General features: G+C 45.3%; 81 protein-coding genes across 81 annotated transcripts; 39 read left to right on the plus strand and 42 right to left on the minus strand.

Moving 5' to 3' along the window:
• Positions 1–1,957: 1,957 nt before the first annotated feature.
• N7533_008323 (uncharacterized protein) lies at positions 1,958–5,811 on the minus strand (the record flags this gene model as incomplete). Its single annotated transcript, XM_057104973.1, has 3 exons — positions 1,958–4,282; positions 4,342–5,745; positions 5,800–5,811. 3 exons carry the CDS (start codon positions 5,809–5,811, stop codon positions 1,958–1,960), a joined length of 3,741 nt encoding a protein of 1,246 aa, XP_056959930.1.
• A 494-nt stretch (positions 5,812–6,305) lies between these two features.
• N7533_008324 (uncharacterized protein) lies at positions 6,306–9,136 on the minus strand (the record flags this gene model as incomplete). Its single annotated transcript, XM_057104974.1, has 5 exons — positions 6,306–6,847; positions 6,896–7,667; positions 7,731–8,462; positions 8,521–8,975; positions 9,091–9,136. The coding sequence occupies 5 exons, from the start codon at positions 9,134–9,136 to the stop codon at positions 6,306–6,308; spliced, it is 2,547 nt and encodes an 848-aa protein (XP_056959931.1).
• A 1,693-nt stretch (positions 9,137–10,829) lies between these two features.
• On the plus strand, positions 10,830–11,342 carry N7533_008325 (uncharacterized protein; the record flags this gene model as incomplete). The annotated part of the gene is made up of 1 exon (XM_057104975.1): positions 10,830–11,342. The coding sequence occupies one exon, from the start codon at positions 10,830–10,832 to the stop codon at positions 11,340–11,342; it is 513 nt and encodes a 170-aa protein (XP_056959932.1).
• A 794-nt stretch (positions 11,343–12,136) lies between these two features.
• On the plus strand, positions 12,137–13,792 carry N7533_008326 (uncharacterized protein; the record flags this gene model as incomplete). The annotated part of the gene is made up of 1 exon (XM_057104976.1): positions 12,137–13,792. The coding sequence occupies one exon, from the start codon at positions 12,137–12,139 to the stop codon at positions 13,790–13,792; it is 1,656 nt and encodes a 551-aa protein (XP_056959933.1).
• Positions 13,793–15,716: 1,924 nt separating this feature from the next.
• N7533_008327 (uncharacterized protein) lies at positions 15,717–17,379 on the plus strand (the record flags this gene model as incomplete). Its single annotated transcript, XM_057104977.1, has 7 exons — positions 15,717–15,924; positions 15,983–16,127; positions 16,177–16,282; positions 16,341–16,467; positions 16,524–16,791; positions 16,862–16,919; positions 16,972–17,379. 7 exons carry the CDS (start codon positions 15,717–15,719, stop codon positions 17,377–17,379), a joined length of 1,320 nt encoding a protein of 439 aa, XP_056959934.1.
• Positions 17,380–20,159: 2,780 nt separating this feature from the next.
• On the minus strand, positions 20,160–21,022 carry N7533_008328 (serine/threonine-protein kinase; the record flags this gene model as incomplete). Its single annotated transcript, XM_057104978.1, has 4 exons — positions 20,160–20,162; positions 20,212–20,478; positions 20,532–20,738; positions 20,792–21,022. The coding sequence occupies 4 exons, from the start codon at positions 21,020–21,022 to the stop codon at positions 20,160–20,162; spliced, it is 708 nt and encodes a 235-aa protein (XP_056959935.1).
• Positions 21,023–25,535: 4,513 nt separating this feature from the next.
• Positions 25,536–26,203, minus strand: N7533_008329 (uncharacterized protein; the record flags this gene model as incomplete). Its single annotated transcript, XM_057104979.1, has 2 exons — positions 25,536–25,831; positions 25,933–26,203. 2 exons carry the CDS (start codon positions 26,201–26,203, stop codon positions 25,536–25,538), a joined length of 567 nt encoding a protein of 188 aa, XP_056959936.1.
• A 528-nt stretch (positions 26,204–26,731) lies between these two features.
• On the plus strand, positions 26,732–27,761 carry N7533_008330 (NADPH oxidase family protein; the record flags this gene model as incomplete). Its single annotated transcript, XM_057104980.1, has 3 exons — positions 26,732–26,807; positions 26,853–26,953; positions 27,093–27,761. 3 exons carry the CDS (start codon positions 26,732–26,734, stop codon positions 27,759–27,761), a joined length of 846 nt encoding a protein of 281 aa, XP_056959937.1.
• Positions 27,762–29,432: 1,671 nt separating this feature from the next.
• Positions 29,433–30,273, plus strand: N7533_008331 (uncharacterized protein; the record flags this gene model as incomplete). The annotated part of the gene is made up of 2 exons (XM_057104981.1): positions 29,433–29,850; positions 29,912–30,273. The coding sequence occupies 2 exons, from the start codon at positions 29,433–29,435 to the stop codon at positions 30,271–30,273; spliced, it is 780 nt and encodes a 259-aa protein (XP_056959938.1).
• A 41-nt stretch (positions 30,274–30,314) lies between these two features.
• Positions 30,315–32,477, plus strand: N7533_008332 (uncharacterized protein; the record flags this gene model as incomplete). The annotated part of the gene is made up of 1 exon (XM_057104982.1): positions 30,315–32,477. One exon carries the CDS (start codon positions 30,315–30,317, stop codon positions 32,475–32,477), a length of 2,163 nt encoding a protein of 720 aa, XP_056959939.1.
• A 2,975-nt stretch (positions 32,478–35,452) lies between these two features.
• On the plus strand, positions 35,453–35,782 carry N7533_008333 (uncharacterized protein; the record flags this gene model as incomplete). The annotated part of the gene is made up of 1 exon (XM_057104983.1): positions 35,453–35,782. One exon carries the CDS (start codon positions 35,453–35,455, stop codon positions 35,780–35,782), a length of 330 nt encoding a protein of 109 aa, XP_056959940.1.
• Positions 35,783–36,455: 673 nt separating this feature from the next.
• Positions 36,456–38,529, minus strand: N7533_008334 (uncharacterized protein; the record flags this gene model as incomplete). Its single annotated transcript, XM_057104984.1, has 6 exons — positions 36,456–36,605; positions 36,661–37,080; positions 37,130–37,202; positions 37,245–37,431; positions 37,481–38,336; positions 38,395–38,529. Coding segments are annotated over 6 exons (1,821 nt in total), but the record flags the coding sequence as incomplete, so codon positions are not given.
• A 21-nt stretch (positions 38,530–38,550) lies between these two features.
• Positions 38,551–39,171, plus strand: N7533_008335 (protein kinase; the record flags this gene model as incomplete). The annotated part of the gene is made up of 2 exons (XM_057104985.1): positions 38,551–38,788; positions 38,840–39,171. 2 exons carry the CDS (start codon positions 38,551–38,553, stop codon positions 39,169–39,171), a joined length of 570 nt encoding a protein of 189 aa, XP_056959942.1.
• Positions 39,172–40,287: 1,116 nt separating this feature from the next.
• On the minus strand, positions 40,288–41,046 carry N7533_008336 (uncharacterized protein; the record flags this gene model as incomplete). The annotated part of the gene is made up of 2 exons (XM_057104986.1): positions 40,288–40,948; positions 40,997–41,046. 2 exons carry the CDS (start codon positions 41,044–41,046, stop codon positions 40,288–40,290), a joined length of 711 nt encoding a protein of 236 aa, XP_056959943.1.
• A 292-nt stretch (positions 41,047–41,338) lies between these two features.
• Positions 41,339–43,851, minus strand: N7533_008337 (DUF3435 domain-containing protein; the record flags this gene model as incomplete). The annotated part of the gene is made up of 5 exons (XM_057104987.1): positions 41,339–41,989; positions 42,135–42,756; positions 42,811–43,133; positions 43,184–43,445; positions 43,496–43,851. The coding sequence occupies 5 exons, from the start codon at positions 43,849–43,851 to the stop codon at positions 41,339–41,341; spliced, it is 2,214 nt and encodes a 737-aa protein (XP_056959944.1).
• A 5,067-nt stretch (positions 43,852–48,918) lies between these two features.
• On the plus strand, positions 48,919–51,403 carry N7533_008338 (DUF3435 domain-containing protein; the record flags this gene model as incomplete). The annotated part of the gene is made up of 4 exons (XM_057104988.1): positions 48,919–49,247; positions 49,298–49,559; positions 49,610–49,932; positions 49,987–51,403. The coding sequence occupies 4 exons, from the start codon at positions 48,919–48,921 to the stop codon at positions 51,401–51,403; spliced, it is 2,331 nt and encodes a 776-aa protein (XP_056959945.1).
• Positions 51,404–51,682: 279 nt separating this feature from the next.
• Positions 51,683–52,447, plus strand: N7533_008339 (uncharacterized protein; the record flags this gene model as incomplete). The annotated part of the gene is made up of 1 exon (XM_057104989.1): positions 51,683–52,447. The coding sequence occupies one exon, from the start codon at positions 51,683–51,685 to the stop codon at positions 52,445–52,447; it is 765 nt and encodes a 254-aa protein (XP_056959946.1).
• A 3,686-nt stretch (positions 52,448–56,133) lies between these two features.
• On the minus strand, positions 56,134–62,533 carry gliP (nonribosomal peptide synthetase gliP; the record flags this gene model as incomplete). Its single annotated transcript, XM_057104990.1, has 6 exons — positions 56,134–58,386; positions 58,450–58,539; positions 58,601–58,875; positions 58,927–61,665; positions 61,742–61,882; positions 61,933–62,533. 6 exons carry the CDS (start codon positions 62,531–62,533, stop codon positions 56,134–56,136), a joined length of 6,099 nt encoding a protein of 2,032 aa, XP_056959947.1.
• Positions 62,534–62,976: 443 nt separating this feature from the next.
• Positions 62,977–66,276, plus strand: N7533_008341 (non-ribosomal peptide synthetase; the record flags this gene model as incomplete). The annotated part of the gene is made up of 1 exon (XM_057104991.1): positions 62,977–66,276. The coding sequence occupies one exon, from the start codon at positions 62,977–62,979 to the stop codon at positions 66,274–66,276; it is 3,300 nt and encodes a 1,099-aa protein (XP_056959948.1).
• A 497-nt stretch (positions 66,277–66,773) lies between these two features.
• N7533_008342 (uncharacterized protein) lies at positions 66,774–69,024 on the plus strand (the record flags this gene model as incomplete). The annotated part of the gene is made up of 3 exons (XM_057104992.1): positions 66,774–66,931; positions 66,985–67,091; positions 67,142–69,024. The coding sequence occupies 3 exons, from the start codon at positions 66,774–66,776 to the stop codon at positions 69,022–69,024; spliced, it is 2,148 nt and encodes a 715-aa protein (XP_056959949.1).
• A 661-nt stretch (positions 69,025–69,685) lies between these two features.
• On the plus strand, positions 69,686–71,451 carry gliC (cytochrome P450 monooxygenase gliC; the record flags this gene model as incomplete). The annotated part of the gene is given in 5 exon segments (XM_057104993.1): positions 69,686–69,715; positions 69,760–69,915; positions 69,968–70,152; positions 70,211–70,712; positions 70,732–71,451. 5 exon segments carry the CDS (start codon positions 69,686–69,688, stop codon positions 71,449–71,451), a joined length of 1,593 nt encoding a protein of 530 aa, XP_056959950.1.
• A 232-nt stretch (positions 71,452–71,683) lies between these two features.
• fqzB (FAD-dependent monooxygenase fmqB) lies at positions 71,684–73,221 on the minus strand (the record flags this gene model as incomplete). The annotated part of the gene is made up of 3 exons (XM_057104994.1): positions 71,684–71,987; positions 72,047–72,989; positions 73,050–73,221. 3 exons carry the CDS (start codon positions 73,219–73,221, stop codon positions 71,684–71,686), a joined length of 1,419 nt encoding a protein of 472 aa, XP_056959951.1.
• A 726-nt stretch (positions 73,222–73,947) lies between these two features.
• Positions 73,948–74,238, minus strand: N7533_008345 (uncharacterized protein; the record flags this gene model as incomplete). Its single annotated transcript, XM_057104995.1, has 2 exons — positions 73,948–74,130; positions 74,200–74,238. The coding sequence occupies 2 exons, from the start codon at positions 74,236–74,238 to the stop codon at positions 73,948–73,950; spliced, it is 222 nt and encodes a 73-aa protein (XP_056959952.1).
• A 245-nt stretch (positions 74,239–74,483) lies between these two features.
• N7533_008346 (major facilitator superfamily domain-containing protein) lies at positions 74,484–76,534 on the minus strand (the record flags this gene model as incomplete). Its single annotated transcript, XM_057104996.1, has 7 exons — positions 74,484–74,858; positions 74,926–75,693; positions 75,830–75,870; positions 75,924–76,098; positions 76,165–76,216; positions 76,273–76,349; positions 76,400–76,534. 7 exons carry the CDS (start codon positions 76,532–76,534, stop codon positions 74,484–74,486), a joined length of 1,623 nt encoding a protein of 540 aa, XP_056959953.1.
• Positions 76,535–80,207: 3,673 nt separating this feature from the next.
• N7533_008347 (sensor histidine kinase) lies at positions 80,208–80,681 on the minus strand (the record flags this gene model as incomplete). Its single annotated transcript, XM_057104997.1, has 1 exon — positions 80,208–80,681. One exon carries the CDS (start codon positions 80,679–80,681, stop codon positions 80,208–80,210), a length of 474 nt encoding a protein of 157 aa, XP_056959954.1.
• Positions 80,682–81,021: 340 nt separating this feature from the next.
• N7533_008348 (uncharacterized protein) lies at positions 81,022–84,325 on the minus strand (the record flags this gene model as incomplete). Its single annotated transcript, XM_057104998.1, has 4 exons — positions 81,022–81,597; positions 81,683–83,669; positions 83,738–84,003; positions 84,083–84,325. 4 exons carry the CDS (start codon positions 84,323–84,325, stop codon positions 81,022–81,024), a joined length of 3,072 nt encoding a protein of 1,023 aa, XP_056959955.1.
• A 1,874-nt stretch (positions 84,326–86,199) lies between these two features.
• On the plus strand, positions 86,200–87,176 carry N7533_008349 (serine/threonine-protein kinase HAL4/sat4; the record flags this gene model as incomplete). Its single annotated transcript, XM_057104999.1, has 2 exons — positions 86,200–86,985; positions 87,042–87,176. Coding segments are annotated over 2 exons (921 nt in total), but the record flags the coding sequence as incomplete, so codon positions are not given.
• A 1,693-nt stretch (positions 87,177–88,869) lies between these two features.
• Positions 88,870–92,743, minus strand: N7533_008350 (uncharacterized protein; the record flags this gene model as incomplete). The annotated part of the gene is made up of 5 exons (XM_057105000.1): positions 88,870–89,696; positions 89,907–90,074; positions 90,173–90,969; positions 91,045–92,451; positions 92,511–92,743. 5 exons carry the CDS (start codon positions 92,741–92,743, stop codon positions 88,870–88,872), a joined length of 3,432 nt encoding a protein of 1,143 aa, XP_056959957.1.
• A 2,034-nt stretch (positions 92,744–94,777) lies between these two features.
• On the plus strand, positions 94,778–96,460 carry N7533_008351 (DUF4219 domain-containing protein; the record flags this gene model as incomplete). The annotated part of the gene is made up of 2 exons (XM_057105001.1): positions 94,778–95,305; positions 95,378–96,460. 2 exons carry the CDS (start codon positions 94,778–94,780, stop codon positions 96,458–96,460), a joined length of 1,611 nt encoding a protein of 536 aa, XP_056959958.1.
• Positions 96,461–96,736: 276 nt separating this feature from the next.
• Positions 96,737–97,153, plus strand: N7533_008352 (uncharacterized protein; the record flags this gene model as incomplete). The annotated part of the gene is made up of 1 exon (XM_057105002.1): positions 96,737–97,153. The coding sequence occupies one exon, from the start codon at positions 96,737–96,739 to the stop codon at positions 97,151–97,153; it is 417 nt and encodes a 138-aa protein (XP_056959959.1).
• Positions 97,154–100,366: 3,213 nt separating this feature from the next.
• On the minus strand, positions 100,367–101,080 carry N7533_008353 (DJ-1/PfpI family protein; the record flags this gene model as incomplete). Its single annotated transcript, XM_057105003.1, has 1 exon — positions 100,367–101,080. The coding sequence occupies one exon, from the start codon at positions 101,078–101,080 to the stop codon at positions 100,367–100,369; it is 714 nt and encodes a 237-aa protein (XP_056959960.1).
• A 2,314-nt stretch (positions 101,081–103,394) lies between these two features.
• N7533_008354 (uncharacterized protein) lies at positions 103,395–105,407 on the minus strand (the record flags this gene model as incomplete). The annotated part of the gene is made up of 1 exon (XM_057105004.1): positions 103,395–105,407. One exon carries the CDS (start codon positions 105,405–105,407, stop codon positions 103,395–103,397), a length of 2,013 nt encoding a protein of 670 aa, XP_056959961.1.
• A 41-nt stretch (positions 105,408–105,448) lies between these two features.
• Positions 105,449–106,289, minus strand: N7533_008355 (uncharacterized protein; the record flags this gene model as incomplete). Its single annotated transcript, XM_057105005.1, has 2 exons — positions 105,449–105,810; positions 105,872–106,289. 2 exons carry the CDS (start codon positions 106,287–106,289, stop codon positions 105,449–105,451), a joined length of 780 nt encoding a protein of 259 aa, XP_056959962.1.
• A 1,644-nt stretch (positions 106,290–107,933) lies between these two features.
• On the minus strand, positions 107,934–108,993 carry N7533_008356 (NADPH oxidase family protein; the record flags this gene model as incomplete). The annotated part of the gene is made up of 3 exons (XM_057105006.1): positions 107,934–108,719; positions 108,772–108,872; positions 108,918–108,993. 3 exons carry the CDS (start codon positions 108,991–108,993, stop codon positions 107,934–107,936), a joined length of 963 nt encoding a protein of 320 aa, XP_056959963.1.
• Positions 108,994–109,653: 660 nt separating this feature from the next.
• N7533_008357 (uncharacterized protein) lies at positions 109,654–110,189 on the plus strand (the record flags this gene model as incomplete). Its single annotated transcript, XM_057105007.1, has 2 exons — positions 109,654–109,792; positions 109,894–110,189. 2 exons carry the CDS (start codon positions 109,654–109,656, stop codon positions 110,187–110,189), a joined length of 435 nt encoding a protein of 144 aa, XP_056959964.1.
• A 6,616-nt stretch (positions 110,190–116,805) lies between these two features.
• On the minus strand, positions 116,806–117,033 carry N7533_008358 (uncharacterized protein; the record flags this gene model as incomplete). Its single annotated transcript, XM_057105008.1, has 1 exon — positions 116,806–117,033. One exon carries the CDS (start codon positions 117,031–117,033, stop codon positions 116,806–116,808), a length of 228 nt encoding a protein of 75 aa, XP_056959965.1.
• A 962-nt stretch (positions 117,034–117,995) lies between these two features.
• On the minus strand, positions 117,996–118,706 carry N7533_008359 (uncharacterized protein; the record flags this gene model as incomplete). Its single annotated transcript, XM_057105009.1, has 1 exon — positions 117,996–118,706. One exon carries the CDS (start codon positions 118,704–118,706, stop codon positions 117,996–117,998), a length of 711 nt encoding a protein of 236 aa, XP_056959966.1.
• Positions 118,707–120,229: 1,523 nt separating this feature from the next.
• On the minus strand, positions 120,230–121,510 carry N7533_008360 (uncharacterized protein; the record flags this gene model as incomplete). The annotated part of the gene is made up of 2 exons (XM_057105010.1): positions 120,230–121,121; positions 121,245–121,510. The coding sequence occupies 2 exons, from the start codon at positions 121,508–121,510 to the stop codon at positions 120,230–120,232; spliced, it is 1,158 nt and encodes a 385-aa protein (XP_056959967.1).
• Positions 121,511–129,028: 7,518 nt separating this feature from the next.
• Positions 129,029–129,491, plus strand: N7533_008361 (uncharacterized protein; the record flags this gene model as incomplete). Its single annotated transcript, XM_057105011.1, has 2 exons — positions 129,029–129,200; positions 129,259–129,491. The coding sequence occupies 2 exons, from the start codon at positions 129,029–129,031 to the stop codon at positions 129,489–129,491; spliced, it is 405 nt and encodes a 134-aa protein (XP_056959968.1).
• Positions 129,492–141,630: 12,139 nt separating this feature from the next.
• N7533_008362 (uncharacterized protein) lies at positions 141,631–142,048 on the minus strand (the record flags this gene model as incomplete). The annotated part of the gene is made up of 2 exons (XM_057105012.1): positions 141,631–141,798; positions 141,851–142,048. The coding sequence occupies 2 exons, from the start codon at positions 142,046–142,048 to the stop codon at positions 141,631–141,633; spliced, it is 366 nt and encodes a 121-aa protein (XP_056959969.1).
• Positions 142,049–142,245: 197 nt separating this feature from the next.
• N7533_008363 (uncharacterized protein) lies at positions 142,246–142,794 on the minus strand (the record flags this gene model as incomplete). Its single annotated transcript, XM_057105013.1, has 1 exon — positions 142,246–142,794. The coding sequence occupies one exon, from the start codon at positions 142,792–142,794 to the stop codon at positions 142,246–142,248; it is 549 nt and encodes a 182-aa protein (XP_056959970.1).
• Positions 142,795–143,546: 752 nt separating this feature from the next.
• Positions 143,547–144,221, plus strand: N7533_008364 (uncharacterized protein; the record flags this gene model as incomplete). Its single annotated transcript, XM_057105014.1, has 2 exons — positions 143,547–143,718; positions 143,785–144,221. 2 exons carry the CDS (start codon positions 143,547–143,549, stop codon positions 144,219–144,221), a joined length of 609 nt encoding a protein of 202 aa, XP_056959971.1.
• A 688-nt stretch (positions 144,222–144,909) lies between these two features.
• N7533_008365 (uncharacterized protein) lies at positions 144,910–145,920 on the plus strand (the record flags this gene model as incomplete). The annotated part of the gene is made up of 1 exon (XM_057105015.1): positions 144,910–145,920. One exon carries the CDS (start codon positions 144,910–144,912, stop codon positions 145,918–145,920), a length of 1,011 nt encoding a protein of 336 aa, XP_056959972.1.
• A 5,053-nt stretch (positions 145,921–150,973) lies between these two features.
• N7533_008366 (uncharacterized protein) lies at positions 150,974–151,932 on the minus strand (the record flags this gene model as incomplete). The annotated part of the gene is made up of 2 exons (XM_057105016.1): positions 150,974–151,044; positions 151,095–151,932. 2 exons carry the CDS (start codon positions 151,930–151,932, stop codon positions 150,974–150,976), a joined length of 909 nt encoding a protein of 302 aa, XP_056959973.1.
• A 4,732-nt stretch (positions 151,933–156,664) lies between these two features.
• Positions 156,665–157,060, plus strand: N7533_008367 (uncharacterized protein; the record flags this gene model as incomplete). The annotated part of the gene is made up of 2 exons (XM_057105017.1): positions 156,665–156,804; positions 156,994–157,060. 2 exons carry the CDS (start codon positions 156,665–156,667, stop codon positions 157,058–157,060), a joined length of 207 nt encoding a protein of 68 aa, XP_056959974.1.
• A 5,096-nt stretch (positions 157,061–162,156) lies between these two features.
• On the minus strand, positions 162,157–162,448 carry N7533_008368 (uncharacterized protein; the record flags this gene model as incomplete). The annotated part of the gene is made up of 2 exons (XM_057105018.1): positions 162,157–162,374; positions 162,433–162,448. 2 exons carry the CDS (start codon positions 162,446–162,448, stop codon positions 162,157–162,159), a joined length of 234 nt encoding a protein of 77 aa, XP_056959975.1.
• Positions 162,449–164,582: 2,134 nt separating this feature from the next.
• N7533_008369 (catalase) lies at positions 164,583–166,644 on the plus strand (the record flags this gene model as incomplete). Its single annotated transcript, XM_057105019.1, has 11 exons — positions 164,583–164,616; positions 164,689–164,818; positions 164,866–164,903; positions 165,016–165,173; positions 165,218–165,316; positions 165,367–165,374; positions 165,423–165,546; positions 165,596–165,883; positions 165,946–166,030; positions 166,091–166,519; positions 166,571–166,644. The coding sequence occupies 11 exons, from the start codon at positions 164,583–164,585 to the stop codon at positions 166,642–166,644; spliced, it is 1,467 nt and encodes a 488-aa protein (XP_056959976.1).
• A 442-nt stretch (positions 166,645–167,086) lies between these two features.
• N7533_008370 (uncharacterized protein) lies at positions 167,087–168,559 on the minus strand (the record flags this gene model as incomplete). Its single annotated transcript, XM_057105020.1, has 1 exon — positions 167,087–168,559. One exon carries the CDS (start codon positions 168,557–168,559, stop codon positions 167,087–167,089), a length of 1,473 nt encoding a protein of 490 aa, XP_056959977.1.
• Positions 168,560–169,574: 1,015 nt separating this feature from the next.
• N7533_008371 (uncharacterized protein) lies at positions 169,575–170,891 on the minus strand (the record flags this gene model as incomplete). Its single annotated transcript, XM_057105021.1, has 2 exons — positions 169,575–170,656; positions 170,783–170,891. The coding sequence occupies 2 exons, from the start codon at positions 170,889–170,891 to the stop codon at positions 169,575–169,577; spliced, it is 1,191 nt and encodes a 396-aa protein (XP_056959978.1).
• Positions 170,892–173,426: 2,535 nt separating this feature from the next.
• Positions 173,427–175,221, plus strand: N7533_008372 (sulfite oxidase; the record flags this gene model as incomplete). Its single annotated transcript, XM_057105022.1, has 2 exons — positions 173,427–173,677; positions 173,748–175,221. 2 exons carry the CDS (start codon positions 173,427–173,429, stop codon positions 175,219–175,221), a joined length of 1,725 nt encoding a protein of 574 aa, XP_056959979.1.
• Positions 175,222–177,609: 2,388 nt separating this feature from the next.
• N7533_008373 (uncharacterized protein) lies at positions 177,610–178,308 on the minus strand (the record flags this gene model as incomplete). Its single annotated transcript, XM_057105023.1, has 1 exon — positions 177,610–178,308. One exon carries the CDS (start codon positions 178,306–178,308, stop codon positions 177,610–177,612), a length of 699 nt encoding a protein of 232 aa, XP_056959980.1.
• A 371-nt stretch (positions 178,309–178,679) lies between these two features.
• Positions 178,680–179,099, minus strand: N7533_008374 (uncharacterized protein; the record flags this gene model as incomplete). The annotated part of the gene is made up of 1 exon (XM_057105024.1): positions 178,680–179,099. The coding sequence occupies one exon, from the start codon at positions 179,097–179,099 to the stop codon at positions 178,680–178,682; it is 420 nt and encodes a 139-aa protein (XP_056959981.1).
• Positions 179,100–186,851: 7,752 nt separating this feature from the next.
• Positions 186,852–188,806, minus strand: N7533_008375 (uncharacterized protein; the record flags this gene model as incomplete). Its single annotated transcript, XM_057105025.1, has 4 exons — positions 186,852–186,859; positions 186,895–187,816; positions 188,047–188,345; positions 188,392–188,806. The coding sequence occupies 4 exons, from the start codon at positions 188,804–188,806 to the stop codon at positions 186,852–186,854; spliced, it is 1,644 nt and encodes a 547-aa protein (XP_056959982.1).
• A 488-nt stretch (positions 188,807–189,294) lies between these two features.
• On the plus strand, positions 189,295–189,690 carry N7533_008376 (uncharacterized protein; the record flags this gene model as incomplete). Its single annotated transcript, XM_057105026.1, has 1 exon — positions 189,295–189,690. One exon carries the CDS (start codon positions 189,295–189,297, stop codon positions 189,688–189,690), a length of 396 nt encoding a protein of 131 aa, XP_056959983.1.
• A 58-nt stretch (positions 189,691–189,748) lies between these two features.
• On the plus strand, positions 189,749–190,597 carry N7533_008377 (uncharacterized protein; the record flags this gene model as incomplete). Its single annotated transcript, XM_057105027.1, has 1 exon — positions 189,749–190,597. One exon carries the CDS (start codon positions 189,749–189,751, stop codon positions 190,595–190,597), a length of 849 nt encoding a protein of 282 aa, XP_056959984.1.
• A 349-nt stretch (positions 190,598–190,946) lies between these two features.
• On the plus strand, positions 190,947–191,768 carry N7533_008378 (uncharacterized protein; the record flags this gene model as incomplete). Its single annotated transcript, XM_057105028.1, has 3 exons — positions 190,947–191,186; positions 191,342–191,485; positions 191,511–191,768. 3 exons carry the CDS (start codon positions 190,947–190,949, stop codon positions 191,766–191,768), a joined length of 642 nt encoding a protein of 213 aa, XP_056959985.1.
• An 831-nt stretch (positions 191,769–192,599) lies between these two features.
• Positions 192,600–193,034, minus strand: N7533_008379 (uncharacterized protein; the record flags this gene model as incomplete). Its single annotated transcript, XM_057105029.1, has 1 exon — positions 192,600–193,034. One exon carries the CDS (start codon positions 193,032–193,034, stop codon positions 192,600–192,602), a length of 435 nt encoding a protein of 144 aa, XP_056959986.1.
• An 898-nt stretch (positions 193,035–193,932) lies between these two features.
• Positions 193,933–196,113, plus strand: N7533_008380 (uncharacterized protein; the record flags this gene model as incomplete). Its single annotated transcript, XM_057105030.1, has 2 exons — positions 193,933–194,718; positions 194,779–196,113. The coding sequence occupies 2 exons, from the start codon at positions 193,933–193,935 to the stop codon at positions 196,111–196,113; spliced, it is 2,121 nt and encodes a 706-aa protein (XP_056959987.1).
• A 720-nt stretch (positions 196,114–196,833) lies between these two features.
• Positions 196,834–197,520, plus strand: N7533_008381 (uncharacterized protein; the record flags this gene model as incomplete). The annotated part of the gene is made up of 1 exon (XM_057105031.1): positions 196,834–197,520. The coding sequence occupies one exon, from the start codon at positions 196,834–196,836 to the stop codon at positions 197,518–197,520; it is 687 nt and encodes a 228-aa protein (XP_056959988.1).
• A 7,455-nt stretch (positions 197,521–204,975) lies between these two features.
• Positions 204,976–206,001, plus strand: N7533_008382 (uncharacterized protein; the record flags this gene model as incomplete). Its single annotated transcript, XM_057105032.1, has 1 exon — positions 204,976–206,001. The coding sequence occupies one exon, from the start codon at positions 204,976–204,978 to the stop codon at positions 205,999–206,001; it is 1,026 nt and encodes a 341-aa protein (XP_056959989.1).
• Positions 206,002–206,373: 372 nt separating this feature from the next.
• Positions 206,374–211,498, plus strand: N7533_008383 (uncharacterized protein; the record flags this gene model as incomplete). Its single annotated transcript, XM_057105033.1, has 2 exons — positions 206,374–207,637; positions 207,699–211,498. 2 exons carry the CDS (start codon positions 206,374–206,376, stop codon positions 211,496–211,498), a joined length of 5,064 nt encoding a protein of 1,687 aa, XP_056959990.1.
• A 2,447-nt stretch (positions 211,499–213,945) lies between these two features.
• N7533_008384 (uncharacterized protein) lies at positions 213,946–214,152 on the minus strand (the record flags this gene model as incomplete). Its single annotated transcript, XM_057105034.1, has 1 exon — positions 213,946–214,152. The coding sequence occupies one exon, from the start codon at positions 214,150–214,152 to the stop codon at positions 213,946–213,948; it is 207 nt and encodes a 68-aa protein (XP_056959991.1).
• A 2,383-nt stretch (positions 214,153–216,535) lies between these two features.
• Positions 216,536–216,889, plus strand: N7533_008385 (uncharacterized protein; the record flags this gene model as incomplete). Its single annotated transcript, XM_057105035.1, has 1 exon — positions 216,536–216,889. One exon carries the CDS (start codon positions 216,536–216,538, stop codon positions 216,887–216,889), a length of 354 nt encoding a protein of 117 aa, XP_056959992.1.
• A 3,840-nt stretch (positions 216,890–220,729) lies between these two features.
• On the minus strand, positions 220,730–222,157 carry N7533_008386 (uncharacterized protein; the record flags this gene model as incomplete). The annotated part of the gene is made up of 1 exon (XM_057105036.1): positions 220,730–222,157. The coding sequence occupies one exon, from the start codon at positions 222,155–222,157 to the stop codon at positions 220,730–220,732; it is 1,428 nt and encodes a 475-aa protein (XP_056959993.1).
• Positions 222,158–222,462: 305 nt separating this feature from the next.
• N7533_008387 (uncharacterized protein) lies at positions 222,463–222,822 on the minus strand (the record flags this gene model as incomplete). The annotated part of the gene is made up of 1 exon (XM_057105037.1): positions 222,463–222,822. The coding sequence occupies one exon, from the start codon at positions 222,820–222,822 to the stop codon at positions 222,463–222,465; it is 360 nt and encodes a 119-aa protein (XP_056959994.1).
• A 2,215-nt stretch (positions 222,823–225,037) lies between these two features.
• N7533_008388 (uncharacterized protein) lies at positions 225,038–225,344 on the minus strand (the record flags this gene model as incomplete). The annotated part of the gene is made up of 2 exons (XM_057105038.1): positions 225,038–225,052; positions 225,153–225,344. The coding sequence occupies 2 exons, from the start codon at positions 225,342–225,344 to the stop codon at positions 225,038–225,040; spliced, it is 207 nt and encodes a 68-aa protein (XP_056959995.1).
• Positions 225,345–225,950: 606 nt separating this feature from the next.
• On the plus strand, positions 225,951–226,407 carry N7533_008389 (uncharacterized protein; the record flags this gene model as incomplete). The annotated part of the gene is made up of 2 exons (XM_057105039.1): positions 225,951–226,151; positions 226,219–226,407. The coding sequence occupies 2 exons, from the start codon at positions 225,951–225,953 to the stop codon at positions 226,405–226,407; spliced, it is 390 nt and encodes a 129-aa protein (XP_056959996.1).
• Positions 226,408–226,431: 24 nt separating this feature from the next.
• On the minus strand, positions 226,432–228,063 carry N7533_008390 (uncharacterized protein; the record flags this gene model as incomplete). The annotated part of the gene is made up of 1 exon (XM_057105040.1): positions 226,432–228,063. One exon carries the CDS (start codon positions 228,061–228,063, stop codon positions 226,432–226,434), a length of 1,632 nt encoding a protein of 543 aa, XP_056959997.1.
• Positions 228,064–228,644: 581 nt separating this feature from the next.
• On the minus strand, positions 228,645–229,529 carry N7533_008391 (aminoglycoside phosphotransferase family protein; the record flags this gene model as incomplete). Its single annotated transcript, XM_057105041.1, has 1 exon — positions 228,645–229,529. The coding sequence occupies one exon, from the start codon at positions 229,527–229,529 to the stop codon at positions 228,645–228,647; it is 885 nt and encodes a 294-aa protein (XP_056959998.1).
• A 1,953-nt stretch (positions 229,530–231,482) lies between these two features.
• On the plus strand, positions 231,483–231,978 carry N7533_008392 (uncharacterized protein; the record flags this gene model as incomplete). Its single annotated transcript, XM_057105042.1, has 2 exons — positions 231,483–231,540; positions 231,752–231,978. 2 exons carry the CDS (start codon positions 231,483–231,485, stop codon positions 231,976–231,978), a joined length of 285 nt encoding a protein of 94 aa, XP_056959999.1.
• Positions 231,979–232,455: 477 nt separating this feature from the next.
• On the minus strand, positions 232,456–234,684 carry N7533_008393 (uncharacterized protein; the record flags this gene model as incomplete). Its single annotated transcript, XM_057105043.1, has 1 exon — positions 232,456–234,684. The coding sequence occupies one exon, from the start codon at positions 234,682–234,684 to the stop codon at positions 232,456–232,458; it is 2,229 nt and encodes a 742-aa protein (XP_056960000.1).
• A 742-nt stretch (positions 234,685–235,426) lies between these two features.
• Positions 235,427–236,213, plus strand: N7533_008394 (uncharacterized protein; the record flags this gene model as incomplete). The annotated part of the gene is made up of 2 exons (XM_057105044.1): positions 235,427–235,567; positions 235,617–236,213. 2 exons carry the CDS (start codon positions 235,427–235,429, stop codon positions 236,211–236,213), a joined length of 738 nt encoding a protein of 245 aa, XP_056960001.1.
• A 64-nt stretch (positions 236,214–236,277) lies between these two features.
• N7533_008395 (Ser/Thr protein phosphatase superfamily) lies at positions 236,278–237,078 on the minus strand (the record flags this gene model as incomplete). Its single annotated transcript, XM_057105045.1, has 1 exon — positions 236,278–237,078. The coding sequence occupies one exon, from the start codon at positions 237,076–237,078 to the stop codon at positions 236,278–236,280; it is 801 nt and encodes a 266-aa protein (XP_056960002.1).
• Positions 237,079–237,308: 230 nt separating this feature from the next.
• On the plus strand, positions 237,309–238,026 carry N7533_008396 (uncharacterized protein; the record flags this gene model as incomplete). The annotated part of the gene is made up of 3 exons (XM_057105046.1): positions 237,309–237,458; positions 237,519–237,677; positions 237,727–238,026. 3 exons carry the CDS (start codon positions 237,309–237,311, stop codon positions 238,024–238,026), a joined length of 609 nt encoding a protein of 202 aa, XP_056960003.1.
• A 633-nt stretch (positions 238,027–238,659) lies between these two features.
• On the minus strand, positions 238,660–239,076 carry N7533_008397 (uncharacterized protein; the record flags this gene model as incomplete). Its single annotated transcript, XM_057105047.1, has 1 exon — positions 238,660–239,076. One exon carries the CDS (start codon positions 239,074–239,076, stop codon positions 238,660–238,662), a length of 417 nt encoding a protein of 138 aa, XP_056960004.1.
• Positions 239,077–239,258: 182 nt separating this feature from the next.
• N7533_008398 (uncharacterized protein) lies at positions 239,259–239,771 on the minus strand (the record flags this gene model as incomplete). The annotated part of the gene is made up of 1 exon (XM_057105048.1): positions 239,259–239,771. One exon carries the CDS (start codon positions 239,769–239,771, stop codon positions 239,259–239,261), a length of 513 nt encoding a protein of 170 aa, XP_056960005.1.
• Positions 239,772–240,584: 813 nt separating this feature from the next.
• Positions 240,585–242,649, minus strand: N7533_008399 (SANT/Myb-like DNA-binding domain-containing protein; the record flags this gene model as incomplete). The annotated part of the gene is made up of 2 exons (XM_057105049.1): positions 240,585–241,897; positions 242,220–242,649. The coding sequence occupies 2 exons, from the start codon at positions 242,647–242,649 to the stop codon at positions 240,585–240,587; spliced, it is 1,743 nt and encodes a 580-aa protein (XP_056960006.1).
• Positions 242,650–245,070: 2,421 nt separating this feature from the next.
• On the plus strand, positions 245,071–247,712 carry N7533_008400 (uncharacterized protein; the record flags this gene model as incomplete). The annotated part of the gene is made up of 3 exons (XM_057105050.1): positions 245,071–245,619; positions 245,666–247,109; positions 247,180–247,712. The coding sequence occupies 3 exons, from the start codon at positions 245,071–245,073 to the stop codon at positions 247,710–247,712; spliced, it is 2,526 nt and encodes an 841-aa protein (XP_056960007.1).
• Positions 247,713–256,341: 8,629 nt separating this feature from the next.
• N7533_008401 (uncharacterized protein) lies at positions 256,342–257,082 on the plus strand (the record flags this gene model as incomplete). Its single annotated transcript, XM_057105051.1, has 2 exons — positions 256,342–256,530; positions 256,585–257,082. The coding sequence occupies 2 exons, from the start codon at positions 256,342–256,344 to the stop codon at positions 257,080–257,082; spliced, it is 687 nt and encodes a 228-aa protein (XP_056960008.1).
• Positions 257,083–257,188: 106 nt separating this feature from the next.
• Positions 257,189–259,117, plus strand: N7533_008402 (uncharacterized protein; the record flags this gene model as incomplete). Its single annotated transcript, XM_057105052.1, has 1 exon — positions 257,189–259,117. The coding sequence occupies one exon, from the start codon at positions 257,189–257,191 to the stop codon at positions 259,115–259,117; it is 1,929 nt and encodes a 642-aa protein (XP_056960009.1).
• A 22-nt stretch (positions 259,118–259,139) lies between these two features.
• Positions 259,140–260,459, plus strand: N7533_008403 (uncharacterized protein; the record flags this gene model as incomplete). The annotated part of the gene is made up of 1 exon (XM_057105053.1): positions 259,140–260,459. One exon carries the CDS (start codon positions 259,140–259,142, stop codon positions 260,457–260,459), a length of 1,320 nt encoding a protein of 439 aa, XP_056960010.1.
• Between the last annotated feature and the right edge of the window lie 633 nt (positions 260,460–261,092).

A 261,092-nucleotide genomic window follows, 5' to 3' on the forward strand; every position in this document is an offset into this window, starting at 1 on the left:
AATGACTTACACTCATTTAAACGATGATTATGAAACCTACCACCTTGAACGGACGCCCTCCTATGCGCCTACCCCCGGATACCTGGACCGCGAATACACGCCATCAGTAATCTGCCCCTCACCGGATCAGGAGGACTTAGTTGACCAGCGTTCATCCTCGTGCCAACATCGACCTGGGCAAGCAGGAGTTGACCCATTGATTAGATGTGATTATGAAAATGCATGGGATGAACAGTCACCTGGTTGTATTCATTACCAGATTGAGTGGAAAGCTAAACTGAATAATCGAGTGGTGGTGAAGGATACAAAACAAGATTTGACTCTCCCGCCCAGTTCCTACTGGGAAGATATACAAAGAGAGGCCAGTGATATTTTACGACGGAAAGTAGCCCGCACCCGGCGGGTGAGACTGGATGACACTAATATGGTGTTGTCGGTAAAGTCCCAACGGGATATTGACAAACGATTTGAGGGTACGACTGTTGATTGGCAAGTAGTAGAGAAACAGCTACTAGCATGGGCTCATCTGTTTCGTCTTGGCAAGAAGATTCGGCTTCAGATATCCATTAATTACATAGATGACAGCGGACCTCTTCCTTCTAGTACCGACAAGAGAGGGAAGTCATCGACTACTAAAAGGATGCTCTCTAATCGCGATATTCAGATGGATGCTGAGCAGACCTCCGGTCACGATCCAGTTTGGCGGGATATATATCGAATCATGCGATGCCCTGGCCCCCCATGTCGCCATGAAGGGCAGTACTGCTGGCAAGATCCGGAGGGGAAACGACATCACAGATTGAAAACACACCATCTCAAGGCCTTGATAAAATTCGTGGAGCAAGGTGGAGTCCTTGAGGACCATGATGATGTTCCCGATAGTTTTCGCGAGCAGTTATATGCTGAAGAGGACCAGCGGCGTGAAAAACAGAAAAATGATCGAGACAACTCCAAAACCGGATCATCGAGTCCACCGACAATCATCAATAATTTCGTTTCCACTGGATCGTCCCAATTACCGACGCCTCACTCGTGTGCCGATGAAGCTGCACCGGCTGGGTCAAGCAATGCTGAGCCCGTCGTAATTCATGGACTTCTTGATTTAGCTGTGGATGAATATACCGAGTGGCAGTTGTCACGAGTGCAAAATCAGACTTTTAGGGATAATATCAAAAGAGCACGTGAGGTGACTCTCGAATATTGCCTTGATCTGTCGCAACTTCATGAGGATCAGAACCCTGAATTTTTCGTCCAGCATGACGTAAAATTAGGTGCTGCCCGACGGTTTGTGCGTGATATTGGTCTTTGGGTGAAGCAACGGGCAGAGGTCGCTTCCTACGATATCAACAGTAATTCAACTTGAGTACCTTAGATATAGCGAATACAGTACGTCCCGTAACTAGCGCCACTACCTAGTACAGTGCCGCTCGAAATCAGCTTCACTGTTTTTTCTTCTTCATGTCTTTCTTGAACTTTTACCTTGCATAGCATCATACCTAATATGGTTAGACTACCCCTGACCCGGTATTCGGCGGTATTCCAGTACAACTGTAATAAATGGATAAAAATAGTCATTGTATTCTATTGTATGGGCTTTGAGTTGTCTAGAACAAACTCCTTGAAACGAACCAAACAAATGCAGGGCCTCGGAATATGGCGATACCTTTTGTGATCCGAAAACTGCGGGTGTTGATCAGTGCTCACATTAAGCAACAGCTGGTTATATTCAACCTCAGAATGGCAAATCTTGCGCTTAGTCTCTCGGGTTGATTATGTTTGGGTCGAGAATTATTTGAGAGGATTTGAACTCCAAATCGCGTTGCATTGCCAGTGAGATCACAGCATTAATACGTTTACTTCCTGAGGATGCTACTCAATGGGGCTCGGTAGCTAGTGAGGATAGGATACAGAGGAAAAACAAGGAAATATAGGATGAACCTCAAACGATAGAAATATTTCACTCTGAGAGTGCGAGGAATATGACACGACCCGATGAGCAGCCAATCGCCACCGTTGTTTCAGATATAGCAAATAAGGAGGGTTTGGACGGTCGATACTCCGCAGGCAGCCACAACAGGTTAAATCCGTTATAGGTTATCCATGAAGCACCATCGCCTAAGCCATATCCATATTTCCCTGGTAAAGTAAAATGACAGGGGCTAGACGCAACAGGGTCGGGAGATCCTAGATTGAATGTGCCGACGTTTGTGTGAAGATGGTTGGGCATTGTTCTATTGAACTGGACGGATTGACGGGGGAAATTATCATTAAAGTTGAATGCACAAACATTAAAAGTGAATGTGCACTGGCCGGTAGCCGAATCCCAGATCCTGACAGTGTTATCATCCGACGCTGATGCGTGTCGGCTTCCATCTGGGGACCAGGCAATCGAGGTGACCGAGCTACTATGTCCCTCGAGCGTAGACGTGCACTGGCCGGTGGTCGGGTCCCAGATTTTGACGGTATTGTCACCCGAAGCTGATGCCAGTCGGCTTCCATCCGGGGACCAGGCAATCGAGATAACCCAGTTACTATGGCCCTCGAGGATAGATATGCACTGGCCGGTAGTCGGGTCCCAGATCCTGGCGGTATTATCATGTGACGCTGATGCCAGTCGGCTTCTATCTGGAGACCAGGTAATCGAGATAACCCAGTTACTATGTCCCTGGAGGATAGATATACACTGGCCGGTAGCCGGGTCCCAGATCCTGGCGGTGTTATCATGCGACGCTGATGCGAGTCGGCTTCCATCTGGAGACCAAGTAGTTGAGATAACTAGGCTACTATGCCCTTCGAGTGTAAATATGCACTTGCCTGTGGTCGGATCCCAGATTTTGACGGTATTATCACCCGACGCTGATGTGAGTCGGCTTCCTTCTGGGGACCAGACAATCGAGGTGACCGAACTACTATGCCCCTTGAGTGTAATTGTGCACTGGCCGGTGGCTGGATCCCAGGTCCTGACGATATTATCATCCGACGCTGATGCGAGTTGGCTTCCATCTGGGGACCAAACAATAGATATGACCCGACTGCTATACTCCTGAAGGGTGGATGTGTACTGACTGGAAGCCGAATCCCAGATCCTGACGGTTTTATCATAAGACGCTGATGCGAGTCGGCTTCCTTCTGGGGACCAGACAATCGAGCTGACCAAGCTACTATGGCCCTCAAGGATATATATGCACTGGCCGGTAGCTGAATCCCAGATCCTGATAGTGTTATCATACGACACTGATGCGAGTCGATTTGCATCTGGGGACCAGGCAATCAAGCTGACCGAGCGACTATGTCCCTCGAGCGTAGACGTGCACTGGCCGGTAGCTGAATCCCAGATCCTGACGGTTTTATCATAAGACGCTGATGCGAGTCGGCTTCCTTCTGGGGACCAGACAATCGAGCTAACCACACGACTATGCCCCTCGAGGATAGATATACACTGGCCGGTAACTGGATCCCAGATCCTGGCGGTGTTATCATGCGACGCTAATGCGAGTCGGCTTCCATCTGGAGACCAAGGAATTGAGATAACTAGGCTACTATGCCCTTCAAATGTAAATATACACTGGCCTGTTGTCGGATCCCAGATTTTGACGGTATTGTCATCCGACGCTGATGTGAGTCGGCTCCCATTTGGAGACCAGGCAATCGAGGTGACCGAACTACCATGCCCCTCGAGGATAGATATGCACTGGCCGGTAACCGGGTCCCAGATCCAGGCGGTGTTATCATGCGATGCTGATGCGATTCGGCTTCCTTCTGGGGACCAAAATATCGATCTGACCAGGCCACTATGCCCCTCGAGGATAGATATGCACTGGCCGGTAACCGGGTCCCAGATCCTGGCGGTGTTATCATGCGACGCTGATGCGATTCGGCTTCCATCTGGAGACCAGGTAATTGAGATAACTAGGCTAACATGCCCTTCAAGTGTAAATGTACACTGGCCTGTAGTCGGCTCCCAGATTTTGACGGTATTGTCATCCGACGCTGATGTGAGTCGGCTCCCATTTGGAGACCAGGCAATCGAGGTGACCGAACTACTATGTCCCTCGAGTGTTTGAAGACATAGACTCCAGCTCTCACCTATCACGGGGCTATTCAAAATCCAATCTGATTTCTCTTTCTGATAACATGTCCTCGTGATACACCGAGTTGGGCTAAAGATAAGCCCTGAGCTGTATACTTGAAGGGGGCTACTTTCGATTCCTTGGCTGTAGTATCGAATGAAGCGGGACGCATCTTGAACTCGGTCTAACAGGGCCTCTGACTTTCCTCTTTTCTACAAAGAGGTTCCGGGTAAGATGTCGGAATATTTTTCGAATTGAAATTATGACTCACCTGGAGTAACTCCTCCAGCTTCAGCATAGCCTTTATGCCTTGTGGCACGCTACCCAAAATCCCAAGACTTTCGAGCCAGTGAAGGTAATTTTGCCGCAGGAAACGATCCACGCATCCTCCATTATTAAGGCTGTGATCCTTAACTTTACCAGACCAACCTTCCTGAAGGTGATCAATCCAATACTCACACGCGTATTTTACAGCCGCTAAAGGATTCGGACTTAGCTGTATGAATTCCTTAGTCGAAGTTCCAAGATTCGCAACGCCAAGGATGTTACGTCGAAGTGTCTTGAATATCGTTTGCAGAGATCGCGCGAAAATTGCAAGATGTGCGGCTTCCTTGTCTCCTGGGAATAATTCGATTCGCGCCTTTTCAAGTAGAAATTCCTTGGCAGACTGGTGTACGAAAACAATGGTCTCTTCACGCAAAGTCAGAAACGAGCCACAAATTGCGATAATCTCCAATAAATCTTTGTGGTCACCAGAGACATCATTAGGTATTTTCACCAGGGCGGTCAATTCGTCAAGAGTAATAGGCCGATACACTATTGACATGGTAGCCAGTATTTGCTTGCATAACTCAGCATCTTCCGACTTTCGAACCTGATCAATCATTCGACTGTATAAAGCATTCAATCCAGGGGGTAAATCCTTAAGCTTCTTGAGGACATGTCTCCGCGATGTTCTGTTAAGATCCTGACAGACCAGGGCCACCCATAGAAAAGTGCCTTGCGAGTGTGATAATAAGTGATAGTAGACCATATCACGAATTTTATCGTTATACCCTTTATCTGTAACCAATTTTTGAACCTTGTGCTGAATGAACTTCTTCACAGCCTCAGATACAGACACCTCATTTAACTCCAATGAGATTGGCGCTATTTGAGTTGCAGTATCTAGATGCTCTTCAATATCAGGCCAGTTGCGGCTCGAAACAATCCACTTCACGTGCGAGTGGGTGCATGATTCTTGGACAATCAAGTCCAGAAGGAAAGGGAGGTCTATTGCGCATTCGTCGAGGGCATCGATCACTAAATAAGTATTCTGTAAGGTCGAATCTCTCAATATGTCGGTGAAGATTTTTGAGAGAGCATTCCAAGCATTTATATCCTCAAACAGTGTCTTCCCCGCTTGATCGTAGCGGCTCCGTACATGGGAGAGAAGAGATGGCCGCTTCTCAACTAGTGAATAAATCAAGCCACGGAGGACAGCCGTGGCATTATTGATTCGCACATCGGTAGATTGGCAGAAAAAGAAGGATATATTCGCATTGACCCCGATGGATTGGGTCAATTCGTCAATAATACCGCACAGAAGCATTGTCTTGCCTTTGCCGGGATCCCCCCCTGATCCAGAGGAGACGCTGGCTTTGGTTGTCTTGCCATTGTTTGAACTGCTCGTTGTCTAAAATCCAGCAATATGAGTCTTTAAGCAAGCCTCCATTTGTTTTCTGAATACGCCCTTTGTCATCGTGAGGACTAGTCGTTCGCAGATCCCGTAGGCACGCTTGGTTCAATGACGATTCTAATTGTACTGAGGAAGTCACACCCATGAGTAGACTGCGGCACTAACCGCAAAGACCGCGGTTAACCTAAAACCTAACCAAAACCGCAGCGGTTTTGGTCTTCATATCAAAACCGCAAATTTTTGCGGTTCGGTTTTGGTCTTCATCCCAAGACCGCAAAATTTTGCGGTTCGGTCTTGGTCTTCAAATGAAAACCGCTGCGGTTTTGCGGTTAACCGCGGTCTTGTAAACAATACAAACATGCTAAGCCTCGTGACCTGCTGGGCAGATAGATTTTTATGCAGTTTTTTTGGTAATTTTGTTGTTTTGGTCATGTATGAGAGCTCTGACTAATTTTCAGGCGAAGAGTCATCTCCAGGATATACGGAATACAGAGACTACAGAACAAAGAAACTGGATAGAAGAACAAATCAAGAAATATAATCTGACAGTATTTAAGCTACAAAGGCGCCAGTTGGAACCCCTCTGGCATTTTAGGCTTCTTGCGAATCCGCGTCGCTCGCTGTGTGCCTTCGTGTTCCATTTGATCCTCCTGCGAGCTAGTACTTCCAGAACGCGCTCGTTTTTGTGTCTCTCCTGATGGCTCCTGTCTATCTTCCTCCTCTTCCTCCTCCTCCTCCTTCTCTCCTTCCTTCTCTTCAATATCGCTAATTGGATCCAATGCTGGAAGAGGGGCTATTGATCCTCTGTCTTGTTCAATCATCGCTGCCTCACCCGCTAGTACAAGCTCTTTTGTAAAGTCAATCTCTCTCTGTTCAACCTCGAATTTTACAGCACACGATTGCAGCATCAACTCCTTGATAGTATCAGCGTTAAGGCGGCCCCGTCTGTAGTGACAAATATCTCGAGCACAGTTAAAAAGACGCTCAACACCTGCGCCACTCGCAGGAATTGAAAGAATATCCCGGGCTAGAGCAGCCAGCACTGGGAACTCTTTTTGATGCTCCTTCCAGAATAAACGGGGCTGTTGTGAAATAAGGCCTAGATAAAATTAGTATCTGAGATAGGCAGACAGGCAATTAGACTTACCTTTTGCAAGATATCGAGCCAGTTCATCATCATCCTCCTCTGCTGGTACTTCTGCTGCATAAAATGAAGTCTGTGAGTCACACAGCATCTCAATCTCATTAATATCACTGGAGTTCTGCTGGACATTAGAGGATGATTCTTCAGCCTGATCTGAAAATCGCCGTTTGTATCGCCAGAACTCTTTTTCAAGACGCCCACGATATCTTGCACCAAAATCAATATCCCCTTGCCAATCTTTTGAGGTAAAGAATCGAAGTTTCTTTGATGGGGCAAGAATGGTAGCAATACCATAAAGATCCCCATAAAACTCCTTATCAGTTGCTTGATAATACTCAGAAAGCTTTTCCCTTGCCGCCTGCAATGCCCTCAGCATTGATTTCTTCCATGGGAGTCTCTTTCGGCGAAGCTGGTTCTCGGAGTTCTCCAGGTGATTGAAAAGCTTATTGTAAACACCAAAGATAAGATGGATTGTGGTGTCTTTTGTTTTTGAGAGAGCAGTTGTGAACTTGAAGAATGGCTCAGTGATACACAGTAAGTAGTCGATCTGACGCCATTCTTCTTTGTCAAGCTGAAAATGGAGATAGCCGTGTGCTGTACAGTATTCTTGAAAGCTCTTCTGTAGTCGCTTGGCTCGGCCGAGCATCAGAAATGTAGAATTCCATCGAGTCCGTACATCTTGAAGAGGAAGCAGTCGAGGCTCCTGGGACTGGATTACAAGAAATGCAGCTCGGCGCTGAGGACTTGCATTAATAAAGATAGCAAGATTTCGGATCTACAGATAACTATTATTAGCTGTTATCCTCTCTCTCTCTCTTTTTGCTGAATCATCACATACCTTGTTCAATGTCTGGATAATCTCTCTCTTTGATTGCTGAGAACGCGCCTGGCGCTCACGGTCATCTGACCATCCATCCTCTGCCTCATTATTGGATGGCATTGCTTTTATTTTTCCGAGAAGTTGATTCAGACTCAGTTGGATCACATGGGCCAGGCATGGAACACGAAATATACCATTACCAAGCCCGTCACTTCCAACACCCTGACTTTTGAGCTCATCCTGAATACTGAGCATCATTGTATTGTTATTGGTAGCATTATCAGTTGTTACTGACAGAACCCGATCGGCAATTTTATACTTTTCGAGAATACCAATAACTACTGAGCTTAGGTTACTCCCAGTATGTGAGCCTTGTAAGGGTTCAAAGCCAAGTAGAGCCTCTCGATACTCCCAATCGTTATCCAGAAAATAACCAGTAATAGCCATAAAGCCCTGCTGGAAAGGTGATGTCCAGCAATCAAGTGATAGAGATAGTCTACTATCCTCTGGGAGCATATCTATTATACTCTGTTGTCCTTGTTGGATATTCGAGTGTAGTTGTCGGCTAATCGTCCGGGGCGAGGGTAGTTTGACCCGTGAGGGAGCAACAGCAATTAGATCAGCTAATTCCTGGAATTCTGGACGATCAAGGATACGGAATGGGAGCCGTGCGACGAGGATAAGAGAAAGGACTTTCTGGGCAAGCGCTTCTTCAGAGAAAGTAGTTAAAGTTGCTCTTGAAGTTTGTGACTACAAATTATAAGTTATTAGCTAAAAGCAGTATCTTAAAGAGAGTATATATACTTACCTGCTTCGCAAGTAACTTGCCAATCCCATGCTTTGGATGACAGGTATTCCCTTTCAGATGTGTGTTCATTGGTGATGTTCCTCCACGCCGAATATTTGGATGAGTAAGTGTAGTAAGGCAACGCTTACACATAACTTTAGGCTCTCCTGTCCGTTCATGAGCTACTTGCTCAAAGTGATCCCAGACTGAAGCTCTCTTTTTGTGGTCCCAATGAATGGTGGTCTCGATGTCTTTTCTTGTGCCATACTCTGTTTGAAGCCACCACTCAGTGAAATCCTTCCGAGTTTGGCCTGTTGCGGGGTCCATTTCTACAAGGATCCAAAATCGCTGAAGATGTGGCCCAGTACGTGTAAGGAATAAGGGCGCTCGCGGTAATTGCAGTTGTTGAGAGCAAATGGATGGTGTAATTGACTCGGTGGCAGTACGACAATATGTATTGAGTGATGGTAGGTCATCTGGTAGGAGAAAGTCAGTATCAGAATGCTGATCGGTGAAGACTGATGAAGTATAGGCCATCTTTGGCTATGGTCTTAAGAGCCAATATGTGTAAATGAGAGACAAACAACTTACAAGATTCGACGAGAGGACCACAAACACCAGACGCGACCGAGGACATTGATGAGTTGCAAAAGCAATTATAGAGTGGAGTCAAAGATATACTCTAATTGGATATTAGAGCTACTAATGCGGTTATCCTGCGGTTAACCGCAAAGACCCCTCACAATAACCGCACTAAGATTACCGAAAACCGCAAAAACCGCAAGATAACCGCAAGATAACCGCAAAATACCCCTGAAAACCGCAAAAACCACAGGATAACCACAAGGTAACCGCAGCACGACCGCAAGATAACCATTTATCACTGCAACTTTGCACTTTTAGGACACACTTTTTTAACACTTTTATATTGTAATACTAGATTAAAAATTATTAGGGATAGGTAAAAAAAACTAGCTCTTTTACAACATATGATCAAAATTCAGAATACTTAAAAATTAGTCAAGTTAGGCTTTTCATGTTCTACTGACCTAAAGATGCAGCATAATCTCTCTAAGTCAAATATATATTTCTGCGATAACTATACTCGATTACAAAAACTAATCACAACACACAGTAAATCTCGCCAACAATATCCAAAATCCAACTTCGAACTTGAATTTTTTGTAGACTAATATTTTATCTTTTAGAATACCGCTCTATTTCAAATTATTTCCAACAGAAAGTAAGAAAAATAAATGATTACAGTAGTAATAACGAAACCATATGTAAGAATGCATTATTTGAGCTTAGTTATCAGGTGTATAAAAACGGTGGGGTGGCTTAGATAGGTAAGATCTTCATCTTTTATGCTAGTGCGGTTAACCGCAAGGTAACCGCATTGCGGTTTTGGTTAACCGTAAAATTTGCGGTTAGGTTTTGGTAAAGATCTTAGAACCGCAAACCGAATCGATTTGGGTTTGGTAAAGATATGAAAGCCGCAGACCAAATCGATTTGGGTTTGGTTAGCATTTGAAGACCAAACCCAAAACCGTGCCGCAGTCTACCCATGAGTAACGATCCCATTAGAGTTAAGCCGCAACTTACAGAATGTGGTGACATTGCCATGGATGATCCCAGCTTGTAAGCCAGAGTTTGATGCGCCAAATGAAATCGTAGATGCCATGATTGTATTTGAACAAGGCCACCCGTTCGTAGCGAAGTGGTCGGTAAACCCCGCAATCACGTGATTGATCAAGCTAACTAAGGAACCAGTCTTCTCAATCCCCTAGTCCTGATGTATCCACAGAGGGTAGTCAGGAAGACATTACGTTGTATTCCTGTCTCTTTCCCTAACGACTTGTGGCCACCTAGCTCTTACCTATTTTGCTCTTGCTGATTTCCCTTGGGCAGACAATTTTCCTGTCAATATATCAGAGACGTCGGGACATTAATGTAATGTATTTTATTTCAAGTCGAATACAAGAAAATAAATCATGTGACCGTAAGTGAAATTATGTTTCACAATATTACGATATGCTCAATCAAAATAGACTGGCGTGTTTCAGAGTAGAGTTTGAAGAAGAGTCAAAGGAAATAAAGAGGTGAAACTGATTTCGAGCGGCTCTGTATATATTCGGAGTTTATCTGGAGTACCCCGGTTAGTGAAACTTGTCTCTCACGGTATAGAGGGTAACCAAAATCGTACTTACTACTATATTCAAGCAATCAGGGCTCTCAGAATTGAAATGAGAATACTTACACCGGCTCCACCACCACTGCATTCAAGGCAAGGGACACCATAAAGACTATTTGTACAGCTGGATGGATGGATGGATGATTTCATTTACCCTGACCCTTCGCCTCAACAGCGATATTATTTGTACTGTACATGTACAGCCAAAATTTATGGTTTCGACTGCACAGATTCTGGCAGCTTTGCTACCGGCGCGATCAGATCTGAAGCCTTTGTGTTTCCTATCCCTGAGAAGCTCCCGTCTGATGCTGCTGCTCCACTTATGTGCGGCGGAATCACTGTCTGTGCCGCTTTGACGCTCCACGGAGTTGTCAAGCCGAATGATACAGTAGGTATCATTGGCATTGGTGGACTGGGGCATCTGGCCATTCAGTTTGCTAAGGCAATGGGCTGTGAAGTTGTTGTTTTCAGTACAACGGAGTCAAAGAGGGAGCAGGCAATCCAGCTGGGTGCCTCGCACTTCGTGGTGACCAAGGGCAAATTCGAGTTGAGCGTTCCGCGAAAGATCAACCACCTATTGATCACCGCGTCCCAACAGCCTGACTGGAAGCAATTCATGCCAATTATGGCTAAGGGCGGATCTATTTAACCCCTGGCACTGTTGGAGCCTGAAGCCAAACTTGACATCCCCTACTTGGATTTCTTGATGAAAGGTCTTCATATCATCACTTCTTTACCAAACTTGACCTCATACAAGTCCATGTTGGAGTTTGCAGCCAGGCACGACATCAGTCTGATCATTGATCGGGACGAAATGTCAATTGATGGGATCATGAAGAGTTTGAAGAAGCTGAAGGCTGGGAAGACCCATTATCGAGGAGTGCTTTGTGCGACTACCGAAGCTTAGGATTCATCTTTGCTTATTTCCATACTGGCGGTTCTTCAAATACACAATGCGCAATAATGACCTCGCTTTCATCATGGGTCGTCGCATGCCGTCCGTTTTGTAGTGGGGGCATTGTTCACAGTACTGGGCGTGTCCGCCATAGGCTACATGACTACGAGAGTTATTTAAGACTTTCGGGGTCAGGTGCCAAAATTCGCCTTGTGAAAAGTTGCTCCATGTTAAGTTACAGTGATATTCGAAATCAGATTTACCTTCTTTACTCTTTCTTCTTATCTCATAGGGCCCCGCTTTTCCCTATCAGGCTAAGACCCCATTACACTATGTAGCCTCGATGAGTCATGATAAATTACCGTAAGTCGTTTGTACACGCTTTCCTTTCGCCTGCAAGTACCATATTGCTTCTTGGTCCGTCTCCGAAACTAACCTATCGCCAAGTGGCTACTCTATGAACGAGACCTAATTAAACGCATCCGCATATCGTACTATATTGCATTTCATCATTTAATGAGTCATCGATAGATACTGTAAACTACAACATGGTTTTCTTGGCAGGGCCCAGGGACAATTCTGGCGACCTGGCCTGGCCGACGCTCACCGCCATCCCCTTTTTTCTTTCCCCACAAATTCCTTATCATACAGTATCATATCAACCTCCAGGGCTCCCCCGCATCCAAATCGGATGGCAGTTGGGTGTCATTATGGACATATTCGGGACGGTTGTCACGGCCCTTGACATTATAATCAAATTCCTCTCTACCAGCTCCGCCTACTCCGACGAAGCCGAATCGCTCCTTCATCGCTTTAACTGGGACCTCCGCGTGGTGAACAAAATCATCGAGTATTTCGAGGAGAGGCGGCGCCATAACCCAAGTCACGAACTATCCGACAATGATGAGGAGCTCCTTGAGAACACTGCAAGGTACCTAGGAAAGTTGGCTGGTAAGGTGGCTGGAAGTATGACGAAGATCCAAGGGTCGGGTTTCCTCCAGCGGGGGCGCAATCAGATGTTGTGGATCAGTCGGCGGAGCGAACTCCAGGAACTCGAGGCGGAGCTCTACGAATGGTCCACTCGTTTCGACATTAAACTGCTTGCCCTACCCGCTGAGTTCAAGTACGTTTTACCGGGTTCGGAGCGTGACAATGCACCTGCTTCGCCTTTTGTCCAGGCCAACATCCAACTTCAGGACTTCCTAGCCCTCTCCCAAGAAGCAAGGGACGAGAAACTTCAGAATATGCTCGAAAGCAATCCTCCAGAGGAAATCACACGGGCAATTGCCAACTATACCTCACTCAAGCCAGTAGATGTTGGGAATAAGCAGTTCATCCTAGCAACCAGGAACTTCCCACCCGACACCAAGCCGGACACTGCTGAGTTTCATCAGCTAGTGTCCGGCCTGGGCCAGCTCGCCGCGGCTCTCAACTGTCTGAATCCAGCTGTGAATATCGGCCTGCTCCAGATTGCCCATTACATGTATGACTTTCCTGGCCGGCGGTTTGTCTTCGCTCAAACTGCGCCCTATCGTGTCGGCTCCATGAACGCTCTAGAAACACTGTTAGACAGGTCGCCATTCCCTCGTGTCTATGCGCCGCTGGACCAGCGGCTAAAAGTTGCATATAAGCTTGCCGAGGCAGTATTCTTCCTCCATGCCGCAGGCTTCGTGCACAAAAATATCACGTCTCTAAGCGTCGCTATCCTCGAGAAGGCCGAGAGGTACTGCAAAATCACGTTCCCGTTCTCGATCGGGGACCCTTACCTAATGGGGTTCGATATTATCCGCACCAGTGACATGGCCACTAAGTTAGAGGGCGCTGGGCTGGGTGAGAATAGACCACTAGTCTCGACTGGGAGCACATGGAGCTTTGAGGTTTTCCAACACCCAGATAGGCTCCTTGGGGCCAAGAGCGAAAGATATGTCAAAAACTATGATATCTATAGCCTCGGCGTCGTGTTACTCCAGATAGGTCGCTGGGAACCCATGAAGATAATCACTGCGAAATGGTCTAGTGATCCCCTAACCTGGCGAGAGGGGTTAATAGAAGAATGTATGGGCTTAGAGGCGAGGGTTGGCGCCAGATATCAGAAAGTGGTAGCGTGGTGCCTTGATGTGAAGGCAGACCCAATAGTGAAGGATGTGGACTTCATTCAGGAGGTGTTGGATCCGTTATACGACATAGCGAAAGCCCTGTCGTAGTGGGTTCGGAACATCTCCTGCTGCTATCCTCTTGGAATAGGTAGATACACTGAACATTAGAGGCGCGGACAGATGACAGCAGGCCCTCCCGCAAGAGCAACATGTTTAATAGTAGTAATTGCTCGTAGGATCAGGACAAGGGTAGCCGAACTTACCCAATTTGTAAGTGTAAAGGCAACCACTAATTATAATAACTGCTCGGGGGGAATAGAGGCCATACAGTCATTCTCGAAATCGCCTTGACCACTGGACACTAACAATGTCTTTTTGGCCCCACCGCCAATGCTTTAGCGCGGAATCGATTATTCGACTTGCCGCAGGATGCAGGCAAATCCGTTGATACGGTACGGTATCATTTGTAACATTACACAACTCTATATGAGTATTCTGTAGAATTCCATAGAAGCCGATAGTAGGTCCCTACGAAGCTGCCCAACATGTAATTATCAATTTTGATCATTCCGTTGATATCATTCGATATCATATTTACTAGTAATACCATATCAGCTAGATTTGACATACACTATGAGGACCCGCCGGCCTGTATTCACTACTTGATTGAATAGGATGAAAAGAAGTGGTTATATCACTGCGCGCGATAGATCTAGACAATGGTGGTTTGGCTCTATTACAATGGGGGAAGTAATCGCATCAGGTCCAGCAAACTATCGGGCTCTTATATCTCTAGGTTCGGTTAGAAAATACACTGACTTGTCTGTGTCTGAGTTGTTACAAAAGACGTCTAGATCTACTACAAGCTATAATGAGGCAAATGGTGTTTCTCGAGTTCTCCAGCATTTCTCAAATTCTTGAAGCCAAAAAAAAAACATATCGGGTCCCACTAAATCTCTCAATTCGGCAATGTACTCTTAGCAATAGAAGTTGGAACCCAGGACGCGAGGTTTCTCGTAAGTTTTGTAAGCGGTCGTTCCTCAGAGACAGACTGACCAAGCCATACCCTGAGATGCTCCTGCGCAGAATGACAATTTTCTTTGCGTGGATCATAACTGATCTCTCGAGTATAAGCTTCCAAGAAGGCACGTGCTTCGTCAACCGTGCAGTCCCTACTAACAGCTTCCCCACGTAGCTGTTTGGTCCATTTCATACCCTCCATGGTGACTATTTGGTGGCTCTCAAGGGTCTGATCAGCAAAAACATCGATTTCTTTGAAGCCTACACAGGCTTGGTAAGCCTCGAGAACGTGAAGAACACAAAAGACTTCTCTGGCGAAGGAGATCATTCATCGTGATAGGGGCCATACCAACTTCTACATCGCCAACTAGTCTTTCAAGTAGGAAAAATTTGCCATCCTGGGTAAGGAGAAGCAATCCAGAATGTGCAAAGATATCTCGCCCGAACGGAATTCCATCAAGTGCTCGGCGAACGACGAAGGTACGATGAATTTGCTGTGTTGAGTCGATTTAGTCTTTTCTCCCCTTTAGAATATTCAGTTCATAGGGGTACTCACATTTCCATTCATCGATACTTATTTTTCTTCTGTCAAGTTCGGTAATGTATTGCACAGATAGTAATGGTGCGGTGAAGTGTTCTGTCAGCTTGCCCCGCTTTTCTGGTTCGAAGATATTCGTATACTAATAATGGCTGTGAAGAATCAAACTCCTCCAGTCAGGCTTGGCTTGTGTAGTCCTTGACAAAATATGGCCTTCACTTACTATATCTCAGCTGTTTTTCTCAAATGAAGACCTTATTAGAATTGTAAGTTCAAATAAATCACCGTTGAAAGCAAGTTCGACACAATTCGCATTGGTCATGTGAGTCAAAGCGGGGTTCGCCAAGGGATGAGAAGTTGGGCGCTTGGCTATAACCTCCCTTGGCTATCTCGTGTCCTGTCCCATTGCCTCACGCAGTCTCATTCTTCAGTTTATCCGATGCATATGGCTATAATCAGAGATTTGACCCTATAATGGCTGACATGATTTCCCAGGCCGCAGGCACTCATACAGAGCGCTCTGGGGTACTACATCCTCCCAGCTATCGAGATGCGGCTATTCACAGTGCTGTGCCAGCTACCAAGGAAGAATGGACCGACCTTTTAAAGAACAACACCTCCTGCTTGAAAGGTATCGTCGTCTCGCGAAAGGCAGGTGTTCCAGAGATGGCTCAATATACAGGTATGTAACTTGTAAGTTGCGTTAGCTGAGCCTTTCTAATGCCCATCCAATTTCCTAGCCTTTGAATTCGACTACGACCCATTTCAAGGCCCCGAATATGTTCAAGACGAAAAAACTGAGATCAAAGTTGTCAGGATTGAATGTGAGAGTCAACAGCATGCTCTTGATACTGGCATCTCCCAACATGAGATCGAAGTCCTGATGTAATGTTGATGAATCGCAATCGACGAATCTGTCTCTAAAAGGGCATAGGAAGACCGTCGCCACGGACATGAGGTTGGACTTTCAGGCTCGTCAAGTGTCCGTGCGTCAACATAAAAAGTCATCACGAACCAAGAACCTACAAATCTCGCACCGGGTACGTGTGGGCTATATCAAGTTCTCAGGGATCGATGCTAACATTCTAACTTACATAGCATCCCAAGTTTATACTTTATCTTGACCAACGGTCCCTCGCGATCGCCCCGGACTGCCAAGCTCGGCTTATGCAGCTTAAGCACACAGATGACAGAACACGAGCTGTGGCTTTTCTAGAGGACTACGGTAAGCTAGAATTGAACTTGTTTCTGAGTCTGTTGGCTATAATTTGACATTTCAAGGGGACGGATTTGCAATGCAGGCCACTTTTGGTGGCCTTCTTTTTCATAGCGAGAACGTCAGCAAGTTAGAAGGAGACGCATTAGACCAGAGAGAAAACACCCTAAAAATCGCTGCCAAGGCGGCTTTCTCCTCCATTGATTCCTTCTCCAAAGCGAGCTCAATGGGCTTGGAGACCGCCATACTTCAAAAGGACTATTCGAAGATCAGTCGTACTTCCGAAGAAATGTTTTGGTGCGGGATTGGGGGCGATCCATCTCTACACGGGCAGTAAGTTCACCTATAAATTAAATAGAGTCATGTTAGAGTGGATCTTGACTCATTTTGTTGATCAATCTAGCCCTGAAGCATGGCTGCTTTCGATGAAAGAAGATAAATCCAGATGGAAAATCATTGATGTATGTGGGGAGCAGTTTCAGCGAAGCAGAGATACTAACAAGTCTTGAGCAGAAAAAACTTCTCGTACCACTCCCAGTAGTATTGGGGAAATTCAACGGCTTTGAATGGGTTCCAGAACGGTTTACCCAGTTACTAAGGCCAGAGATACAGAGTTTGCCGCTCCTGGTCCTGCCTGAGGATTCCCGTATCGGCCTTTCATCGTTGGCGATCACCGCAATGGAAACTCGAATTCACCGAGGCATTGACCAATATGACTATGTTGTATCTGAAGACAAGTTTTTCGTTGTCTTTCAGGATCAAGGGGGATACATCAAATACGGATATATTGATATGGCTGATGATGACCAGCGGGATGATATTCTATTCGTTGACGCGATTGTCCGTGCACGTCATAACACTCCTCTCCTCTTGCTTGGCAGAGGACTCTTTTTCACCATTAACAATCATATATGTGACTGAGGACGGACTCTTGGCTAATCAAATGTTGGATGCCAGCACCGGCGCCTGGGATCATGGGACTTTGGTTGACCTCCAACTCCAGGTCGCGCCCCACTCAAATCTCGCTGTTTCGACAGAGCCCGAAGGTTATCTTTGTTTCGAAGACCCTGACGGCGACCTGTGTCTCGTTGGTCCACAGCAACAAGTTGTATGCATGGATCATGGGAAAGATCTAAATATATTACCAGGAACATCTCTGACAATAACAAATTGGTGGAGCTACACAGGACCAATTGGTTGGAGATCTGAGCACCATAACTTAGCCATTGGCTTCCAGAACCGTGATGGGAAACTAATGTTGCTTGAGAGGAAATTAGACGAAAATGACTATATTAATTGGAACCTATCGGAAATTGTCGCGCCCTCTATTACAGAGGGTATTCCCTTCAAGCCGTGGGCACGGGCCTGCTGGCTGTTCTCGCTTGGCCCAGGTTCCCCACCAACAATCCAAAATGCATTCTTTCCCGATTCATCGAATCGACTGTCATTTCATGCTTTTGAGGAGTCTGGACTTTTCGTCAGAGAATCAAATCCATTATGTACGATCTGGGAAAAATCTCGTTATGCCTATGCGGATGGAGCCTTGGTATACATGTCATCTAATGGGCAGCTTGAGTGCAATTTAACTTTGTCCAGAAGAAAGCGACAGATTTTCCAGCCGCACTGCCGAAAGCGATCCCTTGCCCAATTACGGAAAACTTTTTTGCTTCTCTAAGTTCCAATATAATTTATACTGTTTTGGCACCGGCTGCACTGACTGCTTTTGACGCTCGCGCAACGGCGAGAATTTTCGTAAATATTAATTTCATCGAGAAGAAAAGTTTCTAGGCGCCCTTCATTTTATCCAGAAAGTCGGAATTCATTCGTTCAACTGTTGTAACTTACATAGAAATATACAGTACTGTACAGGGCGTAACTTACGGTGCCCCTCAAAATCATGTGGCTGGCTCAATGGCAGGTGTGCGCTAAAGCCTTGGCGGTGGGCCCAGAAGAGAGTCATTGAGTATGTATTGGTCAAGCCGATTTCGAGAACGACTGTATCTAATTCGTCAACAGTCTGGCACGACCCGCTTCGAGACAAAACACATCTACGACACCTACGTACGGTACAACGAACAGCGATCATCCGGATTCTCTCAGCATTTCGAACCGTGGCTACGTCCACGCTGGACGTCGAAGCATATATACTACCAACCCACCTCCGTCTGCGCCTCCGCGCCCAAACCACGATCACCAAGCTCCATACACTGCCAGGAAAACACCCAATATGGAACACCCTACTTCGCGCCCAGAGGAGACGGAACAACATCGGGACGTCCGCCCGGTTCCCACTTGCGGAAGCCCTAAAAACAATGTCCATAGAGAGATTACACGAACTAGAAATGATCGATCCAACCCCACTCCCCCCATGGCGAACCGAAGCCTTCTCGAAGATCGAGATCGAACCCGACAGAGAGATCGCAATGGAACGAGCGAAAGTAGCAAGATCCAAGATGGAGGTCATCGTCTACTCCGACGCCTCGGGACACCAAGGTCATCTCGGCGCCGCAGCCACAACGCTTAACGACTCATTGGAAACAACCGAAAACCTACAAATCCAGGTCGGCCCTGCGGACCGATGGTCAGTACATGCCGCCGAACTGATCGGAATCTTATACGCAATCAACGTCATCAACAAGATCGGACTGCAGCGTCGGAGGTCAACTGGTAGTCGAGTGAAATTCGCAGCCATCCTCAGTGATAGTATGTCGGCACTGCAAGCGATACGTAACCCTGGGAACAAGTCTGGACAGCAGATCATCCATGCCATCCTCCGGGCAGCCACGAATACCAGGACCCATGGCATTGTGATCAGCCTACAGTGGGTACCCGGGCACTCCAACGAACCTGGGAACGAGGCAGCAGATCGGTTGGCCAAAGAGGCTGCCAAACCGGGCCAAACCCACCCATTTTCTCCTTTACTATCTCGTGAGAGGGCGTACGTCAGGAAAGGCATCTACGCTCAGTGGGAAAAAGAGTGGAAGGAGTCTCGGAACGGCGGTCACCTTCGAAAGATCGATAAGACACTACCGGCCAAGTATACGAGGCGGCTCTACGGGACTCTGCCTCGTAACCGGGCGTACTTACTAACGCAGTTGCGAACGGGACACAGCTGGCTATCAACATATGCCAAGACGTTTCGCTTTCGAGACGACGATAAGTGCGTCTGCGGTCAGCGAGAAAGTGTGACTCACGTCCTCCTGGACTGCCCTGAGCTCAGACAGCTACGCCAAGAGCTCCGGGAGAAAGTTGGCAGCGCGTTCAACAGCATAGCAACCCTGCTGGGAGGACATGGGGAAGAAGTGAGAGATACACGAGGTACTGCTTCGCGGGCTAAGACAGTGGAGGCTGTCTTGGACTTTGCAGAAGCATCACAACGGTTCCGAAGTCGCGCGCCATGAGGGCAGCTATCTAAAACACCGGCCACGAGGCCACGGCAGGCCCCAACGAGGCTCCAAGTTCGTTTAAGAAGTGGTACACGATACATGTACGTACATTGATTTATAGTTGCTGTATGCTGCATATCGCTTAGCGAGGGGTCAGCGTAAATGAAATCATCCATCCATCCGACTGTATCTAATTAATTCTCACTTTATGTTAAGAGGAACATGAAACTTGTCAACGAAACCAGGCGTGCGATAATGCCTCCTCTGCGTGGGGTCTTTCGACCGGATCGGCTATAATCAGCGACTCCAGGAGCCTTACTCCATCGGGGTTCAGTTGCCGACTGATCGTACCCTCTATCCCACATACGGTATCGTCATATTCATACGCTGCATGCACATCGTCCTGGAAAAGCTTTTCCCCAACGACCATCTTGTACATAATGCATCCCAAAGACCATAGATCCACCGCTTTCGTATATTTCCCCATCTTGTTCTTGGTGATCTCTGGAGCACAGTATCCCCCAGTACTGTACTTCGTATCATATTTTGTTGAACTATCTGCGGGCACTCGCTTGGAGATGCCAAAATCGCCAATCTTGGCACGAGGTGGTTCTCGGGAAACGAGGAATATATTCTGCCCTTAAGTTTAGCATAACTTATACCTCTTTGCGCTTGTTTTCAACCCACCTGTGGCCTGAGATCGCGGTGAGCAATATGTTGACGATGCATTCTCACTAGCCCCTCCAGAAGTTGCCGTATCACCAGCCTCGTATCATCCTCATTCCATGGTGACCCAAGACTTGCTTCTAGGTCACCTAGTTCAACGTATTCCATGGCCAAGTAGACATAATGTGTATCTTCACTCCACCCGAAAAATTCCACGAAGAGCTCACTCTACAAGAATCATTAAAAGGGTCGCTGTGCGTGCGAGACATTCAGCAACTCACCTGCTCCTTCATCAACTCGGCTGCGATGATGATCTCCCGGACGATGCTGTCTCTCTCGATGGCGAAGGAAGGGGTCTGCCGTTTGAAAATACGCTTCACAGCGACACATGGGCTCCCAACACCGATGAGGGTCCCCGGCTCTTTGAAGACTTCACCAAAACCTCCGTGGCCGATTCGGTCCGCGCATCTGGGATTGAAATCAAGCCTAGAGTCCCTCTTCATCTTTTCCATCTGTTGTCTCATCCAGTCTCGGGTGCTCTTGCTAGAATCATTTGCTGAGACGTGACGTTTACTTTCGCCCGCCATTTCATCCTTCTGCAGCTTCAAAGATTCGGATGCAGTGACTTCAAGCTCGAGATTGTCGAGGGCTTGGTTCAAGCTAGTTGTGTCGTTTGCCGTCATTTTTGCCTTCTCCTCCGGCTCATTCATCGGCTCGACCAGAATAATATTGCTCTCGTTGACAATCGTTGACGCCAGACGTTTGCTCCGCGTCGTTATTATAATAGAGCCATGAGGCCCTTGAGGGAGGAAGGTCAGGAGTGGCTGCGTCGCTGTTGGTGGGGATTCGTGGAGGTGATCATTGACATTATCGAGAATTAGTATCCATTGTCCACATCTCCCACTCTGGAGCCAGTTATAGACGAGCTGAAATATGTTGGCGTCAGGATCTTGTCGACTAGGGATCTTGACTCGGTCCGCAATCTCTCGGTAGCTTTGCTCAAAGTGGGCTGCGTTGCTCGCATGAACCCAAAAGACCCATGTTTCGGGTGATATTTCGCGTATTCTATAAGAGTATTCGACGGCTAGATGCGACTTTCTGCTTCACATTAGTAGTGGGTAACCCAAGAGCCATTGATGACCCGAGAACGATTGACACACCCGACGCGGCCAAGACCAGTAAGCGCGATTATTGATGCTGGTGCGGAGCACTTCTCGTGGATTTGACCGAGTAACGATACACGGTCAATGAAATCCAGATCACGGCCGAATGGAACCGTAGACGAAGGTATCAGTGATGACTCTATGTCAAGTGATTATTAGTACCGGATTGTACTGAAGCCGATCACTATTACTAGCCGTAGATTACAGCCACATCTATTTTTCACTTACCAATAGTGACATTCCCGACATTCCCGTGTATTACTCCTTCCTGAAATCCAAAGTTTTTTTCGCCGAAGGAAATAGTAGTTGCCATGGCCGTTGCGTAAGAGTTTTGAGAAGGCTCAAATCCACGCTTGGGTCTCCCAATCCCCAGTCTACCCCGCTATCAGGTGATCTGATTCGAGACAGAAGAAATCGACCGCCTTGACCATATTCCCTTATAATCACCTTGATAGATGATGTGTCTTTCCATTTAAATTATTCAGGAGTTCAATACGTGAACGTAGCGCCATCTTCCTCGAAGTTGCCGCGGAAGACCAAAGCTCTAATCAAGGTGACGAACCTTGTGGTTAAACCGCAGCGTAACGATCGCATCTGTGTTTCAAGAAAGTTACAACCCCGCATTCGTGTAATTTATCCTTACAAAGCATTTCAAGACTCCATAACAGACTAAACCAAAGGGGGACTAGCGTATTTCAGAATAAAGTTCAGAAAAGAAAAGAAAAGAAAAGAAAACAAAGGTGAAGCTGATTTCGAGCGGCCCTGTAGAAAACTTGAAGTTTGAACTTTTTATTTCTAAAACCCTGCGGCTGCGGCGATGGCACTGTCTTTTGACTTTGTTGCCACACGGGAGACAAGAAGCGGGGTTGCTTAGTAAAAAACAACCTAATACGGTATCTTTGACGGTCACGTAAAGCTACATTGGATCTAAATGGGTGGGTCTTTGTCTGCTCTAATTCGGCATAGCGCGATATAAGTGGGGCATTGTGGAAGGAGAAGAGAAGAGTTTGGCAGTAAAGCTGATTTCGAATTTTACTGTATCACAACATATACTTCAATCAGATCTCGACTTTCAGTTCCATATTCGCTGAGACTTCAGCTACCATAAGACCTTCTCTCCTAGCCTACACGGCATGTATGTGTTGGTGTTTGCCGCTATCGACCCATCTGGTATACCCGACTGTCATCATGCATTTCCCCCTTGACTTGTATAATTTGATTATGAGGAGTGCCATTGTTCAAAACATCCACTGGGCTTATACTGTGAAGTCCACTGCCGGCTGCGGAGCCAAAACCACCAACCGGTGGGTCGAGACTGGAGAATTATTAAACTTCCCCTACAGTCAGACCTGCGTGCCGAAAGTGTCCCTCTGCACTTTTCTCCCTCGCACCAACCACATCAATGCACCATTCGAGAAAGTTGTCAAATCCTTGCTCGGGATTATCTTCGTAGTACTGCCAATTACGCCGAATGAAGGCTTTTAGCTCGGCAAAGAACTCCTCAATAGGATTCAAGTCTGGCGAGTATGGAGGCAAATACACTAGTTTTACTCCGGCTTGAGAGCACATCTCTTCTATCCGGTCAGAATGATGGAAGGATGCGTTATCCATGACTAGCACAGACTTCGGCTCAGGCCACCGTCCGCAGTGTTGGAGAAGCTGCTCAATAAAATCCTCAAAGACAGATGCATCAGTCGAGCCTCGGAATACCCGAGATAAAACGATACCGTCCTGAGCATACGCAGGTAATATCTGATATCGCTGATCACGATGGAATTTAGACACTTGGACTGGCGCGGTGCCTAACGGAGACCAGCCTGTTCGTCTAAAGCCTATTCGTTTATCACAACCTGACTCATCCACATAGACAAGATGGTACGACTGGAAATCTGAGATAAAGTAAGAATATTCATCGCGTAAGTCTTGATTTCGTTCTCGAGCCTTAACTCGGATAGTCTTTTTTGACCAGCCTTTAGACGCAAGAGCGCGGCTGATACTTGATGTTGCTGCTTGGATAGCGAATTCGTCCCAGAGAAAGATTGCCATCTCATGGAGATAAAGGTTAGGTTTCTCGATCAGGTGTTCGCATAGAGCTTCTAGCATAATTGGAGTGACGCTTCGTGGTCGACCACCCTTATTTGGTGGGGCTTTGACGCTGCCGAATATTCTTATATTGGAGGATATTCTCAGGATTGTTCTCCTGTTGCAGCCAGCGGCACGTGCCATCTGTGATACAGACAGCTCTCCACTATGGATCATGTCAGAGATAAGCTCATGCTTTGAGGGGGCTAAGTTTGGTGCCATGCCGATGTGACCACTCAGAATGATGGTTGAGCTCTTCGTGTACAGAGAGATCATCTTTTGAGGTGGGGTAAAGAGGTGTTGGGCGTAAAAAGTTACAAGCGAATACAACCCCACCATAACGGTGGGTACAGTGTGTAAGAAACAATACAGAACCCAGTGCCAAGGATACACGGATTAATTCCCGAATGGGATTTACGGAGTTTAGTAATCCAGATTAAAGAAACAATCAAAGAGTGAAGGTGGTGACACCAGTTTCGGGATATACTGTAACACCTCCCTATCTATGAACAGAAACTGCGATATTACTTGTCACGTAAACATTGACAACCGTAGATGTCGAAGAAATGGACATTGACGGGGGTGCTGAGGAATCTGCTGGTACAATATTGACCTGAATTGCAGAACATGGGAGAGAATAATTCTCATCAATTTCATCTTGGACTATTTGTCGGAATTTCATGAATTGTATTATCGAATCCTGGCCACATTCAGCGGCCTCTGCCATTTTTGCTATAGCCAATTCTTTGCTGAGTATCATATCATTGATCATTCGCAGCTTCCAGAATGGAAGGATGGGTAGACCGCTTCGGCGCGACATTTTGCTATGCTGAAGAGCGCTTCAAGGCGGAAGTCAAAATTTATAGATATAAATGAAAAGATGAAGAATCATTGACTCTTTGTTTGTGGACCTTAACCCTCTCTATAATTTGATGGGCAGACTATGTTGACTTTATATCTGTAGAGTTTTCTTTACTATAATTAATTTTTTTCAATACTATATTAGAAGACATGACCGTATGAGAAGTTACCGCAGCACAGGACAAAGTCTGTTTGACTGTGTTTGTTATCAATTATCGATACAAATGCATGATTATTTCGCAGTATGAGGGCTCACTGACTATCGTTTTAGCGCGGGTTTTGCTAAAGGCAATACTGACTGTATCATCGGAATCACCTAATTTAGCGTCATATTGAGCGTCATATAATTTCTTTGCACTAGCGCCTTCGCAGTGGGCGAAAAGTGGTCAACGGGGCGGAAGCTGGTGTCGCTGCTGATTATGCCGTATCTTGCTATTGTACGAAAACTTACAGCCATTCTCAAAATTGCGTTGACCAGTACACATTCAGAAACTCTTTCCTGACCCCGTTGCCAAGCCTTTAGCGTAGATTATTCATTGGGCGGGAAATACTAAGTTGAGGACTGCTGTTCAATGAACCTGGAATGGCATGGTACAGTACTGTATCTCTCCGTCCATAGGATTGCAGCTAATGACATCGTTGAACACGCAGCTCCGTCGTAAGATTATGAAATATGATTAACCTGGTTGATCCAGTATAGTGCTTCTTATCGAGAGTCCGAGGTGGAACAGACTATGTCGCGAATCCTACAACAGACGCAACTCTCCCAAAAAGCTACTGTAAGGTGGGTTTTTCCAGAATGGAGCATCTTTGAATGTCTTGGCTGATATAGGCTCCAACATGTTCAACCTACGTGGATCAATCTCAGATGAGAGTCGGCGTTGGCATACTGTAATGGATTCCTCCGCAATAGCAATTCTCAAATAGCTCGGCGAGCCTCATAAACAGCAAATGTAACTAGTCTATCCTCCTCTAACTCCCCCTTTGATAGTAATGCGTTCAACAACTTTCCAGGAAAGATATCCTCTCGGCTTATTCCATCTACAAGCGGCGTCCGCATGGGCTGCAAAGAGTCCAGGAGCTGGCCGGGATCATATCCTTGCGAAAACACCGCCTCTTTGTACCGCGAGAAGGCAATGCTTTGGAAGTCCACTGGGAGCTGCCAAGCCTTGCATAAATGATATACAGAAACATCGATAAGCAGTCTCTCCGAGTCTGTACTGCATTTGTCAGCTTTGGGGGATCAGTTATAATGTCGAATTAGTACAATACATCCAGTACTGTGCTGTAGCTTGTCAGATGAAGAAAGATCTTACCTGGAATTTCTGTCTTCTCCAGGTGGTAAGAGTATGCACCGAGATAGATCAATTCCAATGTCCGTAATACGGTGTGTACATCCACAGAATGAACATAATAAGTACGTCTGCCACCTGACTGGGCACTTTGCTCAAACATCCTGTTGAGATATGGGCTTTCAGAAGCGATTATTGATGTGTGTACTTTGATTTGGTGGTTCTGAGCAAATATGAGAGCGTCATGACCGGTTTTAGCATACCAAAGTCTCCCCCGTATGGCATGGACGAGCATCTTGGATTTTGGGACCATTTTTACCTTGATTATCAAGTGTTTATCCTTAAACTTCTCCGAATTTATCTATCAATGTTCAACGGGCAACTCTATCATAACGCAATATTCATTTTTGCAGGTATGGTAGTTCAACATGGCGATCAGTGACCCAACTAGCTCATCACCAAAAATATCGACTTTTATCGACTGATTTCTCTTTGGCATCCCATGCGCTGTGAAATAGCAACTCAATGAGATTACTGTATAGTACCTTACCGTGGGGCCATGGATAACCCTCTCATTCTTGCTATTTGTATGGCGAGTTTGGCGATCATACTGGCTTTTGCCCGACGATATCTCCGTCCGGCTTCCTTGAGCAGTCTCCTCCCAGACTTCTTAGTGAGACATTTTATCTACCCCTACTGTCTCTCTCGTCACCGATTAGTTGGGCCATGGACACGTTGGGATACCCTTCTCGCTATAAGCTACTCTATCATCAATACTCTCTGCCTCTTACTTCCTCGGCCATCAATCGATCACATCTCCCGCATGGCAGGTCAAATTGCACTACTGAACACCCTTTTCCTGTTCACGCCGAATATAATGCTCTTCGCTGATATCCTTGGTATGTCATTGTCCACATATCGAAAGCTTCATCGTCTGTTAGCAGTTACGGCTCTACTCATGATGTGCCTACATGTCATAATTGAGGCCCCAAATGCCACTGGTTCTTTATCCGGCAAAATCGATAATAGCTTTTGGGCAATATTGGTAAGCTGGCGTACAATCTATGTATCCGGATACAGTACTCAGATCATTGCAGGGGTCTCTATCTTTGATTTTAACGATACTTTCAACCCTGTCATTGATTCAACGTGTGGCATATGACCTTCTACTACGGGTACATCAGGCTTTAGCTGTTTTCTTCCTTTATGCTGCATGGATGCATGTGCCCGCAGATAGAACCATTTTGGTGCTAGCCATTTGCCTCTCTGTCATTGTGCTCTTCGGTGCCCTCCTATACCAGACATGGTCATTATTTTACTGGAGTGGTATCTGGACTGTCCGACGGCATTGCTTTCTCCAGTGGCCTAGTCAAAATGATATACAGGAGGACTGTAATATCTGGCCAGATAGTGACGCTGTTATGCTGAGTTTGACACTCCCAAAGAAGATGAAAATCGATGCTGGTCAATATGTCAGTCTTTGGGCGCCAACAGTGGGCCTGCTTGCATTTGCGCAGCTACATCCTTATATGGTCGTCTCTTGGGCGCCCAGCGAGCAGAACACTTTACTGCTATTCTTGAAGCGAGAGCGAGGGATATCTCTCAAGATCGTCAAGAAAATTAGGTCTTGTTCCAGGGCTCCTGTGAAGATTTTCGCTTCGATATTGGGGCCGTTTGGTACTGTTGAACCTGTCGAGCAGTATGACAGTGTACTTATCATTGCCACCGGTCATGGAATAACGGCGATAATGAGCTATGTCAAAAAATTGATGCAATTACATGCCCACCCATCTACGCGGACCAAGCGTGTTCATTTCATCTGGCAGGTGAAGGTAGTCGGTATGATACCTTAGAAAGTTATCCCTGTTGGCCAGTGCTGAACAAATAGATACGATGTTTCTAGTGGGCCAGAGATTCTTAAATGAGGTTCTCAGTGAGGATAATAGAACTCAGAGATATGTAGGTAGTGAGAAATTCTAGGTACCTTCTACGCTAAATTTGACTAGTCTATCACAATTTCCGTTTATGTGAGAGAGGGAGAAATAGAGAGCAGGTTGGGTACTCGCGGGTCTATTCACAGAGGTCCGGCAGATTGCAAGAATATAATCAAGCTTGAAGCGGCAAGGTGCATGGACGGAGCAGAAGGTCAATCGCTATTGATTCTCGTATCTGCTGAGACCGGAGTTCGGGATGACATTCGGGAGACAATATATGACTTGCTTTATCAAAATATATCATTGGTTGAACACGATTTTCAGCCATAGTCGTACAACCTCTTTTTATGGTATCAATTTATATCTACTGAATAATCACAATATATAAATGAGGCGCGCTGTACGAAGGAGATGAGCCCTATCAGATAGCCGGGCTTGCATCTAGAAGGCATCACAAGGGGTTCCTACACTTATCGGATTACTAAGAGTCGACTGAGATGAACATCGTCAACGTACCTTGCATAATTCATCAAAGGAATGGCATTCAACTGAGCAGAGGAAACCTTGTACCATCGAATATTCAACATCAACATCAACACTCGGATTCTCGTGGGCCTGTTTAGACAGCTCCGTGGCGACGAGTCTCAAGGTCTCTCGATACTCCACATACCCCCCCTGGATAATATGCTCTATGCTCCCTGTCACTGAGTCAGCTAGACCCTAAGCCCCAATGCTGCGGCATACCAATCTTCAGGACTCCATTTGAATTGAATAATATCTTCTCAAGCCCAATCGAGGAATGACCGTATTGGTTCCGCTTTAGGTAGCTGAGCCCCTGAAGAAACTAACTTTTTATTAAGTACTGAAAATCATTTTTGCGCGTGGTCATACCTGATGAATAATGCTACCTATTTCCAATTCACTGAGGAGAATACCGCACGAGACGATATTGTCTAAAGATATCGAGACATCGTCGTGGAGGTAGTACATTTTCTTCCCGAAAAGGAAACACTCGCGCACTTCGAGAATGTTAGAATGCCTTACATTCTTGAGAATGTCCAAGATCTTCTCATCGCTAATTCCTTGTTGGTGGATCTCACGGACTGCCGCCAGCTGGTAAGGAAATGCACGCGAAGTGACAACGTAGAATTCTCCAGCCAGATCACATCTATACACTGGTTGAAAAGTATCCCATGGGGCCTGCTTTCTAATTATCAATGTCTCTCTAATGTTTTCCCTAGACTCTGCTATATCATTCAGAACCAACTCTTTAGGTGGTCCTCTCATTCCCATTTGCGGTGGCCGTATTCGATGACTAGGCATCTTGCCCTTGACAACTTTATTCTTCGCATTTTGGAGCTCTAGAATATTAAATTCGGTTGTACGACTTGCCGGATTATTAGTTGGCATCTTGTTTAAGGCCATGGGAATTGGCCATATGTAAAGTACGGTTGTGTTATATATACTTCTAACCAAAAAGCACTTTTTGTCCTTTGAATAACGTTCAACAGATATGCACCACTTTCTCATACTGAAGTACAAGCGATTCCCCTGAAGATCTCATCACGCTCCTTATTGAGTTATCCCATAATGAATAATGATGGGCAACGGGCTGGCCTTCATGATGATCCTGAGATTGATAGACTACACAAATTTCTTGGGACTGTGAAGGTTAATTTAGATGATATTTACTTTGATCCTAGTGATACGAGGGTAATCGACCCAGCAAATGTGGATCGCCTTTACGGCATATTTGAAAAAGAGGGTTGTCAGCACGAAGCTCCCAAGCACCGTATTCCGGTGACTATTTCAGCGAGCCAGTTTGAGCTGGCATTGAATACAGCGGGCATTGTAAGGAATGATCTGAATAATCCAAGCTCAGCAGAGCTTCCCCTGCTGCAATTCGAACGCCATGTACGTGGTCTACACGGTCAACATCGCATTCTGGCCGGCAAACGCTATTTAGCACCACGGAAACAGTGGTGGACAGTTGATCTCTACTTGAACGGTAAGACTGAATCGGATTTTTCTGTTGAATCTATCTACATTGAACACTCAACCACCTTTAGATATCTGCCATGGTCTAGAAGAGATACTTATCGAAGAATATGCCAACGAGAAACCGTATAGCGAGGGCCATATATATTACAGACTACGATGTGCCAGTAGTGCCGCTGATACTGATTCTGAGCTGAGATGGACTGCACGTCTTTCATCGAATAGCCAGATGCGTCTGAAATCATTTTTGAATGTTTCTGATCTCCGAAACGCCCTTGATCTCGTTATGCTTATGCCGGGACAACGCCCAGCATTGCGCATAAGTATGTTCCACCGTATCCAAGCTATCAAATGCAATGAGGTGAGGGGTCTGTTATTCATTGCCCCAATAGCATCCGCTAAAAGTAATTTTAGGAATTATGTCGATATTTGAATTATATATATGTCTGCTGGCGGGGGTTCGTCGGAGGCAATATGGCAGATCTAGCTAAGATTAACTACGAGACGGTCAGAAATCTTGAACTTTTGGTTCCATCCGTGGAGGTTTCAAGTTTGAATAGTCTTGTATCAAGTGGCCAGGTTCTCTCTGAGTTTAGTCCTGTCCAGCGAAAGCAGATTTTGCTCAGATTACGCTCTTTTGATGACCGCATTCCGTCGTTATTCTCATTCTTCGAAGATTTTAAATGTTTTGAAAAATGGGCACATTGTGTGCATCGTCTTTTTGAGCTGAATGGTCACACTGTTCGACAGAGAATGGACCGGGAATGGAGACCCAGATCATTCTATATAGAGACCGGGGAGAATGCCTATTCCGAAGGAAATCCCGCGGGGTCCGATGGATTCGACTTAGCATACCGACAGATATGGCTCTTTGCGATGCGCCACTACCCGGACATACCCCAGAGCAGCAAGAAGGAACCCCAATATGTGGGTTCGCTGCAGAGCGAAGTAGACGAGAATATCCTAGCTAATATGGCAAAACTGGCATCTAAGCTCGGGTTTCAGTCCAGCAAAATTCACGATCTTCTTGAGAGGTCACCAGACCATCTTATGGCTAAGCAGGCCTTACTCAAAGCGCGCAAAAAAGGCCAATTCTCGTATGATGAGCATATTTTTGAGTCACTGGTTGAACGGGTTGTAGAGTGCTTCAATGCAGCGACACCGAAAAGCCATGATATCTCTGAGAGACAGCAACTCCAGACTAACCGAAAGCATCGCTGTGGACACCCTGTCAAATCCCAATTTCTTAGCTGTTCTCGATCTTTGTTTCTCACTAAGATGCATTGGAATTGGCTGATGCCCGCAAATGTAACAGCATTGCTCGTGCAGCGGAGTATATATCTAGCTTTTTTTGGGCCATTATCAAGTGGCTCAAATGGTAATCAAACTCGACGCGGTGACGGTGCAGGCGACATACGACCCGCAGACGATAACATCAACGGAGGTGCAGCGGATGCTCTACCAGCTCGCGCACATAATAGAGCAGATCGGTATACACCCAGAAACGCCAATCAAAGATATGGGCGGGGTCAGCCCGGAAGAAGGAATAAACCAGGTGAAATGCTCGCTTCAGATGGCAAAGCCTATGCGGTGATGGATATAGGCTCTAGATATGAAGGTTCCTCTCGATTCTATGACGCTGCAGTGGATAGTATGATGAATGATATCATAGACCAAGAGGCATTGTCACGGAGCGCAGTAGACTGCCAACCATCGGTGACGTTTGTGACAGCCAATACCAGAGATAGGCCTGCACTTGAAAGAGTATCTCATCTCAACGCCGCCGAGGATACCATGATGAATGATGTTCTTGACGAAGAAGCTTCACCACCCAGAGCAACATACCTCCCGTCATCGAAGACATTACATGAAGTGCCTTCTCGTCTCAACACTGCGCAGGAAGGCATAATATATGACGTTCCTAACCAAAAAGCCTCGCTACAGATACAAGAAACCCACCCATCGTTGAGGACACAATACGAAGGGTCGTCCCCCCTTAACGCCGCGGAGGATGATATGATCAATAGTCTTCTAGAGCAAGAAACATCATTAAACAAACCATCTAGCGCCAAATCACTTCAGAATGTTTCTGAGTGGAATATTCCAGCCTCACCCAACCAGTATTCAAGGTCTGATGTCTCCTCGTCATACAAGAATCAGCAACGAGCGCAAACTTTACATCAGCTTCAGGAACAATCAGGGTTCTCTGAGCCACTTCTCCCAGGGATTATGCAGCACTTCAGATCACAAGCTGTCCCTGAAAGCATTATAACAAACAACAAATCTCGACCTCTTTCATCCTACTCTGAACAGTCCTGGGAGACCCCATCTATGGCATCTCGGTTGACTGATGACAAATTATTCAAGGGCAGGTTAGGAGAGATTTATCATTGGGAAACTGGAAGGTGGCATATGATCTTCAAACTTTCATTAGATGAAAAGGAGAGCGTAGAGGCGGCATTTGAAAGATACCAAAATGAGCGATACCAAAACGAGCACCTACTTATTTTTGATCGTAACTTGCGAATAGTCAGTAAGAATTCAATTTGGCGAGCTTTGAAGAAAGAGGGCATACTGTTACTGGTTCCAAGGAAATTGAGAAGCGACGTCGGCAGACGGATAAAAGCTCCCTTTTAAATACTTTCTCAAATCAGTATCTGAGAGAAGACAGTTGTCACATCACTTATCAAGTCATATATCAAATGTAGATTTGTGACAATCGTCCCATGTCTGGGGTTGTCATGAGACAATTGTCTTATATCTTTGTCAGTCTTGTGATCAGTTGATGGATATGACTCAATTATATCCCATGGGCCGAAAAGAGCATCTCAACCTAGCACTGGCACGCTCACAGCCTGCGTAGTACAATATAGTACGTAACATCTTACCATATACAAACTACTTTTCTAGGCTTCTTGAATACGACTTTCTTCACATGCTAATGTCTAATTTGATTCTTTGAATAATCTTCTCCCTAATACATCTCGTACCCATAATTCCCATATCTGCGAACTATTGACCGTAAGATAGCGGAAGCGATAGTCAATCCGAACGTAGACCATGTAATCCCTAGCATCGATCTCCCTATATACGCCTCCACATCGATCATTGGTATTGCCTTCAAAGCTGCTTTGAGTGACATGTAGATCGAAGTCGCAATTATCGAACCCGCCATATTCGAAATGATCGCTATCTGAAACCAATCAGATCATTCCCTTGGATATAATACAGTTAACTCACACTTATCAACAACCCACTTATCTTATCACTATGCTTATACATCGGGATAGCGGTGCTGATAAGAGATAATGGTGTGGAGACGAACCCAATAAAATACATAGCCGTCATCGCCTGCGTAGCCCGCTGGTATACCTTTTCTATTTTGATTATTCCTTCGGGGAGAAGCTTATCCGCCAAGGAACCTTTCAAACCAATAGTATCAGTGATATTAAAAGAATACCCAGGCTTTGGATGTGTGCAGTTTTTCCTTTCCGCAGAGTCTCCCTCGCAGTAACTTAAAAGTCCGATAAAAATTGAGCGGTCTACGTTATTCTTAATAGCCTCGACATCATTTTCTACTGAGCTAGCCAGAGTAGAAATGCTATTGATAGCGCTATCTGCAGCACTTTTTATACCACTCGTGGCAGTGGGTAAAGGATTATTCACCCCTAGGGTCTCCGCACTCTCATCAGCGATCGAGTTAATTTCATCCGGAATCTGACGTTCGCTTATGATATTGTTGATATCCTTTTCAATGCTAGAAGAGACACTCTTTATCTTCGCCTTTAATACGATAGACAAAAGTTAGCATGGGAGAGCATTTTAATCCGGGAGTCTTACCCGTAGAAAATATATTTCCTTCTGGGGACTGATATTCTTTGTACAGCTGATACCTATGAAAACTAAACAGATACATGCCAATAAGAGCGGAAGAGATGGTAAAGCTTTCAAATATCGTAACCTGTATTTCATTTTGGAAAAGTATTACTACTGTACTCTCTGTGACCCTGGGTGCTAATGAACTTATAAGACTAGGATGACCAGTTATTTACGGGCCATTCATTTATATCAGGTTTCCTTCCACTTCTCGGCGTATACTGCACCATTTTATTATGGACTGCTTATTTATGGTCCCCCCTGTGGCAATGTATGACCTGATTATCGTAAGCGTGTACAAGCGTGAATAATGAAGCATCAAAGGGTAAGTATTTATTTCAAATTCTTACTCACATCGTTTGGTTTGGTTGATTTCCAAAGGCCTTCGAAAGTTTGGTTTAAATGGACCTCATATGACCGCATATTGGCGAGCGTTCAACGGTCTGTCCGTGTCCCCGGCCGGGTAGGTTTCGGATTTATACAACACAGTATCCCAAGTAAGCTGAATTTGCTTGAATTATAAGCAATCCTTTCACAAGACCATCCATTGATCATGGACGAGTGCTTCTTACTGAAGATCCTCGGTAGAATTGCGAAGAAAACCGGTCTCAGAAGCGTTCAAATCACAATTATTCGAGAATATGGAGGCCAGAAGCATCATATTCATTCCTACTTTGCACCAAATCCTTTATGGGTAGGTTCTGATCTTGTGACGCTTTTTTCTGCCATTTCTACGATCCTTCGAGTTGACAATTCTAAGGAGGACGAGAAGAAACTTCTCAAACAGCATTTTTGACATTGCCTAAAGTTACAGTACAGTAACTGCTTAAAGGTCAGAAAACCTCAGGTTTCTGGTAACTTGGGTGATCTCTCTCCAATAAACTTACCTATGTCCCACTTAATTCTATCCTACTGGACAGTAATCTCCCTAATAAGTAAAGTACTCCCACTAAAATACTCCACCTAAAATAATATAGCCGCCAATAGACATCAGGTGAATAGCCAGTAATACTAGTCCAGGGTTGACCGCCCTAGAAGCCGCGTCTAATAGCTTCGTCCATAATTACTGGTGTTCCCTCTACAAAATTAGATACAGTATAGTGGTTCCACGAAGTTTTCACTACTAGAGTTTGATCCGTTATATAGTAAACGTTACCGTTTCTTTCTGTAAGCATGAATAGATCTGAAGAAAATAAAGAAGGAAAAAAGAGTGACATTAGACGCAAAAAGAAGTATATATTCTGACAATAGAGATCGTATTATCGTTGTTTAGCCCAGTGTTAAAGAAGAGTTTCGAGAGCACGTGTTGAGATGGCATCATCTATCTCTTCTAGGTCGAGTGCCTGCTTCTGTGACTCTTTGAGACGACTATTGTTAAATGTTCTTGTGAAGACAGATGACTCTGCGCGTAGGTGGTCTCTTGAAATCGTGATTTGGTATTTCTCGTCTTGACTCAGATTTTGATAGTAGGCCCGTGGTATGTAGAGTGGGAGCATCCTAAATTATCAAATAAGAAATCTATTGTACGAATGTCAATCTGGATCCCCACTTACCCACTTTATTCCTTGGACTTCAAGCCAATCTGATTTCGTCCGTTCGGAATGTTTGCTTTTCCCCCCCCATCATTTAACCGCTTGATTTCGTTTCTTTGTTCTTTCTCTTTCCCCTCCTTTCCCCTCTCTTGATTATTTGATTCTCTTCTTTTTCTGGTCCGTCCGATTGATATTTCGCCCACTATGTCATCTTCGATCCTCCACGAAAGAATTTTGCCTGCTCTGCCGTACGAACCTGCCTATGTTCAGCCCGGTGAATCTCAGCTTTTTCACATCACCGCCGAGCAGGTCACCTATGACCACCGACGTCAGGTCCGTGTCCAGTTGACTGCATTTGGTAATCAGGCCCTTCGTGGGCTCTGCCATTATCCCTGCCAACGTATGTACTGGCGAGAGGAATCGTATGAGTTATGGTTGAATACTATGGGTTTCAACCATACAATTGATACCTCCTATCTGTTCAGCATGGCCGAAGTTGGTGGTTGTTATCTTTTTGATCTTGGACCGGGCTAATTTGATTCTAGTTTGTTCAGGGGCTTGATTATCGTACGGATAGTCTTTTGATCGCCACTCGTGGTCGGAGTGTGTACGGGGGAGGTCTGCCGGAGCCAACGATATCCCAATTCTCCCTTCGTTACTACTATTCGGCTCCCCTCATACTGTCGAGGTGCCTGTGCCAACTGTGTCTATCATCGAACTCCACAACATTGTGATTTTCTAGGGCGTACGGAACCTTTTACTGTTTCTGACTATCGAAGTCCGACACGATTGTCAGCTATTGAGATCCTTAGCAATTACGTTCTTGATGGAATACCTGATACCGTCTATCGTTAGCCTATCTTATACTAGCTATTTCGTGATCAGGAAATCTTCTTCATACCGTACCTGTTAAATTAACGATCTTATTCTTGATACCCAAATTTCTATTGTCGACTATGTATCCCGAGGCGAAGTGCGCTCCTTATCCATATGCTTCGACGTCTCCGAGCTATTGTGTGAGCCGGGCTCTCGGACTAGAGAGCTTATCGGGGTGATACATCGTCACAAGATCATCATGAAACTATTGCAGACTATGATTCAATACTAATACGCAAGACTGTCGTGTACTAACCGAAATTATCACTATATAGGTTTGGGGCCTCTGACGGACAGCGGAATGACGCGCTGCGGCTTGCATTTTATGCCGTTAGACATACATTCCTTCAACAGGGCCCTTCCTGCCAAATTCCTTCGAGAATTTCTTGTTCGATTCCGCTGCTAACTCCAGATACTTATAGCTGACCTGCGCTGCATCTGCCTCAGCAAGAGCATGTGCAATTGCGGCGATGTTTTTGATCTAATTGACCAGCAGTTAGCAACTTACATATCTGCGCAAAAAGTTGGAAACTTACCTCTCGTCCATTGAGAGCCAAAGACTCCAAATGCTGGATGTCGTCCTCCTCAACCACTGCGGGTCCTTGCATTGTCCGGGCTTTGGCTAAGAAGGTGGACCAGAGATCCCTGCGGAAGTCTCTTGTTAAATCCTCATACTCAAATACCAGATGAGTTCGGCTCAGTATTGCTTCATCAAAGTGTATACCCCGGTTTGAGGTCAAGAAAAGCACTCCCTGGTAATACTCAAGCTTTCGGAGGAATACAGTGACCAGGCGATTGTGACTATCGTGGAGCTCGTTCCGACTCGCCATGAACGCATCCGCTTCGTCCAGAAGAAGAATGGCATTGAAATGCTTTGCAATTTTGAAGATGATTTCAAATTGTGATTCAACTGCGTGGGAGTCCCCATGGTCGACAACAAGCTCACCCGCAGATATCTGAGAATGTCAGCTAGGTCATTCATTGCACAGAACGGGGTTTTGATACCGAGTAGAGAGGGCGCTTGAAATACTCCGACGTTGCCTCGACAGTAAAAGTCTTGCGGACGCCTGGCGGACCACTAGCACAAGTCAGTTAGAGCTTCTGTGATTCGCCGACATACTTCAGCAGCACGTTGAGCCCTTGGCCTTTACCATCGATCACGTCGTCAAAAGGTACGGTGGGTATAAGACCTAGACGCGTTTTCGCCAGCGACAAGAGCATTGTCTTGGTGTCCGATGGAATCTGAAGACAATCGAATGATCCAGGTAACCAGTCAATGTCCCTAAGAGCACTGACTGCGCACTCCACTAAAATCGCATTAGCTCGAAACAATGACTTCTTAGTTGTGTCACATACAGAATATTTTCTCCTTGAAACTGAAACAGCAAACTGTTGGGCACGCGACTAGTAAATCGGCTTCGCTCAGCTTCCGTGCATCCACGCCGTCTCCTCGCATTCTCTCCTTCTCTCGCTCACGGTCCTCCATGAACATTGCGTCAATATCAAAGACTTGAATGCCATCTTTTTCTTTCACCCCTAGATCGCGGAGAGAAGGTCGGGAGTAATTTGGCTGCATGTCATGGAAAAATGCTGTGTCCACGGTCACTCGACTGTCGATTTTGACTTTGACAACCTTTCCCTTACTCATAAAGAACGCACTGCCTTTACAGTGCCGAATGTGCGAGCCGGCGAATTCCAGAAACTTATGGCCTCTTCCGACTAGGTCTTTCCGGACTTGCTCGTGACTTTGATGGTGGCGGAGAGGGAAAGCCTCAAGGCTCTCGATCGGCTTCGACCCTCGGAACTTTGCCACGCGTAGAAAGATACCGGCCTCGCCGAATTTGACTCCGTCATAATCAATGAATCGGCATTCAAGGTTGAACCAAGTCTCATCGTTCTGTGTGATCTCTTCCCCAGCGTCGAAGATGACACACCGTGGTTCTTTTGTACCAAAACATGTTGCAAAAACATGGGAACCTGGTTTGAAAAGCGCCCAAAGAAGACCATAGGTAATCTGGCCGTGCTGCAGCATCGAACCAAGACGTTGCGACACAGAGGCATATTCGTTCTCGAGATGATCGATAAGTAAGCGAAGGTGCCTCATTTGGATGGCATCACAGCCCGAGGCGCAAGCCTTTAATTCTTTGCGTTCGTTCAGCTCTGAGAGGAAGTGACACAACATATGTTGCTCGATCTGAACCCTGTCAGCTATCTGCTTAAAGAATTATATATGCTTTGCTTACCGATGGTCTTTACTCCAAAAGGCTAACAGGTTTGATGCCAGACAAGACCTCGCGCAGGATACCGAGTAGGGATTCTGACTTGATTTGACGTGCCCCTTTCTTCTCTCTGCTTACCTTTCCCATACGCTCAGCAACAAGTTTCTCTGCAAACCCTCTTCCGAACTGTTACATTTTATTACAATTATGGATATCCGGCAGCAGTTCCCTGAAGTACACTGGGTCTGGAAAGGGGGCATCTCCTTTGTCTATGAGGTCCATCCTCACATCGTGGTCAAAGTCCCAAGGTCTGGCGACTTTGAGAGAGAACAATTCCGGAGTGAACTCAAAATCTATGAGATCCTTTCCCAACATCCGCCCTGCCCTTCCATAGTGCAATGTTTCTTCTACGCGGACAATGGCATCTTCCTCGAGTACATGCGAGGTGCGACCCTTATTGGTGTTTAAAAATTATGTCTGCTAACCGCCTCGATAGATGTAACCCTCTGTTCGAGGATACAGAATAACCATACTCGCGACCAGGAAACAGATGTCGTTACCCAAGTGGAGAAACTGGAGCCACTGCCCTTACGCAAGGAATGGGTGAACGATCTCGCTCAAGCCGTTGCTTTTCTAGAATCGCTCAATCTTGCGCATGGCGACCTACGACCCGAAAACATTTTGCTTGATCGGAACCGATTAAAATTGTCAGATTTTGATTGTACGGCTGAAATTGGGTCAGATTTTGAAGCTCGCATGGCCCCTATGGAAGACTACTCAACAGCGGCGAGCAGGATCAAGGACGGCGTGGGAGTTCTGGTTTTCTAGGTCCACGAACCGAACAATTCGCCTTGGGCTCCTTATACTACCTCAAAACTATGGCTTTGAAGTTTACGGAGATCGACGTCTTACCGAGGATCGCAAAGAGCATGGACGCAAGGTTGTGGAGTTACTGCAGAACATGGAATTTCCGAAGTTAGATGGTGATCCGTTCATTGACGACATCATCATCAAATGTTGGCACAACAAGTATGCTACGATTGGTGAATTGGCTGCATGCACAGAGACGCTTCTTCCCGGAAGAAGCAATTGGAAAGACACCGAAGCCAAAAAAAAATAACCACCCCGCAATTGCGTACTGTTATAACCCGCGCTATTCGCGGGTTATGGAGAAATTTCAGATCTTGTTGGTTTTTCGTGCTCTGTCGCACCAGCGAGGCTACCAAGCCAGAAGAAGTTAATAGAGAAATACCGCATCGCTATAGCCGTGGCATCGGTCAGCACGACCTAGCAGAGGATATCTCTCACAAAAAAAAAATTTGTCAGAACCTCGAAAGGCGCGGACTTCTTCGAATGCTTTCATTGGGAGAGCCAGAGCAACTTGGATTCAGTATCGAGTGGTATAGACATTCCACAAATTGAAGCGAAAGCTCAGCTGCAGACTGCGACCAAGGAGAAGTCAATATGCGTCAAGGCCTGAGGGTATCCACTGGCGAAAAGCAGCGGTAGGATAGTTTTTAGTTCAGAAATCATCGAAATCAGCACTGCAGTCGCTGCAGAAAATGCGATCGACTTATGTAACTGCACGCTAATTTCCGTAAGCTGGCCGAGAAATCTACTCTCGGACGGTGGATACATGCTCATGCTGAAGGATGGATTACCCTAAAGATTGAGCATAAATATCAAGCGCAATTTTCACTGTGGCACGGGTATGTTGCTTCCGTGCTAGTGTAACATTCCGCTTGGAAAAATAGAGCAACATTAAGACGAATGCGTTTTCCTTGGCATATTGAGAGCAAACACAGTATACTCTACAAGTTCGGGATAGTTTAGCTTGAGAAAAACAACTTGGTAGGTAATATATGGTGGAAAATGATCTTATTCAATCTAGACTAGCCAAGCTAAAAATCGGCCCCTGAAACGGACGACAGAATTGGAATTTAATTACCTTGCATTTATAGATATTCTTCCTCCGTGGATGGGGTCTTCCAAAGATACATCACTTCGCCGCAGCCCGTGCAATGCCAGTTGTACCTCTTGGAGGAGATCAGCACCGAACGAAGCGTATTCTTGAGTCAGGCCAGCAAATTTGTATTCGTCGCTTCGTAGGTACCCTTCAACCGAAGTAGCAGCTAGAAGGCGTCGTACAGCATGGCCACAGGGCAGATTCAACGCTGAGATAATATGATCGGACTTGAGAAAATAAGTGTTTTGATCATCACCATAGTATGGGGGATCAGCGGAAACGAGTATTTCTTTGACGTATTTCGCCATTTCGCCCTCCAGCCCATCTATTTCATACATGTCCGCAAACCTGACAAGCTCCATAGCGGCAGAAATATGCTCCTTGGGGCTCTCAATATTAAATCTGATGATACCCCGGTAAAGCCATTGAAGAAGGGCTTCGAGAGCACGAGTTGAGATGACATCATCCATCTCTTCTAGGTCAAGTACCTGCTCCTGTGACTCTTTGAAATGACCATTTTTGAACATTTTTGTGAAGACAGATGATTCTGCGCATAGCAAGTCTCTTGAAACTGTGATTTCGGTGTTACCTGTCTTGATTCTAATTTTACTAGTAGGCCCGTGGTAGAGTGGAAGCATCCTAAAGAGTAAAGTCAGAAGCAGTTCCGTTTTTAGGGCTACATAGTACACTTGCTGTTTGACGAAATCTTGTGCGCTAGCTTTGGATGCCTCGGCCATTGCTGCAAAGGAGACGATATAATTGATGGGTAGTATTGCTAGATATGATAGTAGATACTGTTGAAGAGAAAGGGCGGGGCAAGGGAAGATGGAAAAACGGCGGTCTAGACTCTACATCTATTAGGATTAGTCACCTGACCTGAACTCGAAACCAGCCTGATTGAATGTCCCGATTTTGCACAAATTTTACCATATGAGGTATTTCCTGAGGTCCAAGGACCCAGCCCAGTACATAGCCAAGAGCGCCTGCATTGATGTTGGCATGTCATCTGAGCTGAACAGATTGAACGCATCAGTCCGTATCAATGTCCGATCCTGACTCATCTTTTGCGTAGTAATTGCGTTCGGTAGCAAGGCGATGAACATCTTCTGCGTGTCTACGAAGATGCATTTCATGTAGGAGATCCTCACTACACATATGACATCTCCGATCCTGTAAGTGCTTTTCTCGAAAGTGTCGCAAAGTTGATTTGTATTCGCTGTACTTGTGTGTTCGATGATGAACGGACAGCAGGTTATTGCCGTAACATTGAAAGCATCGTCGAGGTTTTTTGGCCTTCCGGATATAGTTTCCCGCTTTCTCCAGAAGTAACTGCTCCTTTGAAATTTCAGGAGAAATCGAGGCTATTTTTGTTGTTCGCTCTCCAGTTACTGTGTGCTCTTCGTCGGGTTCATCACTTGGGGTCGGCCGTTTACGTCGTCCACGGAGTGGCCCGCCTTCAAGGTGACAACAATATTGTGAGATAGCAGCAACAGCAGCATTTCGTCTCTGCCACTCTGCCTCCAACGAATGGCAAGTTGGCCAGGTCAGCAACTTTTCTAGAAGATCAATTTGCTCTGGCAGCATACTGTCTGTTCGTAATACATTTTTCGCTTCCTCGTTGTCGATAGCCGCTCCAGAGAGCTGTCGCTCAATGTCTATGTTCGCCTGTTTGCGGTCAAACTCGCTTCGAACTTTTTTTTCTCAATGCCCTCTCTAGCCGGCCAAAGGTGTTGAGCTTTTCGCGTGCAAATTTGTCGCGTCTTAATTGCATCTGCTCACTCGAATCATAGGTACATTTTTCAGTTTGCTCATTCAATCGCCGGACCGCTTCGACATACTCTGGATGTTCACGGATCGACGCTCGTTGCGCAGGAGTCAGGTGCCGAGGCCGTCTGGTATCAATCCACCTGCTCATGCGGGTGATTGCACGCATGAGGGATTTGTTGGGTTGGCGGCCGTTCATCACATTTTGCATGTCCGTGTCAACATGTCGCGGAAGGTAATGGTTAAGGAATGTGCGAGAATCTGCGTGCTTCATGATCAGATTCTGCTGAGCTTCGCTGACCGCATCACTGCTATTCAACATCTTTCCACCTCCATAGCGCATGCGGTGCGCAAACATCGACTGAAGCCAGCCATGAATCTCCCCGAGATTCCTCAGTCGAGCAGACATGGTACCACTGAGCATAGGTTGATCCCACAGAAGAACTGGCTGCCCGTTGACCACTTCAGTTTTGCAAAAGATATAATATTCCTCTACCTCAGGTTTCAAGGGGAGTGGCATCTGCTGGCGACCGCCTTCAACAAATAGACTTCGGAGTTTTCCCATAGAGGAGAGGGCCGGGGATTCAAAAGCCTGCAGCCAGAAAAGTATACCAAAGATGAAAACGTGGGGGCTGAAGATCAGCGACGGATCGTCAATTATTTCGGGGAACGCAAAAGTGTTACTAAGAAGAATCAATCATCAGGCCTTTTGGCATCAAGAAATAGTAAATACTCACATAGCTTCAGACCCGAAGAACCGCTTCGTATGCTCCGACCTGACCTCAGCCAGAAGCACGGGAGGGCCACCCTGAGGATCCTTTTGTATAGAGAACTGGAGATGCTTTAATTGCAAGGACAGCAGAGCACTCAATCGGTTCACCGTGAATATGCCAAGCATGCTGAAAAGACACATCTGGATACGCTCGTATCCGAAATTGAACCGCCTTTCCTGTGTTCGGAGAATGGTCTCGTTCAATTCGGTCAAGTCTTGGACGTAGACTGGTTCTTTGCCTCGCTCTTGGTCATCTAGCTCGAACTTGTCGATCAGTTTCCGAATCCCCTAGAATTTCTATTAGCGTTCCCTGCGTTTGACATGGATGGATAACTGACGGCATTGATCTCTTCTCTACCCTCAGGGCTGAGCTTGGTACGGGTGATTCGCCAATAGTAACCTTGAAACCCCTTCCAATCTGCTTTGAGGGCGCTCGCTTTATTTGTGCCTTTTAGGTGTCTGCCGCCCACACCGTACTTGAGTTTCATGCAGTAGTTGAGGAATCGATGGACATCGTTGGAGGTGACTTGACGAAGAGCCTCCTCCGCATCGCTCCATTTTGGAAGTGCATCAGAGCCTCCAGCCTTTACTCCACAGTACCTGGGTATGTTAGCAGGTCACAAGATACAAGTTTGAGAGCGTCCACTTACTTGTGCCAGCGTTGCTCGATCCGGGCTCGACGGACCATGGTTCGGTCGGAACGCCCGTAGTCCAGAGGAACATTTGCAATATCCTCATCTGTGTTATCGTCGGGGTCGTCGCTGAAATCCGGTAACGTATCAGGGCAGACACGGTCCCTTACCGAGGGTTTGGGAATACGTGAAGACTTCTCAGGGCGATCGGGAGCCGGGGGAAGTTCTGGCGAAGTCTGGGCTGTCGAGCCGCGAAGTTGACCGTCATCTGATTCTTCGTCGTCGCAGTCTGGCCGGAAAGACGCACCGGAGGTATCGCTTCTATTGCCTATCGACTGGTCAGACGTCTCGAGGTCAGAGCCGGTCGAAGACATAATCGGATGGTTGAGATGGTAGGCAGAAGGCGGTTTACGCCAAAAAAAGAAAACGATTGATTATAACTGCGAGGGCGGGTCGTTGAATGGGCGGACCAAGGCCGTAGAAGAGAAACTAAGTTTGATGTGGCCACCTGAATAGCAAAAGAAGACAGTGTGTTCGACAGCGACCAGGGCGAGAGTAGTCGGCGCTTTTAAAAGCCAGTGAAAGCTGAAATCGACTGTCGCCATTTTTGACGCCGCCGCAGAGGACAGGGGAGCGCCGCAGCGGCTTGGGGTAGGGAAAGATTGCTCAGTCCGAAAGTGAGCGGAAGCGCATGGAATCTAGAAGGTCCTGTGCTGCCCAGGCACCAGGGGGGGCACGGGCAGATGGTACGCCAAGGGGGCCAACGCGTGTCGCCGCCCGTTACGGGGAACCGGGGGAAAGTGCGTGGCCATGGTCAGACGGGTGCGTGTGTGAAGGGCTGGTGCCGAGACCGCCATTTTCGGCGTCAAAGGGGGCCAGTTTCGGCCGCCTTAGCACAAATGCTTTTTGTTGTCGAGTAGAATACTATAAAGAATTATAGTTTAATTTTTAAATAGTAGTAGAGTTATAACTAAAATCTACTTATAAAGATAGGGTCTTAATTAGATATAATTCTCTCTAGGTTTCTATATTTAAATTTAATTTAATTAAAGAAGAGTTTAGTAAGATTTTCTATAGATATTATTATTAATATAGAAAGGAATTAAGAGAATTTTGTAAGTTAGTAGATAATTACTAGAATTATATTATATTCTTATTCTTTAAAGATTATAGTTAGTAGTTCTATTATAAAGTCTATACTTAGCTCTATAAATAACTAATAGAGAATTAGAAGGGATTAAAGTTTGTTATAAGGTCAATATCTTGGAGTTTTAACTCTCTAGTATATTAAGTATATTTTGATATATTCTTATATGTTTCTAGGTAGGTATTCCTAATAGAATTTTCTCTTGATTAATTCTTCTATATAAGTTCTTCTAAAATAACCTATAAGTTATTTATTATAATAGAGTTTAATTAATTTCTATCTTAGATTCTCTATAATAGAGATATATAAATATTCTTTATAGTATAGGAGTTTCTTAGAGTTAATACTCTAATACTTTCCTTATAGAATATCTTCTAGAGTTATATTAATCTTCTTCTAGACTATCTTATTCTTATCTTAGAGTTCTTTAATTAATTTTTTTAGTTCTCTTAGGGATTTATCTGTAAAAAGATCTTTATTTATAACTATAGTAAATACTATTTAAGAGAGTATAAATTAAGAGTAACTTAAAATCTTATAATATATTATATTATAGCCCTAATTTAGGAGAAACTTAGTTATATTATAGCTCTAACTTAGGAAAACTTCTTTATTATTTTCTAGATCTGAATAATTAACTTTACTAGACTTATCTATAGTTTTTTCTAGATTCTTCTAATCTATAGAGGTAGTAGTATTATTTTAAATCTAGTTTAGCTCTAACTCTAGATTACTAACTAAACTACTTATAGTTAGAGAGAGAGATTATAATAGACTTCTATAGGCTAATATAGTTATATTTATTAATCTTTACTTTTCTCTACTTTTTTCTCTAGATAGTCTTATACTAATAGTAAACTACTATACTTTTATAAATAATTTAGTTATAATTCTCTTATAAATTAACTCTAATATCTTCTCTATAGGTAGAGTTTTCTCTTTCTCTAAGGTATAAGATAATCTATCTATAGGATTTGTTTTATCTAAGTAGTAATATATTATAAAATTAAAAGAGATAAGGAAGAGATACTAATATACTTATTTTCTATTAATCTTTAGTTAATTTATAAAAAGTTTTAAATTATAGTAATTAGTTAGAACCTTAATTTAATACTAATTCTCTTTAAGGTATTAATACTAATATTTAAATAAATAAATAATTATAAATAGTTCTTAATCTAGTATTATATAGTTTTATTCTATAGATAAGAATTTCTTAAACTAAAATATAATAGGGTATTATATTCTCTAGTTATCTAGTTATAAGAGGATTCTAGCTATTCTAAAATCTAATATATTAGTTTTAAGTTAGATAGGTTCTTTTAGATTAAAGTAATAGAGAAGAGATATTATTAAGAAGGTATTAAGAAAGTCTTAAAATATTTTTAATTCTCTCTTATTTAGTTTAATACTTCCTAATTTCCTTTTATCTTTACTTTCTTTAAGGAACTCTATAAGTAGTAATATAATTAATAAGTATTTTTTAATAAATCTCTAATAGAAGTTATAGAATCTGAGAAAAATCTAAATATCTCTATAGAATATTAGCTATTCCTATTCTTAAATAGCTTAAACTTATTCTAGGTCTATTAAAATTCTATTTTAACTAATAATAAAGCTAAGGAACTTAACTTAGGATTTATAGAAACTATATTTTAATACTTTAATAAATAGTTATACTTTCTATAGTCTTTTAAGTATAAGATTTAGGTATTCTATATATTCTTTATATATCTTTGAGAAGATAAGAATATTATTAAGATATATAATATAAATAGTATTAAGGAGACTATAGAGTATAGTATAGATATAACTTTAGAATATTATAGATATATTAGTAAGTCTAAAAGATATTACTATATATTTAAAATAGCTATATTTTATTTAGAATATAGTTTTCTATTCTTCTTCTTTTTAAATATAAATCTAATAGTATATATTTTATATATTAATCTTACTAAGGATTTTAGTACTAGAAAGATAGTTAAGAATCTCTAAGATAAGGAATAGAGAGGACTAATTTTTAATAGAGACTTTATTTAACCCTTAATAGTTAATATAGAGATATAGACCTCTATCTTTTTTTAGTATAAATAGGATAGGAGTACCTATAGGGTTCTTAGAAGGTTGGATTTAACTATTTATCAGATTTTTATTAAGATATTTCTATAGCTCTATAAGTTCTACTTATAAGAGAGAGTAGATTAGACTATATAGAGGTAATATATCTTTTTTAAGTTTAATTAAATAATTAGTCTCTTTTTATAGTAGTATAATCTTAGAATTTTAAGTTTTAAATATATTCTAAAATACTATTAATTTAGGAAAGATTTACTTTTAATTCTTAGCTAATTTCTCTTTATCTTCTAGAGAAAGCTAAACTTCTTTAGGTACTTTAATAACTATAAAGATATAGACTTAGTTTCTATATACTTTTATAAACTAGTAAAATTTTAACTATTCTATTGTCTTCTCTTTATATTTAAACTACTATTATTTCTGCTATAATACTAATATAATTTATATCTCTTAGATAGTTATATTTAATAATAGTATTAGAGATCTAAAAAGATAAGAATCTCTGTTAATTATAATACAAAAATATAAAAACTTTTATTTTATTTCTCTAGAGTTATATATAGTAATTAGAATAGTCTATATACTATAGATAGAAATATCTTATTAACTTATTACTTCTAAAAGAGAAGTACTATATTTAGCTTAATTAAAGTAATATTTCTAAATAAATTTATAACTAATAAGGTCTACCTCTATACAGATATTAATATCTATATATATTTTAATATTATTTTAAATATAGATTAGAATATAGAAGTAGGTAATTATTCTTACTTAAGACTAAGAGTTAGAACCTATAGAAGTTAGTTTAACTTCTATCCTTTTCCTAAGTTCTTTAATTAAGTATTATTATAATAATACTAGAGTCTTAAGCAGACTTTCTAGATCCTAACTCCTAGAACTTTTAGTAATAAATAATATTTACTTATTTAGTAATCTAACTTACTATAGTTAAAATAAGGTTTAGAAAATATTTTATTAAAGGAACTAGATAGACTAGTTCTAATAATAGAAGTATAATTAGAATTACCTTTATTCTATAGAGGAAATAGATAAGGTCTATTTCTGAAATAAAGAAGATTTAGATTTAAATTAAAGTTATTTTAATTTAGATTTAAATTAAAGTTATTTTAATTTAGATTTAAATTAAAGTTATTTTAATTCAGATTTAAATTAAAGTTATTTTAATTTAGATTTAATCTAGAACTATAAAAATTTCTTAAGTATAAGTATTTAGAACTTTTTTAATCTTATTCTTTATTATTAGACTAGTTTAAAAATAAGTTATTAGATTATAGATATTTTAAACTTAAATTTAAATTACTATTAAATAGATTATACTTTTATACTTTTACTTTATTAAATTCCTATATACTTTATATTTCTTCTACCTATTCTACTTAAGTAGTAAGTATATTCTTAGTATATTATTAGATATATAGAGTTAACTACTACTATAGTTTTAATATATAATAATAAACTTATTTATCTTAGGATATCTAGAGTAGATAATACTTTAGATCTGTAAAATAATAGTAAAAAGTCTTTAACTTCTTATTAATTTACTAGTAATAGTACTCTATTTTATTACTAACTTCTCTAGTAAAGATATTTTTATTATATATTAGGGTAAGAGTCTACTCTTTAAAGTACTCGACAACAAAAAGCATTTGTGCTGGGGCGGCCGAAACTGGCCCCCTTCGACGCCGAAAATGGCGGTCTCGGCACCAGCCCTTCACACACGCACCCGTCTGGCCATGGCCACGCACTTTCCCCAGTTCCATGTAATGTACGGCGTCACGCGTTGGCCCCCTCGGCGTACCATTCTCCCCTGGTGCCTGGACAGCACAGGAGCTTCTAGATTCCATGCGCTTCCACTCACTTTTACTTTCGGGTTGAGCACCCTTTCCCCACCTCAACTCGCTGCGGCGCTCCCCTGTCCTCTGCGGCGCCAAAAATGGCGACAATCGAGTTCAGCTTTGGCTGGCTTTTAAAAGCGCCAACTCTTCTTGACCTGGTCGCTGTCGAACACTGTCTTCTTTTACTATCCAGGTGACCAGGTTAAGCTTGAATTCTCTTTGACGGGCTCGGTCCGCTCACCCAACAACCCACCCTCTCAGCATAATCAATTGTCTTCTTCTTTCGGCGTAAACCACCTTTCTCTGCCTACCAACTCACCCATCTGATTATCTCTTCGGCCGGCTCTGACCTCGAAATGTCTGACCAGTCGATGGGCAATGAAAGCGATACCTCCGGAGTGTCTTTCCGGCCAGACTGCGACGGCGAAGAATCAGATGACGGTCAACTTCGCGGCTCGACAGCCCAGACTTCGCCAGAAATTCCTTCGCTTCCCGATCGCCCCGAGAAGTCTCCACGCACTCCCAAAGCCTCGGCAAGGGACCGTGTCTGCCCCGATACGTTACCTGATTTCAGCGACGACCCCGACGATGACACAGATGAGGATATCGCAAATGTTCCTCTGGACTACGGGCGTTCCGACCGAACCTTGGTTCGTCGGGCCCGGATCGAGCAACGTTGGCACAAGTAAGCGGACGCTCTCAGACTTGCATCTTGCAACCTGCTAACATGACCAGGTACTGTGGAGTAAAGGCTGGAGGCTCTGATGCGCATCCAAAGTGGAGCGATGCGGAGGAGGCTCTTCGTCAAGTCACCTCCAACGATGTCCATCGATTCCTCAACTACTGCATGAAACTCAAGTACGGTGTAGATGGCAGACACCTGAAGGGCACAAATAAAGCGAGCGCCCTTAAAGCAGATTGGAAGGGGTTTCAAGGTTACTATTGGAGAATCACCCGCGCCAAGCTCAGCCCTGAAGATAGAGAAGAGATCAATGCCGTCAGTTATCCATACCCACCAAAGTCAGGGAGCGCTAATGAGGATTCCAGGGGATTCGCAAACTGATCGACAAGTTCGACCTAGATGACCAAGAGCGAGGCAAGGAACCAGTCTACGTCCAAGACTTGACCGAATTGAATGAGACCATTCTCCGAACACAGGAAAGGCGATTCAACTTCGGATATGAGCGTATCCAGATGTGTCTTTTCAGCATGATTGGCATATTCACGGTGAATCGACTGAGTGCTCTGCTGTCCTTGCAATTCAAGCATCTCCAGTTCTCTGTACAAAAGGATCCTCAGGGCGGCCCTCCCGTCCTTCTGGCGGAGGTCAGGTCAGAGCATACGAAGCAATTCTTCGGGTCTGAAGCTATGTGAGTAACTAGTATTTCTTGATGCGAAAGGGCCTGATGATTGATATTTCTAAGTAACACCTTTCCGTTCCCCGAAATTATTGACGATCCGTCGCTTATCTTCAGTCCCCACGTTTTCATCTTTGGTATACTTTTCTGGCTGCAGGCTTTTGAATCCCCGGCCCTTTCCTCTATGGAAAAACTCCGAAGTTTATTTGTTGAAGGTGGTCGCCAGCAGATGCCACTCCCCTTGAAACCTGAGGTAGAGGAATATCATATATTTTGCAAAACTGAAGTGGTCAACGGGCACCCGGTTCTTCGGTGGGATCAACCTATGCTCACTGGCACAATGTCTGCTCGACTGAAGAATCTCGGGGAGATTCATGGTTGGCTTCAGTCGATGTTTGCGCACCGCATGCGCTATGGAGGTGGAAAGATGTTGAATAATAGTGATGCGGTCAGCGAAGCTCAGCAAAATTTGATCATGAAACACGCAGATTCTCGCACATTCCTCAACCATTACCTTCCGCGACACGTTGACACGGACATGCAAAATGTAATGAACGGCCGCCAATCCAACAAACCACTCATGCGTGCAATCACCCGCATGAGCAGGTGGATTGATACCAGACGGCCTCGACACCTGACTCCTGAGCAACGAGCGTCGATCCGTGAACATCCAGAGTATGTCGAAGTGGTCCGGCGATTGAATGAGCAAGCTGAAATCTGCATCTATGACCCGAGTGAACAGATGCAATTGCGACGTGACAAACTAACACGCGAAAAGCTCAACACTTTTGGTCGGCTAGAGAGGGCATTGAGAAAAAAGGTTCGAATGGAGTTTGATCGGAAACAGGCGAATATAGACATTGAGCGACAGCTCTCCGGGGCGGCTATCGACAACGAGGAAGCGAAAAACGTGTTGCGAACAGACAGTATGCTGCCAGAGCAGATTGATCTTCTTGAAAAGTTGTTGACTTGGCCGACTTCCCATTCACTGGAGGCAGAATGGCAGAGACGAAATGCTGCTGTCGCTGTTATCTCGCAATATTGCTGTCACCTTGAAGGCGGGCCACTGCGTGGACGACGTAAACGGCCGGCTCCAAGCGATGAGCCTGACGAAGAGCACACAGCGATGGCAGTGCAAACAACAAAGACACTCGTCATTCCTCCTGAAATTTCGAAGGAAGAGTTGCTTCTGGAGAAGACTGGAAACCATATCCGGAAGGCTAAAAGACCTCGACGATGTTTCCAGTGTTATGGCGATACCCGGTTGTCTATTCATCGTCGAACACAAAAGTATAGCGAATACAAATCAACTTTGCGACACTTTCGAGGAAAGCACTTGGAGGATCGGAGGTGTCATATGTGTAGCGAGGATCTCCTACACGAAATGCATCTTCGCAGGCATGCAGAAGATGTTCATCGTCTTGCTACCGAACGCAATTACTACGCAAAAGAAGAGTCAGGATCGGACATTGATACGGACTGATGCAGTCAATCTGTTCAGCTCAGATGACATGCCAAAATAAATGCGGGCGCTCGTGGCTATGTACTGGGCTGGGTCCTTGGACCTCAGGAAATACCTCATATGGTAAACTTTGTGCAAATCCTTCAATTAGGCTGGTTTCGAGCTCAGGTCAGGTGACTAATCCTAATAGATGTAGACCGCCATTTTTCCATCTTCCCTTGCCCCGCCCTTTCTCTTCGACAGTATCTACTATCATATCTAGCAATACTACCCATCAATTATATCGTCTCCTTTGCAGCAATGGCCGAGGCGTCCAAAGCTAGCGCACAAGATTTCGTCAAACAGCAAGTGTACCATGTAGCCCTAAAAACGGAACTGCTTCTGACTTTACTCTTTAGGATGCTTCCACTCTACCACGGGCCTACTATTAAAATTAGAATCAAGACAGGTAACACCGAAATCACAGTTTCAAGAGACTTGCTATGCGCAGAATCATCTGTCTTCACAAAAATGTTCAAAAATGGTCATTTCAAAGAGTCACAAGAGCAGGCACTTGACCTAGAAGAGATGGATGATGTCATCTCAACTCGTGCTCTCGAAGCCCTTTTTCAATGGCTTTACCGGGGTATCATCAGATTCAATATTGAGAGCCCCGAGGAGCATGTTTCTGCCGCTATGGAGCTTGTCAGGTTTGCGGACATGTATGAAATAGATAGGCTGGAGGGCGAAATGGCGAAATACGTCAAAGAAATAATCGTTTCCGCTGATACCCCATTCGACTACTATGGTGATGATCAAAACACTTATTTTCTCAAGTCCGATCACATTATCTCAGCGTCGAATCTGCCCTGTGGCCATGCTGTACGACGCCTTCTAGCTGCTGCTTCGGTTGAAGGGTACCTACGAAGCGACGAATACAAATTTGCTGGCCTGACTCAAGAATACGCTTCGTTCGGTGCTGATCTCCTCCAAGAGGTACAGCTGGGATTGCGCGGGCTGCGGCGAAGTGATGTATCTTTGGAAGACCCCATCCGCGGAGGAAGAATATATATAAATGCAAGGTAAATTGTCAATTCTGTCGTCCGTTTCAGGGGCCGATTTTAGCTCGGCTAGTCTACATTGAATAAGATCAATTTCCACCATATATTACCTTTCAAGTTTTTTTATTTTTATTTCAAGCTAAACCATCCCGAACTTATAGAGTATACTGTGTTTGCTCTCACTATACGAAGGAAAACGCATTCATCTTAATGTTGCTCTATTTTTCCAAGCGGATTCTTACACTGCAGTGTGGCAATAGCCTGGGTGTGCAATATTAGCGCACAAAATTTCGTCAAAGAGCAAGTGCACTGGTCATTGCGTGCCATGAAAAAAAAGCTTATTTTTCCTTTTTTTAATAAGTAGGCTTTTAAGCAGGTGCGAAGGACGATGCATTTCTCAAGCCACCGCTTCAAGTAGCAAATAGTGGTAGATTCATCGCCAATATTAATGACAATGTCAAGCTGGGGTGGGAGTTTAGTCTGGCGATGCAATACGGACTGCCGTTTCCGAGACCAGAGATCGAAATTTTTCCGAAAGATTGTCGTCTTTCACAAGAGCTATTTCCAGTTCCACTCATTTTTTATCGGTGGCATATGTACAATGAACGCATAATTGACGATTTTCCGTGCAATTGAGCTGTAATTGGAACACATCATGACGTCAAGACTAAAAATAGGAAGGATTAGCACTGAAGCGGATGGGAAGAAGGAGAAGGGCGATAATGCACCTAAGAGATCTGGCCGTCTTTGAATTCAAGGGGCGAGCATATGCGGCAGTGTACATTGCTGCGATTAGTTCAGTGGGGTTGTGAGTCAAGAGAGGGAGCCGCAATGTATTAACGTAATTCCCGCATGACCGGGCCACCTACCACCATTAGAGATATTCAAAATCGATTTTCTCAACCAGCACCTATTAATTCAACTAAATATAGCGATTTTTACATGTATTGATCCTGTGGCCAAACTCTCTACACCCACTACACCTAGTCGGAGCCCTCTTTGCTGGTTGATCTGCCTGAATAGGCAATTCACCCTGCATATGGGAACCAACTATAGGTGCTTCTGCTAGCAAATCTAGCTGCGTAATCTGTTGTAGGCCCTCTTCAACAGTCAGACCCTCTTCGCAGGGTATCTGTCTAGTTGACCGATTATGCTTCTTGACCACCTTCTCATTCGCTATGCGTAGATTTGTGTTTTCTTGCGCTAGTAGCGCAGTGTTATGTAACGCTATGCAGTGGCCCTTGATGATCTGATCTAGCATAGTTTTTGATGGGCTTGGAGGGCTATTTGACCGTTGCTTTAGCAGATCCTTAAGCATTGTAGCTTGCTTAAGTAGCTGGATGACCGTTTTAGGTGTTTCTGGTGCGAATTGGCTAGATCTGCTGTTTGGCCGGCTGTTTTGTGGTGACGGAGTGTGTAGAGAGATATTAAGCTTCGAAAGCACTCTTTCTGCATTGACTGGCACTAGGCCACTAGCTGTAAAGCTATTCCGAATAATAGCTGGTTGGTGGAAGATCTCTAGCCGTGCGCGTTGATAGTCATCTAAGAAATCGAACTTATCGATACGGTTATATCCTCTACACGCAAGGTCACTTATAAAGCGACTATATGCGCGCTTTAGTACTGTAAAGCACCCAACATCAAGTGGTTGTAGTAAATGTGAAGAATGCGGAGGCATACAGAGAGGAATAATATCGTTCTCTGCACAAATTCGGTCGAACTGGGGTGTAAGATAGCTCCTATGGCCATCAAGAATCAATAGTCGAAACCGCCCTCGTACACGCGAATTTGTTGATGGGATAAATAGCTTTTGTAACCAACGTAAGCCTATCTCATCGGTAGTCCAGCCATTTTTTGAGACCTTAAAACGTCAATCTTTTGGTAAGTTATCAAACCAACCCGCAATAGCAACCTTGCCCCTAAAGATCACGCATAGCGGCTGCGAATAGCCATCTGCGCAGATTACTTCAATAGTAGTAACCCACTGGCGATTTCCTGGCTGTAGAATCGATCGCCGACCGTAGTATTCTGCCCGTGTAACCACCTTCTGCGATAAAGTAAGACCCATTGCGAATCCTGTCTTATCAAAGTTGTAGATATCCTCAGATTGGATACCGTTCTCATCAATAACCCGTTGTACAGTCGTAAACCACTCTCGTAATAATTTTGGGTCTTCGTTTAGTTCGCGCCGGTAGTCATAGCGTTTTGAGAAGCGTGAGCGAATCTCCTCACGTCTATTTATAAAGGTTGATGCCCAGTTCTTGCCAACGGTAGGTGGAGGGTAGCTACCGCGCGCAGCCAGTAGGATATTAGCCATCTCTTGCACAGTAGCCGGTCTAGGCGCTGCTCCACGTGAATCCATAGAGAGAATCCATTCAATAAACGAATCATCTTCTAATATAGTCAATTTATAGCGATTCGGACGCATATCGACGCGTGCAATTCGGCCATCGGCGCGCGCTTGCAGTGTTGAACGTGGTAGCGCGTATAGACTAGCCGCGGCGCGAATAGATTTGATACGGCCATTTTGAAGACCATCAAGGGCTAATAAGATCCTGCCTTCTTGATTACCTGAATTCTGTGAAGATTCAGAGCGAATTGGTGGCATGGTAGGGGGTTGAAGTAGGTTGGTAGGTAGAAAGACGCGATTTTAGATGGGGTGGCCCGGTCATGTGGGAATTACGTTAGTAATACCGGATCACGGCTATGGTAATCCAGGCAATCCAGGCAATCAACATACGAGATTAAGCAGTGTTCACTTTTATAAAGATTCAAAATCGCGTTTAAACAACTAGTGCGTACGGCATAGCACAATGCCTCTTCAGGGACGGCGTAGGGTCATGCTTCTCCAAAGTGGAGCAAGGAGTAGCGTAGGACCAATCATGTCGAGCTAATCATCAAGCAGACGTATCTAATCTTGAGGAAATGATGGCTCATTGCTGCGTTGCGGTTGTCTATTCGCTCTGAAACCCCATGTATATACTTTCAAGCGGACGTCTTTTCTTGGTAGTATTGCTCTTCATTTTCGCCCCTAATACAAGCAGAGAATCATTGCCAACACTGTTATTCTCATAACCTTACTCCATCGATGAGCACCGAAATCCGCACCACATCCTTGACATGGGTCAGGAAGTGACATGATCCAGTCAGCACAGTCAGTCAGGACAATACGTTTCTGTCACAATGAACCCGTCTTTTCCAAAATATGTCCCAGTGTAATTTACCACAAAGAGCCATAAGAGACAAATCAACGTTTATTGCATGTATCTTTCAAATTCCGCAGAGATAATTTCCAGCGATTACCCCCAAAAAGATGTGGGTGGCGTTTGCGATTGATCGCTACTTCTGCATAATCAAGAGGCGTTTTGCCGCTGGAATCTTTGGCTTGAAATTCGAACTGCCCCCTATCTTGGAGAAAGTTTGTAAGAGGCTTGTTGAACGCCCCATGGATCGCACCGTGATGCTCAATGCCCAGGCCGTAAGCATCCTTCGTCTTGATATCCAGTAATTTCATCAAATCTTTGAGGATACGAACATTTTCGTCGCCCCACTGTCGCATCAGTAGGTGCAGAAGATTTCGTTGTTTTTGATCTGTCCAGTGTATCCCTTCTATGCCTGAACTTTCAAAAAGTATTCGAAAAACGTCATATTGAACATCGAAATGGAAAGACCTTAGGTATTCGCCGAGGGCGGAGTTGACGAAGATACATTTTACACTCCCATGAGGAAGGCTCTTCCCAATCGCTGCGCATCGGCTCTCAACAACCCTTGACGCTGACATTCCGCCTCAAACGAGTCTTCAATCTCAGACCGCAAATCGCGCATCAAAACCTTTATATCCAGCATGCGCTCTAGACAGAAAAGTACTAAGCTTTTGACCACGTTGATGAGTGTATTGGGCAAAGCATCTGTGTCGTACTCATATCGAATTCCTAAGCCGCAATCATTGGCCTGCCATTCGAAGAGACATGAGAACTTTGAGCCTTCTGCGGAAATTTGGACTGGCTTCACTCCCTTGACGGGGAAGGCATTTTCAACGTTACCACAAGTACGTTGGTCGTGAAAAGTGACTACGCAGTCGAATAAGGGTTGTTGCTCTCTTTGCCAGAGGCTTTGATGGCTTGGGAATTGTAGCCCTAGGTGATTTAGCAGTGAATGCCAGGGAATGGCATTTGCCAGCGCAGACTGAGAAGACGATCGAACTTCTTCAAAGGCATTCTCAGTTGTAGAATCCGCATTTTGCAGCAGTATTCTAACAGGCAAAGGCTGAAGAAACAAGCCCACCACTTCCATGTCCTTTGGGTCAGAGCGGTTCATGTATGGAGACCCGAGAAGTACATCAAGTCGGCCACAGATAGTCTGAAGAACAATGCCTACTACTGCCAAGCCAAATTGATGCAGTGTGGTTCCTTTGAGGGAAGAAATAGCGAGAAGGCTTTTGTATAACTGGGGCGGAATTGTCTGGAACACAGACTTTCCGCGGTAGGATCGACACGGTGGATTCTCGATTGAAATATCTGGATCCGGAGCTTCAGTGACAGAAAGGCCCTTCAAATAAGTGTACCAAAAGGACAATTTATCATTGCCAAAAGGTTGGTTCCAGGCGGTGGTGTCAAAGTACTCGCGACTAACGGGCTCCAATTTCTGACCGTAGTATACAGCGGCGGTTTCCCGCAAGATCACATTGAATGAAGTCAAGTCACACACAACATGCGAGGCGCAAATGACGAGCTGATTCGGGGAAACCACGGCACGGATAGGGCTTTCCTTGTCGAGATTGAAGGGTGTGTTGATATACTCTCTGACGTCAACCTTTCCTACGACAGGTACGGTGATCGAGTCGCTTGTGATCGAACGAAGCGTCTTATTCTTCGAAGTTGTAAACCTGGAACGCAAAATTCGGTGGCGATTAAAGACTAACTGGAGTGCCGAGGCCAGCTTTTGAATGTCAACATCAGTCGAGAGCTCCGCAAAGTAAGGTACATTGAAGCTCGATGTTGTCTGTGAATTTTTGTAACGATGTATCCATTCGACCTCTGCTGGTGAAGGAGTCTCTGGACCAAGTGGCTGAACTTGAGCTTCCGGTAATACCAGTGGCGTATCATCCAGCTGTGACTCGGCCTGAGTCTGAATAAGACGGGCCAGATCTCGGAGCGTTGATGCGGAGATGATATCTTTGACGGTAATTGGGATTTTGAAAAGGCTCTTGATGCGAGCAGCCAGGGCAAGTTGGAGGAGAGAATGGCCTCCGAGGACGGCAAAGTCATCTGCATTTGATATTTGCCTCTTAGAGTTCAACGTCAGCAATTCTCTCCAGATACCTGCGAGGGTCTCCTCTAGAGAATTTAGAGGCTGACTTGTTTTGGTAGCCAGGTCGACGTGATTCTTTGAGACAAGACCCTTAATATCAATTTTGCCATTTTTGGTTCGGGGTAGCTTTGTCATAGAGTAAACGCTTTTCGGGGCCGAGTGAGGCGGCAGCGCTACGGCCAGCTGACGTCTCAATGACTCTGTATCGATTTCTGGCTCAACCCAGAGCACAACAGCGCCGTTATCTGTGACCGCGACAGCGTTGGAGACCGAGCACATCGTCCGATAAACGACTGCTGGGATGTCGTCCAAGTTGATACGGTATCCTCGAAGCTTGACCTGCCGATCATTTCGACCACAGCAATGCAGGTTTCCATGCTCATCCATGAAGCCAATGTCCCCGGTGCGATACATCATTTCTTGGTCAGAGCCCATGCAGAATGGATCAGGTACAAATTCTTCCAATGTCTTCTTTTCCATTCCAAGATACCCGCGGGATATCTGAACGCCAGCAATATATATTTCTCCCATCGTCAGTGTAGGTTGCAGTTCAAGGTGATTGTTGAGAACGTATATGCGTGCTGATGGCAAAGGGCGTCCGAGAGTAACTGGAACACCAGGCTTCAAACGATGATGACACACCAGTAGAGAAGCCTGGAAATGGGTTATTAACTCCGTTGAATATTCCAATAGATCAATAGAAAGGGGTCATAATACTTCTGTGGGTCCATAAATATTATAAAGCTCTCTGCCCGAAGCCCATCGCTCGACCAACGCTTCCGACACTGGTTCTCCGCCGAAGTGGATCTTTGTGATGGTCAGGAAAGTGAAATATGTTATAATTATAGTTTAAAAAAGGATATCATACCGATGTTAGGTTAGGATAGTCTCGTGGGTCCAACTCCGCGGCTAGGGAAGGAGTGAGTGTTGCTACATCCACATCTGACAGGTGAGAGAATTTATCGTCCTTTCCTCGTGGCAGTACCAAAGTACCCCCAAAGCAGAGGGTCGAGAGAATCTCATGGATACAGCCATCGAATCCCGGAGAGAGCATTTGACCGATTCGTGTGCCAGGACGGCTCGTGGGTCGAGCGGGCGCGGAGGAATACAGGGCGACAACGCCCCGATGCCTACACAGCACTCCTATGCCAAGTCAGTATTTCCGCCTCATGTTGAATATTACCGAAGACGCACCTTTGGGCTGACCAGTGGACCCAGAAGTGAAACAAAGATAAGCCGTAGAGCTAGGATTTGGCAACCTAGCTTGGCAATCCGCTGGCTTGATATTTTTGCTCAGAAGACGGTCTATCACTAGTGCGAGTGGACCATTTGGCCCTGTCTTTTCCATTTGTGAAGTATCGGGAAGTAATAAAATCTGGGCACCACTGCGATCAAGGAGCTGAGCACGATATTCCTCAGGATATGATGCGTCCACCGGACAATAAACCGTGTTGGCTTGCATCGCAGCGAGCATTCCGACAATCCAGTTGCTGGACCGGTCTGCCAAAACTGCAATGACTGCACCAGCGGGGACGAGAAAAGCGATGACGCTCGCGATTTTATCCACACGTTCAGCCAGTTGAGCGTATGTCAAAGACTTCCCCGCTCCTTGAATGGAGATTTCTGAAGCATTGTGCCACGTAGAATATTGGAACAGACTGCTAATGGTTTGACCCGAATTGCGTGTAAAGCTGGAAGTCGATTTACTGTTTCCGCCTGTCAATATTCTCTCGCGCATGTGCGGGGGGAACTTCAAGACGAGACACTGCTGCACGGAGGACTGGCTATGAACCAGAGAGTGTAATATGCTCCCATACATATCTGCCATGTCTTGGACTTGATTCGGGGAGAACCTATCAGTCCTATAGAAGAGGCGGATACCTTCTTCTGGGTCTATCACTAGGTTGAGAGGGATGTTTGCAGTATTTTGGAATGACGGATCTTGGAGGCACTTGATGGCTGTCGTTCCTTTCATCAGCCCGCCATCTTGAACGGCAACGGTGGTGGAGAATGCTGGTATGTTCGATGGAATTTCCGAAACGTGTATGCTAGCCAGGCCTTGAATTTCACGATGAATCTGCTGTAGAAACGTTTCGGTAGATGAGGACCTGTCAACCTGAACAAGGACAGGTAAAGTTTGGATCAACGGGCCTATCATGGTGTCTGCCCATGCGAAGGGAAGATTGCGGCCTGAGAAGACACTTCCGTACACGATTGTGTCCGAATTGGTGTAGGTTGTGAGAAGCAGTATCCATGCAGCATTAAATATGGCCGCTGGGGTAATATTCACAGCGCAGGCGTATTCTATGACTTTTGCCCGATCTACATTCTCGGATACAAAAATCTGAGCATGATCTGGTTGATGGGAGCTAACCAAGCCGGCGTTCGGAGATGCTATGTCGCCGCATGCATCAAGGATGAGTTTCGCACGATCAATCCAGAATTCTTGAATTTCTGTACGTGTTGCACGCCGTAAGTGCTCCATGTCCCTTGCCGCGACAGTGAACGGGAGAGAGCTCGCAAAGGATCTGCCTTCAAGGGCGGCATCCACTTTCTGGAAAATCAATGACGCCGAAAATCCATCGACTAAGGCATGATGTACAGTCCACACCACTGTGCTTTGGCCTCTGTTGAGCTCACTGCCTTCGTAGTGCAAAACCGCAAAAGTACTACCCAGGTCGGCACGGCTAATTAATTCTTGTAACGCCATCTCAATATCATGTTGAGATTTCACCGATATCGTTTTCCAAACAAACGAAGCTTGTGGCTGCAAGTTCTGCATAGGTTCCCCTGTTGACCAGCTAAACGACGTGCGGAATATGGGCTCAACTGAGAAGACAGCCTCCCATGCCTTTTTGACCCGTTCCACATCAGCTGTAGCATAATGAGAAAGCTGTTGCACATAGTTCATCTTGTGATTGTCCATGGTAGCTAAGAGGAGGGCCTTCTGAAGGGGTGTGACCCTTGATTCCTTCTGGCACTGTAGACTAGTCTCTTGCGTGGGGGCATGCGACCTCTGATCGTCACACCGACCTATCAACGATTGGATAGATGGCTCCAAGAGGATGTGCCGCACTGGAACCGTAAACCCGTACTGGCGGCACAACGAGGATACCTTGATAGCAGCCAATGAGTTGATTCCATAGCTAATTGCTGACTTATTGACGTCAATCTGATGAATTAAAATATTCCCTACTTGAGATAAAGCAGTCATAACAGCTTCACTCAGCGTCGAGGAAACAGATATGGGGTCCTCTACTGTTGAGCCAATAGAGTCCTTGACGATCTTCTTCAATGCCTTGACATCAGTCTTGCCGTTCACCATCGGAAAGGATTCCAGGACAAGGATGTGGTCCGGGACCATATAAGCTGGGACATCCATCTTCCACCTGGAGAGTAGACTAGTTGTCTCGATTGGACCTGGACCAACAACTGAGACGAGATGACCATTGAAGAGTAGTGAAAACGAAAAGCTTAGACGAGTTTCAAGCTGTAGAACCTTGGCATCAACATCCTGAGCGAGGTTGACGAGAAATCCACGTATCTTTGTAATCCTGTCCCTTCGACCGAGGAATTCCAACTCCCGAGATCCCGAATCTGTAGTCACCCATTGGGCCATATCACCAGTGCGATATGCTCTCTCGCCCCGGTACAAGATGAACTTTTCATTGGTCAACTTCTCGTCGTCCCAATACCCACTCGCAAGACACCGCCCCGTAACAAATATCTCCCCTTCCACGCCGACCTCATTGATCAGCTGCATATCCTGGTCTACCAGCATGACAGAAGAGCGTGGGATACATTGACCAAGTCGTGTGGTATAATGCGTGCCGGTATGAAGATTTGTTTGGAGAGCGCCTGTCAGGATGGTACATGTGGCCTCGGTTGGCCCATAGGCAATCCAGATATCCAAGGTTGCCATCCTCCTCCAGTCTGTGATGAGCCTCTGCGAGGGAGTTTTCGCCCCCTAACACAATTTTCTGAAGTCTGGGGTAATGGCAATAAGCACTGGGCGGAGTCAGTGCATCGAGGATTGAGGGCGTGACAGCTAAGATGTTGGCTGTTTCTGCAAGACCTTGCAGATTGAGGGGATTTCCAAGAACCACTGTACCGCTGTTGCAAAGGGTACTGAAAAGCGCGCCCATGAAAGCTGTCGATCTTATTAGAAATTATCAACATCTAAATGCAGTAGTCATTTACCGTCAAACGCGATGGATAGTACAAGAAGCAGGCGATCACCTGGTGACACTCTGAAATTGAACTGTGGAGAAGAAACGAGATTCAGGACCGAATCATGCGTCAAAACCACCCCCTTTGGTTTATCGGTTGTCCCGGAAGTGAATATAACACACATGGTGTCTGTCTGGCAATCGTAACACTGAGAAACAGCAGTCTCACTTGCGCCCCAGTCTTTTGCTCTTTCAACTGGAACGCACTTGACCTGCCGATTCCTGATATCAGGCCGGTCTCCAGTGTATACAATCACATTTGCCTCCACTCTTTTGAGAACATAGTCGACTTTCTCTTGTGGCCATTGAGTGCGATCGACGGGCACATAAGATGCACCAGTCTTTAGGATCCCCAGGACACCAACCACCATATCACTGCAAGAACTTGCCAGTAACGGGATGGGCTTCCGTTTGTCAATGCCAACATGGCGGAGACGACTGGCTAGTCTCGAGGACTCGAGGTCTAACTGACGGTATGACAAGCCCAAATCGTTCCCTTCATCTATCGCAAGTTGGGAAGGTGTTCTTTCAACAGAGGTGCGGAATAAATCCAGAATCGAATTGGAAGCCATTTCTCTGTGACTAAATGAGCAGAGTGACAAGTACCGCTTGCGAACTCTCTTTGGTGAAAGGAAATGTCAGGCTCTTTACGACATCTTATTTATCTTACCTGCAAAGTGGCGAGACCCGAGAATAAGCTCGGAGGTCTGTAGAATGCGATGCAGATCACATTACCGGAGTGGAGAATGTCAATCCTTGCATCGTCATATTTCAATAATTAATGCACGGCATGCAGATCAAGATCACAAGCTAGTTATTTTACAGAGAAGGGCAGCTGCATCCGAAGGTAGAGGATATGGGCACGCTATCGTCACGAGGTTGCTAGACCTAAGAGTCTAGACTACTAGTTTGAATTCCAAAACCACGGGCTTGTCAGGTTCTTCCCTCCTTCCTAATCATACATGCTGTCTTAGTTCCTTTTGACGAGCCACTGCCCAACGCTACTACTCAAGAAATGTCGCAATTCTCTCTCCCAACCGCTGTTCCTCTCGACACCAAACCGTCATTTGATGGCGCGATATCAGTTATTGAGGATGTTGAACCAATCGACCCCTTTAGCGTTTTTCCACACCTCAGTTCCAACGATGCCAGCATCCTAAAAAAGTGGAATGAAAGTGTGCCCAGAAAGGTCGACCGATGCGTGCATGACCTCATCCAATCTCGTAGCTTGTCACAACCAGGAGCTGTGGCAGTTCGTGCCAGTGATGGACAGCTCACATATAGTGAGCTCGACATTATGTCGTCCACGCTGGCAACCCATCTCGTCGGTTATGACATGGGCCCAAACCGAATTGTACCCCTCGTCTTTGAGAAGTCGGTATGGACTACGGTAGCTTTGTTAGCTGTCATGAAGGCAGGTGGTGCATTTCTCCTTGTTGATATTGCCCATCCAGTTGCACGACTGAAGGAGATATTTGATATAACTGCTGCAAAGCTCGTCATTGCTTCCGAGAAGCAGTCTAAGCTTGTTCAACAGCTCGTCCTGGACGTGGTTTATGTGGGCGCCAATGTGAATGCACTCAATAAGACTGAGTGGTGCCCTCCATTGGCACCAGTCCCTCCTCACCGTCCCGCCTACTGCGTTTTTACGTCAGGTTCAACGGGATCGCCAAAAGGATTCTGCGTTCAGCACGATGCATTTGCCACAATGGCGGCAGTTGTCCCAGAAGCGTTCAACCTATCGTCGACTAGTCGAGTGTTCCAATTCGCGTCTCACGCTTTCGATGCAAGTGTCTTTGAGTACCTTGCATGCCTCGTGATGGGTGGTTGTTTGTGTATTCCCTCCGAGTCTGCGCGCACGAGCTCTCTTACCGAAGCCATCAATGTATTCCAAGCCAACTGGATTATCTTGACTCCATCTGTGAGCCGCATTATATCACCTGCTCAAGTGCCGACACTACGCACACTTGTCATGACTGGTGAACCTATGAGAGAAGATGATGTCAACAGATGGTCCGGTAACCTTCGGCTTGTAAATGGTTACGGACCTTCGGAGTGTGCTGTTTGTTGTGCTGTGCACCCATCCGTCACTTCTGCCACTGAGCCTGGTCAGATTGGCCGTCCGCTCGGAAGTGTCCTATGGCTTGTCGACGCGGAAGACCACGAGCAGCTAGTAGGAATTGGCCCAGTTGGAGAGATTCTAATCGAAGGACACACTGTGGGAAAGGGCTACCTTTCCAACCAGGAACAGACAGCCAAGAGCCTTGTTGATGCACCTCGCTGGCTGACAGATTTCCGACAGGCCCCATGCAGCCAGGTATACAAGACTGGTGACTTAGCCGTGTACTTGCCGGATGGAACGTTGCGACTTTGTGGGAGAAAGGATAACCAGGTGAAGATTCGAGGCCAAAGAGTTGAGCTCGTGGAGGTAGAGCAGCGACTGAGGAACATGTACCCTCCTGAAGTCGAGATAGTGGCTGAAATAGCCAAGACAGCCCAGGAACCAATGCTCGTCGCTTTTGTTTGTCATTCTCAGTCTTCGGAACCTGACAAGAGTATTCTGAGGGCTCCTAATGTTTCATTCCTTGCCACGGCCCAGGAAGCTGCGAACGCGTTACGCCAAACTGCCCCTGATTACATGGTTCCCTCCACATTCTTCCCTGTCAATTTCCTTCCAACTACAATTACAGGCAAGACTGATCGCCGTCAGTTGCGGTTAGCGGTGGAAAGGCTGTCTGGCCTGGAGCTTGCTGAATATAATACCCCTTCCGCAGCCCCTGACGTTTCACAGCGGGTTGTAGACCCGACGCAACTAGCTTTGCGGAAACTATGGTGCCAGGCGCTCCACTTGGGTGGCGATTGGGATAGCATAGGGCCGAACCATAACTTTTTCCATCTCGGGGGCACATCAATTAATGCAATGAAACTTGCATCTTTGTGTCAGAAAAATGGGTTTCAAATTCGAGTTTCAACCATTTTGGCCAATCCTGAGCTCGACAAAATGTCGTCTGCGATTGATAATCATCATCACCAAGGCGAATGGCTTGTCAGCTCGATAAACTCTGTACAAGGTGTCAAGGAAGAGCTGATCAAAGCTAAGCTTATATCCTCACATGCGGTTGACATCTTACCTAGTACTGAATTCCAGAGATGGAATTTACAGCAGCCCTCCGACCACCTCTCTATCCAACTACCGGCAGAAGTAGATATCCCACGTTTACAGGCTTCCTGGCAAAAGGTTGTGAACAGACATGCAGCCCTACGAACGGAATTTCTGACCTGGAAGGATCACACATACCAGGTTGTCCATCATCATTTTGAGCCCTCATTGGAACGAATTGATGTTGATGAGGATCTCTCGTGCGCTATTGAAAGCCTCACGCATGAGCCATCGCGCCAGTACCCATGCCTTGGCGCACCGCCATTCCATCTCACTCTGATATCAACGCGTGATAATCGGACACTCTTGGTCCGTATCAGTCATGCGCAATACGACGGAATTTCATTGCAGATTCTTTACCGTGACTTGATGGCTGCGTATTCCGGAAGGCATTTGGCTCAAGGGACAGACTTCCCCGACTACATGAGGGTCCGTTGTGCTCAAAACCGGCCGAAAGCGTTTGACTACTGGCGAAAGGTACTGGAGGGGGTCACTATGCCAACATTGTGGCAGCCTCGCCCAGGTTCACCGGGCTCTCTATCTCTCCACATGCAAGACGTTCAGCTCCCCCTGCCTCCCAGGGGGATTACCCAGGCGACCTTACTCATGTCCGCCTGGGCCTGGATCCTGGCGGGCATCACCGGCCAACCGGATGTCATCTTCGGGTATGTATCCAGCGGCCGAGACGTTCCATTGGATGGGGCAAATGACTTTTTTGGCTCAGCTGTTACTACAGTACCCCTGCGCCTTGTCATTCAAAGGTCTTGGTCTATTGCCGATTTCCTCTGGGCGGTTCAGATGCAGCGCATATCGAACGCTCAATATGAAGTCGTTGATTTTGAGGACATTGTTTCTCAAAGTACATCATGGTCTACGGGCACTCAGCTTGGTAGCGTGTTTTCTTATGAAGATTTCGGCGCTAGTTCCGAAATCCTGCTTGAAGAGACCCGCTGTCCTTCCCGTTTCCATTTTCAGAAAGTCCCCACAGTACCTTACGCCTTGATTGCTCCCCAGGAGAATTGCACTGGGGTTCGGGTCGCCGGTCGGACAGACTTCCTTTCCCAAGATGAAGCGGTGAGGCTTTGCGAAATGCTCAGCTCCACTGCAATCAAGTTTGCGGAAAATTCCGGCGGGCCCTTGCCTTGGAGAGTTTAGTCTCCAAATGGCTCCACAGTTTAGTAGATCTTGTTGAGCTGCAAGGGATATAGATTCAAACCCGTACAACACATATCATCAGACCGCATGACTCGAACCCCATACATTTCATATATTGCGTACCTCTTCGTAGATACCTACTAGTCCGTACCGATGTAGTATGTAGTGTTCTATCATTCTCATGCATTACCCCCTTACTTTCGCTGAGAAACGTTCCGGGTCCGTGATGGCTCCGGAGCTACGACTGACGATCCCTATTATCTATTGTATCATTCCTCGCTAATGCATGATTTCCCAATTTAATGCCCGATAGCCTTCTAGATTCACCCTGGCATGAAGGCTGCATTTCCGTAATGTGACTTATCTCGGCCGTAGACATATATTCGCGCGACAAGGATCAATGGAGAATTTCACTTATATGTCCCTGTTCCTCTCTGCCCTCAAATAATTATACCAAGATATACAAGCAAAAAGCTGTGCTAACAAATTCCCCAACCATGATTGATGTCAGACTCCCCCTCGAAAAGGAGGCTAGGTCACCTTATTTAGAACAATCATTGCGTTCTTGGATAAAAGTGCAAAAGTGTTCAGAGGAGACTTCTGTTCTTTTAGACGGCGAGAATTTAGATATCCCAAGTGTTGTCGCTGTTGCCAGGTAGGCTCAACTCCAGTCATTGTGAAAAACTGGACTAATACGCTCCTATTCAGATATCATGGAAAAGCCACCGTCAACTTAGAAGGCAATATTGTCGACCGAGTCAATTCTAGTGTAAAATGGCTTCGAGAGTATCTCGCAAAAGGCTATGATGTCTACGGTTTGTCAACGTCTCAAAGTTATGCTTAGAGTATAGCTAATCCTATTTAGGCGTTACCACCGGGTTTGGCGGCAGTGCTGATTCGCGGACTTTGGATTTCCACGGCCTTCAAGCTGCTCTGCTACAGTTAACCCAAACAGGGGTTTTGACTGACTCGGACTTTGCAACTGAAAAGGCTAACTACGATATCGGATTCCACAGCATGCCAGTCACCTGGGTGCGAGCCACAGTCCTTGTTCGTTGCAATCACCTGCTTCGTGGACACTCCGGGGTGAGGTATGAGATTATCGACAATCTCTTGAAGCTACTGGACCTTGGAATGACCCCAGTTGTCCCGTTACGAGGATCTATTTCTGCCTCTGGAGACCTGATGCCATTGGCTTACATTGCGGGTATCCTCGAAGGTAATCCGGATATCAAAGTCCATTGGGACAAGGACGCGAAAGGAGCTCCGACTGTCATCTCTGCACCAGAAGCTCTGAATATTGCGAAGCTTGAACCCATCATTTTGGGACCTAAAGAAGGCCTGGGCCTGCTCAACGGAGCGGCAGCATCTGCAGCAGTGGCAAGTCTGGCTGTGTATGACACCAATCAGCTCGCTACCCTCTCTCAAGTCATTATCGGAATGTCCTGTGAAGCGCTCTTAGGTAATGCCGAAAATTACCACCACTTTATCGCTGCTATCCGGCCACACAGCGGTCAGCTAGAGGTCGCTCGGAACATTCGAAACTTTGTGCGTGGCTCTTCCCTTCTGGAAACGTCTGAAACCAAAGATCGCACCCGTGCCGGTTTATTCCAGGACCGTTATGCGATTCGAGGTGCGTCTCAATGGCTGGGTCCTGGACTCGAGGATCTTCTTCTCAGTATCAAACAGCTCAGTGTTGAGTTGAACTCTACCCAGGATAACCCTGTGATCGATACAGTGTCAGGGGAAGTGTACTCTGGATGCAATTTTCAGGCAGCCTCTGTCACAACAGCGACCGAAAAGACGCGTCTAGCGTTACAAATGATGGGCAAAATGCTGTTCAGCGTTTCTTCTGAACTCATCAACCCTGATCTGAACAGAGGACTACCACCCAGCCTCGCGGTTGATGACCCAAATCTCTCCTTCACCATGAAGGGAGTTGACATCAATATGGCAGCGTACATGTCGGAGCTCGCCTTTTTGGCAAACCCAGTTTCATCGCATGTTCAATCAGCCGAAATGAATAATCAGCCAATCAACTCGCTCGCCCTGATCTCTTCAAGATATACTATGCAGGCGGTGGAGACGTTATCCTTGATGTGCGCCGCTCACCTTTACGTTGTCTGCCAAGCTCTTGACCTTCGAGTCCTCAATGTCCAATTCCAAGATACCCTGGACAAGGAACTGGATAATATTATCCGCCATGTCTACGACCAGCTTGCCAACGAGCAGCTGGATTCCTTGGTGGCATCTTTGTCAAAGGCAGCTCGCAGCTCTTGGTCTGCCTCCGCACGGGAAAACCTCCAAATTCGTGCCCAGCTCCTCGCAAATGAAGTGGGGAATCCACTAATAGACTTCTTGCAAAAGAATGGCTCAAGTTCTACTCAGTATCCTGATCGCCTTTCAACAATTGCCGAAGTCAAGGCCCGTGTTGGCGCCGCGTGTGAGACCCTATATGCAACAATGCGAACAGCAGCCTGCTCGGACCCTCAAACCGAGAAGTATCTTGGAGATGCGTCTAAACTACTCTATCAGTTCGTTCGACGCGAACTAGAGGTCCCCTTTCACACGGGGCGGGTTGAGCACCCAACGGTGAAAGAGGGATTCAAGCTCAATCGTGAACGCAAAACAGTTGGGTCTTGGATTTCCATCATCTATGAAGCCATTCGCGGGGGCCAGGTTGCGACCACACTGACACAATTGGCGGATTGCTTTCACCATTGCCGAGACACAAAAGTGGTGGAGTGAGGAGCTAGAGGCACATGGAACCCTACCGTAAAGTGCACTGCATTAGAATGTTTCCCTAAAAACTTCGTCTGGATGCTTGTGGGCTAAATTCCCTTCGCAAATAGATTGTTCAAGTAGATGGAGGATTTTGAAGACTCGAAAACTTGGGGATTGCCTCTGCCATTCGACTCCATAGCATAATTACCGTGGTACACGACCTGAATGTGTTTCAATGATCCGAACCTCAAAGTGATAATTACAGAGAATAGCAATGTCCCATTCCCAGGCTTTTATTTTGGGTTGACGGTAAGATGCTGCTAGTTTGTCATCGCCTTTCAGTGGATTAAATTCCCGCCACGAATAATAGTTACAGTGTCCAAGATTTTTATCACCTAGGGACGTATAGGATACTCAATGTCCCTACATTCTTTTTACACGCCCTTGTGGCCTTTGCAATGGCCAGGGGACAGAGAATAAGGAGACCTCCTCCCACATACCTTGCATTGGCCAAGATCCAAATACACTAGTCTCCAAACGGTGCAATTCGATGGATTTTATTCTTTCCAGCCCATTTTTCCTTGCATGGCATATATTCAGCTGCGCGAGAATTGCTAGTTCAATGCATGCATCTGAATGGAACCTATGAGCTATTGGTATTAGCTGCAACTGATAGCGCCCAACTATGCAGGAGGTGCTGGTGTGGAGCTCTGTGGTATGTTCACGCACAAAGACTCCAAATTTCCTGCTCGTCAGTAGAATCTTTCATACCCATCCATCACCCTCGAAGAGAGTGTGACTTCTAGAGAAATGTCGCTCATTCATTTTGTCCTTATACTGGTGCTCACCGTGTTGGTCTGGCGCAATGGGTATCTGACCAAAACACTCAACAACATCATATCAGTACCTATCAACGTAAGTTATTCTCTGCTATTGTGCATCATGTTAATTGACAGGCATCTGGTAGGCCTACTTATGCTGGAAAAACCCGGTCAAATCACTGAATAAATCCAAAAATATACCAACTTGCCCATTTCAGCTTCCAAACGGCCAAGGGAACGTCAAATTTGCGGAGGGCCGAGCTTACTCTCGCAGATGGGCGAGTAGCTTTGGCGAGATATATCGTATCTGGGCTGGTACTACCCCTGAAGTGTATGTCTCACAAGGTCTCCCTAAATCACAGCAAACAGAGAGAGCTGACACCTTGGAGGGTCCTTACCCGTCAAGAGCATATGCCCGCAGTATTCAAAGACTCCCACCTACATGCCAAGTCCTTCAATTTTGACGCTGGTTGGCTCTTTGGTGAACTTGTAGGCAAAGCCGTGGGCCTTCTCAGCGGGCAAGATTGGAACCGGGTGCGAGACGTCTTTGCGCCGAGCTTCCATCGAACCAAAGTCGACGAATTTCTACCCGTCATTCAACGACGTGTCAAACAGTGTCTTGATGAGCTTCACGCATCACCGAAAGTCCACCCGAATGGGGCTTTGATAATCAGTCCGGCTGATGATCTACGACTATTGTCATTCTGGGTTCTTTGTGACATCATGTACGGAGACATGACGCCAGAAATGGAGGCCAACATGCTCAAGATCGTCGGTGAGAGGGAGCAGGTCTGGGCAAACGTTACTGCTGGGGGGGCTCTCCCGCCTTTCCATCGGACGCTACTTGCCAACTGCTTCGAAACGGACTCTCAAGCTCTTCCGCTCGCAATGGTACCAATTCAACCGACAGGCTTGCAATCGTGGTCGCCATGAACTTAAAGGAACCCCGCCAATCTGCACTTATTATGATGCGGTGGAGCGCGAGGAACTCACAGAGAGAGAAATGCTCGATTCCATGGATGAAATCCTGTTCGCGAACCTCGATGTCACGATTGGCAGTCTATCTTGGGTGCTAATATTCATGGCCACGCATCCTAAGGTTCAAGATCAGCTACGGGAAGAGATTGGCAGTATCTCCAAGAAGTCCTACGCAATTAGGAATGAGTACATCTCAGGCTCATCTTCGCTCTTGATGGCGTGTCTTCTCGAATCCGCTCGTCTACGTCCAATTGCCTCATTCTCTGGCGCGCAAAGTCCACCGACGGATCGCGAAGTGGGTTCGTACGTTATACCTGCAGGCATGAATGTCACAGTGGATATTCACGGCTTGAATACTGACGATCCCTCTTGGGGAGATGACCGCCATCAATTCAATCCACGTCGGTTCCTTGATGCCAAAAATCACTCCGTATTCCGGTATCGGCTGTGGCGATTTGGGTTTGGTCCGCGACAATGCCTTGGAAAATACCTCGCCGACCTGTTTTTGAAGACCCTCTTAGCCCATATTGTTGAGAATTACCGCATCGAGATGAAAGATTCCTCGCCTGTATCTTTGGATGATCTGAAGGGGAACTCGGCCGGGTGGATCAATCTCGCTGCGGAGGATGTCGTCTGGGTACGAATTAGTTAAGTCAGATGAGTCTGAACAATGTATAACACATGTTCGCTGAGAATATAACCCCTGTAAATCTCATTTCAACATTTCATTGTGCAATTTGTGATGTAACGCCACATATCTAAATAGCTTCGGGACAATGGTAAAAGCTAAGTTACTGTTGTGTAGCCAAGGAAGCAAATGGCTGGGTTGGGGGCAAATATAGTATCCATTATGAAATAGCTGAACTGCTCGCCTACCTACTACCTTAGGAATCTGTCTTCGTCTCCCACTGTGAACTAAGAGACTTCTCCAAGCCCTTGAAGTCATTCATTCGGTGCTCTCCTTTTGCAGGAACGTTGACGGGTACATATTCCTTACGAGACAATATAGCTTCAACAGCAATAGGAAATTCCTCGTACGCGGAGGACTGGCAATCGTGCCCAAGGATCCACGTTGGCCGTGGAGTTTTCATCAGATCTGGGTTCTTTTTTATTGCGTCCCAATCTGGTTGGTGCCATGAATCGTGGTTCTCCTTGCCACCGGTCTGGATCAAAGTGGCTCGTTGATACCTGTCCGAACGCATTAGTAACCTCAACAGCATGATACTCATAACGAAGGATGTATCAACCTGATCTTTTCCGCAGCCCGTAAACCGAGGGGCACGTTCTTTTTCCCTGCAAGCTCCAGCGAAATTGCCAACACAGCCGCATCTTCAATGGCTTGACTAGCGCCTTGTCCAGCCATAGGAAGATAGGGGTGCGCAGCATCTCCAACCAAGAGGACTCGCGCTGCGGGAGATAGCCATGTCTCAAGGGGAGGCCTCGTGAGGAGGGGGAAATTGATCGCCTTTCCGGGAGGTGTCCGCTTGATTATTGGGGAAATTCGTTCCCAGCAAGGCCAATCCCTGATCTGGTCAAGCACATACTGTACATTAGCCGGAGCTGTCCACGACTCGCGAGCATTCCCCTTGGGGTCAGGGTGGGTAAAGATCCACATAACAGCCTTGCCTAGCTTCACAGTGCACATTGTGAACTCGCACCCCTTGCCCACGAATGCTAACGCCTGGTCAGTTTTGCCCGCACCGGCAAGCAACCAGTTTGCCTCAGGCTCTGAAGCAATCTCGTCGGCGTCGAAGTATGCCCGGAATGCTGCATATCCCGAACTCACGGGCGACGGATCCTTGCCCGTCACGAACCCTCGAGCTTTGCTATGCACACCATCGCTAGCGATTACACAATCAGCCCATACCTTCTGGTCGTTGACCACAACGCCGGCCTTCTCGTCTGTCTCGAAGTATTCCGAGACTCGCGCACCGAACCGGACTTCAATCCCAAGTTCCTGTGTATGTCGGTACAGAATATTTGCCAGGTCACACCGGTTCAAAAAAAAACCATCGCCCTTCCGGAACCCAGTCATCGCATTTGTCACAATGAAATTCCCCGCATAGTCGTGTATATCGACCGCTCGGACGTGGCTGACCTGGGTCTCAAGCTGTCGGTGAATATGCCCTTTTATCCCCCATTTGGAGACGACACGAGCCGCGTTGGTTCCAATTCCAATGCAATCACCTTCTTTCTGATTAGATGCATGTTTTACGTTTTCCGGGTTGGTATGTCTCAGGATCGACTTACCTTGAGCTCGTGGTGAGGAGGCCTTCTCAATGATTGTCACCGCATGACCTTTTCGATGGCACTCAATGGCTGCAGCTAATCCTCCGATTCCTAACCCGACAACGATAACGTGTATTCCACTAGATTGGGGCTCAGCAACCGTGTCCGGGCCGTGTACCGATGATACAGTCATGATGAATTCTAATGAGCTTGAAATATTCGTGGGGGTAGAATGAGAGGGCCGATTTCAAATGATTTGAATTCGGAAATCAAAGCCCAGCAAGGCAGGCTAAGAATATATGCAAGGGTTAGCGGCTTGCATTTACTGTAGAAAATGGTTCCTTGCTACTTAGTGAACTTAATTTCCATTCTTAATGCACTTCTAGGCAGAGATTAATCCCATGGATATGATAAGTCCACCTTCATCCTGCAAGTTGGTTGTAAAAATAGAAATTCATCACTCCGCCACTTCTGCAGGGTTCGTTAATATGACCGACTTGTTAGGACAATGTCCGGAGGGTGTCTAGATACGATAAGGGTACGAGTGAAGAATGACGTATGCCTGGAATGGGTATGATGATATTCGGGCTAATCGTTGCTCCTCCTAAGAGAATCCAGCTCCTCTTTTTTAGTGGATTCCTGCGGGCCTCGGCAAGCAGTTAAGCGAGGAGATATATCAACAGGCGGCTCTGGTGGTTCATAGGCACCTCCGCATTTTCTATCCCTCATGTTACTGGTGACCTCTCGCAGTCAAGATGGGAATATCAACGTGTATGGAAAGTGTACAGTTTGGCCGTAACGGGTCACATGTCGCTGCGGTCTTACGCGTAAATGCATTGGACTGCAGCGTCAGAAAAGGCCCGTCCGCGCTCCCTTGAAGGGAGGCAATGTGTCTGTGTATTGTAATACTCGTTTCTATTTACAGAGGGGAGGCGGGAGAGACAAATTTGAGTCGTGACTGCGTGAGAGATAACACGCTACCACCGGAGGCAAGCAGCTGACTCTTGCGAGGCAGTTGTAGGAGGAAGAAGCCCTCCGTAATGTCGGTGTATATATCACGTGAGACAGCATGTGCAGTGTAAAGCAACCTCAATAAAACTCCCTGTATGGTTGCGTAACACGACTCGTACCAAACTGCAGCAAACTAAGGAAATGCAGCAGAACAACTTACCATAATGATGTGCAATTCAAATTGCGTAGATTGCGACATGACCCCAGTTCATTCGACATGGTCGCGATAAGGCAGCGATGACCCACCCCATATAGAACTGAACCCTCGCTAGGTGGCTTTCAGGCTTATCTCTCATTTCCTGTCCAGTCTCTCTTCTTCCATTGTCACACTCTTAAAGTACATTAATTTTCTGCTTGCCGCTTCCATTTTCTCTCCTGAAAAAAAGCCACCGCATTTGCCATCGATTTTGACATCAAACAAGATCCAGAGATAAAGGCGTAGCTCTAAGACAACGTTTGAGAAGATGCCTTTTGCCGAATATCCTTCCATCCCATTCCGGGAACAAATAAAATACAGCATGCTCCAAGTGCAGCGGTCATGTAGAAGACATGATCCACGCTCTCAGAGTAGGCTTTAAGAACAGCAATCAGGTCTTGACTAAACACGATGTTCCGAATGCCAGTCGCACCGCTGTTTATGATGGTTTGAGTATTGATACCAGGCACGAATTTGGACAACAGAGTCTTCAGCCCACTTGAGAAAATCAAATCCGCAATCGTAAGCCACACCGCACCCGACAGTGTCTGAGCAAACATAAGTACAGACATAGCAACGGGGATTTGACTAGGTAGGAGTGTGTTTTGGATCGCGATGATGGGCTATTGTGCCAAATGGACGATATTAGCTCGATGAAAAATGTGTGTTGGGCGGCGGGAGATGTGGTACCAATTGAAAGCCTGCACCTCTGCCAACCCCAACTAAAATTTGATGTCCGACCCATTCTGCCGTGGATGTATAGGGGTTCCATGTTGACATCAAACCGTTGCCGATAGCGGTAGCCACTGCGCAGAAAATGCCCCATGGCCAATAGTACCCAAATTTTCCAACTAAACCATAAGTCAGCATCAATTCATTTATCGCAGGCAAGAGGGAGAGGTGAATTAAGTAAGACTCACTTGAAACCCCGGATAAGATTGCAAACACCAACTGCGAAAGGATACTGGGCAGCATATAGACTCCGCTCATCATAGGAGAGTTGTTTTTGATAGCCTGGAAATAAATTGGAAGATAATATGACTCAGAGACAGTCATACCAAAGAGGCTCATTAACATTAGACAGCTTGACCAAACAGTTACCTGGGATATCATCGAAAGAGGAATCATAGCATTATGTCCTTTGTGATACTCCCAAAGTAGGAAAATGATAAATGCACCGCTAGCGCCACAGAAAAGCCCGACCACAGTCGCACTATTCCAGCTATATTGCCTTCCACCATAGTCAAGCGCGAGGAGAAGTTGGATGGAAGTTGGAGCAAATAAAATAAAACCAACAAGATCAAGCTTATGGAGAATGGTCCGGCCTGCAGATTCACGAGGTAAATCAGTAGTATGGTCGGGTATATGGAGGAAGACTGTGAGCAATACAGCAATAACTCCAAGAGGAATGTTGATATAAAAGCCTGTTGTGGAGTATTGCTGGTCAACTCTTGCTTTCTAGAACGGGCTTCCAGGGGAATTACACCATCTCCAAGTTGCATACTCCGTCAGTGCACCTCCAAGTAAGGGACCTATGACATGGCCCAATTGGGAAACTATTATATTGAGTTTAGCTCATGATCAAGCGGCTCACAGGGTAATAGTACTGACTGCCCATCATGGCCCCAATCAGCGCTATATAAGGGTATTAGCAAGTTCATTTAATTCCATATGGATTATGTGCGTACGGGGTGACTTTTGCGGAGGAACAGAAGTTGAAATTATAGTCAAGGCGCCACTGTTCAGTCCAGCTGACCCTAGACCAGATATTGCTCGAGCAATAATCAGCATCTTAGAAGAAGTTGCTATCCCACAGAGCAGTGAGGCCAACCCAAAGATGAAGAGGAAGCCAAGATACGTCCACTGGAAGATACCATTTGACTCAGAATGTTATCCACTGGCCTTGAAAATGATGAACGAATTACATACCTTTGAGCTAAAATGGGTATATATCTTGCCGCATAGAGGTTGAAGGCAGGCCCTGATTATCCATGAGTATACTTGACCAGTTTGAAGTATGAAGAGGTTCTATTATACCCAGAGATCTGATATGCACTACCATACCATCCCAGGTCTTCTAGGGAGTGAAATTGGGAAGTAATAGATGGAATAGCCTGCCTAATATGTTAATGAAGTACCCCAATAGCTCATGAATGACACTCACTGTGACAATAATTGTCAAATCAAGTAAAGTCAGGAAGTTGACGAGGGTCACAGCACTAACTAACATGACAAGCTTGATCCCCGTGAGATGTTGAATTCCTTCAGTTTCTCTCGGCTCTGATGTCTGTTCTGTCATCTCGATTGAATTTTCATCGGAAACACATGGTGATGGTAACTTAAAATTAGGTCTTTTTAGGTGCCCGCTTGATTCCAAGCTGTTCTGCGTCGTATGCTCCATTGTAGTTGGGATATGGTACTATGGTGAGCGGAATAAGTATAGACGACTAAAGTACACTAGGAACCAGCAGATATCCGGGAAATATTTAATTAGCAATTTTGCGGAAATTCGCCCCTTAAGAGGGCGCCTTCTGAACCTCTAGGAATTTCATATCCCTTGCTTGGTGTCGGACGAAAAGAGTGGTCAAATACCACTAAAGACCATTTGAGAAGGGGTGTTCATCGTCCATCCAATTCCTCCAAGTATGCTTATGGCGTTTGGGTTAGACTCAGAGTATGATGCTGTAACACACCGAAACTGGATGATACAGACTCTCACGAGTGCTCAGCCACTCTCACATTCAATTAATCATCTGATTCTATTGGAAATCCTCAGTACTAGCCAATACATAATTTCCTCGTCCTGACACTTAATTTTACTAGGTATTTACGGACATAGATCTAGGTTGTTTGAGGTCCAAGCTTCGACTATCATCTAGGTTTGGATTGGGACGCAAGGGAAGACAGTGGTCAGACCGATGGGTCCCATGCATTTACAAGTCAATGAAGTATGGCTCATAAATAATTCGTGCAATATATTGTATAAAGTGGAGTTAACTGTTCTCCACGGTTCCGCAACCAAGGATGGGAGAGGCTGATAGATCGACATGGAATGGCTGTTCCACAGTTGCAGTTACACGGCATAATCGCGTCAAACATTTAGCTAAGTGGTGATATTGGAAGCAAATCAACTTACCAAAAGCAAATCTCCGTTGCTGTTATAACTATCTTTTATTGACGATGTTGAATATCCGCCACGTCGAATTGTTGTGATATGAGCCTGGTGCAGATCAGGAACCAAGCCGAACCATCGGAAGTAATCACGAGATATCTATAGAAAGAACCAAGTTGAATGGAAATCAACTTGATCTTCTCGTTGTATATATAGCCTAGTTTTTCCCTCTAAACTTCAACAAAAATCATCGAAAACGTACTCATTTTAGATCGCAGGCCTACTTGCCAGACGAAAAGCTGGTGATTTTGCGTATACTTTAAGGCTAGCAATGAGATACGACCGTATAGGTTCACACGCTTGACTCAAGTCTGACAAACTGTACCAAGAGGTCCCATTCGAAAGTTTCGGTTGAGCCTTACGGATATTTTCCAGCGTCCATAACTCAATCAATTCTCGCAGCAAATGGTGCTAGGCAGCTTGGCATGCTTATAACTGACTCGTCCTGTTATCCGTGCATATTCATCACGTCTTATCCGAAACAAGCCTTGAGCTTCATGTTATCTCTTAATATCCAATTCGATCTTCATCCCTTTTTCGTTTCAGGGCCATAGCGTGCAATGCGCGCGTCTTTCAATTTAGTCAGCATTGCATCAGCTGGATGCAAAGAACTCACGTGATAGTTATGAATGGTCTAGACTCTAGACTTTACGCTATGCCAATATAGAAATCAACTATGACACACCTTGCAGCCAGCCACATTCCGGTCGGTGGGATGAAGAATGTGATACGCACAATTAGCTGCTATGAGTGACAGAAATCTATCGGGTCCATGTTAAGAGCATCAGTGGCGAGGTTTCTCATCCTGGGCCAGGCGCTATTGACACCTAGTTCTAGTAAAGATTGACGGAGCAAAAGTGACGCATCCATGATAGAGATTTTCGTACACTGGGAAACAGTAAATTTCTTTACTAGATCAATTGGACGTATGTCGCAGAATCCCTTATTCGCCACCAGTATTTGATCAAATGACCTTATCAAATCTGAGTTTACATTAATTGGGAGCTAAAGAGCGGGTCGGTACGGAACGTAACGGAAAGTCAATCGATCCCGTGGAGACAGACACGACTGCATTTCCTGTCCCAAGGATGATCTAGAGGTACGCCCCTATGATACTTTAGAGGTGCTACCTATTGCTCCTCATCCGGTTCCGTACCATGCACAGTGACATCAAAGGCACCCTTCCTTTGAAATCATGGATTGCGACCGACGAACTGTTATGCTGCATGTTCCGGTCCACACAGGCGTAAGGGGATCTGATCTCCCATGGCTGGCTGAATGATCGACACGTTCGTCTCAATGCCGATTCCAATAATTAAATGTTGCTTCATCAATAGATCATTTATTCTGCACGAGTTTGATTCTATTAAATGCATGGGCTGATGACTCGCGTGATAAAACGAGATAAAAAGGTGTGTGTATTGTGTGTATGTAGTTAAGGCCGAAATAACCCCTTCCACTCGTTCCTCGTTTCAAGGCTTCCAGGCATAAAGTTTGAGAACAGGGGTGGTCCCGATGGTGGAGAAATGGATGGCAGACCAATTAGAAGAAGACTTCAAAGGGTGCTGAGCAAAAGAATGCTTCTCCAATGTGGAGCAAGGAGTAGCTGAGGACCAATCATGTCCAAGAACTCCTAGCGCCTGTGAGCTTTCTTCTCATTACAAAGCCTCAAAGCATATTGATCGAGACAGGCCGTTTCACCTTCTCATCTAATGCGAGTTCCAGATTTTTCTGTCCTCGTCACCCTAGATTGGCCAGCTTTTCACTTGAATGCCAAAGTTTGGGCGTCAAGGTTTGACTGATCATAGCTTCCTAGTAGGAAGAGGTCTCCAGCTCCATATGAACCCTGATGCTACCACTGCGCACGAGATAAGACTGTTCGCGATAGAACTGAAACACGCATGCTCTAAAATCAAAAGATATTCCAGCGCAATCTCGGCGCATTGAAGCTTCGCTTGCTCTTTAGGATAACTACCTCAGTGGATATTACATAAACAAGGAGAGAGCAGGGATGACTGTGGATTAGGGCTCTCCGGTCTAGCCCGATGGCTCAGGACTTAGCGGAATAGTCTTTGGTGGAATAATTTTTTACAGAGACCCGGGGCATGCGAGGGTGTAAGGAAATGCACGAACCTCCGCTTGTGGTGGAGAAGAATTTGTCAAATAGCCAATCTCTTAAGAATCATACCATCCACCAATTTCGAGCAATTTCCTACCAACATTCAACACTCACAGTTCCACCGCCTGTTTTCTTTTTGCTAACGTTGAGCGTAGCTTGAATCACCAAATTGATGGTGAAAATCCTATAGACAAGACATATCTGTTTTTTTTCCCCACCATTTGGCACAGTGTTGCAGTTAAGTAATTCGTGCACTGTGTAACTTAATTCGCGCGTTGAGTAATTCGTGCATTAAGTGCATTAAGTAATTCGTGCATTGAGTAACTTTCAAACGAAGCCAGGCACAGCAAAGCAGGAGGTGGAACTCACCATAGAAAGAGTGAAAAATCGTCTCTTCATATTCCTGGGGCAAAGGAGATCCCTCCCAGGAGCGAAAAGGCATGGGGAAGATCTATACAGAACTTCCGTCTCCTGGGAGTCAGCAAGGTGCGACCAGCGTTTCCTAGGGTCACCGGAGTTGTCCCATTCACTGCAAAAAACGAGCAAATTTGGTGATCCAGTAAGCAAGTGCTGCACTCTTTCTGCATATAAGTCGTTCTCATTGACAAATACGAAATCAATATGTTCATTGGCAGACCAAGGCACGACCTTCATGTCATACCGAGCGATCGAAGACCAGAACTAATTCTCGATAGGGGACGAGGAATCCATTCCCCAAAATGCAGCGCATTTATTCGCCAATTCCATATAAGGAAGTTGAGAGGACGGCATAGGCGACTTTCCTTCGCAATAAACTTCGCTTGACGATGGATCTTTCTCGAATGGGCGCTCAAGAGGAAGCGATACTTTGACAACAGTGCCTTCGCCCACGCGGCTTTGGATATTGATACTTCCATTGAGTGTATCCACAATGCCGCGAACAATGGACAGACCGAGGCCGGTGCCCATTGATAGCGTATCCTCCTGCGAAAACGGAGTGTACAAATGAGTCCGTAAGTAGTCGCTTGAAATACCTTTCCCCGTGTCCGATATGGTCAAGGTTACCATATCCTCGGGATCCTGAAGCCAATGACCTTCCGAACATCGAGTGGCCTTGACACAAATTGAAACCAGTCCCTTCTCTGTGTACTTCAGGGCATTACCGAGAAGATTCATCTAGTAACCATTACTGTCAAATATGGCAACGGTTATATCTAAGGGGTTTTAATCCTTCTGATATGATTCGTTCCTTCCTTCTACTCAACTGATAGTGTAGAATAGAAAACTGTAATATTTAACACCATTGCATCACGAGATCTGTTTTGAAGATGGGCGGGAAACCAGCTCAGTTGGTGAAACCATTAGCCCGACCCTCTTTATTCTCTTCTCAATGTCAGTTTCAGAATCCTAAAGTTGTCATCGTCCCGTTGAGTTGTTTCCATAAGGCGTGCGCTATTACCGAGCGAGTCTTTTCCCTGGCCATGTTTTCTCGATGTCTGACCAGGGAAAGCGTTTGTTAGGGCTGTTCTGGTTCGTCTCTCACAGAGGCTAAAGCTGGACTTTTCTTGGCTTGGCGACGGAAAAAGATCCGCTTAGCCCATTTCCAGGATTCGACACCGATGAAAAATAGTACTACTTCAACCGCCACGATGCCCCATTCCCACGTTATAGGCTTGTGCTTGAACACAACATCGTTAAGCACGGGTATATAGAGAATAGGAAACATAGTGATCCATCCAGCCATGATGGACCAGAAAAGAAACTTGTTCCTCCAAACGTCATACATCCACTGGGTGAAGTATTTCTTGGATTTTGGTTGCATACGGAAGAATGATCGGCGCATATCAACCATCTCCCAGGCTAGGAACAACGCGAACCACGTCAAACACACAAATGTGGTTGCTCGTGCTCGAAAGACCAATTCGCAGTCTGTGATCTCATCCGACCACTCTTTGTTGCAACCACGGGCCAGATTGCCGTCACCAAACCCCCACATTCGTACAGAGAAAGCTGCCAGACAAAGCGCTGCAGTCCAGACGCCATAAACCAGAATATCAACCACTACCTCCCATGTGAAGATGCCCTGCTTACTCTGGGGGGGGTCGGTCCATAATATCAGGCGCAGCTATCTCCATACCGAGGCCCATATCTGGCATACCTGATGTAATCATAATAACCCAGAGGATTTCCACTGGCGAAAGTGGGAAGACAGATTGATTGTCAGCATCTTTAAAAGCCAACCCAATGAGTAAAGTACAGGCCTGAGCGATGTTTTCTGACAACAAGTGAAGAACAAATTTCTGAATGTTGTCAAAGATGCGACGACCTTCCTCGACGGCATTCAGAATCGAAGCAAAGTTGTCGTCAGTCAGAATGATATCAGAGGCATCTTTGGCGACATCTGAGCCGGCCTGGCCCATAGCAATACCAACATCGGCATGCTTAAGCGAAGGGGAGTCATTCACCCCATCTCCGGTCATTGCCGCAAAACGACGACGGCGATGAAGGGCGTCGATCATGCGTACCTTGGTTTGAGGGGCACAGCGTGCAATTACCAATGGAAGAGTAGGAAGGGCATCGATTTGCTCCTCAGAGAGCTTGTCAAATTGACTAGCAGTCATGACCATAGCATCCTCGACATCAGCTGCCACGGCACTGAAATCAGCAGGAAGGATTCCGACCTGCTGTGCAATCGCTTTGGCAGTGCCAGGGTGATCCCCGGTAACCATATGGACAACTATACCAGCTCGGTAGCAGGCCTGAATGGAGTGTGCTGTCTCGGGTCGAGGAGGATCATACAACCCAATCAGCCCTAGGAAGCACAGATCCTTTTCCACACTCTCACGTTCCAGGTCAGAATCCTCAAGCAATTGTGCCTGGCCGGTGTACGGTCTATGAGCAAGAGCCAGTACCCGGAGCCCTAATTTTGCCAAGTCCTCCATATTCTGAAAGATCTTTCGGCGGTGGTCATCAGTCATTGGCACGGGTGTGGACGAATCTTGGTCCCAGTTCACAGAGATGCACGAATCAACGATACGCTCAACAGCACCCTTGGTAAAGACCATTGTGCAATCATCTTGTAGGGAAGCCTTGTTGAAGATCACAGACATCTTTTTCACAGTCGAATCGAACGGAAATTCCGCCTTCTGTTGCCAAACTACCTTCTGGCCCTTTGTCCAGCGGTCGCGATTCCAGTTGAACCTCGATGCAAATACTTGAATGGCAATTTCTGTAGGTTCACCCCGCGCGCTCCATTCGCCTTCTTCAGACTTGTACACATGAGCAAGGTTGGCCATAGCTGCGACATTTAGGAAGTCCTCAAGCTGGCGGTTCTCTGATACTAGGTCCTCTGCCTTCTTCGCGGCGGGGCCTTCTTTTTCGTCGTCAAAGTCTGAAGGAGATAAAGGAGTAAAGGTGATATCTCCAATAGTAGGATTAAATGGCTCGTTAGATGTCCCAACAGAGTATGTCCCCCGAGATGGAATCCATGCTTTTTTGACCACCATTTTGCCCTGGGTCAGTGTGCCAGTCTTATCGGAGCAGATGTCGGTAACGGCACCAAGTGCTTCCAACGAGTCTAATTTGCGAACAATTACGTTTCGCTGGACCATGCGCTTGGTACCCACAGCCATAGTGATCGTGAGCACGACCACGAGACACGCCGGAATCATACTGATACCGGTGGCAACAGCATACATGATGACTTCGGTATTGCTGCTGAACATATTTGCAGCCATACATACAATGGCAAAAAGGACGGCAACTCCAAAAAGCAAGCAGGCAAGTTTTGACAGTTTCCGTTGTAAGGGAGTCCCGACATTGACACCAAGAAATCGACCCACGGCATCAGTTCCGGTAAGAGTCCAAGCCTGCAGATACCACCGTTTCTTGGCCTCACCGTTTTGATCACGCTTGACGGGACGGCGTTTGCTATCGCTAGCCCGCAACGCGAGGGCAATAGAACCAATCTCCGTGAACATGCCTGTACTGACGACAACACCTCGAGCACGGCCACGAGTGACCGTACTTGAGCTATAAGCGATGTTGAGACGGTCTCCGGGGCCAGTGTCTTCTTTGAATGTTGTATCGCATTCTTTCTGTACTGGGAGAGACTCGCCGGTCAGAAGTGCTTCGTCAGTGTCAAAATTAACTGCTTCAACCAGGCTAGTAAGGTTAAAAATGTTAGGCTATTTCAGCAACCTATAAAAGGGCAAGGGTAACAATAGACTAACCGAATATCCGCTGGGACGGTATCCCCAGTCCTCAGTTCGACCAAGTCACCTGGCACGATCTGATGTGACGGAACCGAGAACGTGTGTCCACCTCTCGAGACAGTGCCTGTAGGCGACGACAGTGAATGTAACGACTCCATAGTCTTCTCCGCAGCGTACTCTTGAAAGAACCCAACAACGATATTCAATACAATGACAGCACAGATCACTCCGCCCTCAATCCACGACTGAATTCCGAAACTGACAGCCATGGCCAGAATCAGTACCTGGAAAAGAACTGGATCAGACGTCGAAATGTTTCGACCGATTTATATTCACTGAGAGGATAGGCAATGGACCCCTTACTAGCATCATTGCGTTAGCCACCTGGCGAACAAGAATTTTAACCACCGACACTCCTTCCCCTTCGTCCAATTTATTCGGACCATATTGGTCAAGGCGACGGGTAGCTTCGCCAGGAGAGAGTCCTTCATCCAGCTCAGTGCCAAGTTCCTTGATGACAGCCTCATAAGTCAGTGAGTGAGCTGGCTGGCTCAAAGGGCTGCCACCGGACCCGTGGTCGTGAGTGACGTCGTGTTTCTTTGGCATTGGAGACTGCTCGGAGGGAAAAATAATCGTAGCTGAGATGTGATAGAGTCGTGTTTTTTTCCGTGAAGAACTTATGTTTGTTAGAGAAACAGAAAATTTATTTCGGTTTCAAAGCTCACACTAAATTCTGCCCGTGCTAAAAATCGGGTGGATATTCAAATCGGACCGGGTGAGCGCATCGCCATCACATTCGTCGCCACCTGCATGGGGCTGTACATTATTGGATAATGTGAGATTTGGAACTTGGCGCTGGAGTTTGGGCCGCAATCGAAAATTTGTTCAGTCCCAAATGCACTAGTCAGCCAACGAGAAGAAATTGCTGCCGAAACTGGCTCTGGGATTCTTGGCGCAGCGGGTCGGGTGGTAGAGCAATACCGTCAAGATGCATTGGTGTCATGACTTTGGTCTGTTCCACAGTTGCTTTCATCTCCGCAATCGCAATCGGCTGGGGATGAGGCTGCATGACTAGTTATGTTCTTAACGGTACTTTAGGCTTGGATTTGTCAGATAAAAATGACGACTGGGGCAGTTAAGGACATTATCGAAACATATATCAACAAGGCATATAACAAACCAGGATGGGCCCAAGATAAAGGCCAAAAGCGAGCTTGGAGACCTAATGTCTGCTTTCGGTCAGCCATTCACGGATTGAGAACAACAATTAGTATTAATCCATGTCGTCTGCCAAGCCTGTTCCCTAAACTCTTTCATGCCAAGAGCTCGAACCGCATTACCAAGACTCGAGGTTTTGCGTGGTCGAGTCCTGAGCTTTGGCCTCTATGAAGTGAGTGGCGGTGACGATGGTCACCACCTGTCGAAGCTATGTTTGCTATCAAGTGATTTGGCCACCAGCAAACTGATGAAGGCGAACTTGTATCCGTTTTCAAAAATTTTATGTGCATCAGGTGGTAAACCGGGTAATCAGGTGATATTAGAGTAGCGGGTGAAGGTTAGTATCGTATGTGGCAAATTCCGCCACGGATTCAGCTTGTCGCAACTCTTGGCGCCAAGTATGTAGCATATGTTCCGCGATGATGTGAGCAACTGGGACCGCGAAGTTCGAACCAATATGATACATAAGCTCCTTGGCTATTATATTTTTAGGTATATCTTACCCATTATTTATTCACGAAGGGCATGCCCTGATCACAATCTTGAAAGACGCTGGGACTCTTAAGTTGACTGCCGTCTGCCAAGCCTGTTCCCATAATTCCGTAATGCCAAGCCTGTGGGCGGTTTCGCCAAGGCTACGCTGCAGTTCCTCCACCATTGCCGGACCTCAGCCTTGTTCGTTGTATGCTAATAACACTCATCACTCTTCAAGAATTTTGTGAAATACTAGTTCCTCATAGTTTCCTCGGTAAGCCAGGCCCATCGAATATTTTGTGCTGGTAACTGGGGACAACACTACTCCGAGAATCTTTACTGACGCGTGCAACTGGCAGATAGCTATCTTTGGACACAACAGGCAACCGATTCTTTGCATTCTTGGCGGCACAGGATGTATGAACTACCTCGAGAGCTTTTAGAGACTGTATTCCGGCTTTGCACCTTCCACCCGAGAAGAAACACCGAACCCCTTGGCGATACCAGTCTTGACCGTGCCCTCATGGCTCACAGCCCTACCAATTTCGAATTGGGGTCAGAAGATTACAGACCCCATTCACCTTCAATCGGGGTAACTGTCAGCCCAGCAGAAGCTGGAGATGGGGACTTTCTCCCCCGGAATGAAATACATCGCCACTTCCAAAAATCCCCAAGGGCGAAAATGCGACTATTTCGGAAAACGCGCGAAGCAAAAAACGCAAGCTGGCTATTTTGCAAAAAAGAAAAACGAAGTGCCCAGTCAGAATCGGAACAGGAGATATTGAGGGTCATTTTGCAATCCGGAGAAAAATGCCTGCGAAAGCAGGAAAGTGATATCTCAGAAGTACGGGGATATCTGTGACGTGATTGGTAGTGGATCTTCCGCGACAATATTTCTTTCACACAAGACCCAAGAGTGGGATCCAAGAATCCATTCATTCTATGTTATCAAAGTCTTTCGCCGTCAACCGGGAATAAACGCAGCCGCGCATCGAAGGCTGATCGACGCCGAATTTTCAATTTCGTCGTCATTAAGACATCGAAATATTGTTCGAACCTTCGACCTAATAGATATTAATGGCGAAACCTTTTGTGAGATCCTGGAGTATTGTTCCGGTGGTGATCTTCATTCCTTGGTCGCTACAAGAGGCCAGCTGGAAAATAGAGAGGCCGATTGCTTTTTGAAACAGCTCATGCGCGGTGTCAATTATATTCATGAAATGGGTATAGCCCATCGTGACTTGAAGCCGGAAAATCTTCTTCTCACTTCAAATGGTGGTCTCAAGATATCGGATTTTGGCGCTGCAGAATGCTTTCGTCTCGCCTGGGAGACAGATGTTCATATGTCAAACACACGACGCGGATCACGACCTTATGTTTCGCCGGAACAGTATCTCAGTCAAAAGTTTGATCCGAGACTAGCTGACATATGGGCCGCTGCTGTGATCTACATTGCAATGAGGACAGGTAGACTCCTGTGGATGGTAGCCACCGCCGAAGACGAGAATTTTAGAGACTACACCGCGGACCGTCAAATTGGAAGAGGCTATTTTCTTATCGAGGATACGTGCTTTGTACGCTGCCCCAAGATCTTATGTACTTGAAAAGTATGCTAATTTCGCCGTTGTAGGCAGCGAGCCGCTGCGTCATATATTCAATGCTAGATGCTAATTACACTAGCCGGCCCCTCCCAAACGAGGTTTTACATTCCCAATGGCTACAAGGGATTGAAGTTTGCACGGACGTAGAAGACGGAAAAGCCTAGAAGGATGATTGAGTTAATGAAGATTCCTGTTCGCGACGGGCTGCTGGAAAATGATGAATCATTATGTTTACTTTGCCATTAAATCTTTGACGTGGAATATTCCTGTACCGGCTACAGTATTGCAGATATTGATTCCTGTGGAGTCGTACTTTCTCTATGTAGTGGAAAGGTATACTCTTAACGTGTTACCCTGATATCAGGTTGCTATAATTCGTGATAAGTCACCGATCTTCTGTCTTTTCTAGCTAGTATGCTAATTCCGACGGCAATAGGTGGATAGCCGCCGAGTCGTATATCCGATCCTGGAGCTTGACTACGTGTTTCCAGGCCTGTGTTAGTGGACGTTGAACATGTTGTCGATGCTTTTTCTGGCATCGCCGCGTGTGTTGAAACGGTGTCATCGACGAAGAGATTCTATGATTTTTGATGTACTGGATAATTAAGTAAAAACATGATGCCTCCGAATACAGCGTCAGATCAATGGGGAAATTTTGAATCAGCTGCAATTGGAGGTCAACTGCGGCCTTGCCCTCGCAGTTCGCAGCGGTCATTACATCGACGCAAGAGTAAGAACTGGGCGCAATTCTATGAGTACCTTGACTCTCGCCAGCAGCACGTTGTTCTCAAGTATTCCCTTGTCAACGCGGAGCAAAGAAAATCGACCGCTTCTACTGGTTCCCGAACTTTTGGATGTGGCAAATCATGGCAGAAACTAGCGGTGAAGAAGGGTGGTAATACCTTTTGTCGAGCGGAAAGAGTGGTCAAATACCACTAAGACGCTTTTGGGTGGGATGTTCATCGTCCGCCCAATTCCCCACGTATTCGTGTGGTATTCGGTGTAGACTCGGAGTATGGTGTCGTAACACACCGAAACTAGATGATACAGACTCTCACGAGTGTTCAACCACTCTGATCTTTAATCAATCAATCATATGTTTCTATTGGACATGTTCAGTACTAGCCAGTACATCAATTCCTTATCCTGACACCTTTCAATATCCTCAAACCCGTCCGTAATCGTCGTCAGTGTCTATCTGCAAGAATCGTTGAAAACTAACATGGAGCCGAAACTGCGATATCCCGCAGTATTCTAATTTAGGATGATCCGAAACCGCCTTGATCTAACAAGTGCGTACAGCATAGCACAGTGCTTCTTATGGGACAGGGCAGGGTTATGCTTTTGTGCTTCTCCAAAGTGGAGCAAGGAGTAGCATAGGACCAATCATGTCATGTTACTAATGATGCCCATTCTTCCAGCAAGAATTCCCTGGATTAAGCGGTCCCTCAAATTCTTGTTTCCTAGGATGTGCCTCGGTTTTTGTATAAGCTGTCAGTGATGATTCGCTACGATCTAGGCCGTTGTCTTCATACCTTCTTTCTTAGTAGAAAGACAACCTTATCTAGCTAATTACGTCTAGCTATTATCCTCTATCATCCCTTGCTCACTCGGACTCGCTGGTCTGTCCTGACTTGATGGGGAGATCAAGCTACTCCAAGGTGGGAAAAGGAGTAAAACCGAACCAATAATATAAGAGGGTAGTCGAATGGTAGAAGCTACTCCTGATCGATGTTGCCCTCCATTAACTCGCATGATGCTACTTCGAATTGCCCTGTTTAGGCAGATTGTAAATCGAGGCCCTGGCATGAATAATTCAGTCGTCCTTTTTCCCTTGATTCCCCAGGCCTGCTCGCCTCAAAAGAATAGCCAGTCATCATTGAAGAAATATCTTCCGATTGTATCATCTTTTATAGAAGAAATTTCATCTCTTTCTTCAGAAGCCAAGAGCGTGCGATGACCAGTAGTTTTACCAAGAAAGCTTTGACAAATTTTCTGGATCTTCAGTTGGTGAGAGTTTGTGTCGTTGAATTTCGCCGGAAAGTCAGAAGAGACAAAAGTGATGGGGTCTCGTTCGATCAAATTGTTTGATGCCGAGTTGACCCAAGGCGTTATTCTCAAAGGACTATGGATACCAACAATAAGGTGAGCCCATTCGTTGGCCACAAGGTCCACTGCCGTCTTGCCAGCTGCATTTTCCCAGTAAAGTAGATCTGGTCTGTGCTCCAGCATCAGCTGAAAAAGACCAGGAAACTTCTTAGTAACTGCCGAATGAATAGGAAGATTACCGAGCTCATCACCGAGTGCGAGCTGGTCCTTGGCTGCCGTCGTGTCATTGTCAAGTAGCATTTTCGCAATCGGCAATCTGTCATTGCATTCTGGATCAAACCAATTGATACCGGCGGCGGGGAAAAGCGTTGACCAAAATGCTTCTTTGCTGTGGGTGATCCAATGCATAAGTGGTGTTTGGCATTTTACCTTGTTTCGTTCCAAAAGCATAGAGGAAATGTGACTTTTGTCCATAATCTCGAGCATTTCATGAAGCACACTTGCACTCTTACAAACATCAAACTCACGGAGAAGCATTCGAGGGCAAACAAGGAGCAAATGCAACAAATTGTCCCCACCCTTGTTTTTAACCGTTTGATTTGCCCTGGCACCGATGAGAAGACGAGCAAAGCTAACTCAGCGGAATGCGAAAGCAAGACCGAGGGGCGTAAACCCCTCTGCACTCCTAACTTCGAGGTATTCGGGGTGATGGCGGATGAGATATTGAACCAGGCTATGGGATTCCTCAGATGGCTCGGAAATGATTGCGCAATGAAGAACCAGGTCATCTAAATGAAATTAGCATCATTGAAGAGAAAATCCAAAGAGACTTGAGCAAAACATACCTCTGTAATGTAACCAATTCGACACAGAAGTTTCGATACCCTCTTTAGCAGTCACGAATTTCTGAAGTTCAGGATGGCTCTCGATGGCCTTGATATACTGTACATAAGAAGCAGTTGCCTCTGGGCTCATCATCCACTTCGTGACTTCGAGACTTCCGTTCATTGCACCTGCTAGAAGGGGTGACATGTTAGACTTCTTAGGTTGATCTGCAGTCTTGGTTAGTTCGTTTGCTTTGGATCATACTTTTCCAATGGAATCAACATACCATCAGAAGTGTTCGTATCTCGGCAGTATATGGATTTCTGCTCAAATAAACCTGTGCCAGCTTTCTTAATCATCAATGCGAGACAATCAATACGGCCCAATCCAAGGGCGAAAAGATAGGATGGATTGAGGACGTTTTCTAGCTTCCGACGGCGATGATCCCTATCAGTCAGGTCTTTCACCATGTCCAAAAGGAACCGCAGAAGCTCGAGATCATTTCTCAAGATAGCGTGATCAATGATACTAGTATTTTCTCTCTTTTCAGAACTGAAACAATCAGTTTGATATGACTTTGAGCTATCTAGACAAGTCCCAACCCAAAACCTGTCTTTCTCCATATAGTTCTCGGTAAAGAAATAGGCAGGAATTGGCGACAAAACGGCAACCGTAAGAGGCGACTCGCGCAATTTAACATATTTAACTGCATCGGCCTTTTCCTTTTTCATGATATTTTTTCCTGTGTCACTGTCCCACTTGCAATTACTATCGCTAGACGTCATAACACAATTATCTGTGTCTGGTAGTTCCCTCACTGCATCTTCATCCGAGTTCTCTTCCGAGTTAAAGCAATCGCCATACTCATCGCGTGGCTTGTGTGGCTTATGTTGAGCGTGTAGAATATCAAGCATGTCCTTCGTGATGTTCCAATGACCACGCAGAGTGGAGATATCGAGAGCCGAGAAACCGAAACAGTCACGTTGACCAAGACTCAAAGGGATCTTCTCTTCAGCTTGGTCTTGCCAATGAAGAGTCAAATCTTGAATGGTCTTGCTATCACCCCTCCAGGCTGCCTCAAACCTGGCATATAGTCAGTAAAAACCATCCTTTTTGGGCTCAAAGCTACTTGGGATTGAGTGCGGAGTATATTCTTACAAGGCCATGTATGCCTCTGTATCAATATCTTCCTCAAGGAAAATAAATGGCTCATGGGGCTTGTCGTCTTTGATTGCAGGAGGTCTGTTTTTATTTTGGTGGTCTGGATTTGGGGGGTGCAATTCGCGGAATAGTTTAGCCTCACGAGCTACCAGATCCTTTTCTAGGCGTTCAAATTCACCAATTCGTTCTTGGATAATCTGGCGCTTTTCATGAGTTCCCCGAGGTTCGGGTTTGTCCTCGTTGGTGACTTTGAGATTGGAGCTCTTTTGATGACGATCTTGTCTTGCTCTCGCAAGCACGCGCTCAGTGGCCCAAAATTTGTAAGAGCTCTTGTCAAGTTTATCCAAAAATTCCGACTCGCTGTGTTGAACTGGCGAAGGTGATTGGGTCTCCTTCTCCGGAATGTGAGATTCTAATAGAAACCCACGGATTTTACCAATCTTCTGCCGTGTAATATCTAAGACAGAAAGACCGTTCTTTGGGATCCAGAACCTATGCGTATTTGGATCAGCCCCTTCTTCGAGAAGTCGGATGGCCAGAAGTGGAAAATCATTCTCAACAGCAGCTATAATAGGCTGCGGAGTCTGCTTAAATGCCAGTGCATTGTTGAATTTTTCAGTAGAGGGATTGAATTGCGACCGTCTTACTGGAAAGGCTGAGTCAAGAGTCGATATAACGGTACGAAATGCGACTCTGGGCTTTGCACCGGCCTCGAGAAAGTCCAGAGCACGATCTATGTTTCCAGTCAATATAGCAGTTGTCAACGCCAAGTAGGTTGATCCATTGAGGGGTGTGCCAATTGATAACTGCTCTATCGCCCACAGTGTTTCCTCTGGACTCTCTCCAAGAAAGGTCGATAGGGGAATGGTGTCTTTCATGGCAGCAATATAATAAAGCGGCGTAGTGCGGTTCAAATCTGCCTCGGCGGGCGATACGCCCAGTTGAATCAAAGCTTTCACCATCTCCAGTATCTTGGTCTTTTCAAGAAGAAACGGTAAAGCGAGCGTAAGGATAGCACCGTTCGGGGGTCGTTGCGCTGGTCGACATAAAAGAAACCTGATGTCCTCGTATTGCTTGATGGGTTTCTTCACATCAGCGCCGAAAGATACCAACTCTCTTACAGCATTAAGATAGCCGTTCAATATGGAATCATGTAAAGGAGACATGAATAATTCCCAGCAAATCTCATCAGGGTCTAAAACATCAACGCCCAGTTCATACTCGTCGTCAAGGTAATTCCCAGTAGGCGCTAAGTCATTCACATCTCCGAGTTTAACCTTCACCAGCGGAACCATCTCGTCCGTCCATTTTTCCCGATCGTCTTCATTATCTTGAACCTGTTTGGCCTTTAGTGTATCAGATGGCCACTTTCCACTTTCTCGCGCAGCCTCTTTGTTCAGATCGCTCTTGGCGCGAAGGATGCGGATGATTTCGGTTTCCCTTGCGCCGCTGCTAGGTGTAACGCAGTCTTACCGTCTTCCATCCGCGCTGCGATTTTAGCCCCATGGTCGACCAGCAACTGCACTACCTCTGGGGAAGAAGCCTGGCATGCTATCTGGAGTGGTGTACGTTTGGAACAATGACGATGGTTGACATCGGTCTCTTCCTGGTCAAGAATTTCTTGAACGGCCTTCAGATCGCTTGATACGATCGCCTGGCAGAGCCTTTCCGTATTGATGCTCACAGAATCAGCCATATTTAGATAAAATGATTCGAAATGGCTTCAACCTAATGTGATTTTCGCGCGATTTTGATTGGGTTTATGTATTTTCCCAAAATTTGGTTAATTGGGGGCCGCTACTGCCAAGCAGGCGGCCATTGGTCCAACCGCACAGGCAGCAATCCACTTCTACCAGGCACTGGCGGCACTCGGAAGCCACCAAGTACAGTCAACTCTCACTTATTGCACACCCTCCCATCCAAGGAAAATCATGTGCAATAAGCGGGAGGTGCAATAAGTGAGAGGATGACATAATCAATAAATTAGCTAGCCCTTAGCCCCATTGCCTATTTAGGCTTCCATCCCATATCCTCTAGGGTCACCTGACGCTTCTCCTCGACCTGAATCCTGCCAAACTCGCTGATTAAGCTCTCAACCTGACGTATATGGTCTGATGTGCTCTTTTCCTTGCTTCCAACCCATAGTAATATATCCTGTAGATGACCCATTATATCAGAATTGGACAGAATCTCTGGTGGAGGCCCATTTTCTTCAATATCTTGTGCTTCCGAGCTCTCTATATCAATATATATATCTTGCCCATCAGTCTCATCTTCATATATAATATCTTCCTCTATAGGGTTCAAAAATTGATCAAATGGTATGATATCATCATGACCAAGCTTCTCAACTGCTTCATTATATAGAGCTTGAACCTCACTAGTTAACCCTGGCTCAGGAATTGGTTGAAAACCAGCTTCTATCTCATCTTGGATAGCTTTGGTCTCATCTTCAGAACGTATTAAAGTGCTTTTTTTGAAGCAATTCTCAATCGTTTGATCTGATATTGAGCTCTTCCAAACCTAGGTTAACCAAAAGAGTGTATAAGATATATTTATACGATCTTGTGGATCAAGACCTCGATCAAGGATAGCAATCATCCAGCGCATCCATTTCTTCCGATAATAGTGCTTCAAATTTTGAATAATCCCTTGATCTAGAGGTTGATATATAGAAGTTGCGTTTGCGGGGAAAAAAAGAACCCTAATATGAGTAGGTGGTGGGATAGACTTCAGACCAGCAATATGTGGAGAGGTATTATCCAAAAGCAATAATGCTTTCTTATGTATAGGAATACGCCTATAAAAAGTATATAACCATTCCCTTATAATGTCTTGACGCATCCACGCCTTCTTATTCCAATGCCAGACACATCCTAGAGCTTGGAAATTGACTCCCCGGAGCGCACGTGGTGTTTTTGCAGTTCTAATTAACTATAAAGGTAATCGGTCTGATCTATCTGCATTTGTTGTAACGATAAGAGATATTCTAGTCTTATCTTTCTTCTTTCCAGCAATTTTTCCATGGGAAAGACCCCTATTTGGCATCTGCCTCCAGAATAGGCCAGTTTCATCCATATTATATATCTTAGATAGTTCATATTGATCGCATATCGTACGAATTTCTTTCATATAATTGTGTACAGAAGATGGGACTGAAGCAGCTTCTCCATGGAAAGTATGATATCAAAGATTATGCCGGTTTTTGAAGCGCGTAAGCCAACCCTCTGAGAAAGCAGGTTTTTGTTGATCTCGATATTCAGGGATCTGAGACCAAAGCTCGTTTGCTTTGATCTGGATCAAAGGGCCAGTGATTGGAAACCCTGATTCAATATGCTTATTCACCCAATTCGAAAGCTTCTGGTCTAGAATAGGCCAGAAAGATGAAGAAAATCGTGAATTTGCCTTAGTAAGCCCTATATCAAGATAATCATATTGAGATGATAGAATTCTTTGTTGTGATATGAGGCTGGTGCAGGTCAGGAACCAAGCCGAACCATCGGAATTAATCCCGAAGTATGTATACGAAAAACCAAGTTGATTGGAAATCAACTTGATCTTCTCGCTGTATATATAGCCTCATGTTTCCCACTAGAATGATAAGACAATTCATACCTCTGAACTACAACAGGTTATGAGCCCGGGAGCAACTCTCGGGTGCCGTCACTACTCATCTGAGAATCATCTTAATCTTTCGTGATTATATCTACCCCGCTTTACATCAACCATCATGTCGGCTCTGGTTCACGACTCGCCCGACCGAGCCGTTACAGCCATTGAGCCTTTGACAGGAAGCGACAACTTCGCAACATGGAAACGTCTCATGACCTCCTACCTCAAGGCAAGGCAGGTCTGGGATGTCGTGTCGGGCGACCTTGAGCGTCCTGACTGTTCTTTCAAGTACGCCAAGCCTATTACGGCGGACATCCACCCCCTGGTGGAATCGCACCTCGTGGGGGCGGTGAGGCAACGCGCCATCGAAGCGCGCCTCGAAGTGGAGGTCCAGGCATTCGAGCGTCACCGTGAATGGTCGCGCCGCGAGGCCGAAGCCTACCACACCATCTTCCGCTATCTGTCCCCTCATATCAGTATCCATGTCGCGGGGCTGGAGACATCCCGCGACCTCTGGAATGAGCTCGAAGAGCGGTACCGACGGATGGAACTCGCGACGTTCTGCGAGCTGTTTGCTCAGCTTCGTGAAACCACCGGCGAGCGCTGCGGTAGTGCCCGCGAATTTGTCGATCGTGTACGGATGCTAGTGCACCGATTGAATGCGATCGCCCCTGGATCGATCGGCGACAAAGCCCATATTGCGATTCTGCTCACGTAGATCGGACCAGAATACATCCTGATCGTGGATGCGATCCAAAATGATAAGGATCCCGTCAACCCAGCGACTATTGGCAACCGTCTAGCGAATGCTGAGCAGACGGTGCAGCGAAAGGACGCAGCGACGTTCCCGCAGCGAGTCCCCAGCGGAACAAGCAACCCTTCCATCAATACGGTGCAGAAGAACACCAAGAAATGCAACTACTGCAAGAAGCGCGGCCATGTAGCTGCGGAGTGCTGGAAGAAGCAGCGCGAACAACAGCCGCCCAGGGACCATGCCCTGAAGGCGGAACGGAGTGTTTCCGGCTCACCAAGGAGCAACCTACAAAACATACCATCAAGCCAGATGGAAGATCGGCAGGGCCCGCCGACTTCCAAGAGACCGCGGATCAATATCGTGAGGGCGAGGGTGACGACCCTTTATACCCACGCACCGTCACCCCGGTGGATCCTGGACTCGGCCGCCACCAGCCACATCTGCTGGGACCGCAGCTGCTTCAGCAGTCTTAGGTCTCATCGTGAGATGTTGGACACGGCGGGCGATCCAGTGGAAGCTGAAGGGATTGGTACGGTGAAGCTCACGCTCCGGGGGAAGTTCAACCAACCCCTGGTGTTAAAGAATGTATACTTCGCGCCACGCGTTGGGATGAACCTGATCAGCGTGCCGAAGCTGTTGCGAGACCGCTATTCGGTGGTGGCGCACCCGCAGAACGTCTTTGTGCAACGCCGAGGACGGACGGTGGGGACCGCCTACCATACGGAGGAGGATCTACTAATCCTGCGGTGCTATTTGAGTAAGAGATCCCGAGAGCGAGTCCAACTGGCGAGGGCGCCGGCGACCCATGACCATGCAGATTCCCTGGAACTACAGGCGGTGGCCATGGACGTCGACGACCCTCAGGAGTCAAGTGACGTAGAATGTACAGCGTCAACCTCTGAACTCGGTGGTGAAGCTCGGATACTCGAAGAAGATGCGAGCAAAGGAGTGGACCAGGCCTCCGAAGCGCTGTGGCACGCTCGGATGGGACATCTGAACCGGGGCGACTTGCGGGTGGTCCTCCGGCAGACCGGCACTCCGTATTGACCGCTGACGCAGGCGCAGCTGCAGGCAACGCCGCAGTGCCCGGCGTGCATGTCGGGTAAGCAGCATCAGAAGAGGAACTCCCGTGCACGACGGCCACGTCTGCATTCAACGAGAATTTTCGAATTGATTCATTCGGACATCATGGAGATGCCGATGGCCAAAGATGGCTCCAGGTACGTGATCACCTTTACTGACGATTATTCTCGTGGCTCGTGGGCCTATGCCATGAGGTAGAAGTATGAAGCGCTCCAGAAGTTCCAACAGTTTGAGGCCTGGATGCACCGACAGTTCGGCGCCCAGATCAAAAAGTTCCTCACCGACAACGGGAGAGAATATTTGCCCATTGGAACACATCTCGAATCCCAGGGAGTCGAGTTTGACACCTCGCCGCCATACTGCAAAGGGCAGAATGGTTTGGCCGAACGCACCAATCGCACTATCCGGGAGCGGATCAACACGCTCCTGTCCGATGCGAACCTTCCTCCTTCCTGGTGGATCGAGGTTGTAGACACCGTGGTCTACTTGAAGCTGCGTGCCCCAGCTTCGATCTTACAGAAAAAGACGCCGTTTGAAATTTTATATGGGAAACCGCCCTCGCTATTGCATCTGCGACGGGTCGGCCTTAATTCCCAAAGAGCACCGAGCAAAACTCGGACCGAGATCATCCGAGTGCCGACTGCTAGGCTATTGTGAACCGAACCAGTACAAGCTTTATGAAATCCATTCTGGAAAGACAGTCTTTTCACGAGACGTCGAGTTCGATGAGAGGACCCCAGTGGCGCCACTCATTGAGGGGGAAACAGGCAACGACCTCCCGGACAACGCTCCTCCATCACCTGTCTTTCCACCAAAGCCCTCCTCAGCTAGCGGGCTGCCAACACCAACCACATCGCCGTTACTCCCCTCGAACGAGCGAGAGAAAACGCCATCTGAGCGTGAAGAGGAGACACCTCCACTGGTGAATCCAAGTCAACAAGGAACCGATTTGACATCGGATCTTGGGTATTCGATCTACGGTCGCAGACGAAGACCTTCACGACGTCTCCTGGAGTCACTAGGCAAGGTGTACTCGGCAGGCACATTGAATGCCACAGCGGCGAAAGAGGTTGACCCATCGACGTTCCAAGAGGCCGTGTCAGGCCCAGAGCAGCTGGAATGGTGGGCTGCCATCCAGAAAGAATATGCGTCGCTTCTCGAACACGGAACATGGGAGAAGGTTCGACGAGAGGACGTCCCTGCCAGAGATCATGTGATAGGCTGTAAATGGGTCTTCAAGACTAAAGCCAACGGAACGCGCAAAGCGCGATTGGTCATCAAAGGCTATCGGCAGAAACACGGTATCGACTATCACGAAACATTTGCTGCTGTGTCTAGGATGGACTCGGTCCGCTGCATTGTCGCCAGCGCAGTGCTGCGCGGATGGAAACTCCACCAATTCGATGCTGTCACTGCATTCCTGCATGGCGACGTTGATTCCTCCATTTATATGAATTTGCCCGAAGGCTTCGAAGAGCCAGGATATGTGTGTCGGCTTCGCCGCTCCTTGTATGGCCTCAAGCAGGCCCCGCGGATTTGGTACCAATGCGTCCACCGCGTCCTGGCCGCCCACGGCTTCACCATGGCTCAATCGGACAACTGCGTATTCTATAAACCAGCTTGCGTCGTTTGTGTTTATGTGGATGACTTTCTCGTTGCTGCGGCAAACCCACACGAAATAGAACAAGTGCAACAAGCATTGCAAACAGAGTTCCAATTGAATGACCTGGGCACCCCGCGTTCGTTCCTCGGGATCCAGTTCGACTATCACGTCGATGGGTCCGTGTCCATTCACCAACACCAGTACATCCAGAAGGTGCTCTCCGACTTTGGCATGGAGACTTGTCAGCCGAAGTCTACGCCGATGAATCCCAAGCAAACCCTGAATCATCGTCCAGACGAGGCACTTCTGGACGAGGAAGCAAAAGCTCGTTATGCGACTGCCATCGGTTCGTTGATGTATCTGATGGTTGGCACGCGACCGGATATTGCGTTTGCACTGGGCATGTTGAGTCGCTTCACGTCTCAGCCACAATCTCACCATCAAGTTGCTCTGCAGCGATTGCTTCGCTACATCCAAGCCACACAGTCTCATCGTATCACCTACCGCAGTGGACAGCTAATCGGGTATACAGACGCCGACTTTGGGGGCTCTGTCGTCACTGACGGTGCATACTCGACGTCTGGCTATGTATTCCAGCTTGCAGGCGCGCCAGTTTCCTGGTCGTCCAAGAGACAGGGGAAGTGGCCACGTCTACGACACATGCCGAATACATCGGACAATACAATGCCATTCTGCATCTGCAGTGGCTCCGCACCTTTCTAGCCGAAACACAACTGTATCGGTCTCCGGTCACTAACATCATGGCTGACAACCAGTCCGCCATTGCGCTTTCTCGCAATCCCGAGTTCCACAAACGGACGAAGCACTTCAATGTGAAATTTCACTATCAGCGAGCCGTGCTGGATGCAGGCGAGATTGAGCTTCAATATATTCCAACTGGGGAACAGGCCGCGGATGGTCTCACCAAGCCATTGGGACCTACGGCCTTTGCCAAGTTTTGTAGTCTCTTAGGCGTCAATGCTCCAGAGATCTCGGGACAAACCGCGTGACGGCGCAGGCGCTCTTTCCACTTTATTTTCCCAGCGTGGGTTTTGAGTGGTTTTACTGAGGCCTGACTGCTCTGCGCGATTCCAGTATCGCCCTGCCAGCAAAGCGATCCTGAGGGGGAATGTTGTGATATGAGGCTGGTGCAGGTCAGGAACCAAGCCGAACCATCGGAATTAATCCCGAAGTATGTATACGAAAAACCAAGTTGATTGGAAATCAACTTGATCTTCTCGCTGTATATATAGCCTCATGTTTCCCACTAGAATGATAAGACAATTCATACCTCTGAACTACAACATTCTTGAGACCGTTGTACGATTAATCTTATGTTTAAATTGGGACAAAAACCAATCTACACACGCGGATTGGGTTGGTCTAGGGCTAGAATTAGACCAAAAGGCACGTAATGCCTGCTTTTGGGCATCTGATATGCCTAATCGAGCACGCTTTGCTGGTGGTAGAGCAGCTTGTGTAGCTGGTCTGACAGTTGGAAGAGGTGGAAGATCGGAGATTTCAGGCATTCTGATTGGTCGATATGACTGACTAAGCGGATGACTCAGCAAATATGGGATGAAAATTGTGTGCAAAGGGTGAGTGTGCTAAAAGTGGGAGTTTTGTATGTAAAATCAAGAAAAAGTGGGTCCGTCCAAGCGAATTGTGTGCTATAAGCGGGAGTGTGCTAAGAGCGGGTGTGCAATAAGTGAGAGTTGACTGTACATGTTTACAACAAAAACCATTTGTGCTGGGACGGCCGAAACTGGCCCCCTTTGACGCTGAAAATGGCGGTCTCGGCACCAGCCCTTCACACACGCACCTGTCTGACCATGGCCACGCACTTTCCGGCTCCATTGTGACGGGCTGCGTCACGCGTTGGCCGGTTGGCGTACCGTCTGCTCTTGCCGCCCCCCCCCCACCCCTGGTGCCTGGACAACACGGGGCCTTCTAGATTCCATGCGCATCCGTTCACTTTCGGACAGAGCAACCTTTCCCCACCCCAACGCGCTGCGGCGCTCCCCTGTCCTCTGCGGTGCCAAAAATGGCTGACTTCAGCTTTTGCTGGCTTTTAAAAGCGCCATCTGCTCTTGCCCAGATCGCTGTCGGCCGCTGTCCTCTTTTGCTTCCAGGTGACCAGGTCGACCTTATGAATATCTTACTTGGCTGCCATCATTCATAAGAAATAGAAATAACAACAACATCTGGGTTTCTCAACAGGTCTACCTCCAGTGGAGCCCTAAATTCACATCTTTGAAACCCAAAGGCTAGTGATAGAAAAATTCATGGGTGCTGATCTGCTTCCCACTTTCGTCGTATCTCCTCGGAATTACAAAGGAGACACCATCGATGCCTCTAGGATCGTAGTCCAGATTCCGTGCAGCGTATGTAAGAATCTCCAGTCCGAATTGCTCTTTGAGCCAACATGCAACCATATCCATACCCGCAACAGCACCAGCTCCAGTCCAGATATTCTCGTCGGTGACCCATTTCTCCTCCTTAGTCCAGTTGACAGCAGGATGATTCTCTTTAGCCCATTTATACCCCGCGTGGTTGATAGTTGCATTCTTTCCATCAAGAAGTCCCGTAGATGCAAGTACGGCTGAGCCAGTGCAAGTTGTAAAAAGCAACTTACCAGCACTGATGTGTCGACGGATAAGATCAACGTATTTTGGGTGCGGCTTGAACTCTTCGGGATTCGGACCCCCTAGCAAGATGATATCAAGCTCGGGACACTCATCCACCGTTGTTGTCGGGGTGAGGGTAATGGCGCTAGTGAATAGGTGGAAGGGCTCTTTCGTGATGCCAACATGATGAAAAACAAATTCTGGAGCCCGAGAAATAGCATCATCATTGATAGGGCCAAACATTTGGAATACTTCTAAAAACCCAGAATTGGCGGAGTGAAGAAGATCAATTGGGCCTACAACATCAATGGCCTGGTAGTCATAGACCAGAATACCGAGGTGAATAGGCGCCATTGCAAGCACAAACGGATGCGAGTTGTAAGAAGATAAAAGAAAGTTTCTTGCGACGAATGATCATAATATGTTTGAAAGACTTTCAGGGTATTTGTTACACTCTTAAGTACTACTAATTGTACACTGTAAATTTAACGGTAAAATACCGCAAATCCCGGTTCTGAAAGTAAAACAGTAATAGCTTGGCGTGAAACTAGCCGTTTTAGGATAAAGTATTTATACACCAAGAACCAAGTAAACATAACTCATGGTTGTTGAGATATCATGTTGTAATTTATTGACCCACTCGCCCAGGAATTACGTTAAAAACAAACCTTAACTAGTTAGGGGGCAATTTGTCTTTGTGGTTGCTTACATGATCTGCGCTAAAGCCTTGGCTGTGGGGCCGAGAAAGAGAATCTCAGTGTGTCCTGGTCAAGGCGATTTCGAGAATGACTGTATTCTCGAATAATTGTGATTTTAACGCTTCTGAGACCGGTTTTCTTCGCAATTCTACCGAGAATCTTCAGTAAGAAACACTCGTCCATGATGAGTGGATAGTCTTGTGAAAGGATTGCTTATAATTCAAGCAAATTCAGCTTACCTGGGATACTGTGGTGTATAATTCCATAACCCACCTGACCGGGGACACGGACAGACCGTTGAACGCTCGCCAATATGCGGTCATATGAGGTCCACCTAAGCCAAACTTTCGAAGGCCTTTGGAAATCAACCAAACCAAACGATGTGAGTAAGAATTTGAAATAAATACTGACCCTTTGATGCTTCATTATTCAAGCTTGTATGTACACGCTCACGATAATCAGGTCATACGTTGCCACAGGGGACCGCAAATAAGCAGTCCATATGATAACGATACAGTATACGCCGAGAAGTGGAAAGGAAACCTGTATATAAATGAACGGCCCGTAAACAACCGGTCATCCTACTCTTATAAGTTCATTAGCCGCCAGGGTCACAGAGAGTACAGTAGTAATACTGTTTCCAAAATGAAATATAGGTTACGATTCTTGAAAGCTTTACCATTTCTTCCGCTTTTATTGGCATGTATCTGTTTAACTTTCATAGGTATCAGCTGTACAAAGAATATCAGTCCCCAGAAGGAAATATATTTTCTACGGGTAAGATTTCTGGATTAAAATGCACTCTCATGCTAATTTTTGTCTGTCGTATTGAAGGCGAAGATAAAGATTGTCTCTTCTAGTAGTGAAAATGATATCAACAATATCATAAGCGAACGCCATATTCCAGATGAAATCAACTCAATCGCTGATGGGAGTGCGGAGACCTTAGGGGTGAATAATCCTTTACCCACTGCCACGAGTGGTATAAAAAGTGCTGCAGATAGCGCTATCAATAGCATTTCTACTCTGGCTAGCTCAGTGGAAAATGATGTCGAGGCTATCAAGAATAATATAGACCGCTCATTTTTTATCGGACTTTTAAGTTACTGCGAAGGAGACTCTGCGGAAACGAAAAACTGCACACATCCGAAGCCAGGGTATTCTTTTAATATCACTGACACTATTGGTTTGAAAGGTTCCCTGGCGGAAAAGCTTCTTCCCAAAGGAATAATCAAAATAGAAAAGGTATACCAGCGGGCTACGCAGGCAATGACGGCTATGTATTTCATTGGGTTCGTCTCCACACCACTGTCTCTTATCAGCGCCGCTATCCCGATGTATGAGCATAGTGATAAGATAAGTGGGTTGTTGATAAGTGTGAGTTAACTGTATTATATCCAAGGGATTGATCTGATTGGTTTCAGATAGCGATCATTTCGAATATGGCGGGTTCGATAATTGCGACTTCGATCTATATGTCACTCAAAGCAGCTTTGAAGGAAATACCAATGATCGAGGTGGAGGCGTATATAGGGAGATCGATGCTAGGGATTACATGGTCTGCGCTCGGATTAACTATTGCTTCAGCTATCTTACGCTCAATTGTTCGCAGGTATGGGAATTATGGGTACGAGATTTATTAGGGAGAAGATTTTTCAAAGAATCAAATTAGACATGAGCATGTGAAGAAAGTCGGTATTCAAGAAGCCTAGAAAGTAGTTTGCATGTGGTAGATTTTACGTGCCGTATTATACTATGCAGGCTGTGCGAGTGCCAGTGCTATTTGATGCCCTTTTCGGCCTATATATTTGATTATATCCATTAACTGATCACAAGACTGACAAAGATATAAGACAATTGTCTCATGACAGCCCCAGACATAGGACGATTGTCACAAATCTACACTTGATATATGACTCGACAAGTGAGGTGACAATTGTCTTCTCTCAGATACTGATTTGAGAAAGTATTCAAAAGGGAGCTTTTATCCGTCTGCCGACGTCGCTTCTCAGTTTCCTTGGGATCAGTAACAGTATGCCCTCTTGCTTCAAAGCTCGCCAAATTGAATTCTTACTGACTATTCGCAAGTTACGATCAAAAATAAGTAGGTGCTCGTTTTGGTATCGCTCAATTTGGTACCTTTCAAATGCCGCCTCTACGCTCTCCTTGTCATCTAATGAAAGTTTGAAGACCATATGCCACCTTCCAGTTTCCCAATGGTAAATCTCTCCTGACCTGCCCTTGGATAATTTGTCATCAGTCAACCGCGATGCCATAGATGGGGTCTCCCAGGACCGTTCAGAGTAGGATGAAAGAGGTCGAGATTTGTTGTTTGTTATAATACTTTCAGGCACACCTTGTGATCTGAAGTGCTGCATAATCCCTGGGAGAAGTGGCTCAGAGAACCCTGATTGTTCCTGAAGCTGATGTAAAGTTTGCGCCCGTTGCTGATTCTTGTATGACGAGGAGACTTCAGACCTTGAATACTGGTTGGGTGAGGCTGGAATATTCCACTGAGAAACATTCTGAAGTGATTTAGCGCTAGATGGTCTGTGTAATGATGTTTCTTGCTCTAGAAGACTATTGATCATATCATCCTCCGCGGCGTGAAGGGGGGACGACCCTTCGTATTGTGTCCTCAGCGTTAGGTGATTTTTTGGTATCTGTAGCGAGGCTTCCTGGTTATGAACGTCATATATAATGCCTTCCTGCGCAGTGTTGAGACGAGAAGGCACTTCATGTAATGTCTTCGATGAAGAGGGGTATGTTGCTCTGGGTGGTGAAGCTTCTTCGTCAAGAACATCATTCATCATGGTATCCTCGGCGGCGTTAAGATTAGATAATCTTTCAAGCGCAGGCCCATCTCTGTTATTGGCTGTCACGAACGTCCCTGGTGGTTGGCAGTCTACTGCGCTCCGTGGTAGTGCCTCTTGGTCAATGATATCATTCATCATACTATCCACTGCAGCGTCATAGAATCGAGAAGAGCCTTCATATCTAGAGCCTATCTCCATCACCGCATAGGCTTTGCCATCTGGAGCGAGTAGTTCACCTGGTTGATTCTTGGCAATACAGCGCTCATTTGGGCCACTTGATAATGGCCCAAAAAAAGCTAGATATATACTCCGCTGCACTAGCAATGCTGTTACATTTGCGGGAATCAGCCAATCCCAATGCATCCTAGCGAGAAAGAAAGATCGAGAGCAACTAAGAAATTGAGATTTGACAGGGTGTCCACAGCGATGCTTTCGGTTAGTCTGGAGTTGCTGTCTTTCAGAAATATCATGGCTTTTCGGCGTCGCTGCATTGAAGCACTCTACAACCCGTTCAACCAGTGATTCAAAAATATGCTCATCATACGAGAATTGGTCTTTTTTGCGCGCTTTGAGTAAGGCCTGCTTAGCCATAAGATGGTCTGGTGACCTCTCAAGAAGATCGTGAATTTTGCTGGACTGAAACCCGAGCTTAGATGCCAGTTTTGCCATATTAGCTAGGATATTCTCGTCTACTTCGCTCTGTAGCGAACCCACATATTGGGGTTCCTTCTTGCTGCTCTGGGGTATGTCCGGGTAGTGGCGCATCGCAAAGAGCCAAATCTGTCGGTATGCTAAGTCGAATCCATCGGACCCCGCGGGACTTCCTTCGGAATAGGCATTCTCCCCTGTCTCTATATAGAATGATCTGGGTCTCCATTCCCGGTCCATTCTCTGTCGAACAGTGTGACCATTCAGCTCAAAAAGACGATGCACACAATGTGCCCATTTTTCAAAACATTTAAAATCTTCGAAGAATGAGAATAACGACGGAATGCGGTCATCAAAAGAGCGTAATCTGAGCAAAATCTGCTTTCGCTGGACAGGACTAAACTCAGAGAGAACCTGGCCACTTGATACAAGACTATTCAAACTTGAAACCTCCACGGATGGAACCAAAAGTTCAAGATTTCTGACCGTCTCGTAGTTAATCTTAGCCAGATCTGCCATATTGCCTCCGACGAACCCCCGCCAGCAGACATATATATGATTCAAATATCGACATAATTCCTAAAATTACTTTTAGCGGATACTATTTGGGCAATGAATAACAGACCCCTCACCTCATTACATTTGATAGCTTGGATGCGGTGGAACATACTTATGCGCAATGCTGGGCGTTGTCCCGGCATAAGCATAACGAGATCAAGGGCGTTTCGGAGATCAGCAACATTCAAAAATGATTTCAGACGCATCTGGCTATTCGATGAAAGACGTGCAGTCCATCTCAGCTCAGAATCAGTATCAGCGGCACTACTGGCACATCGTAGTCTGTAATATATATGGCCCTCGCTATATGGTTTCTCGTTGGCATATTCTTCGATAAGTATCTCCTCTAGACCATGGGAGATATCTAAAGGCGGTTGAGTGTTCAATGTAGATAGGTTCAACAGATAAATCCGATTCAGTCTTACCGTTCAAGTAGAGATCAACTGTCCACCACCGTTTCCGTGGTGCTAAATAGCGTTTGCCGGCCAGAATGCGATGTTGACCGTGTAGACCACGTACATGGCGTTCGAATTGCAGCAGGGGAAGCTCTGCTGAGCTTGGATTATTCAGATCATTCCTTACAATGCCCGCTGTATCCAATGCCAGCTCAAACTGACTCGCTGAAATAGTCACCGGAATACGGTGCTTAGGAGCTTCGTGCTGACAACCCTCTTTTTCAAATATGCCGTAAAGGCGATCCACATTTGCTGGGTCGATTACCCTCGTATCACTAGGATCAAAGTAAATATCATCTAAATTAACCTTCACAGTCCCAAGAAATTTGTGAAGTCTATCAATCTCAGGATCATCATGAAGGCCAGCCTGTTGCCCATCATTATTCATTATGGGATAATTAAATAAGGAGCGTGATGAGATCTTCAGGGGAATCGCTTGTACTTCAGTATGAGAAAGTGGTGCATATCTGTTGAACGTTATTCAAAGGACAAAAAATGCTTTTCGGTTAAAAGTAGATATAATACAACCGTTATTTACATATGGTCAATTCCCATGGCCTTAAACAAGATGCCAATTAAGAATCCGGCAAGTCGTACAACCGAATTTAATATTCTAGAGCTCCAAAATGCGAAGAATAAAATTGTCAAGGGCAAGATGCCTAGTCATCGAATACGGCTACCGCAAATGGGAATGAGAGGACCACCTAAAGGATTGGTTCTGAATGATATAGCGGAGTCTAAGGAAAACATTAGAGAGACATTGATAATTAGAAAGCAGGCCCCATGGGATACTTTTCAACCAGTGTATAGATGTGATCTGGCTGGAGAATTCTACGTTGTCACTTCGCGTGCATTTCCTTACCAGCTGGCGGCAGTCCGTGAGATCCACCAACAAGGAATTAACGAGGAGAAGATCTTGGACATTCTCAAGAATGTAAGGCATTCTAACATTCTCGAAGTGCGCGAGTGTTTCCTTTTCGAGAAAAAAATATACTACCTCCACGACGATGTCTCGATATCTTTAGACAATATTGTCTCGTGCGGTATTCTCCTCGGTGAATTGGAAATAGGTAGCATTATTCATCAGGTATGACCACGCTCAAAAATGATTTTCAGTACTTAATAAAAAGCTAGTTTCTTCAGGGGCTCAGCTACCTAAAGCGGAACCAATACGGTCATTCCTCGATTGGGCTTGAGAAGATATTATTCAATTCAAATGGAGTCTTGAAGATTGGTATGCCGCAGCATTGGGGCTTAGGGTCTAGCTGACTCAGTGACAGGGGGCATAGAGCATATTATCCAGGGGGGGGTATGTGGAGTATCGAGAGACCTTGAGACTCGTCGCCACGGAGCTGTCTAAACAGGCCCACGAGAATCCGAGTGTTGATGTTGATGTTGAATATTCGATGGTACAAGGTTTTCTCTGCTCAGTTGAATGCCATTCCTTTGATGAATTATGCAAGGTACGTTGACGATGTTCATCTCAGTCGACTCTTAGTAATCCGATAAGTGTAGGAACCCCTTGTGATGCCTTCTAGATGCAAGCCCGGCTATCTGATAGGGCTCATCTCATTCGTACAACGCGCCTCATTTATATATTGTGATTATTCAGTAGATATAAATTGATACCATAAAAAGGGTTGTACGACTATGGCTGAAAATCGTGTTCAACCAATGATATGTTTTGATAAAGCAAGTTATATATTGTCTCCCGAATGTCATCCCGAACTCCGGTCTCAGCAGATACGAGAATCAATAGCGATTGACCTTCTGCTCCGTTCATGCACCTTGCCGCTTCAAGCTTGATTATATTCTTGCAATCTGCCGGACCTCTGTGAATAGACCCGCGAGTACCCAGCCTGCTCTCTATTTCTCCCTCTCTCACATAAACGGAAATTGTGATAGACTAGTCAAATTTAGCGTAGAAGGTACCCGGAATTTCTCACTACCTACATATCTCTGAGTTCTATTATCCTCACTGAGAACCTCATTCAAGAATCTCTGGCCCACTAGAAACATCGTATCTATTTGTTCAGCACTGGCCAACGGGGATAATTTTGTAAGGTATCATACCAACGACCTTCACCTGCCAGATGAAATGAACACGCTTGGTCCGCGTAGATGGGTGGGCATGTAATTGCATCAATTTTTTGACATAGCTCATTATCGCCGTTATTCCATGACCGGTGGCAATGATAAGTACACTGTCATACTGCTCGACAGGTTCAACAGTACCAAACGGCCCCAATATCGAAGCAAAAATCTTGACAGGAGCCCTGGAACAAGACCTAATTTTCTTGACGATCTTGAGAGATATCCCTCGCTCTCGCTTCAAGAATAGCAATAAAGTGTTCTGCTCGCTGGGCGACCAAGAGACGACCATATAAGGATGTAGCTGCGCAAATGCAAGCAGGCCCACTGTTGGCGCCCAAAGACTGACATATTGACCAGCATCGATTTTCATCTTCTTTGGGAGTGTCAAACTCAGCATCACAGCGTCGCTATCTGGCCAGATATTACAGTCCTCCTCCTGTATATCATTTTGGCTAGGCCACTGGAGAAAGCAATGCTGTCGGACAGTCCAGATACCACTCCAGTAGAATAATGACCATGTCTGGTATAGGAGGGCACCGAAGAGCACAATGACAGAGAAGCAAATGGCTAGCACCAAAATGGATCTATCTGCGGGCACATGCACCCATGCAGCATAAAGGAAGAAAACAGCTAAAGCCTGATGTACCCGTAGTAGAAGGTCATATGCCACACGTTGAATCAATGACAGGGTTGAAAGTATCGTTAAAATCAAAGATAGAGACCCCTGGAATGATCTGAGTACTGTATCCAGATACATAGATTGTACGCCAGCTTACCAATATTGCCCAAAAGCTATTATCGATTTTGCCGGATAAAGAACCAGTGGCATTTGGGGCCTCAATTATGATATGTAGGCACATCATGAGTAGAGCCGTAACTGCTAACAGACGATGAAGCTTTCGATATGTGGATAATGACATACCAAGGATATCCGCGAAGAGCATTATATTCGGCGTGAACAGGAAAAGGGTGTTCAGTAGTGCAATTTGACCTGCCATGCGGGAGATGTGATCGATTGATGGCCGAGGAAGTAAGAGGCAGAGAGTATTGATGATAGAGTAGCTTATAGCGAGAAGGGTATCCCAACGTGTCCATGGCCCAACTAATCGGTGACGAGAGAGACAGTAGGGGTAGATAAAATGTCTCACTAAGAAGTCTGGGAGGAGACTGCTCAAGGAAGCCGGACGGAGATATCGTCGGGCAAAAGCCAGTATGATCGCCAAACTCGCCATACAAATAGCAAGAATGAGAGGGTTATCCATGGCCCCACGGTAAGGTACTATACAGTAATCTCATGGAGTTGCTATTTCACAGCGCATGGGATGCCAAAGAGAAATCAGTCGATAAAAGTCGATATTTTTGGTGATGAGCTAGTTGGGTCACTGATCGCCATGTTGAACTACCATACCTGCGAAAATGAATATTACGTTATGATAGAATTGCCCGTTGAACATTGATAGATAAATTCGGAGAAGTTTAAGGATAAACACTTGATAATCAAGGTAAAGATGGTCTCAAAATCAAAGATGCTCGTCCATGCCATACGGGGGAGACTTTGGTATGCTAAAACCGGTCATGATGCTCTCATATTTGCTCAGAACCACCAAATCAAAGTACACACATCAATAATCGCTTCTGAAAGCCCATACCTCAACAGGATGTTTGAGCAAAGTGCCCAGTCAGGTGGCAGACGTACTTATTATGTTCATTCTGTGGATGTACACACCGTATTACGGACATTGGAATTGATCTATCTCGGTGCATACTCTTACCACCTGGAGAAGACAGAAATTCCAGGTAAGATCTTTCTTCATCTGACAAGCTACAGCACAGTACTGGATGTATTGTACTAATTCGACAGTATACCTGATCCCCCAAAGCTGACAAATGCAGTACAGACTCGGAGAGACTGCTTATCGATGTTTCTGTATATCATTTATGCAAGGCTTGGCAGCTCCCAGTGGACTTCCAAAGCATTGCCTTCTCGCGGTACAAAGAGGCGGTGTTTTCGCAAGGATATGATCCCGGCCAGCTCCTGGACTCTTTGCAGCCCATGCGGACGCCGCTTGTAGATGGAATAAGCCAAGAGGATATCTTTCCTGGAAAGTTGTTGAACGCATTACTATCAAAGGGGGAGTTAGAGGAGGATAGACTAGTTATATTTGCTGTTTATGAGGCTCGCCGAGCTATTTGAGAATTGCTATTGCGGAGGAATTCATTACAGTATGCCAACGCCGACTCTCATCTGAGATTGATCCACGTAGGTTAAACTCGTTGGAGCCTATATCGGCCATGACATTCAAAGATGCTCCATTCTGGAAAACCCACCTTACAGTAGCTTTTTGGGAGAGTTGCGTCTGTTGTAGGATTCGCGACATAGTCTGTTCCACCTCGGACTCTCGATAAGAAGCACCATACTGGATCAACCAGCTTAATCATATTTCATAATCTTACGACGAAGCTGCGTGTTCAACGATGTCACTAGTTGCAATCTTATGGACGGAGAGATACAGTACTGTACCATGCCATTCCAGGTTCATTGAACAGCAGCCCTCAACATAGTATTTCCCGCCCAATGAATAATTTACGCTAAAGGCTTGGCAACGGGGTCAGGAAAGGGTTTCTGAATGTGTACTGGTCAACGCAATTCTGAGAATGGCTGTAAGCTTTCATACAATAGCAAGATACGGCATAATCAGCAGCGACACCAGCTTCCGCCCCGTTGACCACTTTTCGCCCACTACGAAGGCGCTAGTGCAAAGAAATTATATGACGCTCAATATGACGCTAACTTAGGTGATTCCGATGATACAGTCAGTATTGCCTTTAGTATAACCCGCGCTAAATCGATAGTCAGTGGTCCCTAATACTGCGTAATAATCATGCATTTGTATCGATAATTGATAACAAACACAGTCAAACAGACTTTGTCCTGTCCTGCGGTAACTTCTCATACGGTCATGTCTTCTAATATAGTATAGAAGAAAATTAATTATAGTAAAGAAAACTCTTCAGGTATAAAGTCAACATAGTCTGCCCATCAAATTATAGAGTGGCTTAAGGTCCACAAACAAAGAGTCAATGATTCTTCATCTTTTCATTTATATCTATAAATTTTGACTTCCGCCTTAAAGCGCTCTTCAGCATAGCAAAATGTCGCGCCGAAGCGGTCTACCCATCCTTCCATTCTGGAAGCTGCGAATGATCAATGATATGATAATCAGCAAAGAATTGGCTATAGCAAAAATGGCAGAGGCCGCTGAATGTGGCCAGGATTCGATAATACAATTCATGAAATTCCGGCAAATAGTCCAAGATGAAATTGATGAGAATTCTTCTCTCCCATGTCCTGCAATTCAGGTCAATATTGTACCAGCAGATTCCTCAGCACCCCCGTCAATGTCCATTTCTTCGACATCTACGGTTGTCAATGTTTACGTGACAAGTAATATCGCAGTTTCTGTTCATAGATAGGGAGGTGTCATGAATGGAATATTATATAGAATTCCGACGTGCGTTTATGATGTGTGAGATTCAGTCCATGGATATGTATAGTATAACCATCCTCAATGGCCACTCGGACGGCTGCATGGGAAGAGAAGATGACAGGTGGCCGGATCCGTGCATCTCTTTGAAGGGTTTGGCAATATATTTGATTTCCCCAGGAGTTACTGTAACTTGACCTGTCCCTCGTAGAAAGTCACCTCTTCGTCGTGAGGGATGTCAGTAGGTTGGAATTCAAGGTCTGACCGAAGCTGCGAACTTTCCAAATTGAAACTCCGGTGGAAACTCTTTTATTGGTTGTGACCACGCGGCGGGAAGCTTTCAAATGAACACGTCGATAACTTCGCAACGCCGACGGGCCTTCGAACAACCGATCTGCCTACAGTACATATTATTAACCAATCCTCATCAGGCTTTGTTCACAATAGCTCATCTACCTTACCGGTTCAATCGCATGTCGATTCGTCAGCCCTTCGTTTGCTATCTGGTGTTGCCGCCAGCGAGGCAGTCAACTACTTCGGACGTTAATATGAGAAGTACTCTTGGTGAATCGCTACTCGGGGAAGAGGTTCACGAAAAGTCTACATCAATAATGGACACGTGAGGGGTCTGGTGTCACAGAGGGATGGGCTATTGCTTTTGGAGGAGATAATATGACGACGACAACAACAACAATTACAGTAAATTGCCCTGGTCAGCAATCAGGATTTGGATGTATAAAAAAAGAGACCTGAAAATTACAGCAACATTTTCAAACTTTCTCATACGGCTTGGCGTGCCCTAGCGTTAAGGTTCTGACAAGAAAAAAGCGCAGGAGGTACAGGAATCGTAAGCAAACAGCTTTGACGGCACATTGACTGATAATATCTTCGACAACTTAGCAATGCATGGCAGCCAACAAATATGGATGAGGTCATATACGTTGTTCAAAATAAATTTTTGGTGGTAAATTTGGTAAGATATAGAAAATGAACGAGAGAATATTGGCAAAGGCTATTTATTGGTACTATCCGTTGTGATGTGAGTTGGTCGTAATTCGTTCAATTCCATTGTGCTGGGGCAACACTGCCGTTTTGCTTTCAAGCTGAGGGCCCTTAAGTTCTAATAGCGGATTAATAATCCAGCATTTAGTATCTGTCCATAGAATTGACTGGACATAGTTATTAATTCACTCGAGTCCCATTTTCTTTCTCTTCCCGCCAAACGAATTAATTCCCTCACAGCGCCCGAATGATCTAAAACTTATCTAGCTTGGAGATTGCCCAGATCTATTTCATCATCAGAGTAAGGATGCTCCTTCTAAGCTTATTGACAAGCCTTGCCTGTTTCGGAGTTACCGTATCAGCAGTTACCGCCAGGAACGATGATGTGACTGATTCTCATCATTATCAAAACGTCATATACTGGGGGCAGAACGGAGGATCTGCTGTTGAAAACAATGATCTATCAGTTTACTGTGCACCATCCGCCGGTATTGACATCGTAGTATTAGCATTCTTATATGAATTTGGCAATGGTAACACAATTGCCTCGGGTACCATTGGACAGTCATGCTCAATTTCCGCATCTGGTGGTTCTTTTCAATGCGAAAATATAGCAACTGCAATCAAGCAATGTCAGTCAAACGGCGTCAAAGTCATTTTGTCGCTTGGTGGCGCGGTTGGAGCATACTCACTCTCATCTCAGCGGGAGGCTGAAGCTATCGGTCAATATCTTTGGGATGCATATGGCAACGCGGAAAGTGATACGGTCCATCGGCCCTTTGGTACCACATTTGTTAACGGCTGGGACTTCAATATCGAGGTCTCCGGTGGTAACCAGTACTACCAATATCTTATCAACAAATTGCGCTCTAACTTTGATTCCGACCATTCCAATATTTATTACATTACGGGGGCGCCACAATGTCCTATTCCGGAGCCTAATATGCAACTGGCGATCACAAATACAAAATTCGACTATCTTTGGGTCCAGTTCTACAATAACCCGAGCTGCTCGGTTAATGGGCCCATCAATTTCGATGCCTGGGTAGCGAACGTCGCCGGGACACCATCTGCCAATGCTAAAATTTTCATCGGTTTACCGGCTGCCCCTTTTGCAGCAACGGGGACCTCCAGCGGCGCTCAATATTATCTACAGCTAGATGCGCTGGCAACCTTAATCTGTGGTCATATCAGTGAGGCCGCGTTTGGTGGAATTATGATGTGGTCCGCCGGATTTTCTGACTCCAATATCGGTAATGGATGTAACTATGCTCAACAAGCCCGAAATATCCTCGACACGGGATCCCCATGCTAGCGGTTCTGAGGCAGCTATTTCAGAAGTGGTGAAACATTCGCTCTCTATCATAACGCGGGTGATAACAAACCTTGAGGACGAGAGACTTGTGGCCATGTCGCTGGATTAGTAACGGTAAGCAGAAAGCCCTTGTGCAGGAAGTTGTTGATCGTCACGAAAAGAAGAAAGGGGAGGAGGTACCATGTGTCTGCTAGTTTCGTGTAAAATACATGAAATTTTGTAGACAGCGGTCTAGATCAAAGTGCTTATAGTACGAGAGGCGACAGTAAGATTATGGCCTACTTGGGACATTGTAATCACCCATGGCAAATATCGTATAAGAGCTAAGTAGCGCAGGATGTAGGGTGGGGTCATCAATGTCGAAGTCAAAATCGTCTAATGCAAAGCCAAAATGCCCCAGCATCACCATCCTTGCTCTCGTCTGGAGTAGGATTCGCGTAACATTTTAGTTGACACTCCCATGCCTCTGAAGTAGATATTAAGAGGGACCTTAGCCCAAAAGATTCGTGTGCAAGAATGTTGAAAGTTTCGAGCGACTGAAGCTTCTAATCGACAAGCAGGACACAACTTTGGTCCGATAATTTTAGATAGATGAACCTGGCGACTATACTTATGACAAGATCGAAGAATTAACCTGCTGAAGTCCCATTACACACGGGAAGTTCGATAATATTGTCTACTTTGAGAGAAGGTGATCATGTCCGGGGAACAGATTAAGATACCATATATTCAATAAATTATATCCACTAGATGTCTATGATTGTAGAGCAAGCAACGGGTCCAGCCCTGTTGTTTCTTGTTATTTGTCGGGATCCTTGTAAGCATGATCAACATGCCTTATTAATCAGTTCAATCCAAGAAACATATAGTTTTATCTCAAAGACAGTACTGAAGTCTTTTATTCCACGGTTTTGATTCAATTTTATGGTTAGGTAGTGCCTTGGTATGGGATTCAGGTTTACATGATGTGGAGTCAAATATAATATCGACCATAAATATACCGTAAAAAAAGTCAGACTCAATCAAATTGGAGAATGGAGCAATAATCCTCTATCCCCCTCAGCGGTTCTGGGCGACGGTTACCCTCTGCATGTGGCAGGGTGTGACATATTTCATTCGGTTCAACCCGTCTCTTCCTCCTCTTTGCTTCTTGCGCGGCTTCATTTTCTTCACGTTTCCTTTTGCCACTGCAATGTCCTCAAACGCCATGATCTTAGTCTTCCCTACTACCGTCGACTTTGTACGCTGTCGACTTTTCTTCTCGTTATTCTGCTCAAACAAGTCGGAGTTCTGACGTAGAAGAAGCGAACGCTCCGCAAATGCTCTTTCCGTCGCATTTAATTTATCTACATCTACTCACACTGCCTAGCCACCGTTACCATAAGGTGGGATTACCCGGAAACTTAACAATCACCAAGCCCTGAGCATGTGCATATCTGTACCCATGCTGACCTGAAGCATGCTGCGGAGTACCCACACTATTGTGCCACAATAGGATCCAACAAACGCCAATCGACAGATGATAACACCCATGGGAGGTCTGAGGAAAATGTAAAGACAGGATACCATGCCAGCCAGGCTTGCCATGCCAACTTCGGACCACGCTTGAACCTGGCAGCCAGCTAAAGTACTTGACCAAACATTTAGTATGTGGGCATTATGTAGCAAAAGGGTAAAGCTGACTTACAACCAAGCCCCCAAAAGGAATGCCGAAGTTCTTATTCCAAGGGACGTTGATATTGTTCGATGATTTGCAAAGCTGTCTGGCTTTGTATCAACAATCGACGCCAGTCCGTGGCAGGCACAGGCATAGAAGAAAACAAAGGCACCATTACTGTCATCACCAGTCTCATATACCAGGGCCTTTCCTCCGCCAGAACAATATCCACTTGCCCAAAATAGCCAGAGAATGGCTCCATTTGATATTGAGTCTAAGACTGGTATCTCCTCAAGCCGCATCGGCGGCGAGGAGTATGCCCAAGTGAGAAAGAGAAATGATAAAGTGCATAGTAGCAATCGAGGAGTTTGAATTGCTGCAGGTATGGAGCACAAGACGATAAGGATAGTAGTAACCTTGGCAATAAGGAGCACGAAATTATGATTTTCCCGAGGTAGTAATGCACCTTCTGACCAAAACTTTGTCTTTCGAGGATTTTGCATATCGGAATCATAGTCGTAAACATCATTAACACCAAAAGTGACTTGCACAAGTAATCAGAGTTAGAAGCATATACTTTCTTTGTGAGAGTTCCTACCTAAGCACAAAGGGAAAGATAGAGCAATGGCGAATAACATTGCTGGTATTGTCGACGGAACGACATCGGCGTGGATAATGCCCGAAAGGTAGAGAGATGGGGCCACTGGCCACCAAAGAGGGCGACTGGCCATGTATAACACTTTGAGTTTCTCCGAAGGGATCCATGTAGAAGGCTTGGACATATCTCTAAACTCTCAGTACTGTGAGCAAACCTGAAATTTAGATTTTGACAGAAATGTCTGACCTTGTAAATAGCAAGAAGACATACACCTCTTATAGACTTGTGCCTTGGCAAATGCACTGCTCCCGAGGGCCATCGGGCCAATATTTGGCTACGTCATGTAGCAAGGCACTTTCCGAAGTACGGCAATACGAAGCTAAGGGCAGCGCAGCTCTGTTAGAGAAAGGAAATTAGCGACAATTCCAGATCGGCTAAACTGCCGATCAATTTTACGAAATCCAACGGAAGTAAGAGTATTATACCGATGACCCATCGCTTATATGCAGTCATTACAGATACCATTTTGCCCAAATTACAAAACTGGTAGCTTAAGGCATGCTAGCGCATGTCGGATAACGTAATCCACATACGAACGGATTACACAAGCGAGCGGATCAATCCGCCCACCACTACGTTTTTGAGCTAGATTTTTACCACAAAAACGCCATTATATTGAGAAATCTATCTACTAGGGCACCAGGTAATTGAATGGCTTATTCTATGACAGCCGCTACACCTTGCCTGCCGCCGTCAGGTTGGTGGAGGTGGTAGAACAGGCGGCTCAATAGGCTCTGGTAGAGGTTGCTCAACAGGTTCAACAGCCTGAATTGGCTGCTGAATAACCTTTAACGCTTCTTCAACGGTAAACCCTCCTTCGTGTGGTATTTTTCGATATGATTGTGTACGCTTTTGTCGTTTCTTTTTATTTGCAGTGCGTAAATCAACATTTTCCTTTGCTAGAAGCGCGGCGTTATGCATCGAGAGATAGCAGCCTTGAATAACTTGATCAAGCATGATTTTAGTTGGAGTTGGAGGGCTTTTTGAACGTTCCTTAAGTAGCGCTTTAAGTAAAGAAGCTTGCTTTTTAAACCTAGTATTGTAAAGGGACCTGCAAAATTCGAGGAGTAGCTCCAGCCACCGATTGATACGAGAACTTGCAACTTCCGATTTTCTTTTTCACCCTTGTATGTACCAATGCAACCGAATAATGTAGCTACTCCGTAAATTTCACCTTCCGCACTAAATCTTCTACAGCAAGCTTGATTGCTGCGATACTAGGTACGCTGTATTTTACGGTGGCTTTCAACTTAGTGTGGTCTGGCCATTACAAGACATGCGCTAGGGTCTTGGCAGAGGGGCCTGAGATAAGAAAAGCAGCCGCAGGGTGGAAGCCGTTGCTATCGACTATACAGTAAAATAACATCTTTAAAGAACTTGAATATCTAGGATTTATTCTCCGGGAATCAGGTCTAAGGAGTGCAGGGTCAAAAAGAATTCGAAAACTACTGTACTGTGCTAGAATAATGGGCTAAGGGGGATGACGGATGATCTAACACCGTTTTCCGGAAATACTGTTTAAAGATAGAGTTCATGAATCTCATTATATGATCAGCCAATAGCTTTCAATTCAACAGGTTTAACGCGTTCATATGGTGCTGATTGACAATGTCGCACACGCTGAGTAACGTTTGGATGCTGGCTTGGTGTGCAGAATTGATTACTCATTATTTGATGTATTGGTAAATCGAATTGGGGGCATATTGAACTGTTCGTATTGTATATAGTACATAGTTTGCATATTTAGGAATTTCAGTTATACTTTATACTGATCGGTAGATTAATTATAATAAAAACGAAGTACATAACCTTCAATTTGGACTAATACTGTACTTTAAAGATACACCCAGAATTTTCGGGATCCATTGATGCTGACTGCAGTATTAAAAGCGACACAAATGGGTAAACTGGGAGCTTGTTTGGAAAGCTCTTAACAGATTTGCCGAGAATGCAACAGATGCCGCAGCGACAATAATATGCATAACCACCAAGCTGAGATGAGAATGAACAAAGAACCCGAGTCGTTCAGGCAGGTTCATTGCATAGATGCTAGCCCCCAATAGCCACATTATATGGAGTTTCACATATTCGGCTGCGATATCATAACGGCATGCCGTTGGCTGAAATATTGCATAGATCGCTGGGAGAATTGCGATTACACACAAAAGACAACATGCCGCAATGGAATCACGGCGCATATAAGAGAACTGAACGAAGGAGCTGAACCATACGGACAGAAAAGTCATAATAAATAGCAGTGTAAGCTGAAGCAGCGGTGTATGGAAGAACTGGAAGTGCAAAAATGGAACCGAAGAAGCCCATGTCATGAATATAACACAAGCATGGGAATTCTCCTGACTTTCACCGATTTCAGTCGGACGAAGCAAAGCTAGCAAATATACGGCCATCATTCCACACAAAAAGCAAAAGATAGCAATGACATCTAATCCTGCCATGACGGCCTGTGCTAATGGACGATGGAAATATTCAATGGTCAGGCGCAAAGCCAAGAGCGCAAGTAGTGAACTGGTAATACCATGGACCAAAGACATGAAAGCATGCTTTGGGAATCGAGTTAGCTGTAGCTCAGCCATTTTGAAATTTTTATTTCGATGGTAGAAGCCATTGATGAGAATGCAATTAGCCTTATAGTCGAGGAGTTAACACCCGGGCTCTTTTTGAGCAGACAGGTTCAACGAGCCAGCGAAACTAAGTTCCCCGTCGTTGAAAGCGAGGAAGTAGAATGGAGAAAAATAGAATATCAGCGAGTTGAACATAGAACGCCAAGGAAACCTTCGTGCTATCATATATTAGCTAATTGGTGACTCTTGGTAAACTACAACTGAGAATGTATAATTTTATTACAAAGACTGCTGCGATATGCGTCACATTAGTGCAGACTAGCGCTACGGAACGTGCTCATCGATATGGAAACGTGAATCTATATAATCATTGTCCGATGGCTCTCTATATAGAAGGTTATCAAGGCTCTGGGTACCCGTATCTGAGAACAAAGTTACAACCACTCGCAAACATTTCAATGCCAATGAGAGAGTCCTTTAATGGCACTGGTAACTCAATTAAGGTCGCCACATCGCAAGGGAGTCTAGATATTCTTCAAATAGAGTATAGCGCATGCTTTGAGCCCAAGAGCACATGCGGGCCTGCAGAGCAGACCTATTATGATATCTCGAAGATAGACGGTGATCCTTTACTAGATCAAGGAGTTGCGATCATACCGTCCTTTCCGGATTGTCCCAAAATTGAGTGTGCAGCCGGAGACCACCACTGCCCGAATGTATATTACCAACCCTTAGACAATTGGGCGGTCAGGGAATGCGATAGCAAATCCAATTTGAATGTTTATTTTGGGGGCATTAGATGATTACTGTGGTTTAGCATGTCTATTACTCTACAGTGCTGTAAGGTACTGTACCGTACCCATAAGATGCAAATAGTTCTCTACTATAGTAAATGAAGGAGCACAGAAGCACAGAATTGCCAATGGATCTTCCAATGACATTTCGGTACTATATGGAATACTATGACCTGCCTGCAATTTTTGACAGCCTAGCTCTGCCGCATTATTCTGCGGGTGCTATTGTAATGTAAGTTACTGCGGTGCCTCTCTTCTTACCTATATGAAACTCTCAACGTAGCTAGTGATGCGGGAGAGGATGCTCGAAGCAGCACGATCAGAACGTGCGGTTCGAATGAGACAAAAATGGAGCATCACGAACCACCACCAATAGCACGCAATGTAATTACCGATAAATAGCACGTTGTGAGCCAGAAGTGTGTATTGAAGCTATCTCTGGTCTCCGAAACGAAGATATCTACCTCAGTAGTCCACAAGGGACTAGCCTGCTATTCTAGAATCGACTAATTGTAATTTTGCGTATATCAACCGCTTCTCTCCAGTACACTAGATAAGGCGCTACAAACAATATACATGTTTACAAATTTCTCTTTAATGTATCTCTGTTGGTAAGTCAAATCCGACACTTACCTGATCACGTAGAGGGGTGTCCATTGAGTAGTACCCTTTCTACATTATACTGTATTTCTTTAAGCGCAGTTGAAATTGAGAAGAATATTACATTCATAAACTAATACATCATTCAGTAGTTTTACGCCTTTTCGATGGCCTTGGCTCAGGTGACATTCGTCCACGCTTAGGAGGAACATGACAGCAACACACCCGTTGCGGCTTCCAGGTATGCCTGTGGTCCGATCTACCGAATGAAGCCTCGACACCCTGGAATTTGAGAATCCTGGAGAGTGTAGTCGGAAATCCGTTAATCCTTTCACTGAACGTTTTACTTTTGATAGATAATGAAAATTCTTCTACTGGGCTCGAAACTGTGAACTGAACACGTTTGCGGTAGTAAGCGCATACAGTACATCCCTGGTGTTCAGTAACTGAGCCAAAATTGGCACCGGGCACCATAGCAAAGATAGGATCCTGATACTCTCTTTCAACCGCATCCAACATGTTGTCAAGGTCCCCTTTCACAAGAATAGACCCTGTGCATAGAATTCCTCGATCCATGTGGGCTGGTTCCGTATCAAGCTCGAAGAAGAACAGGCGTGAAATTATCATTTGACAGAGTCGTTTGGGAATAGTATATGGCAGAGATACGAGATCCTTGATGCTCGTGACACTATCAAGCTGTGGTAGCCCGTTCTTTAAGTGGAGATTAAGCCTGAACACGTTTTCTTGGGCCCCGCGAGGAAGATTATCATACGCGTCTTGAAATCCTTCGTTCCCGTCAACAGCAGGACCATAGATAAAAGCATGAAGTGCACGATGGATGAATCCATTCCGACGCGGTGAAAGCTTGGGGGTAAGAGAAAACCCCGTTCCAACACTGACAACCAGACTAGGCTCAACATTAGTAGGCCACATGTCTAGAGTTTCTCGTATAGCAACTCGGAGCGGACAATTTGCTCGAACACCAGCGTCCTGAAGTAATCCAATTCCAGGAAGAAACATTGGCTTGAAGTATCTAGTTTTCGATTAGCGCAGGGTTAAATTCCTCGTCCAATACGATCATACCCGAGTGCAGAAACACTACATCTCGCACTATTATGTGTTAGTAACAGACTTTGGACATCTTTTACGCACGTACGCTTGCCATAGTCGCGGTTCTTCCTCCGTAGGAATGATTGTTGTGTAGGATCTCCGATAGCTATCGTGACCCAGGTGGCGATAGTTAGTCAGCAAACAAAGCTTGCCGTTTTCGTCTACCTGGCTTGCTGTTATTGCCACACTGCCGCTTGTTTGTTTGGTTGGTGGAGATTGAAACAAATATCGAGAGCCTCCAAAGGCCTTCTTCAGAGCGGCATCTAATGCATTGGAGTCATATTGCGCATCTGCTAACCAGAATTTAAACATGTCCCATCCCTTTCCAACAAAAGTCAATCGCCGAGGCTGGGGAGGGAATATCTCCTCAGCAAATGATGTAAATCGTGATATTGCATCAGAGGCATTCCGCTGATCGCAGAAAATGTCGATGGCAATAAGGGCACCTGTTGCGGTTAATGGTGGAATTACAGCATACCGAGCCACAGTTCACAGCATACCTGCGCTAGTACCTACCGTTAAATTAGGAATCTGCCACAGGGGCAAGGGTATTCGCCTTTCCAGCTCTTGTAGGAAACGGAGCGTGATAACTCCACGTATACCACCACCATCAAGCGCGAAAACTATTGGAGATACTGTTGGTGGGGGGCAATGTACAATGTAATTCAAACTTTGGAAACATAAATAGCATTTGCGTAGTTGAAATGAATGGTCTGGGATCCGTGCATTGATGCCCCATAAGCGTGCACAATTATAGCATAAGGAGTGCCCACATGGAAGAATGGCGTCTGGTCCTCGAAGTAAACAGCTCAAACAAGTCGAATTCGTCTTCAATGATCTCCAGGTGGACGGCTTCGAATTGAGGTATGACCGTCGTTGCTCTAGTGAAGAGGATACTCCCACTGTGGTCCATGATTGACAGAAATGGCGTAGAATATCCTGGCAAAGATATTGAGCATGCTCTGGAAAGCGCTCAGTCCATGCATCAAAACAAATCTGTTGATAATGGGATAAAAACACCTGCTCTGGTCGGAATACTAAAGCCTGTCAGTTCAGAACTAAATTTGACAGAATGCCCCACGAACAGTGCATGTTTGGAGGGTACGCGTCCATTAACAAAGCGTTTGCAATGAAATGGACTTGTTCCTCCTGTGAAAGTGTGGTCGTGGTCGATGAGATGAAGTGTCGCAAGTGTCTTACCGCCCCTGCAGGGACGGGATTTTCCTCCCGGGCAGCGTGAACCGGCGAGAAAACTGCATCCGGCTGTTGTGTGATGATGTATAACGCCTTTTTCAGTAGGGACTCGAGATGTATCATAGAAAACAGCTCATTTTCCGGATCATGAAGATCCCAGCCGGCCCGTGCATGATCAAAGAACATTGATTGGAGCGGCTGGAACCTGGCACATGGAGACATAGATTGACGGCCAGTTAGGTCAAGGGTGACCAGGCCAGATATCATCTTCTCCAGCAGAGCGCATTGTAAGTGATAGTCTATAGTCACCGATTTAGATGCTCGAGTCTCATTTTTGGTCTGGATGAGAGCTAATCCTGGTCGTGCTGCGAATGGCTCATAGCGGTGCGCGATATCAGCCAACCATGACCAGAGTATTTTTTGAACTTCATCTATACCCCCTAGATCATCAACAAATATATATATTGTGTGAACAAAAGGACATATTGCGCAGCTCAAAATTCTGTTTTTGCTTGCAAGGTATGACTGATTCTCGACACACCGAATTTGCCACGCAGATGCTGGAGGGATCTTCAACGAACGAGGAGAGTCATGATGATTTCCTTCAAATACTAGTATGGGTCGAGGGGTAGCACTACTATGTGCAATCATATGAAGTTTTAAAATGCCGGGAGAACAGCGCTTTTGAGTGTTACTATGCGGAAATATCGATTTCAATGCCATTGACTTTGTCGCCCCTCCGAGGAATAGACAGGTAGTCGGGTGCTGATTCAATGGGTCATCCAGAAGTTGTATCAGCTCACGGAGTCGGCCATGGTCTACAAGAATCCAGCCATCACTGTTGGAGCGCAGCTCTAGCCATGTAGACATAGTATCAAGATTGGTTGCTCTTCGCGATGTATCCCTATAGAGTGCGCATACGGACCAAGGCAATGATAACGGCGAGCGTAGGTGACCATCATTCCGAGTTGGAACTAGCCTGTGTATTTAAGAGCTCAAAGTGTATTACAAGAAAATCGAGGCTGCGAATCAACCATTATTCTCTCAAAGCAATAATTTAGGACCGAAAAACGAACTTCATCCCTGAAGATACACAGTGGGCGCCTCCATCTTTCACAACATGAAGGACCGTGGATCTAGAATTAATTTGCTGATAACTTTTTATTCATTAATTGGTAGGCCTGGATTTGGAGCAGAAAGAGTGGACTCACGAAGAATGATACCCATGGCCTGAAAAAGCTCTATTGCCGGCTCTTGTGTTGTTGGAAGTGATGAATCCAGTGAATAATCAGGTTCTACCTCATACACAGGACTTTCATTATCACCAAGTGATATAAAGGTGCCTGTATCCGATGAATCTGGCGGCGAGAGTGATGAAGGTGCCATAAGCGGGGATTGCGAGTGATTCAATTCCGGGGACATAGATGAACGTATGCCAGGTTCAATATGATCGCTTATGTCGGATTCGATATCACCGGAATATAGTAAGCTATTTGATATCTGCGAGGTGTTGGGTGCTGCCCTGGTTGCTTTTGAACTAGGAGTATTTGCTTGACGGTTCAATAGTTTCGAGCCACGCTGTCGAGACGTGCGTTGGCGAAGAGATTTAGGTCTCCAACCCCACTTCATTCGGTTGAATATGCCGCGAATCGATTCTGCGCTACGCCTTTTGTCGAACTTGGCTTTCCAACCCCTAGACATGTGCTTCCATGATGGGTCTTTTTGGGGGTTATCGAGAAATGCTTCTAGTATCTCTAGAAGGTACTCATATTCCTTATCTTCCCATTTCATTTTGTGGCCTGGTGAACAACAAAGAAGTCAAATAAGTAGACAACGCTATTGATCTCCGTCAGAAATCCTTTTGGTGTTAAATAATCCCTTAAGAACTACCAGATGCATTTGGCCTCAAATAGAAGATGACAAATGCCCATATTGAATTCTTGTTCCCTCTCCTGGTAAATTCTACATTTTTAGCAATCATTTCTATGCCAATCATTTTCCCTCAAAATCTTGGAAAATTAAATTAAATCACGAACAGGCAAGGGAGCCGCGGTCGGCTTTGTTGAACGGCTATGCAGGGATCTAAGAAACCAATCGGATTGTCTATCACACCAACAGCGCGTCAAGTTCCCAGATGGGCAACTAACTTTTGATTCACACCAATCAAATATCCTAGTAAATCTTGGCAACTTTTGAAAGGGAGGGGTCGCTTTCCTTGCATCGACGGGCTGGCATATGGGTATCACCCCATGCCCCCGGATTTTGAACGGAGAGAGGAAAATTCTACTCTTGACATAGACGCCAAATGTCCAAAATGGAATCCCACCGAGACATCGAAAAGCTTCATTCTACTGTCATTCTTCTGCATCATCTAGAATCCCAGTTGCGAACTCACGATGACCTGGTAAGTTCTGAAGCGATGCTTTACTGTATATAGAGCTTGGGGCGGCCTGACATTATGCAACAGCACCGATTTTTGAAGCCTGATCATGCAAGATGCGTTGCGATAATGCAATGCTTCCGGGACTTGTGCATACGGCTACTGATAGTTATACAACGTACTCGGCAGTCCCTTAGATTGGACACTCATACTCTCAGTGTGTTAGCGCGCCTTGGACTTGATTCGATTGACCCCATGATAGCCCCATCACACCAACGACAAATTTTCATGGAAGATCTACCAGTCCAACCAGAGCCACGTCAGCTACCAGCGTACAGTTCGGAACGTGTGCCTACAATAAGGCCATCGACCTCCGATATTGAACTGCCACCGATTTCGAACCCACCAGAGCCAAATCTTCTACACGATCAGAACCAGACACGTCAGTACTTGACGCAACAAAGCTACCCCTCCGATCGACCATATGAACGTAACATAAATCTGGACCAGGCTGTTGCGCTTGGCAGCCAAGATAGCAATAATGATATATTGGGCCATCAGGAGATCTTAACCGATTATAACTCCGGGGGACTGAATTTGACTGGGCAGCCGGAAGATATATTCACAGGACATCTTTTTTGAGCTGGAAGAGAAATGGAGTTTATTAAACATCACCAAGGAGCGTGAATACCATCGAAACGTGGATTCAAACATGGACTTCGTGAAGCGAATCTGTCTTTCTGAAAGAATATCCACATTAAAAGACCGTATGAAGATTGCATATTCAGATGGCTTACTACCAACACACAAAGGGTCGCCTATTGAATATGGAAAGCTTCTTTTAGAATTCGAACGAACGCCATTAGTATACAGTATTCTAGCACCAGGGTTTGCATGGGTTCTATTGGCGGGTTATCTCGTGCTGCCAGGCACATTTGCATCTCTGAGATCATCTGAAACCTTGAAACCAACTGCAACAAAGAACGAAATCGGATCTAAGCTATATGGTCATATTGAGCGCGTGCCTCTCCTATGGGCTGCTGGCATACTTTGCTGTATTGGAGTTATTGGAGAGCTCGTGCTTTGTTGGAAGTTAAAAAGAAACTTAGTGTTTCTAATCAGGAAGATATTCATGTAATGATACACCACAGACAAAAATTATATATTTACTGATCCGAGATACTGTACTAGGCCTATTGTCATCAACTCTTTCACCGGTTTGGTAAACACCCTCATCACTATTTATACCGGGGGATCGTGGTCTGTGACTGCTCGGGCGGCGGTAATTGTTACGTCCAGTTTAACATTGGTGTGTGGCTCGGCTGTTTTGTTCTTTGAGTGGCAGTTTTCTCTTGTCAAAAGACAGTGGGATGAAGAGAAGAAAAAACGAGCGAAACGAAATGAGAATCAGAGTATCTCCCCCAGGCCAATAAACATATGCGCCGATGCCAATACGTAGATCCCGTACAGTATTCGGCCAATATTCTATTAGACCTGGGCTTGGTACATCTAGGACACAATGGTGCAGTTTTCAGAATACTCTATACTATTTCCGTCGAGACAGTAACACATGCCGGATGAGATGTCTGTGAATCTATAGTCAAGTACAGTACAATAGAGAGTCAGACTTGATCAAGTACTATCGCACAAAGGCAGGGCTAGGAAAATCTTACTTCACAAAGCAGCCTAGTTGGAATAGCGCCGGTTTGCTTGTTGTTGTGGGTGTATTTAAAAATTGTGATCCCGTCTTGTTAGATAATGGGGAGCTGCTCGGGGTTGGGGGCGCCGTGGGGGGAGTTCAAGGCTAGATGTATTTAGATCAATCCCTTCCTGTACAGTAATATACAGGTGAAAGAACTTACATTTTCCTGAGCCATCGGTAGATTGTCTATTATTTACCGCTGGGCAGAAATTACCGTTTCTTTTCCGAACCTCTGTAGCATATACTCCTTCAGATTGAGTGCCAAGGCTCATTGAAGGCACTAATGACAGAAGAATCTCAGAGCAAGGAACATTCGGTGGACATTTCTCTAGTGCCTCAAGTACTTGCTGACCACATTTAGGTCTCTCCAAAGTAAGCGCGTTTCCAATTCCAATATCAAGATTGAGAGCATTCATAGAAAGTGATTCGTTGTAGTAATCGCATATTGCGATAGAAAAGCGACTGGTAAGGTCCTGTGTGCTCCCAAGCCGAGAGAGAAAACAGATGACCGCAAGAACCGTGTAGCTGCTCATGGTAGAAAAAAGACCTTTGCTTAGAATGCGGGGTAACATTTACGGGGATTAAGTAGTTACTGTTGTTTCGAAGTTGAACACCGACTGCATGTGAACAACTATACTCGGGCCAATTGGCGTGTGCCTAGCTCATAACGTTAAACAGGGAGAATTAGCTTCAAAACTGGCGTCGCTTCGTGCCTTATTCTAGAACCTTCCTTGCCCAAATAGCTTAGATAACTACTGATGCTCTTTTTGATGATCTTAATTACTTTAAATATTTTAATTACGGTATGCATCATGATTTTAATGTATTAAAAATTCAGGATAATTTAATATTCCAGTTTCACTATGATACAATACCGCACAAAGCAAAAAAGTCCATTATGCTGTTCACAGTACAGTATAATAGATTGCAGTATACAGGATAGGGATACTTGATAGAAGAAAAGAAAAATGCAGTACATTAATGGGATACGGATATCACGCATCCCAAAATTGAGTCCCAGTAATATCATTAACATGTGATGGGTTCCATTTCCAATCTACTTGTATTTTTCCAGTCTCTAGGTTTGAAAAGCGCTGGAACACACGTGGGCTCACATCTAGGTGCGACGGCTCACATCCCACGCATCTATCCACAACACTAACATCAATGGACTCCTCATCATGAATCAGCTTAATGCTAGAATTACAAATTGGATTGTCGTTCGGATTGGACCCTTGTGCCATAGTATCAAATATGGTATGTGAGACAGCACAGACAAAATCCGAAGCTTGGTTGGTATATCCACAAGCTCCGATGCCAACTTCATACCACATCAAATAGCCATGCTGAAGGCCATCTGGTTCACTGTAATATCTCAGTAATAAGTCCCAACCCAAGGTCAATTTTGTGTCTCTAATCTAGGATTACAAACATGCTGAGACTTGTTGAATCCAATAGAAGCCACAATGTGGTTAAAACCATGGCCAAATTGACGCTGGGTATAGGTCTAAGAGACTCAATCAAATGGAAAGACGTTTTAAATACAGCTCGCTTTTAAGCTCACTGTAACAAAATTTGAATCATATCCAGAATTTAAAAATGATCGTTCAACGCGCTACGGTACATTACTGGACTTGTACTGTACTAATATGTCTGTTGTGGCTTGAGAAAAGGCCTACAAAATATTGGAACCTATGCGTCTCCGATAAATGAAGTGACTGCTTAGTGTGATTAGCCATTGATAAACTGCCTTTCAATTACTGCACTTTCATTGGTTGTAATTGTTTCGTGTTTTTAACATTACTGTGATGCCAATTTTGAGAATGATGCTATTTATGTAAATTGTTTATAGTACAGAGGCGGACGCAAACAGATTCCCGGTATTATTAACAGCAATCATAAAGGGAACTTATTACGGTCAGGTAGGCCAAATTAAGTAGCCGAAAAAGGGTCTGGTTTTGAATTCACTGGACAGTACACGGGTACTGTAATAATTTCTTCTGATAATGAGGTAAAAGGAAATCTCGGTTACTAGGTGCTTTCCCTGAGACCCTAAGTATGTGATGCAGGTACTATGGTACAGCACAATTCCGGCTTGAAGCTACGTGTTGTTCCTCGATGATCTTGGTCAAATGCGAAGCATCGAGTGAATGCCCACATGAAACAAAATTCTCCACTGTAGCTACAGGTAACAGCCGCACTAATGTGTCCAAGCTCGAAAAGAGGTCTTTACTGTACTTCAGTTGAAAAGTTACTGTACTGTAGTATCATTATGACGGTCTATTTTGATAGGGTGAAGATAAATCTCCTGAGGTTGCCGTTTATTCATTCGAGCAGAGCGCTAGAATCTCCGGCCTAACAGACAGAACTCTACCGAGACAAGCTTCTTGCTGGTTGTCTTTTAAATTTGTGAGGTGGAATTTGACGAAAGGAATTACTGGTGCTTAGAGCAGAAGGAAAAAATTTAACTTATAAGGATGCACCTGTCTCCCAATCGCACCGTGACAATCGAAGAAGACTCATCTTAATCTCTCTTAGTCTCTTGAATCCAGAAATGCGATCCGTCACCTATATTGGATCATTGAGCCTGCTGGCAAGGCTCGCAGTTAGTCACTCTTTTGTTGTTTTTAATAACCAGGGTGCGTGTAGGATATGGTCTGATGGTGTTTTCGGCTGTACTGGCTACTCAGAGCCCTTCGCCGCACTTAAGGGGGATGATTGTTCAAGTGAGTGCTAGAGGAAATGATAGGCTACTTTTTAGTGACTAAGATGATCAATGTCTAGACTTTGCTATAAATGGGACGAGCACCGATGCAACTACACTCAAGCTTGATATATGTGGTAAAGAGAATGGGCAACAGGTTGCTTGGATGAATGTGACTAGAGGAAATGGTTCCGAGGGCGTGTCATTCAGAAACCAACAAGGCAAAGAGTTCTGCTGCTTACTTGATAACAATTTTAAAGTCGGCAGCAAGTGCATAACCCCACATCTCGGTACTCAAACACCTATACCTTGATACAGTAGCTATGATATGGCTATTGCCAGAAAAATGTCTGTTTCTGCCGGTATACTGGGTCGTATAATTATCACAGGGACGTCTGCCCTACGCACTAGATAACCTTTCCTATAGTAGTAAAATATAGTAACTAAGAATCCTTTTTTGATAGAAAAGGTAGCTACTGTAATTACTACAGCATGGATCGAAATCAGATTCACCACTTACACACAGAGATTCTTTCTCGAATCCTCCTCCGAAACGCCGCTATACCCACTACGGTTAATCTACCCCAAACTCCCTTCTTGGCAGTATTCCAGTACACTTGTAAATGACAGCGTAAAAATAGCATCCGTAATAAGCTTGTATGGCCTCGAGGGCTTCTAAAATGTTGATCCTACAAACAAGGCAAACAAAAGGTAAATCCGCATTGGCAGTGGTTATCTAGCCAAAATTCGAATTCGCTTCCTCTACCAACCACTCATCCTCCACAGCAGTGACCACTGCGGAAGAGCGACATGCATAGACACAAAACTAATTTGGTGAACACTTGTCTATCCGGCGTGTAACAATGGCGGCCTTCTGATTGGCCATTTGTGAGGTATTTAGTGATTTGCTCAAGAGCACATCTTGAATTATCTCCAGCTTTGCGAGGGAAAGTCTTGGCGCCATGTTGTACAAAGAGGGCTGCAAGGATCATGACATTGGGAAGGGTGGGATTTGGCGAAAGAGACGGGCGCGAAACCACCAGATGTGAAGGAAAACCAATTCATTTGCTCACCTTTGCTCACCCCTCCGTTTTGTGAGCCACTGAAAAGATTTTAGGCGAAATGCCCTGAAACGGAGGAACGGAGTGGAAGGGGTTACAAACCGTGGGTCTGCACGAGGCTGACTTGTCGCTGGGTTGACGCTTGGATTTACAGCATACCAAATTTGCGCCAAGCCTGCTTCTCATTGGTCTGGTACTTGACCCTTCACGTGTTGCTGTCCTTGCGCGGTCGCCTCCACTGTGCACACGTATCTGTTCCTGCCAGGTTCATCCTGGTCACTCTTCCAATTACTACTTATCTCATTGGTTCTCGCTCGGTTGCATTTCAAGTTCTTGTAAACAGATGTCACTTTCCTCTTTGAACTTCTGTTCCTGCTTTTCATCTCCTTTTCTCATTTCTCATCGTTTCAGGGCCTCGGCGTGCGACAGCGCGCGTCCCCAGTATTAGGAAGTGCACGTGACTTGATGATGTTCCGGTTCCTGGGAGCTCTTGGTGGCCATCAAAAGGCTGGGGACCTCAAAAAAAGGCAGTTAAGAGCGGCCCATCATCTCTCGATCAAATGTACCAATCACAAGCTGTAATCCGATCGCTTCTGAATATGCGCTTGAGCTCACTGGGAAGCAATAGTCTCTTCTGATGGTGAGGTTAAAGCGTTTGATCTGGAAATTCTTGGCTGCTTATGGCAGACTACGGCGGACTGCCTGGATCTGACTTTCTGGAACGGGTCGATCCGTGCCCAGGAACAGTACCAGCCCCACCCCATATGGAAATATGATCGACAGACAATCAATCGGGAAGCATTCTGGGTGGTGTGAATTTCCTGGCTGAGTGTGTCAGTCACATGATGGCGAGGCTGAGGACTTCCCCCTCTTTCAGCTCATGGGGCCTAACAAGCACTCTTATCATGATCTATTAGCAAGGCACTTTGTTTCATTATGGGCTCAATATCATTTGGAGACGGCAATCGTGGATTTCAGATCGGAAAGAACGACGGCCATGTGGAATTCCATCTGCCATCGGGTAAGTTAGGAATTTGACACGGTCGCAAGGTCGGCTTACTGAACCACTGCCTGACCCAGAGCGACCGGAAACCCCGCCTAGCCCTCTATCAACTGTCCCATTCCCGCGCGATCCGGAATTCGTCACTCGCGACACACTGCTCCATCAGCTTCATAAGAAGACGTCGGTGCCAGGGGGGAGGGTCGAGAATCGCGCTGGTGGGCCTCGGCGGTGTCGGGTGAGTGTCGAGCGACGAGAACGTATGCCTTTGCTCACAACTCGAAGGAAATCACAGCTTGCCATCGAATACTCCTATCAGGTCCGGTCCAAATCGCCAGCGACATGGGTTTTCTGGGTCCACGCAAGCAACGAAGCTCGGTTCGAGCAAAGTTTCCGGGACATAGCGGACCAGGCCAAAATCTACGGTCGCCAAGATCCGAAAGTTAACATATTCAAACTTGTCGAGAACCGGCTCCGGGATGAGAAGTTAGGGAAATGGGTTTGTATTCTTGATAATGTCGATGACGATAAGTTCCTTTGCTCGATTCCGACAGCAGGCAAGGGAGATCCAATGATAGGTCCAACGAACGGCTTAACAAAAAAGCCACTCTTGGAATACATTCCTAGAGGCCAAAATGGATCTATCATTATTACGAGTCGGAGCAGAGAAGTTGCGTTGCAAATTGTCAACCATGAGAACCTTATTAAAGTAGAACCGATGGAAAATTCTGAGTCGCTGGAGCTTCTTCGAAGAAAGCTTAGCCAACCAGAGGAACGCGAAGCTTGTCTACAATTAGTAAAAGCGTTGGAGTTTATGCCGCTAGCGATCATACAGGCTGCTAGCTATATTCGAAACCGGACGCCCCGCTATTCGGTATCCCAATACCTCGCAGACTTCGAAGGGAGTGACCGTAAAGCGACAAGACTTTTGGAAATAGAGGCAGGTCGCCTCTCCCGAGACTGGGAAGCAAGAAATTCAATTCTGGTGACGTGGCAAATATCTTTCGATCATCTTCGCCAAACAAATCCATCTGCAGCAGATTTACTTTCATTCATGAGCTTTTTTGACCGGCAAGGGATACCAGAGAACCTTATTCAGCTTCGGCCTGAGGACAACTGCACCTCTGGTTCCGAACTCTTTGCCGGCTCCAGTGACGGGGAGGCATCTGAATCCGGTAGAGACTTCGAATTTGAAGATGATATTACAACGTTAAGGAATTATTCTTTGATATCCGTTAGTGAGAACAGCACTTTCTTTACTATGCATCGGCTGGTGCAACTGACTACGCGTGCATGGTTGAAATCTCATGGACAAATAGACCGATGGAAGGATAGATTCATTAACATCCTGTGCGACAACTTCCCCACTGGTGAATACGAAAACTGGGAGAAGTGCAGGTTACTTTTTCCTCATGTCAAATCCGCAATGTCACAGCGGCCAGCATCGCTTCAGTGTCTACAAAAGTGGGCTACATTACTTTACAGAGGTGCATGGTATGCATCGCAAATCGGTAACATCGCGGATACAAGACAAATGGCGTCAAAATCAAGAGATAAAAGAAGGATTTTATTTGATGATGAACACGAAGAAGTCATTGATAGCACAAGCATGTTAGCAATGGCATACTGGCTTGATGGTAGTTGGGAAAAAGCCGAGCAGCTCCAGATGCAAGTGATGGAGACTCGCAAGACGATGCTCGGCGAGTACCATTCCGACACGCTCAAGAGTATGCACGAACTGGCATCAACGTATAGAAAGCAGGGCCGGTGGGAAGAGTCCGAGCAGCTCCAGATACAAGTGAGGGAGACTCGCAAGACGATGCTCGGCGAGGACCATCCCGACACGCTGACTAGTATACACGAACTGGCATTGATATACCAGAGCCAGGGTAGATGGGAAGAGGCTGAGCAGCTCCAGGTACAGGTGATGAAGACTCGCAAGACGAAGCTCGGCGAGGATCATCCTGGCACGCTTACAAGTATGCACGAACTGGCATCGACGTTCCTGGACCAGGGCCGGTGGGAAAAGGCCGAGCAGCTCCAGATGCAGGTGATAAAGACTCGCAAGACGAAGCTCGGCGAGGACCATCCCGACACGCTCACGAGTATGCACGAATTGGCATCGACGTATCGAAAGAAGGGCCGGTGGGAAGACGCCAAGTATCTCCAGACACAGGTGATGGAGACCCGCAAGACGAAGCTCGGCGAGGACCATCCCGACACGCTAACGAGTATGCACGAATTGGCGTCGACATACCAAAACCAGGGCCGGTGGGAAGACGCCGAGCAGCTCCAGGTACAGGTGATGGAGACCTGGAAGACGAAGCTCGGCGAGGATCATCCCGACACACTGACGAGTATGAATAACCTAGCATTGACGTACTGGAACCAGGGCCGGTGGGAAGACGCTGAGCATCTCCAGATACAAGTGATGGAGACTTGGACGATGAAGACGAAACTCGGCGAGGATCATCCTCACACGCTGTCGAGTATGCATAACCTAGCATTGACGTACTGGAACCAGGGCCGGTGGGAAGAAGCCGAGCAGCTCCAGGTACAGGTGATGGATACTTGGAAGACGAAGCTCGGCGAGGATCATCCCGACACGCTGACGAGTATGAGCAATCTAGCTTTGACCTGGAAGTCTTTAGGTCAAGATGCTCAAGCAATCGAATTGCTACGAAATTGCTTGACCAAGCAAAGACAAAAGCTTGATTTGAATCATCCGCATACTCTCTCTAATTCTCGAACATTGCTGGTGTGGGAAACGACCAACCTCAATATCAGTTCGTAGATAAACTAGATATTCGCATATCCAATTTTCTTCCAAGACCATCTTCTTCCTTGGGCTTGAACCTTCCCATATTGTTATTTTACAGGCGACTGTCTTAGAGTGCATGAAGTGAGGGAAATTGACTTGTAACACGAAAGCGTTTCTGCTCAATGTAAGGAAATGACAAGAGTGGGATGCTATCATAAGCCGCAATGACGTAGCCGGATCGATTGTAAGCAGATTTCACGTAATATATCAACCTCGACCCCGCACAATACGATCTTTCAATACAATTCCGTACCTAAAAACATGACTAAACGAGATGCAAATTAGCGTGTTTCAAAAGAGCGATCGACAAAGAATCTCTGTGTGTAGATGGTGAATCCGATTTCGATCCATGCTGTATACGTGCAACATGCGTTGGGAAAATAGCCCAAGCCAGTACAGTATAATATTACGTAACTAGTGAAATATGGGAACGCTCAATGGCAGCCCACGTAGTGCAAGCGGGTCGATCGCAAGAAACACAACACCCGCAAGGGTGCACGTAGCGTACCAAGTGTAAGCGGCAAAGCAAAGCAAATAACCGAGCAAACGATCAATCAAATAGTGGTAACCATACGTAGCGAAGCGGCAAAACGGAATAGTAAAATAACGATACCGCGAAACGAAAGGAGTGTGTAGATTGTAAGTTACTGTAATGATGCTATCTCAGATACTTAAAAAGACAAAACAAAAAGGTGCTGGGCCCTAAGGCTCTCATCACCCGACTGCTCTCCTAGAACAGCTCCCCCACTACACTAGTTAACTAGTAGTCGGCTTATACTACAGTCGTCACGACTCTGAGATCCAATAAATTAACCTAATAATGTCTCGGTCTACATAATGGATTATACTTGAATTATGTCATGATGAATCAATGCAAAGCATGGTGATGTTGTGCAGTAAGGTACTGTAGTGCGCTGTACAGTAGCAGTATTGCAGGTCCTTAACAGACATCTAATTCCTCACCTAGAATTGCCATACTCAATTTTTTTCCCTGGAAGTTCGCCACCAACATGGAGAGAAAATCTATCCCCGTTTGTAGTACACACACACACACAATTCATTACGCCCGGAGGTTTCAAACCTAGAGGGCACCTATACGCTATTTGATCTTTCCACTGCATACATTTTGTCATAGTCTCATTTTCGAGAGGAAAAGCTGAACCAGCTGCCAAAAACCCCTCTAGCCCATACGGGTATGTCCTTAACGATTTCTTGTTGTTGTTGTTGTTGTTGTTGTTGTTGTTGTTGTCATCATATCCTCTCCCCAAAAGCAATAACCCATCCCTCTGTGACACCGGACCCCCACGTGTCCATTCTCGATGTAGTTTCGTGAACCTCTTCCCTGAGTAGCGATTTACCGAGAGTACTTCTCATATTAACGCCCGAAGTAGCTGACTGCCTCGCTGGCGGCAACACCAGATAGCAGACGAAGGACTGACGAATCGACATGCGATCGAACCGGTAGGGCAGGTGAATTATTGTGAATAAAACCCGGTGAGTATAGGTTGAGAATGGGTAGGCAGGTCGGTTGTTCGAAGGCTCGTCGACGTTGCGAAGTTGTCGACGTGTTCTTTTGAAAGCTTCCCACCGTGTCGTCACAACCAATAAAGGGGTTTCCGCCGGAGTTTCGACTTGGAAAGTTCTCAGCTTCGGTCAGACCTTGCAGTCTAACTTACTGACATCCCTCACCACGAGAAGGTGACTTTCCACGAGGGACCGTTTGTAGTACAGTAAAATTCGAAATCAGCTTTACCACCAAACTCTTCTCTTCTCTTTCACGGTGCCCCACTTATACCGCGCTATACCAAATTAGAGCAGGCAAAGACCCACCTATTTAGATCCAATGTAGCTTTACACGACCGTCAAAGATACTGTATTAAGCTGTTTCTTACTAAGCAACCCTGTTTCTTGTCTCCAGTGTGGCACCAAAGTTAAAAGACAGGACATCACCGCAGCTGCAGGGTTTTAGAAATAACGAGTTCAAAGTTCAAGTTTTCTGAATGAACATCGAAATTATCTAAGTAGAATGGGAGCCCGAACAGGGCGTTTTCATCGTTTATAGATTGATGAAGTGAAAAAGCTAACGCCTCGAAATGAATTACTCATTCGAAACGCTTGGCGGATGGGAAATAGTTCTGGGATTTGGTTTCAGATTTAACTACTCAGCGTGGTAGAAATAGTCGATTGCTAAGCGAGCACAATCCACCCTATCCCTCAGGCTACCTATCTCATCTTCTAAATAAACAGGGCCAGTTTCCAGCCTAACATCAAGAGCTTCAGGATACTGTATTACTGTCATGCTAGCGTTTCCAATTTTTCGACAGCTTTTTACAATTCTGTAAAAGCCCAAAATCATCGCTGCGCCTTGAAGGGATTTTGCGAATGATATTAACGTAGTCATCTTCCTATCTAGGCTGATAGAAAGAACCGTTAGGATAGTAATTGATCCCACAAGAGGGTTCGGGCATTGCACCTGCCTAACACAGGAAACAATGAACAGAACTAATCATGATCAAGACTTACAGGGCTTTTTCCATTTCATCAACAGTCCTTTTAGCCCGTTCGACGAATGTATAGAGTGTGGTCGAGCTAGTCACTCGATTTTCTTCGTAATCCGTCTCAAGCAGTCGGGAAAAGATTGCCATATCTATGTTCTGCTTGAGCTCTGTCTCAAATTGCTTTGTTTCCATGACTTTGTGCAGATGTATACCGCAACAGCTGAGAGAGAATGATGATTCTCTTTATTATTAAGCGAGAATCTGTCGGCCATACATTCATAGAATGAAATAACGAGAAAAATGGAATTTTTTAGGAAGCAAAAATGAAGGGATTATAGTCTATGACGATGGCACTAGAGTGGAAAGACAGTGCCACCCTAGAGACAAGAAGCAGGGTTGCTTAGTAAGAAACAGCTTAATACAGTATCTTTGACGGTCGTGTAAAGCTACATTGGATCTAAATAGGTGGGTCTTTGCCTGCTCTAATTTGGTATAGCGCGGTATAAGTGGGGCACCGTGAAAGAGAAGAGAAGAGTTTGGTGGTAAAGCTGATTTCGAATTTTACTGTACGATGGTTAATATGTCCAAACGTGTAGATGGACGACAAATTACATGTCTCCATAATGGATTTGGCGGGATTAATCAGTGCTTTGCATGAAAGATTGAGTTGCAGCCGATTCTAAGAAATTATGAGCTCTGGTTTTACTGCGACATTCCTTTAATCGGGACATAGATCTCACTGGATTGCAGAAAAGTATTGAAGTCTTATTTTCATGTGATACTCGGGCACAACTATCTGGGTCAACCACACATTGCTGGTCTCCCACATCCTTCAGATGCTCTATGTTCTCAATGGTGGAGGTTGTGTATCCGAGGCCTGTAGTTATATTGCAAACAGGTGAGTCCCCAGTCTGACTTGTTAGTCACCTACTTCGAGAGAGGAAACAGGGGAAGTTTTACGAAGGCCCGAACCCCCAGATCCCAAGGTGCGAAGTGTATTAATGGAAATTTCTGGTACTGTAAGTACTTCCTATTAGAATGGAGTGGTTCGAAATATTGCTAGTGTAGTTCCTTCAAACATCAGGTGATAACTTGCCAATTCTCTTGGCTGCCACTCTCCACGAGAGAGTCCGACAACTGCTAGAAGCCAAACGATCATGGACTGCATCAGTACTATTTTACCGTGGATATCCAAGCTCCAGCAAGTGTAGTAGTCACAAGGTACCATATATATGGATCTACTTATATAGAGGAAGAAACATTGGTGAATCAAGACGCATTGAAATAATACAAGTAGATAGCCTATTACTAGTGCTGCATATGACCTAAAAAAGTCAACATCGTTGAACATTTATTGTGTTTGGAACCTCACTTTGCTGTACTGTACTTTAATACAGCATCAGAGAATCGTCTTATACAGAGACGCTCTGTTTTTAGCAGACTAGGTAAATCACGGTACTACTAAAACATTTTATATCTCCATGGTACTTATGCGGTGACAGATAGCTATACAGTACACTTGGCAAGGCCCCTAAAATTTTGAAATGTCGTTTCAGAATATCACGTGTTGTTGTTAATATGTATAGTATGTGCTGAAATTTGGTTTGCGCTGCTTTCCACTAATGTCGCGGTCCGTGGCTGACGACAAGGATGTCTACCCGTTATTTTATCATGGGGGACATCCAAAGAAGGATTGGTGATGCGTTCAACGGCATACCAACTTTGTGAGGATTGGGAGATGAGAGAAGAGGTATGACTAATACCAGTAGCACTTGACGGACCAAAACAGCGTGCACCGCGTTGAATTTTGCGGAGGTATCACAGGGGTTTCGAATTCATGCTCTGTGAGAGCAGCATAAAATACCAACAGCCCGTAGGTAAGGGTAGGACTATACTATGAGGTTGGCGTAGTTCTGTAACACTCTATTCAATCCAGCCGCGTCAATCATCTATCCGCGATAATTTATTGGTGGTTGAGTCTTGAAAAAGCTAACTGAAGCTAATTTTTAGAATCCCTGTAAGGCTCCTACTGTACACTTATGAGAACGAACCCGAAGGTGGATCTCTTAGCCCGAGTTGAACTGCTTTTACTACAATATAATAAAGTACCATAAGGTACCGGGAAATTCTACGGTAATTCGTCAAGAAATTGATGCATTACAAACACTCGTAAGTATATCTTTTATGCATACAAATCGGTACAGTATATCAAGTGTCTAGGCCATGTATTTTACGAGTTTCCTTTCGAGGGCGTAGGCTGGCACGACGTTCAAAAGCGGCAATCATATCTCTTGTCTCGGCACAGTCTCGTATTCCTGTCGGCATCAAAACTTCCAGTTGCATCTTGTAAGAATCGCCAGATCTGGCAAGGATGGTACACCCGGCTGGATTTTCTTGAATTTGAGATTTGAAAAAATGTTCAACGGCTGCAGATTGTTCTGTTTGCTGCTGAGTATCCGTAAGCGCAGCATTAATTTCAGAAGGGCTGCCGCCTGGGCGATGAAATCTGACTCTCAGCGAAGGAATTCGTGGGAATGGTCTAGTATCCATGATTAATTCTTTGTTGGATGAGATTAGATACTTTTGGTCTTCGACGGGACTTTATTATGTACTATATATCACCCACGCTCGGCATGAAGAGCTAGCGATACTGAGAAGGAAGGTGTATCCTTTAATGACTACGTTCATAACTACTCTCGAAGTGGTGAACAGGGTACCGAGGTATTATTTATTGCAGTCCACCTTATAAAGGCCGGGTCATCTCTAGGATCTGAAACCGCTTCCCAGCAAAATATTGCACAGTTTATTATCGAAATTGACAATAATGAAATGGACCGGTGGCTTCAAAAGCTGGTTATGTGCAAGGTAGGGTATTATTTTCCTTAAATCTTATATATGGTTGTTCTTCAGTGACACCTGCTAGAATACAAAGGGTCCCACGGCCTCCAACAATCAGGTCCATATTCAGGATTCCTCCAGAGGAACAAAAGCCCATAGCACCGCCAGAGCTAATTTGTCAGACTTGTCATCGTCCGAGGTCCAAAAGATTTTATAGACGGCACAGGACTGATCCTCGATCCTTCCCACGAAATGGCAATTGCTCAAGAACCAGATGCATTCAAAGTCGGCGGAGATTGAGGAGGCATGATGATAGACACATGATAGCCGGAAGCATACAGTCGCCAAGATCCCAACCAGCCCTCATTGGGGATCATCAATATCCATTCCCAAACACAAGATGGACGAATGGATATTATTCATTATTCTCACCAGATCGCTTGTCAAGCGTCCTTCGCGGGGATACGGACGCGTCGGCTGTGCAAATGTCCCCACCATCGTACTACCAATCTCAGGCGGACTTTAGATACCGGACTGGCCTAGAAGCAGTCTACGAAATGGAATAAGCTAATTCTTTATACTGTATGTAAATGTATCTTACTGCTTGTGAATGTAATTCATGAGTTTAGAACTGTTCTGAAAGAATGCTCTAATATCTGGAATTTAGGAGCGTGCTGTCTACCGACAGAATCCTATTGTCGCTATATCTGAGCTAGAAGTGTAATATTCTTTATCTTAGGACGTAGATGATAGAGCGCTATTATAGGGTATCCGATAGATAATGTGTCTTGTGCAAGCGTATTAAGTGAACTTATTCGCCAAAATTTGGGTTTTCAGTCTCGCCTTTTTCTCCAAATTTTTGATATTCAGAAATAACTGTAATACGCCGCATGGTTACAGTGATGCTTTAGACATTCGAGGCCTCGGAGTAACTATTGAGGTGCCTTCCTTTCTTTGTCGTTCTTCCCTCTCCATAGTATTCGTTGAATACCACTTATTATTGATAGATCACCTCTAGTATCCTGGGCTGTTACAATAACTGGTACCTGTCTACAAACTGTGTAATTTAAGCTTAGTCGTAAGCAGATTTTGTTAGAATCATTCCTTTGATTAAAGAGACAGATAAATTGTCAACCATATTAGCTATTAACGAAATCTCATAATAAAAGTAGCAAATAGCTCAATAGATGGCCATGTATCGCAAATAAATCTTATACGGTGCATAACTATGATAGTGCATCCGAATTCACCGGACTACAATAATCTGGGGCTTCTTTGGAAAATCCCTTATGCCCCAAATATAGGTTTTCCGAATCGGCTGGCAGTCGCCATGGCAGATCTCTCTTGTTTTTGACGAAGCTCATCACCCCGTTATCTAGCCAAGGAAGGTTTAGTCCACCTTTCGTCTCCCTTGATAAAATCTAAAGTCCGATCAAAAATGCCCCCTGCCGCTTCGCAACTCCATCCTGGCCTCAGGGACCAGTCAATGTTGAAGGTTTCCTGATCAATGCTTGATTGAAAATTGTCGTCAGAAAGAGGGTATCGTTGAGGCCTTCGCTTGCGACCTTTCTTGTTGGCTTCACGCCTTCAAGATGACGAAGTTAGATCTATCAACAAATAGCAAAAAACTTTAGGTTGACCCACGAAATTGGACATGTGGATTTTTACCCATTTCTCACTTTGTTGATCGAGATATTGGGCAGTAATTTTGGCTCAAATAGTATGTTCGAAAGTTGGGTAGCTAGTCATGTCTGAAGTTACATTCTGCTGAGTTAACCGCTCATTTAACCGCTCAGAATTAAACCCCGAACACGAGTTGAACGCAAGATTAGGACAATACACAAGATTGGAACAAACCCCAAAAATGGCAAATAAGACCAAATTGGAAGAGAGATAACACAGATATGGAACAGGATTCTCTCACTATGACTGAGACTGACGTATACACAGACCAAGAGTGGTTTCTATGAAATTCAAAGCTGGTTTATTCATGCATTCATTACATGTACTAGAGAGCTGGTAAACTATTACCCCTAAGTACTGATGTACTGCATGTACATTAAAAAGTTTCTGTGACCTTGGATTCAAATGCTGTTTCATATAATAGGCTACTTTTTACCGTGCTTTTTTGAAATCTAGATTATGTATGATGCTGTAGTACTCCAGTCACGTTTCAAAGTTTTCTTTATCATGCTGAAGTAATGTTGAACTATTGTACATGAGCTCAAAAATCTTCAATCAAATCTCTCAATTAAATTTTCAATAGAATCTAGCTTTTGAGACTTTTTGTACGTTGGACGTTGGAAAGTGAATGGTGGTGGGCTACGCACACGGATGCTGTAGTCCTCTTTCGACTCATAGTCTTCAGGGCATTTTCGAACGACTGGCTTTTCGCTCTCGGCCTAGAAACCAAATTAGCAAGTGAATCCTCAAGTTAGTGCATTCATTACATACTAGTTCCTCTTCAGTTGGAGCTTTCTCATCATTAGTGTTGAATGTATAAATCCAGCCACTTGGCATTCGCATCACGAGCCATGTCTCTATTTGATAGCGATCATTGAATTCCTTGATTCTTTTGAAGAGATTGTGGCGACGCTTCCTGATTTGCTCTTGTCGCGTTCTATCACTACGAGTCGTCGTTTCGTTGGCCATGGTGATTATTGTAATTCGATAGGATACGATGAAATACGTGGGATTTTTGTAGCTAAATAGACTAGTAAATGTGATTTAAGAGGTTTCCTAATGTTCAACTGCTGTTACAATACAAATTGAGGGACTAAAAACGTTGAAATTTGTTCATAGCAGGGCGTCATTATTCTACTCAATCACTTACAGTGATGAAGGTGCCCTCAAATCCAAGAAGTGATCGCTCGTGACGGGCCCCAGTGAGCTTTCCATTCGCTGGCGGCTGCCTTTTCTCTGAGATGAGAGTTCTTAAGAGCAGTATCGATGCTCTCAATCTTTTCGCCGAGGAAGCTATTATCGAACTGGGGGGATTGCGGTGAAAGGTACATATCCAGGAGCCGAGCGTGACATTCCGATTCCATATCCTGCGAGATATTGCGTATGTTCGTTGCCAATTTCCTCCAAGTCTCGGTGCAAACCTCAAAGAATTCGTTTTCCCAATGTAGACTCATGAGCTCCTTCTCACTGAAATCCTTTAACTCTCGTTGCGACAACCTGCCTTGCTTCTTTGCACTTTGTAGCCGAATAGGGCTTGCCTCGAGGGCCGTACTGAATCCAAGTGAGTCCCCAATAACATGATCGATTTCCCTAATTTCAGGACGGTCGGGTATATTGAATCCTCTCGGCTCTGCAGGTTGTGATATAGGCACAAGCTGAAGCTCCAATGAGCCCGTGGATCGGCTATAGATACTAGATGAAGGACTGAAGACCATTATGGTCTCGTTTGACGACAATATTGTACAGTGCGGGGTAGTTAGTTCTCTCGACTGTACTGTAGCGTATTGTATAGTAGCGGCCTGGTGGGCAGTAAAACTGTACGGGGTGGAGCTTTCTAAGTCAAACTCAGAGGTTATAGAGGTCGGTATTTACATTAGAATTGTTCGCATGAGGCCCTATACAGCAATGAGCCACTGCGCAACAGGCGGAAAGTTTCCTGGGCGCTACTTTAGTATCACATGTTGACCCAAGAAGAGTCATAGCAGTAACTTGCAAATTTGCTTTGCTCTTTTACACACGCTCTTTCTTTCCCAAGCCCAACTGCCAAGACCATATTAACCTTGAACATTTAGACTCAATAAGACCCCTGTCTAGACCTTTTGAACGGTATGGTAAGAAATGACGAGGACAACACGACTGCGACCTTGACACGCCTGTATTCGTGATGTTCATGCCGTTCAACGTACTTCCACTCTTCAACATCTATCGTTGACAAGTGCGAAAAATAGCTCCGAAGTTATCCCGATCGATGCGACTGCCGGTCTGTGATCAACCTAATAACCACTGATATCACTAATGCAGCTGGATGTAATCTGTAAATATAATTATGTAAAGTTGTTCAGCAGTTCTAAGAAACTCTCAAATCCCTCCGGCCGACCTAGGAGTACTGTAGCTGCTGAATCCAACGCCATAAGATAATATTTCACCTCTCATCACAATTTTCATTCTCACCGGTACCGACTCCATCATGCATTTTGCAATCCCCGCACTTATCACTGGCATCTTTATGCGCACTTGCCTAGGAGGAGTCTTTCAGGTCATCGACGAAGACCATGGGTGCAAAATATACACCAACGATGTCCATGGTTACACTGGCTACTCCGCATCATTTGCAACGCTTCACGGAAAAGACTGCTCAGGTTTGTACAGCAAATCTAAAGTCATGATTAATTATCGGATAGCTGATAACAATTACTGTATCTCAGACCTCACTGTGGTCGTTGATGAGACTCGCCTTGGCTTACCTTATGTTGATGCCGCAGCATGTGGACAGGTTGACGGCAACAATGAAGCTTGGATCAGGGTAGAAAAGACGGGAGAGGTCATCTTCTCCAATCTGAACGGCGACAAAGCTAAATGCAAGCTTGATAATGGGCTCAATACTGGAAGTTCATGCAGCGCGTCTGACTATAAGCCCTTGACGAGTACAAGCGCAGGTCCGTCTTCGAGCCTCGCAGTTTCGAAGGCTTCTTCATCCTCTCAGCTTCGTACTCAGTCGACAGCTGAGTCGGGCTCGTCCTCGACGATTGCATCTGATTCGACCTCAACTACTGAATCAGAACCATCTTTGGCTACTACTACTAGCTCAGCCTCGGCTACTACATCCGATCCCTCTGGCAGGTCTTGCTCAGATCGATACTGATGACATGGAGTACTAGAACTTTGGTTAACCAAGCTGAAAGGCAATTACTGTACAGTTTTCCATTTTGAGGTTCAAATTCTTCATCGTTTCATTTACCGTTGGATCTTAAAATTTTTATGGGTCTTGCCAGACGGTAGACGCGTAGTCAATGACCGGTGCGACACACGCTTCGTAGAGCTGACGCATCTGCTCTGGGCGTAAATGCCGTAGTCCACCAAGAGCGAGGTTGACTTTCGTAGCTCGTTTGACAGCTTGCTGTACGTGTGGCTTCCATCGTAGCTCGTGGTCGAAGATGATTCCCAGTAGTTTGGCCGTGGTGGATGGTTTGATTGCCTTGCCATTCATGATCAGTTCCCCTTGGCACTGCCAAGACCCTAGCGCAGGCCTTCTAGTGGCCAGACCACGCCAAGTTGAGGGCCACCGTAAAATACCGCGTACCTAGTACCACCAATCAAGCTTTACTAAATTTCAAGCGGAGGTATAATTTTACGAAGGATCTACAGTACCGTACGCGAGCTTGGTATACTGGCCCTCAACTTCATGTACTCCGATCAATAGATGATCTGCGCTAAGGACTTGGCAGTGGGGCCTGGGAGAAGAAAAGCCATCTGGGGGAGAAGCCGCTTTCGCTATCGACTGTACCACAGGGGTACCACAGGGAGCACGGAGATGAGTTCGCAACATCCAGATGCCAGGGTGGGCTGGAAACCCAAGCCCCTCTCAGCCCTTCGTCGTCCTTCCTCACTCCTCAAATCCGCCAACCCCAACCCCCCCCAACTCCAACCCCACCGTTCCACCAGACCGAACTACCCCGCATTACAACAACAAACCTCTCCACCAAATCCCGATCACCTACTCAACCATCGCTGCTCGAGCTCTCTCGTTCCATAGACAAGTGCTTACCAACGTCACTCCTCTCCAACTTGCTCAAAATGGCTTGTATTTCAAGCCCTCAAGATCTGGAGGATCAGCGTGCTGTTTTGCTTGCGGATCGACCATGCCCTTGTACACGCTCCAAGATAACCACACCGAGGAGATGAAAACTCTTCATTTGGCAGACTGCATATGGCAGATCATCTGTCGCGATTTGAAGCATACTTTCGAAACACCCAACATTGTCACCCACTTAGATACCGCATCTCCATCACCTCAACGACCGCCTACCAAACCAGTGCCAGCATCGATCCTGCCACATGAACCTTCAACCATGAACATTGATACAGCCTCCGACCAGTTCAGTACGATACCTGAGCCAGTGCCGCAACAATCTCAACCGATCTGCTCTTCTGAAGCCTCTCGACCTCCTCAACCTCGCCTCTCAACATCCCCAGCTACCTTCACAGCAAACTCACAACCTACCTATGCCTCAGTTTTACAACACTCCGGACCTTCTCTACCGAAATCTACTTCCAATACCAATCAATCCGTACCTTCCCCCAAACGCACACTCACAATCGAGGACCTTTACCGCCGTTTCCACAACAAACCATCACCATTCCAACTCAGCAAGAAAACCAGCAAGAGCTCAGCTCGTCGAGCTCGCAACCAAAACGTATCTGCGACACAATCTCTAACCAGGTTTTTAATCTCAGCCTTGCCAGCATTTTCGAAACTCCTATCCGAGATGCAGCCAGCCGCGGACAATTGTTGGCCGCCTTATCTAGGAACCCATTACAGCCGCGCCGTAAGGGCAGCCTAACACCACGAACGGCAAATTGGCCACGACAGGCCTTATCAGGTGAGGCTCAAAGTTCACCGCTCAGGAAGTTTGGTACAATCTCATGGATCAATCAGCATGTATTTAGAAAGTAGTTGTAACCTGCATATCGCCGTTAGGCGAGGGGTCAGGGTAAATGAAATCATCATCATCATCATCATCATCATCATCATCGACTGTACCACAGGTACGCCGTTGGCATTCGAACCTCTCCCTCTTCGAGATGAGAGAGTGTCTAGGGCGTTGCAGATTATGGTGGGCCGCACTCGGAAGTAAGGCTTCACGGTCGGGTTTTACCGATAGCTGAGAGGCTGCAAATGTGCAAACAATTTCATCGTGAAACAAAACAGACGCAAAAGCACAAGGCTGCGCGCTATTAGCTGTAAGCTAAATCGCGGTACCTAATGCCCATGCCGATGCTAGGTCGAATTAGGAAAGTAGGGGCGCAAGCGTGGGTGGTGCTTCTTGGCTGCCGCCGGGACCCACATCTGCACTGCTCATCACCAACACTGATTTCTATTATTGATTGGTGTATTCTTTCTCTTAGTGAATTAGCTGTTCAACGTCGGTTTCGTCATTTTTAGATCTCGAGCTGCACTGTTCATCACCAACACTAATTTCAAGTCCTGATTGGTGCATTATTTCTCTTAATAAATTAGCTGTTCAACGTTGGTCTTGCCATTTCCAGATCTCGAGCTGCACTGTTCATCACCAACACTAATTTCAAGTCCTGATTGGTGTATTATTTCTCTTAATAAATTAGCTGTTCAACGTCGGTTTCGTCATTTTCAGATCTCGAGCTGCACTGTTCATCACCAACACTAATTTCAAGTCCTGATTGGTGTATTATTTCTCTTAATAAATTAGCTGTCGATACTCAAATGGTACGCCCAATCAGGTCCATGGGTAGTTGTCTGAATTGTTATGCCCGTCTCCATACAAACTTGTATGGGTGTGAACATGACTAATCTCGGCTAGTCTATAAACAGCAAACTAATACACATCCTTACAATACTGAATCTCCACCGATACTGACACACCCCCTCAGTATTCAAAGCACCTGAGGTTATTCAATATCAGCGTGTTGAATGCTGTATCCAATCGATGTTGACCGTTGAAGGTCCCAAATAGGCAGGAGCAGCTGCCTCAGTCTTCAATATATCTCTGAATATCGTATAATCGAAGCATTTGGACAAAACGTTCGTGATTCTGCCGCGTGAGCGGCTTGGTGAGGCCATCCGCAGCCATCTCTGCGGTGGGCACCCATCTGATCGTCAACCTACCCTCTGCCACTTCTTGTCGAAGCCAATAATTGTGAATATCAACATGCTTGAGCTTCGTATGCAGTTTGGTGTTGGTGCTGGTGATCAGATCAACAGTTTGGCTATTGTCACACCGTAGTGTAATCTCATGGTTTGGTCGGAAACCAAGGTGACGTAGTAGGCGAATCGTATATTGCATTGCCCGAGCGGCCTCCGATAGAGCAAGCAGCTCTGCTTCAGTGGTTGAGGTAGTGACAGTGCGTAGCTTTGAAGCCTTCCAGTCAACTGGTCCTCCATATATCTGACATAGATATCCAGCGGAGCTCGTCTTGTCGAGGTTATCTGCGAATGAGGCATCGCTTGCGAATGCAATAGATTCCAACCCACTACCAATTCCATATGCAATTGCCCAAAATCGTGTATGATTTAGGTAGGTGATCACTCGATCAATAGCATCAAGATGCTGGGGTCCCGGATTGGTCAAGAACTGTGCCAATCGGGCAGTGGCTTTCGCGGCATCCACGCGGGTGATCGTAGTAGCATACTGAGCTGATCCCAATTTGGTCGAGAACTCCTCAATATACTCTCTGCGCGGTATACCGTCGTACGGCTTCAGGCTATCAGGTGCTGTCATTGGCGTCATCACCCGGGGTCTGCTCGCAAGGTTGAATTTGACCGCCATATTTGCGATATAGGCATCCTGACATAACCACAGCTTCTTCATCGATCGATCGCGTATAATCCGAATACCAAGGAACCAGCGGGCATCTCCATGATCTGTAAGCTCCCAGTGTGTGTGAAGCTGTCGCTCAATCTCGTAGGCGCGGTCTCGTTGATCAGGTGCACTTGCCAGAATAATATCATCCACGTAGAAGAACACGATAATCCCCTTACCAATGAACACACAGGGATCCTCAGGTAGTGGTGTCAAACCAAGCTTACCTAGCACACCACAGGCCTCCTGCTGCCAAAGCTTTGGTGAGGTCCTTAGGCCATACAGTGCCTTTACAAGCTTCCAGCACACCGTTTTCGGCAGGTTTGATCCATCCGGTGGCTTCACATATACCGGCTTCGGTAGCGTACTGTTCAGGAAGGCATTTACCGCATCAAATTGCCTTAGATCCCAGTCAAACGCTGCAACTAAACCGAAGATAATCCGTGCCGTACGGGCAGCGAGGGTAGCAGCACGCTTCCCCTCTGAAGTCACTCTCTCAAGATCACCTCTCACACATAGGCGAGCTTTGTGCTTCAATAGGTTGCCATCCTGGTCAAACTTATAGTCAAAGACCCAACGCAGCGGTAAGACCTGAATAGATCGATCATTCGGACGATCAACCACTTCAAACGTGCCTTTGCTTTTCAAGTTCCGAACTTCCAGGGCGGCAGCTGCCATGAATGCGTCGCGGTTAGAATGTCGGACCATATCATTCCAGTGCTCAGGTGCTGATGGCAGGTTGTCTCGGTGACGACTCGGTTTCTCAGCGTTTAGCGCAGTAGCGAATGCATATAACAGATCAGGTGGTTCGAATGACGATTCGTCCTCAGCAACCAGATATGTATAGTCATCTCGGCGTGTCGACCTACGCTCGCGCTTACCATCAACAATATTGGCAGGATTCAACGACAGATCGATGTCTCGGGGTGCCACGACCGGCACCGGCGTAGCCAGTTCCTGGTGTAATTGAGCTTCACTTTCAGATAGAGGCTCTGGTTCAAATGACTCATCCTGCTGCTGCTGAGGCTGGTCATCTTGCTGAGCTTCGTTTTCTGTAGAATTCGGAGTCGTTTCTTTGTTCTCCACCCCCTCAGCCTCTGTAGCTGGTTTTCCGGCCGGAAAACGATGTCTTAGCGGAGACCTTGGTAGCTCGTCTGGAAATGTACCAGGCAGTGCAGGAGATCGATTTGATCGTTGAGATGGTTTTTCAATAGTAGGTGGCGGAGTGTACTGCTGTACAGCCTCGAGATGAGTAGGTGCAGGTGTCGCTTCACGATCAGCTACCTCCTCAGTGTCATCTTCACCGCCATCCCCAACATCACTATTCTCCTCAATTTCAGGCTCTCTACTAACGCTCTCAGCATCAGTAGGTGCTGGATTCGGTTGGTTGGTCTCAGATTCATGTCCGATTCGACTCTCAATCCAGTCATCAGGGAGGCCTATTTCGCGGTGGATAACGCGCCATTCCTCGCGGTCGTTGAGGATATCACGAGTTTCCGGAATCGGTAGTGGGTGCTCTGCCCAATACTGTATACCAGGGTGCCAGCGGCGCGATTCATCAAATACTGCGTCGCGTACGGTTTGAATCCTACCCGACGAGGGCATCCAAACTCGCCACACATTCGAAGCCTGATAACCAACCAAGAAACCAACTTCCGCACGAGGGCGAAGTTTGTGAGAACGAGGGATATTCGGTATCCGACAATAGGTGAGACTGCCATACAATCTCAGACATGACAGGTCTGACTTCCTCACAAAGTTCTGGTCTAGGTGTGATCGTGCTTCATCCCAGGGTACTATCCACCTTCCATCCTTCAGATGGGTTGGAGTCCTGTTCAGTATATACACCGCGGCGTATACCATCTCTGGCCACAGGCCCTCGGGCAATTGGCTCTCAATACGCAGCTTTCTCGCCTTATGAATGACGACACCCCCTGAGCGTTCGCCGGGGCCGTTCATCTCAGCGCTATGCACTACAGTATGTGTCATCACAAAGCCCATCCCCTCAAGCTCTCGTTCAGTATCAGCTGTCACTGATCTCTCGTTATCTGAGTGAATTCCAATCAGGGGTATCTTCAGTAAACGGGTGGCCAAATACAGGAAGGCCCTTATGCCGTTTTGACACTCTGATTTACGCGCGTGCGTATACACCCAGTGGAACCGAATGCCTGACACATAGAAATGCGTGATATATCGGTGGCCATTATGTGACTCCTTCGGCATTTCGATTAGGTCATAATACAGCTGTCCAAACGTGCCAAACGTACGGCCTACTGGTCTCCGCGATATCTGACGTGGTGCGTGTGACATACTACACACCTGGCACGGGGACTCAGTTATGCCATTCGTCTCAGAGTCCTTGATTCTGACTCCTTCCACCATCTCAGCCGTTTTCTTCGCTGTGTTTGGATGTATATGGCCCAATCTGCGATGCCACACATCCGACGATGCCTCGGAGATCCTTGGTGCAATCGACTTCCGCACTGCCATCGCGTACTCGATATTACACTCTCTCCCCAAGGTGGCAGTTCCATCGGCTAGTCAATTATATGCATCACCCTGTGGCTTGTCAAACAGCCACAGTTTTGCATGCTCATTCCAGGCTACTCGTGCAAATGGGATACCTCTCGGGTCTCTTATACAGTTATTTATCTCATCCCATTGGCAGCCACGTTCCTTTGCACAACCGTACGAGACTAAGTTGGCTTGGAAGGTAGGTGAATGGCAGGCATTATGCAATTTGACGCTGCTTCGCGCACCCGTTCTAGGGTCAATACAGGGCATTACTGCAGTTCCATACCCTAGGGTGCGAGTGACACTGTCACCAGTTTTGACGACTGATTCATCAGAAGTATAATCAATGAACAGATCTCGGTCCACACAGATATGACGATGTGTCGCCGTATCAAATACCCATTCATCCCTGAGGTGAGGTCTTTGATTAAGACAATTCAGTGCCAGCGTTGTCATTGACCATGTTCCTAGGGCAGCACCCTGTTTTTCGGCCGAATAATACTGATTGGCTGACTTGATCTCCTTGTCAATAAACTCCTTCCAATCAGGATGATCCTTGAGCATCTGGTTGATTCTTGATTGAGTTCTCGAATCGGCACTCCAATTGGCCGATCTCTCTTTTTCATTGATATATGGGCATTCCCATGGCTTGTGGTTTCTCTTACCACACGGGCACCATCGCTCAGTCATTGGCACATCCTTCAACGATCGCTTCTTGGCCGGTTTTGCTGCACTTGGCGAATCTGGTACAGCCTCAGTGCTACCTTGGAGGGTTGAGAATGCAGCCCTTGGTGCTGAATGACCTCGGAGATTGGTTGGTGGCGCCGGTGCTGGTGCGCTACCAAAGTGCTCGCGGTAGTGAGCCAGGAAGTCATTCACCAACGCACTATTATCTATCTTGGTGCTCTCGATCGTGATAGGTCGAAGTTGTTGTGTGTGCCACATTGGTGCCAGATGCTTCACTGCTAACAGGAAGTCCTTATTAAACTGCATTTGGGTCTCACCAATAGCGATCATCCGATCCCTCATCTTCTCCCAGCGACGTACGAATGCCTTTACGTCCTCTCCCTTCCGTGGAGGATACACTGCATTGTACATATAGTCCTGGCGATATTCCTCATTGAGGTTTCCAGAATCGGAATATCGGTCTCTCAATGTCACTAGACGTCCATGCACAGTAGGTTTATCATACAGCTGATCCCTCACTGCAGGTTCAATGGTCGCCATAATCACTCTCTTGATATTGGCTAGTCCTCTCTCCTCTCGATCCCATCGCTGATAATTTATCTTATACAGATCGATCGCGGTTGCATTCGCATCGGGAGACGGAGGTTCAGGGCACTCTCTCGGTTCGGGAAGAATACTCTCAGGGGTATCGGGGTCGATAAACTTCCATACACGATCGGTTTCGGCGACATCGCGGATAGCACGTATCCAATCGATCCAATCGGCCGACGTTCGCAGCTTGACGCTCTGCGAAGCGGAGATAACAGCGGTTTCCATAGCGGTATCGGGTTGTATTCAACAGTGCTGCTTTCGATGCAGATACTGTGTACAGATCGGTTCGCTCTCAGGGGTAATTGACCGGCGGGGTCAATTCGACAAATAATCGGTATGAACAGCCTCAGATTCGACAGAATAGGCAATAAATTCACTTAGCAAGCCGGGCTCATAACTGTCGATACTCAAATGGTACGCCCAATCAGGTCCATGGGTAGTTGTCTGAATTGTTATGCCCGTCTCCATACAAACTTGTATGGGTGTGAACATGACTAATCTCGGCTAGTCTATAAACAGCAAACTAATACACATCCTTACAATACTGAATCTCTACCGATACTGACATTAGCTGTTCAACGTTGGTTTCGTCATTTTCAGATCTCGGCTGCAGTGTTCATCACTAACACTGATTTCTATTCTTGATTGGCGTATTATTTCTCTTAGTAAATTAGCTGTTCAACGTCGGTTTCGTCATTTTCAGATCTCGGCTGCAGTGTTCATCACCAACACTAATTTCAAGTCCTGATTGGTGTATTATTTCTCTTAATAAATTAGCTGTTCAACGTTGGTTTCGTCATTTTCAGATCTCGGCTGCAGTGTTCATCACCAACACTAATTTCAAGTCCTGATTGGTGTATTATTTCTCTTAATAAATTAGCTGTTCAACGTTGGTTTCGTCATTTTCAGATCTCGGCTGCAGTGTTCATCACTAACACTGATTTCTATTCTTGATTGGCGTATTATTTCTCTTAGTAAATTAGCTGTTCAACGTCGGTTTCGTCATTTTCAGATCTCGGCTGCAGTGTTCATCACCAACACTGATTTCAAGTCCTGATTGGTGCATTATTTCTCTTAATAAATTAGCTGTTCAACGTTGGTCTTGCCATTTCCAGATCTCGAGCTGCACTGTTCATCACCAACACTAATTTCAAGTCCTGATTGGTGTATTATTTCTCTTAATAAATTAGCTGTTCAACGTTGGTTTCGTCATTTTCAGATCTCGAGCTGCACTGTTCATCACCAACACTAATTTCAAGTCCTGATTAGCGTACTAGCGCGTCAGTCGTTCAACGCTGATATCATCATTTTCGGATTTCAGCTCCAGTGTTCATCACCAACACTGATTTCTATTCTTGATTGGTGTATTATTTCTCTTAGTAAATTAGCTGTTCAACGTTGGTTTCGTCATTTTCGGATTTAAGCTCCAGTGTTTATCACTAAAACTGATTTCTATTCGTGATTAGCGTACTTGTTAAGATATTAAGTGATGGTTCAGTGCTTATATTATTGAGGGGGTTGATTGTATTGTGTTACATGTTATGTCTAAGATACATGTAGACTGAGAAGTCAGGTATATGTGTATGCACGTGATCTCAGCCTCATGATTATCCCAGCAACCGGGATACTTCAACAGTACTAGCGAGTTAGTCGTTGAACGCTGATTTCGTCATTTTCAGATTTCAGCTGCAGTGTTAATCACCAACATTGATTTCAGTTCTTGATGAGCGTACTAGTGAATCAGTCGTTCAACGTTGGTTTCGTCTCTTTCAAATTTTAGCTGCAGTGTGCATCACCAACATTGACCTCCACTCCTGATTAGCGCGTTATTTCTCTTTGTGAATTAGCCGTTCATCGTTGATTTCGCCATTTTCGAGCCCAAGCAAGTCAAGGTTCAAATTCGGGTTCTATTTTCTCAATTAAAACGCCATCTTTTGTAGTTCTAATACTCAATATTAAAACTAACTAAGACGAGATGGGAATTGAAAATTACAGAAATAAAAATGCAAATCCAGAGTCCCATGAAAGTTTCAAGCTCTCACTTATGTTTTCCACTAGGAAAGTTCGCCAGAGAACAAGAGTGCTTATTACCATACTAAAAGACAAGTGACGTAGTAATTAACAGAAATACGGAATCGAATTGAAGAGCTATGAATTTAGTTCAGTGCAGTACAGTATTAGCAAGCGAAAGTCTGTACAGTATACAAAAGAGAGTCGGACCGCCTATTTAACGTTATCCTAAAGTTATATGCAGATAGAGTCCTTTTAAACTCTGGCACTTAATAGCCACTGATTGAAGTTCCACAATGGAATAACGACTAAGGCTAGACTGTTTATTGAATTTCTGCACCTTCAGATGAGTCTCGGTGAAAGGCTCATTGTACACCCGCACCCGAGACCTCATGACGCTAATTGGCCTGTTTCCCTGCACTGTATTCTTCTCTAATCGGCAGTGATATCAAGCGAAAGGCCCATATTCAGTACATTATGCGCTTAGAAGTAGTCAGATTGATCACATTTTCAGAGGTTTCACTTTACTGTAACAAGCTCCCCGGCACTACAATATGTTTATTTCCAGGTGAAGATCCATCTTTTCCGCTAGAGAAACTAACAGTGATTCACATTCTTGGGCCAAGCTGCAGCTTCCATCCAGCAATATCGATACCTTTGTCAGTAGCCGTTGGTTTTCGATAAGCTGGATAAAAGTCATAATTGGAACGTAGCAGCCAATATTCCATCTAAAAAAGAGACACTTGTTAGAGAAAACTACAGTGAATATATGTCATGTATCGTACAACATACCTAAAATGCTTGATCGAGTGTAGAGGTAACATTCTGAGAACAGGGCAGAGTTGCGCCGATAGAGGTTCTAGAAAGTCGGCATGGAGTCCAAGGTCCATTTTGAGATTATCTTGCGGGTAGTACGGCATTGTAAAGTGATAGCCACACCGATTTTGAACAACGTAGGAGATGGAAATCTGTATTTCCAGCTCGCGAACATGTTTGAGTATGTGCCTTGGAAGCGGAATAGAGGGAATGATCAGTCGGTTCAAATTCCACTTACTCTCTGGCCGAAGGAAAATCCGCTTGAAAACTAGCGGAATAGTGGCAAGTCGAATTCGGTTGCAGGTAATGCTGAGAGCTTGACGGTGGGATGAATCCATCTATCGTGGAGTGGAAGTTAGGAAAGGAGTTACTAATAGTAAGCTTTAGGGGCCCTACAAAATGGAATACCCTGTGTAGAATCTCAAATGGTGCGGCCTCCATAAAAAACCTGTTTGGATTTTCGTTCCACAACGAATAAAATACACTGCACTGTATCGAGATGCCAGAGTGATATTTTTATCCCTGATTTTGTTTAACGGACTCTTGAGTAATTGATTAAACTTTCCCAGCAAGGATAAGTTTGCCGTACGCTCATAACTAATTATTATACTACCGTCCAAGCCTAATTGACGTAAATGAGTTCTAGTACGGGACCCATTTTAACGAGCCGTAGTGTGACTAGGCTTTGTTCTCGACTACCATGCCGAGACATTCCCTGCATCAACAGTCATAGACTGATATATTCTATTAACTTATTTACACTCACTCCTGAGTCGGCTGGCCAGTCGTCGACCGAGAATAGACCGCCGTTACGACCAGCTGACCACAGCCAATCAACTTACAGGGACATCACTTCGTTCTATCCCATCATACCTTCTCCGAGCGATCAAGGAAGAAGGACATCTCCAGTCTCAACGCGACTGGGCATACCATTTGAGACAAGTGGCAGAAACTATACTAGCGGCACTAGTGGCAAAATAACAGACAGATGGGACTCATCACATTGGGTGACGTACATTACAACACAGGACATAGAATTTCCAACAACTACATCCGACACCGAACCCACGGTTCGAGTTTCGACAGGATCCGAGTCACATTCATTGAGCCCTCGAGTTGCGGCTCTTATATTCGGTACAATTGCAGGAGCAATTGTCTATGTTATTGTAGTTTCAACGATAGTACGACTTTTCCGGGTGAATTCACGCCCACTGTCTGTTACATATAATCTAAACGTCTCATACTTTTCTTCTGATTTGGATTGATTATTATATAGTACAGTAATATTCGAAATCAGATTTACCACTAAACTCTTAGACTTTAATTCCCGAGGCCGCGCTTGAAACACGCTAGTCTAATTTTAGCCTTTTCCGGAACAGCCCTTGTCAGACTGAATTGTATTCCCTGGTAAACAAAAATGGGTCTTTGTTATAATACCGTAATTTACCTTTAGAATATGATCGAATTTTTCAATGCCAAGAGACCCTTATATTTAAATCCCTTAGTTTTGTTCTCAAGATGCGCGATTTGCCCATTTCATTCTTGAGGGCTCTTTTGAAAACAAAGCAACCTTAGCACAATTCATCGTAATTAATTCCGCCAGCATATTTGTATCCCCGTATGGCGCGAACGGTGGGTCAGTGCACAATCAACCACCTTTGACCATGACCAGTACCACTTCCGCCACCGCTTCCTCCACTTGGCTCCGTGCAAACGTTCAGGATATCAATCAAAAACTGTCCAGGTTAGCTTCACCTCATCAACGTCATGTTTAAGTCTCACACCCTAATACATTGACTAAAACCAGGATCTGACAGCATTTTGGCGTCTGGTTGCCACTGGGACACGTAATGGAGCTATCTCGTTGGGCGAGCGAGGACACGAGGGCAGCGACTGAAGTTCCAAGAATAATAATTTCCAGCCTCATATTAATAGATGGATGGTGGTAAATAGTGCTGAGTTGATCGAGCAGTATTATTCAGAGATCCAGACTGGGCCTTCAAATTAACACAGAATATAAGAATGCATTATGTCTGGTGAACAGGAATGATATTTTATGCGATAATCAACCATCATATAGGTTTACCACAAATCAGGCAAAATGCTACTGCCTCAATTTATACTTGCTACTATGGCTAGCAGCGTTATTGCGTATCCACTAACCGAGAGACAAACTTCCATTACATGCTCCAGTGGTAACCAGACTCCAAAATCCTGTCAGATTCTGGTCCCTGTCAACATTCTAGGTAAAACTATTGACATCGGAGTTGGGTGTGAAAGCTGTACGCTACCTCCTCGCGTTTCTTTTTTGCTTCGGGATACGCTAATCAGTCTATAGTGGGCAGCTCGTGCAAGGGCCAAACTTTATGCTGCAATACCGAAAACGTGGGTCTCAAAGAATACGTCTATAACTTTAAGCTAACCCGATCAGTTTCTCATTGAAATTCTTAACGTTTGCAGTACGCCGAGTGGAGGAAGTAGTGGTGGTGGTGGCACTAGTGGTGGGCATGGCGGTACTGCAGGATAAGCAGATTATTCTAGGCCAGCCAAAAATTGGGTCCAAGTTCTGCAAATATCTATCTTTGAGCCTGCGTGTCGAAAATGACCTCTCGCACTCTCTTTCTTTCCACCGACCGTGTCAATACACGAAGTCATAAAACTACATCCTTTGTGACTTGAATTACCCTCTATTTCAATTCTATTCATTGCTCCTGAGTTTCCTGACTTTTACTCCGGCCTGGTTATATGAGGAGTCATCTCAACCATTTTTAATATAAAAAGCCCTTCTTCAACCCCGAGTTGACTAGCTACCCAACTTTTGAACATATCATTGGAGCCCAGATTACAGTCCAATATTTAGATCTCTCATATTCTCAAAAACTCCTAGAGGGCTTCGAAACAGAGTGAGAAATGGGTAAAAATCTACATATACAATTTCGTGGGTCAACAATATGTTTTTTTGGTATTTGTTGATAAATTTAACTTCGTTATTCTAGCGTGGAGGCGTGAAGCCGGCAAAAAAGGTCGTGTGCGAAGGCCCAAACGATACCCTCTCTCTGATAAATTCCAATCGAGTACTGATAAGGAAATCTTCCACCTCGATTGGTCCCTGAAGCCAGGATGGAGTTGTGAAATGAAATGGGGCCTTTTCCATTCGACCTTACTTTTTAGCAAAGGAGACGAAGAGTGGACTCGAGAATCCTTGGCCAGAAAGCGGGATGATGAGCTTCGGCAAAGGCAAATGCAAAGTAGCAAGGATACTTTTAGCGCATTCACAAAACCTTCATTTGGGTACCCTGGTGAGAATGATGAGCTTCGGCAAAGGCAAATGCAAAGTAGCAATGATACTTTTAGCGCATTCGGAAAACCTACATTTGGGTAACCCTGGTGAGAATGATAAGATTTGGAAGATCAAATTTCAGTGAGTGAATTCGAATGCACTCTTGTGGAGGATCATTATGTACAGTGATGTGTTTGTGATGTATCCAGCTTCTACCAAGGCCCTCGCTAGCAAATGATTTACCGCTCTGGGCTCAGTTAAAGGATAAGCATACTAGAGAAAGTATTGTAGAGACCCTGTTACTATAACCAGGGAGATAATTCATGTCATTCTGTCATCTTGACCCTTACTGGCTGTAAAACACAGACATCCTTTAATATACCAGGCAATGGCCAAAATATATTTGAATAATAGTTTGCGGACCTTCGCTTGGTTTCTATTCCTGGCAATGGTCTGTTAGATTTAATCCCGTGATATAACAAGTATGGCGAATCAAAGCTCAAGTTTTCTTTAAAATGGAGCCGCTAAGCTATGTATCCTTAGAAAATTGTGACTACTATCAAAGTATGGTCGTTCGTACTGTAAAGTACTGTTCACTTTTACTTATATCGAATAATGTCTCTAAACACATACCGTACGGGCTTTAGTGTAACTCTTGATATTCAGAAAGGTGCCGTTTAGCTTCATGTACTATACTACTTGATATGGAGAGGTACGAAGAATGTTACAATGCAGCACTTCAAATTACAGTAGGACATTTTTAATTAAAATGGGTACTGACTAATTAATACTGTGTATTTCCCAACGCCAGCTTATATAGTGTACTAACTATATAGTACACATGATAGACGTGAGATTATTTCACTTGTGGGGCTTTTGGACGTGAGGCGAATACCCCATTGACCTTATTAAATAACTCCTTAGACCATGTCGTCAAACTCTCTATATAGTCCATATTTTGAGACAGATTCTCTTTGATTTCTCTATGTTTCATGGTGTTAGCTAGTTCTCCTTTACTGGGCATTCCATTTCAGCTTTACTTAATGTCATTCTGGTGCCTAAGATTGTTTCTAGTTAATAACGGCCTTCAAGATGGTATTTAATTCGTCAGCTAACCTTTCGAGAGTACTTCTCAAGTCACTTTAAATAGTTAGTTGAAAACATCTATAGACGAGTCTTCACGTGGACTGTAGCGTCATTCTACTGACCGGATATCTTTCTGGGCCCTAGAGGATGGTTAGTGGCAGCACAGTAATGCATAATATTATACTTTATCGCAGGGAGTGGGAGAGCAGACTGTTGGACACTTTCACATAGATTGCTGTATTCTGGCTTAGAATAATCCTTATTCTGACTCGGTTACAGTATGACAAAATATCACACCTACTTGATATCTGGTCTTTGGAGGGGTGATTATGATAGTCAACCTTTCAGCCTCGTTCTAGACAGGATTTAAAGCATCATTAATCACCTATAATTTGCACAGTCCCTCGTATCGCTTCTGTTGCTTAGCGAAACATTCAATATGTAGTACAGTATAGACTGACCCGTCATATCCATTATCCGTAGCTGACTCAAGTGCCTGAACCCAGGCCATAGGTTCTTTTTCAACCCCCGCCGCTGTCACCTCTGCCAGATATTGTGACCAGTTGTTTGGTTCCATCATGGGTAGCAACAAAAATAAAATAAAATTGACGAGTATAGTGCTGTATACAGTACAGTGTGTCCCGAAGCCGGTGCCACCACTTCTACTCTTTCACTGTTTTTCGGATTTGAGTTACTAAGCTTAGCTAGGCTCTAATGGGAATTATTCCGAGTATCCTTGGCACCGGAGCCTGTATTTTTTCTTACACACCGTACCTACCGCCCTGGTGGGGTTGTATTCTCTTGTGCTTTGTTACATACGACACCTTGTTACCCCACCTCAAAAGTTCATCCCCTGGTACACAAAGAGCTGAACCATTATTCTGAGTGGGCCACACCGGGATGGCACCAAGTCCTGCCCCAATAAATCATGTGCTTATCTCTAACATGATCCACAGTGGAGAGGTATCAGTGTCGCAGATGGCATGAGTTGTTGGTTGCAACAGGAGTACCATCCTGAGAATCTCCTCCAATATAAGAAGACATTGTGCTAGAGACATATTGTCGATTAGGATAATGGTCAATCACCTCCATAGAATCTGCAACCAGGACAAACAGCCTTTTAATATCACTGGCACTTTGAGGTTAGCGTGAATAGGTGGACGTCTGACGAAATAGGTCTTCACTAGCTTTAAAAGCAATTTATTCCGTCAACAAATAGTTATATATATAGAAGATATTGACTTTTAGTTCTTAACGGACACAAAAGCTATTTAACGGCAGAATTCAACTAAATCTACACAGATTATAATATTATACTAATCTGTATACCAGTGCATTCCTCGTATCTCTTACAACCGCTTAATATCAGATATTTCGCGGTTTTAGAGCGCGCGTACGGTAGTTTAGTTAGCCAGAAAATACAACTTGGGGTCAACTGTATCAACAAGCTTGATTTTCTCACAGCTTATCCACAAGCTCAAAATAATACATTCAAACTTGATACAATCTAAAATAGCTTCCGAGCAGCAGAATTAGTACTATTAAATCCTGAACCAGTACTATCAAAGCTTAATATTCAACTTCGGACACCTACGCCACCCATAAGTCACAGTAGTCAAGTAAGCGCTTTTTGCCCCCATACACCTACGAACGTAGACAAGCTTTATAAGCAAGCAGCTTCAATCAAAGCCTTTCTAAAACAACGCTCAAGAAGTCCTCCATCGCCGTCACAGGCTGCGCTAAACCAGCTTATTAAAGACTGTCAAATCGCGATGCAAAACGGTATCTTTCTCAAGCAAGAAAACAAGCAGTTACACGAGGAAAATACTGTACAGAAGAAAAAGCGTGCTCGTACAACTAGGTGGATAGCTCACGATAACGGTATATCTGTACAAGAAGCAATAGAGCTTGAGGAAGCTCATAACGCCTTCTTTCAGGCTATACCAGGCCCACGAGTGCCACCAGCGCAAGGTATACCGGCACCGAAGCCGAGGGCCTTGCCTAAATACGGCAATTGCAGTGAAATAGGGCATAAGAAGAATTCTTGTCCAAATAGAGAATAATAAATATAAAGGGGTGGTGGTTGAAATATATTGATAAATGTCTATAATTCTAATTAGGTGGCTCGCTCGCTTACATAGCTCACTCGCTTACCGACCACGTTGCCGCCTAAGGTGACGACTATTAGGACGGACAAGGAGATATACTCGGCGCCATCATCATCAGCGATGAGATTGTAGTCCATGTTTCGGAGAGAACTATAAACAAGTTTTAGTCAAAAGAAGCCACAGACTGTTCGTGCCCTAAATAATGAATTACGAACCTTGTTAGACAGACTCAAAGACCTGAAGGGTGAATAACCGTAAGATTAAGAGACCATAGGTATCTTATTCCAAAACATGCAACAATTTAATCGTAAGACATCTTGATGACCAAGAGACTGGTTATCAAAGAGCCTTCTAATATTAAGAAAACCAATGGCTGCTCTAAAATAAAGTATCTGAGTATCAATCTCAGCTTGGACGCAAAATCCGCTTGATCAACTTGTAATATCATACTGTTGCCATCTTGCATCCTGTACTTATTCTGGAGAGAAGCCCTCTTGGAGCTATACTACCTGATTAGAATAGCCTAGCGTCGACTTAATGCCCATTACCTTGCAGTGACTAGGAGAAAGATTTCACGCAGGTGCAACTTCAGTAGCATCAGTTTTTAAATATGTAATTCATCCTTAAACCACACCCACATTCATATTTTTCCGTGAGACAAGGATTTTGGCTGGGTTAAAGCTTCTTGGATGAGCTTTGGTTATCACCGAGAATATTTTCGAAAATCAAATTGAGATAATCAGCTAGAAAATTATGAAATTTGAGTCTCTTCTGAAGTAAAAAGACCTGATTTAGTTCATGCCACACGACAGTGATACAAAATGACTTGGTAAGACATAAAGGAAAAGGAATCACTGCTGAAAGATTGAGATTGAAATGCCTCTGTAGATATAAATATTTTCTCGTGCTAAATATGATTGATAAGATTTGCTGAGGCGGATAATCCAGATCCAAGCCGCCCGATGCCACTGCCGACAAGATAAGGACTCGGAGAAAGGATTGTATGTACCCGCACTAAAGTTATTGTAAAACTGTAGTTTTGGAGATTGGGGTGACCAGATTTTGGGGCGAAGCACATGGTACAAAGTGTAATTCTGGTATGACAATATACAAGACTGTGGAAAATGGCATTTCTATGTCCTGATGACCCTACATCAGACCGCCATACGTATCTCCTTCCGCCTCCTCTTCCTCCTCTTTGTGATACCAGTTCAAATATTTTTCTTTCTCACTTTCCTTGTGCGGCGTACTCGGTTTTGGCTCCGACGGCACTTCCTGTTTCTTCCCATCATCATGTTGGGGGTGACCATGATGTTCGAAAATTCTTTCCATCATGCTTTCATGGTGTGGCTGGTTGGATTGATTTTCTGCGTACCTTGAATAAGCATTGGAAAGAAATAAAAGGTAACGGAAATTTCAACTTACGTTGAGACTGCGACATGTTGGCTCAACTTGAATGTTCTTGATGTACTCGACAGAGATGTCTGAAAGTGCGTTATATTTGCGAGCCTAGCCTAAATATATGTATTTTTAAATGAACACTTGGGCACCCGGGCAAAAAACCGAACATTGAGAATATCCATGACATCCAGCTAGCATTATTACATCATGAGTTTGAAAAGTCAAATTGAACCTTGGAAAGCATCTCAACACTACAGTATGTCCTTCGGTACAAATTTCATGGTTCCGCCAGCTTGGATTGAGTTTGGTGAGCTTCGATCTGACCATTCATGAGCAATGGTAATCCGATTGATCCGCATACCATGACATTCATCGAGGTTTACATAGTAAACTTGAATATCTATGCTTTATCATCTTTCTATGTTAGCTACCATTAGTGCGTTTGCACGCTTCAAGCACATGTTACGATGATGATCGATATGGCTTTTGATTTCCAATTGAGGCCTTTAAACCGCATTTAATAGAGTACTCAACTAATACAAAGTTCCTCGCCGGTCGGAAATGCTGACTGTTATCAATGCGACCCGGGCGGCAGTATTCATATTTCGTTGTCGATTAGTTCTCCGCGCTTGCTGGTTCTTTTTGACTTTTCTTATGCTCCTTTGTGCTTTTTTCTTCCTCTTCTTTGTAGTATTCTTCCAAATTTTCTTCATCTTTCTTTAAGTAGTCTGCATATGTCTTGGGCTCGGCCGGACTACCATGCGAACCACTGTCTTTAGGAGAGCGAGAAGTATGACTTCGAGAAAAGTGACCTAAAAGCCTTTTGATCACAGATTCTTCTCGATTTGGATTTTTGCTGGAGTCTGGGCCATCGTTAAATTCTGTTTATTAATGAGGGTTGGATCAAGGCACGGACTTTCAGACATTACAAAATTTTGTTAAGTGGAAGATTTCATTTGGTTGCTTTATTCTAGAGATCTAGAGGTCCATGAAGAAAAGACCGAACCACAGTTTGATGTCTTATTTTCGCTGCCATTCTTGTGCTGGTGTGCGCACCTCCTTTGTATTTCTAGGTCTGGGCGGTTCCCGGTACCATGACGTCGACGGTATCTTGACATCTAAATCGGGTATCATTTAGCTTTCTTGACCGTAGAATAAATCTATCCACGGTACTATACTTTCGCAGATCATTCCTTGACCTGAGCAGGCTTTCAAGCCAGTTTTAATGTTTCAATCAGGTCAAGGCCAATTGTCGCAAATATCAAATAAATAGTCATTAAAGAAAATATAAGCTGGTCTTCTCGGCAAAGCATAGAACAGCATTGACGAGATCTCAAATATAGAAAGCCCGATCTCGCGAAACTCGTTGAACGAAACCAAGCATTACGACGGAACTTTGCCTTGTGCAGCAGAGGGACTTAATGCAAGAAAGTTAGACTTTTTTCAGAAAAAATAGCTTTTCTAGATAGCCAATGGGGTTGGCTGGAAGACTGAAGCCAAATCAGAAATTGAATCAATTTGGCAATAGTATTCGACCAATGATCTTGGTTACTACATATAATAAATAAAATTTATTTAATAGATTTCATTCAATCCCTGTCACTCGGGTTCGCCGATAACACAGGCTTGCAATATCAAGGAATAAGCTGTCAATTTCTGTCAAGCATGATGCTAATGGCAGATAAGCATCTTTCCACTAGTCTCACGGATTGCAGTGCCACATTGAAATGCCAGCTAGTATCTGACATATGCCTATATTCCTTGGGCATTTCTTGGATTTGTTGGGGATATGGGGATGTGGGGATGTGGGGATGTGGGGATGTGGGGAGGCTCTCTCTATGACGAGGAGACATTTTTCTGTAATTCGGATTGGAGGCCAGGGTCATGGAATATTAACATAATATATTACCGTTGGTTTTCATCAAAAACCAATAGGTTGGATTTGATTTCCAATTATCCGCTTTGGATGGCCTTCTGTTAGTTATGCAAAAGGTGAATGACGACTTACATCTGACACATGAAGTAGTCATGGTAACCACTCAGCTAACTCACCACAACTGATAAATAGCCGTATGGTTAGGTTATGACGCCTATAAATTTTGAGCAAAAGCCCACGTTTAATAACGGTGATGACTCTTCAATTTTGAAACATTGTACCATCTCATCATATCATTATGTCCGCAGACAAGTACTATACCCTTGCGGAAGGTGTGTGACGCAAAGAAAAAAGGAATTGCCCGAATTGTCTGTTTTTCATAACTGACCGAGATAAAAAAAAAGGATGCCCATTTGCAAGCAGTAGCACTGCTGTGCTTATGAGAAACAGAGATGGAGGTGGCCTCGGACTCCTCCAAGATACCCAGCTCATCGAGACATTGGCGCATTTCTCGCGGGAGAGAATTCCGGAGCGGTAAATCGCCAAAATAAGACTTTTTTGCTTGTTAGCTGACACTATAGGGGGGTTTTAAAAGAGTTGTTCATGCCAAAGCTATCGGGTAAGGCTTCAAGCGGCTTTTTCGCATATTAGACTCTAATCAGCATTTCCATTCACAGCGCTTATGGAGAATTTGAAGCCACCGCCGATTGTTCTGACCTGACATGTGCCAGCTTTCTCAATGAAGTTGGCAAAAAAAACCCCTGTCCTACTTCGTGTCTCTACGGTTGGTCCCGAATCAGGCTCGGCTGATACTTCTCGAGATGTTCATGGATGGGGCATGAAACTCTATACCGATGAAGGCAACCTTGATTGGGTTTTCAATAACACAGTGAGAATATTGGAATCCATCCATAGATTCTTTACTTATACTAGGTTCAGCCTGTTTTCTTTATTCGTGATCCTATCAAGTTTCCCTCCATGAATCGCTCTCACAAGAGACACCCACAAACCCACCTTCCCGATGCGAATATGGTAAGTTACCTGATCCAGCTTGAGTATTTACAAGACTGACATGGTAATAGTTCTGGGAGTATGTACATGACATTTTATTTACCTCTTCATCGCTTACATACTATAGCTTCCATGTGGGCAACCCTGAAGGAATCCACCAGCTCTTGGTTCTTTTCAGTGACCGTGGAACTCCCCAATCTATCCGCTTTCTGAACTCCTATAGTGGGCACACATATAAGTTTACTCAAAAGGTTCGACCCCAGCATATAAATTTCATATTAGCTCAGCTTACGAATTTAGGATGGTTCTTTCAAATATATTAAAATTCACTTGAAAACCCGACAAGGAGTCCAAAACTTGACTCGAGAAGAAGCTACCAGAATTGCTGGAGAAGACCCTGATTACATGATTCGAGACATGTTTGAGGCTATTGAGAAAAAGGATTACCCTTCTTGGGATGTCTTTGTACAGGTCATGGATCCCTCAGAGGCCGAGAACTATCGTTGGAATATCTTCGATATGACCAAAGTTTGGTCACATAAAGACTTCCCGTTGAGAAATATTGGCAAGCTTACCCTAAATCGGAACGTTCGTGAACAACTTTCCACTAATGTGATATATTGATATGTTGATTGTTGACTATATGACAGCCTGGTAATTATTTCGCCGATATTGAACAAGCAGCATTCTCCCCATCCAATATGGTCCCTGGGTTTGCTGCTTCTGCCGATCCAGGTTAGTAGCCCACTGAGGGTTGGGAAAGGAAATCTTAAATCTCACTTCTATCCTCTATAGTCCTTCAAGCACGACTTTTTGCTTACCCCGATGCGGCCCGCTACCGTCTTGGTGTTAACTACCAGCAGCTTCCAACCAACGCAGCCAAGGCACCTGTTTATTGCCCATTCGAGAGAGATGGTAAAATGAGATTTGATGGAAACTATGGCGGTGATCCAAATTATGTGAATTCCTCTCTTCAGCCAACAAAGTTCTATCCGGAAGTCAAGGGAGTAAGCCCGAATTCGCTGAGTTTACATACTGAGCACGAGAAATGGGTTGGCGAGGTCACCACTTTCACCAGTCACATAGAGGAAGAAGATTTTGTTCAGCCTGCTGCTTTGTGGGAGGTTATCGGCCGTGATCCGGGACACCAGGACCGAACTATCGAAAACATCGCCCAGAGTGTTAAAGAGGTCAAATCACCTAAGTTGCGAGATGGAGTATACGGTCTGTTCTCACCTTCTAATTAGTGCATAATAGCAGCTGACCTTTTGATAGATCTTTTTAGTCGAGTCAGCATGGACCTTGGGACTAGAGTCAAGCGCGCGACCGAGGCTTTAATCAAGAAATGAGATGTTCTCGAAATGTCTCATTATTGTAGTTTGGGGAAGTAATTGACTTATTGATATTTGATACAAAATTGGAAACCGTTTGCGTCAGTTCGATGCGCTTTTATCTGAGTATATTCTAGCACCACGTTCTTCGAGTATATGCCAAAGTGTGACTTTTCCCAATGTCAGTGACGCAGCATTATCCTCCAACAGCTGGGAGATTTTGTTTGTGGTTTCGCTTCGTCCAAGTACCACGAGACCATCGGCGAAAAGCTTGTCACCAATGTCTGCCAGATATGGAACATAGTTCTGGATGTATTATTTATGTAGCTATGTTCCCACAGAGAACTGTAACTTCAAATCGAACAATGCAACTAACAAAAGAAACGAAGCAGGACAAAAACAAAAGGCCCTGAAAGAGACGCTCGTCATGTTCTTAATCATTCATCTCCATTGATATTTTCTAAGCTGCAGTCGTCTTCATCACGGGAACCGTGGAAGCGTCCGAACCTCGATGGCTACCGGCGACCGCGCTCTTGGGTACGAAGCGTAGACCGAAGACAATCATGCTTAAGACGAGTAGTCCAACCAGAACACCTAAAGTTACCATTGCCCCAATGACACCTGCTACTCCCAAACTCATCCCTCTGCCCGAGCAGGAGTCAGCTGAGGAAGAAGACGATGAATTATCGCCAGCACCAGAGCTCGATGCGCAGATCCCAGTGCTGTTTCCACACGCCTGACACCATTCGTCCTGTGACTGAATGGAGATTTTCCTCGTCTCGTCAACAAATTGCGCCCACGAGAGCTCGATCGTGGATTGGCCGAAAAGTGCGTAGGTTTGCAGCTGTGTCGATCCCTCAATGCTAGTTCCATTGTGGAACAAGAAACGCACTCTGATGTCTGAAGTGGCGGGTATCTCAGTTCCCTCATCGTCTGTCACGAGCTCCCACGCCATGGATGAAGCGTAGTTAGGAATGCCAGTAAAATTGACATTGTGGGGTGAGAGCTCAGCCAGACCAAAGTATGACAGAAAAGGGGCGTATGCACCAAACTGAACGTTTAGCTTGGATTTGCCGCCAGATGTAATTGTTTCATTCAGGGCTGTCAGAACTTCGCCTGCCAGAGTCATACCCGCAATGGCACGGATGGGATCAGAGCTATTGTATGCCAGGTTCAACTCGTGCTCGTTCGCGAGAACAAGCAGCTCTTGTATGACTGTGTCGTTGAGAATGGTCGATGAAGGAAAACTCGTGGTGGAGTTATGTATGAGAGCCACGTGGAGTAGGTCCCATATAGAGTATGCATTCTTGTAGCTCAGCTTGCTGGCACTGAATGTCTCGTTCACCAACGGCTCAAGAGACTGGTAAAGCATGCGAGTATCTGAAAGCAGACTCTCGTAGGATTTTGAGTCAAAGTAGTTATTACTGCTGATTATGGCCTTGCCACAGGAAGAGGTGCTCTGCAACCACGAGTTGTCCTCGCTCCCGCTGCCAGATTGCACATCCGACATTGGGATGAGCTGATATCCATTCAATGGTACCTCGACGGTTGTTCCATTGCGCAGAGTTTCCTCGGCAACCGAACCGGCGGGAGGGTAAAGACCTTGGAGGAAGCCCACTCCGGAGTTCTCGATCACATCATCTTGCGGGGCACTAGCAGTGATCTGGGCTAAGCTCACGATGTCGGTACTGATCCCATCAATCTTGTAGGAAGAATTGGCTGAGATATAGCGGTCATGGAAAAATGACCCAGTCATATACTCCTGGCTGTACCCTAGACTGGTCAACTTTGTCGGTGGCCAGGCTTTCGCGGTGCGATCTCCATGGCGCTGGAAGATATATGCCCCCAGGACACGTTCTGCGTTAGTCAGGTCTGAAACGAGCAGGAACGCCACAGCAGTAAGTGCAATAGACGTAGACATGTTTGACGGCATTTTTGATTGCTGACTCTTGCCAAAAGTGTACCTTATGCTTCGTGCTGCTACTGAAGATGTCCCGACTTTATAAATCACCGACGCTGTGCGGGGAATGCCAACAACCAACGCTCGATGCAGCTAAAAGTAACTTTCGCCTCCAGCTAGTCGGATTACGGCGGAGAAATCCGCTTTGGATGTCAATGTTCTAGCTGACACACCCCACTTTTATTCGAGGAGGTCATCCTATCATGTTTTGCTCAGACATAGTCTTCAAGGACTTGATGATACCGTCCATTTCAGAGGCAGGGTCTTTGGCGTGGGTCGTAATAAAAAGGGCTTTCTGAAGCGAGCTAGATCCATGAGTTTTCTAAGTCTATCCAGGACCTAGGTATGGAACTTCCCTGGTTTAGTTCCCTCGCTCGACACAAGATGAAACATACACAACCCAATAATGTTCAGGGATCTGAAAAATTTGTTCCGCCTCGCTCGAGCCTACCAAACCTTAATCACTGGTCTTTTACCTGCAGGGAAGGTAGTATTCAGGTGTAACTGACCGATGTAAGCGAATTTTCGAGTGGTTATCGTATTTATCCCGCCAGTGCCGCCATTATCTTTCCTCTAAACCTGGATCTCTTACGGGCGGGCATACTATTTTTTACACTAGACATGATTCGTTCAATAGTACTACCTAAACTGGCAAAGATATCCTGCGTGAGTGCTTGATACGCATACTTATGACAGATTTACCCATGTACTTGGTTATTCAGGATGTGTCTCTGACCCCAATCGGTCATCTTTTGGCATTAATATGGCACTGTCTAGAGCAAGTAGCTGTGCTTGAATAACCTTGCAAACACAGAAACCCCGTGACCAGCACATTTGTCAAAAACAAAAGCCACACATTATGTTCGAAACGTGGTTAGGTTAAATGGAGAACGCATGATGACGTGAATTTGAATTGGTAACTTCCATCCGGCCTCATGGGAAATACAGAGGATATGAATTATTCCTCTTGTGATACGGATTTCCACATCTATCCACCAATAAGTATCATGGGTCGGTTTTTCATATTCTTCAGCTCGTCCATCCCGGCATGTTTCGCCTTTTTGCGCTTCACGGCCATGCCAATGATATTCAAAATCTCGCGTTCCCTTTCATGGACCGGCTCCCCATTGTTATCAAGACGAGTCGTGCTCTCTAGAAAGCCAAGATTTTGTAAGGCCTCGTTGTCGATGGGTAGCCCGTGATTTTCCTTGCGTATTATATCCCGTAGTGATACCTCTGAGTTGCCGAAAAGGCAAACTTTTAGGTTGCCATCACTGGTGATGCGGAGTCGATTGCAGGTGCCGCAGAAATTGTGTGTCATGCTCGTAATAAAGCCAATACGACCTTCAAAACCAGGGATCTTATAGGTTTTGCTTGTATCATTTTCATGATCAGCAGTCTTCACTAATCCCGGATATTCACGTTTGATAACCGTAAGCATATCTTGGTATGAGAACATCTTCTCTCGGTTCCACTTGTTTCCATCAAATGGCATGTATTCGATGAAGCGGATCTCAATAGGCAGCTCACGACTCATTTCGACAAATGGGATGATCTCACGGTCGTTCAATCCACGCATTACAACGCAATTTATCTTGAGCTTGATGCCGGCACCAAGTCGGTTCATTTCCAGTATGCGATCGATACTCTTCATCACAGCCTCAAACCCACTCCGGCGGGTCATGATCTGGAACTGAAAGGGATCCAGGGTATCCAAGCTTAAATTCACACCCGTAAGACCTGCTTGTACCATATCATCTAGCTTCCGGTGTAGTGAGATTCCGTTAGTAGTCAAACAAAGCTCGCGGAGCCCGTTTTTCCGTAGCTGGCCAATTCCTTGCATCAACGATACAATATCCTTGCGGACGGTGGGCTCTCCACCAGTAAGACGAATCTTTTTGACGCCCTGGGAGACGAAAAGTGATGATAGGTACAGTATTTCTGGCGTGGTCAACAACTTGGGCGGTGGTGACAGCTCAATACCTTCCTCAGGCATACAGTACAAGCATCGCAAATTGCACCGTTCTGTGACGCTGATCCGGAGATAATCGTGCTCGCGATGAAATCGGTCTGTGAGAAAGTCTGAAAAAGGCTTTGTTGTCGATTCATTAACCGATCGCGGAGGCCGAGATGTCTATCAAGAGAGCCTGGTCAGATTATGTGATTGCTAGGTTGATTTTCTATACGGAGACGCACGGGAGGTGCCCCACTTGATGTCTGTAGGCATCGTCGCCCTCCCTCCACGACTCGAAAGGTGCGTTGGATGAAGATATTCGAGGAGAATAGACGGAGGCATGCTGTCCATTTTTTGAATTTTTGCTGGGCCATGATACATACTATCATGTATCAGAGAAGAGGACTTGATACGCGAAACGGCAATGATTTCAGATAGCCTCGGGCGAGGCCCAAGCGCAGCGCCAACGCATGATACATACATTCATTCCACCGGACCTTGAGGGATATTACATTGCTATGAAAGAGAAGATTGGCACAAATTACCTAAGTGGCTTGCAGGATATTGGCCACCCTACAACGCACCGCCTATCCGGACCGGTGCTGATTTATCGGTGACTGATCGTTCGGCCTTTGCACTTCGGCTGCCCGACAGAAACAGAGTGTAGTGCATCATGTTATTCTTCGATGATGACTCTATCGGATAATCTGACAGAAAATCCCCTCTCTGGAGCGGGCAGTGGTGTCAGTTCTTAGGATAGTTCACGGATAAATCTCAGTCGATCGATTGGGTACCATGAGAATTAAACACGATCCAGGATTGAGGTATTTTTGAATGTATCTCGCACTAAGTAGGGGATAATACAGTTCACTTTGTAGCGCCATCAAGCCCATGCCCGGCTAGCCGTTCCGCGGTAACAATGTTATTCAACAAAAGTGCTTTCGGAGAGCAAGAAAACCGACTTTCATGAAAGCGGGGGCTCGGAGGGAGAATACGAGATCCTTGCATGGCCAAAACGAACCAGAGACGTTGTCAACCCAGACTTTCGTAATGTGGGAAAGGTAATTGGTTGTCTAGACTAGTCTCAGTCTGACCTTGGCTATGATTCGGTGACTAATGCATGCAATGTTTAGCGTCGAACCACGGAATGTGCTGCAAAGTGTCAAATCAAAACTGCGAAGAAGGGACTAGGTTGCTTTCTGGGCCATGTCTGCAAACAGTCTGTAAGGGATTGAGCGGTCGTGCCCGATGACAGATGCAGAAAATTCAGTAAAGGGTATGTATGCATAAGTACCCTCACCCTTTCTACTTCATTTGGGCTGAGGGGTCCTGACGGCCCGACAGGAGTTCACCGTAATCTACTTGCTTGATTAATGTCTCAATTTACGGTACACTAGTCCGACATACTCACATTCTTACTCGTGTTACGGAGCTCCATAGATGCCTTTGGTACCAGGGATATTTCAATGGGTTTTGGGGGTATTTTTGGCTGACCGCCCAGAGGTGCATATCACCCATGTCCCAAAATTACTAGTGATCCCCATACAAATTTGGACTGGGTAGAAACGACTGAGCCTCTTGATCTTTCACCGTGATCCTCGCTATCACCCCTTTTTTATCTTGCAACAAAGCTATTCTACCCTTACAATTTGCCCGATCGTAGTAATCGAGGGTCCTAAGTATGTGATTAACAATTTTGTGCGGGGAACGCTAGTAAATTTGAGACATGGGTGATACAGGCGGTCCCTTTTTCTGCCGGTCAAAGCCCCCCAAAACCCATTGGAATATCCCTGGTACCAAATGCATCTATGGAGCTCCGTACTCGTGCGTTGATTTCGCCAATAATACCTAGAAAGTATTATTCTCTCGTGGCAGACCCACACCCCATGACTATTCGGGCAAATGTTCGACTAGATGCTCCACCACATTAATGGTCACGGTATGCAGGCTAATCATGAAGGTAAAATGTGACGACTGAAAATTGGAAAATCTAGACCGCATATCTTATTTTACAGAGAAAAAAACTCAATCGTAGTCGTTATCTACTCGGCTTCTAACGTAGATTGCGAATTTTTGTCTCTTCTGGGAGAGTCGAGCGCCTCGCTGCTTAGTAGTATCCTGGCAATGATTCATCATCTCCTTCTTGATTGCACAATAATCTAATGATAGAAAATCATTTTCTTCCTAGTTGGGATACCTCGTAGCTATTTTCAATATTCGTTATCCTTCACTTTGCAATCAATAAAAGAGATGCGTGGTGGATGTGGACCGAATTCCAGAAAATTAGCTATCACGAAATGACTACTAATACCATTTGAAACAAGTTGCAAGATGGGATATTGTTATAGTGGTGCTTGGTACGATTGGTGCGGTTTGTCAGTCCCAAGTTGATCAGGCACGCTTCAGAAGTCATGATGTCAATCATTCAATCGGGGTCTTCTATAACGTCCTCTATGCTTTACCCCAGATCGGATCGGTATTTTTTTAAAGAGATTGATTGATCAGTGGTCCACCTGGCATTTAATGGAAAAATGAACCTGACTCGTATTCCTTGTGTAAATTGGCAACATGGCTCTGTTACAATCACAAATCCATAAAAGTACCATCAGCTATTCTTAGTTAAATCTTCGCTTCTGTGACATGGAACAAATACAATATCAGCCACATGACGCTGGACAAAAACTTTGATTATTAGCTCAAAGCAAGGATTGAACGGGGTCCATGTGTGACATGTAAACGTGGTACAGAGCTCGACCCAGGTATTCATGACAAGCAAGGGCTAAAATGTCGGTCTGTAAGTCCCATAGTCAGCCAGGTATATAATTTGGTACAGATCACTTGTCTGGAAATCACTTCTTTCAAAAATCCCCCATTTTCTGATCCCACATGACCACCCCACATCGTTCCACTATGGAAACCCGGACCAAGTATACAAAACCGATCAATAACCGCCCTGATGAGTGGAAAGTTGAGCAGGGTCTTGCTGCCTACAAACTTCCCATCATCGATCAAAGTACAAAATCAACCTTCTTCGTTGCTCCACATGCAGAACAACCAGTCACAAAAAACGAAAAGGCCATTCGCGCAATTGGTGACCGAAGTAAACTTTTTGCTCGTGAGAAGCCGGGCTGGATAGGGTACACTCTTCCTTGAGATGACAATGTATGGTTAAATTTGACTCGACTAATCAATCACTGAACTATCCAGCTACGTTGAATGGGAGTTCTTTCCCGAAAAGAAAGCCCAAGCACATGAAGTTTTGACATCGCAAACGTTTGCCCCATGTCCCGACTTTCAATGGGGACCTATACCTCCTACCAATCCTGTGTTGCCGGGCGACGATTTCAAGTCATGGCATACCGCACTAGGAGGGGAGCTTACCAAAGTCCCCGATGATTCCTGGAAGACGGTTCTCAAAGAGAAACACCCTGAAATGCTGCATCTGCTGCAATTTCCGTATAACGGAGAACCACCCAAGCGTTTGGTTACAAACAAAGCTATCACACCGAACTCACTTCATTTTGTGCGCAACCACGGTGGTATTCCGCTCATTGAAGAGAAGAAATTCGAGTTACAACTCGATGGTCTTGTCAAGTCTCCCAAAACATATACGATGAAAGATCTGATGAACGAGTCGGTCTTTCCACAGATGGAGAAGACAATTACTATGCAATGCTCAGGGACTCGTCGGATTGAGCAGATATCTTTGTACGCTGGTCAAGGAGACGAAGTTCCCCAAGCACCGTGGGCTGAGGGTGCCATAGGCACTGCTAGGTATAGAGGCATAAGCCTCAAAAAGCTCATCAAAGATTGCGGAGGGTTGACCAACAACGCCAAGCACCTTGAGTTCTATGGTGTGGACACATACGTCAAGGACCTCAATGTCGGTAACTACGTTGTCAGTGTCCCATGGTCCAAGGTTAAGAGTAATGAGGTTATTCTCGCCTGGGAAATGAATGGTGAGCCTCTTCCCAAGATCCACGGATTTCCATTACGAGTAATCGTTATGGGGTATATTGGAGCTCGCAGTGTGAAATGGCTATACCGAATCAAGGCTATTAAGAGTCCATCCCTGGCACCTGTTCAAAGCAGGGAATATTTGTACTTCAACCAACAGATGGGTAAGTATAACCAACGTCCTATGGATGGAATACAAATCCAGGAGATGCCTGTTAGCTCTGCGATTATGTCTCCGTGGCAGAATCAAGTGATTATGCACAGTGGTCAGATCCATTGCAAAGGCTGGGCTTATTCTGGTGGTGGCCGTTGGCCTGAACGTGTGGAGTTATCAGCCGACGGAGGATTCAGTTGGTATGCTGTTCCTGAGGAGAATCTGTCGAAGAAGGGAAAATGGGCTTGGAGATCATGGGAAATTGATCTCCCTTGCGATGTAGAAGGGTGGATCGAAATTGTGTGCAGATGTTGGGACAATTCTTTGAATACACAGCCACTTAATGTGCGAGCAGCCTGGAACTGGGGTCTACATGTCACGTCCTCAGCACACCGCATCAAGATCTACAGCGTCAACAAAACCCACAAGCTCACCCAGCAAAAGTTGGCGCAATTCAAAGAGCATGACATTCCACTGGCTCCTCTGACCAGATACGACCCTGTGCCAGGCATTACCGACAAGGAAATTTCAAAGTACCAGGAATCCCACCCTCGCGATGTCGATGAATGATATGGACTTTCTCTTTCAAAGCCGATAAATTTTGCTTAAAAGGATTCACAGAAAATATTTGTTCTCAGAAAAAAGAATCTCTCTCTGGATGCACACGCATCTTTCGCCAGGGCTTGTTTTGGGGCACATCGTGTTGGACAATTTGATTGCGAACGAGGTTATTGATAAGATCTGTCCCGATTTGAGGGCTTAATCCTGACTTTGAAGTTTCACTCTCTATGAACAGGCTAAATGAACTTCTGGTTGATTTTTCATACAATCCAATTGAAAGAATATCACTCGACGGGCCAGAGTGCTCGTGATCACTTGATGCTCAATATGTTATAGATGCTTAGCCTGGAAAAAGGGCAAACGGTAAGGTTTTGACTTAAGACCTAGTTATAATATTATTATAATAGCAGGCAATAGGTTTAGCCAAGGAGGAGCTAGCTTAGCTTCGCAATGAATTTCATATCTATCAGATTGACAAGAACTTTATTACTCTCCTCCAATTTACACAGCAGCAGTAGGCTGCAGGACATTTTCCACATAAATCTTGCGATGAGGGTTAACATCAACCTCAGCGCCCCGATTCAGCGGAAATCCATAATCCCAGCAGCCCTAGTAGTATATAGTATACATATACGCCGTTACCAACGTCGATGCAGAAAACCGAAACCGATAGATATGCAGTCCCCATATCCAGACCAAGCATATCCAACCGGTTGGGTCGAAACCTACACCAGCGCTAGCACTAGGCTCAACTAACGTACTCCTACTCCGTACTTTACATACACTCCGAACAGGGCAGGGTGCAGAGTTAACGGGCTGCGTGTCTCGGAGGAACATGTCACTCGAGTGTTCCAGCCGAAGATACGAAGTGTCCCGCTACTACCCAGCCCGGTGCCTGTCCTGTCCTGTCCTGTCACCGGTGCCGTGTTGCTGGCGCATATTGGTTCTGATGATGATCCATCTTGTACGACACGAGACCAGGACTTGGCTTACGCAGAAGAAGGGATCATAAAGGGTTGGCTCCTATCGAGCTGACTGACAAGGAAGGAGAGGGGGTCGGATACCGTGCACAGTCACACCGATGATACGAGTCCACGAGTCCGAGTCGTGACCCATCCCGCTGTTCACGGGTCCGTGGTAAACTCGGGACCACATGGATGGTGCGGGGCGTATGTTCAAGTTTCTTTTTCTTTTTCTTTTCTTTTCTTTTCTTTTCTTTTGCTGTTGGCTTCGGTGGTTACTGTAAATTAGTCTGACAGACCGACCCGGAAAGGAAGGGAAAGAAAGGAGGATGGCTGGCACTGGCACTAGCACTGGCACTGGCAGCTGGACTGGAGGAGTGGATTGGGCCATCATTTTAATTTAATTTTTGGCTTTAAGTGGAACCGTCTAGTCAGGGCGAACGATACCGACTGCCTATTTAGAACTTCAAATGCCGTCGACACACTATATACTGGGATCCGTAAAGCATAATCCATATATAAATCCACCCTTGGTGCCAGTACCAGTGCCAGTGCCAGTGCCAAGTACCAGTGGTGGGAACCCAACCAAGTGTCAGTGCCGTCAGTGTCGAGCCAGAGCCAGAGCCGTGTCGAGCCAGTGTCAGACCGAACCAAAGCAAAAAGGTTGGGTCACCTGATAGCGGGGTAGATTGACAACAATGAAACAGTAATCAGGTACATTCTTAATCAATGCTGACCCATATTTTCACACCCAGCGTTCTACAAAACTAACCGAGGCGCTGTAGTTCGAAGAAATCCCGTTTCTGAGCTATAGGTAATGGTCTCTATTACACAAGGCTCACTACTTGATCACCTCTGAAATGATGAACAGAGCTTAATGTCACAACTGAATGATACAAAGAAAAATAGATGGCGATTTAAGGCTACTCAACATCCGCGCCTTCGAACTTGCGTCGGTGAAAACCAAGTGGAAATAAGATTTTTGGGGTACCAGAATCCCCTCTTGACCGAGAAACCTTCAGAATTCTGTTTAGGGATTAGAAAGTTCGTCTAATTGCAACCCTTCGATGGAATGGTTGAGATTTGCGAACAGTGTTGTGAAACTCGAGTCAGAACAATCATGGCGTAAAGCGTGACCACGCTTCGGAAAGGAAGCGGATGATTCATACCACCGTGGGGATTTGAATGATAATAGCTCATGTATGAGGTTCCTGTAGCTGATGCCCGGGAAAGGGGTTACAGGTGTCGGTGAAAGAAGATGGCTTGACCGAATTTGTAAACTAAGAGCCCCATACATGATTGATTTGCATTCAAATCCACAACCTTGATCTCCGCTCAGAAAATCCTCGCATGTTTGATGAATATGGAGCATGACACTCTCGATAGCCTCTCGTCGAGTTTTTTCCATTGATGCTGTTATTTGATTAGGCACTATTCACTTATTCCAGTATCGTATCTTACCAATGATTTGATTGGGGATCGGAAGCCCCCTAACATCAATAAGATCTTCACTCCATGACATAGCAGTTGATGATGCTTCCTTGAACTGTGTAGGATGTTTGAAAAACCAAGAAACCCAGAGCCAGAGTTCTAGGTCTTGTGAAGATGCCGTAACATTTTTATCCAGAGAACTGAACCATATATCGGTGAATATGTATAGAACATCTTTGCAATCGTAGTAGTCGGCTATAGCTGCGATTTTAGCGAGCATATCCAAGGTTACCTTCTTCGGTATTAAACTGTATTGGCAATGTATGGCACGAATGATAATAAGAAGCGCTTCAGAATCCCAACCCTCTGCGGTAACCTCAACTAAGCCCTTCTGTTGATAGGCTTCGCTTTCTTTCCAAGCGCCGGTCAGGCATCTCTTGAAAAATGAAGAGGCAAACATCATATGCTTTGCTGAAACTTGAATGCGAAATTCTCCTTCATCCATCCGCTCACACGGTTGCACTTCCACAATACCGTCTCCGGGAGCATCGTCTTCGGGAGAAGCGTCTTCGGGAGGAGCGTCTTCGGGAGGAGCGTCTTCGGGAACATCGTCTTCAGGAGGGTGAGCAAAAGGAGAGTTTGCGTTTTGCAATACGATTATCACTTCACCATCTGGATCTATGATATGCGTCGAGTGATCCATAGTTGCGATCTTAACCAAGGCCAGCGTTGTAGTTGCAGATAAAGGGAGATAAGACACATTTCAAAGCGGAGAGAAGGGATTACACTATGGGTCACTGATACAGTAACGAAACTTTGAAATCGTATTTAATCTCGGTACGATCTGTATGAGTATGTTTCTAAGGGAATCACAGGATAATCAATAATCCGTATGATTTCCCAATATAGACTAGCTCGTTTATGTAACAAGATTGAAGAGACAGTTTATGAGTGAAAGTGGTGGCACCAGTTTCGGGACACACTGTAATAGACTGATGGGAAAGTCGGACTGACTGTAGTGTACCACAACAGTAGCAGTCTCACACTAAAGCAAATGCAGCAACGACGAACTTATCATTTGAAAATATCCGCCAGACGTTCCATATTCCACTCTTGCTCATTTCTATAAAGGCCCATGCTCTGTGCTGTCACTTGAGGCGGAGCTCGAACGAAGGAAGCTCTGTTCTGTAGGCCGTTGAACCCTCTTTCGGTCCCGGCAGGATGCGGCTGTTGGGACTGTGCCATGTTTGAAACTGGGGGCTGCTGCATTGTGGAGGTGAAACTAGCGGGACGCAAATTAAGAGGCTGGTTGTTCATAGAAGGAGGTCTGTTCAATGGCTGGGGCTGTAGAACAGCGGTCTGGTCACCTCTTGAAAGTGACGAAGGGGAACCGGCAGAGCCGTTTTGAGGATGACACAACTCGATTTCGTCGGGGTTTATACCGAGATTGCGAATAGCTTTGTTCAAATCTTCGTCTAACTCCAGTATAGACATTGCCTGGGAATGTATTTGCAGTAGCTGCAGGCAAATAACATGGAATTCGTGAAATAACTTATTGCATGTGGCATGACCTTTCATCAGGTGGTCCTTGACAAATTTTAGTGAAGTGACAGTATGGCGATACTGCTCTGTAGCAGTTGGAATACGTACCAGAGTTGACTTATCCCCAACAATAGAGGTCAGTCTGTTCAACAGCCTCATTGCACTTTTTTCTTGCTCCTCTGTAGGGGACTTTCTCATCATATCGTCTGTAGTAGGTGACATGTAGGAAAGAACGTTTGCAGTCTGGGAACACGAATGAACGGGCTTTATGATGGGCTATGCCGCTTGATTAACGGTCAACTGGCTAGGGTGCCGGAGCATGGGTCCCAGTGGTAACCAGGGAAGGTGGCACAGGGTCTAGAAGCATCTAGGACTACGCTCGTGAGGGAAACCCAAAGATATTGACCAGATAGGAACAATGTGCGCTTTCGACAAGGAATTTTATCTTGGCCGAAAATAAAAAGAATTATTTTACTAGGGCTAGATTATGAGAGAAAGCTGGTTATAGGCCATGATTTGGAATCATTTATTGCTTCTCCTCTCTCCGTGCACAGTACCAGGAAACATGTGACCTATTCAGGAAATCATTGACATATTTAGGACCCATGAAGGTGGTCACCGTTGGCCCTAAGGCTCAAATTTTCGAGCCGAATGGAGTAGATCAGAGCGACATCGCAAAAGTACTGTATATCAGAGTTCATCGTCTGAGAGAATAGTCATGTGCTGCTCTTTGGTTGGAGACTTTCTAGGGTTTCAAGAGCTATCGACTCCGTTCTCAACCCCTCATCAACCGCTTTTTCTAGAGCATGTGACAAGTTGCGTATAGCATGCAGGGTAATCGGTGTACACAATGGCTCGCATTGAAGTAGGATAAGTTCGTCGTTGATGTCGAGCACCCGTCGCCGTAGCTCCTGTAGAAGGAAATGGCAGGTGCGGTAGAATTGGTTAGCTGCTTGTTTTCTGCCAATTTCGCGAACAATAGTGATTGTATCCATTGTTTCAGATTGCGAAAGCCTATGTGCGGTACAAGTTAACTCTGCGATGGGAACTTGTATGATTCTGGAGCCATGTTTACCGAATATGGACAGTACAGTATGATCCTGGGTTTTCAAATTACAAATTTTACGGTCAACAAGTCCAACATCCTCCTCTGTCTTTTTCGTGCCTTGCTCGAATACTATTGTGCTAGCGATGTAGAGGTATTTTAAATGAACCTGGAGGAAGTCCACTTGATTGAGCCAATGACGAGTTTCCCTGAGAAAGTGGGCATCCCGCTAGCAGGCGGGGAAGGGGCCGGCGGCTATCCGTTGATCATGGCTTGGGACGCATAAAAGGCTATGTGCCCGAAGACCGCTACAGTACGGTACCCAGTAGCCTATAATATGACTGGCGCCCTAGAAGGACATAAGACAGGTTCTAACAGTACTGTACTCCAGGAAAAGGGAAGGAGACGGCTAAGCACATATCCTACTGTACTACTGTAGTTGATGGTGCTGTACCATAGGAACATAATAATTTCATGTATAAGCAATGCCACTAGGAATCTGGGGCTCGCCCCAAATATGATGTGCGCGGGCAATAACACGACGGCTTTACTGATAGATCAACCGAAAACGTATTGGCGTTACTTAGACATTTTCCTTGATAGTAATGCCGATCATTCCCAATAACGGCAGGCCCGAGCCTGTCGCGAACCCTTGTCGGCCGGACGCAGCGTTTCACTGTGCCGTTGGCTAGGCTTGTTTGTTTAATTGAACAATCACACCCGTTTACCACCAGGAACAAGGTCTGTGCGTTTTAGCTTTGCTTCGTTCAACGATGCTGTTGAACTATCGTTCTTAGCCCTCTGTATGGGCCAATGCTGTCATTCAGCATGCCTCCGTTTTAGACTGATGCGCGCAACGCGCTTGTCTTCCAGTAAGGCCTTGGGGGCGGGATGTGGTGGAAAGCAGAGGGGAGAAGGTTGGAAATGGCATTTTGATCTCAGCGATATAAACACTATTAAGAAAACTAAGACTAAATCCCTTACTAACATATGCTCAGGTCGTGGATGCGCTAGGTGGGTGTAACGCGCTCGCCAAGGTAGGTAATTGCATAATATTCAAAGAGTCGACGTAAGGCACTAGTGGGGGCAGTACAATATTGAGAGAAAATGAAGTATTATGGTTAAAAAAAGCCATAATACAGCAATGTAAACTACAGCACCACTATTTGGTCGATAAAGGCTATTGCACCCCGAGTTTTAAACAATTCCTCAAGTTTTCGCATTGCTGAAATGTGTAGACTGTTCGATCCAGGCATAATCACGCATGATTTCTGAGACCCATCACGTTTCCCAATAACCGAAGGTCGGACTGAATGCGAGTATTTCGTTCATGCTCATATGGATGGTGAAAGAAGTGAGCTAGAGCGAGATCTTCAGTTAGCCTGAATAGCCGTACGTGCTGGTGGCTAATCCCTATTCGCAAATAAAGAAGAACTATCATAGCCCTTAAAGATCCCCATAAGTCGAATTTATCAAGGGCCACGCATCGACATGCAATATAGTCGTACTGAGATGATAGGCTTTTTAATGTGGTGTCCAGATCACTTTTTTGCTTGGCTGATAGGATGGAGCCGAATGAGAGGACCGCAAATAATAACGCCATCCATCCAGGGTTCAATGAATCTAATTCCCCCATGTTTTGCTCAAATTCTGCTTCAAACTCATGGGGATACAAAATATGTGGCTCCTATTAGACAATACGTCAGCATTAGACCATTGCTCCACGCGTTGTCTTGAGGATGAGTACAGCACCACGTGGCGAAAGAATTCTCTTTTCACTATCTCTATGACAGCAGGTGAGGGCAATGTATGTCGAAGTCCACCCAGCGTGGTAGCTGAAAGGAAATCATAAGACAAGATTTGATCGTCAAAAGAGGTCACATAATGTGTACCTTCGGCGTAGCTTGGCTCCTCCGGCAGTTCCAATTCATCCATGAAATTCGAATTGCCAGCGTTCCCGACGTTCATGGATTGGTAAGATGAAGAGACATCTTCCAAATACCTGGATCTTCTTATAATATTTTTTGCTGGGATGCACTCTTCGGGTCGGCCGCGTCGTATACAGCTATCGCATGGGCTGTCTTTGTTACAGGCTCTGTGCAACATTCGGCATGGGTTGCAGCGGCTCGCATTCGAAGTATTAAAAACAAACTCCATATTGCACAAGGAAAAGGTGTTGTACAGTGCAATCTGCGGTGAAGATGCACCAGCTAAGATAGATTACCGTGATATACGCCGACCCCTCAAATACTTTGAACAGATTCAACTAAACCGAATTCTCCATTCGATGAACAACCGGCTTTTTGTATTGCAAAAGGCAACGTTCCCGGTCGGTGGGCTCCCCAGGTTGAGCGTTCAACGCTACCACCTGGTAATTTACTAGTTCCTTGAAAGATCCAGTTCGTAAGCCGCCAAGATGACCGGGGAAGAGTAAAAACGTTTAACAAATGTACAGAAGTGTACATGATTCACGTGGTCGAACTAGTGCCTAGGTAGTCCTTCCCGGCGGCAGTGTTCCAAAATTTAGTCCACAGAGGCGAAATTGATGGTTACACCCGAAAACTTTAGATTCCAACAGCGGCTGCAAACTCGACGTTATTGGTGAGCTTGCGTCTGCTCCTGCCAACAACCTGCCAACGAAGATGCTGATGTGATCCGACTCACCCGGAATGGAGTATTTTGGTTTATTTATGCTATGATCTGAAAGTCCGCATCTAAAAGGCCATGCTTTGGATTAGCAGCTCCTTATCTCTCTACTGGGCTGATTGATTTCCCAGTGGCCCTCATATCACGCTCGTGTCCAGGTCACTGGCGTGACTTGGCTTTTTCTGTGTCTCTCTGTGCAGCAAGATTTCCAGGGCAAAGCAGGCTCGTGGCGAAAAATCGAGTCAAAGCAATCCCTGCTGCATTCGGCACCTTTCCATGATCAAGGGGCTGGGAGAGATCCAAACCTTGGCAAGTCTCGTTCGAATTACTCCTTTGGGTGTATTTGACAGCGCTCGAGTTAGCGCGATCAGTCGCCAAAGCCAGACAAAAGTACTAAGCCGGCATGGGCCTTTCTGTTGGCCATATTTCAGGTGCGCAGGGCATAGGTAGCGTCATTCGGATGAGTTTTTCTGGCGATTAAGGCCGGTGTACTAAGTAAGCTTCTGACGCCATACAAGTACACTATTTCGGGAATTCCTCGGCCCGGTGCGTAATCGCCGATGCGGCCATATGGGCTGCGGCCTGCGCATTGCAGCAAGATCATGTGACAAGATGGAGTGAATGAAGTATTTGGAATAATAAACTTTAATTGTTATGATTATCACATTCTGTTTCTGAAAATGTTAAGACCCCGCTATTATCCGCGCCTGGGCTGAGCTGGTTATCTTGTGAGAAACCTGCTGAGCTAGTATGAGACTGTAATTTCCATAATAAAACCCGGCTAAATCATGGGATCGCCCCGGTACGTAACATACGAGGCGAGAACACCATCGATCTGCGATGGCTCGCATCGGCACGAGGGGAAGAAAAAGAGCTAAATTTTGCATGAATCCAGGCCGATTGACTCTAACGGTCATTCCCAGTCCAGCTGTGCCTGGCGGGGGGAATTGGTCAGGCGATAGCGTCGCTTTTCACAGGAGAGTCGACCCTTGTCCCGCGTCCTTCCCCGCCCCCTTGCCGGGGTCCGGCGCTCACTCGCAAGCTTTTGCGTGCACCTGCAAGGCCCATTTCATCTACCCTGCACATCACCGTAGCTTCGAAGTCCGCTTTCTTGCATCATTCGGAGGTTTGAATCCTGGTCCTCGAGTGATGAGATTGAACCAGGGCTTGGTCTAGACCTTGCATAGATCTTGCAAAGCTGTGCCTGGACTCCTCGCCTCTGTTTTCTTTCTTACCCCTCTCACCAACCCGTGGGGGCCACGTTCCAATCCCTGTCATACGCTGGACTGGGCGCGAGAGATCGTTAGGGTTAGACATTATGGACATCATATATCAAGCCGCTTCTGGGAGCTCTTGCTGACTACTCTCTTGGGAATCAAATTCAGGACGTAAATTGATATTCAAGTCCTTGCTCTCATTCGCGCACCAGACGAACATTCAGTCTATTGCCGTCCGCTTGTGGTATAGTACTTAGGAGTCGGAGACAATGATCAACATGTGGCGTTCTCCGTAAAGTCTCGAATACAGACTTTTCCCCAAAGTACGAGCATTCGGGGTCAATTGAAATCCCGAAACGAAAGGGGAGGCGAGACATTGGCACTGTCCTGGAGCACTGGAAATTAGTCGTTAATCTATTGTGGGGCTTCATTCAATAACCTGTAAGTGCCAGAGTTATGTAACAAGACTCTATCCGCAGATAATTAGATAGACGATCCGACTTTCTTTTATATACAGACTTTCGCTTGCTAGTACTGTGCTGCACTGAACTGAATTCATAACTATTCAATTCAGATTCCACATTTTCTGTCAAGCACTACGTCACTTGTCTTAAATTGGGTAATAAGCACTCTAGTTCTCTGGGCGAACTTTCCTAATAGAAAATATAAGTGAGAGCCTGAAACCTTTTAGAGACTCTGGGTTTACCTGTTTTAGTCATGTATAATCTAGATTTCGTATTAGTTATTTTATTATTGAGTATTAGAATTACAAAAAAGACGTTTTAATTGAGTAAGTAGAACCTGAACCTGAACCTTGGTTCGCTCTAGACCTGAAAAAACCAACGTTGAACGACTGAGTCATTAGGAGAAATAATACGCCAATCAGGAGTTGAAATTAATGTTGTGATAAACAGTGCAGCTGAGATCTGAAAATGATGAGATCACCGTTGAATGACTGACTCGCTAGGAGAATTACTGCGCCAGTCAGGAGTGGGTATCAGTGTTGGTGATGAGCAGTGCAGATGTGGGTACCGGGCGACTCAGACAAGAAAAATCGCCCAGGCTCGCGCCACCACTTTCCTGATTCGACCTAACCGCAGCATCGGCATTCGCAGCTAATTAGCGAGCAGCCTTGTGCTTTTGCGCTGGTTTTGTTTCCAGATGAAAGCACCACGTGTAGCCTCTCGGTCATCGACGGCGAAATCCGACCGTTGAGCTTTACTTCCGTCGTAAGGCCTAGCATGATCTACAACGCCCTATATACTCTATAATTTTGGATTGAGAGGATTACGGCGGTGAAACTCTGGTAAAAAGTAGACAAAATCGTTACTTGGTTCTTGCACCTAAGTTGGCTGCACGGGGACGTACTATTCAATCAGTATTTTCATGCTTTCTTATTCGCTAGTTACCAAATTTGTCTCCGCCGCCTTCCCGACATTTGCTGCGGGTCAGCTGACCCATAGTGCTTTCTTCCCTAGCCAATGGCTTCCTACTCCCATAACAACTACTCTCTTCTCATCTACGTGCAGAATATACATTACTGTAGTACTCCACTACTGTACAGTACGGTAGCTTGTAATTGACAAGAAATCCTATTCGTACGGAATCGTACCTATAGCTTGCTCGTGTACGCGAGTGCTAGAATTCAAATTATCACAGTGTATATTCCCTGTACACCTGTACTCAGTGCCTACAGTACTGTACTGTACCATAATTTATTATGTTTCCGTATTTGGAAGAGCCATGGCGGGAGGAGATTGGTACACTGGTACGATTGGTGCGCTTCTCTCACTTTGATGCAGATCGTTTAACTCTTTCTTGTGCTGGACCAGTACACAACACATGCAACACAAAGATTGTATACCATCTCGACATCCCGATGATTCCTTGAGGTGTAGTCTTTTTCTGATCTGTCTTCTCTGTTGCAAGATTGGTATCCATTGAAGACCACAGAGAGTCAGCAAAGTGAAGAGCCAGCACTACAGTAGACACTCGTTAGAATGAGAATAATCAATTGCTATACAGAAGTGGGATATTGACATCACCGTTGCAAGTATTTTCTTGAGGATTCTCACTCAGATAGGAGGATACTTTCCCGAAGAGGCAACAGGGTAGAAAGATGGCGGAGCAGCCTGCCATATAATCAGTTCTGTATCAGCTATCATGATCATAATAACGTACCTGTACGCTTGGGATTGCAACAGCTTGTGAGTGGATATGTCCACTTCTCATCCCCGAATTCGTCTCGTTGAGTTATAGTATGTATCGACATGATATGAACAGAGATTTAGTTGTACAACAGTCACGTCCCCAGAACAGCAGCTCGAGATGATAAATAATTCTGTCGTTTCATAACTTGGTAGTAAATAGATGACATATGTTAAACGATATACACTACCAGTACATTCAGAACCCCGGTGGACGCGTCAATGACCAGAAGCAAATAGACTATGTTGTGCACGAGTTTATCCTGACTGGGACTTGCACTTTTCCAGTTGCCTACGTTGAGCAACATGCAGCAGTGTGCCATCGATAACGCGTAAAAATGTTCAACACCAATCCAGCTTTCTCTTGCAGTTCGATGATCAGCTTGCTGAACAATTCCACATAAGGCCTGATTAGTCAATATTCTGTGTTGGCTTTTGTTTTTCTGTCGATCTGGGCATTTTTTTAGAGTGACGTTCCTGTTTGACCTTCTCTGTACTATGTTTTCTTTTCAAGTTACGTGTGGTGGGCCTCAGAATTTCCACATCTGCCAAAGCATCGCAGGGCCCAAAGAAGCACTTCAGCACCCATCTATAGACCTGTTCAGTTCTCAAGGGCTCTTTTGTCATCCTACCTGTAGGGCCAAATATCTTGGTGACATAAAGCATGTTTGTGCTGCCAATATGAGCATCAGTCTGTTGAATCCCGCACCGGTGAACAGGTCCAGGAATAGGCGTGGCACATGAGGTTGGACGAATCGCCTTTGCACTATCAAAACATTTGACTATTACGTCAATGAATTTTTCCACTTTTGCAGAGTTGTATCTGAATGCCGAAGGATCTCTTGCCTTGAGAAGCATATTGTAGGCAATCTTTCGATCCGGCGGGTCATTCAAGATGTCTTGAATCTGCTTTGACTGGAAGCCAAGTCTTTCCGCTAGTTTAGCCATATTATACACGGTATGATAGTCCGCCTCCCCTCGATTCGGAGTTGCGAGCAATCTGCTTTTCTTGATTGGCTCCGGCGGCATCCTATGATAGTTTCGAACGCTATAGAGCCACAGTTGGCGATATCCAATGTCAAAAGAGTCACTGATCTTCAAATTCGCGTATGCAATATCATTATGTCCAAGTTCAATTGGGAATGGATTGCGCCCATTCTTCGAATACTGCTCCTGAAGATCGGTAGCATTGAACATATATCTTAGTGTCAATTGGATTGAATCTTGAACAGGAGGGCAAAGTCGCTTTATACAATTCGACCAACATTCAAGCAATTTGAAATCCTCGAAAAAACTGTGCAGTGAAGGAATGAAAACATCCATATTTATGATTCGTTCCACTATAGCCTCTCTCTCACATTCTGTAAAGGAAGAGAATATGCGGCCATCTATTATCATGGTACGGATATTACTGCTCTCCGGGCTATCCAGATGAGGAAGCTTTAGCTGAAGCGCCTCGACATCTTCCGAGCTTACTTTTTCTAGCTCCAGTGGGTCTTGCGATATACACCCGAACCAGAACATTTTTATTGTATGTAGATAATTGGTTAATTCCTGCTTATTGTCAGAAACACAAATGACTGGATTGCCTGTTTCCTTTGTACAATGACCATCTTTACGGCCTAGCGCGAAGAATAGTCAGGGACCTGCAACGCCGTCACACTGAGGAAGTGCTACAGTAAGACCCGCTGAATATGGCTCCGACAGTACGCCCTGGAGTAGACTTTCAAAGGTACGTGTGTTCGCAGCATCGCAAATTCATTTTTAATATAGATAAAACATACCTCTCGGCATTCGGCAGCGACGAGACGGGAAATCAAACTGATTCTCATCCCACTCCTCCACAGCCCCGTGACAGGGAGTAGGTCATCGAAGGCAACTCGAAGGCATCTGTTCTTTCGGCTGTCAAGCTGATCTAATCGGGTTTGGTTTGTTCTTGAGAGTCGCGAAAACCATCGCTGTCTGAATTGGGCATCACCCTCGGTCTCGTACTGCCTAATTTTGCGATAGATCTCCCCATCCGTGGGTGCAGATTCGTAAGAGTATTCGTCTATCAGGGCATTCCGTAGTCTAGGGCCGATCTCTATATATTTTAGCTCACATCTCCATCGTCTTATCAAGGTACATACCGTCAGCGTACAAGTCCACCACCCACCATTTGTCACCTGGAAAGAGGAACTCAGATGCTACCTGGATTCTATGCCGCCCATGGAGTGCTTTCAATTGCTCCGTAGCGAATTGGAGGGTTGGTAGGTTGTCCGACGATGCATGTTTGAGGTCATCGCCCGTTAGCCCATGACTTTGGGTGGCGATACGGAATTCCTCGGAAGATATAACCCCCGGGACTCGATTATGTATATTTAGCCGGTCACAGTCTTTATCATAGAAGATGTTTTTCAAGCGGTCGAGCTTTTTCTGGCTGAGATTTCGAGGTAAAGGTGGGTCAAATTGAATGTCAGAGAGCATCACCTTTGCAGCTCCAAGATAGTTTGCATTACGCTCCCGGGCGAGCGACGTTTCATCTTGCCCTTTTCTAATTGACATTTTCCAAGATCCCACATGGCGTAACGTCTGAATTATATGCTAACTATTTGGGCATGACTCCGCCTGCTTAATAGCCCTTAAACTAGATGCAATGTTTTGCATTAACTATCCCCTCAATTCAAGTCCTGTATAGATATTACACTCCGGCATTTTCTAAAATCAATTGGAAAAGGATTAACTCCAAAGGAAAGGCACTCCACAATATGATCCGCTGCCAAGTGGTAGGGGGGCATATCATTGAAGGCCACAATGGTGTCTACGATCAGGGGCTCAGGCAACAAAAGGGTTAACTTTTGCTTTCCATATCCGTCATCTATCATTCCTCCTATAAAAGATATAGAAACTTGAAAATCCTTGGCCTGTTCGCAAGGTGACATGCCTTCTTATAAGAGATCTATATCTCGTCCTGCATTTCGCTCTTGGAGATGCTCAATCGCATGTGTTAGTAACCCTGGAATAATAGACGAGAACAGAAAATACATCTCAGGATGGCCAATGATCCACGTGTGAAGGATGACTGTCACGTCTACTACGAGCTCCAAGAAGCCGCGCTCTTGGACACAGACAACGAGGGCGACGTACCCCCAACAATCGACCAGAACAGGAGCGGCGAACTTGATCCTGCAGAATACGCCTTTCTTAAAAGTGCCGTGCAGTCTATAGTAGCCTCATTTCTCGATAATTCCTTTGAACAGCGCGATGACGAAAATGATGGGCACTACGAAGTACTTTTGCAAGCGTATGATCTCGCTATAGCTTGGGCACAGAAGGAGTCGTTACCAAATGCAGATCAGGCCAGAACAAGTAAATTGAACTTGTGTCCCTGCTTTCACTATCTGACGATTTCTAGATTACAACTCTTACGAGAAATCGCTGCAAAGTAACAGCAGTAATACCCCACAACCTGCTAGTAATACGCAGCATTCCGCCAGCAATATCAAGATGTCACGCGGTCCAAAGTCTGTGGATTGTGCCTCCCTGGGAGGCCCATATGCTGAGGCCTTCAGTCGTTTTAATTATACCTGTATACAAATTGAAGGAGACGAGAAAGAGACTATTATTTTACTAGAGCGGATAATTAAAGCAAAGGGCGGCCAAAGGTCTTACTACGTGGTTCAACGCAAGGTAGAAGGGAAGTATCGCTATGAGATCGCCAAGGCCAACGAGGTAAAGGTGGCATTAGAGGACTGGCAAGCTGAGCCAGGCAGATGGATCGTTGATGAAACTAAAAAGGAAGGAAAATTCCAGTCTAAACAAGTGGGAGAATTCAAAGAATATTGGTTTGCTGCCTATATGACCCCACCTGCGCGCATAGTAGGCACGACCCCTCGGTCCCCCACAACACTATCAGTTGCGGTATCCGATAAAGGCCCGCAGGTTTTGATATTCGGTGATTTAGCTTCATGGATTGGACAGGAGAAAGCAGAATCATTAGTGGAGAAATCTTGCCAATCCCAAGGCGTGCCTACCCCATGGGCTGTTAGGTCGCAGACAGTGATTGTGAACGATCCGCGATGCCATAATCCAATACAAACAAGACGACAGAAGAGGGAAGTTACCACACTTCCAGAAGAGGAAATCACAGGTTCGCCTAAATTACAGAGTATCAATCCAAGTTCGCTGGGATCTATTCAGAGAATAATTGATGACGCCATTAAGAGAACGCTTGAACCCGTCATCACTGGGCAGCATGAATTCCAGAAACAGTTGTTGGAGATGATGATCAGGATTGAGAAATTAGAGGACCGTCTACCAGGAGCCCCCACGGTAGACCTGAGCAACCAAACATGATTCTGATTTAAGTATATACAGTTCCGTATCGGAACCGTGCTTAAGTACTGGATATTTTAACTTGCCCCCTCCATCGCTTCTGGGACGGACGGGGAGAGAAGGGAGGGGGAAGGTTGTTGATTACTGTATCCTATACAATAACAGACCAGAACTGTTCTCCCTATCGTAGTACTGTATGCTTATGATGTTTAATCCTGCTTTATGTATTTTTGCTTCTATTGTGATATCTTAGTTCGACGAATATCATATATATACACAATAGGATTCGTGCACTATAGGCCTTAAAATTCAATATAACTATGCAATTATCCTCAATTATACATTTTTTCTCAGAAAAGACTAACTCAAGATGGACGATAACCTTCGCATCTGGAGAAATTTCAAGCTTGGAAAATTGGTGGACCTGATCATATTGGACACCAGACAATACGACCGCTCCATTACGGATACCTACGCTAAGACTAAATACATCAACAAGATCAAAGATGACGCCAGTCGTACTTTGATGGGAAGCCGTCAGGAGGCCTGGTTGCAGCGTAACCTGATTAAGTCGGCGGTGCTCACTGGTGCATCCTCGGTAGTCAAATCGGTTTGCCTTTCTTTATTCAAAGTTTGGAATGTTATCTTACTCTAGACATTGCAGTATTCTCTCAATTGAACATGACACTCCAGAATGGACCCGAATAACCACTGAACCTGGATGCTTGGGATGGCTATATGGTGCGCAAGAACAGGACCTTACAGACCCTCCACGATAACAACAGTGGCAACAACATCGTCATCGCGGGAGATACCCACGTGGGTCAGCGATCTGGCCTGGCTCGACTACAGCCCATACGACTCCAGCAGGGGGCCGGCGCCATCGGTGTGGAATTCGGCGGAGCAGCCGTCAGCCCTCCCTCCTTATTTGCAGAAGACCACTGTTTCTGTGGCAAACGATACCTCCAAGCTGGTTTTCACTGACAGTGAGTCGTTGCATTGGTCTGAGGGATACTACCGCGCATACTTTGAACTCTATATCACCCCAGAACAAGTTGGAGCTCAATTCTTCGGCATGCCTACCAGCAAGGAGCGTAATGCTGGGGAAATCTCCTGGCTAACTGAACTGTTAAGAGCGGCGACAATCGTTTGGAGCGGAACTCGAATAATGTGGCCGCTGGTAGAGTGGTAGCAAATGAGTTCCTCAAAAATGGGGAGGTTGTGCAGACTGACATGATCCACGACACCAGTACTGATCGTTACTAACCAGCTAGTATGGCAATATTGATTGAATAGCATGATGGAGATACTCAACACAGCTAGGGCATCTCGGACAACTTGTGCGGTGTTTGTAGAAGCGTTGTCATACTGGAATATCCCATTCTCATTCTGCATTAGAATAGGAAGGATTCGGCGACATAACTCCTCAATAATAAAGCGATTCACATTCCGAATTCGAATCCCCAAAAAGTGGGATAAGTCCAGTTCGCCGTTCAGCCCCTGAAAAAGCAGCCCAGAATATCTGTTTAACTTGCTTTCCCTTATGTGGGAGACCCTGGACTTGCCCTCCTTGAGGCTTATTCCTGGGCGGATACTGTAATCTAAGTCAGCTTGCTGTTCTACGTGTGTAGCTTTCTGGGTGAAGAGAAAGTCTTATTCCTCCCTACTAAAAGTTTATTCTTAGCTGTAACACAAGTGTATTTTCAACACATGTGTAATTGTCACATGTGTGAAAGGATCATATGTAGCAAAAACCAGGAGACTGGCTACATCCCGCCAGACTTATTCAGTGATAAAAATCTAGTTCCCAAAATCTGAGTTTCATCTTGTACTACTTTTAACATCAAATTAATAAAGTACTCGAGATTGATTTTCATTTCAGATAACAGTACAGTACGCGTTCATTACTACTATTGCACAGGACAGGTGTTTCTGTCTGAGTGTATTCAAAGCATTCCCCGACAGGATTTCGTAATACTAGAATGTAGAGTGCTGTACAGTATATTACAGGACTATACCGTATCTATTCCTCTGCCTCAACACAGGATCTAACCAATTCAAGTAAAAAGTCCCAGTGATCACTGTCAATCCACAGCTTTACTTCATATTGTTTAACGAGCCCTCTGCGCCGGTACACCTCACGGTGTCCTAGAATCGTTGGATCGGGCGTGTCCTGGTTTCGTACTGTGAGATAACTAGTTCGTACAAGATCTTCGGGTTTGCTTACATCACTCTCGTCGTCAGTAGAGAACTCAACGTCAAGCGGTTCGTATACCCCATCGCCCTTTGCAGAAGCTGTATCATCGTCTGGTACCACAAAGGCTTCATCGGATTCTGTTTGAGAATACTCTGACTCTGTCTCACACTCCGTGTCGACAATGTCAATGCTCTCATCTTCTGGAACTTCTTCAATTCCATCTAGAACGGACGGTGTGATCCACTTCGGGCCAGTCGCCATACTGATCATCTATAGAATTGGGCCTATCTGCCTAGTTCGGTAATCGCTAATTCATATATAGCCTGGCGAGCGGTCCTTTGCCGATACATCACACTTTGAGGGCTTTCAAATCGATAGGCATCATTACCTCAGCGACAAAATGCCCGGCTCTCTTTTGACCATCCCCTTCTCTTTGTTCCTGTTCCATCGGAGGAGTACTAAAGCGCCCTTAACAAGAGTGCGGTGAACGACAGAAACCACTTGAAATCCTGACATGAAAAAATTCAAAAAGAAATCCATTATTTCGAAAAAAATGCGGTAGATGGCCATATCCGGAGGTCCTGTTGAAATCCGCACCTTTGGCAGACCCTTGGTTGACCACAGGCACAAAGCTGGCTCGGCATGGAGTAAGATGTTGAACAGTGGTAATACATCAAGACCCAAGCTCCGTATCGCGGTTCTTATAATTAGAAGGCCTATGATTCAGTGGAGTCCAACAAGGAACGGGTGACAAAATGCAAAGAAATGAGAGCGCCGTGCCTCTTCACGACAGTGGGAATACCCTGCCGACACACCAGCCAGTGTGCATCACGTCATCATCTGTCCCGACATGGACTGAAAGCGACGCCTTCCGGGAGCTCTATCAGAATTGGTATGACTTTCAAACCATACAGTACGGTACGGTAACTGCCCGAAAAATACCAACTCACTCTTATGTAGGAAGGATGCCATCTTGCAGACATACGATGTCTCTCTATCTGAATTTCGGCCATCCAGAACTGAGACAGACAGAGAGATTCGCATTGTGGTACCTGTAATAAACAGTGCGGAAGGATGGCAATCAGCTTATGCTGGGTTCATATCTTTCGGAAAGGCCACGGGCGTGGTCGAGATAACCAATTTTCAAAGCTCCCTTGACATGCGCTGCTTGGACATCGGATACTCGACCACCAAAAATGATGCTTGTCTCGGCGGCTACTACGGAGAGGGCCTCAAATTGGCGGCACTCGTATTTTGCCGGGGTGGATCGCATATTAAGCTCTGCTCCAATAGTTCTCACTGGAACTTTGCCTTGAAAGGACGCGGTAATCGGAACCTCTACTGCAATATTACCCTTGCCAGCAGGGATAAAGTCCAGAGGCTTCGAGACAAGGCGACAAGACGACGCGGTGCGATGTCCCCAAGCGACTTGACCGCCAATATCTGGGAAGATGTTTCGGTCATCATCAAACGAGAGGGCCCTCTAGGAAAGATCACACAGGAAGAGTTTGAGGGATGGTTGAGGACAATAATCGATATTAGTCCCCCATCTGGGCTTATACGAACACTAGCCGGCGACCTGATCCTTGATGGCGCATACTCTGGGTCGCTGTACCTGAAAGGCATCCGCTTACGTAGTACAGATGACTTACGAATGGCTTATAATCTAGCTCATGGCGTGCCGAGTCAAGACCGATCCGAGTTCCTGAACCATCCTCTCCAACTACGTCTTATCACCCAGATATGGGCAGGGGCAATTGCCCAAGGGAACAAGATCGCACTGACTGCTTACTGTACACTGCTCAAGGAGCACTGGGATTGCACTGATGTAAAAGATGCAGAATTCATGATCGACGAGCCCACGGCTAAAGCTGTCTGGCGATGCCTCAAAGATGAAGCAAGCTTACTAGGGAGGTTCTATGTTCCTTCAGATAGTAACGACCTGGTATGATTGATCATGGTATCTGCAAATCAATGGTTACGTACTATACTAATGCTTGCAAAGGAGAAGACTGACGTACGCGAGCGGTTGAGCCGTGAGCCAGAATGCCTACCAGTATCGCTCTGGCGGCTTTTGAAACGATATGATCTGGTTTATACAACCACGGAGAAGCTATCTCTGCAATTAACACATTCCGAGCCAGCCACTCTTCCGAACACGCGCTACGCGCAAGAGTTTGACCATACGATCCGCGCTCTTTTCGCTGCAGAACCACAGACACGCCTCCTTCAAACCAAATATGTGAAGGGCAATGACAAGCAGACTGATTTAGCATTTTCTAGAGATGCCAGAATAATATTCATTCATGAACGATGGCTGAGTTTTGACACTGCTCACGCCCGGAGCTACTGTCCTGCCAAGCATGTGTTGTGGTTGCATGACTCCAGCTTTTGCGAACATATATTGAACTGTGTTTATCTGAAGGCTACCTTCCTTCTCCGGTCACACTTATTAGGAGCTGGCCATGGAGAAGTTACTGTGGAAGAAACCATCCAGTCATTATGTCTTCGAGGCCGGGATCGTCTCCAGGCAATGCCAAGAGCTGTTAGGGCATCAGTGCTTCCTCATGGTCAGACAGTCCGGATCGAGTGGGAAGATGGCTATAGTCGAGCTGGTTCCCGTACAATTGGGAGTCATATAGACTATCATGTTACACTGCATGGGGCATCTTGCGCACAACAAAGGAATGCACTATTTTTCACTGATCCGTGCTCTTGCTCTTGCCCAATGGGCTTGGCTTCTCAGAGAGAGCGATCGATTACCTTCGAGTTGCCGGATAGCGAGATGCGATTTCCAATGGTTGCGAGAAACGAAAGGAACTCGATTTTCGGCTTCATTCCTCCGTCATGCGGGCCAATCCTAGGTATAGATCCTGTTCTTCCATCTCTAATATATAATGGGGATGGTATCAGTCAAGAATCACCTGGAGGCTTTGCTTCTGGTCTGGATGGCGACTTAGATCTATCAGGGGGTATCGATTCTCGAGCCTTGCTCAATCCCGACCAGAAAATTATTTCATTTCCCGATTTATCTCAGGATATATGGACTAGCTCCGACAGGTACGTGTTTCCTAGTATCAGGGTCACAGAAATACTCATTCCCTCATGTAGCGTGATGTCAATGGATACACCGTCCTCTCCGGCGTTTTCGCCCCTTCCTGCATGGCAAGGGCCAAGTCCTATGCAATCAATTTCTGAAAATGAGTCCTTAGACGAGCCCCTTGATTGGAAGGACTGGGAGATTCGCGAGGCATTAGATGGTATATTACTCTTCCAGGCGGCTGAACACATTGACATGGTCAGTACCTCCATTCGACAATCACGCTTGCTCTCACTTTAACAGATGAGCTAGTCGCTTACTCAGGTTCGCGAGATCAAGCAAGGCATACAGCAAGGGAGTTACATCCAAGTCCAGTTCGCTGGGTGGATGAACAGAGAGTTTCTTCTATATGTCCATGAGGTCTTTCCACGTGCAGGAGATCCCGATTCAACAGAGCATATTCTGGCCACAAAATACTCATTCATCACTGATATTCTTCCTTTGGAGCCCCCCTAACTCAGATCACTTGAGTTCTGAGGTCGTGATGCACTTCGCCGACGCAAATCAGGTTGGACAGCCCGGAGACGCGGAGCTAATAAGATTTGATCAAATCATGGCATGGCAACCCGCCTCTAGTATCCAACTACGACCCGAACCCGAGGGTCAGTCAATCCATCCCAATGCATCGTTATGACAGATACTCATGTTCGTAGACTCCCCTCAGGGTTTTCATTGTCGCTTTGCCATTTATAGAGCTTGCGATCCAGGCTCGGCGTGCTGGATCCCTCTCCCTCGGCCGCCTCAACTGCATCGTCCAAGTCCCGTGACTCCTGTTGTTCTCGATCTTTCCCCCTCGGATATTGGCGGTTCTTGCGGGCTTCGACAGGCTGGCTGGAATATCGGAGGGGCTGTAGCCGCTCAGGGGGAAAATCATGAATTGTGGCAGGTGAGTCTGGTTATATCTACCGTGCTGGATGCCGTACTGAAGGCCCTTTCCAGAGGCTGAATCCGAGAGCCGTAATGGGCGACTCGGCACAGGACCTTTTGCTTCAAATTTCATCCGACACCCCGGTTCTAGTGGTCATATCAAACGGAATTGAGCCGCCGCACCTTCCTCCGGGGGAGCTTCTACACACCGAGGCCACAATCCCCGAGATCTTTTTCAAGTCCCTCAAAGAGGCCACGGATCTGATTATCACCAGTCTAGCTCAACCAGAATTTTGCCTCGTTGCTCTACCGATCTCGATGTTACACCCCTCTGCCATTGGCCGGCTTATGCACAGTCTGATTGGCTTCCTGAAACATCGCTACTCTGTGCACTTGAAGGTAATCACCTATACACAACGATCTTCGCTTTGCCGCGTCCTTCTTTTGATCCTTGCACCAACAGCAATCGATCATCGATGGCTTGGGAAAGGTGCTGCTGCTCTTTCAGTTCCGGAACTTCTTCCTGGGTTAGACGATGACGCTGGTCCACCTGTTACCCGGCTGGCGCGTAACAAAGGGTTTGCGTCGCCATCTCTGGAAATTTTTGAGGAGCGTGATCGGCCTCTCGTTGATGCAGCATCACCACCCCTTATCATGCAGATTGCAGGTGAAATGATCCACTGTGCCACACTTCGGAGGTGTTCCTTAAAGAAGCGTCATAGAAGTTCTAGCCCCCCCACAACTCGACTCGAGGTCAAAAAGATCCAAGCGGTCCATTGAGAATGAATAGACAGCCCTCGCCTTTTTTCTTCAGCGGCGTGCTTCTATATCTTCGTTGAATCTAGCCATATTCACAAATTTCAGGATATTATCTTTGGGAAACTTTTGATCTGGTTGAATCCGAGTCTTTTGCACTTAAATACTGCCGTCAGCCCCAGAATACATATTGCAGAGCTAAATTCTCCCTTGTCTATCATGGCTCATGAACTAAGAGTTCCACTAGATTTCTGGTACTCCATCCTATTATTTCGTATGCTGGACCCCTCATTAGCTATACCCGAGGGTGCCAGGAGTTCATGTCTACGGTTACTCGCTGAAAGGATTTCGTATCAATCCCCCAGAGTTATCGGCCGATCTAAGGCACCACTCAGAAGATACTGTACCATCCCTCGAAGAATCAGATGTTCTAGACGGCTCGGGAGACCACACATTGAAAGCTACAAAGCCATACTTTCTCTTGTCAAACCCACTCTTCAACGTTACGCTCAACTATCCCGATCGCAGACCGATTCAACTAAGTCGGACGGCTCACATCTCCTACCTCAGCCAATCATATCGAATCCGCATTCAATTTGCCTTGCATTAGCAAGAATAGCCATGTCTAGAGTAGACAGAAATCAACATCTTGGTCATGTATTTGCAGCTTGCAGATTATTCACTACTATATGTGTCCTCGTGTATCGTAATGAAGAGAAGAAATGATAATTTATTTTTCCCCGGTCATTTTAATATAATATACTGCACTAGTACTGAAGGGTGCAGAACAGTAATTCAACCTATAGAATACGTTATGTATTATAAGCAGCGGTCTGCTAAGAGCCGTATAGGGACTGGGTAATAGCCATCCTATTCACGTTAGACATAACAGTATAGTAGAGTTTTGGAATTGCACTAACCAATTCTGTTTTAGATAAAGGCATATTTGAGTCTGGTGAGGTGTCCAAGAGAAACACCTTTCCTGCTGGTTTGGTGCGAACAACTAGGAATACATCGGCCTCAAAGTCACGATAATATTCAGCTGCCTTTTTGAACAGGCTTTTTCTACGTCGATTCATTTGCTGTCCTCTTGATCTCTCAGTTGCCATCTTCTGGTGCTCTGCAGTAATATTGACTCCCGGGTGAATAATATATTATATGTCCTCCGTTCAACGACGTCTAACGACTCGGAAGTATACCATGCCGAATAACGGTTCACCTATTCAACAGTATCTTCTATCCTCCTACAGTATTTAGCATATTCGGGAAGTTTGCATTAATTATATTAAAGCGCGGCTTCCAGAGCAGAAATATCAGCTTTCCATTTGGAATCCACTTTGATCATGTTTCCCGATGGACGATCCCCGTACCCTCGTCAGGATTCCCAATATCATATCACCCAAATTCAAACGCGCTTGAATAGCTTGCGTGAGTCCATGGCAGCCTGGAATTCAGTTCATGATAAGCAAATTTCGGTGCGCTATCAGGAAGATGCCCAGTATGAGCACGCTATTGGTTTTATGCGAGCAGAGCAGAAGGTACTGTACCGGACTTCAACCCAATTCAAAGCGAAATCAAGCCTCATCTGGGTTTCGTTGTAGCATTTAGAAAGCTGGCTGCAGTTCCACCTATCTTTTACGACAACAGGTATTCCCCCGCCATTTCTTCAACCACCGATAGGGACACACGCACGTCAGTCAGTAGCACAACGATATGATTCGGCCCAACCACCACCCCAATTTTCAGCACCTGCATGGGAAGAAGGGGGGGAAAGGAGGAAACCGCCACCATAAGCAGCAGTCGTCGTGGGTGCAGCTGTCCAGTCCCTGAATGTGGAAGAACGAATTTCAAAACTCCCAATCGTGTCCTCTGTCACCTCAAGATCGAGCATCCAGGTTGGCGCCCTTCAGACGTGGAAACTTCAAGCATGAAACACGAAACTGGAAACGGTTCAGGGACTCATATTGCCTGGAGAGATGAACAAGAGGGATCTGGGGCGGATACAACCATCGCGACAGAGCCATCGAGCCCACTGTCATTGAGCCCTAGGGAGCTGGCCCGTAGAATTGGACCCACCATTTCCTCTATCACAGACTAGTTCCAAGTGCACTATTAGCTAATTAACACCAGAATGGTCATCTCGGTTTTGTATCCAATACTGTATTGCCTTCTGAATATCGGGTATCAGTAAATCTTTGCCTACTTTTGCATTGCAGTACTATGTCTCATAATGTTTCTTTTCTTTTCTTTGTATCTATGTACAGTCCAATAGTGCCATCACTTATTCATAGTGGGAGCCCATGTAGTTATGTACTTGCCCTAGACAATAATTTTCGACAAGAGATTATATATATACGGTACCGTAAAATAGTGCTGTACTCCTATGATTGTCATGATTGAAATGAATTCATTATTTCTATCTCCAGTAGTTGCTGTAGAGATGCTGTACAGAACTCTTCAATCATGAGGCCTACAGTATCGAGTATCCCTGCCCTCCTTCTCATTTAGCCATTTTAGATTCGGTAATCCAGGAATCGTCATTTCCTGGATTACCGAATCTAAATGGCTAAATGAGAAGGATGACGGAAAGTCCTACTACGACTCGGAAGTTCCGCTTATGATTGGAGTAAACTACATTGTTTAGAACTGGAATATATATAGAATATTGTGAGCTAACGTTGAACATTTGAAAGTGACAGATGAAGGCACCCTGTTTTCTGGGATATGTAACATTGTTCACCAGCATACCATTGTTCACCAGCAGGCTCTTTTTTTGATTTCTTTAATCCGTAAGTATTTTTTTTTCTCATTTCTTTGCGTTTCTTGTTCCAAAAAAGGAAACAGTTTGTTGATAACACAGATACTTACCGGGCCAGGGGCATGCGCGCCATGGTGCACTCCCGGAATTGCAACACATTGTTTTGTGTGGTCTTATTCTGGATTAAGGTTTGATTTTTGGGTTTAGGGTTTACAATTGCTTCGTGTTGCCCAATCCCAGATCCAGCTCGCAGAGGATATAGGCCTACTACAGGATACCCTAGAGAATAGATTGCCTACACAACGCCAAACTGTACGCAAGTCGCAAAAGCACATAGGCAAATTTGGTGCCCTATCCACTCAAGATGCCATCGCCACATTCGTGATCGAAAAAAGGCAGAAGATCAAAGAAGTGCTTACGCAGTTACACAATCCACTACCTTATCCGGCCATAAGCGATGCTTTACGAGCAAAATTAGACAATTTCGATGTCGAATGCCCTCCGTTATTGCCTAATCTAGAAGAGGACTATAGTTAATTGTTTCTATATTTGGCGTTATGGGTTAAAATAGCTAAAAAAATCAAAAAAAGTCTCGTTGACGAGCAAACTTCGTTGACCGCCGCCAAAAGGTGACAATTATTACGTTAACATCGAATTTTCCCGGGACCTGCATATCGTTCTGTAGAACTAGTGTTCTGGCACGATCGTCTACCCCACTTTCCCACCGGTGGCACGCTGAATATTCTCATTATACAGTGATATTCCAATTCAGTTATATGTACCACCACACACTTACGACTTGATTCCCGGAAAATAAGTCCGAAACACGCTAACCTTCTTTGGGTCACCGCCTCATAATGTCGGCAGAACCGTTATCGTAATGATCTTGTACTTTTGTTGTGTTATTGTTAAAGTACCGTAATAGTACGTAGAACTATCTAGAATTGTATAGGTATTGTAGATCTGGCAATCTGGCAAGATCGCCCTCTAGCTGCCCTTTTCCCCGCCAGTCTCGTTTTGCCTCTTTCACCTCAAATGCAGTGCAACATTCATCAACACCAGTCATAATTTAGAAGGCTGTGCTTGCGCCGTAGACGGCTAGACCTGGTAGGGAAATATGTTTTACTGCTCCTGTGGATTAAGCTCTCGCCATCGCCAGTCTTATTTGTTACCACCTTGCACTAGAGAATGCTATCCGAGAAAAGCTAATGTTTCTCTCAAGAAGAACCGTGCCTATATTTAGGAGATGATCCAATACAATGTCGACGACTTACCTCAATTCGTGGACTACGAACTATGGGAACCGAACTCGGATTATGTACTAACTCCTGGTCTCTATGGTAGCCCTTGTGCCTTACTTTCTGCCTTGAGCCCCTCTCCATCTCGTATCGAGCTCGCGAGTAACTCTGATCTATGTGCTCTTAAATTTTTAGTATTATCTAAGTGGTAAGACGGAAGAGACTACAACGAGGACCTGCCAACTTGTATCCACTATCGTATTGAGTGGTGAGTGACAGTCAATAATAGAGAGGTGTCAACAGACACGGAGGAAGATGTGGTTTTAGTGTCTAGTGTCTTTTGGTAGCTATTATTGGAGAAAAAGCTAGAGAAAACTTTACGACGAAAGGCTGCCCGTTATCGCTGGTTGAGATCTGATGATACTGTCATCGTTGCATCAACAAGCGATTGTACTAAACGCAAACTGATAAAGCAATTCGAAGATACTGACATAAATTGGACTACTATTGAGAGACAGCTTCTAATGTGGTCAGATGTCTTCTCCCACAGTAAAGAGCTTACACTGAAGATTAGCTTCAACTATATGAATAACCGCTCTTCCCCAGCCGTTGGTCAAAAGGGAGATAAAAGGGGGAAAACATCTACTACACAGAGAATGCTTCGCGAACGAGACGCACAACTTCATACAGAGGAGGGTACTTCTGGTGAGAAACCAATCTGGAACAGTGTCTATAGGTTAATGCGATGCGACTTATCGACGTGTCAGCATGGCCCTCATTGTTGGGTGGACCCAATGGGAAAGAAGCATTACCCAATCAAAGCCCATCATATCAAACGTCTGATAACCCATGTTGAAGAGGGCGGGATTTTGGAGAGTCACAAAGACGTGCCCGAAGCTGTACGCGACGAATTATACAGGGAAGAGCAACAGAGGCTAGAGAAAGACAAGCGCAAAGGAGGTCAGGCCATTGGAACTGGAGTGCCATATCCTCCTATCAACATTCTTAATGTTCTACCGTCCCAGTTGCTGGCACCGGTTTCGGGACGCACTGTATCAGATAATCAGAACTGGACGCCGAATCTGGAAGTAGTGCGAGTCTTGATGCGGTTTGCAATCGTGACTGGCTGAACGCCCACGTAGCCATGTCGACCAACACAAACAAATTTCCCCCGGAAACTAACCCCCACTCACTACCTCGTGGTAGACGCGCTTCAACTGCCGGGAATAGGATGTTGAACACTTGAAGAAGCACTTTCAAGCCAACCTACTAACATAATTACTTTTCCACGAAAATTTGCTACTATAATGACAGCTGAGATGACATATACTGAAAGTAACTCAGTTCAGGTTGGCTGTTTAACAGACGGGCTTTTAGTTCTTACTATTGTTCAGGATACAGACCAGTGGCTATAGACCGGTGGAGCCATATTGAATACGTCATAGGAAATATTTGATTACGATATTGTTTATATCTCTACATCCTTTTCTATAAACCCAGGGCTATCCATCCAGCCTTACTACCCGGGAACAACATCTTTAGTTATCTCTATCAAAACATGGTTAACTATGTATTTTCTTTGGGCATGAATATTCCATAAAGTTGGACGGCGAAAGGTTTTCTGGCCTCCTATTTCCAGATTGATCATGATATTGTTACCCTAGGCCACGTATCAGGGCTGGTTTCCTTGGTCGGGCTTTCTGTACAAATTCATTATTTCTTCTCTATTATCTAATTTCATTTAAAAAGGTTCCTTGGAAAGGAAGACTTTACGCGACACCATCACACTTGTCCCAAACGCTACACCTGGTGCGAGGCGGTTATTACGGAACACGCACTTGCGACGGAACGAGGGACCGCAGCAACATAGTGGGTCACCGAGAGCTAATTAAACCCCAGGAACAGCGAAGGTCCCATTGAGCACGAACAAGGCCTGTTGGCGACGGTGCAGTACGATTGCAAGGAGCTCTTGAGTGTCTAGTTCTGGGTACAGTACATAGGAAAAAACGACGGACACTGTTCTTTGTGGTATTCCCTTTATTAGGTTTTGTATATAAACACAACTCTTTTCGATTTCCTCTCCCCGCCCCTAGTTTCTTATTTCTTTAGAAGGGTTTGGGAAAGAGGGGAATTTATACAGCTGTATATTTACTACACATGGAATATTCTATACAGTAAAGCTCCAGTCTGATACATCGTCTAGGAGCCAGGTGCGTAGCGGCAGCGGCCGTCCACGCATGATTTGCGGACCCACTATTTGCTTCCATGGAAATTTCACGGAATTCTCATCTCATGGTGTAATATTACAGAGTTATGTACTGTAATATACTGGGCGCGGTTTACGGTGTCCTCAATTCAACGTGGCAAGGGCGATGAAAGATCTGCGCTAGGGCCTTGGCGGTGGGGCCAGAAGAGAGAGTGTGAGCGTGTACCGGTCAAGGCGATTTCGAGAACGACTGTAGAGATACTGTACAGAACTCTTCAATAATGAGACCTACAGTATTCAGTACCCCTGCCCTCCTTCTCATTTAGCCATTTTAGATTCGGTAATCCAGGGCGCGCTTAGTCATGAGAAAACACCGTCACATTTATTGTTATTTTCTGGATTACCGAATCTAAAATGGCTAAATGAGAAGGATGACGGAAAGTCCTACTACGACTCGGAAGTTCCACCCATGATTGGAGTAAAGTATACGGATGATTAGAACTTGAATATATATGTATATTGAGAGCTAACGTTCAATGTTTGAAAGTGACACATGAAGGCACCCGTTTTTTCTAGGATATGTACCACCGTTCACCAGCAGGCTTTTTTTTTCTTTTCTATAATCAGTTTCTTATTTCTTATTTCTTTTCATTTCTTGTTCCAAAAAAGGAAACAGTTTGTTGATAACACAGATACTTACCGGGCCATGGGCATGCGCGCCACAGTGTACTTCCGGAATTGCAACACATTGTTTTGTGTGGTCTTATTCAGCAGTAGGGTTTGATTTTTGTTCTAGTTTCATGTCGCGTTCCAATTTCATGCCGTGTTCCAGTTTTGTTTTGTGTTCCGGTTTTGTGTTCTTGCTTTTTCTTCTGCAGTAGTTGTGTGATCGGATTATGACAGCTCTGATACATGAAAGGGACTCTTTCATCCGTAATCTGACTAGCTAACCAAATTTTCAATGAGCACCAATATCTTATTGGTGTCCAGATTGCTGTACACACACACAATTTATTAACGCCCGGCGGCTGAACCGAAAGGGCAACTATCACTGATCTAAATATACACGCCTTAGCTAATGCTGTGTCTCCTTGGAGCCCATACAAGATTCCAATACTAAAGGTTGTCATTTCAGTACAAGTTCACGCGTAATAGAATTTCACGCTAGTTCCTTGGCAGAGGGGCCCAAGAAAAGAAAAGCAGCCATCAGGGTAGAAGCCGTTTTCGCTATCAACTGTAACGCCGGAAATGTGCGAACTGTACTTGCAGGACGGGAGATGAGTTCGCAACATCTAGATGCCAGGGTGGGCTGGAAACCCAAGCCCCTCTCAGCCCTTCGTCGTCCTTCCTCACTCCTCAAACCCGCCGACCCCAACCCCAACTCCAACCCCACCGCTCCACCAGACCGAACTACCCCGCATTACAACAACAAACCTCTCCACCAAATCCCGATCACCTACTCAACCATCGCTGCTCGAGCTCTCTCGTTTCATAGACAAGTGCTTACCAACGTCACTCCTCTCCAACTTGCTCAAAATGGCTTGTATTTCAAGTGCTCTAGATCTGGAGGATCAGCGTGCTGTTTTGCTTGCGGATCGACCATGCCCTTATACACGCTCCAAGATAACCACACCGCGGAGATGAAAACTCTTCATTTGGCAGACTGCATATGGCAGATCATCTGTCGCGATTTGAAGCATACTTTCGAAACACCCAACATTGTCACCCGCTTAGATACCGCATCTCCATCACCTCAACGACCGCCTATCAAATCAGTGCCAGCATCGATCCCGCCACATGAACCTTCAACCATGAACATTGATACAGCATCCGACCAGTTCAGTACGATACCCGAGCCAGTGCCGCAACAATCTCAACCGACCTTCTCTTCTGAAGCCTCTCAACCTCCTCAACCTCGCCTCTCAACATTCCCAGCTACCTCCACACCAAACTCACAACCTACCTATGCCTCAGTTTTACAACACTCCGGACCTTCTCTACCGAAATCTACTTCCAATACCAATCAATCCGTACCTTCCCCCAAACGCACACTCACAATCGAGGACCTTTACCGCCGTTTCCACAACAAACCATCACCATTCCAACTCAGCAAGAAAACCAGCAAAAGCTCAGCTCGTCGAGCTCGCAACAAAAACGTATCTGCGACACAATCTCTAACCAGGTTTTTAATCTCAGCCTTGCCAGCATTTTCGAAACTCCTAGCCGAGATGCAGCCAGCCGCGGACAATTGTTGGCCGCCTTATCTAGGAACCCATTACAGCCGCGCCGTAAGGGCAGCCTAACACCTCGAACGGCAAATTGGCCACGACAGGCCTTATCAGGTGAGGCTCAAAGTTCACCGCCCAGGAAGTTTGGTACAATCTCAGGGATCAATCAGCATGTATTTAGAAAGTAGTTGTAACCTGCATATCGCCGTTAGGCGAGGGGTCAGGGTAAATGAAATCATCATCATCATCATCATCATCATCATCAACTGTAACGCCTACTGATCCTGTATTCATATAGGATGGGATATAGACTGTATCTGTCAAGGATCCTGTACCATATTGAGGACACGAGGATTCGAAGGAGCCTTGAATCGACTTGACCGATCAATCGTGAGCACCTGGAAGACCCTGTAACCAAAGTGGGAAGCGCTGTATCCATTGCGAAAAATGTCGGGACGGACCGCGATGCGAACCCCTGAACCCCCTGACCGCGACGATCACGAAGACCCACCACCGCGACTGTTGAGACCGAGACGCACCACCAGACCACCTAACAACTACGCTCAAGAGCAGGAGAAATGCACTGAGCAGAGAGAGACACGCTCCCAGCAGAGCAAGAGAGCCCAAGACACAACAGTAGCCCAACGTGACGCGGTAGCTTCGGACGACTCGACAGAGAACGAGGACCTGAACACCGCCAAACTAGTGAAGGAGCTTGTCAAACTCAGGAGAGAGATCAGACAGCGAGATGATTTGCATAGAGAAGAGATCCAGAAAGTTCAAGAAGAACTTCAGAAAGTCAAGGAAGAATTTGGTGCCACCCTCGCAGAAGTTCAACATGAGCTCCAGAGCCTAACGAATATGCCCCAAACACCGCAATCGCACTGCGAATCATGCTCACAGAACAGCCAAGATGAGATCCTCCGCGAAATTCATTCCCTGCGCGATGCCATGAGCCCTGCCGTTCCCACTGGTTCCCCGTCCTATGCAGATGTCGCCCGTACCCCTCCAACCAGTCAACCGAGCAACATACGAACTCTCTCATCATCGAACACGACACCGACCACCTTCACTGACACGTTATACTGCACGATAGATACCTCGAAGATGGCAGACAATGAAAACGAGAGAATGTCCGCAGGCCGAATCAGGGCGGTGGTTGAGACAGAGATCCGGACGATGGAAGGCCACATGCACTGGCGCTGTCGCGCTGTCACTGTGGACCCGAAGAACACTAACCGGATTAGGGTAGCTTGCCGAGACGAAGCTGAGCATCAGCTGGTCAAAAGGGTGGCAGAAGCCAAGATTGGCGCGGGAGCTCGGGTACTCCGTGACGAGCTCTACCCGATCAAAGTTGACAGCGTCAACAAGGCCGCCGTGCTAGATGAAAAAGATGAGGTCCGAGTTGAAGCTGCGGCAGCCTTTAGCGAAGAGAATGAAGCTACCGTGGCTAAGATCGCATGGCTTAGCAGAAAGGATAGTGCGAAGGCATATGGGTCTATGGTCGTGTATCTGACTAAAGGCAGTGACGCGCGGAGGCTCCTGGCTGACGGGTTCTTTCACGCTGGGGGAGAATCTGGCGTGACCAGCGCCTTTGAATATCGACCACGACCGATGCAATGCTACAATTGCCAGGAGATTGGCCACAAGGCATTCCAGTGCAAGAACGTCCAGAGGTGTGCGAAATGCGCCATGGAGGGCCACCGCCACAGTAACTGCGCTCAAACGGTTCAAAAGTGCGTTCCATGCGGAGGCCCACATGAATCATACAGCAAAAATTGCCGGAAGCTCTATCCGTCACATTATGAATAAAACACTCCGAATAATCCAACTGAATGTGAGGAAACAGGGAGCAGTGCATGACAGTTTAATGAACGACGAAGAAACTCAGGGGGCAGTGGCACTAGCGATTCAGGAACCCCAAGCGAGAAGAATTCAAGGCCGGCTCTTGACAACCCCGATGGGACATCACAAATGGACAAAGATGGTTCCCTCCACCTGGAGGGAGGGCCGATGGGCGATCCGAAGCATGATTTGGATCAATAAGGAAGTGGAAGCGGAGCAAGTGCCGATCGAGTCGCCGGATCTGACGGCGGTGGTTATCCGCTTCCCCAAGCGACTGATTTTTATGGCATCGGTTTATGTAGAGGGAGGGGATGCCTCGGCGTTGGACGACGCATGCGATCACCTTAGAAAAGCAATCACAAAGGTACAGCGAGATTCAGGGACTGTGGTGGAGGTCATGGTTGTAGGGGACTTCAACCGCCATGATCAACTCTGGGGAGGAGACAACGTGTCTTTGACAAGACAAGGAGAGGCGGACCCAATCATCGACATCATGAACGAATTTTCTCTGAGTAGCCTACTCAAACGAGGCACGAAGACATGGCACGGCGGAGGGCAGACTGGGGACTGTGAGTCCACGATCGACCTCGTTCTGGCCTCGGAAAACTTGACAGACTCGATGGTCAAGTGTGCAATACACGTAATAGAGCATGGCTCGGACCACTGCGCCATTGAGACTGTTTTCGATGCGCCGTGGCCGACCACACAGCATACGGAACGACTTCTGCTGAAGAACGCACCATGGAAGGAAATTAATGCCAGGATCGCGACTACCCTAGCCAACAATCCGTCGGAAGGGACGGTGCAGCGAAAGACCGACCGACTCATGTCAGCGGTATTGGAAGCGGTGCATACTTTAACACCGAGGGCCAAACCGTCGCCACACGCAAAGCGATGGTGGACGGCAGACCTAACACAGCTCCGCCAGATTTACACATATTGGAGAAACCACGCCCGCTCGGAGCGACGAGCAGGGCGAAAGGTACCACACCTGGAAAGTATGGCCGCGAGTGCGGCGAAACAATACCACGATGCTATTCGCAAACAAAAGAAGAAGCACTGGAATGAGTTTCTGGCGGACAACAATAATATATGGAAAGCCGCGAAATACCTGAAGTCGGGAGACGACGCAGCATTCGGGAAGCTCCCGCAGCTCCTCAGGGCAGATGGAACCACTACCACTGATCACAAGGAGCAAGCAGAAGAACTACTGACCAAATTCTTCCCGCCCCTGCCGGACAGAATTGACGATGAAGGAACCAGGCCGCAGAGAGCGCCGGTAGAGATGCCGGCCATCACCATGGAAGAGGTCGAACGGCAGCTGTTGGCCGCAAAATCTTGGAAAGCGCCGGGCGAGGACGGTCTACCGGTGATAATGTGGAAGATGACGTGGCCTGCGGTCAAACACCGGGTCCTAGAACTATTCCAGGCATCGCTGGACGAAGGCACGCTACCGAGGCAATGGAGACATGCGAAGATCATACCGCTGAAGAAACCGAACAAAGAGAACTATACCATTGCGAAGGCTTGGAGGCCGATCTCACTCCTGGCGACACTGGGGAAGATACTGGAATCAATCATCGCAGAAAGGATCTCACACGCGGTGGAGACCTATGGCCTGCTTCCGACTAGTCACTTTGGGGCCCGAAAGCAGCGGTCCGCAGAGCAAGCACTCTTACTCTTGCAAGAGCAAATCTACGCGGCGTGGCGTGGCCGACGGGTCTTGAGCTTGATCAGCTTCGATGTCAAAGGAGCCTACAATGGGGTCTGTAAGAAACGATTGATCCAGAGGATGAAAGCTCGAGGTATACCGGAGGTTCTGCTCCGGTGGGTCGAGGCGTTCTGTTCGGGGCGAACGGCGACTATCCAAATTAATGGCCAAGCATCTGAGGCGCGAAGCCTCCCACAGGCGGGGCTACCTCAGGGATCACCCCTGTCCCCGATCCTCTTCCTCTTCTTTAACGCAGATCTAGTACAGCGACAGATCGACGGCCAGGGAGGAGCGATCGCGTTCGTGGATGACTTTACCGCGTGGGTGACCGGACCGACTGCGCAGAGCAACCGGCAGGGTATCGAAACAATCGTCAATGAAGCACTCGACTGGGAAAGAAGAAGTGGAGCGACGTTTGAAGCGGAGAAAACTGCCATCATACACTTCGCCCCCAAGGCCCGCAAGTCGGACTCGGAGCCATTCACCATTAAGGGAGAGACCGTTGAACCTAAAGACCATGTTAAGATTCTTGGCGTGATAATGGATACAAGACTCAAATACAAAGAACATATCGCGAGAGCGGCGTCCAAAGGCCTGGAAGCAGCGATGGAGCTGCGACGGCTTCGTGGCTTATCCCCAGCAACAGCGCGGCAATTATTCACGTCGACTGTGGCCCCGGTGGTGGACTATGCCTCCAATGTCTGGATGCACGCTTTCAAGAACAGGAATATCGGGCCGATCAACCGGGTTCAACGAGTCGGAGCGCAGGCGATTGTAGGAACGTTCCTCACAGTTGCGACCAGCGTGGCGGAGGCCGAGGCTCACATTACCACTGCACGACATCGGTTCTGGAGACGAGCCGTGAAGATGTGGACGGACATTCACACCCTATCAGTAACCAATCCCCTCCGCAGGAGTACAGCTCAGATCAGAAAATTCAGAAGATACCACCGGTCGCCATTGTATCAGGTCGCAGACGCGCTGAAAAGCATCGAGATGGAATCACTGGAAACTATCAATCCATTTACATTAGCGCCATGGGAGGAACGTATACAGGGCGATAGACAGGATTCATCAGTGACACAGACCGAAACAGGCGGAGTCATGCGGATTGCGGTCAGCAGTTCAGCACGAAAGGAGAAGGTAGGATTCGGCGTAGCGATTGAGAAGCAGCCACCTCGGTATCGAAAACCGAGGCTGAAGACCTTCTCTGTCACACTGGGCGCAAGAGCAGAGCAAAACCCATACTCTGGCGAATTGGCAGCAATGGCATACGCACTGGGCACGCTACAGGGACTGAAACGGTACAGGGTCACGCTACTCACGAGCAACAAAGCGGCGACTCTCACGCTGAGGAATCCTCGACAACAGTCGGGCCAGGAACACATCTACCAAGCATACAAGCTGATCAAGAGGCTACGGAAGCATGAGAACCACATCAACATCTGTTGGGTCCCGACCAGCGAAGATAATCACCTGCTAGGCCTAGCAAAAGAGCAGGCTCGGACCGCGACCCAAGAGGATTCTACCCCGCAGGCACAGGTCCCCCGGATGAAGTCGACAACACTGAACATCTCACGATCCCAAGCAGTCCCCAAAAATTGCCTGCCAGAGAATATAGGGAAACACTCCAAGCGAGTGGATGCAGCACTTCCAGGGAAACACACCCGACAGCTATATGATCGATTGTCTTGGAAAGAAGCAAGCGTGCTAGCCCAGCTCCGGACTGGTATGGCGAGACTTAATGGATACCTCTATCGCATCAACGTTGCAGAGACGGAACAATGCGCATGTGGACAAGCCAGAGAGACTGTGGAGCACTTCCTCTTCCGATGTCAGCGGTGGACCACGCACCGGACGGAAATGCTGCAATGTACCCACACTCACCGAGGCAACATATCATTTTTCCTAGGCGGAAAATCGCCTTTGGATGACCAAAACTGGAAGCCGAATCTAGAAGCAGTGCGAGCCACGATACGGTTTGCAATCACCACGGGCCGACTTGACGCCACTTAAGCATATCGACCAACACAGATTAACCCTACCCCGACCCAACCCCAACCTAACCCCCACTATATACCTTGTGCCAGAGACGGTAGACGCGCTTCAACTGCCGAGGATAGGATGTTGAACACTTGGAGAAGCGCCTTCAAGCAAGTCTACTCACTAAAAACTAACCCACAAGGACTCGCTAAGATATTGATATCTGAGATGACATACACTGAAAGGAATCTTGTATGGGCTCCAAGGAGGCACAGCATTAGCTAAGGCATGTAAATTTAGAACAGCGATAGTTGCCCTTTCGGCTCAGCCGCCGGGCGTTAATAAATTGTTTGTTTGTAACGCCTACTAAGTCTTCCAGACTCTTGGCGCACTAAGAAGTGCTTTCCTCTCGAATGCCTCACTTTCAGCCTGGCGTATTTTACGCAAGTCATGTTCACCACTATGCTTTCTATTTCCGTTGCTAAACATTAGCATCGAATCAAAAATCGACCCGATCTTTTCGCAACTCCATCCTGACTTTAAAGTCCAATCCGCGTGGAAAATTTCTTTATCCACACTCGATTGCGTTTTGCAAAGACGATATTTCTGAGACGGCTTGGGCCTTTTGATGCGATCTTCCCATTTCCCTCCACGACGCCACGCTAAGAAAATATTATGAGAATTTCGAAAAAATACCACTTAGTTTATAGTTGACTTACGAAATCTAATTGGTAAGTGCTTACCCATCTTTCAGCCTGAAAGGAAATTTTATCGAGATCCGCTGGAAATGGCCTTCGTTCAACCTTTTACCAAGGTATTAGATCACGCCTCCAAAAGTGTCTGTGGGTTGGCTCACTACTATATCCCTTGATCTAATACCTGCATTGCTGCTTGGTACTCCTGCTCCGATACCGACTAATAGACCGACTCAGATGGCGCGAAAACTGGACACCAACTGCATCTCAACCGTTGTCGCTGATGAATTGCCGTACGCTCTACTCGGCAAGCTACTAATGACGATTTTATGTCCCCAGATGCGCCCAGGAATATAAATTATCATCTATCGGCTGACGATGTTCTGTACGGGGCATATTCTTCGTCTGACATCAGCTTGGTAGCTGCCGTCTCCACTGACAGGGCGCATATCCATCCGACTGAGTAATCGTTATGGGATAGGAGGATCCTAGATTCCTTGATCCAGTTTGTAATGATGGGCTCTAGGCCATGAATATGAGGTTTCTAGTTTGTGGGGGGAAAAGGTAGAGTAGAGTTATGGACCTAGGCCGTGGAATCGATAGCAGGGGATTGATTATTTTGGCAAGACGGCGGGAAAGATTGAGGGGTCCTCCATATGATTTGCAGAGGTCCACCGTGGAATTTTAAGGGCGTTTTGTTTCATACACATCGTGTATTCTTACGGGACTAGGTGCTGTAATATAACTGCGCAATTTTATGCGGTATTCAATTTAATGTGGGCCGCTCAATAAAGTATCGGCACTAAGGCCTTGGTGGTGGGGCCGGAAAAGAGTGATTGAGTGTGTATTAGTCAAGGCGGTTTCGAGAATGACTGTAGATGATTGAAGTTGACTTCATCAAATTGAACGAAGTCGGGGGGGGCTGATATGGAATGTGGATTCGCATTGACCGGTGGCCGGATCCCAAATCCTGACGGTATTATCATTGGACGCTGATGCGAGCCGGCTTCCATCTGGCGACCAGGAAATCGAACTGACCCAACTGCTATGCCCCTCGAGGATTAACGCGCCAAGTCCGCACTGACTGCTTACTGTACACTGCTCAAGGAGCACTCGGATTGCACTAATGTAAAAGATGCGGAATCCATGATTGACGAGCCCACGGCTAAAGCTGTCTGGCGATACCTCAAAGATAAAGCAAGCTTACTAGGAAGGTTCTATGTTCCTTCAGATAGTAACAACCTGGTATTATTGATCATAGTATCTGTAAATCAATGGTTACGTACTATACTAATGCCTACAAAGGAGAAGACTGATGTACGCAAGCGGTTGAGCCGTGAACCAGAATGCCTACCAGTATCAATATTAGTAAAAGACTATATTTTTGATATCATTACTTGCCACATCTCCTCTGATACTACCTTATTGTGCAAGTCCGCGGCAGCGACCAATCTCTATGATTTGTAGAACATGCTTTCTCCCATGCTTCTCGCAAATTCGGGATATTAACAATACCCTATATTAGACATAACAAACAGGAAAATGTAAGAGCGGGCGTAGAATAGACGAAGTGCTCGCGAAATAAAGACACCGGTCTCAGACACATGTCTGATATGAGATCCACCACAGCTAGTTGTTTGCAAGGACGATAATACAGTAAAAAGAACGAGTAACAGTTCTCGGCAGAGGAAAAATACAATCGATTGGAATTTCAAATGCTCAATCATCAGAATCAATTTACCAACATCCGATGGATGACCTCGAGAGAAGAACACAAGATCCAGGTCAAGCAATCTTCTCAACAACTTGCAGAAGTTCATATGCCGACCCAGTCTTTGGAATTTTCTGCATCCCGTAGCAGTTAATCGACACTTCCATCCGCCACCAGTCATTCCCACCACCTCCATTTCCCGGGAAAGGAGTCACCGTTTCCATTGTTGCGAGTTGTTTCTTTGCGTCCTTGGTATGAGACTCAACAACTTCTCCATTCATTATCCAGACATAGACCTCTCTCTGCAGCAATTCCAATAGTTTTATAAGGTAACCATTTTGACTGGCAGCAAGTCCCGGGGCACTGAGCTCAATTTTTAACTCTTCATTTATGCCTGTTCTAATCCCTTTTTTGAGGCCAAACAGGCCTGGGGCTGACAAGACTAAACATATTTCCACCAGAGTGTACTCATTGTACGAGGCAGGGAAGATCCTGGTGCATTCCATCGCAAGATCACGTTGAATTGGAATGAATCTTATCCCTCTGGTTGTCTTCTTTTTGACAATGACAGTTTCTTGGAATGTCAGTAATTTCCAGCAAAAAATTTGTTGAATGACCTACCATCGGGAACAAGTTGTATCCTTAGCATGATGTTCATGGGAAGAAGACGCTTCTCCGAGTGGCTAATAGTGACTTAATACCCAACATATTCATTCAAAATCGAAAGAGAAACAAACCAGACAGTAAATTTCCAATTTCTAGCGTGATGAGTTTGGGATATATGCAGTGGTGTTTATATGAGTTTTAATTCCTAGTCAGGCAGGCTTTTTATAAAGGAATGAGGCAAAAAGCACCCGCCAATTAGATTCTTATCATCAAGGCCAGTCTTTCATGTTTCGGCTTCCTGGTTCGAAAATTTGCTGTTTGTAATTACCCATATCATTAAAGCCATTCCCAAACTTTGACATGACGATAAAGCTTATTGCTGGTATTTCCAACTTTAGTTTACCCAAAGCATAAATACAGAATGCCCTCATAGACCATCTGTATCTCTTAGGAAATTCAATGTATAGCACTTGGCCTAATTCTAGAATACAAAACCATCCTTCATGTTTATTCAATCTTTTTTTTGGCAAATGACCTCCCTCCCCCTTAGGGCTGCGGCGTTATAGTTTGGATTTTTACCCTAGAGAAGATAGCTCTAAGCTACCCAACGCACAACAATATGTGCTATTTTAAATTATTTTCATATATTTCAGGCCATCTGTTAGTATTGAGGTGGATCAAGTGAAAAAGAGGTAACAAACCAAATTCCCCCTTCTCGTACTTTAGCTCCGTCTCCCTGGTATATAGCATCCCTTGAAGCTCTTCGTATTGCGACCCCTCGAGACAAATTGTAGGCCGCTGCAATGCACGACGAAAATATTCCAAAGGATCTTTGCGCAACTTTTTGATAAGTGTTCCTATTCGGTCGGTCTCGGTTTCAGTAATGCTTTTCAGCTCTTAAGAGACATATTAGTTCCCTCCTGTATAATGCTTGATAATTCTTACCGACACCTGTCTCAGGAAATTCCGGTCACTTTAGTTGATTTAAAAGCGTAAGTAGAGCTTTTTGAGAAAGTTTTAAAAATACAGATCTATAATATCGATCTAGCTCGTCGGTTTTGCTGTACCGCATGGTCTTGGCTGAGGGGGGCCATTTGGAATTCAACGGCGAGCGGTGGATTGCATACGATCAATCTAGAGTAAATTGCAGTCCTTTTTATAAGACTTCAAAAGTGATAGCGGGAATTGGAACGATGGCTTCTTCGAGTATCTATGTGGTCTGTCCAGGTAAGACCAGGTGAGCGACATGGTTCCTAGCAGATCCAAAAGTGCATTTATTGAAGTGTAAATCAAGTATGCGCTGGTGTTATTGACATAAAACATGTTCCTATTCTTTACCTAACGAACTATCAACCTCGGAAATTCTCTCGTGAAGCTCCGTCAAATGCCAATGTTGATCATCTTTTCTTTCGGGGTAGCTAAAGTAGCAGTCTTCCAGGAAGCCTTGGTGTTCCCATCTGCGCACCGCTTACTGTGCTTCTTCCTTGGCTAGTACCCACAATTTTCTTATGTTTTTTTCAAGCAGCTTCTTTTCTCTAGGTTGATCAAAAAATATCTTGGCGGCCAGAAAGATTCCAGGCTCTGACATGAACATCTCAAGCATGCGCTGACGCAAGCCGAGAGGTGGAAATTTCGCGTCAATCAAACCACTTGCAAGGGCAGTGAAGTATGCCAGGTCTTTGTCTTCGTTTGCTTTCAAGCTCTCATTGAGGATCGTATATGTAAATTCATCTGCCACCTCCTCGATATAGCTCGGAAATGCTCGTGGTCGAAGGGGATCATTGCTACCCATTCTTGTGTTGTAGATCATGGAATTGTAGCACCAGCCTCGATGGAAAACCTTTGTTCTATAGCTTGGTGAGTATTCTGACAGTCGTATTTCTGAGCCCTCGGTCTCAATCAAAGAATTGACTTTGTCCGTCAAGGACATTTCTCAGGCGTTTAGAGCATTCTCTGTTGCGGGCGCAAGTTGAAGGGCTATGACTTATTAATGACCTTTCTGTATTGAAGACCGGGGAAAATTTGAGATATTTATATATCCGTGCTGCAACTTGGATCATGCAGCAGACTCGAAGCTATGATGGGTGGCGGAAGGGCGCGCAGGAAGCAGCCGACTGCTTGGCCAGTGGAGCCGCGGGTATGCTGGCTGTAATTGTACGCAGTCCGTTCGCAAAATGGCGAGCAGATCGAACAATGCTGGAAGATCTTACAGTAATTACTGTCGACAGAGCATACGGAGATGGAAAGAGACTCCAGATCCAGATACGGGGGCCAGATGACCCTCGTCAATACTTACTCGCCGAGATTGAAGATCTTACTGTGAAAAAGATTCAGGTACTGGCAGAAGAGTCTGCAAATTTTGAGGTAGTCGGCTTGAATATCAAGGCCGTTGGGCTAAAGGAGCGCATCTGATCTGAACTATTCCCGAATTGGCCATTCCTTTGGGCCCGGGCCCTTCTTGGTAAAAAGGCCCTGGATATGCTAGCCATACAAGAATTGATTACGCGTACGTATTCGTGAAGCTACAAGGTCATTATAGCTTGGTCCAATGCAAGAAAAGAGTCAAATCACAGGATCGTCGAAGGTGGAACCAAATTTGAACAGTTCATCCCTACCCCCATTCATGTCCACAACCTCGGGATATTTCAAAGTGGTCTTTTTGATTTTATAACCGTCCAGTATGTCAACTTCGACGGTAGATAAAGGCTTTTCTTTACTATCTCCCGAATTGTGATGGATAGCTCGCACTTTAATCACTTTCCAATCTCTGTGACCGGTATGCTGCAGACGCATTCTCTCAATCTTTTGGTATTGGTTCCGCATTGGCGTGGTTGTGAGTGAAGCGGAGCTAGCATTTTCCAGCCTTGGGCACTGTCTGGTGTCTTGAGAACTCATGACAGGACTTTGGGTTGGGCTCGTGCTTTGTTTCTCAGAACGTTGGGTAGTCTTGTATCGTATTAGCATCCGCTGAGTGGTGGAGACACACGATTGATACCTTCGGGAGCCCGAAGCAAGCAAAATATGACCGTAGCCCCATGGCTGTGACTAAAACATTCAACAAACAGGATAGGAGGTGCCTTGCCGTAAAATAGAAAGTTGAACCATACACCTACGACGGGGCTGGCGGCATTTATGTTTGGCCACACCTAGGCCGATCATGGATCAGGTGTATCATATTGGCTTCGGAGCAGTCTTGAGTCTGTTATTATGTACTTTTTCCATCTGCTCCGATCAATTCCGATCTCAGTAGGTTACATTAAGCAGCTCCTCTCGACATGCTAGTTCAGTGACTCCCAGCTGAGTTTCTGCGAGCTACCTACAAGCACACTGCGTCATGGGGCAATCTACGGCAGAACGTCTCATCGGGAGCCTATTGGCTCAACTATAAAATATCATACTTCTTCTTCGCTTGGATCTCTCGTCTGTCATTTTAAAACCAGTCGTGGAGCCCGCTGCTGTCCCACTCATAGCAAGGGGGGCGAATAGCGATCGCTGGGTAGTGGCGTTGCGGGAGATTTATCGCTGTACAGGACTAGCACTTTGGGAGCAAAATGGCTTCATGAAACCGGAAGTAGCCAGCCAAGACTGTGTCAAGGGTCATATGGCCTACGAACCATGTCTCTTTTTATCCAGCAATAAGGATTGTCCAAGAGTCCCAGCACCTCGAAATCGCTCCAATATGGCCGGAAGCTCTTACGTTTTGAGGAAAAGTTTGGGCCCGGCATTGCACTCTGCTTTATACCGGTATTACCATTATTCCGCCAACTATCTATGGCCGAAGAGGCCAAAACAATCGAGATGCTACAACATGGACATTTAGTGAACATATGGCAAATAGCGCGAGGCCTGAACTTGGTGAGACAGCAGTACCAACAACTATCCAGGATTCCAGCGGGTAACTCACCCTGCTCAATAGTATTAGACAAACAGCTAACTATCGGCTATAAGCGGCTCAGGGCACGAAGGCATAAACCACAGAACCTAAACCCTCATGAAGAGAAATGCCTCTGGGGAACATGGATCTAGTCCCCACGGGAGCTCTGAGTAGCCTTCCCAAACGAGCCAACCCTCGGCCGGGATTCATATCGCCATCCTCAGAGCCTTTTGCACGACGAGTATCTGGTGGTGCACTCAAGTGAGTTTAAGGCTTTTCGAATTTGGATGAATCGAAAAGTAGGTAGAAGACGTCTCGAATCAGCCAGAGGATGTAAAGCATTGCTAATACCCACAACGAGGCCATAGCTTTGTATGTTGAGGAGCGCCAGGTGATTCGCCTGGTAAAACGGCGGCCATTAGGACCCTGGATAGGCCCTTGACGCGGGGCCGAGCGATAGGTTTTCAGCATTGGGATAAAGGTTGACAACTTTTAGGGACAGATGGTGAAGTATTTTACTTGAAAGCAGGAGCAACAGTACCGGCTTTTAAATAGAACAGACTGCCTATCTTGGCCTTAATATCAGGCGACCTGTCACAACCTCGAAGAAGAGGTGCTATACGGATGGGCCCTTGTTATTAAATAAGGTAATACTTACATCCAAGGGCTTTTGCTGGTAAAAGCTTCCGGAAGAGATATTACACCGAAATGAAAGTAGAAAATTGTGATGTTGAATTGACTAATAATCCCTTGTATTTTCGTAGCGAATAAGAAGCATGCTAGAAATCCTCGACTCTATCCAGATCATTTTCTCCTTCTTGATAATACAAGTTCCATTGGCATTTTTACCACTGGCGCGGAGATTGAAGTGCTTAGTAGATTCTCTCTTGTGGGGGAATTTTCTTTGGTTGGGGAGTAGAGGCAGAGTCCATGTAGTTGACATGTTGGATGAGCTTCGCTGTGTTGCCGAGCACAGTTTCAACACGCCCTGAATTCGGGAAGTGAACTTTCATTTGCCAGCTTCCCGGAATAACACTATGAAAATACACTATGAATCCTTGATTTTCCACATTAGAGGGGAGTTGAACTTTTTGAAGGGAGATTCTTCGGGAGAATGCACATGCCAGACGGATAAAACGACCCTCCTCAGTATCACGAACACCAGGCATGCAGAGTCTTGTCTGCATTTTGCGAAAAAGAAAATTGAGCTCTTTCTGGAAACCGCTACCAGCCCGTGTCACTTTTATCGCGATAAATACCTGGTGGGCTTAAATTCTGATTTTCCTGGACCGAAGAGGCTTTGGCATTGAAGGAGAATTCCCTCGCGGGGGTATATTAAGCAGGTGTCATGATGTTTCCGGATACCCAAGGCCCCAACTTGTATCATCAGTAAGCGCTAGAAATATGTGAAGAAATGCACGTACCTTGTATATCGTCTGGAAGCGGTATAAAATGTCTATCCTCGCGTCTGCGGGCTCGTGATCGTCTTTGAGCCTCTCTATTGGCTTTCTGATACTCAGATGCCTTCGAAGACGCAGCATCTACCTCGTAAGGAATCATTATCTTTGGCACCGATGTTTGTTGTGGAAATTTTCTGCAGTGAAGAAGGAACCCTATTATAGAATACAGCGAATAGTACAAACTGAACGTGGATTGGGTCTTGATCCCATAAAAATGTTGAAAGTAAGTCTGTGGCATCGCTGCTATCTCTTCTCTTCATGGTACCGACACATACTTTCTCGTAAGTCACATATAAATGGAATTAATTGGTGAGGAATTCGGCGGATATTCTCAGAACTCGCATAAGCCCGTCTTCAATTGAAAAGAAGATGGACGCTATACATAACTTCACTCTGTCATTTTTGATTTCCGTAGGATATGATGGAGCTAAAATGGCTCACAGTGGCTTAATATACTGGAGTCCATGACGTATTTAAGGGGATATTCTGACAATTCGTTTCCCAGAAGGAAGCTGTGGAGACTTTGATTGAGTCTGATTTTTCTCGAGATTGAGTTTATATTACGCTAGCTATGACAGACTGAAAGGGACAAGATTCCCAGTTCAAAAAAATCTGTACGCGTAAATCGATGGAAAGCAGGTCTGGACACGAACACGAATTAGTAGTCAACCCGAAAAATTAAATTGACCCCAGATGATAGCTTACGGCTTTATATAAAGGAGAATACAGAAATAATATCCTTGAGAGTCGCCCCCTGTCCATCTCAATAGGTTTTTTTTTCAAACAATCTTCTATAAATAAATTCGATGTAAACTTCAGCGAGATCGATCGAGATATTTCCCCCCCGCTAAACGTGCTTTGGTATTTCTGCAAGTATGGTAGATGTGTTGAGGTAAAATCACGGTAGTTCAAATCTGCCTACTGACCAGCTTTTATGGTTTTTGCGTTTTGAATAGCAACAGCCGGGTCTCCATTGCACCGCAAGAAGTATTCCTGCAGAGAAGCAGGTGATACAAGAACGTGGGAGGCGGCTTGGGAGAATTCAACAGCCAGCTGCCCAAGAGACTTCTTCGATGGATCTGTATCGGTACAGTAGTCCTGAAAAAAAAAAGTGAAGTAAATCTTTATTGTCTCGGGATCAGGGTATAGGAACTCGTATTGTTTGTCCATTCGCCCGGGTCGAAGGAGAGCATCATCAAGAGTTGGTTTGGCGTTCGTGGTGGCAACAAGTATGTGACCACTGTGTGCCCCAACCCCATCAAGAACATTTAGGACAGTGGCCAAATTGACTCTTTCTTGCCGATTGATTTTATCTTCACTTGTAGAATTTCCAGCTCTTTGAATCCCCGCGGTGTCTATATCTTCCAGTACTACAACACAGCGTTCTGGAAGGGCAGGTAGTGTGCGAAACAGTTCTTGCAGTCCATAGCTATCAACAATAGCGAGGTTGATTATGTATATGGGAAGCTCAAATTGGGTGGCAATCACTCGACAGAAACTGCTTTTGCCGGTTCCGGGTGGGCCGTAGAACAGATAGCCGCGACGATGCGGGATGCCACGTTTTTTGTAGAAATCGAAGACCTCTTCGCTGAGAAAGTTCTGAATATCGTTGATGATGTCTTGTTTCATAGTTCCACGAAGAGCCATGCTTTCAAAGCTTCGGGGCCATTCATCACACATCCTCTGCCAACTCGCGTTCTGCTTTTCCTGATGTGCACAGAGTACCCTTATTTTCCCGCGACGGGAGTCAACATCAAACTTTTGTATAGTCTCCACGAGGTCTTCGAAGCGACGCTTATTCCAAAAAGGGTAGTAAATCAGAATGTTCTCGGAAATTCTCGAAAAAGCATCACCAGGATTCCGCGGTGGGTCCCGAAAAAGAGCAAACAAGTGTCCTTTATGACGAAAGAAATGAACATGATTTTGCCCAGGCGTGATTCGAAACTTTATGAGTTTTCCTCGATATGCTGCTTCATTGGTCTCTACAAACTCGACGGCATCTTTATTGGAGTCCCAAAGATATCCGAATGCGTCCGTGGTTCCTATAACAGTAGAGCCCGACAGGCTGTAGAATTGAACACGGGACATCCATCTTGTGACTTGAGGATATAAATTGTTGCGGTGTTTGATTTCCGCTGATGAGACAACCAGGAAGACAAGAGGCTCGAGGAATCCCCAAATCCACGGTAGTATGAATGTTGAGATCATGGGAAGGGCAGCGAGCGGAAGAAAGTAGGACAAGGCATTAACGCCCATGACTTCTGAGAGCAATCGGACAATCCAGGAGAGCCCCGGCGCAAATGTATCAAGAAGGGTATGAAGTATTTCATCGGGCTGTGCAGACATTCTGGTGAGAAGCAGGAAGCTTTGGGGGCTTTTGAGGTACGGGGTTGAAGAAAATACAAGAATAAAATGGATTATTCTGGGGATATTCCTTATTTTATAAGAGAACACGGGAGCTATACCGTTGAGAAATGGCTAAATTGTATTCGTTCAAACCATGCATTGAGCAACTAGCGTGTTTCGTGTACTGTAACTATGCGATAACTGAATATCCATTATTTAGAGCAGTTTCGATCGTCCGGCCAAGCGCGTCGAATCGAGTCATGAACATTGAGACTCATACAAAGCATTAGAGTGATTGCAGTCGTCTAAATTGCTACTTGACCTTGATACGAAGAAAATTGCCGGTCGTCTCCAATCTTAGGCTTCAAGTAATCCACTGGTATCGGACGAGGGTTGACGAAGAATTGGGTAATATATGACGTGGATCCAATCACTGGGATGATCTCGAAGTCATCGATGCAAAATTGAGCTTCCCAGTAGCTAAGACCAGTGGTCTCATCAAAAGCTAAATCAAGACGATCTAGCACTGCAGAGTGAGACGGTCTGTTCTCTCCAATGGGGAAAAGGTGTCCCATGTGATACGAGACAAAGACCTCTTGTTTCAAAGCAATAGCAAGCCAGGTAAATATACCCTGCTCGGTCTTTGAGAACTCTGGATCCGACATCCTGTTCCATAGAGCGCCATATAATTTCCGCCCGAACTCGCGACCATGGACCCAAAGCGGACATCGTTCCATCATCACCACGTATACCTGATCAGGAGAAAACAACCAGGTTTGAGAAGAAAGACGAAATTTATCTTGGCAAGCATGAATGATGCTTTGCTGATGGGGTGTCATAAGCGCAACAAAGTCTTTATCGACGGTGACAACTATAGCCAAGTTTAGCATTTGAAGATAGATGTGTGGAGTTAGCTTACATTGTTCAAGGCCACTAAAATGGGGGCGTAGGTCCATCGGATTCATCGTGATTTGAAGAGGGCTAAAACTAAGTATGACTCTCGTCGCTTGTCTGTATCGGGGGCTTGTATTGCACCGGAATTGTTCCGAGGTCAACCAGCTGCGAAACATGGAATTATATTGATAAAATAAACCAGGAGGGTTCAGCGCATTTAATAGTATGATTTAATTTTCTGTTGCATCAAGAGGCGACCACATCTTGGACGCTCGTAGCAGAAAGTGCTACGGTGCTTTAATCTGTTTGTGCGCTATGCCGCTCCGTATAATTGATTGGCCGTAAGCAAGCGTTAGAGCACGCAGAGTATCGATTCAAATCATCCAAGCTGCGATGAACTGCAACAGAGAAGCCGACCTGACAGCATTCATCAAGGCAGAAGCGCCGGTAGCGATGCACAGATGGGAAAGCGAAGATCTCCTGGAAGGCTGCTACTTTAGCTATCCAGAAAGGAGAATAGAACAACTTTCACATTTAACTGAGCTTCAAACGAGTGTTAGTAAGATCGATCGTTTACTCAGTCAAGGATAATAGCGCATGTCCGATTTATACTCTAATAAATATACCTTTGGATCTGCTAGGATCCATGTTGCCCACTTCTTCCATAGAGAGACCACATAGATACTTGAAGAAGCCACCATTCCCATTTGCGCTAGGTGTTTTCAAATTTCATATATAGCGCTGCCATTTGCTTCAATTTTATCGCCTGCAATCCACTTCTCACCTTTGAATCCAGGATGGCTCCCTCAGCCAAAACCACCCGGTACAGCAAGACGGACGAGTTAGATCGATATTATGGATCTGTGTTCTCGAAACTTTCCGAAACCACTCGAAATGCACTTTTCATTCAACTGAAGCGACCGGAGTTTATTGGAAATGGAGCCAGTAAGACTTATCGCGTATGGTACAGGAGGGAGCTAATAGCTTTTCTTAAAGAGCAGGAAGCAATAACTGAAACCGGGCGTGACGAGATAACAACGCTTGTAAAGAAATTGCGCAAAGAGCCCAGAAGTTGATCTATTCTAAGGCCGCTTTGACTTTTTCTTGTTTTTCATGTCAAATTTGTTAAAGATAGGATATTCTTGAGTATCTCGAATTTGCGAGAAGCTCATTGCTCACCCCAACGCACATAAAACGCATTCATCACAAGGTTCTCCAGGAACGCAATATACTCTGGGCCAGTGCCATTTGATCGAGGTCAATCTCTCGATATCTAGATAATTGGGCTTGTAAAACTGATATCAGCCTATGAATTCGGCCAACGAACGCGCTCTGAGAAAAGCTTACAGTGAGCTCCGCTGATTGATATTGCCTTGACATCCTTGGTGAGAATCTTGACTTTTTAGACGTAATGTTTCTCTCGGTCGGAATATATGCGAATATGTGTGGGTATCGGGGGAAGTACAAGAATCTCATTATCTGTACAGAAATGATTAACTGCAGCTCATATTTTGTCAGCTTAGCCTACTCGAAACATGATGGCCACCAGTAGAAAAAATGCGTCTCACAGGAATGTGTGTCAGGTATTGGATCTGTTGTTTTGGTATTGTAGTCGAAAATGCGGTTAAAAATGTAACGAATCTAGTTCTTATGCTTTCAATGAGCCTTTGCTGAGCGGTAAAGTTAGGAGAACTTTGGTCCGAATCATTCGATGGAGTGGAATCTCTGTTGTGTCCCACAAAGAAATATCATTTCCAGCAAGGAAAATGGACTGTAAGCATTTTGGAACGAGTGAGAACTGCAGGCAAGCCATGAGAAAATATCTGGCGGACTGAAGATGCTCACAACAGGGATTGTTATAAAGAGAAATGGCAGCTTCCTTATTATAAAACCTTTGACCATATTCCTCGTCAAAACCGAGACCCGAACTCCAGAATCTATCTCAAGGAGAGAAAAGAACTTCCTATGGTAAGTCGTCATTATCCGTTACGGGTGCTTCACCTATTAACATACGAAGGCTATTCCGACATTTTTTCTCCAAGGTGCAGCAGCATCAGCCTTGAAAATAATATTGAAACTGCGAGTTGATGCTGTGACATACTCCGGAAAGGTTTCCGACAAGGAAATCAGCGACGACGCCAGTCTGGTTCTCAAGGCCTGTGAAGCTCTGCAGGAAATTTGCGACCAGGACTACGTCATTCCAGACGAAGGGATTGTGTGTGCATGCACAAAGACGCTTGTAGAGACCCTTAGCCGTACCACTCTTCTGAAATTGGCTCTCCTTACTTGGCATTTCGACGCATCTGGAGAACATTCGGAAGGTCTGAGCCGATTTCTCAGACAACCCCGAAATAGTGCAGTCTGGGAAGCAGTCTATTCTGGATACCGGCAGGCAGAGAAAGAGGATGTGTCTCTTCATAGATTCAGAATGTCCCACGATTTCTTGCTCTGCCCAGCGATAAGCTGAGTTAGAATGTAGAATTTGACTGGTGGGCGGTCCATCCGAAGACGTTCTGAGTATCGGTGGATTGAATAAGATTTAATACTATTTTTTTCTCCTTCGCTCTTTTCTTTTCCTTCATTGGAAACCGCATACGGTCAACGCGCTGTAGGTGCTTCAACCCTACCGAAATAATATTTTTCTACTACTCCTCGCAAACGCCTACGTTAGTGGCATGGTTGATTATTGATGCTATCCGCCGGATTAGAAACGGATTATACTTTTCTCTGGCTTTCGTGCCCAACGAGGTGCTCGGTCACGTGTTATTCCAAGCCTCTGATTACCCCGCCATGACATTCTCACCCCACCTGGATCCGCCATTTTCAGCGTTCAAATTATCTTGCTATTCCCAGTGTGGCTCAATCGCTTGATTTCGATGGGAGTTGGAACTCTTTTATGATGTCGCAAACAACATCAGACAAGCCACATCTATTTGAGGACGATCTGCCCGAGAGCGCGGACTTGGAACGCAAACTATTCGCTGAATGGGCTGCCTCTGCTCTCTTCAGGAAGCAGGCTGATGATTTCGAAATTCACGATTCAGACGAGCTAGGCGTCAAGTTGAGGCCGTTACTGGAAGAGCTCGACCTACTTGGCAAGGTATGGCTCAACATTCTTTGCTGCAGATCGTACGGCTGACAAGAGACAGGGCTATTCATTGGTACAGATTCCCGGGCCTAAATTCGCGCCATTTCACCACAGCAAAGGAGACGCATTTATAATACCGATACAAATACTTGATAACAACCCGAATGCCTCAGGGAAGCCTCTTCGGGAGGGGAAGCGACTATACATGAAAGCAAATCATGAAGTGAAGATCGAGCCGAAACTGCGTCTGCTTTTTATCCTACTTTAATCTTCAGATAAAGCGGCTCAATCATCAATGCACTGCATCTGTAATTGGCGCTGTGGAGAAAGAGGAAAGCTCGTGTGAGATGGCCTGCGGCGTATCCTGAAAGCACGAAAAGGGGTTGCACCGGTCCACGGCTAATGCGGAGTATGTCCGTGGAAGAGCCAGAGGTTGTTGAAATGAGACTGTAGAAGGGGCCGTGGAGAACATACTTAAATCGTGGGACATGAGGCGTGACACAGAATCACTGGTCGTGGTACTGTCGATGTTGTTTGTATTTTTAGAGAATTGAGCCAAGTCGTGTGAACCTGCTGTTGGTAAAACTTGAGTTCTTTCAGGTGTATACTGAATGCCAACAAATGCCGAATTTGACGGTCTTCTCGTGAGCGTTGAGTCGTGGCTAGGAAAAGTGGAAAAGCTCGTGAGCTCATGAGATGTCAAGCTGGGCTGGGCAGCATCAATACTACGTTCACGAACGGACCTTTCATCCTGCCCTAAAAGGCCGTTCAAGCGTCGTGCCTGTGTATCAACTTCTGCAGGCCAGTTGACAGGATGAGAAGGCACATTTGCCGGAGCTTGTGTGTCTCGCGGCCCTCGTTTCGTCGTCTGTGAGATCATTTCGAAATCACCGCTCATATGTTCAAACCATGGTGAGACAACCTGTGCGTCCCGTATGAATTCAGAATGTTTTCCTTCATGAAGCAAGGTCTTCGCGAGCATGGGTAACTCCAAGATTGATAACTTTTGGAATAAAGCATACTGGAAAATTGTAACAAGGGCTATTATCCCCTTGGCCGCTTTCTTATGGTCAGACGAGGTTGAATTGTCATTCAATAATCTGAGAAACACAATTTGGTTTAATCCTTTTTGTATTCCTTTCCGCACGACGTTATGATCTGATTTGGGGTAGTCGTGGTCCCTGATAAATCGACTCATCTTGCCAGACTTCGCACAAGTAGCTTGGGATTCGACCTCAACGGATTGGGATTCAACGTAGAGCATATCAGATTTTGGCTTCCAGCCTCGGTTGAACTCCCAATCTGTGAATTGTTGAGCTAGAGACAATTGGCTCAGTCCCTTCAAAAGTTTCTGTTCATCGCTAGGTGTTTTATTGCCGTCAACTTGTTTTAGATGATCAATTCTTTTGTCTGCAAATTGCATTTCCTGTTCTGTCTGCAGTATCTCGGAAAGAGAAGCTTTGGACTTGCAAAGATCGAGTATTTGCGGCAGACGCGCTTTTGCAGCTTCAATCAATGCTGCGGAAGGTGTATATTTGGCCGTCTGTCGCTTTCGTTTTCTCTGTGTGCTTTGCGAAGAGCATTCCGGTAACGTGGAAGGCTCAAGTTCTTGAAGATCTGTAGGTCTGTCTTCAGGGATGGCGTTTATCGAATTTGCGGGAAGCGAGGACGCGTCTTTGGGTGTAGCTTGCGCTTCTAACGCTGTGATATCTCCTTGGTATCCACGAGGTTCGCCAGTATCACCAGTAGCTTCAGCCTCAACATTGTTCGGAAAATCCGCACCTGCGATACAAGTGGAATCAAGTGCCCGTCTGATGTTTGTCAAGGTCCGCAGAGCTAGATCTTGATGATTGCTGATTATCTCATAGGGTGTGTTACTGAGTAATATCAATGCTGAAAGCACCTCTGCTTCATGGGGAATCATGATGAGTTCTGGGGTATGGAGCGTTTCGGAAGATGGCAGGGCTATTCATACAGTTATACTTTAGGAGTGGGAAGCGGGGCAACGACGTCTATTATAATTAAAGCCAATCAAAGCCAATCTTTCTGGCCTCCGGCCAGAAAGATTGGCTTTGATTGGTCTATGGATTCAGCCCGCCACCCACTGTTCTCAATTCTACGCTCTAAGCCCGCACGGGCATCGCTGATCAAGTTTGCCTTAAGTGGATACAAACAGCTGGTCTGCATGACTGACTTCATGTTGCATCCTGCAAGACTTTGTGCTTAGCATCTTTGTCATAGGCCAGGCACTCGGATGTTTACTCCCGTATAAGTAACAAAGCGCAAATCCTCAATATCGACCAGACTGAGAGTTGCTCGAGCCTCAAGTATTAGGAGACTGTGATAACCATCGACTTTGTCTTTTCAGGCTTGGTCGTGTTTGTTAGGGTCTTGTGATCGCCAGATGCGAAGCTATTACACAATCTTATCTCGTGAACCTTGATTGGACATAAGGCAATAATATTCAGACCAAAATAAGACAGACTAATACAAAAATGATTGAATTCAAAGCATTCTCTCCAAGACCTCTTGGCCATTTGCATCGAGATTTGGGTACTTTCTCATTTGACGCAAATCCCTCCAGAATTTCTTCGCGTCGTCATGAGAATCACCATGCACACTGAAACGCTCTTGGAGTAGTTTTTTCCACTCAGCATCCTCCTCGGTCCATCCCCAAGAGGCCGAGACATACTCGTACCACACAGGATAATATGCAGCAAGCTCCCAATCGAGTATTCCAGCCAAAGCTCCATCTTTGACTATAATATTGCCCAAGTTGAGATCGCAATGAGTGAGGACATAGGGCTCACACTTAGGCAGCCGTTCCTTCAAGCCTTCCAAAGCTTGATGAGGAAAAATTATTTTAGGTGGATTGTGAAGTGAAAGGCTTATGGCTTCCCAGAGTTCAAGGTCTGAGTGGAAAGGTCCATGGGAGTCCCTGTCAGAGAAAAGCAAGCTAGGGAAGCAAGGACTTTGATCGACACTCTGAATAGACTTCGACGTGATCTGTCGTAGCTGATTGAGAACACCAATGACTTGGTCGGCGATAGTGACTTTCTGAGTTTCTGACAGTGAGGGCCAAGCCTGCTCAAGTGTTTGTCCTTGGATCCGTTCTTGGAGTACAAAATATCGCCCATTGCTATCCACCCAATCACGTAAGATCTTTGGGACTGGGATTTCAGGATAGCTTTCAAGGTATTGTAGCGTTTTCACTTCGTTCTTTGGACCCTCGTCGGGACGTTCTTTCATAATCACCTCGGACCCAATCGACCAAACACCCCGCCTGCTCGCCCCATAAAACAATTTGACATGGCTTGAATAGAAGCATTGATCTTGCTGGTCATTAGTCCATCCGCATGCAATACAACCTTTGGATGGTTCAGCTGTCATAATGAATGGTTAAAGGGGATGTTAAGAAAAAGTGCGGTGAGGGGATGGGACTGAGTATTTGAATACAGAATATCTTCACCGCCTGATACTTGCGGCTTGAAATGTCCAATCAGGAATAAGCCAATCTACTTGCATTGTTGATTCTACGTGTTTGGGATCTTTTGGCGATTTTGGCCATCACATGATTTGACGAATTATTTTTTGAAGTCGTTCAAAAAAGGGGTAAAGGAGCCTAGCACGACACAAGGCGGGGGTGAAGAGCCGGCCAGAATATTTGATTTATACAGGCTGCGGAAATTTGGTAATCTGGAGATGCGAGAATATACTCTTATTAGCTAGATTCTCGTTGAAATTGGGTCTGTGCCATCGATCAAGTGATACATCCAGCATCCGCAGAAAGGGGTACGAGTGCATGATTCTGGTCTAGCGCTAGGCAATGGGGCCAAAGCCAGCTATCCGGCAGCTCGTCATTAATGACAATCCCTAAATTCCATCCATTCTGTAGCAAAATCAGACGATGGCCTATAAATACACCCCTTCAGCCCCCGTATCTCAGAGGAATTTGTATTAATTTCACAACTCTTCTATTACCTACCTCACAGTACCTATTATCTTCAGATCATATCTGACAAGCCATCTTCAGTTTCTAAGACTTCCGATTCTAAAATGAAGTGTCCAAAGTGCGGCTTCAACAATGTTACCCATGGTGAGCCTTTTCCTTGTGAAAAGTGCGGGGCAGAAGTTCCGGGTTCTCAATAAGGTCGTATCTTCCGATTATTCCACCATAGCATGTTTCTGACTTGATGAAATAGGCCCTCGCAAGCTTCCAATCTGGCATCATGGGGATTCCATAGACAAAGAAGCAAACAAGCACCTGTCTGTCAATTATGTGTTGGGGAAGAGATTACTCGCCTCTGTCTTCATCAATCTCATGTCTTCGTCACTAGGCTTCTTCATTTCAATCCTTTGTCTGTTTCAGTCCTTCCTTTTTCACTCAATCTCTGCAAAATCTTGGATGTGCACCTGTCGATAGCCTATATACTCTCATTGAACATGTCATTGACCAGCAACTGGGTTTTGCCCTTCGGGGCAAGTCAATGAGCATCTCGCTCGCTGGTAGCAGTAGATAGTAAATCGTGGCCTAGGCTTAGGCAAGATTTAGTGAAAGTAATTTTTCAAACGGGCAAGTACCGCTGTTGAGAGCCTTAACATGATTCAAGCGGGGAACCCTGTTACATAGGGCGGCCTGAGCGGTCCCACCTGTTGTCTGAGACCAACCAACTCACGGTCCGTTCCGTGGGTGATATCTTGCACACCAAATCGACATCAACAAGTGCTCAGAGCCGCATCCTCCAGTTTGACAACAGTGTCCAAAATGATTGGTCTAAGAGAATCGGGCATGGCATGGTCCAAGCCCAGAATCGGGTATGCAGCTGCTTACGTTAATGCGGGGTTGTTTCATGGACACTACGAGGAAACCGCATCATATCTCTCCTGATTAGACTATCGAAGTGAATGTGCTTCGGCTCGAAATATCGACAATCTATGTCTCATACTACGACGAAGCATACGATATGCTAGTTGATTGGATAGGTGATCAACCTTTTGTTCACAATGCCCATTCATGGATCGTTCGAGTGAGATCCAAACAGCGGACAAGTAACCTCTATTCAACAAAGAAAGCCTGTGACTTTTTCTCCTTGGGATGAATCGTTTCTCTTCTGGGACAAGGGACATTTGCTTGTTCTTCACTGCCATGTCAAAGAGCATCGAGAGAATTTCCGCATGTCCTCCATTGATCTTAATGCCAACATCTTTAAAAAGTCTGATCGAAGAGTGCCGAGTAAAGTATCTCAAAGACACCCAAAGAAAAGTGTCTGTCTTTGAGCACCACGACGGGAAAAGGAAAAAAAGCCAGATGAGACCAGTTCGACTTACCTCTACACGGTGATCATGGACAATGAGCTAAAGAGTGACATATTGAAGGATGTGGATAAGGTCCACGACCAAGGTATGCAAGGCTGGTACGCAGAACGGGGTATTCCCTACAAACGAGGCTATCTTTTTTTGGGCCACCTGGAACCGAAAAATCCAGCTTCAGTCTATCACTCGCAGGAAAGCATGAACTGGATATTTTTACGCTTCAATTGTCGAATATCTCCGACAGTATACTACTGGAGCTTTTTTCTGAGCTCCCGCCGCATTGTATTGTTCTCCTAGAGATGTGGATATCACTGGGGTGGGGCGCAGAGACAGCGTCGGTGCAGACCAAGAGAAGGAGTCAAAGTCAGCAGTCACCCTATCGGGGCTTTTGAATATGCTTGATGGTGTCTCATCTCAAGAAGGCCGGATACTCATCATGACCACGAATCATATCGAACATCTGAACGAAGCACTTATTCGGCCTGGCCGCTCAGACAAGAGGATTCATCTTAAACTCGCCGATTAGAACATTTCTAGTCAGCTCTTCCACGCGGTCTTCAAGAAGTTGTCGAACCAAAGGCAAGGCAACGAGGGATATGATGATGAGACGATTGAAGCGTTCGCTCGTGATTTTGCCAGCAAGGTACCGGATCAAATATGCAGCCCAGCAGAAGTGCTATCCTTTCTTTTGGAGTGCAAGAAGTCACCTTCTGATGCAGTTTCTTGTGTGGAGAGCTGGGTGGCGAAATCAAAGATTTGAGAAGAGGAAAGGGGAAGGGGAAAGAAAGACCTAGGACAGCTGAAAGGTAGAACCTCAAGAGAACCTTGGTCAAGAAGTCGCTGAGGGAAGTTTTCCAATGGTGAACCAATTGTTGTTTGTAGTGCTTTGGGTACATGTACTGAGAGTGAAATACAATCCCAGATGTCCACAAATGTTTTTAGGACTAGTGACACGTGAATTATGAAGAAGCTTGGGTGAAGTGTAATCATGGGCCGCGGGGTGTCATGTGCAGACAGCAAGGGAGTTCAACAGTGGCCCGGACTTTCTCACCTTTGCGAGATGACCATATCGTGCATTCCCAGGAGTTGCTTCAAGGGCACGAGAGCGTTTCAACCGTTTCAGGTCTTCCAAGTCAATGACAATCAAACGGCTACCTAGGTCATCCCACAACATGTTGCGCCACTCACTGTCGCCATGGACCACTCCATGCGAACGAAATACAGCCAAGGCTTTCTCGCGCTCCCGGTGGAAGAAATCCGTGTTCTCATCATTGATGACGTGCTGGAGTCTCCTCCCCGACCAGCTGAGAATCATCATCTGCTCCATTAGCTCACCATGGTACCAATATGAAATTCGTGGCGTAAATGTCCCCAGACAGACAGGAATATTTTGACCCTGCATACTCCTGAGGTAGCGATAATTGTCTGCTTCTACTCGAAGGCGATGCTGCTTTTCCATGGTCGTGGCTTTAATCATGACAGTATATCCGCGCGAAAGAAGGGTAGCTTTGATAAGATATCCAGTCCGACCACAGACATGGAGCTGTTCAAAACCAAGTTCTCGATCTCGGGCAAGCTGGCGATGAAGCTGGCGTGTGAACTCTTGCGGACCCATGGAGTGTCTCTGGCCACCGTGGAGTTTCCAGTTTGGGCATGTTTTATCCAGAGGGCCTCCGTTGACTATGCCATAGAGGCAAGCAATGGTGCAGTATGGTCGTGCGGAATGCCCGTCTTTTTGAGAAGTCTGTTTGTTGTTCCGGCCAGCTCGCGACTTTTCGCTCTCCCTGCTTGATTGGCCTTTATTGCCTCGGTCGCGGCTCGATCGGCTGCGCGACGCTGCTGCTGCCGCTGGCGAATGTGATTCTTCCTCACTACTATTGCCTTCAGTCGAGGAGTGCTTCGGTGTAGATACGCCTGGCTGACAACGAGTGCGAGAGCGTGTGTTGTGTATTTTCTGATCTCGTTTCCAGTGCGAGGGTCGATAATTAGAGCCCCGCGGGTCTTTGCGAAGAGTTTCGGGAATTTCCCTCAACACATCCAAATATTCGACTTCCCAGGTTGTTAGCTTGTTATGTGCCTCATCGTGCCACTCTTGAGAAAGAGCGTCAGCGGTCAGCGCTTGAAGAGTGAACGCAAGTACCTGACCGATGGCTGTCCGGTGGAGACGCAATTCATCGTCCGCCTGCACGTCTTGATTTGGGATGCACAAAAAATATTGAACTATGGTGGGATCATCCTTCGGGATGTGGAGGAAGACAAAGGCCTCTCCTGTGCAGATGTAGCCGTATCGAACTCCACTGTCGATCATGTATGAGAATATCTGAGTTACCACGGCGGCAACAAGGCGGGTGGCATAGAATTCAAATGTGTCGCCCTCCTGATCAATGACATCCCGGGCCAGATCCATCTGGTGTAGACCCGCCACTAATTCGGGTATTGTCACTTTATGTGGCGCTTTGAACTCCACTGCGTGCACCGGAATTTGTCGTTCATCGGCTACAATATGCACGCAGAATTGGTCGGCGCGCCGATTGCGTCTTCGTGCAGTGCCATCCCTCTTCTGTCTCTGCGCCGCGCCTCTCGCTCTTCCTCTGCCTCTTCCATGCCTAGAGTTCGCCGGCCTTTGGGGTGTCTGCGTATCCTGAAGACTCATTTGCCCCAGGCTGTTCTCTAGCAAAGTTTCCGATGGGTTTGCGCGATCGTAGAAAGTAACTCGGCCTTGGATCCCAAAGTCATGGCGCAGGACTTCATCGTCTCGCAAAGTATTAATAACCTTTTCGACAAAGTTATCGACAGTGTCTCGCTCAAAATTCCGAAGCGACGTTTCTGAATAGATCGGGTTGTGCTGAATGTTTGTGGCGACGTAATCGATTTGGGTATCGGAAGGGAACAGCGGGCGCGAGGTGAAGGCAGCGGTGCGGTCGAATTTGCTCCAGACTTGCTCCTGGAGCTGGGGGAAATCAAGCCAAGGGACTATGCGCTTGGGGTAAAGACGATTCACTGGGTCGGTCGCGGTGCCCTGAGTCGTGAGGGTCGCATCCGTCTCGACTCGGATCGCTTGGGACAGAGATTCATGGCAGCGATTGAGGAGGCGGAACAGGTTGTTGGGTTGGAGTCGCCGTTCTGCCTCGCCCTGAAGACGCTCTGCCTCGCCCTGGAGACGCTCTGCCTCTTCCCGCGCCAGTCTTTCTTCTTCAAGCTGACGTCGCAGTTCTGCGATAGTTTCTTCCATCGCTTGTTGAAATCAGTAGTCAGCAGATAATGGAATGATGTAAATCGAAGTCTTCATCGCATGGGCTTGCTGTCGCGGAGGAGTGGCCCGTCAGAGCGGAATGTTTACCTGCTTACTCACCCCCTTGGAGCCGACATGCCTTAGGCACTGAATGCACCAAGCCGCTTTGGTCTTTTGACACATGTATGCTGACGTTCTGAGTCCTTGTTACCTAGATTATACGTCAGGTCAAATGGTTTCAGATTACCTAGACCGACCGTCTCGTTAGTAAATGGATAAATTCAGTCCTACTTCAAATCCTCAGCCAGTACAGTCACTATGGCGAAATTATTATCTCGATTAAATAACGCGCGAGACCACATTTTCTGTTCTTCAGTAAAAGGCGCCTGCTGCGAAGGATATACAGTATTTTATGGTCTCGCTTTGAGTGAATCATTCAATCAAACCAGTACTTAGCTGATATTCTTCTGATTTAAAAAGAATTTAGTTCCGCCATTAGTTAACTAGTTAGTTAGTTAACTAACTAACAACAGATACGTGAGACCCTCAAACCCTGGGAACTAATGCGACGGGCCCCAGGAGCTCCCACTACCCAGAAATGCTGTTGCCCCTATCAATGAACCGGGTACCGGGCTAAGTATTTTCCCGCATGATCACATGATGAGACGCGGCCATGATTCGTTTTTGAAAAGCGCGTCGGGCACGCTGTTTTCACGCAACTTATCCTAGCTATATATCAATCATGGCTGATGCTTCTGACGATGATAAACTTTGCGGCAAGCTTGTTATGAAGTTCTGTCAAATACTGGACTCCGCTGGTGTACCGAATGTCCTCTGGGGCAACTATCTGTTGACAATTTACGGCGTCCCAACAATCACTGACGTTTGTACCTGCTTCTCTTCTGACGGGAAAACTGCTTAACAGATCATAGGATGTAGCCTTTGTCGTTCCTGATGATAAAATTAAGAAAGCTTCGTCCGCTCTTGAGCAATCCGGCCTTCCTCCTTGTGCAAAGCAGCTGAGTTGCCCTCATTTGCGAGGTTTTCAGGCCCGGCCTCCTTCGGAACACGTCCACGTCAGCGATGAGCTTGCATTGTCTTTGTACAGGAAGTCTGACACTCTCTGGGAATTCGAAGGCCTTCATGGTGGTCAGTTCGAGAAGCCCCTAGATATTCTAAGTGCTTCAGATGTCCGGCTCCCATCAGCAATTCCTGGCCGTGGCCGAGGACGACTATCCCCGGAATATTCACTCGTGCGAATTCCAAGTGCTGCTAGGTTTTGCGAAGCTTTGATCCTTCTCCTCTGCAGAGACTACAACACTATCTATGAAACTTACTGGATGGCGCTTTTGACATATATCCTGGAATACGTGGATGAAACGGACATCTTTGATGTGAACAACCTGGCGGATGAGTACAAAGAATTTTTTTTTGCTCTCAAAAAGGGCGATTCTTCGATGTTTTTACTTCTGGATCAGCTTCGCTGTACTTTGTTTTCAAGCGGTCGCCTGTCGATAGAATATACTTGAGGATCATACAGTGACAATCATTCATTTGACGACTTGTTCAGTAAAAATGTCGTCTCGTAATTTCCTAGATACAATATGTTTTCGTGCTGTCAAAGCCTGCCGCCTGGCAGAAGTAGTACCCCCTCTGATTCGAAATAAATCTTGTATCATGATTCGGTTCAGTAAAGTCACAATTGAAGTGTGTGTGACCAAAGGCCCAAAGTTTCACAACGCCGCTCTTCCGGCAAGTCTCCCCGGATAGATCGGTCATAAAACCAGAGGAGATCTTGCTGTCTGCATGTTGAGGATCGACAACCTCTTTATTGTTCAGTGGACAATAATGGGTGAGCACGACAACCTTGCGGTCAGGTTCTAGGCGCGAAATCACATCGATTTCATGGTTGAGCCAGTCAAGGTCAGCGCGATGCGCTGCTTGATGAGCTCCAACGGACCAGTCATCAACATGGTAGAAATCATTTATGCCGAAACTGACATTCTCTTTTTGGTCATGTGCTACTTGTGAGAAAAGAGTACATCCGAGAACGCTGACTGTTGATGAAATGTCGTAGCGTCCTTTATCGAGGAAAACAAGTTGGCCGAGCGGCTCGCCTGACTTGGGCGCCGAGTCCATTATGAAGCGCTTGATCTTCGATTTCGTTTCGGACCAGTTGCTGTGATAGGGTTCATGGTTACCCACAACCAGAAACACAACACGAAAGACATTGAGTTGTCTGCGGAGGAAATTAAAGAAACCCTTATCCTTGACGTAACCGATGTCGCCGACCAATGCGAGGTATGGCGCTTTGGCTTCGATGTGGAAAATATCATATGCTTGAGGAGATTCCAAATGAAGATCAGACAAGATCTGCAATTTTGTGTCAGCCATCGGCGGCAATATGAGACGCAAAATGTTTTGGAATACTCGAAGAGTTTCGTGAGAGGAAAGGTGCTGTCCAGCGCTAAATATTTAATTATTAGTTGGACGAGGCGGTCAAGCCAGTAGTTAGCGCCTCATGCCTTGAAATCATGATAAATGAGAACTTCATTTCCACCTTTAGGATATTATAAACAAGATAATTTTTTCTTTCCTTCTACTCATATTTCATTTTCACAGGAATGTCGGCCCCATCTTTTGCGGAACTGGAGGTTGCTGCAGGTGCTGTTATTGCGATTCTCAAAACTATGCCCGAATTCTCGAACGCCAAAATTGCCGTGATCGGAGGTCTAGGGCTCTGGAACTACCTTCGGGGTTATCGAACGACTGAGGTACCTCTACCATGGCCTTTTTTCAGTACATGAATAAATTGCTTACTTTATTTGTATCAGGACGTCGACTTTCTGATAACTGTCCAAGGGGCTCCGAAGGCAGTGAAAGATAAACTCCTTGCTTTGCCGTCAACGCCATTCCAACAGCAAGCTCAGCTATTTTTCTACAAAAGCCCAGGCGGAAAATTGGTCCAGATTGATATAACGCCAGAGTGGCAGGTGAGACTTCCCCTATTAAATGTTTCAATTGCGATCTAATCGTCTATAGTCGCCTTACGTTCCACCCACAGCACTCCCAATACTAGCTGTTCGGCCGGGTTCCTTGCCTTATATCTCTGAGCTCGATCTTCTCGTATTCAAAATTAATAGCTGTGGGCTGAGACCCACGCCAGCCAAAAAATTGCGTGATGCAGCTGATGCCAGGACCCTGGCAGAAGATCTCAGTTCAAAAGGTCCCATTTTCCTGTCATCTATACAGATGGATGCGGTGCTGAAGGGCCTTGATGATGTGGTTCAACTATCGAGAAAAGACAAGGCCTGGTGGGTCACAAAATTAAATCTGAGCTGAGGATCCACTGGAAATTGTATCTTTTTTTGGAGCCCACAATTACATGCACCACACTTTATGTGAGTCTATTGATAAACCTCGAATATCTGACGAATGCCGAAAGATTAAATCGTGTATATTTTTCTGAATGTAGTCACACTATTTGAACGCGACTTTGGTGGGCTCTTTAACCTACATGATATTGTAAAAAACTGTGCAAAGCTTGGATTGAGCTTCCAACAGGAAGACCTCTCGCAGTAACTGTGTTGGATCCTCAAGGATCGTAATGCGAGTGTTCTGACGCAGGCTATTGGCATATCGCAATCCGCTGATATAGCCTATGCACCTGCAAATCTTGATCTTCCTTGAGCTAGGTGGGGAAATTGATGGTCTCTGAGCAGAGTACAAAGAAACGCTAACTGCTTTCAGCTCACGGTGCCCCACATCTGCATATCCATTCGACCAAGAACCGTAGTTTTGCCGTCACAAAAATGTACATATCCAATACCAGCTCACTTCTTTGTCCTGATCTAAGCTACACTTGTTGTTAATCCTAGTGCGATGGTCTTATAAACCAGGGTAATAGTTTATTTTCTATCTTTAGGCGAAATAGTCGGGACTACATTTATAGCGATATGAATAGGAAACCAAGACTCAGGAATTTCGAGTCTTTGTATATCCTCGCCTGGCGCATGCTCGCTTCTGATGCAGAAGATATTGTACTTTGTGAGGAGCAACGCGAATAAATTCTTCAAATGGCTGGATTGCACGAGAAGCAATAACCGAGACTCTCCACATGAGATGTACCTTTCCTTCGTTGTGTTCATCGATGAGATCCCACTGAAGACGAACGTTAGAGTCACCTCCAGGGGCTGATACCTTCATAAAGTTGAGTGCTCCCGTCACCATGGAATAGTCCAACCAAAGATTTTCTTCAGGACCAGGTATACCGTAGACAGGGTTGCAATCAGAGGAGTACCGTACTTCTCCAGCAAATACCCCAAGAATGTCTCCCTCCTGGACGGTAATGATAGGACATACCATGAGAAAATCGTCATCTTTAGGTTGCATGGTGACAAAAATAGACTTGTTCCGCGTTGTTACTGCCTTTGGCTGCAAGTCAAAGAACCCACCGAGCGGTGTAGATGATGGCTCGTATGATCCTGTCGATTGGAAAACTATCTCCTCTACGCTGGAGGACCACCGATTGATAGCGCTGTTCCATTCAACTTCTGGAACATTGAGCCTGTCCGCTACAGCCTGTCCGCTACAAACGATTGGCTCAGCCAAAGCCTTCCTGTTAAATCGCCCTTGCTCTGTTCGGCAACTGATTCTTCCAGTTGTTTAATGTAGAAGCCATAATTTTCTTCCCAGAGCCGGACCATCTCTACCAAAGCAGCCCCAGCCTCCGATGAATAGCTTTTGCAGAAGCGGTCGAATTCTTTAGTGCGGTATAAGAGGATCTTGTCAACACCCGCGCTACGCATCTGGAACAACCGTTTCCAGAAAAGACGGCACTGCCGCTGATTGGCGAGGCTAAGCCCATAGCCCGCTTCCCTCATGAAGCGCTCAGTGGCGACCTTCTCTGCCATCGTGAACTCATCAAGAGGGCCTTTAGAGGTTGGTAGATCCTTTGGATCAAGGAGATCCGCGCCCTTCTTGATTATTTCCCAATACACGGTCTCGTTCAATCGAGACTGGATACTTTGACTTGCGGATAATGCATTTTCCTGCTTAATCAGCTGGACCGCATCGGGGTATTGCATTTCGACTATATAACGAGCCAATGATGCCATTCCTGACTTTTGGAGTTGGGCTTCTGCTACCTGAATGCACCAGCACATGCATCACCGAGCTAACAGGCGTCTTGCCCCGTTGGTCTTTGAAGACACCCAGCTAATTTGAGTACTCCAGCAGTGTCAGACTGCTCTATTCATATGTGTTAATGCCTTGTTCTAAGTTCTTCCGCTTGCCGTCTTTCCCACAATTTTAACATAATACCGTGAAGCAGGGGGTCCATCCGAGAATGGTTGATTATAAACTTATGTATCTTATCTTGCACAAAACGTAAAACTGTGGGTGTACATGACCGAAAAACTCATTCAAGAGTTCCATGGCAGATAGCCCTTGAATGCCACACTCACATGTGCCTTATTCCCTATCAATTCCCAAAGGTTTCAGCGTGTCCGAATTCTTTTCCAGAGCTTGAAGGTCAGGCCTTGGCCTAATTTCCACCTAAAAAATGATTCCTATTCGAACCTGCAGTCGATTGCCTCCTAGGGCGATTGGAAGATCTCCTGGTGGGGGTACAGCTTGCTATTTGAGTAGCTTCCTGCTGCGCCGCCAAGTATGATGCCTGAGGGCTGCGGAGTTGAATGATTTTGGTCAAGGGGTCAAAGTCGCCATCTTCCAGCGAGGAAATACACGGGAAGATATTGAGAATATAGAGGCCTTGAAGGTCCTGTGCCGCCGGTGTTGTATTTTCACCAGCGAAAGGAAAACGGTCCCATTCGCTGTCATCGGGATCAAGGTATCTCTGGATGATAAGTGGTACATAATCATTTGAGAGTCTTGCTATCTCAGACTGGGGAGTAACGGTCGACGGTTTGTCTGTGCCGAGGCGGACCGTATCGCTGTATTAATGACGGTTCGGTAGCCTTGCTCTTGATATTTGTCGCTGAAAGACCGTCGCTTCTACCAGACCGGTTCTTAAGGCGTGTAGAATACCGCACCTGTAGTGAGCCCACTGATCTGCTAGGGAAATATTCTCCAATTTTTTTCCACTTGAATCCTTTCTCTTCCTTCAATTCGATCAAAAGCTCGTCGTCTTTAGACAGAATTTGAGCTGGTCTAATTAATTTTCCAACTTTGTGATTTTTCTGCCGAGGTAACTTTCTGCGTTGAGCTTTACGCTCACAATCTGGTGGAGTCTTATCGGGTTCCTGCAGGCAGGTGTGCTCTGTTCGCTCCTCAAAGGTAATCGAATAAACAACCTTCGACAGAAGTATTTCCCGTGTCAGGAAACCTCGAATGGGAATTGTCTCTATATCGGACAGACTAGATACGGGATGCCGATCCCTCGGCATTTGGGGGTGGGACTCCTCATTTTTTGAGGCTCGAGAAACGCGACGCTGCGAGAAGAGGTTGTGACAAGTATTTTTGTTATGCCGTAGATGAGCAGGAGAGCTTTTTACTGCCACCCGCCCAGCTCTTTTCGATCGGTTGGATAGAATAGAGCTCTCACTGACGTCGTCCGCATCATCAGCGTCACTAGAGCTGTCGCTGCAGCTGCCGCCATGTGATGACGCGGATGGGCCTCGCTTTCTTTTTGGACGGGACGTTGGGGCCAATGGTGCAATTTTCCTCATGTCTCGCTCTCTGAAACGTGAATTGGTGATGACGACAGATTGAAGCTCCGACACTGAAGGCAAATTTGCATCTGTATCGGCTCGGGTGCATTTTGACTGGCCTTCACCACGCTGTGATATAGGCGATATGGAGATGGAACAACGCCCTGGTGAGTTGATTGTCGACGGGGTTTCAATTTCTGTTTGTGAAAGTTCTTTCTCAGCATCAGTAAATACTACTCCGTTTGCCTCGGCTTGAATACTCTCGCAGAATTCTGCAATCGAGTAGCCACCGCATTCCTCGGGGGTTATTTCTTCACAGTTCGTGAAAACTGGCGACTGTCTAAGCTCATCTGACCCAGCTTCGGCATCGCCAGTTGACGGGGCAACATCGCCAGACAGTAGACCAAATGATGGATCAGGGTCATTTTCATCCGTAGAGCTCAAATAATGTTCGTTGGTTGTTATATTGAGATGCTCCTTAGAGGTAGCGGACACAGTGGTACTGAAATCTTGCAAAATTCTGTCCTCGACTTTGGCTGAGTCTGTACACCAAAATTAGGTGACAAGCTAATAGCAAGATGAAAATGAGGACTGACCTGCAAATATAGAAGGCAATGTTTTGTTTTCACTTTTGTTCGCTTCGGCCGCGGGAAAAGGATCATCTCCGGGCAATGCCAGGATTGAAATAGTGGGCTCTTTAACACTGTCTGGTTCGCCAGGATGTTGTAAAGGAGACATATGAGTGCTCTGGCACCACCTATCATCCTGACTCCCTGCTTGCAATACATTAAATTAGCCCTTTAATTCTCTAAGGTACTTTCCGGGCGGGATAGGATATAGAGAAAATCAATCTCTGAGACGTACTGTTATCACAATGGTCACCCGGACCTGTAAGTGACGCCCCATCGAAAACATTCAATAAATCACTTTTAGACCAGTGAGCGTTCGATATTGGGACGTCGTTATCCTCTTCTAGAGTCACATTCGGAAAATCCATCCTCATCTCATCCGACAAATCTAAAGCCACCTCCCCAGCAGGCTCAGTGAGTGGTAATGACGGCACGGATTCAACTGGTGATCGAGGAATCATTTGAGGACACTGTTCATGTGCCGATAAAAGAAATCCCGACGGCCAGACTTGATTTGGTGGGAAAGGACGGCTTAGGATGGGGCCCTCAGATGATGGATTTGAATTATGCTGATGGTATAAACTGATGGACTGTGGCCCTTGGAATTGTGTTTTTTCGTTAGGCGGACGATAGTGGATGATTTCGTCGAGACTTATTGGAGGCATATTGTGATAAATTATTGTGATAAATTGAAGAGAAATAAGCCAGTGTCGGAGGTCATGCTCCTTCTGTTCAGAGGCGCTGGAAAGATCCTTTATATGCACATTCTACGGCCCCTATTCCTTATGTCTCGCTATTCCGGGCATTTTTTTTGGAATTGCATAGACCATGCTACGGAGAAGGCTACTGTCTGTCGGCAAAATGCGGTCGGCACAAACCCCTCGAGAATGACCGGGGGCCACATGCACAGGGACCACCCCATGAGGGGTTTTTCTCATTGGACAATAACGTCGCATCGTCGGATTTGAAGAGGTTTGGCAATGAAAGCGTCAATCTGCCTTGCTGCGCCCTGCTGAAAAGAGGGCCGGAGCCAAAAGCTCGTCCCCGAGAGTTACTTGGCACGCGCACCAGTGTCCATTCAAGTGTACTTTGGGGCTCATCCCAGTTAGACTGGCCCAATCGGGGATCCAACAATCCGAAGGATTCCGTAGACGACCAAGACATTTGCTCATTTTGCGTCACCGTCGCATAATGGTGGACAGGCGGAGACAAAGAGAAGCCAATGGCACAAGAATACGTGGAGTAACCAGCGCACGGAGAAAAGAGTCTCGGACAACGCCGCATCGTAAATACCCTGGGAAACATGGCTAATCTCCAGTCTCCTGACAGTCAGGCTTTGTCGATGGCGCTCACGACGGCAAGACAGAGGCGCGCGAGAGAGTAAAGGTATAGCAAAGTACAGCCATACGTTGAAGAACACCAGTCTTGTGTCAAGCACAATGTTGCAGTACGGCCACCACAGTTGGAATTGAGGACGATCTCAAGACAAATGGATTGGTTTGTATGTAGGCAAGCTGGTGGAGAAGGCGCAGTCCTCAGGGCGAGTGACGCTCAGCTGAAACAGGGGGCGGATGCCGTGCGAGCCGGAAATACGGTATCATTTCAGTGCTGCGAGGTCGTAGGAGTATGCTGGGCGAGAGGGAAGTTCAGCACGACGAAGGCGAGGACGTCGAGCGACGCACCGAGTTATATACTCTCGCTGGCGGGGCCGAGAGGCGGTGGAGAGCAGCAAATGCCAAATTGGGGCAAGCGGGAGCCACTAAACCAGATACAGGCGCACTAGACTTAAGATGGGTGTGGTGGGTCGGGGGACCACTTTGGGGATAGCGTTTCGCCTAACCGTATCCGGCCACGCTAAACCGCAACGGGGCCGACGGGGGCGGACGCCAAACCCGATCGAGGGGGGGGCCGGATCCGGCGCCGTCGGCACAAATGGTAGTTGTCCTTCTAACTACTAAAATATTTATTATTATTATCCTTAAGATATCTTTCTTCTATAGTCTAATTATTTTTATAATTAGACTTAAGATACTTAACTTCTATAAGAATCTTTATCTTCTTATCCTTATAGACCCTAAAGTTACTTTAGAAAATATAACTAAGTTAAGAGAGCTAATTTTCTTACTTCTAAATAGACTTCGGCAATGGGTCCAAATGGGTCCAACTTTTGGACCCATACCCAACCCATGATGGGTTATGGGTTTTTTCAAAATGGTGCACCCATCCCGATGGGTACCCATGGGTTTTTCATGGGTACCCATATGGGTACAAAAAACCCATATTGTGCATAAATTTGAGGCTTGGCATGGATAATTCAGCTGACTGATCATTGTAATTTTGATATTCATGACTTCATGGCTGTATAGTTACAGTCTCTTCTCAAAATACATTTTTTAAAATCAGCAGAAGAATCTTTGAATCAAATTATTTATTTTTTTCAGATCAAATTGTTAAATTTAGGTAGCAGTGGTTCTATTTTTGTAGTATGTAATGTTTTGGCTGTTTTGACGCTTAACCTTGGAAGAACATGGAGATATATATCTCTAGGAAGGTAATACATACTCCAATATAACAGGGATCAAAAATGCTTTTCACTTCAAGAACTACCAAAATCTAGAGCACTAATAAATACTCATAGAGAATAAAGTCTACTAGTATTTATTTATTCATTTTTACTATAGATACCCAGGTAATAGAGAGCTTTTAGAGACAAAGAGTCTATCTTATAGGTGGGATGGTTTTTCGCCCAAAAACTGCCCATGGTCAAAATCTTTTTCGACCCAAAAAGTGGGAAATGGGTTGGGAATGGGTATTAAATGGGTTTCTGATGGGTATTATGGGTTTCCGATGGGTTTTTGATGGGCTTTCGATATATCACATGGGCTTGATGGGTTGGTGATGGGTTTCAGTGGATCAGATCTGTGCCCATAGCCAATAAAATATCATTTCCCTATATTGCTTTTACTTATCCCCTTTTCCAGCTGGATTTAGAAGAATCTGTCTGTTCAGTCAATCTCTTTGCTAAAGGTATGTTCTCTCCTAATATGTCTCGCTTTCTCTACAGCTATTTTTCAGTTGGTGTCAATATGTCCCAAGGCCAAAGCCAGGAGTCTGACTTTCTGCCCTCTCTTTATGAGGGGGACACAGGTCAGTTAACTGATTTTACTCCTTCAAATCCTCTTATTACGCCGACAAACAGTATTCTTGGTTCTTGTCCAATTGAAGGTAGTGAGCCTGATTTTCTCCGACCGAGCAATCTTCCTCCCCCTGACTTATTTACTCGTGTTGGCCCCGATCGGAGAAAGGCATTTGTACTTTACAACAGCATGACTCACACAGATTGGGTTGATTGGTGGCTCCAGACAGACTTTGGACAGAAAAGCAATCTCAAATGGGATACAAATCGCAATTCAGATATCTGGAGTCACTTTGATCAGGTTGCCGCTTGTAAAGATGGGGCACCAAAGGTTATGTGTAAAAACTGTGCCCGGATCTTAGAGCATCCTGCATCAATTTTACCAAATGGCAGAAGTCTATATGGTACATCAACTCTGTTAAAGCATCTCAAAACAGCAGCTTGCCAAAAGGTCAAGGCCAACAGAAAAGAGGATATCTCTCAGTTCCTAATATCAGAAGTATGTTCTCTATTTACTATTATTTATCTTATATTAACTATTTTAGGGCCAAACAGCTACTCAGTCATTCTCACAAACTACATGGGAGACACAGCTATTGCAGTTTCTCACCTTAAATCGCCTACCATTCCATCTTATTGAACATCCAACCTTCCACACCCTTATCCGATCTGCACGCTTAGCACCTTCTCCTCCGATGATACCTTCTGCAACAACGATTCGGCGACGATTACGAGATATTATCCAAGATAAACAACGCTCTACTCTCAAAACCCTTCCTCCTGAGTCAAAAATATCGATTGCACTAGATTGTTGGACTTCTCCCTATAACCAGGCTTTTATGGCAATCACTGGTTATTTTGTTAATGCCAACTGGGTATATCAAGAGGTTCTTCTTGGATTTAAGCCATTATATGGCTCACATACTGGTGCAAATCTAAGCGCAGTTCTCCTTGAGACCTTGACCCATCACAACATCCAAAATCGAGTCTTTGGAATTACAACAGACAATGCGACAAACAACAAAACTTTGGTGGATACAATTCAGCAAGCACTCTCTAGTGAGACCACTGTTATCCGAATCCCTTGTCTTGCCCATGTCATCCAGCTCTGTCTGAATCAGCTTCTTGATCGTCTTAAAGCTGTACCCCAAAATGATGCCGCTGAGACAAAATGGACCGATCGGCAATCGTCTGCAGCAAAGGCAAATGCAAAACAACAGAAACATGAGATTTCAGGCACATTGAACAAGGTCCGCTATCTTGCAATTTACATCCATGCCAGTCCTCAACGGCGAGAGACCTTTCTCCAGCTTCAGCCTAAAGAACCTAGGCTAGTGCCTATTCAAGATGTCCGAACTCGATGGAACTCAACCTTTTTGATGCTTCGACGTGCCAAACGACTACGCAGCTACTTTATATCATTCTGTGAGCAGTATGATTGTAAAGAGATGTTGCTTAATAATGAGGAGTGGCGTCAGATTGATTATCTTCTCTGTATTACAGAGCCTTTCTTTGACTACACTACTGAGCTGTCAAAGACAAAGGAGGTTACTACACATCTGGTTTTCAAGCTCTACAATGCACTCTTTGAGCATCTTGAGAAGTCAATAGGTCAGCTAAAGAAGAAGCGGATTCCATGGAAAAAGCAGATGCTCCAATCACTTGAAGCTGGCCGACAGAGGCTTGGTGGCTACTATTCGCAAACAGATGGTGTGAAAGGACATATCTTTGCGATTTGTACTATGGTTGCACCAGATAGCAAATTCCAGTTCTTTCAAACTGATGACTGGGAGCAACAGTGGCGTGTTGCATATCGCAAATCATTCCAGTCAGCACTGCTTCCATATCAGCAACGTCTTGCCAGAGATCAAGCCTCACCTACACCCCAGGCATCATCAAGACCTACATCAAAACTCAACAAGATGCTCAGTGGGAGCAAGACTATAGCAAAACCTGTTGGAGATGAGGCTGCTCAGTATCTTGATAGTGGTCAGTCTTGTTCTTTAACTCTTTCATAAAGAGTCTTTATCTTTAATATTCTATACTAATTTATTTCTAGACCCAGTCGAAGATGAACCACTTCATTTTTGGCGTGAGAACCAGTCTCGGTTTCCCGCAACTGCATTGCTTGCTCGAGATTTTCTTTCAATCCCTGCAACTGGTGCTGGTGTTGAGCGGCTTTTTAACACCGCGCGTGATGTCTGCCATTACCGACGCGGCCGTTTAAAGTCTGAGACTATTGAAGAAATCATGCTATTCCTGTGTGCATCAAGATTCGATCTCCAGGAGGCAGAGATGAAGCAGCTTGAGAAGTATTTTACGTTGGATGAGATTGAGATGTCAAAGGAACAGAATGATGAGAATCTCCAGGATGTTGAGATAGTTTCGATTAGTGATAATGAGGAGGAGGAGGAGGAGGAGGAGGAGGAGGAGGAGGAGGATATTGTTGTAGCTTCTACTACTGAATTAATAGATCTTGGTGTTGAGGGTCAAGATCCTCAGCAGCCTCTATTACCAGAGAATGGGACTCAGCTACGGATGTCTACAAGGAAGCGTAAACACAGAGAGGACAATAATTTTGAGCAGTACTAGAATTTGAATAATAGAATTAATTTGAATCAATTATCATCATCATGTAGGTTCTTTTACATGTGACTAGAATACCTAAAATTACAGCTAAATTTGCATTAATTATGCAATCACGAGATTTTTCGTAGTTTGCCCTGTTTACAGCAATATGGGTACCCATATGGGTACCCATGATGGGTTATGGGTTTTGAGCTCCGACCCATAACCCATCATGGGTTGGAGATTTGGACCCAAAACCTAACCCATCGATGGGTTGGGTATGGGTACCCATGGGTACCCGTGGGTCGTGCCGAAGTCTACTTCTAAATACTAAACAATCTCTTAAATTTATTAACTTTAAAACCTTCTACTTTCTTATATTTCTTAGTTTTAATTTATCTATAATTTATAGACAGACTATTTAAGAAGTCTTCTATATAAATTTTGGAGACTTAAGTAGTAAGTTCCTTAAGATATATATAAACTGTTAGGAATTCCTTAAGATACTTAATTTTATACTTCTTCTTCTTAAAACCCTCTTAATTAAGTTCTGTAATACTTTCAGTTATTAATTTATTTGTAATTCCTTAGATCTATATTCTATATAGGGGAGGGGATAGTAATATATTAATAATATATTTAGTAGTCTTATAGATAGGTATCTAGTCTGATATAGGTTTGATAGGGATTCTAGGTTAATCTGGGATTAATTTAACCTTAGGCTATTGGATAGCTAGAGGTATAGTGGGTTTGGAATAAGTGTTATTATAGGAGGATATAGGGTTTTGATATATAGAGGGTACTATCTTTAATCCTTAGATAGTTAATAAAGAAGAATTAGAATTATAATAGTTACTAAGTTATTAGACTAGAGACCTATGACTAGGTAAGGATATTAGATAGTAGAGATTAGATTAGATAGTTAATATATAGACTAATTCTTGATAAGATCAAGAATCCTGAATACTTATAGGATCTTAAATATATTAGGGTTTGGGTAGGCCTTGATATATAGGTGGCTCGAAGGGGATTTAAGTGCAGATTGATATCAAATATCTGGGGTGCTGTATACTTCGAATCCTGTGATAATTAGCCTATTAAAATATTCAAAATATCGGCTAAAAAGGATATCGGAGTATCTCTATTCACTAAATATATATAGTTTTTGTGATTAATACTTACTGATTGGTATACCAGAGATACTATAGTACTAGAAGGAGTTCTATAAATAATACTAAGATAACTATATAAGATAGTGGTTTAGAGATATCCTGGTATTAGCTATATCTAGTATATAATACTATCTAATATTCTGTTATTATTTATATTATGTTATTTACTAAAAAAATTACTATCGGAATAGTATTAATTACTAACTACTATATTGTTATTACTATTACTATAGAGTACTAAGTCTTCTATTCTCTACTCTATATTCCCTTCTTTATCTATATCTTTATCTATTTTTGTTTATACTTTAGGATTATCTTATTAGGCTAATTTATTTACTAATACTATATCTATTTATTTTTTTTGTTTTTTAGTACTTTATTTTTCTATAGGAAAATAATCTTATAAAACTATAGTTATTAATAATAGTAGAAATAATAGTAAACTCTCTAGTAATATAGCTATACCTATTACTACTACAGAATAATTTACTTAGTTTTATAAACTACTTTCTAAAGTTTCTAGATTAACTATTAGTAAAATCTCTTATCCTATAAGTCCTAAAGCTACTGTAAGATCTTCTCTACTTTTTTCTCTACTAATAATACTATTATAAGATTCTATACTACTAATTTAGTATTATATAGTTCTACTTCCTTAACTAATATATTAAATAGTATATAGTATAATATTAGTTCTAAGATTTTAGGGAGTCCCTACTTTTAATAAAACTAATATATCTAATTTCCTAAGAAAGCTAGAGAATATCTATTATTATAGTAGTATTATCTATTATAAGGAAATTATAGATCTTCTCCCCTAATACTATAAAAGACTACTATATATCTAGGTTAAAGATTAAACTATATAGAAGATAAGAGATTAGAAGATATTTTATAAGAACTTTCTAGACTATTATTATAACTAGGATAATAAGTAATTAAAGTATAATAAGAAGTATTTTGATAAGTTTACTAGTAGTAATCAGACTATAAATAATAAGATTTAGTACTATCTAAGTGAATTTTATAAAGTTTCTACTAAAGTATTCTTATTTAGTTATCTAAGTAATAGTAAATAGATAGATCTACTAATTAAGGATCTTTCTAAAAAATAGTAAGTAAAGATATTAAAGTATTATACTCTAAAGACTTATTCTTATAGTAATAAGATCTTCTATAATAAGGTATATAAATAAATTTAGACTAACCTATAAATTAAAGTAAATATATATCAGAAGGTAGAAAGAAAAAAGACTAAGTATATATTATTAACCAAAAAATAATCTTTATCTACTTCTCTATATTCCCCTACTTCTCTTATTTCTATTATTTAAACTATTCCTATTATAGTATCTAATAATTAATAGGAAGATTATACTTTAAAAGTAATTAATAAAGTAGTCTAGAAGCTAGAAGCTTTTATACTAAAATTAGATACTTAAACTAATTACTAGAATAACTCTTTATATAAATAAAACTATAGAGTATTATTAAATAATATAGAGGTTAATCCTTCTAGGGAATACTAGATATATAGAGACCTATATAATAGTATACCTAAGTAGTACGATATTATTTAGGACTTTAAGGTAAAGAGCATAATTTATTATAATAAAATAACTAGCTAGACTACTCTTAGAACAAAGGTAAATCCTAGTCTGAAACTAAGAATTAGGATAGAGATTCTACAAAAAGATCTAATTTCTAAATAATATACTATATAGACTAAGTAAAATACTTATTAATTAGGAAGTAATTATATCTAATTAATACTATTAGTATCTATATAGTATTCTGGAATATCTTTAAAGAATATTATAGGTAATAATTATTACTCTACCCTAGTTTATTATATTACTATATCTCTTCTTAGGTCTAAATCTATATAGGAAAAGTTATTAGAGGGTAAGGAAGAATATATAGAGGAATATTGGATAGGGCTAGTTAATACTATTAGAGATTAGATTTAGAAGGGTTGTATAAAAAAGAAAAAGTAGTATACTTCTAATTATATATATACTAAGAATACTTAGTAAGACTGTTTTTAACTATATATTAAGAAGACTAATAAGGGTAAACTAATACTTATACTAGATAATATATAGAGAAAGTCTTAGAAGTATATATTAGAAGGATTTCCTACTAGGAACCTATCTTCTAATAAGATTCTATATTATATTAGAGGACTATAAGATCCTACTATAGCTAAGAAATAATCTATAATTACTAATCTAATACTATAAAAGATTTAGGAAACTAGTATTATAATCTCTATTAGTAAACTACTTAGTACTATACTTTATATTTAAACTAGTATCAGAAAAGATATTAGTACTAATACTATAAGTTAGAAACTTACTAAGATTATTAACTAAATACCTATTAATACTACTACTATAAATCTATCTTAATATATTAATATCTAGATTTAGAACTTATAGAAGGAAGCTTATTCCTATTTTATATTATTTAGCTCTAATTAGAATATTTTAGTTCTCTTAGTTATTAGTTTATCTATTAATTTCTAAGCTATAGAGATTATTAATACCTCTATAAAGTCTCTTTAGGAATATATATAAAATTTTATATATATAATAGTAGTAATTAGTAACTAGATTATTAAGATATTAATTAATATAGATAGTACAGTAAATATTATCTATTATAGAGTAATAAAATATCTAGGAGTTTTACCTAATATAAGGCTAAAACTATAGCTTTAACTTATACTAGTAGATAAAGATTATAGAATTAGTATTTTAGTATATCTTAAGTACTTACTAATTAATATTAATAGAGTTATAGTAAATTCTTATATAATAGTAACTAATTATACTACTAATAAGTTACTTCTTAGTCACTTATAGATAAAAAATATAGGGTTATAAACTAAGAAAATAGTAGATAGCTATATTATATATACTATCTTTAATAAAGATTATATATAGTAAGCTTTATTTATTGTATATTATTCTAATAATAATAGATCTATCTTCAAAAACTAGCTATAGTTTTAGGATTTTCCTTCTTTAAATAAGAAGTAGGATATATAGGTATTGTATTATTCTCTATTTTAGTACTATATACTAAGGTTTTAATTCTCTACTATAAATTACTACTTTCTGAATTAATTATATTCTATTCTTATTACTCTTTATACTCTTAGAAAAGTAATAATTCCTAGCTAAAAATAATTAAAAATAATAAAACCCTATAAAAATATATAAATTATAATAAATTCTATATACTATTAATTTAGAATTTTTCTATAGAGAAACTATCTCCTTACTATACTTAATTTTTATATACTACCTATAACTAAATAATTATCTAGGAATATTGTACTACCTTCTCTCTTAAGGATATATCTAATATAAAGTTATTATAGAATAACTATCCTAAATATTAGTTTTATCACTAAGTATAGGTTAATATACTTTATAAAAAAAAGTAGATAAAGTATAACCTATAAACTTATCTAATTTTAATAGAATAATCTCTATTAGTTATCTAAATTAGTAATAAAAATATCTTAAGAAATACTATATATAGTACTATATATTAGATATTTAAACTAAATTTAATTATTTACTAAAGTCTTATATCTCTATAATAATAAGGGAAGTATATCTTATCTCTAAACAAAAGATTACTCTATTAGTAGAAAAAGATCTATTACTATATAAGAGAGTATTTTTTTAGGAATTTCTATTTAAAAGAGAGAGAGTACTAGTTTAGAAGTAGGAGTATATTTAGAGAATATAGACTAAAGTAATATCTCTATAGTATATTAAAATAGTTTCTTATAAAGTATAGTAATATCTAGAATTTAAGATTCCCTATACTCTAGCTACTATAGTTATTAAAATACTATATAATAGATTATAAAAAGGAGTACTTAAACCCTATAATAGTCTATACTAAAATTGTGAGACAGAAAGTCCTACAAGCATCAGGGGATGTTTGAATATCTTCACCGATTACCAAAAGAGGAAGTTATATTAGAATATTGGTCTTGAGCTTAGTAATCAGAAGATGAGATGAAAGAGATCAATAAGAATGATGATGAAGATAGGTTTGCTGGGGGGTGCAGGCCCTTTTTATGTTAAATTTCCTGGGCGGTAAGCCACAGTAGACTAGGCCTGATTAGGCCTTGGGCAGAATATTATTCATCAGCGGTGTGATCAAATAGACTAGGCCTATTTGGGCTTTTGGCAGAACTCCAAGCATCTGAAATATATTTTGATATTTTGATATCATATAGTTAGGCTTTTTAGTTAAGCTTAACGATAATAGTTATATTTGATAAGGCTTCTGGTTAAGATATTTAACCAGAGAATAGTTAAGTCTTTTAACTAATCTTTATATATTCACATCCCCCCATAATCTTTATATTATATAATAATATAGAGATTACTAAGTGAATATATATAAAATATTATATCATATTCTTATTAATATATGAAACAACCTTAGATTTTAGGTTATTAAATATATCTTTAGTAGTATTCTTTGTAAAGATATCAGCAATATTATCTTTCGATGGTATAGGCACTATCTTTATTAAATTATTTTGTATAGCCTCTCTTGTATAGTGATATATTATATCAATATGCTTTGATCTTTTATGAAATTCTGGGTTTTCTGCTAATTTGGCAGCACTTTCATTATCTAATAAGATAAGAGGTATATCATTATTATAACCTAATTGTAATATATTATTAATATATTGAAATATATTGTTTAAATATATTGCTTCTTTAGTAGCTTCTTTTAGGGCCATATACTCTGCTTCACAGCTTGATAAGGCCACTGATTTTTGAAGCTGACTATTCCATGAGATAGGATTGGTCAGTCCTAGGTCCCCTGATAGGCTAAAGATATAGCCAGTAGTAGATCTTCGATTATTAATATCATTAGCCCAGTCAGAGTCGCAATAACCTTTGATATAGAGGTTATTACCAAAGCAATTATATATTAATCCTAGATTTTTATATAGTAGCAAATAGCACCATATATAGGCAATTGCTTTAAAATGATCTTTGCTAGGATTTGACATATATCGTGAGCAATTAGATATAGCAAAAGCTATATCTGGCCTTGTTTTTAAGGCTAGATATAGTATAGACCCAGTTTCTTGTTGGTATTGCTTGATATCAGTATTACTAGCAGTAGTAGGGTTTTTGCATAGTTTTATGCCTGATTCCCCAGGTGTCTGCTTAGGCTTATAGTTATTATTGTCATATATATCAAATTTTGATAGAATTTTATCAATATATTTTGATTGAGATATATATAATCTTTTTGATTTATAATCAATATATATATCATTACCTAAGAAGGTAGTCACCTGACCTATCTCATCTAATTCAATATATTTAGATATTGATATTCTTAGATTTTTTATATAGGTAAGGTCATGGTGTAGGACTAATATATCGTCAACATGACAAATAAGGATACACCTCATTTCTTCATTTATGAAAATTCCTTCATCATAGACAAATACTCTAAAACCCATAGTTTTTAGTACTGTCTTTAAGTATTGGTTCCAAAGCCTGGGAGCTTGCTTTAAACCATAGAGTGCCTTATTCAATTTTGCACACTTATTTTGATATTTTGTGTCAGTATATAGTCCTATAGGTAGTATAGTATATATATTAGTATCAATATTAGCATGGCAAAAAGCATTTTTGACGTCATATTGCCATACATATAAGCCTTTATTCACTGCTATTATCAATAGCATATGCCATGTCTCTGTACGGCATGTAGTGGAGAAGGTTTCTAGGAAATCTATGCCTAGTTTTTGATTAAAACCCTGTATGACCCACCTAGCCTTATAGCGAATAGTATTATCGCTATTAGTAATATGACTAGTATTGTTGGTCATTCTATTAATAGTAGGTTTCATCTTAAAAATCCAGCGTCCTGGTATTGGTTTTATATCATTAGGGATATCTACAATATCCCATGTTTTTTGGCTTACTAATGCCCTATTTTCTTCTATACAAGCCTTTTTCCATAATAGGCAATCAGGGCTTTGTAGGGCTTGTTTTAACGTATTAGGTTCTTTATTATTGGTTATTGTTAATATAAATGGTAATAGACTCTTTGTAAGTGGTCTATAGAGATTTTCAATACCAGTATCAGATATGGTATATAATATATTATTATTATTAATATACTTAGTAATATCATTACTAATATAATCAATACTATTGGTTCTATCCCATGGGGGTAAATTCAATGAGGCCCATTGAATTTTTTAGGGTTTTGTTAAGTATGGGGGAAAAAAGTGGGTCCAGGGCCCATTGAATTTAGATTTCAAACCCCCATTGAATTTAGCAAAATAATGTCGTAGAGTTTCCAGATTTCGATATATTTTAATTTAGTATTAGTTTTATTCCATAGCCAAATTTAAGCACAATCAGAGCATATCCAGTATCGATTTTGTCCCCCACAAAGTAGCAAGATTTTTTGATGGGGTAACCACCAGCCGCCGGTCGCGACCAGTCAAACCCACCAACATCAACAACCACCATATGTAGTTTAGTCATAGGATTTGTTTTTTTTTGTTTCAAATTTCAGGGGGGGTTTTCCCAGATCCCCCATCATCATCCCATTTTATTTTGGGTCCATTTGAACAACATTGAGTTGATCCCATTTCCCAGATATACAATACCAGCCGATATATAGATTTCCATATCCGACATGGACACCGAATACCAGGCCCACGAATTATTTTGTGTCAATGCCGAATTTCGCGTGTTGATTTGCCAGAAATGTCAATGTGCCGTACGCCGGGGACAGATCAAGGCCCATTTAAGTAGTACCGTACATCGGATACCCATTTCGTGGGTACAGTATATCGACAGAGTGATCCAGCAGTGGGATCATATTGATGATCACCCAGAGGTGGATAGTTGGCCCCGCCAGATTGATCAACCCATCCCCGAGTTACCCGTTTATCAGGATGGATTATTGTGCCAGCAATGTGAGGTATATACATGCCGCCAGATCCGTACGATGAAGGCACATTGGATAGAGGCCCATCAGTATCGTGTACAGCAAAGCCGTGGTCGTCCCACACCCAGACAGGAAAAAGCCATCCAGGCCGCCATTAACGCCAATAGCCGAGCCGTTGCGTGTCAGCGTATATTCAGCCAAGGCCCCGGTTCACATTATATTCATATTGTGCAGCCCAATCCCAATGAGCCCCCCCATAGACCCCGTGGAAGACCCCGACCGGATTCACCAGTTAGTGCAAATGGTTGAGGAGTATCAGCAGCAAGATCAACAGGCCCATGAAACCATCATCCAGGCCGGGGAGTTAGATGAAGCCACGCCATGGTTGAATCGGACGGGGTGGGTTCGGTATTTACAAGGGACCCCCCCGGCAGCCATTATTCGAGAGTACCCAGCGCCCCGAGGAGGATGCCGAGGGACCAGAGCGTATCGCATTGGTCATTTGGGAGGCCATGGAGCGATTGGCATCGGTGAGCCAGGAGATCGCCAAGGCGTGCGGGCATTTAGTACGCATTGATGTGGTCCGTACGATGAAGGACGAGAGTCCACATAAGCCATTATTGGCATATTTAGATGCCACCGCCATTCAAAAGCATGTGGCACCGTGGCAGCAGATTATGATGTTTTTTGCACGAACCCAGGTATGATCACGTCCGTACCCGATATCAGACACCCAGGTTGATTCACCATCCCAGATTGAACATGATTGGGAATCACCCAAGTATTCATTTACCCCCCGACAGCAGCAGTTATGGGATGCCGTGTGGCGCCATGCCCAGGCCCAGGCCAGTTGTCCCGACCCCGAGGATGATGAGCCCGAGCCATTCGAGATTCGTCCCATCGAGCATGCATTATTAACGTTTTGCATCGATTTATTACGCCAGAAGATCCGCAACGATGAATATGGATGTGCCATGATTTGTGCCACCGCCGTGATTGGATGCGGGCAGTTTGGTTGGGCCACGCCCGAGAATTTCCCCCCCCGGATATCCAGTTTGATCAAGATCGCGCGGTTTTTTATTTTGCACAAAGCATTGCGGTTAGACCCCCGGTCATCGGAGATCCGTCGTGGGTTCGCCGGGCAGCAGAACCCGCCATGGTTTGAAGGTGATATGATCGGCATCGATGAGGCATATGCCCACGATGATGAAGGATATGGCAGTGCCCCCCCCATCCCCGGTGGCCATGCGTAGTTCCCCCCCCACCAGCGATGACATATTAGGAGCATTGACACAGGAGCAGCGCCAGCATCCCGACCGAACGTTCCCCGAATGGGTCACATATTTGGTGGATTTATTCATGGTTCGTGGGACCAATGGCCCCGTCCAGTGGTGGTTAGATTTACGTACGTACGGACGGACGATATTTATGAATACCCCCAGCGAGGGTCATATCGGGTGGAAGTCCGGAGATGAATTGTTGTACAAACAGATCCATTTTACCATGGGCCATTTCCGCGGATTTGTGCATGGGTTGGTTGGCCGGTTACGGCAGCAGTTGGTCCACGAGTTGATGTTTTGCACCGATCACCCGCCCCCAGCCATCCCGTGGGATCATTTGTACGATGATGCCACGCAGAGTGCCACCGGATGGAGTTTTTTACAGGATTTACGTACATCGTGGCCGGTCCAGGGTCCGACGTGGTTCATGGAGCGTATCCGCCACGAGCCCCGATTACAGCGTCAGTTTGTACAGTCCCACGGGGCCGGGTTCCGGATGCCCGCCATCGATCGGTTTTTTCGAGTGGTGAGCCAGTTCCGTGAGCGGTTAAGCGTGGCCGTCCATGTTTGTGCCGGTCAACCCAGCCGGGGTCCCGAGTTAATGAGCATCCGGCATCGTAACAGTGAGCGAGAGCGCCGCAATATATTCATTGAGGATGGCATGGTCACATTTGTCAGTCGATACCATAAGGGGTTCCATGTGGCCAATGATACCAAGGTGATTTTCCGATATTTACCCCGGGAGATTGGTGAGTTGGTCATATGGTATTTATGGTTAGTATTGCCATTTGTGGAGCAGATGCAGTCATATCAGCGGCATATACGGGGCGAAGCCGCCACCATCGGTCGACGGGCCGAGTATGTATGGTCCCCGGATCCCGATCGGCAGACCGAGTGGAGTAGCGTCCGGTTACGGGAGGTATTGAAGCGCGAGACCGCGATTGGATTGGATGGGCAGAAGTTGGGATTACAGGCATACCGTGACATCGCCATCGCCATCAGCCGGCGGTATTTACGCCCCAGCAGTCAGTTCCAGGCCAACACCGAGGAGGAGGCCCCCGACATTGACGACGAGACATCCATGGATGATGATGGGATCCGAGCATTCATTGCGGATATCCAGGCCGCGCATTCCGCCAGCATTGCCGGGACGCAATATGGCCGGATGATGATGGAGAATCCCAACACCACGGCCCGGCACCGCGAGTTATTCCGCCAGGTGAGCCAGGATTGGCATTATTTTTTAGGATTCGAGTCCACCCGTATCGAACATGACCGCCGGGCCCCCGGCACCAAGCGTAAGCCCAACCCATGGGAAGTCGAAACGGCCGAGGCCCGTACGCAGCGTCGATATGATTTACACCAGACCAACATAGACGAGGCATTCCAGCACATGATGGGGAGCAACACCGTAGCATTGCGGGGGCAACAGGGTCCCGTATTACAAGCCATCAAGCATGGGGTAAGCCCCATTGTGGCGGTCATGCCCACCGGGGGAGGTAAGAGTGTGTTGTTTATGTTGCCCGCGTGGGTGAGTGGCCGTGCCGGGTTAACCATCGTGGTTGTTCCATTGATTGCATTACGCGGTGACATGGAAGCACGATGCCAGCGATTGGGGATTTCATGTGCGGTATGGGACCCCCGACGGCCACCCGATGGGGTATCCATCGTATTGATCACGCCCGAGAGCACCGACAGCGATGCATTTGCCGATTTTGTGACCCGGCAGCGGATGTTACAGCGATTAGATCGGATTGTGGTGGACGAGTGCCATATGGTATTAAGTCAACAGGAGCGATTCCGGCCATTATTCCAGCAGTTGGGCAAGTTACGAACCGCAGCCACCCAGATCGTGATGTTGACCGCGACATTGCCCCCCCCGCAGCGAGGAATTATTATTCCATCGGATGCATTGGGTCCGGGATCAAGTGGTATTATATCGGGGCCACACCAGCCGGCCCAATATCGCATATCGTGTCCATACGATCCCCGTAGACGATGGATATGACCATCCGTTCCAGTGGGTGCAGATGCGGAGTGTGATCCAGTTCATCCAGGACCGTGTTCGCCGAGCGTACCCCGGCCGGGTGATCATATATGCCACCGTCCGGGCCCATGTCACCGCATTGGCCGAGTTATTAGGTTGTGCCGCATACCATAGCAAGCAGGTGGACAAGGAAGGGATTTTGGCATCATTCCGCCACCAGGCCGGGGCGGTGATCACGGCCACCAGTGCGTTAGGGATGGGGATTGATATCCCCGATATCCGCAGTGTGATCCACGTTGGTCAGCCCCGGACCATGTTAGATTACGCGCAGGAAAGTGGGCGGGCCGGGCGTGATGGACAGCCCAGCGAGGCGATTATCATCCAGGCCGAGGGTCAGACGATGGGGCGGGAATGCCGTCCGTTTTGGATGCACGATGCGCCCCCGGACGACCATGCCCATGTTGTTGAGTATATGGAGGCGGCGGTGACGGGTTGCCGGCGAGTGATATTGGATGGGTATTTGGATGGACCCATCGAGGAATACCAACGACAGCGATGTGGTGATCGGGTGGTCGAGTCCGCATGTGATGGATGTATGCCCAATTGGGAAGACCAGGAGTCCCGGATTGGATCCGCGTCCCCCGTTATCGCCGATGACCCGATGGTTGATGTTGGGGCGGTTGAGCCGGTGATGGCCGGCCCGACGGAGGATATTCCCAGCACCATGGCCCGGGCCGTACCAATCGCCATCCAGCATACATTTCGGCAACAGGATATCCAACGGGCCGAATTATGCCAGCAGGCGGATGGGAGGGCCGGTCAGCAATATGAGGATGAAGAGTTTTTGATCCGTGAGATTGAGAAGTGGGTTGATCGTTGTTGGACATGCAGCCAAGGAGGCCGTGACGATGGACATGAGATGTGGAAGTGTTGGTATGGTGAAGGGGGCAGCGGCAAGATTGCGCAGGCCAGTAAGGATTGGATGGTCAAGATTCGACGGCAGATTTCGTACGATGGGTTCACGGCGCATTTTTGGTGTGGGATGCCGCAGTATATATGTCCGCGGAGCGATCGGCGAACGGAGCATAGTCCGCAGACGGTCCAGGCATGTGATGGATATCGTACGGCATTGATTCCGACGATTGCGATGATGGTGCATGGGCCCCATGCCAATGCAGTAATCCGAGAACGGTGGTTCCAGCGATTGAGTGAGCATGGGGTGGATAATATCCGGGCGAACGATACAGAGTTGATTCGGTATTTGGGACAGATGGCGCGGAATTGTGGACGAAAGCGAGCGCAGATTACGGAAGAGTTTATTTGGTTACGGAGAGCATATCAAGGAGTTGAGCGTGGTGGGTAGGTGGAAATCGAGAGCGGCGTTCGTGTTTTCCGTATTCAAGTAATAAAGACGATGGCCAAATATATGTTGTCATGTTGCCGGGTTCCATGGTTGATTCAGTGTATTTCCAGGTGAGAGGGATGATTACGGTAGAAATATATGGGAATTATAGGGTCAGGAGGATAGATATATGATGGGTATTAGGAAGGTGATATACAGGACGATTGTATAGTAAGTGATAAGGTCATTAGTGATAGGGATCGTGTGTTATACGGAGATCGAGGTTTAGAAGTTGGGAATGTTCCGAGAGATGCCAGTGGTGAGGGTTTATGGATGGGTGGTGAGGGTTTGTAGATAGGTGGTGAGGGTTTATGGATGGGTGGTGAGGGTTTGTAGATAGGTGGTGAGGGTTTATGGATGGGTGGTGAGGGTTTGTAGATAGGTGGTGAGGGTTTGTAGATAGGTGTTTAGGGTTATATATGTTGGTGTTCCAAAGTTGTTTGTTATTAGATTAGTGGTTCCAACCCGTCCGAGAGTGCATAGGAAGAGATCAGAGTAACAAAAGTCAGTAAATCAGTTACAAGGTTTTGATATAGATAGCAAGGGACCCAGGGCCCATGAGATGAGGGTTTTCGGGGTAGAACCCGGTCAGAG

This window comes from Penicillium manginii (assembly GCF_028828005.1).
Source record: "Penicillium manginii strain IBT 31320 chromosome Unknown utg000005l:1.0-5665137.0:1.0-5668048.0, whole genome shotgun sequence".
NCBI lineage: Eukaryota > Fungi > Ascomycota > Eurotiomycetes > Eurotiales > Aspergillaceae > Penicillium > Penicillium manginii.